General features: G+C 42.0%; 3 protein-coding genes across 12 annotated transcripts; 1 reads left to right on the top strand and 2 right to left on the bottom strand.

Annotated features, from left to right (window-relative positions):
• Positions 1–10921: 10921 nt before the first annotated feature.
• Positions 10922–53349, bottom strand: ST8SIA5 (ST8 alpha-N-acetyl-neuraminide alpha-2,8-sialyltransferase 5). Of its 3 annotated transcripts, XM_081150195.1 has the most exons (8): positions 52736–53164; positions 43525–43632; positions 30748–30840; positions 21492–21578; positions 18109–18253; positions 14328–14440; positions 13497–13589; positions 11173–12371 (listed from the first exon to the last, which is right to left on the bottom strand). In XM_081150195.1, exons 1-8 carry the CDS (start codon positions 52864–52866, stop codon positions 11903–11905), a joined length of 1239 nt encoding a protein of 412 aa, XP_081006321.1. In that variant the 5' UTR covers positions 52867–53164; the 3' UTR covers positions 11173–11902. The 3 variants fall into 3 exon arrangements, with proteins under 3 accessions (XP_081006322.1, XP_081006321.1, XP_081006323.1); XM_081150196.1 differs by lacking the exon at positions 43525–43632 and having other exon boundaries at positions 10922–12371; positions 52736–53349; XM_081150197.1 differs by lacking the exons at positions 30748–30840; positions 43525–43632 and having other exon boundaries at positions 52736–53155.
• Positions 53350–84646: 31297 nt separating this feature from the next.
• PIAS2 (protein inhibitor of activated STAT 2) lies at positions 84647–158567 on the bottom strand. Of its 6 annotated transcripts, none has more exons than XM_081148430.1 (15): positions 158364–158550; positions 148515–148603; positions 137013–137487; positions 129101–129185; positions 118763–118813; positions 118547–118637; positions 114878–115012; positions 112590–112695; positions 110743–110816; positions 108583–108743; positions 104825–104958; positions 103167–103338; positions 96207–96346; positions 91256–91293; positions 84647–88583 (listed from the first exon to the last, which is right to left on the bottom strand). In XM_081148430.1, exons 3-15 carry the CDS (start codon positions 137482–137484, stop codon positions 88404–88406), a joined length of 1839 nt encoding a protein of 612 aa, XP_081004556.1. In that variant the 5' UTR covers positions 137485–137487; positions 148515–148603; positions 158364–158550; the 3' UTR covers positions 84647–88403. The 6 variants fall into 6 exon arrangements, with proteins under 6 accessions (XP_081004556.1, XP_081004555.1, XP_081004558.1 ...); XM_081148429.1 differs by having other exon boundaries at positions 84647–88586; positions 158364–158548; XM_081148432.1 differs by having other exon boundaries at positions 84647–88557; positions 158364–158548.
• Positions 158568–174211: 15644 nt separating this feature from the next.
• On the top strand, positions 174212–234058 carry KATNAL2 (katanin catalytic subunit A1 like 2). 3 transcript variants are annotated; one of them, XM_081149566.1, is made up of 16 exons: positions 174212–174372; positions 195466–195536; positions 198378–198544; positions 199946–199985; positions 203813–203930; positions 205051–205140; positions 207805–207903; positions 208112–208189; positions 210982–211080; positions 213138–213201; positions 213397–213515; positions 217922–218013; positions 220449–220559; positions 232013–232175; positions 233020–233122; positions 233629–234058. In XM_081149566.1, exons 1-16 carry the CDS (start codon positions 174322–174324, stop codon positions 233766–233768), a joined length of 1605 nt encoding a protein of 534 aa, XP_081005692.1. In that variant the 5' UTR covers positions 174212–174321; the 3' UTR covers positions 233769–234058. The 3 variants fall into 3 exon arrangements, with proteins under 3 accessions (XP_081005692.1, XP_081005691.1, XP_081005693.1); XM_081149565.1 differs by having other exon boundaries at positions 174249–174372; positions 199943–199985; XM_081149567.1 differs by lacking the exon at positions 205051–205140 and having other exon boundaries at positions 174265–174372; positions 199943–199985.
• Positions 234059–235608: the final 1550 nt, after the last annotated feature.

Here is a 235608-nt window from a genome sequence, read left to right as displayed (position 1 = left end):
TATTTGTAGAGAGGAGGATATATATATATATATATATATGTATGTGTGTGTGTCTATATATATATATATATATATATATATGGACACACACAATGGAATATTACACAGTAATAAAAAAGAATGGAATCTTGCCATTTTGTGACAACATGGATGGACCTAGAGGGTATTGTGCTAAGTGAAATAACTTAGGCAGAGAAAGACAAATACCATATGGTTTCACTTAAGTGTGGAATCTGAAAACAAAGCAAAACAAAAACAGATTCATAGAAACAGAGACCAAAGAGATGGTCACCAGAAGAGAGGGGGTGGGGGAGGGGAATATTGTCAATAATATTGTGATAAGTTTACACAGTGACAAATGATTGATTACTGGAATTAGTGAGGTAATCACATTGTAGGGTCTAAAAGTGTCAAATTACTATATTGTACACCTAAAACTGATACCGTATAACTAATATAGTGTTGTACACCAACTATACTTAAATTAAAAAGTAAATTAAATAAAAAAGAAATACTTGTTGAATGAAGTTACAAGTGGTGTGCATCTGATGTGTTTATTAAATAAATAAATGGACTACATTCAATTTCTTCTGTCCCCCTGCTCATGGATTGATTCATTCAAAAATATGTATTGAAGTCCCACTTCCCTGACCGTCAACTCTTTTTCTTGCTATGACAGGCTGGAATACAGAGCCCAGATCTCAGGGCTTACCCTTGAACAGTATCCTCAGGTTCCACAGCTGCTTGCTCAGGTGTTTGGCGTTTCATAATTGTAGTAAGGAAATACTTAAAGGCCTTGCAGCTGGCACTGAAACTCCTGAAGGCAGAAGGTGATCTGAGATCCTGGCTCAGCAGGACACCAAGTGCCCAGAGAATGCCTAAACTGCTCCCAAGAGAAAAGTCAGAAACATGTTCTCCACTGAGAGAGAGTTGGGGAGATGAGAACTGGGAGGCAAAGAAGAGAGAGGAAGAGGAGGAGGCAGAGAGACTGGCTAAGGCTGGGGCCATATGGAGTGCCCACGTTGGGAGGTTGGCCAGTGGATGGGCAGTCCAAGGACATGTGAATTGGGGACTCCTAATGTTCCACTTGGGGTTGCCTGTTTGGAAATCGTTTCCATCTCTTTCCCATCTCCCCTAACACACTCTGACCTGCATTCTATGATCATTCATATCAAGAAAGGGCTGTGCTGAGGTAAGGGCATCATGAACACTTCCCTGCAGAAACCACAGAGAAGGCTTTGAGCTTCCTGAAGATACAGATGTAAGGAAGCTAAGCCATCTTATCTACATCTCATAGGCCAGGCAGGCCCCAGCCAGGGATACTTTGAGCATGAATTCAAAAACAAATTTTTAAAAATATAATACTATTTTAAATAGGCAATTGGCATTGAAGCAACTTTTTAAAAAAAAAAAAAAAAAAGGATAATTAATGCTCAGGTGCCTTTGATGCGACTCTGGACCTAAGAGAGGCAGGACTGCAGAGCTGGGGTGAGGTGAGGGTGGGGGTTGTTTCCAAGTGACAGCACATCTCAAGCCCCATCTGCTCTGCAGCCCTGCAACCCTCAGGGACCAGGGACCCTTCCTCCTCCATTGCAGCCTGTGGTCCTATTTCATGCCCTCCTGCTCCCCATGGACTGACACTCCAGCGCTCCACCAGCTTGGTCTGGATCTGGTTCCTGGGTCCTCCTGTGAGCCCACCTGCATCCCCACTTAGACTGCCACCCTGCCCAGAGTAGCTGTGCTTTCTTCCCAAGACCAGGCCGCCCCCCACAATGAACTGTGCTTGTCTGCGTCAAACCTGTCCAGCCCAGTCCCCAAACACATACACACACATGGCCACAGCGAAAGAGTCTTTGCTAGATGAATCATTTGACTGGTTTTATTGGGTGGAAACTGAGGGCTTTTCAAACACAGTGACAGATACAAAGTACCCTGATTATGTTCTGAGGCCTAAGTCACAGTCATCACTTCAGAATCACTGAAGTACAGCTACACACAAGCTGGAGTTATGCTGCAGGAGACTGTAGGAGCCCCTGTTCCCAGGACAATATTTGCATGAAAACAAGATAATGGTTGCAGCCCGCCTCCCAGACTCCTTGAGAGGGCACAGAGGACTTCTCTCCAGGTCTCCAGGGCGGGGGAAGGAGCCAATCAACAGAGCAAGAGAGGGATTTTTTAAGCAATGCTGCAGCTCCACACAGATCAAGTGTCTCCAATCCCAGCGAACATCTGTCTTTCTGTCCTCCGGTGGGAAAGGCTCCATGCAGCACAGCGCAGTGTGATTCTGGGAGGGATCAGGCTGAAGAGCATATGAAGACATGAAGGTCATGGCCACTTTGTCTTCACACACAGGAGTCCACTCTGGGATGAGTTGGTGCCACCAATCCCTCAAGGACAAACTCCGCTGCTGCCTTCACATGAGCCCCTAGGCAGGGAACAGAGGTCAAGCCTGGCTGAAGCCACCTGCAGGCAGGCAGTGGGCACGTGGCTGCCGGGCAAAGGTCCCCACTGTTCCTCTACTGACCCCCACAGTCTGTCCTGGCTTCATTTTGGGAGTGAGGAGGCAGAAGATTGACTCCAATGTACCACTAAACAACCCATTGAATGCTCATTGAGTTACAGTGTCAGTTTTTAAAAAATACATATACACACATTTCACAATTCAAACAATACGGCTTTGAAGAATTATGGCTCTCTGAAGAGGGTGCAGTCAGGTCCAGAAAGGAAATGTGTAAGCCACCAAGCCCCAGCCACACCCTTAAAATGTGTGTGCGGAGTATGGGAGTCCCAGGAAGGAACAGCTGGCCCCCCAAAACAACCTTGAGTAGAGGAGCTTGCTCAGAAACCAGTCACAGCGGGGGCCAAGGGTCCTGCCTGAGAGGGTTCAGGACTGCTAGCTCCCAGGTGCACTGGCAGGAGCTGCCATTTGGGACCCCACCAGCCTCCTGCCACATGGCCGCAGCACCAGGCTGCTGACATCACAAGCCTGATGCCAACTCCCTCCACACTCCCGCACTGCTCAGGCCTGTGGCCTTCGGTGACTGTCCAAGTTCATCTGCCTCCCTTTTCCCCCACCCAGAAGGGCCACCCCACGCTGCTGGCTCTGGATGTCCAGGGCTTGGGGTGTAGAGAGAAATGATACCAAACAAGCCCTTCCACAAAGATGTTGGGCAGGGCCTGAGGCCTGGGCCAGACTCCAGATCAGCCTGACAACCCTACAGGGAAGAAAGTAGAAGGGCCCCAGGAGCTCCAGCAGAACGCAGCCCCTCCCCTACCCCTTGGAAGCTTGGGCACAACACCAGAGCTCCATCACCAGCCCCGTGTGACCTGGGGCACGCCTCTGTCCTGCTTCTGGGCCTCAGTCAAGTAGGGATGCCACTATCTGCCGCACCCTCCTCTCAGGAAAACAGGGAGGCCCAGTGAGAAAAGGGATGGTGAAGGTGTTTAGGAAGCAGAAAGGTTCACCTATGGGAAAAAAATTCATATTCTTCAATTCACAAATAAACACAGGCCTGAGTCACTGCAGAGTCAGTCCCCGCCCCAGCTGAGACCCTGATCCCCCCTCCCACGTGCAACAAGGATACACAGGTGGAAGCAGAGGTGCAGAAAGAGGGTGCCCTGGCCACAGCCATGGACCATGGACCATGGACCATGGACCACACTACGAGTTCCCCTTCAGGTGGGAAGGTGGGAAGGTGGAAGAGACGGGTTTCCTGTCCTCTCCTTTTGCCCTGGGGGAGGGGTAGCAAGAGAGCATCGCCAATGTCAGAGGGAAAATGTAAGTCCCACAGGTTTGCCCACTTCATTTACTCTGCACCACCAGATAATGAAACTGTTTCAGCCACTGGAACTACAAGATAATGGAGGGCTAGGCTTTTAAGCACCAAGATTGCTCTGAATGTGTTTTAAGTGTTTGGGGATGGATATAATTATAAAGTGGAGAGGATACTTCTCTCCCTTCTCACCCGCAGTGAGCTGAAACGGTGTTTAAGGGTTTTTGTACCTCAGCTTGGCATGGACATCTCAGGGTGAACTGACCTGAAATGCTTAGCTGCTCTCGGGGTTATCATGACATATTTGCCTTCCACTAAACAGCCTCAGAGCACTTGGTATTTTCCAAGATACATAGTTTTGGTCTTTTCAATGCCATCACTACCAGGCTATTAGCTGTCCCTTCTGCTGTATTGAGCACCTGTTACCATTCTCTTAGTTTACCTGATTATGCGAAGCCAGTACCAAGTTCACTAGAATTGAAGTGAAAATTAAAGCGGATGCCAAGAGGGCTTTGCTGTTAGCAAAATGTCTGGTCTTTGATACAGAGCTTTATAGCATTGGTTTCAGGGGCTCCAAGTTAATTTTCCTTCCCTGAGGCCCCGGCTCCCTGGGGGCTGAGTGAACCTGCTGGAGACGCAGTCCTGGGAGGTGAGGTTTGCTTGGACTTTGTTTCAATAAAATAGCGATCATTTCCTCTTCTAACAGGTCAAGATATTCAGGGTCTTGTAAAATATGTGGCTGAACGAGGAATTCTGAGCTGCCACAGGGATAAGTCCCACACTGCTGGGGGGCACCATGGGGGGGGGGGGCTGCCTCCAGTTGGAGGGAGAAGAGATTGAGGCAGGAACCAGGTACTAACTAGCTGGTTTCAACTCGGAGCCTTTTCCTAGGGAAGGTGGGAAGGAGGGATGAGCATGATGCCAATGGGTGTGAACCCCAACCCATTTCTGCGAGATCCACGTTTCCTCATCACCACCTTCCATGTTTGTTTTCCATGATGGGGGTGGCAGAGCACAGGGCCGGCTTTGCCCCCAGTGGGCCAGGACACCCTCCCCTTGATTCTAATGTGCACACAGAGTTGAGAACCACAATTCTAGAGGAAATAAAACTTTTACCTCAAAGCTGAGCAAGTTATTTAGTTGAAGGAAATGAGTTACTTGGTTGCCAAGGGCACCATCCCCAATTGGAAAGAGCGATAGTCACTTGTTTCTGGCTTTTGTGCCAAGAGCTAAGTTGCTGTAGTATATATTTCTCTCTCTTTTTCTTTCTTTCTTTCTCCCTTTCTTTCTTAATGAAGAGACTATGCAGGGGAAATATATAAAGGCAGAAAAGATGGGCAGGGCTGTTGCCTCTCAGGACACTGGCTGGCCCGACAGCTGAGCCCAGCTGGCAAAGCAAGACCAGGTCTGCTCTGACCCTCAGCAAAAGTGCCAAAGTGCCAGAAGCCAGGAACCAACCAAGGACAATTGCCCCAGGCAAAAACAAAATCAGAATTCTGTTATAGGGACACTGGAAGCAGTTCACATCATTTGAGACATACCCAAGTGATTCTATATGAAACAAGCCAGTTGCAAAAAGACAGATACTGTATGATCCCGCTTATATGAAATACCTAGAGGGGTCAGATCCACAGTGACAGAAAGCAGAATGGTGGTTCCCAGGGGCTTGGGGCGGGGGAAATGGGGATGTGTCTTTTAATAAGTGCAGAGTTTTAGTTTTAAGATGAAAAGCGCTCTGGAAACTGGATGCACAACAATATGAATCTACTGAACTGCACACTTAAAAATGGTTAATTTTTAAGATGGTTAATTTATGTTATGTGTGTTTTAGCACACTTAAAAATGAAAAAAATAAAAAGTTTTGATAGTGTCAAGGCCAAAACAGATTTTGTAAATGTTACAGATTCCTGAGCAGTTAATTTTTGTTGCTAGTTTAACAGCAGGCTATAGATTATGTTTTTGTTTCTAGAAAACACAGAAGTTGGGCTGTGTGCCAGATTCTTGTATGCACTCTTTTCTCACTCAGACTCCAGTCTGAATCTCAAACCACACATCAGCCCTCACCTGGCAGCAGCCACTGAACCACAGGCGATATGGAGCATGGTTTTCTAGCCGTTGTGGCACCAGGACCACCTAGGATGTCACACAAGCTGATTCCCTGGCATCGCCCCACCTCCCTAGGCTCTGAGTACAGGGGTGGGGGTCAGCAGCACCCAGGGGATTCCATACAGGTGATCTACAGGCCACCCTTTGAAGTACACACTGCTTTATCAGCATGCCTTATAAGATGTGATCCACCTCCATACGCTGGCCAGGTTTGGCCAGGCCTCCAAACAACAGAAGGCACACCCCAGCCATCAGCACACCCCTAGATTGGCCTTGCCTGACCCTGAACCCCTAGCAGCCTCCTTGAGGAGGGGTGGCCTGGTTTCAGGGAGAAGCCAGGATGTGTGCTGAACTCAGAGCAGCACCATCCCCTGCCCGCCAAGGAAAGAGCCCCAAGCTCCTGGCTGCCACTGGGCCTCTGGAGCAGATATTTTGCAAAGCTCAGCTCATCTGTTTCTCAGCCAATAAATAACACATTTTCCACTCATTTTGGTGTCACTATTGATAAATCCCTTATTACCAGCCTGCACCTCAGCACAGCGATACAAGATCCTGACAAATCTATATGGTTTTGAGGAGGGAAGAAAAAGGAAAAAGGGAGAAAAAAATGTCTTTCCCTCTTTAGAACTAGAGAAAGAGGGTTGGTTAGCAGGCAAGAGGCAGATAAGCAAGATTATAATGGAAACAAAGAGGGTAGCAGAGACTGGGTGGTGGAGCCCACAAGCCACCACAACACAGACCGTCCGCTTCTGGGCCCCAAGCTCCTGAGGACAGTTGGGGGCGTCTACACAGCTCAGTGCTTCCCACATAGATGGTACTAGGCAAAAAAAAAAATCAGGGACTCTCTTAAGCTGACAATTTCACAGGGTGTTACTCAGTTTTCAACAGGGTCTCCTGGACCCTGGAGCCCACTAGGTAACCAGAGACCCGTTGCTGTAGTAAACACCTGGCTCTGTGCCGGGCTGGGGGCACCCAGGCGAGCCAGGTTAGGCAGCTTCCACTGGGGAAAGGACACAGCTTCAGCCAAGGACACAAGATGCCCATGCCATGCGCTACAGGATGTCCTAACAGAAGTCAGTGATGGTTGGGGCAGAAGCACAGAGGGAAGGATGCAAGGACCGCAACCTCACATCATCTGCAAAAGTGACAGAGTAAAGGGGAGGAGAGAGGGAGGGAGGGTGTGGGGCCAATCCAAGCATTTTCAACAGCTGTACCAAGGCCCAGCACCTGGAGGAGTATGGGACTGGGGTGGGGAGATGACAGGAGGGTCTCTGGGAAGTGAGTGAACCAGCCTGGAACACACCTTGCAGTCTGGGTGAGGAATCTGGGCTATATGGTACAGGCAGGCAATGGACTCCATCAGAAGGTAATTCTTTGGAAGCAGAAGATCAGTCAGAAGGGCCTGAGCTTAGGGTAGAAGGAAGGCAAGTAGGGAATAAATTCAAGGAATATTTATGAGTCAGAATTGGCTTGATTTGCAGAACAAAGAGACACAGAAGGTGAAGAAGGAAGAGCAAAGGGTGACCCAGGTTTGGGACTGAGTGGCCAGGGCTGCGGTAGAGCCATTCACCAAGGGACAACTGGGGAAGGGAGGAGGCTGAGGGAACCTGTGCTCACTGGGTGTCTAGTCTGTGCCAGGCACTGTGCTAGGCATCATGCAACACTATTTCACTTAACGCTTGCCATGGCTGGTGAAGCTGATGACCTGGCCTTGTTCATCTGAGCTTCCAGGGGCTTCTGCAGCTCCTCGGACCTCACCCAGCTAGTAAGTGGCAGGCGGTGAGGTGGGATCCAGATTGTCCTTTTAACTGTACCAGTTGGGGAGATGTTGAGGTTTGAGATGCCATGCAGGTACACACATTCAGGAGGCCATGGTGAGCATGTTTCTGATGCTCAGACAGAGGAGCAGCCTGCAGGGAAGGGGTTTAAGACACAAGGACAGAAGAGACGCGAGGCTGTAAATAGATGAGATTTCTGAAGGAACGTTCCCACAAAGAGAAGAGAACCCTGAGGTAGCTTCACAGGAGATGAATCCACAGAGGGGCCTGAGTAGGAGCATTTAGGGAGACAGGAGGCAAGTTGGGAGCAGGGGAGTGGTTTGTGAGGAAACAGAGGAGAAAACTCAAAGACCAGAGGCTACTCCTGTCTCATGTCACATGGATGTCAAGGATGAGACCTGAGAAGTATCCACTGCTTTGGCAATTACCATCTTTCTCCTGCCGACCTTCGGAATTCAGGATTTACTCAGGCATGTCGTTGTCCTCCTCTCTTGATAACTGTCCCCAAGCCCGGATATGGTAGCACTCACTCAGCACAGCTCTCATGGGTGCCTGCAGAATTCCTGGTTCAGTGTTTGGACCCAGCCACTGGACTCTGACCTCCAGGAGGGCAGGGGCTGTTCTGTTCATCACTATTATAGTTCCCCAGCACCTGGCACAATGCCCAGCACGAAATGAGTGCTCAATAAATACTGGTTGAGCGCCTGGCTGAAGCCAGTTCTGTGCTCGCCCTCAACTGTCAGAAAGCACTGCCCTTGCCTCCTCCCCATGCTCAGCAAAGTCAAGGTCGATGGGCTCCCTGCAGCCCCAGGTGACAAGCGGGCAGAGTTGCCGTGGCAGCACTGCTGACTGGTCTCAGAGGCCGCATCTGACCTGGAGCCACCTTCCTTTTTGCTTTGCTACGCACCAAGTCATTTACTTGTTTTTGCTGCCTTTCAACCCTGGGGCAGTGGATTTAGCACAAAGGAAGATGTGATTTTGTTTTGTTTGTGGAGCATCAATTTCCTCTAAATAAGAATTAAACTGGTAGTCTAGACCGCAGGGTGGGATAGTGACAGGGATGCAAGGAATACGGTGGGGGCTTCTGAGTCAATGCCCAGGTCGCTCTGAGCCTTTGAAAATGTTTTTCCTACAAACACTGGCTGTAGGAGAAAGAGTGCAGGCTGGAAGTCAGGAGATGGGGTGAATCCCAGTTGAGGCACTAGCTGGCCATGTGGCCTTGAGCAAGTCACTCACCATGTTACCATTTAATGTGTACTCTTCCTGGGCATCTCTGATCACCTGCAAAATGTGGAGATGGTCTCAGCTCCCTTCCAGTGCCAGAGGGAGGGTTGGGGGAGGGGAGCACCTACAAGCAGAAACTGTCTTCCAGACCCATGACAGCCTCCCAGAGCATCTGTCCCTAGAGCAGGAACCAGTACATGCAGTGACACCTCAATTAGGATCCTTCTTGTTCCAGCCCTGGTGACACTGGCTGGGAAGCAGCTAAGACAGAGGTTTGGGGCACGGACTTGGGGGTTCTACAGACCTGAGTGCAGTTTTCTCCGTTGGGTCCCTGACCATGGACAAGTCAAAGAATCGCTCTGAGCCTCAGTCTCCTCACCTTTCCAATGGGAATCTTCTTACCTAAGGGAGTCCTGTAATGACTACAGGAGATAATGCAAAGAAAGTAACCAGTCTTGGGCCTGAGACAGAATGAGAGCACAGTAAATCTTAGCTATTACAATCATAAATATTTATGGCTTAGACCTATACATCATGAATGCCTCAAAAAAATTAGAGATTATAGAGACACTAGAGATCTAAGCCTCTAGTTTTAGATGAGGAAACTGAGAACCTAAGGGAGAGAAAGACACTTGCTGTAAGACCTACAGGCAGAAATAGGACATGAGCCATGAAGCCCAGCTCCTACATGGAGTGAATCTTCATGCTTCACACCCAGCTCCTACAGGGGCCCTGGCTGGACAGACACCAGCCCACTACACCCTTGGTGCAAGAACCCTGGTGTGTGACTCTCCCAGGATCTAGCTCCCAAACTGCCCCAACTAGAGCATGCTTCTGGTTGAGGGTCTGTCCACAGCAGGCACTCGGTAGAGCCCCAGGCATGACTTGACCTTGTTCACCTCCCCACTCTGGGCCTGTTTCCTTAAGTGGGATATTATGATCTTTAAGAACCTTCCAGTTCTGACATTTCACAGTTTCAAGAACTGGGCTCAATTAACCGCAAACAAGTGGCTGGAAACCTCAGTTAAACAGAATCTTCCCCAGAAGCTCCTTCCTTGGGAGACATAGGTAGAACCTAAGAAAGCATGGCCAAGCACTGCCCTTGTGCAGTTTTCCCGTTTACCAAGGACTTGGGCCTACCTTGCCTCCTTGGCTACTTCCCTGCCGTGCAGAAAAGCAGGCTGGGGCTCAGAGCAGCCTGAAGCTTTTTCCCAGTCAGGACCAGAGCTCAGAACAAAGGTGGAACAGCATTGTGCACGGAGCACCTGCTCTATAACAACCCACCAACATGAAGCACAAGCCAAGATGAAGAAAGCTCTGGAGGCCCGGGACAGCACCTGCACTCTCCTCTGTCTCTCGCTGTCTGGGCCTGTTGCTGTGCCTGTAAAATGAAGCATCAGATGAAAGGTCCTGCTCCTTGCTGTGCTCTCACAGTTCCTCCTCCTCCTCAGAGCACCCAGCATGTGGGGCTGAAATTTGCTCACGGTCTACCCTCCAGCCCTAGAAGCCAGAGATACCACAGGATTGGAGATACTGCAGGTTTGGTTCCAGACCACCACAATAAAAGTAAGTCCTAATGTTTTTGCTGGTGGAGAGTCTTGCCTGCAACTTGCAAAAAATGCAACATCTGTGAAGTGCAATAAAACTAGATGTGTCCATATCTGTCATCACGCCCAAGCCCAACCCCAGATTAAAGCAGAACAGACTGTGGACATGTTTACAGGAGGGAGGGAAGAAAGGAAGGAGGGAAAGAGGGAAGGAGGAAAGAAGGGAGGACGGGAGGAAGGGGGCTGAAGTCCCCCCAGTACTAACAGTCTATGATCCCACAAAGCTAAGTTCTAAGGCAATTTACCAATGGTGTCTATCAGGCACGGCAGCATTATGGTGGAAACATCAAGGGGGAAGCAAAGGGAATGAATTTTAGATATGAAATGGCATGTTGACCCCTTTCAGCCTAGACACAGCTGACTTCCCAAAGCCCAGGCCCTGTGGGCCCATGTGTGTGAAGGCTGCCAGGCTGTGCTGTGTGGGAAGACTCGCCTGTGCAGTAGACCCTTCAGTGATGCTGGTGTCAGAGGTCATGACGTGCTTCTGGCCACTAAGCTCACCAGTTACTTGGCTCACCCAGAGCTTTACAGTTCCTGTTCAGGGGCTCAATATAGCAGGGATCTGCAGGATTCAGGAACATGAAGAGGAAAGGATCTTATAAATAACTTCTGGTTAAAACAGAGCTGAAAATAAGGAGCCAGGAGAGGAAGCAAATCACTGAGCACTTATGAGTCAATAACATTGGTTTGAAAACCTTAGTGCAAATGGCTGGTCTGGTTTATTTCCTTCTCATCAAAAGATCAAATGCAGGATTGAACCTGGAGGCACCAAGACTGTGTGTGCATCTGAAGATGTGTTTGAAACAGTGCGGCTCTCCTCAGCTGAGGGTGTCTCTGCAAAGATCCTAACACGCAGGCCTTGCATAAGCATCACTTAAGGGACTCAGTCAGTTGGTGTAGCCCTAGCTGATGAGTCTCTGGACCTCTCTGTCTTCACAGGAAGGTCTGGTGGCTGGGTTGGCCTCTAAGCTCTGAGATTCTAGACAGCAAATCAGGGCTGAGACTTGGAATAAAACTCAGGAACCCAAAAGTCTGAATTAAATCTTGCCCGTGCTCACACGTCCCGTCTCCAGTCTCCCTCTTTTCCATTCTCCACAGGGCCTTCCTTTAGCTGTGACAAGGCCGCTACACTTTGTGCTCTTCTTTCTTGGATGCTAAAATTGAATGGAAATGTGCTTTATTCGCTTGCAGAGGCACAGGGCCCGGACTGAGGCCCAGGACGCCTGGCACAGAGCTGAGTCGGCCCCAAACCCCATTCCTGCCGGGGGGCCCACAAGTCCCAAGCATGAAGCTGAACTACTGAAGGAGGGACAGCCTTTCAGCCAGACCTTTCCACTGACTGCCCTGCCTGGCGCGGGAGGGAAAGGAAGAGCAAGGTCCTGGGGTCCGGGCGCGCCAGGCAGCCGGCGTGCCTTCAGCAGCAGCTGCAGGTGCCCGTGTGCACGCGGAGGACACCGCGGCTGTGCAGGTGCAGGAAGTTGAAAATCTCGGAGGGCATGGCGTGAAAGCCCGGGCGGGGCTTGACGTTGTCATAATAGTGGTGAGTGATGTAGAGGCCCGAGGGGTTCATGGGGAAGGCCCAGAAGCCGAACAGGTGCACCTCCTCGCAGAGCTCCAGCGCCGCCGTGGCCAGGATGAGGCCGGTGCTGACCCGCTTGGCGCGCACGCCCAGGCTGAGCCAGTAGCGCGACACGTTGAGCAGGTACTGCGGGTGGAAGTAGTAGACGGCCTGCGGCGACTGGAAGTCGTCCAGCACGTACTTGACGCGGATCGACACGTCGGTGTTGCGCGTGTTGTAGAAGGCGGGCAGCAGCAGCGACGCGTTCTCGTACACCTGCAGCACGCGGTAGAAGGGCCGCCGCCACTTCTCCAGCCTGTGGAACCTGGGCGGGGTGCAGGGGAGCGGGTCGGCCTCCCGCGCCCAGAGCCCGGGCCCTTGCTGCCTGAGCCCCGCACCCTGGTTCACGGGCCATCCCTGCCTCCTTTCATCTCAGTCACCTCAGCAGATGGACGTCTAGCCGTCCCTGGGGACGGTTATAGTTTTGTGAGTGGGTGCAGGAGAGGACAGTCTGGACCCAAAGGGAGGAATAGCCAGTGTGCGGCTGCAAGGGGAGGGCAATGCTTACCTCAGATGGCTGAGGTTGGCCCGGTGGGCTCAGTGGGAAATGGTGAGGGAGTGCAGGCTTTCCCTAGAGCTCCCCGGGCCTTCCCCTGTACTGTCTTCCCTGAGATCCCCAGTGACTAGCAAACCAGCTGCCTGTCCTCTCTTCCCCCAGCCCCCACCCCCACCCCCGCAGCCGCTCACTCATCTTCCCTTTACATTTAACAGCCCTCGGGTTGGCTCATCTCATTCGTGTCTAATGCTCCTTCACTTTGCTAACTGGCTGTGGTCCTGGGCCTCTGACCTGCTTTAACAACTCTCCCTCCTCTGACCCTTCATCTGAGCTGGATGGCGTGACTATGCCGGGGTTGGAGTTTTAATACCTTAACTCCCTCCCCCGAGGCCTCCCAGACAGACAGATCCCAGGAGGAAACCAGGTGGGGGTTGAGACCTTTGCAGGAGGCTTCTCCCCAGTGGTGCCTGGACACACTGCCTAGGGAGCCGCCCTCTCCCATCACACACTGGAAGCCCTCTGACCCATCACTAGGTGAAGACAGTCTAGGCCAGTGCTGTCCAAAAGAGATAGAATGCAGGCCACATATATAATTTTAAATGTTCTAGTAAGCACATTTAAGTAAGTAGAAAAATGGGTGCAATTAATTTTTATAATATATTTTATTTAAGCTGATGTACTCAAAATGCTATCATTTCAACATAGAATCAATACAAAAATTTCATGAGATAGGGACCATCCTCTTTTTTATATTACATCTTGTTAATCGGGTGTGTATTTTATACTTACAAATGGCACATCTCAATCTAGTCTGGCCCCATTTCAGTGCTGAGTTGCCACAAGACTAATGGCTACCATATTGGACAGCACAGGTCTAGAAAGAAGGCCACTGACCTCTCTGTGATGATGCTGGGGTTCACAGTGACCACATCTGTCTTCACTCCCACATCCACGGTGTACTTCTCTGAGATGGGGGGTAGGTTGCACCTGTAGGAGAGACGAGGCAGCCCAACGGCATGTGGCCAGTCTTTCCCGATGACGTGGGCCAGGGCAGGGGGAAGGAAGGGGTGAGGATCACATGAGAGAACGATGCGGAGGCAGCCAGCTGGGTGGAATCTTTGTGGCCTGGGCATGGAGGGGCCACTTCAACCACTTCCCCCACCAATAGCCCAATTACTGTGACTCTACAACCTGTGAGGGCCCACGCAGCCTCAACCCAAGTCTCTTTGCTTTAAGCTCTTATTTTCAACCCATCTTCTTTATCCAGGCTAAAGACATAAGTGAGGATCCCCAGAGATAAGAAGGGGTTCTACCTAAGGAAGAAGAAATACAAGGACCAGTCTCTAGCTCAGGAAAAGCCAGGGTGAGGTTCACACTGGTGCCAGCTACAAGGCTACCCCGGTTCTAAGCACTGCCATGGAAGACTAGAACCCAACCAGATCTGCACAGGACTCCAATGAGTCCTCAGTAGCTTCACATCTGTTGTCATTTGCTTCCATTATGCAGATGTGGAGACTGAGGACCTGAGACGTTCCATAATGTGCCCAAAGGGTCAGCACTAGAGAGGAGAAGGGACGACCCAGAGCATGAGGGTCTGCAGGGTAGAGAGTAGGGCATTAATCATGTGAAGGGCAGCTTTGAGGAGTGGGGCACCACAAGGGAAGGACACAAGGGGGGGGCTGTGGGGGCAGAAGTGGCAGGTGCAGACCAGGGTGATTCTTTTACCTGAAGACAAAGTCGGCGCTATTGATCTCCCTCCCGCAGCGGCTGTTCTTTAGGATGCCTCCGTTGCCCACCACTGCACACTTCTTAAACTGGGACCGGTAGTAGGGCATGTCCTGGGGAGACAGGGTCACAGCTTTCACCAGGTGCTCTCACCTCCATACCCACGTCCACCTCTGCTCCTCATGGCCCTGTGAGTCAGCCTTGTAGGGAACATTGGAGAAAAGTGGTTATTCCACTTTGAAGATGAGAAAAGAGGTCAAAAGGTTTGTTCTCAGTTCCACAGGCAATTACAAATGAGCTGGGCCTAGAAGCCAGGTTTCCACAGCCTTTTCCAGTAAGCCCCGGGTTGCTCTAGGTTTCCAGAGCGAAGAGAGGACAGCTTATGGCTAGCCCTGCTTGCCTTTGGTTTTCGCCATGTTTGGAAGCTCGGCGTTTTATGACTGTTAGTATACATATTTTAATGATGAATGAAGATGTTCTGGGGATGATGGCAGCAGAAATGAGTGCAGGGCCACCCTGGGGCCAAGCCCTAAACCTCACCCCTTTTAGCTCAGGGCAAGGTGCAGAACCTCTCTCTGCTCCATGAGGAGGACACAGGCCTGGGACAGAAAGGTCATATAGACTGGGATAGATGCCAGGACTTGGCAGCAACAGGGACAAGACACTGGGGGTGAGCAAGCAAGGCCACGTCAGGGGACCAGTAAGAGGCTGGGACACCCAGAATCTCTACAAAGAAAGAGCTCTGAGCACAGGGGAGCCTAGGACTTACCCTGAGTAATGGTGACATTCACCAGAGCACTGGGAGTGAGCCTCTCAGAGAGCTTTGAACTTGGCACACCTCTATGGGGAGGGGTTACCTTTGTCTGGGTACTGGCTGCCCACAAAGTCTCCCTGGGCGTGCTTTTCAAGGGACCACAGGCCAATTGGGAGGAAAAAGCAAATACTGGCCTGAGACTTGGGACACCTGCTTTTGCACGTTCCCATTTGAGGTCACAATTCCCTCGTGGGCTACCTGAGGCAGATGTCACTAGGCAGGCATAGGGCAGGAGCACAGACCTGTAGTTAAGGGTAGGGTGACCAAACATCCCAGCTGCCCAGGACTGGTGCACTTTGCCTGGGATGTAGGACTTACATTTGGTCAAACTGGGGAAGTCTGGGCAAACCAGAATTGGGCCCCCTAGTCATAAGCCCCAAGTTCAATCTTGGTTTTGCCCCATAACGAGGTGAGGGAACCATGGACAAGATTTCTGAGTTCTCAGTGATTTGGTTTTGCAAATTTTATAAAATTTGTTATAAATTAAAGTGTTGCAATTTGTGAAATTAGGATGATAATGTGTGTTTCAGGCAACTGTTTCTCACCTTGGACCTGACATGCCTTATTATTGGGCTGACCGGTGCACTGCAGCATCTCCGGTCTCACCCCACTAGATGCCAAAAGTACTCCACAGTTATGACAACCAAAAATGTCTCCAGGCATGGCCAAATATCCCTAGACCATCCCTCAGTGGAGAACCACTGGTGTCAGTGAAAGGCCTGCCCAGTGCAGCGCTCAGCACAGAGGGGTCTCAGCAAGGGAACCAGGTTGTTATTATTGGATGGCCCCGAAGGTCCCTTCCATGTCTGACACCAGGAGGCTGCTGGGCAGCTGTCCTCCCAGCACATACCAGCTGGCCCGCCCTGCAGGAGAGTGGCCCCGTCAGCATCTTGGGCTTCCGTTGGGACTAACTTCCAGGCGGGCATCATGGAAAATCACACTACAACAGGATCATCGGAAATGGGCTAAGCCTAAAGGAGATGCGGCAGCATCTATGGGAGACTCTCCTTCCTCGTGGCCCATTTTCCCTGGAGAGACAGGGCCAGGGGGCGAAGATGGGAAAACAAAGGTGTCTCATGACCAGTGGGGGAAACTGCACTGTTTGAGTTTTATCAGAGAAACAGAAACACCAAGTCATCTTTGGAGAGACCATCAAAGGCTTTTTATGTCAGTGTTTCCCAAACTTCTGTAAATCAAAAACTACCTGGGTGTGGGGACTTTCTGAAAATATGAGTTCCTGGGCTCCTTCCCAGAACCAGGTAACAAGAATCTTCAGGGTAGGAGTAGGAGACTGAGAAACTCTATTTTTTACAAACTCAAAGAGATACACACTTTTGGGGAAGTTCGGGAAAGATTTCTGTGTCTCACACTCTAGTTCAGGGGGTCTCAAATGACGGCCCCACAGAATACATTTGACCTACCACCTACCTCTGCATAGCCTGAGAGCTAAAAATGGATTTCTTATTTTGTAATAGTTGGAGAAAAATCTAAAGAAAAATATTTTGTGACATGTAAAAATTATATAAACAAATTTCAGCATTTAAGAGGAACTGAAGTATATTGGAGCACAGCCACACTCATTTGTTTACTCATGTCTCAGGATGCTTTGTGCAAGAACGACAAAGGTGAGTAGTTGTGACAGAGACCATATGGCCTGCAGAGCCTAAAATATTTACTTTGTGGCCCTTTCCAAAGAATAGTTGGCAAGCCCTTCTCTAATTCCCTGGGCCTCAGCAGTCCATGCCCATGGCCTTCCTTGGACCCATATGTCATAACCGAGCTGTGTGTCACCCACTGGCATTACCTATGTGCGATGCAAGTTCACCTGCTGTCAACCTCATGTGTCCAGGCCTTGCAAGACCCACCTGGTCAGGATGGCTCTCACCCCCTCGTTGTCCAGCACTGTGATGTAAGAGAGTACATGTGACACCTCCAACTTCCCCCCAGTGCCCCTACAATGCCCAGTCTTACCAGACACTCCACTGAGAGTAACAGAATGCCCAGAAACCCTGGGCCTTGTTTCATTAGCACTTTCCTGAGAAACCAGGCAGCCCAGGCCCTCAGATGTCATCCAGAAAGATCTGAACACACCCCCAATCAGCATTTCTACAAACTGGACTCACAAAGTCATGCTCTGAGCTCAGAACTCTCCAGGGGGTGGTAGTAAACATGTCCCATGGAACCTTCCTCTTCTTTTGGCGGTAACCATGAGAATCAGCTGAAAATACAAGCTCAGGGGCCCCTTCTCTGAGAGTCTGATGCAGCAATCAGGCCAGAAGTGAGTTCATCGCCCTAAGCTTCAGTGATCTGAGCAGTTCACTCTCAGGGATCACTCACTCTGTGGTCCCCATGACCAGGGAGCCACTGTGCTAGCCTTGGATGAACGGCTACCTCCAGATCTCTTGTGTATGAATTGAAAAAATAAATGCCTATCTTCTTTACATCTCTGATATTTTAGAGTTTCTGTTATAAGCAGCCAAACCTATTCCTAGTCCAAACCCCAGTGTTACAGATGGGCAGACTGAGGCTTTGAAAAACAAAACAACCACCTAAGGTCATCCAACACCGGACCACTCTTTCAGTGCCTTGCTTTGTATTGGTTGGTGATTTCTCGTGCACACACAACATCTGCGTGGATGTTTTTGCTCTTGTGCCTTCCTTGGGTGGGGGACAAATGCTACCATTCTCCCAGATATCTTCCAGGTGTCCTCTATAAGCAGTACAACAACCAAAATTTTACAACCACTTTCTTGCCAAAAGTCACCCAAAAGTTCACTGTGCCAGACAGAACCCCCAGGAGCCCCAGAAGGCATTCTACTGAGCCTAAGAGAATGACTAACCAGGGCCGGGACAACTGGGCGCACAGGGCACAGGGCACAGCAGAGCAGTGCCAAACCACACAGGCATGGCCACAGAGGCTGGGTCAGCTCCATTGCGCCACCCAGACCGCCCTGCCCAAAGCAGCACCTTGGGAAACATGCGAAAGATCTCCTGGTTGATGTGGTAGATGCCGCTGGTGTCCACCTCATACTTGAGCTTTGTCCCCAGGGGAGTGTTCTTCTGGGTGGTGAAGAGGAAGGAGGGGGCGTTGCAGCACCTGGACAGGGTGGACCTGTGGGCAGGAGACACACAGGAGAGACTGATGACACGGGACAGAGCAGAGCCTCCCGAGGAACAGAGGCCCCTCGGGGAGACTAGGGAGCTCGATTTTCTCCCACGCACCCCTTCCCACCCACACCTCTGCCCATGCTGTCCCCTCCCCTTTCCATACTCCTCCCAGCGCCTGGGCCTTTCAGGTGTGAGCCAGGTTTCTCTCTGTTGCCTTGTCCCCACTGCCTGCCCTGGCCTCCAGAGTCCCACCCACTTCATAGTCTGCCAACCCCCTCCCCATTTGAATAAAAGCCCCTTGATGGCAGGGACCCTGCCTCTCCGGATCCTGCATATCAGTCACACAGGTGTTTTGACAACCAGATGCCTGCCAATTGCAGGACAAATCATTCCTCATGTGGGCTTTCATCAGGATCCGCTAAGCACTCTGCTACTTCCCGGACACAGGCTAATGGAAATGGAAAAGGAGCCCCAGTGGAAACCCAGAGAGCTCTTCCTTAGGCTCCTGGCCCCAATATCAGGCTCCAGACAAGGCGTGTTCCCTGTATGATGGGGTCAAAAAGCCAAGATACACACTGTCGACAGAAATGTGCTATTTCACTCATTTAGAAACTGGTTTAGGAATAGGGGAAGGTCAGAAATTTGGGATGGTGGGTCATTCAGGATGACTTCCTGCAGAAAACAGAATCTGGTTGCCAAAACCAGTTTTCAAGAGTTCATGATTTAATTTAAAAAAAAGAAAAAAAAAGAACCATGTGGTTTTCACTCACAAAAACGCTCAAATATGAGCTCCCAGAAGGGTGAACACTGAGATGAGGCAAGCAGGCTTAAAACAAACACCCTCTAAGGGGGCATGTGGCTGATGAGACCAGCTTGGGAGTCAGCCAGCCAGAGAAGCCTGGTTTTTCTCTGTTCTGCGGCTGGCATCCCACCGGCAGTGCATTCTCCCAGGCCTGCTGGCAAGGCCTGGTGATGAGGTCAGATCCTGGGCACATCCTGCTCCCCCTGCCCTGGCTGCAGAGGGGCTGGGCTTGACAAAGGATACAAATTGCTGTCCACTCATACTGGGGACTTTGGGCCCACGAGGACACACTGTCTCCTAAAACAGCAGCAGCGGGTTGAGGTCACCCTGGCCTTCCTCTCCTGACTCTGGCTCCAGGCACAGTCACATCCGGTGTCCAGGTGGCCACGGGAGGAATGGAATACTTTCCCCACGGAGCCTGGATGGTGACCATTAAAACAGGAGGAGTTTTCTGAAAAGTTCACACCCAAGGCCCTGGATGGAAACTTGGCTTGCCAACCTGGTGTCTAAAAGCCTGGGTTCTAGTTTCTGCTCTGCCCCCACCAGCTGTGGGGTTTGGGCAGGTCTCTTCCCCTCACTGGGCCTCAGTTTCCTTATCTGTGGAATACAGAGCTGGCTCTTCTGACCCTCTGAAATTCTGTGACTCCAAGTTGCCAAAGCCAGGAAAGTTATACAAGTAGTTTTTTATGACTTTATCTCTTGCAAGGATTTCACAAGGGAGTTCAGCTGGCTACTGGTTATGGAGAACATTCTTTCCAATGGAAGGTGGGATTTCAGAATGTGACTGAGGCATCCCCAAGGAAAGGCCAGAAGCCTGGCCAGGCAGGGGCCACGGGTCAGCTTGACAAACCAGCATCTGACCTGTTTATCTTTGTTGGTCTGTAAACTTGATCTTGTCAGCCCACTGGAGAGTACCCCGCTGTAGGAGACTGACATACTAACCAAACTCCCAAGTGCCTGATATATAAACCAGTACGCCAATGTGTCTGCTTTGTAGGCGATGGGGTGAGGGAAGGCCTTGGTAAAGGATTCCTTTCCTGTAGCTGGAATGCTCATGCCCGTCTTCTAGCACAGCCTCTCCACCCCGCCCCACTTCACTGCACAGGTTCCTGTAAACCTGAATTGAGAATCTCTTTATTGGTCCATGAGCTTGTAATAAGAGCAAAAGGTAGTGATGACTGGCCTTGAAGGTTTTTCCTTTTAGAGCATGGTCAGACCTGATGTCACCTCTCTTTGCCACACCTGAAACTAGTCCCTCACCCCCACCCCAGAAGGGTCTGAGTTTTCTGAGAGTCTCTCCCCTGGAAACTGCTGGCTAATCCCTGACAAAGGGCCCTTCTCTCTGTTTTTCTCCTGCCACAGTGTCTTCCTGCTGCTTATTATTATTAATTTCTTTCCTTATACTGTGAATCCCACTGATGAGGCTTCTGTCCACTCTCAGCCTGGACAGCATCCTTCTGCATCTCCCTGACCTCGTCCTGCGACTCCCTCAGTGCTCTCAGGCCTCACCCACCCAAGGTGGGGGGCAGCATCTGCCTGTGCAGTCCCCACAGTAACTCTTCTTTCTAAGGGGTGGATTTGGGACAGCACTTGCAGCCCAGACCTTGGACCTGCTCCCCTTCTTCCTATATTTGGCTCAAGTTCACGTTCTACTTCTACGATAGGCAGGTCTTTGCAAACTACTGTCAGGCCTTAGCTGGGTTCCACAGTCTCACAGAGGCCTCTGGCTCCATGAGCTCGTAATCCAATTTATACACACATTGCCACGATCCTATCAATTCTATTTAATAAGTTCTACCTGCACTAAAGTAATACCATAAACTCACAGATTTTCAAGGTGGAAAGGATCACTATAGTTAACCATTAATCAAAAAGAGTGGACTTCACTAGTTGCTTAGCTCTCAAAGACTGGAGTACTTGAAGATACAACTCTTATCTCTCTGGGAGCTTACAATCTGTCAATTTTGGTTAGAGAGCAGTGAGGAAATAATCTACAGCAGCACTCAAACATCTAGTATAGGCTGTCAGAGCCCAAGAGCTCAGAGGAGGGGCTGCTGGGTTGGAGCACCTGCCCCAGGAGTGAGGAGGGAGATAGGGTGAGGCCATGGAAGGTCCTTAATGTGCCTTAACACATAGGCCTGCTGGAGTCCTCCTGCAAATCCCTGTGCCTTTATGAGTCTCAGTGAGCCTCAGCTTTATTGGAGACAACACCACTGACCTTGCAGGGATGCTGCAGGGGTGACAATGTGGAGGACAACACCCACCAGGTGCCCATCTCAGCCTGGGTGCTGAGTCAGAACCTCCCCATTGCCCAGACTCCCAAGCCCGGTCAGCGCCAGCTCCAGGGAGATGCCCTGGGACTGGGCTTTGCAGGACAAAGAGGATCTGCAGAGATGGTAAGAAGAAAACCCCCAGGAAAGGACAGACGAGTCATAGGTACTTGAACTGGTTGGCTTCGGAGATGTTCATTGCCCATTTGCACATCTGCAGGCTCCTCCACCTGTCGAACAGCTCCGACTGCTTCACCCTTGGGGTGTGGAAGACAAAAGAGTCCATGAGGGGAGAGGGCCTGGGGAGGGAGATGGGACGGGGTGGAGTGGGTCATTGGGGAGAAAAAGGGACATCTGTAATATTTTAAACAAAAATAAAATTAAAAAAAAAAAAAAGAGTCCATGAAAGGGCCAGCCTAGACCAAGTGTTGTCATTCCCAAGCATGCTCCCTTCCTGCTCCCCCATCTGCCAAATCCTGGGCTGGTCCTTTGTATTAACTGTATTTTCTTATTTTCTGTATTCTTGATGCTCTGGCATGGGGGGGGGGGGGGGTTGCTGATTCCTGGAGATGGCAAATAATTCTCCTGCAAGCACGCCTTTCATATGCACACCAACCAATCCAGAGCCCAAACCCACAACCACCTCCTTCATCAACCCAACCACTAGCTCACTGCCCTAATCATTCCAGGGCCAAGTATCAGACCACTAAGGGCCCACTGCAGAGCCCACCCAAATTATTCAAACTAGCCAATCCTAAACCTGTCCACCCCACCTTGCCCATTCCTTCCCGTGAGAACCACATGAAGGCTCTAACTCAGGTTTCCCCTCACCCCTCTGCCTCCTACCAAGCCTGGTGCTTCCCCATGTAGCCCTGGATGGCCTGCTATGCCTCCTGTTTCTAGGGGTCTGGGAGTATAAGGACTTCTTCTTTCACGATATCATTTCCCTGACTGTGTGTCTTACTATATCTGATTGAAACAAATTCAGGGGACATTTTAAAATATTCTTCCTCAAGTGCTCACCCCCAAGAACCTGCCCAGACGTCCCAAGAACATGTCTATAAAGGGTGAGAGACTGCTTCCCCAAGGGAATGTCTGTACATCACTCACACCATGCTTAGCACACAGTAGGGCTCATGACAGGGCATGCCCTTTTCTTTCTCCTTCCCAAGGGCAGATCACAATTTCCAGATGACACAAAGGAAGGGATGAGAAGCCTGAGACGTGTTGCTTTTGTCTGAACAACCATCTGCAAGGCTTACACTCCTTAGTTTTTAAACATCTCAGCCAGTAATACCCTAAGGTGCTCTCAGGAAAAGGAATGTCTAAATCATGTGGGATTCTCCCTTTGACTGAAACCAGCAAAAAACATTAGATCATGGCACCCTTTTTCCACTGCATCAGACGGGAGTTTCTTAGGAACACTGAGAAATGCTGCATAGATCCTTAGTTCTTTAAAGCAGAGCCATGACTTACCTCTCCTCACCACCCACACTCTCCCTCTCAGGGCCTGCATCCTGCAGCTGTTCAGGGTCACTTGGCTGTGGACCAGTTCGGAAGCTGGCTGGTCTTGGGCGTGGTACAGAGAGCAGCTCTATAAAGGTCATTCTGGTTTGCGCAAGAATGGGAAAGTGACCTGCCCCCAGGAGCTGGGCCTTATCAAAAAAACTACTGTAACCATGGTTCTTACTCTGGAGTCCACAGAAGGGCTTAAGGGAACCCATGAGCCCTCTGAATCATAGGCACAATCTCATGTCTAGCCACCGCTGTGCACATCTCGAGGAGAAATTGAAGCTTTCATCAGCTTCCTAAAGCCGTCCATGATTCAAAAAAAAGGGCAAATACTCGCTTAACCGTAAGATTAAAAAAACAGACAACCCAGCCGGGCGTGGCTCAGCAGTTGAGCGGCAACCTAGGATCCAGGAGATCAGGATTCGATTCCCGGTCAGGGCACATGCCCTGTTGCGAGCTTGATCAATGACTCCCTCATCATTGATGTTTCTATCTCTCTCTCTCCCTCTCCTTTCCTCTCTCTGAAATCAATAAAGATATATTTTTTTAAAACAACAACAACAAAACCTAACAGGTTCATTCCACAGAGCTGTTTCCCTGTGTTTAATTGCAGGGAGATATATGTTGTTCCCAAACAGGGCAAGCCTCAGCTACAGAGGGGACACATGTCAGGTGGGGGAGGGGTGATTGCAGGAAAAGTCATGTAGGTTGGCAACAAAGTACATGAATTTGGGAAGCCGAGGCAGACTTGGGCTTCAGACCCAGTTCAAACACCTCCTAACTATGGGACCTGCTTGGCAGCTTTAAAGAGATGGAAGCAGCCCCTCCTCTCATCTTGACCCTTCCTTCTGGCTTTCCCAAGCCTCCCACAGCAGCTCTCATCTCTCAAGCTCAAGTGACATCAGAAGAGAAGTGTCATTACACAGTGGTATCCTCGCTCATACACTGCTTCCCTCCCCTACTTCCAGCAACCCACAGGCCCTAGAGCAGCCCCTATACTGCCAGTGCCTCACAGAAACACAGCTGTGGCGACACTGCAGGCTGGGGTCCCAAGTTCAACTGTTACCATTGTCTGAGTCCCATTCTCTGTGCCTCCAAAGCTCTCGTCTCACTCTGGACCAAGGTTGGGGCCTGAACACCCTGAATCCTGGCTCCATCCCCAACTTGCAATGTGACCTCGGATGAATCATTTAATCCCTCTGAGACTTAGATGCTTTATCTGTAAGATGGATACAATAACCTCTGCCCTGCCCAACTCCAAGGCTGTCAGGAAGATTAAATGAGAAAATAGTTGTAAAAATATTTTCTAAGTTGCTTTACAGATGCACAGATCATCTTTAAAGATGAAGGGTTGATCCCAGATATCACTAACATTCCAGAAGAATAAAAAACATATAAGCCTACCAGATAAATAGAATAATGGGATGGGTCTCAGTGAAGGAGGGATCTCAACAAGTGTGTGGAAGAAGGGGTGACCTAAGGAGGAATGGCACAGCCCAGAGATAGAGCCGATTTGCACAGAAAATTTTAAAGGTGGGTGGAGGGCTGGGAAGGGACATGGTGTTAAAATGAGGATCAGTTGTGAGTCCATATCCAGAACTATCAAGCCCACCCCCACAGCAGCCAAACATTTAATGTCAAGCAAAGGGGGGAAGAGGGAATGAATCAGATCATCAGTTCCTGCTTTTTAAAAAAATTATCATTCCCAGTGAAAAGATCTGGATGTTCTCACAGCAAAAGGGCCAGCAACAATCTTAACACCTACCCTCAATGAAAGCCTGTTCTCAGTCTCAGGGTAATATCAGCTTTGTATCATTTAAATATGAACAGATAACCAAGGGTCACCTGGGCATCCTGAAGGAAACAGACCAAGATAAACCATCAGATAAAATGATCACGGAGAATTTATTAAGAAATTCAAAACATTAATTTGAAAAAATATATGCAGCCCTCTGTTCATTGCAGCATTATTTACAACAGCCAAGATATGGAAGCAGCCTACGTGTCCATCCACAGATAAATGCATAAAGATGCGGTACATATACACAATGGGCACTACTCAGCCATAAGAAAGAATGACGTCTTACCATTTGTGACATGAATGGATATTATGCTAAGTGAAACAAGTCAGACAGACAAAGAAAAATACCATATGATTTCACTTATATGTGGAATTTAAAAACCAAAATCAATGAACAAACAAACAGAAACAAACTTTTAGATACAGAGAACAAACTGGTGGTCCACAGATGGGGGGGGGTTGGGAGGATGGGTGAAAAGGTGAAAGGGATTAAGAAGTACAAATTGTCAGTTTTTAAAATAGTCATGGGGATATAAAGTACAGCTTGGGGAATATACTCAGTTACATTGTAATAACTATGTAAGAAATCATATGGGTGTCATAATTATGTCAGATAGGTACTAGACTTATTGGGGTGATCACTTCATAAGGTATGTATATGCCTAATCACTATGTTGTACACCTGAAACTAATATAATGCTATATGTCAACTGCAATTGAAAAATAAATTTTAAAAAATAAAATATTTGATTTTTTTGGTATGTTATAATTATGGGTATTATTTTTTCTATTTATGTTTTCATTATTTTTTTATACTCTTTTTTGCCATAAATTTCTTCAAAATAAAAGCATGTATATCTAATTAAACTATTTCATATTAATTACTGTATGTGCCTACACACAAAAGTAAATAAAACAAAATAAGAATATTAGTTAAAAACACACAGAAAGAACTATTGGAGGAATGAAATAGAACTTAAAAATATTCCAACTAGTGTCCCCAGAGATACTCAAGAAGCCATGATGTCCTTAAAATAAGAACAGACTGCTCTGAGAATGAAAAAAGAGCTCTTGGGGGGAAAATGTTCATTAGATGAGCTAGAAGATAAAGTCAAGAAATTTTCTCAGAAAGCAGAAGCAAAGGGCAAAGAGATAGCAAGAGATGAGATTAAAATACATGAGTGCTGGAGGAACGACTAAGAACATCCAGCACACAGCTCTTAGATGTACTAAAAAGAGGAAACAGGAAAGTAAGGAGGAGGAACTGTGAAGAAATCTAAGAGAACATTCAAGTGTTTGCACATGAGCCCCAGCTTAAGAGGTGCCAACGGGTGTGCATCCCAGGCACACCATCGGGACATTTCAGAACTGTCATGATCTGAAAAGACAGGTCACCTCCCAAGGAACAACTAGGATCACGCTCCTATGGCCCTGGAGGCTGGCAGACGACAGAGAAGGGCTTCGGCAGAGCTCTGGGTGGGGAACGACTTCCACCGAAAATACCAACCCCACCAAACCAACTCTCAGGCATAAGGAAGAATGAAGTCATTTAGACACAGGGGGACTCCAAAGTTTACCTCCCACCCATCGTTTTGGGGGGTTTGCTTAAAGAAGGGTGGAAGCACAATGAAGGGTTAAACCAAGAGAGAAGCAGCTATTTGCTCTAAGCCCCCGTGACACCGACCTAAGGAGGCAGAGAAGGGCGTCTGGGAGAGATGGCCTGTGACCTGTTGGGAGGGCAGCCTCTTGGGTTGAAGCCGGAGGGGGAAGGGACACCCAAGGGGGTGCCTGGCTGATGGAGAGGGAGGGGTGGGGAACAGGGCTGAACGGAGAGGAGAGTTCAAGGGGGAAATGATTAGAAGCTTCCGGAAAAGGGGGGGAGGGGATGTACAGAAAGGAGATGGAATCACTACTGTCTGATCTTCAACTTTTAGAGTCAACCTATAAAGAAAACCCCCCACCCCAAAAAGGTTTGCTGCGGTTACAAATAGAATGTACATGTTACCAGGCCAGACACTTTTAAGGTAAACTCATGGATAACTGAAGGCAGAGGCTGCAACTAAAAAGTCAGGGTAACTTTAATAGCCTCATCTCACAAAGCACAGGATCCAGGGACACTGTCAATATTTAGTAGAATAAGAAACAGGTTACTTAGGCAATCTATAGAAGAACTAAAAATAGCAATAGCCCTCAACCAGGAAAAGTGGGGAGGGGTTGGGTGTGGGGTAAGGGAGCTGAAGCACCCACCGAAGCAGGACGTCAGGGGACAGCAAACGGTAAGTCAGGGGACGGCAGCATGCACGTGGTGCTGAGAGGTATGGAGGAATTACCAGCAGAAACTGCCCAGCGTTGGAAGGAGCAGGGCTGGGGGGGAGGGTGTGGGGCAGGGACTGTCACTTTTTATTATTATTTTATAAGCTTTTGTATTCTACTTGATTTTTCTAGCCATGTGCTAGAGATGGTAACACTATGGAGATGATCATGGTCGCTCTCCTGTCTCAGTGAGGGTCCCCGCCCCAGAAAGCCCGGGAAGGTGTGGCAAGACAGGCTGGCAGGGGAACACAGGCAGCAGCTGATTTAAAAATAAATCGGCTCTAGAATGACTAAATTCAAACATCAATATTTTTTACATGTACAGGGACAATGCATTTTCATAACAAATCATCACAGCGCAATTCCTCACGCATCTGACATTGTCAGGGAACGAGGCCTTGTCCGTGTGGGAATTTCCCGGCTGACTGCCTTTCACCACTGACAGGAGCAACGCTGGATGGGACTCGCTCCCAGACGAGTCGCACACACCCCGTCTCCTCAGACAGAACGCCAGCTGACATTCGTGTGCCCGCCGGAAGGGCCTCAAGCGCATCCATCCAGACCCTTCCATTCATAGATGATGATTTAACCTTTTCTGATGACTCAGTCTCCACCATAAGCCATGCTCACGGCTCTGGGCTGGAGCATAGCAAAACCCGCAGGTGCCCAGGCGGTGTCAGAGCCACTCAGATCAGAGGCTGGGCTCTGGGCTCTCCGGCTTCAGCCCTGAAGGCCCCACTGATCCTCAGCTTGAGGACTCAGGAAAGGAGGCACTGAGCTTACTGCTCCCCAGTGTCCCATCAGGCTCACATGCTGATGCCCCATGAACAGCCCCTAGCCCCTCCTCTCCTCTCAGACCCTCAGTACCACCAGTGCCCACACTCACAGAGAGGACAACTTTCATGGAGACACAGGGTGGTGGGAGGCCCAGACTGCACCAGCTAGGACAGCTGCTCATCAGGGGACCAGAGCAGGTGTCCCAAAGGCAGATATGAAAACTAGAGCCAAACACGAAGAGAACCAAATGCCACCAACGTGAGTCATGACAAGGGACAAAGGTGGGCACAGATCATGGGAAAACGTTAGGAACCTCAGCACACCCCACATTTGTGATTTGGGCTTGAAACAAAGGGCGCAGGTGATTTCTCATTTGTTCCCTAAATGGAAGGTGTGATAGGGACTATTGTGAGCTGAGTAGTGTCTCCCCCAAAATTTATATGCTGAAGCCCTAACCTCCAACATCTCAGAATGTGACTGTATTTGGAGACAGAGTCTTTAAAGAGGCAGTTAAATTAAAATGACATCACTAGGGTGGGCCCTAATCCACTGTGACTAATGTCCTCATTAGAGGAAATTAGGACACAGTCACACAGAGGACGACAATGTGAAGGCAGAGGGAAGGCAGCTCTCCAAAAGCCAAAGAAAGAGACACTAGCCCTGCTGACACCTTGATCTCAGATATCCAGCCTCCAGAACTGTGAGAAAATACAGTTAAGCCACCAGCCTGTGGTTCCTTGTGATGGGAGCCCCAGCAAACCAGTACAGGGACAAACACCACCATATAAAAATACATGGGGAGAGAAATGGGAAGCAACATAGGAGGCCCAATCTACGGGGTCTCTCGGGTCTTCCGGGGCTGACCTTGAAGTAACCATGAAGAAACTGTATTTCATAATATTTAAAATGAACGATTTACCCTTTCAAAACTCTACAGTGTCCTCTCAATGACAGTGCTCTGGCTTTCCACAGTGCGGCACTGGAGGGTCTGCAATCTCTGAATTTTGGGAAAAGATAAAGGCTCTCTGCTTATGAGCTTATGGATTTGGCTCCTGAGATCTGGGCACCCATCTTTGCCACTAAATCCCAACTCCTCGGTGGAGTGTATCAAACACCCGTCACATCATACCCCCCCCCCCCCACACACACACCTGCTTAAACCCTTCCCAGTGCCCTCAGATAAAGACAAAATCTAAACCCACAAGGCCCGGCCTCTGCCTGCCCCTCTAACAGCATTGCTTCCGTTTCCCTCTCTCATTGTGGCATTCAAGCCCCCTGACCCTGCACATCCTGGGACACAGCGGGCTCCTTCATGGCACAGGGCCTTTGCACAAACTGTTCCCTCAGTTGGGAATCCTCCTGGCCTAGTTAACTCCTATCACCCTTCACACCAGAGCACCAACATTGCTTCTTCAGAGAAGCCTTGCCTGAAAACCCCTCCCAGTCAAGTTCCCTGTCACCCCCTTGTCTCCCTCCCCCGCTGGGCTGTGAGCTCCTGGGGGCAGGCACCACAGTGTGTGCTCAGCCCAAGGCTGAGTGGGACTGACGGGAGGGTGAGCTGCCTCACATGTTTCTCTCTAGAGAGGGTATACAGCTCCTTGGTTAGTCCAGAGACCACAAACAACGCAGCTGATGCCAGTGGATGTTGCATCTTATCTTGGAAATTTCCTGCAGTTAGTTCTGTAAGCTTACAGAGTCTGAATGACAGCCCAGAAAAGCTGTTGCTGCTGCTGATGGTGGTTCCAGAAAGGACAGAAAGAGGAGGGAAGGAAAGGGAAGAGGCACATGAACACTTAGTGAGCACCTACTATGTGTGCTACTCTATATGTGGACTGCTGGGCTACTCCTTTCATATGCTATTTCAGCTAGTCTTTATGGGAACCCTTAAAAGCAAGGTGTGAGTATCTCTATTTTTGTAGGTAAAAGAAGGCTCAGAGAGGTTAAGTCATTTGTATAAAGATGCAGAGCTGGTAAGGCCTACCATTGGCTTTGGATCCCAGGCCTGCCTGACCCCAGGGCCTGTGTTCTTTCCATGACCCACACTACCTGAAAACCATGTCAAATGGCTAAAGGAGAAATGGCTCCTGCCTGTGGGCCATGAACGGTGGTCCAAGGATCATGTCAGGGGCCCATGAGTTCACATGAGCACCCAGCATTGCCTGCCTCAATAAACTACATTTCTTCCATATCCAGATATAACTGTTTTCAAGTAAATATATGTCCTGTCATGATGAACACAACACCAGTTCCTCTAAATGAGCCTACTGAATTTATGGCCATCCCAGGAGGGAGGGAAAGCTGGGGTAGGCACACACACACCAAAAAGTGCAGCATGTAATGCGCTTTTTCTCACATAGGTTGTGAGAAAGAGCCAGGGGTGATATATTGTTGAGTGGGGAGGAGAGAGCGCAGTTCTTTTGCCATATATGTTAAAAGGGGGGGGGGGAGAAAGAGTGAAAAACGTCTATAAGTAGGTGCGGGTTTTGCATAGATTTTCTGGAAGGATGCAGGGGATAAAGGGCTGCCTCTGAGGAGAGCTGGGGGGCTGTGGGCAGGGGACTTTTCACTGTATACCTCTTTGTACCTTTTGAATGTTGCATCATTTAACTTAAAAACATAAAAATTTTTAATTAATATAAAATGTTTAAAAAACCATAGTAAGGCGATGTTTAACGCTCGGCACAAAGGACTAAATTTCAGTAAGACGCTCCTGCGCTCTGTTCGATTTCTGAACTCGAGGAGCCGGTGATGATAATCTCAGAGACTGGTAACTGAGCTGGGGACTGAAAGGCCAAGCCACCAGAGGTGACCTTACTTGGATTTTTTTCATAAAACACAATCATCTCTGCATGCAGGCCTCCAGAGCTCTTCAATGCCAGGGCCCTGGGAAGCAGACCTAATTCTTGTTTCGTCGGGATCCACTGTTGTTCCTGTCTCCTTCTGCCCAAATCCCCACCCTGCCTCCTGGCCTGCCCCAAGCCCACATGCACCACGCACCCACCACCCACCCCGGCCGCACTCACATGGACAGCACCTTCACCTCCAAGATCTCGTTCCTCAGCTCCAGACATCTGGTGGAGTTATATTCCAAAGGGCCCTCGTAAAATTCAAAATACCTGGGAACCGACAGGGACAGAGGTCACTATGCAGAGAAGTTGGCCTGACTTTCAGGTGCTTTACTTTCAGGGACCCTTGTTGTGGGGAGGTCTGCCCTGGTCAAATAAATAGAGCTAAAGAGCCCCACCCAGCAGGTGACTGGGTGGAAAGGTCCAGGACCACTGGGGCCTCAGGCTTGATCACTGGGTAGGTGATTACTCACAGCACCCCCACTACCCAGCATTTATGGGAGCATGACCCCACTTCAGCAAATCACGACGTTCAGAAGCAGGTTTGGTCCCAAGTTGGTGGCTGCGAGGGGAAGGAGGAGGATGCCCTGGGCATGTTCTTGCTCTGGCTCTTCTGTGGTCAGTCACTGAAGGAGGCAGCACTGGGATCGGGCAGTGAGGCTGCTGCCTCAGCCAGTCCTGCCCTTTCCTGCGCCTTCAGCCTCCTCTTGGGAAAGTGCCACACCATGACAGCCACAAGCACAGCGGAGACCTACTGCTTTTCCTACTGTACAAGCATTTCCATTTCTGTTAGCTCCCTTGATTCTCATACTCAGGCTGTGACTAGGTGAAACTGACATTTCTTTCTTCCCATTTGGCAGCTGGGAAAACTGAGGCTAAACAGATGGAGCTCCAGGTCCCACTGTCAGTGTAGGGCATAGCCAGGCTTGGTCTAGATCCCAAGGAGCCCAAGCCCCTTCCAACACCAGCGGGCTCCAGGAATGTCAGAGCCACCTCAGGGTCCCATCAGCAGCTTCATTCAGAGTAACAAATCCAATTCAGCCAATGATTGCTGAGGCCTTACCACAGGCCAAGTGCTGGGCCAGCACTTGACATGGAGGCATCCACTTTTGATCTTTATAACTAGCCTACAAGGCAAATGATGGTCATAAGCATCAGGACAGGCTCTGGAAGTTCACTCACTTGCCCAGAGTCGTGTAGATAGCAGGTGGCAGAGCTGCAACAAGAACCTGCGTGTTGACTCAAGGATGTTCTTGTCCACTCACCACAGTCACTGAGAGAGGAGACCTTTAAGGTCTCCCCTTCTCACACCCAGGAAGGAAGAGCATTACCTGACTAGGGGTGGAGGGTGGGGAGATGAGTTAGGGGGAAGGTTCCCTCAAAGATAAAACACAGTAGTTCACTGTTGGGCTCAACCAAGGAGACAGGGTGGGGCCTCCCAGGGCAAAAGCCAGGTGCACCCTTTCCTCATGGCCCCTGTCTAGAGGTTGTTCAGAAGAGGCTGGGCAGATTAAGCTTGAAGACCAGACCCATGACAGCCTCAACACCATAGGATAAGAAACCTACAGGGTCAAGCCACTGTAAATGTGGGATCAGTGACCTTGAAGCAGGTAGCCCTGGAAAATCAGAAGTGGGAGAGGCACTCCAGTGCTGCTCCTGGGCCCTGCAATCCATGAGTAAGGATTTAAAATAAAAGCATTCCTCGGGTATTTCCCAGAAATCTTCCCAACATGTGTCAGCTGTTATTGCACATGTTCTCACATGTCTAACTTACCTGTGCAAACTTATGTACAGGCTGCTTTAGAAATACTAAATCATTCTACCCAATAAACCAGTTTCTTTTTAAAAATATTTGTATGCTAAACAACTTTTAATTTCATATTTAATACTTTTTAAAATATTCTGTTTATATTTATTTTTAATTTTAACAAAATTTAATAGTTAATTTTAAATAACTATATATTTAAGTAATTTAAAATACTAGAACAAAATATTTGTGTTTTAAATATAATTTCATAGTTAATACTTTTAAAATATTATATTCATAAACATGCATTGTTAATTTTAATATAACATAATAGTTCATTTTAAAGTGCTATAATTATATATTTAAGTAATTTAAAATAATACTTTAAAATATTAGAACTTTTTATATAACAAATTGGCTCTTATGTACAAAATAAGTAACCTCCTTGTTCTCGTGTCATAAAAGAATTGAAGCAGAATTAATAAGAATTAGGCATTGGGATCCACAACATATCACACTCACTCTTTTCTGTTTCCCTCATTTTTTTAACTTCTTCCTCTGTTATTCCCACCTGGCAAACTCATATTGATCCTTCAGTACCCAGTTCAAATGCCCTCATTTCTAGGAAGGCTTCCTGACCTACACCTCCAGGGTTCCTCTGTATACTGTCTTTTCATTAGAGCAAATAACATTGTATTAAAAGAGTCTGTTTATATATCCGTTTCCCCTTCCAAACTGTGAACATGGGGACTCTGTCTTTGTTATCTCTGTAGCTTCTGTACTATGGAGACAGGAAAGCAAAGACGTGCATTTCCCAAACTCTCTTGCAGCTAGGGTTCTAGATGAAGTTTAGGTTCAACCAGTCAGAAGCACCTGCATGAGACTGTTACTGAAGAAGAAGAACAAGGCTCAAAGCATTGTTTTTTTCTGGTGCAGAATGTGGAAGAGGTGGCATGGCTCTTGGAAACTGTAGTGGTGGCAGCACTTTCATGATTATATCGGAGGCAGCAGCTTTCAGGGTGGCCTCATTTCACAATGTAATTTGGGGAGGCATTTCTGGAAGCTCTACCTGGTATCTGTCTTTAGCCTCTCCAACAATTCTGAGCTAGTTGTACCCTTGATAAATCCTTTTCTGCTTGAATTAGTTAAAAAGGATTCTGTTATCTGCAACTAAGAACAAAGGGTCAGTCTGGGGCCACACAAAAAGTCCATGACCTTGGCTCTAACTCATGTCGTTTTCCAGTCACACAACAGCAAGTGAGACCTGGTGTCTTATCACAAAGATCATCATCTGCAACCAGAGCCAGTGGCACCAAGCCCTTTGGAACCAGTGGGTCATTTGAAGCCATGATCTCAGTCTGCTACCAGAAAAGCTCCAGATTCAAATGATGCAGAAGATCATTAGGAGGAGACCTATCTTAGGGTGCTCAGGGAGTTGGGAGACTTGTGGACACATCTTGGATATGCCTCTAAACCAGCTGTGTGACTTTGGGTAAATCACTTCCCCTCTCTAGGCCTCTGCTTTCTCCTCCTTAAAACAATCTGTTTTAGCTAGGTGGTATCTAAAGGCCCACCTGGCACTAAAATTCTATACCAAGGTTCCCTCAGTATTTCCCACTTTCTAACCAAGGCAGATCGAAACTGTGAGTTAATGGTCCACAAACAGGAGGAAGTTAAAACTGATCAGCACTTCCCTTCGATCAGCTAGCCCCTCCCATTGCCTCCACAAGGCCATCTCTGCCTTACCTCCACCAGCCTCCACTCGCCTTCCTTTTCTCCTTAATCCCCAACATCATTCCTATAAGGAACTAGGCAGTGCAATGATCCCCAATAGTCCTGTGCCATGTGCTTAGTGGCTGCCAGTTAGAGATGTTTTCAGAACTGGGCTCACATCCCTTTTCTGCCCCTCACAGGCCTCCCTAGGCCTATCACTTTTCTAAACCTTAGTTTCCTCATCTGTAAAATCAGCATTAAAAAAAATGCAACACCTGTGCAACAGGGTTGAGATAAGATATTGATGACAATATCAGGGGAAACAGCACAGTGCCAGGCACACAGGAAGTGCCCAAGACATGTTCACTCTCCCCCATCTTTTTCCTTCTATTAAAGGGCAAGAGCTGAGAGTGGAAGCCCAGGGAGTCAGACCCTCTCAGCCGGTTGATGGCAGAGCTGAGTCAGGGATGATTAACTCAGGAAGTTTCTCCACCACCTGGATCCTCCTTCTGCTGCTATTAGTAAACCTCTCTTCTGCCACCCCGTGAATAAAGCCCACGCTGAGTTCTGCATGGACATGGGGATGTCCTTGATCACCCATATCTACCACAGATTCCATGGATTAACTATTTCTGATGCTTTGACATCTGGGAACTTGCTGACTCTGGAGAGACTGCCCCTCCCAGGACTGGCCTCTAACTCACTCAAGGCCCTGTGAAGGCACTTTTTGTGTGCAAACCCACCAATACAGAGCTCATATCCTACCCTCATCAACTTCTCTCACACTCAGAGCTACTCTCCCAGGAGCCCTGAAAACACTCCAGGAGGTACCTAAGTCAAAGTCATCAAAATTGCTCCATGCCTGGTTATAAAGTCTCAATTTTCCCATCTGGAAAATGGAACTAATAGCCCTTGCTTTCTTCTCCATCCTATCTGGGTTTTACTTTGGGAGCGGGGCTATATTGCTCCATCAATCTCTAAAGAGGACTGACTTGAGGAAATAAAGTTGCCAGAAGCACTACCCCACTAGATCACCTCCAGTCTGCTTCTGACAGGATGCCCAAGGACTGTTTTCTGAAGGAAGCCATGGGAATCCCTGTTTGGTCTGGATATAGACCATTATGCACACATAAAAAAATGAGGCTTACATTTTTTTGTGTAATGACATATGAAGAGGCTCACATGATACTATTGCGTGGAAAATGCAAGCTACAAAACTGTGATCACCAGAAAGAATTATATGTACATATGTGAATGCATGGGGAAAGGGAGGGACAACGAAATATTAATAGTGGGTTTCTCCAAGTGATTTTAAAAATTATAAGTGATTTTAAAAATACTTTTCTGTAATGGGGTTATGACTCTTATTATTGAGAATCACTAGTAAACGCCTTTTTATTTTAAGTCCTAAATGTCCCTCGAAGTAGCTGTAGCTTCCCCTTAACTTGCTAGAAGATTGTGAGAAGCAGTTTCTCCCACCTTCTTAACTCCATTAGCCTTTCAAGGTGAGTTAGTCACTATCTCTTCTTTCAATTCTGGAAAGATGATCTCTATGCAGCTCCAAGGGGAGGGGACCCTGGCATCACATTCAGCACCTCACTGGTATAAATAGTCCCAGCCGGTCAGATCAGGAGGCCAGCTCATCTCAGATGCCACTTGGCTTCCGGCAGCCAAGTCCGATGCTGGTGCCAGGCTGCATCTGTCCTGTTCCCTGTCTCTGTGCCCTCAAGACTGGTGGGCAACACTAGACAGCCTGGCTGCCTGATCAGCAGGTGATGTCCTCCTCTAAGTGAACAGACAAATGCAGAGACCAAAGACAGAGGTAGCCTTGGTGGTCCTGAACCTGATTTCCCTCCTCCTGCCCAGACTTGGGCTCCAGGTTTACAGGCCAGGGTCTAATGTACAGACAGCCTGGCTCTCATTCTGCCAGCCTTTCCTCATGGGCCTGCCCCACAGGGGGCTTCCCTGTCAGCCTGATCCCCCCTCCAGAGCTTCGTCAGGACCATGGGGTCTTCCTTGGGGGGCCACAGTACTTTGAGCCCAGCAATTACTGCCTGATACTGGATGAGGCCTCTGCATTCAACTTTCCATCTAACACTCCCCTTCCTCCCCAGACCCTGACAGCGTTCAAGGGGACAAAAGCCCAAGAGCTCACCTATTAGGCCTCCACCAGCCCTGGAAGCAGGGCAGCTGTCCCAGTTCAGCAGTGGAAACTTTGGGGTCCTGTCAAGCCTGGTGCAGAGTCTCCAGGAACCATAGAGTAGTTTATTTGTCCCACACTGGGTAGAAACCCATGTGGGCATGGCACCTCTGCACAAATTAGGAAAAAGCACCTTTTTCTCCAGATGAATTAAGCCACCTACCAGGTACATGGCTTGTCAAGTGAGAGTGAGCCGGATTTCAGCCCCACATGGCCCCTTGGCTGGGTGCTTTTGTAGTGCCCACCCTGCATGTGGCAGCCTGATACGCGACTCTAATTTTGTCTCATTTAATCCTCTTGACTGCCCTACGAGGCAGGCATTGTTCCCCATTCTATACCCAAGACTCAGACTGCAAGAGGTAAAATAACTTGCCCACAGTCATTTAGCTAGTAAATGGTGGCACTAGAAAGGGAATCTTGGGCTTCCAAGAGCCCAGAACTCAAGTTCTGACTCTGATAAGCCACAGCCAGGTCACTGGGGTTTTCTCAGTGAGCAGCCCCCCCTCCCCCCAAGGCCCAGAGCCCCCTTCAGTGAGCTGTGCTATTTCTAGAGCCAGAACAGCTGCAGTCTCGAGACAGCACACTACCCGTCAGAGCAAACACACAGGAATCAGAGTCTGAAAATTGCAGCCTGACAACTCAAAGGACTGGAGTGTCTTCCCAAATAGGTGCAGAGAGAGGCAAGAGGGCTCGGCTGTTAACAAATGCAGATCACAGCTCCCGGTGGTGGAGAGACCTGGCTCAGACCCCTGCCTGAACCACGGCCCTGTCTGAGCCAGTTTCCTCATCTGTCCACAGGGATCCCCTGAGCTATTTGGAGACAGCAGAACTGAGGCTAAAGAGTCTGATATTCTGAGTACAACCTGTGATAGTCTTGTGACTAATCTGCTCCCAGTGTGAACTTCAGTGGAATATCATCCCTGCCATGGGGTGGGAGCTGGGGTCAGGGACAAAGCCTAATGCGACACTCCTCCTTCACCCAACCAGCAGTTCTGGGGGCCCCAGGTCACCTGTCTAGCCCATTCCTACAAGAGCACATAATCGGTGACCTTATTTTGGGGGCAGGCCAGGGAGCCCTGAAAAGATCCCCTAGTAAAATTTAGCTCACCAGCCAGGAGCCTCCAGGTGTCTAAACACTCTGGTCAAGTAGCACGTTGTCCTACTGCTCCTGGGGGTTTCACCACCATCTGCCCAGGCACCCAAGCCAAGAGCTGCATCCTAGTGACCTCTTCACTCTCACCAGTCTCCTCACTTCGACTTGCTCAGCAGGCCTCCCTCCATCCAGTGCCAGGGACGCGATCTGGTCTTCTTTCTGGCCTGGATTAGTCTCTCTGCCTACAATACTCTTCCTCGCTGTGTCTTCCCAGTTCCTACAGACCAGAGGTCGGCTTCCTTTGGCAGCCTTCTCTGCCCTCCATCATGGCCATTGATGAAGGGGGTATGGGCTGTGTGTGGCTAACGGAGCGGAAAACTGGGACAGCCTCGGGTGCCTTACCTCCTGAGCACCCCCTAAACTGGTTATTGGGTGCATGCTTGGTCCTCCCAGCCAGACCCAGACTCTTTTTCTTTCCATTCTCGATTCATTTCCATTCTCACTCCATTCTGTGGCCTCCTGACTTTGCTAAGTGACTGAAAGAAAATTCTTAAAGAGGGTCTAGGAGGCTGGAAGCATGGGAGCCATGAAGGAGAAGGAGAAGGGGGAGAATGGGTGATGGCTGCTGAAGGGAGTAACGGAAGGCTTGGGGAGCTGTGGGGTGAGGAAGGGACGAGGCCCTGATCACCTGTGATCATCTGAGCTTCCCCCAAGAGGAAGCATCTCCCATCCAGCCATGAGTCGGGGCGAAGCTTGGGCCAGACTCTACCTGGGAGGACCACTAAGGGAATCCACCAGTGACTGAGCGAAGTGGGGGTTTTATAGATGAGGAAACTAAGGCACAGAAAGGTTCATGTAAGGGGTTGTTTGCTCAGGACACTCAATTCAGACTCATCTAAGGGCCACAATGCTCAGGGGGCCCAGGGAGCTGATGGAATGACACCACAGGAGGAGCATGAGGGTGCCAACAGCCCTGCCCACACAGACAGCCCCTCCGTGTGTCAGCCCCCGAGGCCCACGCCAGGTGCCTGGGAAGAAAGGCGGATGCAGTGCCATCTTTGTTCGTTTTTTTCCAGCACCCAGCCCAGAACGTTCTGCCAAACCTGATCCTCCAAATTCTTCCCAGCTGGATGGAGCCCAAGAACTCTGTCCCTCTATTTATGTATTTATTTTTGTCTTTTTCCACAGAAGTGAAACTGACCAGAAAGGCTTACGCTAAGCCAGCCTGCAACCACAGCGCAGGCGCGCAGGCCCACTGCTGCCCCCGACAGCTGTCACCACATTTGGAGGTCCACTATGGACAATTCTTTCCCTTGGGGTAACCTCGCCACCAAAGGCTCCTCTTTGAAAGGCACAACTCCCAGGAATAGGTGGAAGGAAGCACTTGGGGGCTGTATAATAAACAGGAAATACTAAAGTACAGGGACTGGGATCTAAGGTGACACACAAGATAAAAAGTAGGGAACAGGAGAAGGAAGATGAGAGACCCTACAGATCACCTTGCCTGTAAGTGTTGAGGATAATAGTCATTATAGGAAGGGAATATGTGCATAATTACCTACTTAAATCAATATTGACATTGTATTACAGCCAACAGCCAGGGGCGGAGGGCAGGACTAGACAGTATGAGGGGACTTGGGAAGGAAAGCTAAGGAGAGCCAACCCAACCCTGGACCACCCATCCACAGCCCAGAAGGAAGAACCCCTCTGTCCAGCATGGCCCGTTAGTACTAGGACCCCAGAGTCACACTGGACGGGGTGTGTTCCAGCCCCCCTACCACCACCTGGAAGTAGTGATTCAGTTTCCTCACTTGTAAGAGGGGCAATGACAGTAGCCACCCCAAAGGTTTGAGTGTGAGGATTAAATGCAGTAAGGTGCCTGGCACATAGCCCCCAGGAGTGCTTGGCCACAGGCATCGCCCATAGAGATCCAAGCTAAGTCTCATCCCTCCACGGAAGTGCCAGTGACTTCTACACTGAGCTCTTGGAGAACTCACCATCTGGCCCACATAATTTATTGCCTAATTATATACTGTCTTGAAACAATTAGGGAACAATTCAATACAGCATAATAAAGTGCTGCATTGAATTCCATCAAGTTCCTTCCTGCCCTGAAATATGACTATTCCAACCCCCATATTGTGCAATGTAAGCTAGACACACACACACAGATCTCACCTGAGAGAAGGGCTCTGGCCCAGGTGTTGGACACTCAGCTTGGGGCTTGCTCTTTTCTCTTCTGGCTGTGCTACCCTCCCACTAGGAAGCCCCTGTATCCCAACGTGAAGCCCAGTTGCACAGGGAGAATGCTGCCCCAGAAAGAGGCAGTTTAGGTGGGTGGCGGCTTGGCCAGCTCTGCTCCAGAACTCAGAAAATATCCCTTAAGTTGTCTTTGCACACCACCTCCTGCCATCCAATCCCTGACCCGGAGGGCCAGGGCTGTGCAAAGTCTGGCAGAAGGGGCGGATGAGGCAGCCAGCGAGGTCACCTGTGGGCTGGTCTGAAGTCAGAGGGTCCGCAAGACTCTGCATGCACAAGGGTCCAGCCCAGATCTCCAGGGCAGGAGGCTCCTTGGGGTGAGAGGAATGCCTGAGCAAACACGGAAGAGTTTATGTGCTCTGGCCAGAGAGTTCTCTGTGTGCATAATGATAGAAATAGCCCTCTGTGCAGGCACATCTTACAGAAAGTTAAAGGGGCCATCGGGAAGGCTTCAGGGAGGAGGTGGGGTGGGAGGCGGATACTGGCGGGAGGACAAGGACTTGGATGTGGAACAGGGTGCAGGTGGCGGAAGCTGAGTGAAACCCTTCTTGCTGTGGCTATGGGCCAGGCTGAGAGTCGGTGCCTGGGGGACTCCTGCCTCAGCTGCCCTCAGCCCCTGTGACCAGGGGCTCTTTTCTTCTGGGATGTCCTGAGGCAGGGGGTGCAACGCTGCCTACTCTGCAGGAACCAAGACCACCAAAGGCACTGCTGCCTTCTGCTACCCTCTGAGTGGTCACTGGGCAGGCAGGCAACCAGCCAGCCCAGAGGGGTCAAAGCACTCAGCTGGCCAGGACGACAATACTCTCCCTCCCTTCTCCTGCCCCTCCCCATCTACCTGTCCCAGAAATGTGAAGCTCCAATGGGGGGGTGGATGGGAGGGTTTCTCAGTCAGGTATTGCAGAAGTACATAATCTGCCTTCATGCCTTCTCTCTCCTAGACCCTCCTCCCCCACCTCAGTCTCCCTTTTCCCACCCTGCCCAGCAGAAGTCTCAGACCACCCTACTACCTGCTCTCCTCAAGAGAAAATTCTCTGATCATTCCAAACTGTGAATGGGTCTATGATTCCAAAGTGTATTCCCTTTCTGGGGATTAATTTTCAAAGATGGTGCCAGGAGAGGACAAGGTTTAATCCAAAGGAATAAATCTCTAAGGGAGAATTCAAGGACAGTGACATTGAAGTTTGCTTTCTTACCAGTAGTCTTTACTATGGTCCCTGCTTAATTCCTTCTTTTATTCAAGTAGTATTTATTGAGCACCTACTGCATGGCCGATGCCATACTGGGTGGGGAAAACTCGAAGATGGAGAGGCACAATTGCTATCTAGTGGGGAGATGGAAACATTAGCACATAATGTGAACACGATGAGGACTGTGAAGAGCTTCCTGCTTCTTCAAAGCACCAACTTAAATAGAAGCATGTGCTGATTAAAAATTATTCCCATCTGCTCTTCCCCTAAGACGCTATTGGACAACACTTTTAGGCTTAGACTTGAAATTAATAAGGCTATATGTCCACGTATGTCTTATAACTCGCTCACTCTCCAGTTCGGGCTGGACTTTCCCCAGCTCATGTCCAACGAGAACACCTGGCCAGAGCCTTCACTTGCACTAACTCGCCTGCATTTCCTTTGTGATCCTGTTTCTTTGTGATCCATTTTCCAGATGGATGACCGGGACCTGCTCTTTCTCCTCGTGGCTCCTGATTTATGAGTCATTTGCTTTTTTGCCCCTCTTTACCCTCTGGTTATATTTACGGTACTGTATCCTGACTTCCCTTCCAACTCCGTTAATGATGAACGATACGGGTTGTACCACACTTCAACACACCACACAACTACACATAGCAAAGCATGGCAGGCGCGGAGTTGCTCTGTAGGTGAAGGATGCCGCCACCTCATCAGACACGGCAGGCACAGAGGGCGTGCCCTGGGGTGACTCCACTCCACACAGCCCTTTCCGTGGCGCCCCAGTTCCAAGCCCTGCCGACCTGCTGCCAAGCTGCTCCTACCCTGGCATAAAAATTCCTGGATATACTGGTCAGTTCTAATTGCCTTCACCATAACTTCCCACGTATTGTGGTTTCTCCAGGTGTGGGTACTGTGGAGGTCAACCACAAGTTGGGATCTGAAGTTGGAACTGTCCCAGAAAAACTTGGGACGCGTGGTCATCACATTTCTAAGGGAGTCTTGGTGCAAAGGCGGCTTTCGGGAAGGAAATCGACTCAGCTGGTGACAACGTAGAATAAAGGGCACCTTAGTTCCAAAACCAAACTGACACCGTCAGGATTTCTGGCCTGTGGGAGCCCAGCCCACAGGGAGGGCGGGCTGGCCCAGGCACTGAGACAGGATGAGACAAGAAAGGGGAGGGACAGGAGACAGGTTGTAGAAAGAAGGGAAGTGGCGGAGAGAAGCAGGAAATAGGGACGTAGGGACGGGGTAAGAAAAGTGGACCAAGAAAGGGTGGCAGAAAGAAAGGGCGAGAACAGATGGGGCGAGAGAGGCAGAGAAATTAGAGACAACATTGCAGAAAGAGGGAGGAAAGAGGAAAGCTGCCCATAGTCGGAGGAGTTAGAAATAGTACTTAAGCTGCTCAACATGGCCCCCCAGGAGCCTGTCTCATCTTACTCAGCTGACTAGCATTTTCTAGCCAAAACCTCTCGATGAGCTCTTCATTGAGCCCTTCCTTCCCGGGGAGGCAGAGCTTGCTGACTTGTCTAGACGCCCCTCCCCCATCTGCTTGGGCAGGTCACACAATAGAAGGGCCAACGATGGAGCCTCAACATTTGGAAGGGACAACTCTGGACTTCTCACTCTCCTTTGGTGGCATCCCAGGGACCCAAGAGGCTGGCCAGAGCATCCAGCACACACTTTGGAAAGAACTGAGCTCCTAAAGGGCCAGAATGAGACCCTGATACCAGTCCATGGCCTACAGCCACCTCCACACCCTGAGGCTGTCTGTGGACACCTCCTCCAACTGTTTTTTTATAGTGGAGCCATATCTTTTCCTTTACAAAACATTGAACATAATCATACGTATTGGGGGGCCCTGAAAAACATACTACTTCTCTGCAGGGTCGGTTTAATGTTTTGGTGTCAATATTAACAGCAAGAGACACTCAGGCCTCTTTCCCAGAGAAACAGATTGAGAATTAACCTGTACTTAGAGATGGAAAAATGGAGAAACAAAACAATTTAATCAGCCCCTGGAAACCCATAGCTGGGAGGTTCTGGCCACACCCAGCTCCAAGTAGCGAGCACATCCTGCCTTGTCTGGAAAAAATCCCCCACAATACCCTCCCTGAGATGAGTGCCTCCTGCCTAAGAATATTCCATTTTCATTCATTCAACAAATAATTACTGAACTCCCACTGCTGAGCATGCAGAGTGCCCTTAATCACTGATTTTAGCTCCAAAAACTACAACAGATTGAGAAGAAATAACCATGTGATGATAAGATGTCAAATCTCAGTGCTGTTTTGATGAAAGTGGTCCTTCCCCAGCCAGCCAAGGTCATCCTCACCGGTGGGCAGAGTAGGAACTGCCTTCACAGTGGAATTTCAGAGGAGCAGGGAGCCCATGGCTGACACCCACCCCTGATGCCACCCCACACACACACCTATACACACTTCCAGGCTGATATTCAAAATCCTTGCAGCAGGCACAGAATGGATGCCCCCACCCCAAATGGAGGCCTGAGACCCAGGATACCCCCCCTCAGCCCATCTCTAACAGAGGGGGGCCGGTGAGTCCCTACTTTGTTTTGGGTGGGTCCTAGCCCTCACTCCTCATGTCAAAGGAGACAAGTCAGGATCCCAAAATGCAATGAGCTTCATTTTCTGGCTTATTCCCTGAGGGCAGCTCTGGGGGTGGGCCACGGGACGGGGGCTGCACAGTCACCCCAGGACAGGCTTCCCCCTCCCTGGTTATTCGCCGGGGTCTGTACCTGGAGCTGGAGTCACTGCCGCTGGGTGACTCTGGGTCGTCCGTGACATTAAAGAGCCCCGTCCAATTGGCCAGATGGTCGCCATTCTGCCAACCAACCTGGAGGCCTCTGGCAAGAGAACGAGGCAGTCGGTACTCACGCTCATGTGCTGGGTTAAGCCTGTCTATTAGAGAGCCACATACTGCTGTGTGTGCCAAGTGACACATTGCCTTGATCACACACGTAGTGGAGATGAGGGTGATGTCCAACCATGAGATGATAATAAACCTTTACAGAGTTCTCTACTCTTCTACACCCATCCTTTCATTGCACCTTTACTGGCAGAGCTGAGGTTACACATTGCACACTCAGGGAAGCTGAGGCGTAGCCAGATCAGGGTCACAGTGCCCTTCTATCCCCCATGTGGTGTGTCCCTCAGTTCCTGCCTCTAGAGACTTATACCAGAAAAGCTCCCGATCACCAGCACTGTCCTCAGAGACGACGCTGCAAAGCTTTTAATGAAATCTAGGTTTCCAATGCAAAAGGACACTGCTCCTGGTTTAAGACAATGGATTCGAAACAAGGTTATCTGTGCTCCCTCCCCAAACCTGGTTGAAATGATAGCACAGGAATAAATAAGGACATGGTCTTGGAGACCGGGATAGACAGGGGCTAGCGACAACATTTGGAGAGATGAAAAGCAGATGGGTAATTGCCTTCGACCGAGAGAGTGGAATCCTGACTGTCCATGAGAAGCAAATCTGTTCGCCTTGCACCACTCAGGAAGTTAGGGACAGTCCCATAATACGCTCACTTTCCCTTAACAACTCATCACCTTTGCTCTCCTTGGACCATTTAGACTATAACACACCCTGGCTATCACATCCAATAAAAATCCAACCAGGCATTAATACTTTATGTTCCCACAAAGTATTTCACTTCCACCAGGGAGCAAAGTCAGGCCTCCGGGGATCATAAAGGGAATGAGGGAAGTGGAAGAAGTGAGGGTGTGTGCTCTGCCTGCCAGGGTAGGTGCCTGAGCTGCAGTTCCCCTGCTGCCATATGGGAGGACAGGCCCCCACCACAAAATGCCACTGTGGTCAGTTTCCCAAAAGATGCTGAAAATCCACAGACTTTTACTATCCCAAATTTCCAACCCTGATCATTCATTCAAACTTGAAACACTGCAAGCTAAATACTCCTTGCAGCCTGGGATCCACACTGGCGACCCCCTGCTTACATCACCTTGCTGGAGCCTGACCTTAGTCCGAAGGGGAAATAAAGTGGGCCTCATCCATCACAGCTGAGGAAACTGAGGCATTCAGTGGGAAGTGACCTCTAAGCCAGCCGGAGGCCTGGAAACCAGGAGTCCTGACTCCCAGTCCAGTTCTCTGGCTACCAAAGTTCTGGCTCCTGTCCCAGGAGTCAGTTGCACACAGCACACCTTGGAGTCTTCCCTCCTAGGGGCTGGGTCAGTGACCTCAGCCTCCAGCCTCATGCACAATAGACATGCTCACCCTTGCCAAAGGCGCCCACAGAGGAAGCCCAGAGGGCCTTTGTGCAGCCCCTTTCCCTCCCACTCCACACAGCATACAATAGGCATGCAAATGACCGAGCTGCTATGATTACAAGGATAACCTTGAGGTAGCTCTATTTGGAAAAAATAATAATAAAAGAAGAAAATCATTCACAAAACATCAGTACTTAACTTTCCTGGGAGGATAATCTAGTGCACTATTCATTGTATTTTCCCTCCCCCGTTGCAAGAAGGCAGCTTGGCTTTCTTTTGTGCTCTGGGGCCATGTGAGGTGCGGGGTCTGAAAGAAGTTGTGCTAGGACATTCTAGGGCCTTGGGGCTTAGGGTGGGCTGAGTGGAAATGATGAGACCACAGCTGAGCAGAAAATTCCTCTAGCCCAGGAAGCTCCCTCCGCTACCATGGCTTAGGGTTTCTCCCTTAGGTCTCCCTTTAAATGGACAGCAGAACCCCAAAAGACTGATGCTTAGGGGCTTCAGGAAGCTGGACCCAGGGCCTAGAAGCCTCCAGGGAACAGTGAGCAGACTGGCTGAGGTTGGGGTAGCCTGGGGAGTCCCCTCATCTTTGTTCTTCGGGAGTCTCCATGACCTTCACATGACCCTGAGGGGTGGTGGAGGGAAGGTTCCTCAGTAATGATAGACTAAATTTCCCACCAGCTGGTGGGGAAGGCTTAGTCTTTCTCTTAATCAAAAGAAAATGAGGCAACGAGCCATTTCTTTCAAAGCGAGCTGGTGAAATAAAATGCATAAACACTCTTCTATTATTAATCAGCAAATCGCTTGCATTGTACCTCACAGCTGACTGAGAATATCTTTCCTTTATTCATTCGTGCTATTTTTATTTTATTATATATGTATACATATCAAATATTTATGTTGTTGTATTATTCCATATTTATCGCATGGCCATGCCAGGCTGGGGGCTGGGGTTCAACAGGGAACAAACTAACAAGAGCCCTGCCCTCGTGACACTTAATTTCTATCAGAGGGACACAGATGCATCAACAATAAACCAGCAGGCAACGCAATATGTCATGGGTCAGATGGTGGGAAATGCTGTGGAAAGAAGAAATGGGAGGCAAGGGGCTCAGGGGTTTGGGGTGGGCAAGGGGTGCTATTCCACATAGGGTGGTCCTCTTCCTGAGGAGGTGACATCCGAGCAGGACATGAAGTGGGTGGTGAGGGAGCAGGTGGGTGCTGGGGAAGGACGCCCCCAGGAGAAGACTAGTCCCAGCAATGGCCCTGGGGACAGTGCATGGCTTATTCTGGGACTGGCAAGGTGGTCCGTGCAGTTGGAGCTTCGTGAGTCAGAGGCAGGTGGCAGGTGATGTGGCATCAGTTCAGAGAAGCAGCACCAGCTTTCTGTGGTCCCTCAGAGGCACCTAGGAGGGAGGTGGGCCCCATCTTCTGAGGAGCAGAGAACTCGGCTGGGGCACCCGGGAGTCTGAGTGCTGGGCCCTTCCTGGGGCGCCCAGACTGCTCTCCTCCACCTCCCACGGTCCTCTGCCCTCCCCAGGTCCATGTAAGGAGCTGGGTGTGTGGTCAGGAGACACCTCTCAGAGAAGGTGCTGCGACCTTCCCACCCAGCTCAAAGCGGAAACGCCTGCCAGCTGGGAAGTCTTTTCAGAGGGATGAATGGGCACAATTACCAGTTCCACATCCCCCTCGCCTGTCCTCACTCTGACTCACTAGGCACTCACATTATTTCCCAGTGAAGCTCCAGATGCTAACATTCCCCCCAGAAAAGGGGGAAAGGAAAGTGGGTTTACCTCCCAGCTTCACCTGTGCCCTTTATTTGAGTCAACAGAAAAGATGCTGCAGGTGAGAGCATCCTGAGGGAGGAGAGAAATGGGGGGCATGCGTCAGGCTGGTGCCCTCGCTCTCCACCCACAGAGGGGAAAGGAGGAGAGGGGCCGAGCAAGTGGCAGGCACTGGAGTGGGTGGAGGATCTACAGGCGACAGAGAGTCCCCAGGCCAGGGACCCAGGGTGCTGGTGAGCAGACGAAGCCTCCCAGGTTCTAAGGCTGACCATGGTTCTGCAGAGGCCCCTGGGTAAGAAGTGGCTGGGGAAGGGTCTGGGGGAGTCCAAGTGCTGGCAGTGTCAAGGCTGGGGCAGGAGAGGGGGCACACGAGGGCACCCAGCCATGCAAGGGGTCCAGAGAGAGAAACCAGACAAGCTCCAGGCATGGCTCTGGGTCCACCTTGCTACCCCAGCCCCTGCATAATGCATTTTTCATGTGTGTCTCTTTCAGTGTTCTGGAAGTTCCTTAAAGACATGAATCACACCTAATAATTCTTCAGTAGCATCCTCTCTTCCCTGACACAAAGCTAAATGGGTATGTAAGGGATGTTCCTTAGTGGTTAGAAAAAAGCTTTGGGGCTTCCTTTGTATGCATCCATTCATCCAACAACTAATGTCAGGCACTTTGCTAGGTCCTGGGAATTCAGAAACGAGTAAAGCATCTCTTACAAGGGTCTTACAAGCTGTGTGATCTCATACAAGTTACCATCTCTGAGTATTAAATGAGGATCATTGTATCTGTTGAACAGGATAATTGTGAAGATTAAATGTAATAAACCTCATTCAGAATTATCTCCTTAGGTCAGAGTGTTAATAATTAATATTACTATGGGATAAATCCATCACCTGTATGTGAGTATGTGTGTGAGAGGATCCCTACACATAAGGTTAAAAGCTAAATTACAGAATTATTGGGTGAGAGATTATTAGATGAGAAGTGAGTGGACCTGGGTAAGTCAAAGAGGAGAAGCTAGATCCTTTAAGAGGTAAAAATGTCCAGGAAGTGCAAATGTCAAAAAGACTAGAGAGAGAAATGGGCAAGGGAGCAGAGAGATAGGGCAGCACTGTGTCTCTGGGGGACATTCAGGGAAGGGACAGAAAGGTAATATCTACCATGTTGTGCAGGCTGGGGACACAGCAGGCCAGGGCCAGGACAAGAATGAGGCAAGCACGGCGCCCAGGGCCCAAAATTGAGGGCAGCCCCACTCTCAGTCTTGTGCAAGTACAGGATCGACACCCAAGAGGGAGCCACCTTAAATTTTGTCCCCTTGGTGCCTTGCTTCCTCAGCCGAGTCCCAGCCCCGCATCAGTCCTCTGTCCTATGGTCCCCATCTCCTGGGGCTGTGCCTGTTTCTCAGGGCAGTGGAACCAAAGTCTCTGTCCCGGGGTGGGGGGACAGTTGGCTCAGCGGTGACAGCACTTTGAATATACACTTTGGATACAGCACAAAGTCAGGCTGTACTTTTCCTTGACCCAGTTTCTTATCCTCAAGTCTCAGGCCTGCACCAGCCACATGCAGGCAGCCCAGATCGACACCCCCGAGGTGCAGGAGAGAAAAAGGCTGGAGGTAAGACAGCATATAGGGGAGTCCTCTCTGCACAAGGCTGGACAAAACAGGCCCAGCTCAGCCACTGTCCCCTGCGCAGTCACACAGAAAGCAAGAGAGCAGCGCTGGGCGGAATGTGCTGAGTCCAGACAGCACAGGAACTATGAATTCAGAGCCGGGGAAGGACACAGTGGGCTGGGAACCAAAGGAGAAGCAGGATCTGGCCTGGCAGAGAGACGGCTGGGAAGGCACGGCAGTGGGCACAGCAGGTGGGTAGAGGCACAGCGTCAGGACAGCGGTGATTCGGGTCAGAGACCCCTGGCTGACAGGAGTGATGCTCTCCTTTAAGAATGGGAGTTCAGGTACAGACTGATCACAGGGGGTGAGACTTTTGTTTGGGGAGGAGGGAGGGAATGGAGACATTCAAGGGCTTCCATTTTTGGCAAAATGGCAGATGGAAAAACCCTCTGTGGCAGGTGCCCCTTCAGGAATGAAGGTCTTTTTTCCTCACCTGCTGGGGGTGTGGGGAGATGGCAGCCCCCAGCTCTTGGCCCCTCTGGGAATCATCTCATGTGAGGAAAGTCAACTTGCCAAGGTCACGCCCTCCTCCAGAGGCACCCCACATCCAATGACTGAAAACTCAACACATAAAGGCCCGGCCTCCTCACCCCTGAGGCAACTCTCCAGGGTCCCTATGGGGGTGACCAGGGCCTTCTCTGGGACTGCACAGCAGCTCAGTTTCTCCCTCTGCTCAGCCTCTCTTCTTCACATGTGGATCCAAGAACACATCATACTAAACATGCTGCGCTCTAATCTCTGGTTTAGAGTCTGCTTTCTGGGGGACGCCCTCTGCAACATCTCCCACACACAAAAACCCACTAAAATAACAAAATGTGTATAAAATGCCTTCTTAAATGGCTGAATGATCTGGCAAGGAAAGAAGTAGTAGATGAGTTCTAAAGCCAGTAAGTAGCTGCCTTAGGGGCATCTGCCAATCCCCATAATTCATGCTTCTCTTTTAATGGGCATTATATTATTATAACAAGCAAGCACTAGCCAAATGGAAGCTGTCTTGCTATATTATATCAGACAAAACGTCTCAAAGCATTACTAGAAATAAAGTCACTACATCATAATAGAAGATTCAGTTCATTAGGAAGATGATATATCTAAACTAGTACGCATCTGCTAATATTGTTCCAATATGTATAAGGTAAAAGTTGATAGGAGAAACTGGTAAACCCACTATCACAGAGGAAAATTTCATCACACATCTTTTAGAAATTGATAGAGCAAGCAGAACAACAAAAAACCGCCAATAAGGATACAGAAGACTGAAAAACACAAAACTACTTGATTGAACAGACATATAAGAATACTGCACTTAATAATGAGAGAATCACACTTTTTTAAGTACACACATAATACCTACAAAAATCAACCACAAAGCAAATCTCAACAAACGTCAAAGAATCAGCATCATAAATACCATGTTGTCCTACCACAATGTATTTGAGATCAAAATTCAAAAAGATAAGTAAAAAATGAAAGTATTTGGAAATTTTAGAACATTTCTAAATTTATGAGTGAAAAAAAATGATAATAGAAATTAGAGCCTGGCCGGGTGTGGCTCAGTGGTTGAGCATCGACCTAGGATCCAGGAGACCATGGTTCAATTCCCGGTCGGGGCACATGCCCAGGCTGCGGGCTCCGACCCCAGTTGGGGGCGTGTGGGAGTGGCCGATCAATGACTCTCTCATCATTGATGTTTCTGTCTCTCTCTCTCCCTCTCCCTTCCTCTCTCTGAAATCAATAAAGATATATTTAAAAAAAAGAAAAAGAAATTAGAAAATACTTGGAATTCAAAATCATGAAAGTGCTTCTGGTAGTTACTATGTGTATGATCTTGGACAATTACTTAACCTCACTGTGCCTTAGTTTCCTCGTGTATAAAATGAGAACAGTAATAGTATCTATTACCTATTAGGATTCAGTATGATAATATACAAAGCACTTGTACCAGGGCCTGGCACACAGTAATGCAATACAATTCTGAGTTGTTATCATCATCATCATCATCATCCCAAAACATAAGGACTATAACTAGAAAAGTATTTAGAGGAAATTGTATAACTTAAAAGTTTACATTAGAAAATAATAAAGACTGGAAATTAAAGAGATAGGCATCCAACTTAAGAAGTTAGCAAAAGAACCTGATTCAGGGTCAGGGTGGCTCCCTGAAGAGCTAATCAATGGTTAGGCCAAGTGCTGCAGTGTGGGTAGGGTCAGACATGGGAAAGGTGAGAAGAGGTGGTGCCACATCTCTGCACCTTTGCTGCTGCCTTCTTTAGTTCTGGATGTGCTTCTCCCTTCTACCTACCCAAATCTCCTTCCTTCAATGGCCCACTCAGTTTCCACCTCCTCCAGGAAGCCTTCCCTAACTACTTCAGTCCAATGGTGCCTCCCTCCTCAGACATTTTAATACTTACTTCATAACTATTTCATTTGTGGTCATTTTGTTCCCCCAAACAGAATTCAGTCCCCCTGAACACCAGGACCACATCATTCTGGCACCCTTCCAGAATCAGGCCTATACAAGTTTTGCTTGCTTGAATGGATAACCAGGTCCCTGGAGTAAGGCTGGGGTGAGGTGGCATCTGAGACTTAAGAGTCCAGGGTCTCTGTATGAGGGAGGATGGGAAGCAACTGGTATGCCTGCTGAACTCGGGGCAGCTAGCCCGCCCACCCAGGACCAGGGAGGGCTTGCCAAAGCAAGCAATAGTAGTTGAGCTGGCATTTGCCATCGTCACTGATATTCTCCCACTTTGACAAGGCAGCACGGTCCCTGCAGCCTCTGCAGTTCTAGGTAGGTGCCAGCAGGGGGCAGGAACCCAGAGCCACCCTGCTGAGGAACAAGTGCAGCAGGGGAGGGCTGCAGCAGGGCATTTGGGGCCCAGCTGTCCTTGCATAGGGACATGGCGGGGGGACAGTAACCAAGCCAGGAAGCAGGCCCAATGGGCTCCAGCAAGCCAGGAGATTCTCTGAGAATGTCCTTTAAAGCCACCAGAACCATGCTCATCAACTGCCTTCCAGCACGAAACACTCCCTGGGACAGTCAGGAACAGTGGCATTCTGGAAGCCAATGTCGTGGACAAGGGGCCTCACATTCCCCACCCTTGACACATGGAAGGGGGAGATGGCCTGCGGGCTTTCCTGCTATGAGCACCAGACCCAGCGGCAATCCTCACTCTCCGCTCCCAGTGCAGCCCAGATTGGGGGGCACAAATGACTGATGTGAAACCCAAAGGATGAAAGAGAACAACCATTTTATTATTTGGAAGTTTAGAGAAGAGATGAGATGTTTACATAGCTAGAGAGGCATTTGTTTTCTATCAGCCCAGGGGAGGGACAGTGAGAGCAAGGAGACACTGACAGCAAAGAAAAAACCTCCAGCAGAAAAGAGAGGTGGGCTTTTTGCAAAAGAGGTTCTGATCTGAGCAGATCTATCCCTAGGGCCGAGCTCTTCCCAGGCCCTGAAATCAGGCAGAGTAACCTGAAGCCCTTCTCCTCAGCCAGCAGAGCGGGCAGAGGGGCTGAGGCCGGGCCCCAGTTTTTGAATCACAACTCCTTCTGCTCTTTCTCTTAATGGAGTTTGCTGGTGTGTAGGGTGGGGTGGGGTGGGGTGGGGTGGGAGCAGAGCCCAAAGAAGGGAGAGTTAACTTCGTCTGCAGCTCTGACCTTCTGCATAAGGATCAGAAAGGACCATCTGTTTCAGAAGGGATCCGGTTGTGAATTTCACATACCCCCGAGGTTTATAAGTTCACTATCCCTGTCGCCTTGGCTCAGCCCACTATCACTCCCCACCTAACCCGACGTTCCTGGGGGAGGGAGGGATATGCTGTTTCTCCCAAGGGCCCACACAAGCTCAGTTCTCGCAAGGTAATCCACTCTGGTTTTGAGTCTCCCACTCCGGGGAGCCTCCCCTCCAACTAAATGTCCATGGCGCTGTAGATTTGGGGGACACCAATCTGGCCTCTGCGGTCGTTCGGGCATTCAGATGGATTTACTGGCAGCGTGGCCACTCAGAATTCTAACGTGTCCCCCATTTTTCACGAGAACAAAGTTGTTGGGCCCCTGTGGGCCCGCGCTGGGCAGGCGCTCTCTTCTGGCTGGGAGGAGAGACGCGCTACGCAGCACCACCGCCGTGACCCAAACTTAACGCGGCGGTGGTCCGGGGCCCTCAGCGCAGACCCCACGCTCACTCACCCCAGGGACGCCCGGCGGGCGCTGCAGGCGCCTGGGGCTCGCCCGCGAGCTCCGAGCCCTCCCACCCGCGCTCAGACTTTCTCACCTCTTGATGTAGTTCCTGCCATACAAGATCTGTTGCAGCAAAGTCACCAAGGCGAAGGCGCAGATGAAGATGAAGAGCAAAGTTCGGTTCCCCAACAAATCCCTGCTCGCCGAGGGGTCCGCGTAGCGCATCCTGGCGGCTGCTCGCGCGCGGCGGGGCGTGGACTCCCGGGGGTCCTCGCAATTACTCGCGGGGCTCCGGGGCCCCGGGGAACACACTACCGACTAGGCGGTCAGGCGGGTGGAGACTTGGGGCAAAGTTTCCGGCCGGTGCAGCCAGCGTAGCAGGCATCCGAGCATCGTCGGCTCCGGGGTGACGGGTAGGGCAGGGCTGGCTGCAGGGAGCTCGGCTGCGGCCCCGGGCCTTCCCTCCTATGCTTTCACCTCCAAGCGCCAGTGCCGGGCATCCGCCGATTTCCCCGCAAGGGGCAACGCCAGGTGCCCCAAGCGCCCGACGGCCCCTCCCGGGGAGGTGGCGGCCAATGAGGAACGCGGCCGGGCGCCGTCCGCCAGTGCGCCCCGGAGCTCGGCGCGCCGCCCCCTCTGGTCGGGCCCGGGATCGCGGGCGCCGGGAGCGGTGCCCTGCGCCCGCGGGCCACCCCCGATCCCCGCGCCACCGCGAGAGAGCGCGAAGATTGGCCTTCAGTTCTGCGGCTGAGAGGTGGGGACAAGGCACCCGGACGGTCTGGCTGGCGGGCGGTGGGGAGGGGGAGGGGCGGGACGGAAAGCGCAGGGTTTGAATCGTGGAATTAAGAAACGGGGCAGAAAAGGGAAGCCGCGGCTGCAGAGCTGGGCTTGCTGGAGGGGAACATTTGCATGCTGCGCGCTGGGCACTGAGTCACCGCCGCGGCCGCGTCCTCGCGCTCTCGGGGAGATTTCTCCGGAGTACGCGGAGCAAGGTCAGCCGGGCAGCCCTTCAAGGACGGCGCGCGGCTCCTGCATGCTGATGGCCCCGGGCGCCTAACTCCTACCGGGAGGAAATTCAGGGGCTCTCGGCCTCCTCTCCCTTCCCAGCGGCAGCTCTTGGCTGTTCGTCAAAGACCTTGTTGTCACCGAGACACTGGGACCTTGTCTCATCCCTGGAACCACTCGTAAATCTTAGGGCGGGCAGCTGGCCGCCTTCGAGTACCACAGTCTCCCGAAGCTTTAGTAAGTCACGAAGTAGAAAGGTTTGTGCTTCAAGAGGGAACACCAGGGAAAATAAACACAGACATGCAGCGCCAAGTCGTGCCTCTTCAGAAATCCTAACCCCTAAATGCGCTCCCTTTTCCTCCCCCCCCCCCCACCCCGCCCCGTGCCAGGCGACAGCCCTGTCATACTGACACCGCAGTCTCCCGGCGCCGGGGAGTCACGTGCCCGCGGCGTCGCCTCTGAGCCCTCGCTGGATGATTCCAGGGCGCCCCCTCCCAGGGCCTCCCAGGACCCTCCGCCGCTGAGGGAGGTTCCAGAGTCAAGTCGGGGATTCAACTCTGAACTGGACGGAAACTCCAGCAGCGGCAAGAAAAAGAACTTCGGTGGAGAAGTGCCCAGACTCCAATGCGCCGGCCTTGACATTCAAGTTTCCTCTTTGAATTGGGAAGACCGAGAAAAGGCACGGTTAAATCTCACGGTTAGAGACCCACCCATAACTTGCCATTCGTGTGAATTCACAAGGTAGAAATGAACCTTGTGCTATCTATAAAGAGTTTACGTATCAAATAAAATGCCCTGGGAGCTCGTGGATAGGGTTTTTAACCAATCGAAGAAATAACACACAAACATTTAGATGGTCCACTATTATAATAAACCTGATATTTTTTTGGCGTCCTACACATCAAAAAGTGCTTGTTCTTGCCCTGGTCCATGTGGCTCAGTTGGCTGGAGAATCCTCCCATACACCAAAAAGTGGCACATACACAGGTTGTGGTTTCAAACCCCAGTAGGGGCATGTAAGGGAGGTGCTTGCTCTCTCTCTCGCTCGCTCTCAAATCAATAAAGCTTAAATCCTAATTTTTTTTTTTTTAAAGTACTTGCTCTTGCACATATCAATTAATTAGCACCTCCTAGCCTCTGGCTGACCCATTTACAGTGGAAAGGATCAAAGCTCTATTTGCTCAAAGTAGCAAGAAATCTTTGGAATCAGAGATGTGGCTCTTCCTCCCATACATACAGGCAGGGCTGGCTTCATGGTAGTAGGACCAGTGCCTACTCTTACCCCCCATGCTTGGCTTAATGTTCCACTCTTCCAGTTCATAAGTTTTGAACAAGGAGGCCCTGCACTTCACTTTGCACTGGGCCACACAGATTATGTGGCAGGTTCCACACACAGGTCCAAGTTGACAGAGTTCCGATTTTTTACCTAGCCAGCCCTCCCCTGCAGAGTTCATGAGGCACCATCATCATCACTCCAGGCAATGTATCCTTGGTTCTTTTTTTCCCAACTTATTCTCCACCCCATCAGCTACCCACTCTGATAGTTGTCTTCAGATGCATACTTCCTTGAAAAAAATCTATGTTAAAGTAATCAATCCAGATTATTCTAAAAATGTACAACTATCTGTGTTTTCATAAGCTGCACACTCCCATATAACCAGGGCAAAGACCAAGAAACAAAAATATCAGTTCCCCCCCCCCCAACCTCCCTCCTTTCCTTTTCCAGTTACCATGGACTCAAGAGTAGCCACTATTTGACTTCTAACTCCAAGGATCAGCGCTTCCTGCTTGTTCTTGCATTTTATACAACTGGAATCATACATTATATATACTTTCGTGCCTGACTTATTTTGTTCACCATTGATCATGAGATTCATCCACATGTTGTGCGTGGTAGGCAAGAGTTCTAAGATGGGCCCCAAAATTTCATCAGCCGCTCTTGTACACATATTTTCTCAAAGTTAGTCAATGGAACATTAATCTAGGTGCTGCTGTAAAGTAAAGGCATTTTGCAGATGTAATTAAGGCCCGGTTTTTAAGGAGATTCTCATGTGGGCCTGATCACATGAGCCCTGGGCTTTTCCTGGCAAAAGAGCTTTGAAGTATGAGAGGGATGGACATGAGGGAAGCTCTTCATTGTTGGCTTCAAAGACAGAGGGGTCCACATGGGAAGAGATGTGCCAACCCCCAGGAGCCTAGATCAGCCCCTGGCTCACAGCCAGCAAGGAAATGAGAGCCAGTCCTCCAATCACAAAAAAGACCCTGAATTCCACTAACAACCTGAATGAACTTGGAAAAGGATCGTGGATGAAAAAGGGGGCCACATACTGAACCTGACAAGCTCAGGGGAGGCCTGCGGGGCAACATTACAGAGACCAAGACCAAAAGGAACCACATAGGATGGTCTGGACATAAAAATTCCTAACTAAAAGTGAGCAGTCACGGCCTAGGCCTATTGCTTCCTTGACAAAGGTCAATCTTTATTTTAACTGAGCCTGTCTATTGAGTTTTTGCACCTAAGACAGCAGACCTTTGGAACGTCAGAGTAATTTCCTTTTCCAGACCCTTCAGGGCATGCCCACCATCCAGAGAGGCCACAGAACCCCTCTTAGTCATCTTGTTCCCCCAAATCCCATCTCCGTGTGCTGTAAACATTAATTGTTAACCATCCTATACCCACCAATGTAAGAGAAGTATTTATCTCTCCGTTTTACTCTTTACCCAGTCTCAGAGATTTCCCCCTTTGTTTTCTCCTGCCTCCCTAATCTACAACCAACGGATTTCATGTAACCCCCTTACATCTTCTTCTTTGATTCTAATATATAACATAAGCTGTAAAACTGCCATTCTCTGGAGCATTTTGCTTCCCAGAAATTATTGTCAGTTTGACTCAAATAAACTCATAAAAATTCTCTACCGGTTTGGACGTTTCATATTTTGAGAGGATCCTGAGCTCCAGCTGCCTACACCTTAACTTCAGCCTGCGAGGCCCTCAGCAGAGAACCCAGCTACATCGTGCCCAGATTTAGGACTTACACACCTGTGAGCTGGTATGTTTTGTTTTCACCCCTAAGTTTATAGTTTGTGGTACTTTGTTTCATAGACACAGAATACTAGCTTGTGTGTTATAGTTTAGATACTTCATAGATATGGTTAAATTTTGTTCGATCTTATTGCTGTTGGGGTGGGGAACCTTTTTTCTGCCAAGGGCCATTTGGATATCTATAACATCATTCACGGGCCATAAAAAATATCAACTTAAAAATTAGCCTGCTATATTTGGTCAAACACTTAATTAACTCACCCCTAATGTGAAAGTTGGAACTGCTTTTCTTTGGTGAGGCCTTGGCGTGGCCAGACCAAATGATTTCCCAGGCGTATACAGCCCCGGGGCCAGACATTCCCCACCCCTGCATAGCATGCCACTATTGGACCACACATAACCTATTTATCCCTTCTACTGTTGATGGACACCAGGAGTTGTTGCCGTGAACTTCTAGTGCATGTCTTTTGATGAATATATGAATGCATCTCTGCTGGGTGTTGGTGTTTAGAAGTGAAATGTCTGGGTCATTGTATGTGCAAATGCTCAGTTTTAATGACTATTGTCAAACAGTTTTCCAAAATATAAGTTATTTTTTCAGACTTGTCATGACCTAATAAGGAACTGGTCACACCCATTAACTGGCTAATAGCAAAAAGCCCACCGAGCCAAGAGCCAAAATAGTCCAGGGAAAGTAACAGCTTTAAACCCTGGCACTGACTCTCCTCAATGGCCAAGTCATGCCCATGGGGTAGCGGTGAAGAAGACTGGTGCTGACATTTGCACAGTGAGAACCGTGGGCAGTCTTCTGTGTGGGATGGACTTGGATCACTTGCTACTCTGCAAATGATCGGCATTGTCCAGTGCACCTCTGCTGACACTGCTCTTCTAGTCCCAATGGTGTTAATTCTGACTATCTTCACAGCAAGTCAAAGAAGCATCTTTGGCATGCACACAAACACAAGCATCTGTGGGGCTCAGGCACCGAAGATCTTAAAACATGGAGGTCTGCAGTCCCCGTTGTTGCTATTAATATGGATCTGGGTTCCATTTTAAGCCAAAAGCATATTCACATTGTAAAACTGCAGCAAACACTCAGAAAGCCTTGCAAACAAAGGAGTAAACACATGCATAAGCAATCACCATGCCAGAGTCAGCGAACACCATTTTTACATCCTAATTGTCAGGAATGGGGACAGCTGCGTCATTGTTTAAAACACAGACTTGCACACAATTAAGGCAAGAACAAATGTCAACACTGGCACAATCTGCTAAATTACGGATAACTGATGGGCATCGCTCATGCTGTGAGCCTCGTCTCCAATATAAAATGGAAAGATTCCTTTTTAACAAAGACCTTGGAGGTTTCTACTGGTTTAAGAAAGCCAGGTTTTGTGTCAGATGGCCAGATTATGTAAGTGACATTCCACCCACGTGTTCAAGGAGTTTGTGATAAGTACATCATGCTGTTCTTGTGTCTCATTATATTTGTGTTAACGAGGCAAGCTTCAAGAGGCTGATTCCTGGTTTGGGGACACTTTGTCTGCAAAGAGGGGGTCTTGCGGCCACTAAGCAGAAATGCCCATTGAAAAACCCCATAATCCAGAGAGCCAGGGTTTGCAGTGACATGGTCAACTGCGAACACTGGATTTTACTTCATCAGCCTTGTTTTCAGTAAGTTATTATGACCAAATAGAACTATAATTTAACCCCTTTGTTCGGTTCCCTTATGAAGTGCGAGTTGTGTTCTAAATAACATTAAATAATCTTGAACACGGGTATGAAGTCACCTTTTGACCTTCACATCCCCAATCTGAAAAACATCCTCCTCTGTGTTTTGTTTCCCCTTTAAAATAATTTCTGTATACTTATTTTAAAATTTTAAAATTTTCTTTTTTAAATTTTATTTTTCAATTATAGTTGACATTCAATATTATCTTTTCTTAATTTCACAACCTCCTCTGTCTTAGCACCACCTCCCAGGTATTCCTCTCCGACATTTGCCCCAATTTATCCAGTTTGTTAAAGAGTAGAGACATATAATAATAATTATTATTATTACTAATCTATAATGGTTTATGCATCCAATGCATTGCAGTGCAGAAAGATTCATGTCCGCCATGGGTATGTCAGACTCCCACAGGTAGCCAGGAACAGAGGCACTGTTTATAATAAGGTCATTCACGCCTGGCTGGTGTGGTTCAGTGGTTGAGCATCGGCCCATGAACCAAGAGGCCCCTAGCTTGATTCTCGGTCAGGGCTCATGCCCAGGTTGCGGGCTCGATCCCCAGTGAGGCGCATGCAGGAGGCAGCCTGCTGGTGTCTTTCTCTCATTGATGTTTCTACCTCTCTCTGTCCTCTCTCTAAAATCAATAAAAACATATTTTAAAAAAATAAGGTCACCCAGAAGACATTTAGATGACAGGGTGGCCAAAATGGACCTGGAATCTCCTTTGCTCACTGTAAAGGCTGAGGCCTGAGTTAGAAACCCTGGGATCAGGTCCTGCCCTTTGAGGAAGAATACTGAGGAATCCAGCCGAGGGAGTGTTTGTCACTTCCAATCCAGTGCAGGCCCCTGGGCATGTTCTGTTGGTGGTCTATACAGTCTAGCATTTCAAAAGAATGCCCTATAAATAGCTGCTTAGAAATGTGTAATGCCCCTTGGGTACCTGAGGAGAGAAGGGGGATGAGTGCTCCACTGTGATCATCCACGTCTAAAGCACGACAGGAGATTCCCAGCACTAGTACCACGGCCACAGCAAAGTATGTGTCACTTCACTAAAAGATCCTGCCGCGTTCTAGGTTCTAAATAAAAGCTCCAGGCATTCAGTAGACATGGTGGGAGTGTCAACTGTGTGCTAGGTATTGAGTGATATGTCAAGGAAATGAGGTTCAGCAATTCATAGTCTGTGCCCTTAAAGGAGTTTGCAGTGCAGTGAAGAAGGCAGATAATACCCCATAGTGGGATACGTATTCTTCTAACCCAGATTGGGGGTGGCAGGGGTGGAGAGGTGGGCAGAGAGCAGGATGGTAAGGAAGGTGGCCTGAACTGTGATGGGTAAGGACAGTCAGCCAGGTGGAGTGGGATGAGGTGAGCTGGGCAGAGGAAGCACTGTGGGCAAATGCTGGCAGTGGGAGACGTAGGGCAGTCTGCTCAGTGTGGCTGGAGAGATGGGGCTGGCTGGGTGCGCAGGAGCCAGAACAGAGGGAGTTGGGATTTTACCCCTGGAACCATTGCAAGATTTTAAGTCGGGAAATGATGTGATCACATCTGCATTTTAGATAAATCAATCTGTAGGTTCGTAGGGTAGAGTTTGAAGGAGAAATGGCTAAAAAGGCATGGAAGTAACAGCTTATCCTTCCTTTCCCTGAAAGCATCAAACCCCTCCCTGCTGCCGCGGCCCTCACCTCACTGATGTCTCCTCATTCTACCAGCTTGAACATGAACTCTCTGCCTCCTTCCAGGGGAGAGGCAAGGGGGAGAGGCAGAGGATCACTGCCTCTTGATCCAATTGATTTGATATGCATGGAAATCCATAAGGGTGGTCACCTAGGGCTGCTCCACTGAGCACTGGCAGCCTCCAAGTTTGTCTCTGGCACACTTTTTTTTTGCCACTTTCTGAGGTTCCCTCTGCTCCACAGGTTCCTGGTGCAAAAACACTCTTTTCTCCCTTCCTTTGAAAACCCTGCTGTTGGAAAAGGCTCTGAAAGCTTTCATGTATATTCTAGTGTTCCCTATGGAGAGAAAGTTAACTGAAGTATCATCTGTGCCCGCAAGAAAGGTCATGTTCATGAGAACTGCACTCAGAGCACTGCACAGAAACCTACAGGTGACCATCCTCTAACCACATCCTCACACATTTTCAATGCAATCTAACGGGGAGTGGTTTTCTAGAGGAACATACACCTGGTGTTATAATAGGAATTAGTGGAAATAGGATTGTTTTATTTATTTTTAAAAAATACATCTTTATTGATTTCAGAGGGAGGAAGAGAGAGGGAGAGAGAGATAGAAACATCAATGATGAGAGAGTCATTGATCGGCTGCCTCCTGCACGTCCCCCCCACTGGGGATTGAGCCCGAAACATGGGAATGTGCCCTGACCGGGAATCGAACTGTGATCTTCAGGATCATAGGTCGATGCTCAACTGCTGAGCCATGCCAGCCGGGCAGAAATAGGATTGTTTTTAAAAAAAATTCTTGTCATCCAACAAGTCAATACTTATACACAAAAAATAAGAGATTTGGTGTATTCTGCCTGAACATCCTATAAACAGATCATTGGCCACAAATGTAGTGACCAATAGGCCAGCCTCTCTTGCTATGTTGTGGGCTTGCCCAAATTGTCATTACCTACAGGCCAGGTAGACAATGCTTTAACCCATGGGTCAGCAAACTTTTCTGAAAGGGCCAGATGGTAAATTCTATAGGCTCTGGGGCCATGATTTCTGTTGCAACCCACTCTGCTGTTGCAGTCTGAAAGTACAAATCATACAGAAATGAGTGGGCATGAGCAGAGCTGGCTCACAGGCTGCAGTTTGCTATCCCTGGTCCACACCATGTGATATGCAGAGCCCCGGGCAAAAGTCCTGCCCACTGACCTGAACAGTCCCAGTAAAAGTCATTCCCATGTGCAGGCATTATGTCTACAAAGGCCGGATAAATCATAATCCATTATCCACCATCAACATGTTAGCGTGGATTCACTTACCTTTGAGGTGCAGCCTGGAGATCACAGGATGACATTTCCATAGGTAAAGTGCCCCCTGTGTTTGACCAGCTGTCTCATAATACATGCCCCGGCCACCAGGAACGACCGAGCATAAATATGGCTTGTGTTCCTTGTGTCCAGAATTCATGTCCTGAAGATCAGTGTGTCAATTAAAATTGACTAAAGTAACAGGAACTGTAGAGAAATTTATTTTCCCACATCTCAGAAAAACTAGAGGTGGGGTGGGCCCCACAATTGGCTAATCAGTATTTCTAGAGCCCAGGTTCTTTCCATCCTCTGCTCTGCCATCTAAAGTATAGGCTTCTGCCCTGGCCAGGTGGCTCACGGGTTGGAGCGTGTCCGTACACCAAAAGGCTGCAGGTTCAGCTCCCGGTCAGGGCATGATCCGGTTGCCTAGGTTTCAGGTTCAATCCCCACTTGGGGCATGTACGGGAGGCAACCGATTGATGTTTCCCTCTCACATCAATGTTTCTACCCGCCCCCCCCCCAATCAATAAACATACCTTGGACAAGGCTTAAAAATGAAAATAAATAAAGTGTAGGCTTCTAATGGCCCTCTTGGCACAATGCGCAGAGCGTCAGTCTCATAATCTGAAGGTCCTAAGTTAAAATGTGGGCTTCTACCTAAGAGTGGCTGTCCTCATGGTCATATGATGATTGCCAGCAGTAACTGGCGGGGGGGGGGGGGGGGGGGAGAGAGAGAGAGACTCTCCCCAACCTGGGAGAGACAATCACCAGAGGGATGCCAAGCGCTGATTGGCTTACACTTGGGTCCTTGCACCAATCACTGACAAGAGAATGGGATTATCACTGTTGGCTTAATCTGCTAAGACCCCGCTGTCCCAGGAGCGGGGGTCATTTCCAGAAATCATATTGCTGCTACACCGATGGAGATGCAAGGGATGCTGGAGAGTTAACCCCCATGTCCGCCATCATCAAGGACAGCACTTTTTTCCACTCGTTTCCCCTTTCCTCCTTTTAATGGAGCACAGATGCTGTGGTGCAGTAATGCTGATGACAGAGAAACGAGAGAGTGGGGAGATGTGTCCTCCAGCATCCCAGAAACATTTCAGAACCATGTACAGGGTCACCATGGCCCTGTCTCCTGCCCATCCCCCCAAACACACACACACCAAGCTCATTAAGAAGCCAGGCAACTTACAAGTGTGGAAACAGATTGTTTGTTGTCTGAAAGCCTCAGAGTTTGGCTGCAAAGGCTGTCACAAGCTAGAGAGAGTGGCTGACACCTCCTGGAGAGTGGGAAAGATCTCAGGACCAGAGTCAAGAGGAGACATGCATTAGGACACAGCGTTGTGAGCTTGTGAAAGACCTTCTCTAACTCACTGATGTCCTCACATGCATACTGGAAAATATAACACTTTCTCTCAAAGGAGTTTGTGAAGTTTAAATGTAAGAGCATTTTGTAAACTATAAAGTTATACATTTCTAAGGTAAACAGCATTATTTACTATGTCCTGAGATAGAGGCAGTGATTTCATAAGTGGTGAGTTTCAACTAATTTATGACGATGGCCAGCTGTCCTCTGTGGCTTCCCTCTGTCCCCATCAGCACTTGACTACTGCATGTGCCCAGGGCTGCGTGCTGTCCATGATGCACCACATCCCCACAGAAGCCCAGGCCAGGATCTGCTCCCTTCACTGTCCCCCCACCAAAACTTCCATGTCTTGAGTCTCACTCTCTCATCTCAATACACATCTCTCATCTTCCTAATACACTTAGGAAGCCTGAAGGTTAGCTGTCTGAGGGTTACCTGTTACTCTGAAGCTAACTGAAGGAAGTATGGAATAGTGGCAAGGACACAGTTGTAAGAAGCAGAAACCTAAACTCCAGATCTGGATCTGCTACTAAGAGGCCATCTGAATTCAGGTTTGATTAACCTATTGGCAACCTTGGGCCTTTAGCCTATAAAATAGAGATGTGGTTTCTAAAACTTTTCCCAGCATAGAAAACTTGGCTTCAAAGCAAAAGGGAGCCCTGTGCCCTGTGTCTTCCCCTCACGCCCCTTATTGGCCTAAATGGCAGCCCTTTGGCACCATCTCAGAATGTGAGGGCTTGTAAACCACTGAGCTAAGTGATCCCCCAAGATCCCATTCATCTTTAAAATTCTAACTCAGTCTCTACTTCTAAGATAATGACTTCATGCTAAAATGATGTACTCCTCCCTAGACTCATTAATATTTGAGGAGGAATTCTCATAGCTATATAATCTTATAAAGATGGAATTTCAGGCACCATGTATGTGGAAGGGGTAGTTGGGAGACTCCCTGGATCCCATAAAATCATTCCACTTGAGTTATCCATTCAACTTTCATGTGGGGCCTTAATGGCAGGAAGTGGTTAGTGGCATTTTTCAGAGTGGTGAGTGACCTCTTGGCTTTTTGACTTGGAGCCTGTCAAAGAGTGGGTTCCCATGAGATCCTTGGTTAAGCATGAGGCCCAAGGAAGAAAAGGAAAGGCCACCGTGTCTTTTGTGGGGGAAGTATGAATTAGAATCAGGTTCAGCTCTGAGGGGACAAAAATCCTCCAAATGACAAGATTTAATAGATAATTTCTTTTCTTTTTTTTTGGTCTGTCATATAACAGATATTGTAAGGGAAGCAATCCAAGGCTAGGAGAGTGGCTCCATTTGAAAAAGCCTTTGAAGACCTGGGTTCCTTCTAGCTTATTACTCTAATATTCTAAGGATGTAGTTGTCCTCATGTTCCAAGGTAGAAACCAGAGCTCCAGCCATCACATCTAAAGTCCAGTTAACAAGATGGAGGAAGAGATAAAGAAAGGTGGGTCTTTCTCCCTTTGAGAACATTCCCCAAAGTCTCGGCTAACACTTCTGCTCACATCTCATTGGCTAATCTAGGTCATGTAGTTAATCTAGATTCAAGGGAAGCTAAAGGAAACAGTCTCCTAGCTGGGCAGGAAATGGAGGGCCTGTGACCAATGGCTGTTTCCATGTCAGGAGCTAGTCGCCCACAGGAAGGGTCAGCAATTTCCAGAATTTCAGTTCTGGGATCTGTACGTTCACCCAGACTCTTGGGAATTTTACCTGGATATGTCCATATTCTTACAGGTGACTTTTAATGTCATTTGAATAGATTAAGATGAGAGCTGCATATGTAATAGTATGAGTATGAATTTTAAAAATACGTTTGGACTCCAGAACTGTATGCTACAAAGTTTCTATTTTCTTTTTAACCTTTTAAGAAACTATAACATATGTACAGAAAAGTGCACAAATCATGGTGTGCAGCTCCATGAATTATCACAAAGTAAAGACACCTATGTAACTACCACTAAGAAAGAAAGAAACTGCCAGCCCCCAGAACCTGCCTGGTGCTTCTCCCAAGCTAATGTGTCATCTGAAATCCTTTCCTATTGTCCCCTTTCCTTCCCAACTCTGCCCTAACCCCATCATCTCTTCTGCTCACCTCACTTTCCAGGCTTCCCACATACTCTGGGGGAGGGAGGTTGGGAGGCGGTAATTTTTTGAGTCTGTTTTACCTTCTGGCACAGAGAAAATACCATGACCTTTGGAATTAAACTCACCAAGATCTGGATCTCAGCTCCTCTGCTCACTAGCTTTGTGAGTCTGGGCAAGAGACGCAGCCTCTCTAATTCTGATCCCAAGGGCTGTCCTGAAGGTTAAACCTGCTGGTTCTTGTCCTTCCCACAAGAACCTGTGGCGTGCTAGGCACTGTGAGGCAGGCAACACTCATTCTTTTTCTTTTTAATATGTTTTTATTGATTTTAGAGAGAGAGAAAGGGAGATGGAGAGAGAGAAACATAGATCATATGTCTCCTGCACACCCCCTACTGGGGATCGAACCAGCAACCCGGACTTGTGTCCGGACTGAGAATCGAACCAGCAGCCTCTTGGTGCATGAAACAATGCTCAACCAACTGAGCAACACCGGCCCAGCAACATTCATTCTTTACATCTCACAGATGGACACCATGATACCCACCCAGACAAGATGACTTGCCCAGCATCACCCAGCACGTCAGCAGCAGAGTGCAGAATGAGACCCTGAGCTCCAAGGCCGGGCCAATGAGTGACCTGGAGCTGCACCCTCCTGGCCCAGAGCTGCCGACACCCAGGAGGGAATCCGGACCTGCCCACAGTCCTGTGGCCATCCAGATGTTTGTTTGGCCCAGGGGTGCCTGGTTCTTTAAGAGATTCACTGTGATCCTCACTAAAACTTATCTCAGCCTCACCAGAAGTTTTCCTAAACAGACACACAGATGCCAACCTTATGACACTTGCTAATAAAAACGACTCCCTTAGTAGGATTGGGTTCCAATGGTGTCTAATAATAACTGCAGGCCCAAAGGAGTAAATAGCTGGCCCTGCAAAGAGTGGGTGAGACCCTCCAGGGGCAGACAGAATGTGAGCAGTCAGAGCCAAGGCAGTGTCTGCAGCCAGGACAGAGACCAGGCCCGGAGCTGGCAATCAGGGCTCCTGGCAGGATGAGGAGTGAACCAGTTGGGCCCCACCCTGGCCATGTTGTCAAAGCTGGGGTAGTTCGTGCCATCATCCAACAGATACTATTAGACAATGACTCCGGTACAGGTGCTGGGTGATACATGGGCTCAGAGGAAAACTCCTCCCCTCCCCAAGATGTTCAGACATTTAATTAGAAGGGGTTGAGTCTTTAAAAAAAATATATATATATATGTGTGTGTATGTGTGTGTGTGTGTGTGTGTGTATGTGTGTTTTTATTCATTTCAGAGAGAGGAAGGAAGAGGGAGAGAGGGATAGAAACATCAATGATGAAAGAGTCATTGATCGGCTGCCTCCTGCACATCCCCTACTGGGGATGGAACCCAAAACCTGAAACCCGAGCATGTGACCTCCTGGTTCATGGGTCGATGCTCAACCACTGAGCAACACTTGCCAGGCTCTTTTCTCATATTAGAAACATAAGACTGACAAGTTAGTAACCTGAGAGACCTAGGGATGTGTCCAGACGGATGTCCGGAGAACAAGGGTGAGAGCCTTCCCTGGGAGGCAGTTTAGCAAAGCTCCATGGTTTCTCCTTGTCATCTGGAAGCCCCTCCTCACCTTGCTCCGCTGTCACAGGTCCTTACCTTGTCCATGAAGCTCTGAAATGGCAACATCAACAGTACCGAGTGCTCACCATGGGCTAGGCACTGTGCAGTGTTCATTCATTTCATCTTCACAGTCTTACAAGGTAGAAACTATTACTGTGCCCATATGCACAAGGAAACTGAGGCACAGAAGGTTGGGTTACTTGTTTGAGATGACTCAGCGTAAGAGTGGAAATGGGATCTGAATCCAGGGCATCTGGCTCTAGAGCCCACCCTCCTTCTGCATCAGCTGCAATCTAACTCACACTGTGGGGTGTTGTTTTCCAAGCCTCTAAACTCCAGGGCCCAGGGACAGGGTTGGTGAGCTCCTGGATGGCCAGATCTCAGCTCCTTTGCACCTTTTCGAGGTTCCTGTCACCACCCTCTCCTCGCCCTGGTCTGAAAACTCAATGTCTGGTACTGCGGCTCACTCCCTTCCCCTCAACCTCACCTCGGGCCACCATACTGAGCAGTTAGAAGATGCGGCCACCAGCCACCGCACAGGCCTTCACCTCTCTGTGCTGGTTCGATTGTGGTCCCCAGTGCGGTACAAGGCAGAAGAGTGGGTGTTGCTAAGAGCTTGGGCCCTGGAGTCACAGGCTTGGGTTCTAATGCCAGCTCAGCCAGTTACCAGATTTGACATCGCAGTTGTTTCTGGACCTCTCTGAGTCTCAGTTTCTTTATTTGTGAATAAAGAGAAACTACCTTCCAGAGTTATGGTGAGGAGTGAAGTTAGGCACGCTAATTAATTAAAAGGGAGCAGGCTGCATAGGAAGCATGTAGGAAATGTTAGCACTTACTGTGACCACATCTTGTCAAGCAAACTCTGAAACTGTAAAATCAGAAATTTCACTTTCTAACCTCAACGTCCTGTTCTCCATTCGTAAAGACCTACTGTGCTCTGTTTGCCCCAAGGGCTGGTGCCCCATTCTCCAGGGTATCGGCCACCTCCGGGCTTCTTTCCCTATTGTGTTAACACCCTGTGTTAACACCCCCTGGTCAATCACTTTACTGATATCCTTATAATTACCCACAATTTCCCTGTACTTAGTCTGTTTCTGTTAGGATTAGGTTCAGTGGCATATACTAGAAAACCCAAAACGATAAGTCGTTAAAATCATAGGGTTTCTTTCTCTAGCACATAAAAAAATAAATCCATAGTTAGCTAGTCCAGAGGTGGGAGAGTGACCCATGCTCCTCTTCTCTTGCTGTTCGCTCATTTGTAGCTCATTGTCTCATATCCCACGATGGCTGCCTGAGCTCCAGCCATGGTGTCAACATTCCAGACAGCACAATGGAGGAAGAGGGAAGAACAAAAGGGAGAGCCCCGGCAGTCTGTCTTCCCATTCTAGAGCCTTCCCATCCAGCACCTTTTCTTATCAGCCAGAATCTAGTCGTAGGGCCACACCCGGTCCCTGCATCCTTCCTGTCCCAAATAAAAGGGAGAAGTGGGGAGGATGGTCCTACCACCGCACCTGCCTGGCCAATCCACAGCCACTGATGACTTCACCATCGCTTCCACATCCAGGCTGTCCCCACTGCCGGAGAAAATACCATTGCCACGCTGGCAGGTGACCCTGCAGACACGCGGCTTCCAGCCCCCTGGGCCCCACACGCCCCTCTCCTCTCTCCTGCGTGCCTCAGGGCACTTCCAAGTGTTCAGTCGCCTTCCTGAAGCACGCTTCCGCCCTTGTTCCTGGCAGAGGTCTTGCCTCTGTCTGCCCTCTCACCTGTCCTTGGACTCCTCTCAGTCCCCTGAAGTGGCTCCAGCCCCAACCAGGGGTGACTCGCACCCTGGCCCGAGCAGGCGGCTCCTCCCGATCCCACAAGAAAGCTTAGTGCCCAGCAGCAGAAATGCACCTACGAGCGCCAAGGCGCTGAGAGCAAGCAGCTCAGTCTATATACACTCTCCCGGATGCTTTGTTTCCAACCAGAGCCTTCGACGTTTCACTCCAAGGAGGCACCTGCAGGGAAGTGGGAGGCCGGAGCAGGCCGACTGGGGCTGTTTCAGGGAGAGTGCACCCCTCCAGCCCTTCCTCGCAGCGGCTGATGGGCCTCGGAAAGGAGACCAGCTCCCCCGACAAAGGCTCAGAATCATTTGGCTCCATCCATCAGCTCCACCCTCCCCGCCACTTACACCAGTCCCCACTGGCACAGGGCCACTGGGCACACCATCTGCCTCGCAAAAAAGGAAAAATGACTGCAGAGAGAAGGCCGGTATTTCTCCATGTTAAGGGGACGGTGTCCACAGTCGTGAAAATGCCCGCTTGGCCTTCCTGGGTGCTCCAGTGAGGGCTTGGGCCAGGAAAGCACTCAGGAGCGAAGGGGCTCCTACTTCTTGTGAAAAGTCTGACTTAGAGGATGCTATAAAAAGGAGCAAAAATAACAGATGCGCCTCGTCGTCTTCGTATTCCATTTCCTCTGTCACATACATCTTGCAAGAGCTACTTATTTTCACATTTTCCTCTGTCACTTCCTCCCTCCAACATGAATTACTTAAAATAACAGCTGCCACTCCGGTCAGCCTCGCAGCCACGCAGAGCAGCCAGCTGCTCCAGAATGAGGACTGCGCCCCAGAAGCCTCAGGTGACCCCTTCCCCCATCACCATCCCCACAGACTCTGCAACCTGTCAGCGCAAAGGCCTTTCCTTCTGCAGCCAAAGGTGGCGCAGAGTGCAGAGGCCTGGGGGATTGCCTCCCACTATAGGGGCTGGGATGACACTGGAAACCTTCCTGAGGACAAGGTTGGTCAGCAGAGCGAGAGCGAACACAGGCCATCTGGCCCTGGAACAGCACCAGACCAAAGGTAGGACCTGGGTTCTGGTCCAATATATGCTGTGAGTGCTGTGTGGCCAAGGGCAAGTTGCTTCCCTCCTCTGGGTCTGAGTCCTCATCTGTAAAATAAGGGTGTGTGAGGGCCCTTCCCGTGTGGGGTCCATGCCTGGAGCCTCTTCAACGTTCAGTCCTGCCTCCTAAACCTCTCTCCTCTCCATCCCTTGATGATTAGGCTTGCCGGTGGCTAGTTAGCCGCCTGTTTATGTCATGCTGGTCAAATGCAGAACTGAACTGTTCTTCCAGCCTCCAGTCAGCCCCTACAGTCCATTCTGCACATTGCCACCTGCCTTTTAAATGCTGACCTCACGTACTGTTTAAAATCCATCAGTCAAGCTCCACTGCATGCAACTCCTCAGCAAGGATTACCACCGTCTTACTCTACCTCTTTCCATGGCTCCCAACTTCATTCACAAATGTTTATTAAGCACCTGCTATGTGTCAAGCAGAATACAGGAATAAGCCTTCAAGACACAGTTCGATCATCACCTCCCCTGAAAAGCCTTCCCTCGTTCCATTCCCTCGCGCCCACTGCAGGGTGAACTCATTGCCGCCTCCTATGTGTGCACGCTGCTGTACCTGACCAGATTGTGGGGTAACAGAACAGCGACCCTTCTCTCCTTCACGGCTGAATCAGCGACGTTATGTTCAGTCGATGTTTGCTGCGTGGGATGGTTAATTTTGTGTCAGTTTGGCTAAGCCACAGTACCCAGAGACTTGGTCAAATGCTATTCTAGATGTTTCAGTGAAGGGATTTTTAGAGATGAGATTAACATTTAAATCAGTAGACTCTCAATAATGCAGATTACTCTTCATAATGTGGGTGGGCCTCATCCAACCACTTGAAGGACCTAAGAGAAAAAAGGCTGACCTCCCAAAGAAAAGGAAATTGCCTTCAGAATGCCTTCAAATCCGAGCTGCAACATTAACTCTTCCCTGGGCCTCCAGCCTGCCAGCCTACCCGCAGGTTTTGAACTTGTCAACCCCCACAATTGCCAGAGCCAATTCCTTAAATTCTCTCCTTCTTTCTCTACACACACCTTAGCCCAGTCAAACTGACACATAAAATTAACCACCACATTTACATACAGTAAGATTTACCCTTTTATACACGTCTATGAGATTTAACAAAAGAGTGTGTAAACACCATGAAAATGAAAATAAAGTTCTACAAATTCCAAATGCCCCTCTGTAGTCCATCCTTCCTGCCACCCCCATCCCCTGGCAATTACTGATCTGCTTTGTTCCCTGTAGTTTCACCCTTTCCAGAATGTCACATAAATGGCATTATAGATTATGTAACCTTTTGAGCCTAGTTTCCTTCACTTAACAATGCATTTCAGATTCACCCATATTATTTTGTAGATCACCGGTATTTCCTTATTGCTAAATATTCCATTGTACAGATGTATCAGTTTATCCATTTCCCAGTGGAAAGTTATTTCTATTGTTTCGAGTTTAGGGCAATTATGGATAAAAATGCTGTAACTATTCATACATAGGTTTTAATGGGAATACAAATGTTCATTTCTCTTATGTATATACCTAGGACTGGGGTCGCTGGGTCACACTGTAAGTGTATATTTAATGTTATAAGAAACTCCCAAACTGTTTTCCAAAGTGGCTGTACCATTTTTGCATCCCCTCTAGCTATGTGTGAGTGTTGGACCTGCCAGCATGGTATTGTCATTTTTTTCTAACACATGTATAATGATGTCTCCCTGTAGCTTTAACTTGCATTTTTAATGACTAATGATGTTGAGGAACTTTTCATGTGATCATTTGCCATCTATATCTACTCTTTGGTGAAATTTCCATTCGGATTACTTAGTCCACTTAAAAACTGACTGGCTTGTTTTCTTACTCTTGGTTATATATACACACATATATTGAAGTTATTTCCTGGGTATGTATATGCCTTTTGCAAACATTTTCTCTCAGTCTGTAACTCATCTTTTCATTGTTTTTCGACACTGTTTTAAAAACAACTTTATTTTGATGAAGCTCAATGTATCTTTTTTCTTACTGAATGTTCATTGTGTTGATCTAAGAAATCTTTGCCTAACACATATAAAGATATTTTCCCTGTTTTCTTCTGTAAGTTTCACAGTTTTAGGTATTATATTTAGGTCTATGATTCATTTTTTCATACCCAATATTCCTTTCTTTAGAGGCAACTGTTGAGAGTTGACATATTTCCATGCAATTTTTTAAGCTGATGTTTAAACTATTTGCTTGTGTACACTGCCTTTTAAAAAATACTTTATTTTTCAAGGCAGTTTTAGGGTCACAGCAAAATTGAGCAGAAAGTACAGAAACTTCCCATATACCCCTGCCCAACCCCTCCCCAGTCACACAACCTCCTCCAATGTCAACATTCCCCACCAGTGACACATGTGTTATAATCAATGAACCTATGTTGACACATCATCGCCCAAAATCCACAGCATGTATTAGGGTTCACCCTTGGTGGTGTACCTTCTATAAGTTTTGACAAATGTATAATGACATATATCCACCATTAAAATATCACACGTAGTAGTGTCGCTGCCCTAAAAATCACCTGTGCCCTGCCTCCCTCCCCCTGACCCTTGGCAACCACTGATCTTTTTACTGTCTTCATAGTTTTGCTTTTCCCAGAATGTCATATAGTTGGAATCACACAGTATGCAGCCTTTTCAGAGTGGTTTCACTTAGTAATATGCATCTAAGGTTCCTCCCTGTCTTTTTGTGGCTGGACAGCTCATTTCTTTTTAGTGCTGAATACTATTCCACTGTCTGAAATACTAGTTTCTTTATCCATTCACTTACTGAAGGACATCTTGGTTGCTTCCAAGTTTTGGCAAATCACCACTAAAGTTGCTATAAACACCCATGTGCAGGTTTTTGTGTGGACATAAATTTTCAACTCCTTTGAGTAAATACCAAGGAACATGACTGCTGGGTTGTATGGTAAGAGTATGTTTAATTTTCTAAGAAAACCAAAACTGTCTTCCAGAGTGGCCATACCAGCAGTGAATGAGAGCTCCTGTAGCTCCACATCCTTGGCAGCATTTGGTGGTGTTAGTGTCTTGGATTTTGGCCATTTCAAGAGGTTACTTTAATTTGCAATTCCATAATGACATATGATGTTGAAAAGCTTTGCATATGCTTATGTAACATCTGTGTCTTCTTTACTGAGGTGTCTGTTCAGGCCTTTTGCCCATTTTTAAAAATTAGTTGTTTGTTTTCTTATTGTTGAGTTTTTAAGAGTTCTTTGTATATTTAGAATAACAATCCTTTATCAGATATGTCTTTTGCAAATATTTTCTCCCAGTCATTGTCTTGAATCATTTTCTCAACAGTGTCATTCACAGAGCAGAGGTTTTTAAGTTTAATGAAATCCAGTTTATCAATTATTTCTTTCACAGGTTGTACCTTTGATGTTGTGTGTTACAAGTCATCATCATGCCCAAGGTCATTCCGGTTTTCACCTTATCTTCTAGTGAACTTATCCATTTTGTTCTTTGTAAGGTTGTGCCTATTCTCCAAGAAATCTTAAAAACCTTAAAGGAAACATCCCTTTGTAAAAATCTCTATACTCCCCACAGCACCTTGCATACAGTAGACGGCTGGATTAAATAATGGCTGAACAGGCCAGTTTACTCTTAGGTAAAAACGAAGCCTCATAATCAAAGAATACACCACACCTTTCTGGCCCCAGCATCGGCCGATGCTCGCTCTGCACACACTCAGGTAGAAAGATAACAAGAGGCCGCTACAAGGCTGTGAAATCCCCGGCCTGCTGCATACCTACCCTCCTTTTTCTGTGATCATGGCCCCCTCAGTGGCCTCTACAGTTTCCTTCGCTTTTTGCTTTGTAGCTGTCTAAAGAAGAAAGCATTCGCATATGCTTGGAGTAAAGCTCATTCGCACGAATGCTTGCCAGTATCGTTTATGTCATGAAAGGATATTTTTTTTTCCCTCTTGAAACAAAGAAATGAGAAGCATTAATAAGTAAGAAAGGTCTTTAAGAGGCTCTTGCTCTGAAATCATGCCATGCCTAACACTAGTCCTCAGGGAGTATGGGGCAAGGTCTGGGTCTGTGCCCTGAGAAAAGAGAGGGGGGGGGAGGGAGGGGGGGAGGGAGGGAGACAGACGACACAAGAGAGACATCAGGTAACAAAATACTATTAAGTCACTAATTAGAGTGTTTACAGAGAAGAGACAAAATGTTAACTATTGATATAAAGATAATATCGATTGTAGTTATTTAGAAGAACCGCTCTCCATTTCTAGCAGATTATGATGCAGCATGAGAATAGGTACACAAGTCATGATTTTCAGGCCCTTCTTCAAAACCATAGGTTTCTACAGGCTTCAGTGCCCACCATATTTCACCTGCGCCACTCCTCTTCATTTACTTATAAGGTTTAATTGGAAAGAAAAAGTTTCAGCAAAGAGGAAGAAAAGAGAATTGGGCCAGGGGCAAGGGGGTAACAAATCTGCAAACCATGGACATGAAAAATTAAGTCCAGGTTACATAAATGTGTGACTCTGATTAAACCTTTTTCTCCAACTCTGAAAAAGAAGCACAAGAGGGAAATAGCCTAACCAGATTAAAACACATTATAAAGCCTCAATCATTAAAACAGTATGGTAGAGCCCAACAGGCATGGCTCAGCCGTTGAGCATTGACCTAGGATCCAGGAGATCACAGTTCAATTCCCAGTCAGGACACATGCCTGGGTTGCGGGCTTGATCCCGTTGGGGGCATGCAGGAGGCAGCCAATCAATGACTCTCTCATCATTGATGTCTCTCTCTCTCCCTCTCCCTTCCTCTCTCTCTGAAATCAATAACAATATTTTTTTTAAAAAAAAACAGTACGATAGAGACACTTGAATGGATAGATTACTAATGGAACAGAACAGAGAGCACAAAAATAGACCAAAACATGTACAGAAATTTGGCAAATAGTGAAGGTGGATAGAAGATAAAAGAAAAACAGCCCCATGAATGGGATCAGGGCCCCTACAAAGGGAAGAGATCAGAGCTCCCTCTCACCACGAGGACAGACTGAGAAGCCAGCAGTCTGCAACCCGAAAGCAGGTCCTTCCCAGAACCTGACCATGCTGCACTCTGACCTCAGACTTCCAGCCTCCAGAACTGTGGGAAATACCTTTCTGTTGCTTATCCACCCAGTCTGGGGTACTTTGTTATATCATCCCAAATTGACCGAGACACCTTCAAAGTTCTCTTAGAGCCTAGATGTCAATTTTGAGATTGTGTCTGTGTTCCTTATTTGTGAGGTATTATATTTTATTCCCCCTAACAGGACCATGTGCCCTGATAAGCAGGGCTCAGTGCAGTTCCTTCTCAGGTATTCCCCTGAAAACTCAGCATCATCCTGGGTCCAGGGTAGGGTACCAGTGAAAAGCTCTAACTCAAGAGGAGGCTTTACCATGAAGTTGGAGGAGCTTAAGCTCCAGGCCTCCTTTAAGAGCCCGAAGAGGGGGGCCCTGGTACTCTGTTCACCTGGCCATATGTATTTATAAAATTTGCAGATAATGCAACATATGCGATTATAAATGCACTATATTATTTTTTAAAATTGGGATTATGAAAAATAGAATAAGTCAGAATTCCTGTGCTTTTCAAGTGTACACCTGTAGTGGTTCTACAGACAGTGGGTGCATCTGTTGTTAGAGCTGCATCCTTTATGCATCCCAGCTCTCAGCAGTAGACACATTATGATCAACTTCTCTAGAAAACTCAATTAGCTTTCTGTTATCTCTCTACAGAAAACATTACACAGGAGCAAAGAGCATGTGATGAATATGTGAAATGGAAGGGATACTTTTGTAGGATGGTGTTCCATTTGATTTTCTGGCAGATGAAGGTCAATTTCCTAAAGGCAGAGTTATGGCTGTAACATCTGAATATAACATCTGCAGTTAGTTAAGCTAAATGCATAGAAATATGACCCCACTATTGCTAAACATGCCAATACTCTGACCGTTAAAATTATGATGATTTTATTTTTCAGAAAGATTATTATTAAGATAGCATTTTTCAAGTAAAAAACAAGCCTTAAAAAGTTATCACCCGACCTATTCTATTTCCTAACATTGTTAGGAATGTGAACATTTTTATGACAATGATCCGAATGAAATAAAATTAGAATGACAATATTGCTACATCTTCCCCCATTAAAATAATATGCCTATGACGAACTGATCATACTGCTGGGGCTTTATTTTTTTTTAACTTATGACATAGGTGGGATGCTCCTGAGTTTAGCTATCATTTGATGACATAAAAGGATTGACTCTGAGGTAAGGGCAGATGGGAGAAAAGGCTTGTGGGCTCTCATATCCTGGCCAAAAGGAAGTACAACCAATGCAGAAAAGAGTTTAGACCAGGGAAGCTGGGTTATCCAAAGATCAATGTTGCCAAATTTGACCCATACACGGATCCACTGGGGAGTGAAAGTGGTGTTTTATTTATTTCTCCTCTTATTTACTTAAAGTATTCAGCATGTCCAGGAACTAAAGCTATAAGTAGTGTTTGGGAGGAAAATTGGTATTAACTATTACATTGAAAATAAAACCTGCTGCTTCTGCTTCAGGTGGAATAACAGGAGTGAGATTTACTCCTCTATCTAAAACAATGAACAACCAAAGTACATAAAATAATAGTTTTCTCAAGATACTGGACATTTGGCAGTGAAGGAAAGTGATCCCAGAGAAATGGGAAAACAAAGCAGATGAGCCATATGATTGACCCATCTTTCCTCCTCAAGAGATTTTCAGGCCACAGGACAAGGACTGGGAATGTGGGAGGAGGCCAACAGTCTCCTTCAAAAGTTGGAGAGAGTCCAGTCCACCATGGAAGGAACTTGGAAGCTGTCATTCCCACTCTAATGAGAAAAAAACTAAACAAACTTAACAGCTCTTCCTAGATCCAGCAGATAACTAGTAACACATTGCAAAACACTGCCCCAAATATTGCGAGAGATGAACAGGCAGATAACAACTAACCAGAAAAGAAGCTCAAGAGCAGAAACCTTTGAAGGAACCAGTGCTGGGTTCCTTTAACCTACTGCATCATGTCTGGCTTTCAACCAAAAATTACAAGGCATACCAAAACACCAAAAAAAACCAGTTTGAGGAGATAGAGTAAGCATCAGAACCGGACTCACATACAGCAGACATGTTGAAATTATCAGACCGAAATTTACAACAACTATTATTAATTAGGTAAGGGCGCTAATGAAAAAAATGGACAATATGAAAGAACAGATGGGCAATATAAGCAGAAAGATAAAAACTTTAATAAAGAACTGGGGGAAAATGCTAAAAATCAAAAACACTGTCACAAAAGTGAACAATGCCTTTTATGGGCTCATTAACAGACTAGACATGGTTGAAGAAAGACTCAGTGAACTTGAAGAAATGTCAATAAAAACTTCCATAACTAAAATGCAGAGAAAAATAATGGAAAAATAAAATAAAACACAGAATATCCAAGAACTGTGGGACAGTTACAAAATATATAACATGCACATAATGGGAATGCCAGAGAGTGAAGAAAAAGAGAAAGGAACTAAAGAAATATTTGAAACAATAATTACAAAGAATTTCCCAAAATTAATGACAGATACCAAACCACAGATTTGGGAAGCTCTGAGAACACCAAGCAAGATAAATACTAAAAATATCCACATGTAGGCATAACATATTCAAATTTTAAAAATCAAAGACAAAGAGAAAATCTTGAAAGAAGCCAAAGATAAAAAACATCTTATCTATAAAGCCAAGATAAGAATTACATTGGACTTCTCTTCAGAAACTATGTAAGCAAAAAGAAAGTGAGTGAAATATCTAGTGTTGTAAAAACAAACCACCAACCTACAATTCTGTACCTAGCAAAGTTATCCTTCAAATGTAAGAAATAAAAACTTTCTCAAACATAGAAAGATAAAGGTAATTACTTGAAAACTGAAAACAGACCTGCCCAGCAAGAAATGTTTAAAAAAAAAATCAGAAAAAAGGAAAAGGAATATGCTACATAGGTCAAGAACTTGGGTCTGCATTTAAAAAAAAAAAAAAAAGGCATTAGAGAATGAATACATGAAAGTAGAATAAATATTTTGTCTTTCCTATTCTTATTTGAACAGTCTGTTCAAAATAATAGCAGCAACAAAATATTCAGTGATTATAACTAACTTAAATACAATGGTACCTCAGTTTTCTAATGTAATCATTCCGGAAGACCATTCGAGTTCTGAAATGTTCAAAAACCAAGGGATCAACAGCTGACAGCTAGGCCTCAGGATCTTGCACTCAGCTGAAGCCGTGCGGCATGTTTGCCTTCTGAGGAGGGTTCGAAAACTGAAGCATTTACTTCCAGGTTTAAGATGTTTGTCAACCAAAATGTTCGTCAATGGAGACGTTCGAAAACCGAGGTGCCACTGTAACAGCAATATCATAAGAGAAGGAAGGAGGAGTCGGGTGTATAATTATTTGAAAGAGGACACATTAATCAAAATAGACCACATTCTGGGCCACAACACAGCTTAACAAGCTTTGAAAAACAGAAAACCTACAAAGTATGCTTTCAGATCACAATAAAATTAAAAAGTCAATAAATTAGAAAGATAGCAAGCCCCCTTCAAATACTTGGAGATTAAACAACACACTTCTAAATAACATGAGTCAAAGAAGTTTCAAAAGAAAATGTTTAATATTTTTAACAAAATGAAAATACAATTTATCAAAATTTATGGGATGTAGCAAAAAGCAACACTTAGAGCAGTGGTTTTCATCTGGTGTGCTGCAAGAATATTTAAAACATGCAGTACCTGATTATGTAGTCAGGGGCACTGACCTCTTTTCCCTTAGACTGTCAAATAAAAATATGACAACAGCCAACACAAGAGCCGTCCTGTGTGAATGAATCAAAATTATACCTTTTTTTTGTCAGATCGGCAAAAAAAAATTTTTTCGGGTGTGCTGTAGAATTTTAGTAATTAGTTTATATGTGCCATGAGATGAAAAAGATTGAAAATTGCTGGCTTAGAGTAAATTTTACCATTGAACGCACATATCAGAAAAGAAGAATATCTGAAATCAATAATCTAGGCTTTTACTTTAGGAAACTAGAAAAAGAGAAATTAAATCCAAAGTACATAGAAGAAAATAAAAATTATATTTGTGCACAAGTGCTCACAGTAGCATTATTCATAATAGTCAAAAGATGGAAACTGACCAGATGTCTAACAACTGGTAGATAAACAAAGTGTAGTGTATGCATACAAAGGAATATTACTTGGTCATAAAAAGGAATGAAGTACTGATATTTGCTAACACATGAATGAACCTGAAAAACATTAGGCTAAGTGAAAGAAGCCAGACACAAAAGGCCACATATACTGTGTCCAAAAGGGGCAAATATATAGACAGAAAGTAGACTAGTGGTTGCCTGGTGCTGGGGGTGTGAGGAATGAGGAAATTGGGGGTGGGCGATTGCTAATGGAAATGGGGTTTCTTTTGGGGGTGAGAATGTCCTAAAAGTGATTGTATGATGGTTGCACACTATATTAGCAGCAAATGAATTGTACAGATTGTATGAGTGAATTGTATGGTATATGATATGGGTTGAACTGGGCGCCCCCCCCACCCCCACACACACAAAGGTATGTTGAAGTCCTAACCTCCAGTACCTCAAAATGTGGCCTTATCTGGAGATAGGGTCTTTAAAAAGGTAACTGAGTTAAAATGAGGTCATTAAGGTGGGCCTTAATCTAGTATGACTAATGTCCTGACAAAACGGGGAAGTTTGAACACAGACACACATACAGAGAAGACAAGACACAGGGTGAGGATGACCACATATAAGCCAAAAAGAGACAGCCTGGAACAGATCCTTCCCTCAGAGCTCTTAGAAGGAACCGGCTCTGCTCACACCTTCACTTCAGACTTGCAGCCTCCAAATCGTGAGAAAACACATTTCTTTGTTAAGCCACCCAATTTGTGGAAATTTTTTTTTACAGCAGCCTAGCAAACTAAAACAATATATAAATTATAATTCAATGAAGCTACCAAAAATACAAACTATATGCTGTCTACAAGAAACTCACTTCAAGTGTAAGAGCATAGTTAGTTGAAAGCAAAACCTACTCTAGACATTTGCAATAGTATGGTTAACAAAAAGAAGAAACAAAAAACATCCTAGACTTCCTGGATGTTTTAGAGGAATGGCTGTGTGGACCATTCCACGTGGGTCAAGTGGCTGGGGAAAGGCAGCTAACCAAGCAATGTTACACCCACATTTACATTTCCAGGGAGAAATGAGAGAAAAGAAGTTCCTGACGAAGTCAGGAAAAGAACTGTTCTCACAAACACCAAGAAATGGAAGGGAGTGTGTCAAATGCAGATTTTCAAGTTAGTAAAAGTCAAGTCCACGGAACTTGACAATCACGTGCGCATTTTTATTTCAGCAAGAATAATTTCAGGCGTGTGATTTCATCGTGTCAACTACTTGCCAGCATCCCCAAGATGTTATTCCTGTCATTCATCTGTTGCATCCACTTGACAAAATCCCCACCCTGAATAAAAAGGCTTTAACAGTGAGCATTGCTGAAGAAAGATCCTGCAGATAAAGGGATCCACTCTAAATCTGTGGTGTCCAACTCACTGCTGTGCTTTGCAAGTCCACTCTCCCTCGTTCTCAAGGACCAGTATTTCAAAGGACCAGGCCCTCCCCACTTCTAGAACTGGCCACATCACTTGCTTCTCAGACATGAACGCAAAACCATTGGATGACAACTTTCAACTCTTGCCACCCAAATGACACACATGCCTGTGTCCATACCCATCCCTTCATCTGCCTCTGACATGGATCCCAGCTTCCCCTCCTGCTCAGGAACCTAAGTGTACAGATGATCTCGGCCAACCCCTCCCATACTCCCTGCATCTTCACCTCCCCCGCGGAGTCCATGCCACTATCCAATTAGCATTTAAACGCAAGGCCCAAGGTGCTCCTGTCCTTAAAACTTCAACCACACGGTCCCACTGCCACAGCCTCGCCCTCCATCACGGCCAGCGCCTCAGCTGCCACTCCATTCCTTTGCAGTCCTCATTCCACTGCAACCTGGAAGCAACCTTCATCGTTCCCCTGACACTGTTCTTGAGGGAATTATTAGATTTGGCCTGGTTGGGAAAGCCAAAGGAAGACCGAGATTATCATAATTCTTGAGTTCTAAAATGCAGATTCACTTCTCTCCTACATCTTAATGGGCTACATCTTTACAATCAATGGGTCATAGTTTAATTTCTTTCTTTACATAAAGATGTCATAATCACTCAGGTAGATTCAAATTATGGTGTTTCTGCAATATAATGTAAAAGTTTTTAATATATAACAATGTAATATATAATATGCTAAAAGTTTTAAAAACTTTTACATTATATCAAAAAAACTTTTAACCTCACTGACTATTCTCTTCCTGAAATACTCTTATTTTGGCCTCTGTGATGGCACCGCAGACCTGAGTGATACACCCCCTCTGCGGCAACTGCTCCTTCTCAACCTCCTCATGTTGGTTTTCCAGCTCTCCTCCTCTTATGCTCCGACTTCTCTGGATGAGCTGTTGCACTTTCGTGGTTTCAGCAGCACCCATGGTAGGACAAGCCTGTAGCTCATCTAATGACATGTGGGCATGACTTCCAGAGACATCAGGCTAACTGATTCTTGTTCCAGTGCCAAAGTATTGAACCCAATAATGACTTGGGTCAAGTTGTTAGCCTTGAGATGGATGGTAGAATGTTTACACCTACAGCTGTCTTGTGTAACTCAGTGTAGCACACCTGACCTAGATGAGTGGTAGTTGGTATATAGAGATTACATGCAGAATTCCCTCACCCTTATACATAGAGTAGGCTGGGTTTAAAAGGAGTCACTGAGGCTTTCAAATCTAATGCAGCACATACTAACACATTATCCCCACTGTGTGCACTGCCCTACCACCAATCCCCCACCCCCAGGCCTTGCTCCTGTAAGATCTTAGAGTCTAGGTCAGTGCCCTGACTTCATCCCAACTCCTCAGCACCTTTCACCTCTACCATGTACTTCCTGTTTTCCCTTCTTGGTGAACACCTGCTACTCAGGTATTAAAGGATTTCCCCAGACAGCGTAAGTCAAATACAGTTAGCCACCATTTTCTCATTCCCATATATTTACTGAGCACCTACTATGCACCACACCATGTTAGGCTCTGTGATGCAAGTGAAATAAGGTATCACCCCTACCCTCATGGAGCTTACAATCTAGTAGGGAAGCAGACACTACACAATGAAACAATATATAAACAAACACAGGTTGTAGTAAGTGCCATATAAGACATAAACACAGTGAAGTCATAAGGTTAGGAAACACCTGCTTTTTAGATAGAATGATCAGGAAAGGTCTCTCTTGTGGTTAAAAGCTGGGTTTGATGCCTGGTTCCCCACTTACAAGCTGCTTGCCCTCAGGCAAATAACTTACCCTCAGATTGTTTCTGCGTTTATAAAATGGGGATACCACAGTAAATGCTCATTACTGTTAATGACAGAACTCCTCGACGACTTCTCACTGCTTTACAAGGCCCTCCTTTTCTTATCTACTTAATATTCCTGAACAAATATCCAGCCATTGTATTTCCAGTCCTCTCTACTTGACAAACTTCCACTCTCCCGCTCCTTCTTGCATGTTCCTCCCATGAAATCAGTTAGTTGCCTCGTGCTTAGCCTTTTACTGCTGCGTTTTAATCTCCCTATTTCACTCATCTACATATTCTACTGGAGTACACACTTTGGTGACAGTAGGTACCTATCTATTTTGTGTCCCAAGTGCCTGATACAATGCCTGGTTCATAATAATCTCAAAAACTTGATGACTGAGACTTTTTTAACCAAAAACTGTAGAGGTGAAAGACACGGAAGAGGAAAAGTCTGATCGAGGAAGGTCCTGAAGATGACAGGCCTACATCATCCTCTGAAATTCAAATAGAGGAGTAAAGATGAAGGTAGGCACAGGTGGAAAGAAACCACGCTGAAGTACTGGGTCGTCTGATGGGAGTGCTATGTGCAATTGGTGAGAATGGGCAAAAGAACATGCAGTCCCAAGTCAAAGGACTGACAGGTGACTCTGAAGGAGGGGTCCGAAGAAATGTTCAAAGAGAAAGCAAGGGGTGAAATGGCCGTGGGGAGTTTCAGTAGAACAAAATGTTGGAGGTCACAGGCTAAACTGTTGGGTGGAACATCCGTAAGGACAAAGATACTGAAAACAGTACCTCCATGAGTCAGGAAGTGAAGTCCTCAGCAAGTCAAAGGGAGTGGTCTGGTTACTTGGTAAGAGTAGCTGAAAATATAACCTCTTGGCATGGGCTGCAAAGGGGCCGATATTTGTCAGAGGCCTTGGGAAAAATTTAGAAATGATAGAAAGGACAGCAATTGCCACCTCTTGATACGCGTGGAATGTGAACACAGACCACACTGGAGAGGGCTGCAGGCTATGGTAGCACTTCAGGTGACAACCAAGTTTGTTATGGCAAGGCAGGGGCGAGAAAAGTGAAAAGGCTGAGATGCAGCTGAGCACGGTTTAGGGAGGAGAGGGGGCGGGTGGGTGGTCAACTGGGTGTGACTAGAATATACACAGAAGTGAGAGTGAAACGGAGGACAGCAAAAATTCGCACTTCTTGAAAGACTGCAGCAAAACTGAGTCTCATGGGTTCTTCCTTTCTGGAATTTCATGGTTTTATCAAACTTACCACTGTCTCCCCTGAAAGACTAATGTCCATTCTAACTGCCTCCTGTCTCTGTAAACAGCACCACTGGCCTGGCTGGCCAGGCTTGAGAAATGGACTCAGCCCTTACTCCTATAGCTTTGCACTGATCTTGAGTATTCCTTTGAAATGGCTCCAGTATGCCTCCTTTCCTTACTCCTGTGCCATGTCTGAGATCAGTTCCCATAACTGATGTCCAGATTCTCTTATCGGTCTCCTAAAGACCACATCTAATTAATGCCACTTCGGTTCTGTCAGAGGGCTTTTGGGTTTGGTCTATTTCAGACTCCCAAGTCCACTGCAAAACTTACCTAAATGTTTCTTCATTTGTAAAATGGGGACAATACCACTTTCCTTTGAAGTGCTACTGTAAGGAATGAGACATTTTTGTAAAGTTCTGAGCACACTGTTAGGGAAGAATTCTTGATTTCTGATAACTTGATTGTAAGTCCTTTGAAGTCTGGGACCAGATCGTTTCTACCACTGCATTCCACACACAAACATACTGAATGCTTGTTGAATAGTTTGATGAAGGCCAAAATAAGAGGATATTCCAATTTCTAACACAACGCTCTTCTTCATTTAAGAGTTAAGCTTTGAGAATTCAAAATAAGTTTTAAAAGCCACTAGAAAATAAAAAGCAGCTGGGAAATAACTGATGTGGTATGCCAATCGAGAAAACACCCCTTAAACACCTGAAGATAGCAATCTGTTTTCCTTCCCCCACAGCTGCCCTTAGAACACCAAGATCTGATTGGAAACATGAAAGAGTACAAAGTGAAATCCGCCAAGTTTGGCCCAGCTGTTTTAGCCTTACCGCGTTTCCAGTTTGGGTTGGACTGCCTTTGGATCAGGAGGTCCTGCTGGCTTTGGAAAGCTCAGAAAGGCCAAAATGGAGCCTACAGGAAGAGCTTGAAAAGAGAGCTGGCTACTACTAAGGCCTAGCCCTAGGCGCAAATGATTTTCAAGTGTCAATATTTTGTAAGACTGGGATAGGTAGCCTAGCAATGGGCTACTTCATAGAGCAAATAAAACTATGTGAAAAATCACTGGGATATCTACATATAGGTGTTTCTGGAACATGTCAGATATGTTTGATACCGACAGCCCAAGAAAATCTCTACTAATTACTTCCAAATCAGTTAGCCCAGCTCACCAGCGTCAGAAGGGCAGGGGGTCTTACTTCAGATACCTGTATAGAGATGAATCGTGCATGTTCTTGGAAAATACAGTCAGACAGCTCTTCTCCTACCACATGGTTCAGGTATAAATTAGTATATCCACTTGGAAAGGTGACACGAAGCATGAACTACAAAAATGTTCATATCCTGGACCCAGGAATTCACCTCTAGGAATTTTTCCTAAGGAAAAATTTATGCACAGACACTCAACTGTAACATTATGAGATGCAATCTAAAATGTCCAATGGGGAAAAGTGATATGAATCATGGCACGTCCATACAAAGAAATATCATGCACTTAATAAGGGTTGACATAGTTTTTAATGACATGGAATAATGTCTTCAGATTGACAAGACCAAGATACAAATAAAACTAGATACAAGAATGAATAAAACTATGTAAAAATAAGTACAAAGTAGCACAGAGACTGGTAAGAAATACACAATACTAAAGTGCTTTTTCCCTCTTGGGTAATAGAATTGTAGGCAATTATTATTTTTCTTTTTACTCTTCTCTGTCGTCTAACTTTTCTATAATGAGAATGTATTACTGACATAACAGAAACAAAATCATTACTGAATCAGGCAAGCTTTAAAGAATGGGCATATACAGCTTTATTTGTTTCTGCTAGGTGTGTTCCTAGCAACAACAACGAAACAGCTTACAAACCAGTCATTTATTTGACAGTAGCAACAGACTCTTAAAAAAGCAGAGAAATGTGTAGTCTTTCCCACTAGTTTCACCATATTCATGGATCCAGGGCCACTAAATACATCAAACCCAAGTTTAAATGGTGCACTGCTCTACATTTTTTAAGATGAAAAATATTTAGGAAAATAAGAGTGTTTACTAAAAAAAAGAAAAAACACAAAACAGTTAAGTGCTTTTTTACCAACTGGGGGCTAGAGAGAAATGAACAGCATACCTGAAAATTAAACTAATGCTTTATAAAAATCAACTTTATTTAAAAAGACAAAATGTAACTAATAAAGACTTTATTGGCAGAAGAAAAACAGACAGTTGGTCACTAAATCACGAGTCTTGAAGATTGATCTGAAGGCAGAATGTCTGAAAGGTCTGAATCTCAGTCAGAACAGTCTCTGTGGAACATTTCACCTAAAATGCAACACCTTACCTTTCTTCAAACGCCTTAAGATCCTACCCTAGGGAAACTTGTTTTATGCCAAGAGTTATGGATCTACTTATTTATACTGAGATCTCTAATCATGGTATTGTCATTCTAGCTTTCCTGAAACACATCAGATAAATGGCACAACCTAAACTTACCTCTACTGTTCTCCACAAGGCCTTTATAATTGACCTAGGACAGATGCCAGGTATTTATACCTTCTGAGTAGAAATGAAAGTAAAATTCTAAAGTGGCTCATCTAAGGGTCAGAAAGTTAGTGAATGTAAGCAGACCATAGGTGTAAAGCTATATTCAGCACCAATTACACTACCAGGAGTTACCAAAGCAAGAAAAGCCCTTAAAACAGCTTGTTAATCAGCTATTTCAAGCCAGAACTCGTCCAGGAAGCCAGCTACTTTTCCACTTTTAAAACTCTATGTTGCTTTCAGACCTTAAAATTACTTAATGTAAGTGCAGACAAACGAGTATACTCGTGACTGGTCAGCAAGATGTTTTAACATTTCTATGGGAATAAAGATAAAAATACAGGTTGGCAGGTGTTTGTAAGAGACTAGTAACTGCAGCTCCTTTCCTTAAACAAGGTACTCCACATAATCACCAGTTGGCTGACATCTAAGCAACAGGTAATATGACCTCCTCTGAAACTGCATTATACTTGGTTCAACAAAAAATCTGGGCCAGCAAAATCAGCTGCTATAAAGTCAGGGTCTTGGTAAAAATACTTAGTGATCACAATGAAAACAGGGTAACAGCTTAATATCCATGCAGTTGTCCTAAGGCCAAAGGCATAAAGAAAAGTGCTCATCTTCAAAGATATATACACAAAAGCCCCAATTTTAAGATTATAAACTTAAAAGTGATTCTTAAAAATGTTGTTGCCTGCATGAATTAAAAAGTTGTATGTAATTTCAGTGGAAAGCACCAAAAAGGTACACTAAAACTGTTCACATAAAATATTGGAAATGAAATAAATCACAACTATAAAAGCACAGAGGTATCCATTACAAAAACCAAGTAAACTAACTTATATTTTCATTTACTTTATAAAACTCTGTTGGTTAAATTGGGGGAGTCTCTGAGAATCTAAAGGGTAACAAAATGATAACAAATATACATCATTTCTTTATTAACAAATTATACCACACAAATCAGGTTACTTTTTCTGTCTGATTACAGAGTTAACAGAAATTGTATTTAAAGCAGCAACATAAAACTTTACTATGAAGAAATTCTGTATCTGGACTAAAGGACTGTAACATGGGTTGGAGATCTAATGACAAGATAGAACAGGCAACTATGTCGCAACTACTGCAAGAAGTTTATTTTCCACATTTGAATAATAAGCAGCTCTCCAAAAAGGGTAATACATTAAGGGGATGATGTAGCCAAAGGAGGGATGGTACAGAAAATCACGTGATCTTAAATCAGTGCAAAAGGTGCACAGAGGCCATGAAAACTTAAGGAGGTGTAAAAACTGAGCACTGACAAGTCAGCTCCCCGGAGCTGTCCCAACCCTGAAGTAATGCTTCCCTGTTCTCAATGAAATCTGTGCTCTTCATTTGGGCACTTCAGCTTAAGAATCGGATTACTCATTTTACAAAAAGGGCTTTATCTTTAAAGTAGAGATAGCTTAGACAGAGAAAGTTAAACATTGGGGAAGTAGTAACTCCTTGAGAACTTGAAAATTATTTAGGAAGCCAACCAAAGCAAAAGAAAATCGTTTTAAAGTGGGGTTCAGACCTATCCTTCTAATCTCTTCCTTGCTTAAATTCAAACATTTCTGTTTTGTCTTTTGTGGTTTGAAGAAAGTTTTCTTTTAAAAAAGGAGAAGGAAAAGGAAATCTGATGTCCCTATCTCTTGCTACTTGCTTTTTCTTTAAATATAATCAGATATCTAAAACCTATTTTCTTGGTCAGTGTTACTAAAATCTGGAAAGTTTCAACGAAGATTTGACTATTCTATAAAGTAAATGAGCAAAAGAAGTTCTTAGGAACAAATTAAACTTCTTTATTCCCAGCGCCCCTAAATTGGTTCTTCCACTGCCTCCAAGCTCTCAATATTTCTGGACAGTATGAACAACATCCCAGTTACCCTGCTCCAAAAACATTTCCTTCAACAGCTGCACAGAATTTTTTTGAGATGGCAAGCCACAAATTTATAGAAATCTCTAGAATGAGAATGTTCAATTACCAAAAATAACACACAAGATGTCAGGATAGAATCTGCGTAGTGTTCAACATACTTGCTGATGAAGAGCAGCCAGATCCTAGAACTTCTCTCTGCATTCAGTAGCAAATGATATCAAAGTGTAAATGACAACCAGGGAAAAATGCGTAACACAAAGGCCACTTTTCTCTGATGGAATCGGGAAGAAGAGTGGAACCCAAGCTTTGGCCACTTATCAAGACGTCATCAGTTCAACGAAATAGAAATCTCCGTGGAAATGACTCATTTGGCAAACATAACTTCTTTCCATATATTTTTCCTTCACACCAGGTTAAACAAAAGTTGCTGTCATTTTAGAATCATTGATTACACCTTTTTTTTAATTAGAAAAAGTTTACTTGAACATTTACATAATTTTATTGCTGTTTATTACAACAAAAAAAATGTTTAACTGATTTGTAGAATCCATCCAGTAGCATGAAACTGAAATCCGTCTCCCAAGAAGATACGGTTATGGCTGAACACACCTGATGCTCAGAGTACAGCATGAATGAGAAAAGCCTGCGTGTCATTTGGTTCTTGCTGCAGTCATCTGTGTTCATGTCTCAGAAAGCAGAAGAATCCATTTGACATTTCAATAAATATCAAAGTAACTGTTATCAAAAAAATAGCTTCCACGGACCAGAGATCCAAGAAAGAGCAGTTTTGATGAATGATTCCTAGAATCGAGTGAGTCCTCCTTTAATCCAATGAGATGATGTCAGGAATGTTACTTCCACTGCTGGTTATGACCCCTGTCTCACTCCTGCTGCTGGATGAACTAACATGAGTACTGCTCTCATGGGGGCTGGTGGTGGTGACAGACGTACTGCTTGCTGTTAAGGGTGAGGTGAGACTATCCAAAAACATAGGAGGACAGTACTGCTTGAAACAAACAATGATGCCGATGAGGAAGAGGCTACATTGGTTTTAAGTAAAGAGACTAGAAATTGTTAGATATGCACAAGTGAGAGCCACATGTTTAAATCCCAATGGGATTTAAAAATTTCTCAAAACTTCATGTCTTTGGATGGAAGGTGGATTGAATTTAGCCACTGCATATTACTTAGTGAATGTGGAATATTCTTGATTCTCTCAAAATTTGTAGAATTTGCTTGGTGACCAAATATAAGGTACAATTACAAAAATGTCAACAATATTTAATAATAAATATGGGCCTCACAATCATGACTCCTAATTAACCTCAAAAAGATTTTGCTCGATAAATGTATTTACACCAGGTTTAAATCACACTGCAAAAGGCTCGTACTTATTTTTAACGGTATTGAGCAAAAATGCTAATGCAAAGTTCAAGAATTCTTTCAAAATTTAGTATCAATCAGACTGTTGAGGAATAATGTTAAGATTGATCAGTTGAAGAGTGGCATTTGACTCCTTTGTACATACATGTAACAATACCTGTGTAATTTGCAAGGATAGTATTCGTTTGAACATAGAGACAACACCATAGCTAACAACCACTACCATGGGATGCCCACGACAGAGAATTACTTCAAGTAATCACAAAATTTCAGAATAAATCTTAAAGGAGATCCAATCTAATCTTCCTTGTGATATGCTTCCTTGATACCCTCTCAAGAGTTCATACTTTGTTTCCTTACCAGCTTGGTTGCTGATTCCTAAACAATTCAAACCTGAGTTTAATACTCTAGTACTGACCAAAAGGGAGAGAGAGAGAGAGACAAGAGCTAAAAGCTTTATTTTATATCACCGTAGAATATTTTATGTGAGAAACAACTGCATTTGACTTTAGTAAAATAAGAGAGATCTAGTATATACAAAAGATGTCCTAAGTTTATCTTCAGACTGTATGAAAGATCAGTAAGAATACCCAATCAATCTTATCAATTCTATAGTCAGCTATCATTAGAGATACTAAGTTACAGAACAGGAATTTGAAACTGAGGTTGTTTAGATTACATGATCTTCAAAAAGATACGGGAATGACAGCACCAGGTTTGAGCTGCTGGTTAGTGGAAGAACTAAAATTCAGCTGCCTTTCAAAAAATGTCATGTTTAGGATGGATAAGTGTCTTGGATCACCAATAAAATGAATTCCATGCACCCCAAGAGATTCAAGGGATATTGGTTAAGGGGGAAAAAGAATAGTTCTTAAAGAGTTCTAGAGAAAGCTAAATTCTTAGGTTTTAAACTTCTTTAAAAGCAAATCAATTTCCTACTTCACAGTAAAATTGGGGAAAGAATCTGGAAAAAAGGCCAGAAACTTAACATTTTACATCGTTTGCCTCTCAGGCATTTTTTGACTGCATAGTAGTAAAAAGGTATTCTTCATTTATAAAATGAATGTGAGATACTACACTCCTGCTATCAATAGGCTTTATGCCTTGAGTTTTTATTATCCTCGGTTGCAGCCATTTACCTCTATCTTTTATGTGTAGTCAGCACATATCTGCACAAGAATAACGGGGCAGTATGGAGGTTAAGTGGAACAAATCTAAGGATTCTAAGGAAAACTGAAGGCACAACCTCACTCTTCTATTACCTTATCAATTAAAGTAGCCTGACACTAAGCGTGCTAAATAGCACTATGAAATCAGAATCCTCAAGGTTCCAAGATAATTTTTTTAAAGAATAGTTCACATTTTAAAAAATCAGTAATATTTTACACCTAAAGAATTCACTTCCTAGAAAAATACATACTTTTGCTATAGATAGAATCTACTGATGTCACAAAGTCAATTCAGGGTGAGAAGAAGAAATTCTTCATTCTGTCACTTTACCTTGGGCCCAAATTTGTGGTGTTGTTTGTGCGATCAGATACAGAGTATTCAAACAGGAGGCCAATACAAGACCTGTAGTTTGCTGATTCTGATTCTGAGCAGCCAATGAAGCAGAGGTCCATGTTCCTCCTCTACTCCCTTCCTACTCTCAACACCTCTCTCAAAGCCTCTTTCTCTGTTTCACTCTCTTCTCTGGCTTTCCCCATGCCTACTGCTCCTCTGCTCTGCCTCTGCTCTAATCTTGTCAGTGGAGTCCATGCTCACTGCAAGGTCCTCGTGCTGGGACTCTGGCATACTAGAAGTTCTTATCTCCGACAGAGAAAACAGGAATAATTTGCTTTAGAGCAACTTTAGGTTGGGGCACCCCCCAAAGTCTGAATCTGATTGCCTTTAAAAACAAGGAGGACTCGAGATAATGATTGAAATCAGTTTAATCAGCGTTAGCTATTTTCTCTGTATAGAACAAACGTTTTACAAATTTTGTAGTTTTAACTTCTAGTCATCTAGCACTGCTTCCCCTTGTTTTAATCACTCAAATGCTTGTAATAAATGCCAATTGATTAAATTAAATATAATTTAAAATTCAGGTATTAAGGCCAAAACATCATAAACTGAAAAACAGCAACTTTATTTCTCCAAATAAAACTGTGAAATATTTAGATAGTACTTTCTTTGCATCAATTTAAGTAACTGAGAGTTGACTGTCCTGATTTTATGCAACTGGTCATTTTTAGTTAGTATGACATAAGAACAATCAAATACAAATTAGTTGCTTAAATTCAGGATACATACCTGGGGATCAACTGGAATAAGGGAAAGAAAATCCAAACCTAAAACAAAAATGCTTTGTTAATAACTGTCTCATACTTTGGAGACAAAAATTATTTCCCAAAATCATTTTATATTTATCAGAAGCCATAAAACATTTGGGGCAAGTGCTTACCATTCTGCGATAGAAAAGCTCTATACCAGAAGCAGTGCTATTTAATGTGTATAAAACTCCAAAATGAACATATTCCCTGACAAAACATCTGGAAAAATCACTTCCCAGAGACTTAAAGGGAGGAGTCCAAAAATTTCCAGAGAAATAGGACTAGTCAAAGCAAACATTTCTTCGCTTCATCATTTCACAGAATGAGAAGCAATAAAAATGATGAGATAATGATCTGGATACAAACCATTAAAAAAGAAATACTTAGGCTCTTAAGATACTTCACATTTATTTTTTAGAAGTACACCACATTGAGCTTCATCTAAAATTCCACTTCTTAAACATGTCTACTTCATGCAGCGCTCACTGTCCCCGTGTTCCAACATCCAGAGCAGCACAGAGTTCCACGCTCTGCACAAAGCAAGCACTCGGTAATTTCTGCTCACTAACAAACTAAATCTTATCAAGGCTTACTGGGTTATAAACCAATGCAATTTTCTAAACCAAAGATGTGAGATTTTCCAATTAAACTTTAGAAATAGGAATGTGGAAAAGGTTGCCCAGTACACCATTTTGAAACATTAGAATTATAATAAATAATTTTAAATTTCAGGCCTGAAAAGTCTAGCAATAAACTTCCAAGTCAGTTCCCCTAGACATCCCTGTTAGACTAAATTTCAAAACATTTAAAAAACAAACAAACAAAAACCATACTAAGTATAGATCACTAAGACAGGTCAATTTCTATTCCATTTTATAAATTTTTATTTGCTGGCATTCAATGTCACCTTAAATAACACACACATAGAGTAAAAGTCTGATACCAGGCTGTTACTCAAAATAGAAAATATTAGTGGGAATATTTAAAATATTTAATAACCAGAATTAATAATTTATAACTCAAAAATCTAAAGTATATTTAGTCCCTTATAATCTCTAAATAAGCTATGCTTAAAATGCTTATCAAGTGATAGAAGCTGTAGCACCAATCATTTGAAAGAAATCATTCCATTTCTAAAGCATGTAAAAAAATTATGATTTTTCATTCTCTATGTCTGTCACTAGCTATATGATACAACAGGGCTTGAGCCAACAATGGACAAAGGGAATCACAACAAACTTTTCCAGCTTCCCCATTAAATTGGTAATCAGCAGGCAATGTATTAATAATCCTGTTCAGTAAATCTTTACTCTGCTTCTGTTGAACACTAATTCAAAATATGTCTAACCTTATTATACATTCCAAGAGTTTTATATATTCAACATCTCCATTATTAACTAAGTCACAAAAATACCTTATTGGCTTATCATTTAATTAACTGGCTTAATTTTATTAATTTTATTTTGCTTCAAATGGTGTAACATTTTTCTTTTTATAATAGCTTCTGCTTTTATAGTTTATTTAATTTTATATGTTCAATTACTTTTAATGTGTTTTTTATCACTCAGCCCACTTGAAGAACATTTTTATAAAGCTAAGAAAGTACAGCTATCTCTGTTGTAATATTTGTATTCAAGCCAAAGCACTCAAAAATGCTCATTTTCTAAATGTTTAACTATTCCCATTTCACAACTTCAATTTAAATAAACACAGAGGCTTGATGTAACTTTCAAACTATTTTTTATAGCTCCAGAACTAAAGGCTGCCCACTGAGGTGCAAAGACTCTTCCTATTTTCATTATTTCAATTCCCAGCTCTTTAGATGTACTGTAATTATTATTTCATGTGTGACAGTATATATATATATACATCCTATTAATTTAAGAGGTTTACTTGATGTATATCTTCCGACATCTCATCCAGAGATCAATGAACATGGTAACTTACACATTGCATAGTAAAATACCTAGACATTTTTCTGAACTCTTCGTTGAAATTTTAGGCCGTCTCCTCAGCATTACACAGATCCATCTACACAAACTCCAATAATGTTCTAATGTAAATAATTCTCACTAAAACCATTTTTTTCTCACTTACTAAAATGATAAAGTATTTCAGATGTTATCCCTTCCAATAAACTTCATTATCAAAGTCTTGCATTTTACATTTTAAGTAGACTATTAAAACTCATAAGAAATAGTTGAAGTTTCATAAATAGTGATTAATGTTACTTCCTTGTTTTATAAGGTTAGCAAAATGTTGTTTTCTTATTTCACCATAAGTTTCCATTGAAACAATAGGTTATAATGACATATATTTATGCCCTCAAGTATTTCATGGTTGAAAATGTGCTCAATTATTTTTAACTAAAAAGCACGTAGTGTTAAAAATTCTGATGGTACATTCTCAATGTTTGTTCTATTAACACTGTTAAAATTGTTGCTTTTAGATTTTAAATGTGTCTTCATGTGAAACTGACTCTAGATGTCTTACTAATACATTTTCCTTACTTGAGCCATGAACTTTAACAAAACATGATTGCTACATGATTAAATATGTAAATGTTTAGCACTTTCAAATTTTAATGACACAGCTTTTGAGCACCATTCACACCTGACAATATGTCACTAGTAATAATAAGGCAGTCATATTTTTTTCTTGAAATAATCAAGCTGTTTTCCATTCCATAAATATAAATTATGTTTTATTTTGAATTCACTGTTGCACAGTATCAGAAGATGTTCCAAGCTGCAGTTCATTATTAATATCATTTCTTCTTTGTTCCCCTGCAGATTCAGAAGATTCATGTTTATGATGTTTAAAAAGAATGTTAAGAAATGAATTAAAACTTTGTCATCTCTCCGTTCTTGGTGTTCTATTTAATATTTTATTATAAATTATTAAATTTGTAAATATCAACTCTGTACAGTATGACTAATTACATAAAAATTATGCACAAAACTAAAACCAAAGTAATTACTAATTACAAAAGAGCCCATTAACAATAAAACCAAAGTAAAAACTAAGCTATTTAGATATAGTAACTGCTACATGATTCACAGATGACGACAAACTGGTAATTCTTGTCAAATACAATAGATCCTACTCTATTCAGTTTATCAACTGGTAGAAAGCATTTCAACATTTTAATAACCAGTATTACCATATTGGTTAATATTGGCTAAATACCAACCCTGAACATTAGTCTTAGTTCCGTAATACCAGGCTTGAAGTGTACTTTCCAAAATATACAATTAAAGTACTTTACTGCTTTTTTCTCAAATCTGCACATTTTATAAAGTAAATAATCTTAATTTATGCCCAAATTTTGAAAAACTGAATTCTCCAAAGTTAAAAATTCATCCTGAATCACATAATTTGAAAACTAACAGAGCAAGTGATTTGTAAATTGTGCCTATTCTACTAAATGGCCAGAATCACTTTAGTAAATGGAAAGTTTATCTTTTTTCAGGATCAATTTTAATTCAAAGTCTTTAGGAAACAAATCCTTCTGGAATGTTTGTTTATAATGTATACTAAGATCACATGTGGGCACTCTTCAACTTCACTTGGAACTAGCCAAGGTTAGAGCAAAACATGGCAGTTAGGAATTAAGAATCTCCAAGTTTCTGTCTTTCGTATGAACCATAAAACCTCACCTTAGCCTTGAGCTTTGTATACAACAAATACTTTATAACTGGTGATAGCTGGGTTTATAAACAATTTTTTAAAATAATAATTCCTAAAGTACATATGGACTAAACATATTTAAGAGAAAAAGGTATTTAAAATTTTTTTGATGGATACTATTTTTAGCCTATTCTTTTCCATTAAATTTTATTTGAATTGGGCCCAATAACAAAATTATCAACTGTTTCAAACAACACAAATTTTTTTCCAATTGAATATATATTGTTCTTAAAGACATCCCTGAAAGGGTCAAAATTAACTTCAGAAATCTAGAGAAAAAATTAACAATTGGAGGGAATTGTATTCCACTAAAAGTGCCCTTTAGAGAGAAGGGAAGTCATGAATATTAAGAGGTTCTAATCTGCTCACATTTGAGAGAACATTGGCTATAGCCTGGCCAGTGTGGCCCAGTGGTTAAACGTTGACCCGTGAACCTGGAGGTCACAGTTCAATTCCCAGTCAGGGCACATGCCCAGGTTGTGGGCTCAGTCCCTGGTAGGGGGCATGCAGGAGGCAGCCTATCAATGATTCTCTCTCATCATTGATGTTTCTCTCTCTCTCCACCCCTCTTCCTCTCTCTGAAATCAATAAAAACATGTACTTTTTTAAAAACCAAAAAAAAACTACATTGGCTATACAGAGAGGGAAGAAGGAGGGGAGGTTAAATTTATAATACGGCCTTGGTTGCACAAGTCTACTTGGTACTAAGGTAATTCAAGCAGCCTTGAATTTTTTAAATGTTGAGTTAATATACATATAAAAGATGTCCCCAAATATTAATCAGTGCTCTAGGGAAAGAGCTGGTAGATCTTATTTTTATAGGGGGGAAAATCCACAAGATAAAGCTGTAGGCAACATTCACCCCACAGTAGACCAGCATATTCTAAGTTGTGATGGGCTACCAAGAAGAGTATGAGAAAATACTCTCTCCCTAACCTGTGAAGTTTGCATAATAAATAAACCAAGAAAAAGCCTCTGAGTACAAATTCTCTATGAAGAAAAACAAATTCTAAAAAATTTCCTACTATCCTACTATATTTTCTATTATCGAGAATCTCTATCTGCTCTGTAGTTGAAATGATAGGCATTGAATATATTAAAACAAACACTACCTTTATATAAAGCTTTCAAATTTCCTTAACACTTCTATTTAAAATTTTAAAATTCTATTTGCTCCACAGATTAAGATTAAAAATAAATGATAAAACTTGATAGGAACAACAAAACAACTCTTCACATACCTGGCAAATCTGATGACATGCTTGATATTGGCGTGTGGTGGAATGGTACTGAGTAGTCTGTTAATGAAGGCGGAATAGCAGCAGGATCAACCGAAGTCACACTGGGCACCCTTACAGAAGATGGCTGATACATGAGAACCCTGTTTTAAACAGCACGGGAAATTACAAACAATCTAGCTGTTAGTTCACAGGAGAGAAGGGCTGTACTACTGGACATTCTCAGTGGTAAGTTCACTAAGTTTTGGCACAACTATATGGCAGCTACTCACTACTCAGCACTCCACTCTACTCTCCTCTTTCATTAACAGTCTTCATTTTAACATGAACATATGTGGGCTCTCAGCAACTGTGGTATAAGAGCAAGTCAGCATTAAAACATAATGTACAGTGCTGGAGTAATACATAAGATGTTCATCCACAAATAGAAATATACTTGCATATATGCTTTTATTAACATGCGTAACATATGCGGATATTAGTTTTATCTATAAAAAAAGAATATATCCCTAGAAACCCAAAACACTAATTCGAAAAATACAGTATATGCATCCCTATGTTCACTGCAGCATTATTCATAATAGCTAATGTCTAGAAACAGCCCAAACGCCCATCAGTAGATGAGTGGATGAAAAAGCTGTGGTGCATTTATGTACACAATGGACTACCACTCAGCCATAAGAAGAAAAAAAGGAAATCATATGTTTTGTGACAGCATGGATGGACCTAGAGATTATTATGTTACATAAAATAAGCCAGTCAAAGAAAGACAAATACCATATGATCTCCTTTATATATAGAATCTAATGAACAAAATAAACTGATGAACAAAATAGAAACAAAGGCATAGATACATGGAACAGACTCACAGCTGTCAGAGGGGAGGGGGGGTTGGAAGAAAAAAGGTTAAGGGATTAACCAAAAACCATAGATGTATAACATATAGACACTGATGACAGTGTGGTGATAGGCAGAGTGAAAGGGAGTGGGGGGTAGATGGAGGTGGGCAAAGAAGGGGAAAATAGGAACAAAAAGAAACTTTGCCTGGGGCAATGGACACACGATATAGGGTGTAGATAATGTTTTATTGAACTGTACACTTGAAACCTGTACGGTTTTGCAAACCACTGTCACCCCAATAAATTCAATTTTAAAAATTTAGAAATAAAATAGAGGACTCTTAAGTTTTGATTTAAATCAGGGCAACTTATGAGTGAAGCTACTTGCTATAGTTCAACTGGAATTTCTTCCATTCTAACTTGAATTGTGTTAATTATTACCACTCTTATCTGGGAATCACCTAAGCAAAACAAGCCAATCCTAAAGCCTGCCAACCTGCTGACAATAAGTAGCAATCGGAAATTTAAAAAGATGACTACTAGGATTTACGATACAATAGCCAGAAATAAAAATGTTGGCTGCCATAACATCTACCTTTCTAAGAGGATTTATGACTTTGAAATTAAACACACTTAAGAAACACTTTATAAATGGTATTTTATATATATGTGTGTGTATGTATATATAATTAAAACTAATTTTAAGAAGAATATAAGTAAACATTTTTTTTTAAGTTCAGGAATAAAGAAGAGATAATTCTGCCTTCTTCCAATTTAACCCTCATTTTGTCTTTTCTCAGGGTAAACAACTAGAACTTCATAAGAAAAACACCTTTAATGTACAGAAGAAACTAAGCAATATTATGGACCCTATAGCTGATAGTGGCCAGCTTTTTGTCCAACATCTTAGTGAGGCTGCAGTAGTAGCAACTGTTCTCTGAGCTTCAGGATGCTGCCCAAGGATGACAAGAAGACAAGTGCCATTAGCCAAGAAAGATGAGGACCCAGTGCACAATCTTGGGGCAAAGCCAAGAAGAACTGGTCCAAAGGCAAAGTTTGGAACAAGCACAATAACCTAATCTTGTCTGACAAAACCATATGACAAACTCTGCAAGGAAGTTCTCAACTATAAGCTTAAAACTCCAGCTGTTGTCTATGAGAGACTGAAGATTGGCAATTCCCTGGCCAGCACAGCCCTTCAGGAGCTCCTCAGTGAAGGGCTTATTAAACTGGTTTCAAAGCACTGGTTTTATGAACAGGTTCTACCAACTGTACATTTTGAAAAATAAAACTTTATTAAATGAAAGGGAGGTCGTTGGGGACATGGGACATTATTACATTAGTATACCACAATGCTGCCAGAAAACGATAAGCTTATTGAGAGGCTCAGAATTTTGTAGCTGGGAAGGACTACAACAAAGACGAAGAAAGTAAAATCGACAGAAACTTAAAGTAGGACCTCTAGATGCCCTTTCTCTTGGTTGAAACACTTCCTGTTATTGCTCAGATTATTAAATACTAGTTAACAATAAACAACATAGTTGCATGGCACTCTTAATACTCTATAAACTAACAAAACTATTTAATAACCTCAATTTAAATCTCAAACTACTTAAATAATCACAACCTATTTAGACATTTGAATCCCCTAAAGAAAAATCCAAAACTAATTTGCATTATGACATGAGGATCTTTACTATATCAATAATATGAATGTCACTGGAAAATGTGCAAAATGAAGTCATCCTAGGAAAATATATATGACTGTGTTGGCAACTTAGTCTAAAAAACAAAATGAATAAATAACATAGGTCAGAGTTCAGAAATCTTAAAAATAGATCCACAGCCCAGCCGGGCATGGCTCAGTGGTTGAACATTGACCTAGGATCCAGGAGATCAGGGTTCGATTCCGTCAGGACACATGTCCAGGTTGCGGGCTAGGCAGCCAATCGATGACTCTCTCATCATTGATGTTTCTATCTCTCTACCCCCCTCCTTTCCTCTCTCTGAAATCAATAAAGATATATTAAATAAATAAATAAATAAATAAATAAATAAATAAATAAATAAATAAATAAATAAAATAGATCCATTTAGGAGACACAGGAAATATGCTTAAGACAATAATATAAGCCTGGTGTTTCAAAAACATTTTCCAGAAGTAGGTGAAGATGAAAGGAAGTCATCTTCCAAAGAGCAGTTTGCTTAGCTTAGAATCAGATTTCTTGGCCTCCAATGATTTCTGGAGAACTAACACTATAGACAGGTGGTGAACAATGTTGGAAAAGGCAAGCTCTAGAGGGGGGAGGAGAGAACTTGGGATGAGAGCAAATACATTGTATTAAAGCACATATTTTTTCTGTAAGTTTGAAAAAGTCATCCTCTACAGGAATGAAAGTAGAACAAGAAGAAATTGCAGAAAGTGTTTTCAAGTTACACATGATCCTACTTCCCACACAGGAATGGGTACCAGAAATTGAGGGAGGGAGCATAGGAAGTGAGAAAAAGAGAGATCGGTATGTTAGTGCTGAAAAGGGAAGTTTAAAAAGTGTCTTGTATTATTCTGGATGCCTCACAGTATTAATCTTATTTGTATTTTTAAAAATATTTAAGAGGCAAGTTTTTGAAGACATATATATAAAAGGGTGGGGCAAAAGGAGGTTTACAATTGTTCATATGGGAAATACAATAATTAATAAATAATACAAGGATAAATTGTGTTTCAAGTACTCACAACTGTAAACCTCCTTTTGCCCCACCCTGTATATACACATACATGCAATACACATACACACATATATATGATTTCATTTATTTTTAAAAGTTCCTACTTAAAAATACATTTTAATCTATGATTTTTTACTGTTTCTCTGACATGGAAAGAAACCTAAAGAAAATGTTCAGGTTTATTAAAATAAATTAATAAATACCGTGCCCACCTTCCTCCTGGCTCCCCCTTGTCTTCTTTTGACATCTCACACTGGAGATTTTCTTTTCTTTTGATCCCAAATTTAAATGCTCAATTTGAATCAGATGTACAGGAAACAACAAAACGCACTTTCCTCCCCCACCTTTTACTTTTATCCGTAGAAGAGTCAGATCAACATCCCAACACTGTCACCATAGTCACATCTAATTATTGGGTGTTCTGTTCTCATAATATGAAACTTTACTTTAAATGATTAACTAACTTTCCTTGTTTCTCCAATACAAAATGTCAGTCACAACCATGTGAAAATGTTAAAATCCAGTGAGCGTAGAAATTGTTAAATCAACATCTAAAACCTCAGCAGGGGGGAAGGGGGAGGGAGGTGGAGGCAGGTAAAGGGGAGTAAATGGTGACGGAAAGAGACTTGACTTTGGGTAGTGAACACCCAGTACAATATACAGATGATGTCTTAAGAATTGCACATCTCAAACTTGTATAATGTTATTAACCAATGTCACCCAAAAAATTCAATAAACATTAAAAAAATAAAAATAAAAAAATAAAAATAAAAATAAATAAAACCTCAGCAAACATCTGAAAACCTGAACTAGAGTATAGGTTAATTCCTATTACCTGAACTTTGCAACCATTAACACCAATTCACCTTGGTAGAGAATGGGTGAAATTAGTCACTTGTTACGATTATCAAATTATGTACTGAGAGTACATTTCTGCTTTAACCATAATCCTCATAAGGCTCACATTCAGAAAGGTGAATGAGTCAAATGCCTGTGCAAAAAAGAGCAGATATAACTATAGATACGGAATAACAGGGATTTGGAAAAATGCAAATGGCTATGCCTGCTGAAACTGAGAGTATAGAAGTGTGATGCTATAAAGTTATAAAAATTCTTTAAAAGCTTTTACCATTTGTTATTGCCTCCTCAGAGAACTGGCAATACACAGGCATATGTATGTATACATTTCAATGTACACATATATATTTTTAAGTTTTATAGCTTTATTCATATCACAGCACAAAGGTAAATTGCTAGAATGCTGCTAGATAGTGAATATTAGTACTCTAGACTGTGTACTCGATCATTAAATTTATCATACTTGGTCCAGACTTAAATATCTAAAAATGGGTTAACAATTCAATAACTTGAACTGTTATCCCAAAACCTGAAATTCACCGTGTGCTCCCTTCTCACTTTACGATCATAAAAATATTAAAAGTTTCAATTTTGCAACCAATTCCTAATGATCCTTAATCCAGAGAAATGCATTATTTATCTGTATTTTTTGTATCCTCCATATTAATGACAAAGCAACATTCAATTTCCACCATATATTTACAATATTAGCTTTTGTTTTCTTTTTAACCTAGATGAGGAGCCTTACACTTGTTTCTATGGTAGCTGATCATAGGGGTGAACTATCCCTATTTCTTTGCATGTATAAGCCATTTCAAATTGTCACCCAATGTATATGCCATTCCTCCAGTTTCGTGTCCTCATCAAATACTGGTAAAAATGTGCTAAAGGAGAGACAGACAGAAGACCCTCATATGGCATTCACCAGAGACAACCTCCAAGATCACATAAATTCATGAGTCAGCATCACTATGCACAACCCTTCAACCTGGTATAAACCGATCTAACTATAATACTGTGAAATCTGTGTTTTCCAGGCATATTCTAAAGGATATTATTAGAAAGTAAAATATGGAAATACCACATCTAAGTTCATTCCCATGATTCTCTGCTCCAACAAATGTTTCAAAATTACATTTTCATTTTTGTTTAACATTTAAATTACGAAAGGAGAAATAAATCATCAGCATTCCAGAAAAAACTCACTTGAAATACTTTTCTCATTTTCTGTTCCACTAAAAAAAAATATCACATTTGGTTAAATGGGTAAAAATTATATATATCCTTACTGTGATGTGTAAATCACTTCTGGAAATAGAAGTATTTTAGGCCCTAGCCAGTTTGGCTGAGTAGTAGAGCGTCAGTCCCAGGTTCGATTCAGCCAAGGCCACGTACCTTGGTTGCAGGCTCCATTCCCAGCCCTGGTCAGAGCGTGAGCAGGAGGCAACCAATCGATGTTTCTCTCTCTCTGAAAAGCAATGGAAAAAAATATCCTCGGGTGAGGATAAAAAAAAAAAAAAAGTAAGTCCATTTGTCCATTTATATAAAATGTCTAGAACAGGCAAATTTATAGAGATAAAAAGATCAATGGCTGTCTAGATTTGGGATGTAAATAGCGATTAACTGCAAATACACATAAGTTTACTGGGTGTTGGAAATATTCTATAATTGAATTGCGATGACTGTACAACTCTATGAAGTTACTAAAATCAGTGAATTGTGCAACTGAATATTTAAGATGGAAGAATTTTATGTTATGTAAATTATACCCCAATAAAGCCATTAGAAAAAATAAGTGCACTGAAAGGCCAAAAAGACACCACCAGTACACCCAAGTTTGAAAGAATGTGTTCATGGGATGTCAAGAGAACCCTTTGCCACTTTCTTGGAGGTTCCAAAATCTCTAAGAAATACCTATTGCTAAATACTCAAACTTGTCGCTTATTATAGGTCAGCAATGGCTTCTGCCTGATGAATCATAAAGAATACAAGCTAGAAGGCATTTAACTTGCCCATATTTTGCCCTGGAGCGGGTGAGAAGGGAAGGCAATCAATCTTCATTGAAAAACTACCATGTGCCTGACACTGAGGCTAAGTTCTTTCATTATCTTATTTAAACCTGAAAATAATCTCATGAAGTAGGCATTCCTTAACCCCATTTTACAGAACAGAGAAAGGAAGCTCAAGCAAGTTAAGCATTTCATCCAACATCAGAGAATGAGTAAGCAATGGTATCAAAATTGGAATCCACACTGTTGGGTTCCTAATTCCACACTCCATACACCAGGCTTCCTTCTGTTGGTCTGTGATGACAAATTTGCTACTTATATGAAATACTTACACATGAGAAGATTTCAACTTTCATTTCCCAAAGATGGGAATATTTTCTTCATTAAAATATTGAAAATATTTCAACTGAACAAAGGCAAGTTATAATAGCCTTCTATGATTATGCAACTATCAAAGAGACTTACAAAGCTATCCCAGTAACAATTAGTTCGAAGTGTAATAAACAGTAGTGAACTATAAATTAACAAACCCTTTGGTTGGGCTGCTTTGTGTTTCTGACATAAAGATGCACTTCCTTTTGGCAGGAGGGTCTTCCTCTTCATCAGAAGAGCTTTCTATTGTTAGGTCAATAACATCCACTTTCTTCTTGCTTGCCTCATTGGCTATAGTCACTGAACAAGGCTTACTGAGGACACTTGAACCTGCATGTTAAGGAACACCAAAAAAAAATTCAAAGGTGTGACACAAACTCTAGCCATAGGAATCTTAATTGTGCAGCATGCCTGGGAGAACACACAGCCAGTAAAGTCACATCTCTGTCCTATGTAAAGAGACCAACTCCCTAATTCCAGACATCTCTCTATAAAATAACTACTAACCTGGGGAAACAGGGTGACCTCTAGGCCTTGACAGAGAGCCAAAAACTGCCTTCAAACATGCTCTTAGTTATCTCCCTGGTACCACCAATGGATATGCACATATCCTGCTGCTCACGCTGTCTCCGCAAGCAAGCAGTCATTGTATAAACAGACATCTGGAATTAGGGGGCTGATCTCTGGCCATGAACAAGAATATGTGGTTTCACTGTGTATTCACAGACATGTGGAAATGTTCAGTCATAATCAGATACTTCCATTCTAGCAAAGCAAGGGTACTCATGTGAAAGAATGCATAGGCTCTTCACCATAAACCAGAACTTGATAAAAATTTTCACCTTGAAAAAACCCCAAACTTCTCACTTGTTATTCAGACATAATTAAAACTTTTCTTATCAATTATCTACTAATCACCTAGGTTCTCCTTTCTGCCGTTATGATAGTCCATACACTTTATGCTAACTCACCATTTCATAGAAGTATATTATGCCCTGCAATCTATTTTGTAGCAAATGAATGCTAGTTCATAATGGAAAAGCAACAGCAAGTAATCAACTAAATCACTATTTTTCTTAAAAATGAGGGGAAACCTTGATCATCCCACCCACAGATTCAGTAATAATCACAGGAGACTGATTAACATTGACATTAATCCTTTACTTTTCCTCTCTTCTTACTCTGAACATCTATTATCCATTACATTGTTACATCATTAATTAAAGTCAACACAAAACTCAAATGTAGTGAGTAGACTACGTCAGATAAAAAGAAGCTTTAAGTTCACCTATGGGTTTCAATTACTCAAACTGCCCTTAGTTTCCCCACTGGGTGTGGACAGGTGCAGGGAGTTAAATAACCAAGGCAATGGTAAAATTCCTTCCCACTTTTTTTTAAGCAACTAACCTTTGACCACCTCCCCCTACCCTCCATTAATGGATGAAGTAGCCTCTTTAGCCACACCTCCACTTAGGGTTTCCTCAACAGGTACTCTGAAAACAATTCTGAAAAACTGTACATAGAAATGTTATTTATAACTTTTCACTTTGCAACAAACACCATATATTAAAATAATTTTAGGTGATTGTTTCATTTACTTTACACATGAAAAATAACTATAAAAAGGCTGATTATAAGGTGGTACATAAACTTCAGGAAATTTCTTAAGGAAAAAATAAAAATCGGTTGGGGAAATTGCATATATAATAGATGATAGAGTTAGCAAACTGAGCTCCAAATGTAGTTCAGCATTAACGATACAGATAATACTACAGAAGTCTTACTGCTGTGCTCCTTACTGCCATTCTATACATACTTTCTATTTTTGTACACGGCTGGCTGGATACTTTCATAGCTTCTTTCTTCGGTCTCATTGGACACCAAGAGCCATCTTCTTGGAATTTGATCTCATCCACATCAGAACAGTCACTGAGAATTTCCATAAAAAGCCTATAAACCAATTAAGAAGATAAATGTAATCAATGGCCTTATTCAAAGGTGAAATTATAACAAATACATACTTATTACCTTGGAGACAAAAGTAATGCTAACTTCAGTTTGTTTGTTTTGGTATTTCAATACTTCAGACATTAGGACAACTATTATAACGCTTCCTCCTAGGTTTTAGATCTTTAATGGGCAATAAAAGAATTAAGTGACTTACTGAGTCATCTAAAAAATTAGTGGCTAAACAGAAACAGACACCTCATAACTAAGATTGCAGTAAAGAACAACCTTCAATACTACACATAAAATATACATAAGCAAACATAAAGGTTATTATACAAAAAATAACTTATAAGCTTATTGTCAAGGAAAAAGAATCATAGGGGTGGGGGACGGAAGAATAGAGATATAACTCTCAGTAAATTTAAGTAACTAAGCATACAAATTATGTTCTAAGACCAAAATAAAATAAAATTTGAAATCATCAGAAAAATACCTGGAAAATCCTTAAATATTTGAAAAAGTAAATGAAACAACCCATGAGACAAAGAAACATAAAAACAAATTAGCAAGTATTTTGACCATTTTTAGCAAGTATTTTTTTAGTATGAAAGTAAAAATATAATAAAATTTGTGAAATGTACCTAAAACAATACTTAGAGGAAAATTTATAGCACTAATCTTTAGGAGATTAGGAGAATGCAAATAAATAAGCTCAGCTTCTACCTAAACGAAACTAGAAAACAAAGAACAAATTAAAGTGAAAGTAAACAAGAAATGAGAAACAACAAACAAACAAAAACAAATGAAATAGAGAAAAACCTATGAAACCAAAAAGCTGGTACTTTAAGGTCAATAAAATTGACAAACTTACACTCAAGCTCACTTAAAAAGAAATACACACCCTGAGGAGCTCTATGTCTGTTAAAGAAATTGAATTTGTAGTTAAAAACTTTACCACAAAAAAAAAATTTCTGGCCCAAGCATCTTCACTAGGCAATTTACCAAATATCTGAGGACACATAACACCACCACTTCCCAACTTACTGTATAAGGCCAGCATTACTCTGATACTAAAACCAGACAAAGACATTAAAAGAAAACAGGACCAATATTCCTCATGAATTTAGCCAAACAAACCCAACAATAAATAAAAAGGATTAACAAATCATGGCCAACTGGGGTTTAACCTCAGAATGCACGGTTAGTTTAATATTTGAAAGCCAATCAACGTAAATCATAATGTTAACAGACTAGTCACAGTCAGTTCAAGATAGCAAGACAAAGACACAAAAGGCATCCAGATTAAAAAGAAGTAAAACTGTCTCTCTTCATAAATGTTACTGTAAAATAAAGTTACTAGAACTACAAAGTGAGTTTAGTAATGTTTCAAGATACGAGAGCAATATACTAAAATCAACTACATTTCTATGTAGTAGCAACAACCAGGTATTTAATAAGTACTTTGTTGAAGAAATTTATGAAGGAAAGCATGATGGAATGAAGAACTGCACAATTGAAAAGAAATAAAACAACAAAATCTTAAAAGTACCTGACTAAAAACAAGTAAATGTACATATAAAATCTCTGGGACTGTCTAAACACATGAAAGACAGAAATTCAAAATGAAAAGAAAGACCTGATGAAATAAAAATTCAAAGTTTCTGAATGGCACATATATCACAATAAATACAATTAGGCAAACTGGGAAAATATATTTGTACATGTGGACACAAAAATTTATAACCTCAAAATATAATGACCACTTATAGATCAGTAAGTAAAAGACGAACAAACACATTAAAAAATGGGGAGGAAAAGAAACATTAAGAAGCAATTCATAAAAGGTATTATAACAGCCAATGTATTGATGAAGAAATGTCTGATAATTCTTACAAGAAACAGAAATCAAAATAATAAGGTATCTTTTCACTAGAAAATTGGCAACAGCATTTAAAAAATAAAATTTAATATGGTATGACTGACTGGTTAAGAAGACTGAGGTAGCAAGTTTCTAATACACTACTGGCAGGAGAGTAAAATGACTTACTAGACGAGTAAAATACTTTACTACTTCCTACGAGGCATCTTAATAATCAATAGTAAATGCCTTAAAATTATATTTTCTCTTTGAGCATTTCAATTTCTAAGAACTTAAGGAAAATCCATAGACATACACAAAAAAGCTTCAAAAACGTTCATATCACAAGGCAACTTAAAACAGAAAAAGTAGAAGCAAACAATATGATCAATAATGGACAAAAATGTTTAAATGATTAGTAGTATACCCATATAATGGAATATGAAGTATTTAGGAAACATGTCCTAAAATATTAATGGGCAGAGGCATGACATATGCAACTTATTCTCAAATGGTTCAAAAGAATTCTGAAAACAGTAATAATCATCTTTCTTTCTTTCTACACACACACATGCATAGACCAAAACTGTGTATATAACTATGTATTAAGAGGGAACGTGATAAATATAATAGAATGTTAACAACTGATGTACCTCGGTCAAAGTTACATGGCAGGCTCTTTGTGCTATGGGTGCAACTTCTTTGTAAGTCAAAATTATTTCAAAATAAGTTAAAAAGATTTAAAAAGTTTATAATGAGAAAAGTGAAAGTCCCACTTGTTCTTCACTGTCTCATGCCTCTCTACTATATTTTCTTTTAAAACTTAAAAAAAAATTGTTGTACGCCTGGCGCGTGTAGCTCAATGGTTGAGAGTCAACCCATAACCTGGAGGTAACAGTTTGATTCCAGGTCAGGGCACATGTCCAGGTTGTGGGCTCAATCCCCAGTAGGGGGCGTGCAAGAGGCAGCCAATTGATCATTCTCATCACTGATGTTTCTCTTTCTCCCTCTCCCTCCCTATCCCTGAAATCAATAAAAAAAGCACTATTTTTTTAAAAAAATTGTTGTACAAGTATCTTTAAAGATCTAAGATACATTTCACTCTATATTGAGTGAAAATCAAATATACATGCAAGTCGTATGTAAAGCATGATTTCAATCTTACATTGATAACAAAAATCACCACCACAGGATGCAGTGCTAATGATTTTAATCTTTTCATTAACTGTATTTTCTAAATCTTATACTGGTGCACGGATGATATATGCAATTTTTAAAAAGTGTTATTCAAAAAACGGGTACCTCACTTATTGATAATTAGTTATCATTTTCCTTAATTCTGACCTATGGAATATAAGAGATAATGCTTAGGGTTTGGACTCCAGAGTCAGAAAAACCTGGGTGTGAATCCCAGTTTTGAACTTACCAGCTGCATATCACAATTCTATCTACCCTTTTGCGTGCTCCGCATTTCTGCATAAATCCTAGTTGCTCTTCAAGAAGTTCTAGGCAAGCAAAATGACATCACTAAGTGGACTTTCCCCTCTTTAGGACAGGCTATGAAATATGATCTTGGGCAGCAAGAAGAAAAGGAAACTATTCTCCCTCTTGCCCCTAACAGAAATCATAAAGATTAAAGGGCCACTAATCACAGTTTAAAAATAAGATTGAGTATTATAAAGCAGAAAACACATAAACATCTTGACTTTATGCTAGAGGAGAATTTATATGAGGCTGTAATGAATGGAGACAAAGCTAATATTTACCCATCTAAAATTAGACTTTCATAGGCAGCTTTTTTATCACACACGGGACAAATCCAGGTGGGCTTCTTCTCATTCATTTGCAGATAAAGGGCAGCATCAAAACACTGTAGATGTGTACAAGTCACTGCTCGGCATGGGATTGTCAGCCTCATCTTCCCTAACTACAGGCAAGAAAGAAAACACAGGAAAACATTTCAGAGAGGAAAACAAAGCCTCAAAGGAAATAGTCATAAAAGTCTGAAGAGGTCAAACAAGATCAAAATGAAAAGGAAATTCAAAACAGAATTTATTCCATCAAGACTGCTATATATTTTATCAGTATTCACTGACTGTCCTATAATTTTTAAAAAATCATTTCACTTTTTTAAAAAAGGGAACAAATTCACAGGTAGGAAAAGATCCATATACAACGAAAACATGTCTCCTTCTCTCCTGTTCCCCTATTTAGAGAACCACTGTTATCCATCTCTTATATGTCCTTTCATAGATATTCCATGCATAATCAAGTGTTTTAAAAAAATTTTCACAGGAATGGCAGTGTGCAATACATATAATTTTGAACCTTGTAACATAATATAACTTGGTGACTTTTTCACATATATCAGTACAAAAAAAACTACAATATGAAGATATCATAATTGATATAAAGTATATGATATGAAGGATCAAAATGTATGCCTGGCTTGCACAAAGCTTATGAATAGAGGAGGTCCTGGGTCCAAGCACATGCCTTCTAGGGCCTCTGCCACCACCTCGGGGCATTAACATCCTTCCCTGCTGGGACTACAGACTTCCCTCTGGGTTTGACAAGGAAAAGGTTCTCAATTTCTAAGCAATCCCAATGTCATGTAATTCTATTCCTTTTCAATAAAGGTAAGTTAAAGTTACTGATAATTTTAAAAAATAAAGCTACAGAAGAAAAATATCTGCAAATACCACTTTCCAGGATGGTAGAGAGATGGACTTATAATCAGGGTATTTCTATTTTAGCCCAATGTAGAATATGGTATATTATTAAGAGAACTGAAACGATGCCAGAAGACCAAAATTGCTATCCTTATTCTACTAGTTACTACTATGTGAGCTGGGTTAGCCAATCTTTCAGTCTCAGTTTCCTCATCTGCAAAATGAGAACAACTCCCATACAGGTTTGCTAAGGCAGCTAAATAAGGAGCACATAATAGGAACTTGACAAATTATTCCCTTCTCTTTCTCTCTGTCTGAAGCAAAAGTCGGTTTAGAGTTGTTCATAAGGAAAAAATACAATAATTAATTAATAATAATATAAGAATAAACTCTGTGTTTCACATACAACTGTAAACCTACTTTTTCCCCACCCTGTACATTTCTCACAATGGTGGCTAGTCACCAAATGCCCTCTAACTACATTACAAATTCCTGATTCCATATAAAGTCCCTCTCATATGGAAAGGTTCCCTGCAACAGTACTGATTTTAAAGAAGCCTTCGCCCACTACTCCTGACCTTTCCCATCTCTTCTCTGGCACTCCAATAGCATAATGATATGTGGTAAGTACAGTCTTCTGCTTTTTCATTTGAGTTGGTTCTCTCTCTCAAACTAGACTATTAACTTTCTGAAAACGTTTTATCGTCTTCAGTATTTTCTCCCACAATTAGCTCAGTACCAAGCACATAGGAGTATCTGAGTTGCTGACTGATTCTCCCCCATGGTCTCTATGTTAGGAGATATGAAGTAAAAATTATTGTGCAATTTAGAAGTACATTACAAATGAATTAAGACATCTCACACATTCTAACTCATTAAAGAAGAACCATTAATTAGCATTTACTAGGCCCTAGCAATTTTATTACAGTTTAGATTCTAATAAAAGGAGCAACTCTCTCTATAGGTTATTAGCTGTGTATTATCTACAGCATTAACTGTAACATTATTCTGAACCTAAAAGCTCTCTTCCCCTAGGATAAAATATCCTTTTAGGTCTCTTCTTGCTTAGTCACTGACTGAAGGTTTGCATTCTTTGGAATTACAATGCTTAATCATGAAGATTCCTGAGTGGGAAAACGACAAAAGTTCAGAATTTTATTATAATATATCATTCATTCCCACATTTACTTTTATAGGAAAATTAGTAATTTATAAAAAGTAAAACACCCCAGAATGTTTTGTTGCTTTACTTACAGGGCACATCAAGGATACTCGAAGGCTAGTTGTAGCAATTTCACTATCAGGATCTGCAGTAAGTTTTTCTTTAACTTTAAAAAGAAGGAAAAATAACAATAAAAAATTTTTAAATTAATTGTGACATATGAACATAATTATAGAAATATGTATCATCTTATTTAAAGTTTCTCAAACACTCTGAATAGGTCAAGAAACTACAAAAACAAAACAAACAAAATGTTAAGTAGTAACGTATTGAAAACACAATCATACTTTCATTAGGTTAAAGAATTGCAAACTTGCAAACTCTATATCACATGTCTAACTGAATTTTTTAAAGTAAAATTGCAGGTAAGAAGAGTTTCAAAAAAGAAAGCTGTTTAAGATTTAAGAACAAAACAATTAGGAAAGGTTGGAAAGCAGCAGTACTCTCAGCTTCAATGCTTTTCTAACACACATTCATGACTATTTTTATTAAGGAGTCTTGGTTGTTTCCAATAATTACTAACTTTGTAAACAGAAGGGTAAAATATTCTTATACTTTCTTTGACAACTGAAAATTAGTATGGGTATAGTAATGTGCCTGTGATTTCATTCACCAGGTAATGTATACAAATTATTGCATATAGAAGCTAATAAATATCTGCATCACATTCAGATGCCTAATTCTCAGCACCATAATAGGGAGGGAGAATGAGACTGGAACTAGAGACAGTGGAACTGGAGTGGGGCAAGAAAAATTAGGGAAGGGCTTCCCTGGCTTCCAGGTGTAGGTTAAGAAGATCAATAGTGTGCTGTTTAAGATGACAAATGGTTTAAGTTATAAGAAACAAAATACCATTTCAAAAGCCCAATTTGGTTCCCTTTTCAATCTATAGGTCCCTTTCTACTTTCAGGTTCATTCAGTGGTATGGGAAGTAATTGAGTGTAAAATATTCTCTTTCCCAGAAAAATGTCGTGTTCAATTAAATTTAGTTACTGACTACTTACAGTTTGGGTTAGACTTTTTTCTCTACCTATTATTATACATTAGCAAAGCAAAGTACACAGAGGTTGTTGGTTTGATTCCCAGTCAGGGAAGATGACTGGGTTGCAGGCTTGATCCCCACTAGGGGTTTAGGGGTTGTGTAGTAGGCAGCCGATCCATGTTTCTAACTCTCCCTCTCCCTTCCTCTCTCTCTAAAAAATCAATAAAAACATTTATTAAAAAGCAAAGTACAGCCCGGCCGGGCGTGGCTCAGCGGTTGAGCGTCGACCTAGGATCCAGGCGATCAGGGTTCGATTCCTGGTCAGGGCACATGCCCAGGTTGTGGACTCGATCAATGACTCATCATTGATGTTTCTCTCTCTCTCTCTCCCCCTCTCCTTTCCTCTCTCTGAAATCAGTAAAGATATATTTTAAAATAAAAATAATAATTTTAAAAAAGGCAAAGTACAAAATAAAACATCACAGAAGGCAAATATTGTTGGTGGATATCAGCCTTTCTTTAGCAAGAGCTTTTGATTATTTAAAATTTTTAAAAATGTACATTCTATTAAATACTGGAGGTTTTGAAAACTTGCATTCCTATTCTCAAGTCAATGTATCCATCAAAACTACCATGAACTTGATGTTTATTTAAATAAGTTTTCATGAGAAGGCCCAAAATCAGATTAGTTGGAATTTAAAATTGATCCTCTTGGGAGCAGATTCTAAGAGAAGAGTTTTTTCAATTTATAGGGCTGTGTTCTTGGAGTATTTTTAATTCAATATTCATTTTAGATTTCTAATAATTGTTCCTAAATTATTCCTACATTGATGTATATGTGAGGCTTTTTTTTCCATTAAAGCATCTCATATGCTCAATCTTACAAATATTACTTACTTAGTGCTCTGGAATGATCAGGGTTTCTAATACCTTTCATTTTTAATCTCTGTAATAACATGGCTGATGTGAGCTGTCGTACAAGATATACAGACATGGAGTAATTCTACAAAGAAAGATAATCTGTATTAAAGACAAGAGATAATAGTCTCTTTATTTACATAAAATACTTGTCTAAGAACCTCTGGTTTCTAAAAATGACATTCAAAATAACTTCCACAGGAAGGTCAATGGATGCTAAGGAAACAAAATCAGCTCCTTTAGGGAAGATAAAAGCTCAATCATATTAAAGGTATTTCTCAATCACTTACCATTTTAAAACATCCATGTGAACGATAACATAGCTTAGATCAGTGACTTTCGAACTGTGTGTCTAATCTAGCAAAACTGATACCTCAGGGAATAAAAATGTACCCTCCCATGCCGACTTCTAACTAGAATTTTTCTGTTTTTATGTATGGTCTCTCATAATATTTTCAATGAAAAATGAGCTCCACTGCAGAATGTTCAAACTCCAGCAGTCTGAAAACTTCAAATCCAGAATTCCAAAGTTTTGATTCTGGCAGAAAAGACCTCTTGCTTCATGGCCTTGAGCAATCATTTAAATGAACCCAAAATCAGCTTTCTACTGAACGAAAATGACAAATTAACTCCTGTTCTGAAATGGGCATTTTACTAGGAAAAGGGGAGCTACTGGAGTATGTAAGACACATGAAGAAATGATAAAATTTAAAAAGATAAGACCAGAATATAATAGCGTTATTCCCATAACTCTTAGATAACAGAAGAACCTTCATTCGCTATTTATAGAGCTCTAAAGGGATGAAATATAATTTTACCAAAATGTTAAAAATCTATTTTATCATTTCACTACATATATAAATTCAATCAATTCTACACTAAGAAAATACTTTCAGTAGTTGCAAAAGCAATTATTTTAATATTATTTTTAATGTCCCAAAACGGCCCTTTTAACTATGTGAATGAATACCCAATATAGTGTACAAATTTTAAGTCAATTAATCATTTAATTACAAAGAAAGAATATTATTCCCATTATGTGGTAAAAAGAAAAAAACTACCCGGTCTTCAATGTCTACAATCATTTATTCAAAAACCTGAAAGTTAGTAATCATTTCAAAAAGATATAGTGTTCTATTAAAATTCCTCTCACTAACCTTTCAGGCATTAATACTTGCTCATTTAACAATGCCCCTTATATTTGTGCACAACACTCACTCTCAAGATTTTACTTATCCTTTATAATACACAGGCCTCAGGGAATTAGGCAACTTTGCCAAAATCAAACAGTGGCCAACTTGAGGCCAAGCCAAGTTTTTCTGACTCCTCATCCACTGCTTTACCACTGACATTCAGTTCATGCAAATGAAAAATACTAGAAATCAGTATCCTATAATACTGATGTTATAGTAAAAATTCTGAAATGAGAGTTCAAGAGAACAATCATTAAAGAGAGAGTATTATCTTTATAGTCCAAAAATTAATACAAAAATATTCTGCTTTATGTCCAGCTCTGCAATTACGTTGGTAATAAAACCAAATAATCCTTGCTACAAACATATAACTCAATTCTCTATTCATAAAACAGAAAATAGTACCCCTTTTTTCTATGAAATAGCAACATTAAAGTTTATGTGCAGAAATTAACTGAAGTTTTTTGCCATTCTATTATTTCAGTTATATGAACAAAGAGTTCTAAAATGAAAATCCCTTGTACTAATCAGTATCTCATAACTGACATAATGCATTTTAAAACTAAGAATCAGCAGAAAGCCAGTTCATCAACCTAAAGTTATAGAGAAAATAATATAATTCTAAGTAAATGTTTTCAAGAGATGTCCACATTTTATCTGAAGTATCAGGTGCTTACGTAAGGGCTATTTCTCATTACAACATTGAGTACATTTAACTATTTTCCCCAAAACCAGATAAAGCTTCTTTGTTCCTCTTCAGAAATACAAAACATCACCCAAAGTTTCCAGTTTCTTAACATACTATTTCAACACAATTATGATTAAACCATTATCTCAAGAAATGTTGTAATTATACTTATTTCCATTACAGGAAAATAAACAGATGATACTCAGGAAACCTTAAAAGTTTTTAACCGTAAAAATCTCCACACCTCCACCCTAAACTGAAAATCACTGCTTTTTAGAGATTATAATCAGAAAACGGAACAAGCTGGAGCTAGTAGTCTAAGAAAAAACAAAATAAATCAACTCCTAGTGGGATTACTTTTATGGTGTCCAGGAGAGAATCTTTACCTTTCCAATTTCTGATGCCCAAGAAATGGAAATCTGGTTTGGCACAGCTGAAGACAACCTAACTAAAGATGTAATATTCAAAGGGCGTCCAGGACGCTTCTGTTCAATCCCATTTTTAGGTGGTGGTGCGTAGCCCTATGACCATAAGAAAGAAATTAAATTAACTTCTCTGTAGGCATTAAACATTTTCTCCAAGATAGATAGATATAGGATCTTGCCTAATTTCAGTTACACTTATTTTTATTTTATACTGGAAATCACATAGCCCTCACCCTAAGGTCTCCAACGTGAAAGAGGAAAATGACCTTTTTTAAAAGTATAAAATATTTCACAAGTACAGAAAACTATCCTGCACCCCCAAAAAAATCCACATTCTACCATTAAAATTAAAAATGCTGACATCTTGCTAACAATTAAAAATTCTAAGCTGCCACATTATGAATCTTTTTTCTCTTTACAAACAATAAAGTTGCACCTCTTTGTATTGCTTCATCTTAGGAGCTCCCATTCAAAATGCACTGGGAGCCCTAGCCAGTTGCTCAGTGGTTAGAGTGTTAGCCTGAGGACTAAAGGGCCCCGGGTTCGATTTCAGCTAAGGGCATGTATCTCGGTTGCCAGTCCCAGTGGTCAGGGTGTGTGCAGGAGGCAACCAATCAATGTCTCTCTCTCTCTCTTCCTTCTAACTCTGTCTGAAAAGCAATGGAAAAAAAATATCCTCGGGTAAGGATTTAAAAAAAAAAAAAGAACAAAATGCATTGGGAAACAGGGAAAATAAGCTTTGGGAATTTAAAAAAAGAACAAATTAATGAATTTCAAAGGAATTATTAATATCTTGTTGAGTGATAATTGGTAGTAAATTAACGATATATTAAATTAACTTGATAGCTATAATAATACTGCTATTTATGCTTTATTCCACTTTCCTAGTCATTAAGTATTTGTTTTAAATAGCAAATGTACTCATTTTTTATTTAGAGTATATCCAATTTTCAATTACCACAGAATTTTTTTTTTTAGTATGTTTTTACTGACTTTAGACAGAGAGGAAGGGAGAGGGAGAGGGAGGGGGAGGGGGAGGGGGAGGGGGGAGAGAGAGGGGGGGGAGAGAGAGAGAGAGAGAGAGAGAGAGAAATATCGATGTGAGAGCAAAACATCAATGGGTTGCCTCCTGCGTGGCCCCTACTGGGGACCGAGCCCACAACCTAGGCATGTGCCCTGACTGGGAATCGAACCAGTGACCTTTCGGTGCATAGGATGATACTCAATCAACTAAGCCACATCAGCCAGGGATCGTAGAACTTTTCAAAACCAAAATAATATATTTTTTAGAAAATTAAAAATTCTAAGCTGCGAAAATATCTATGTATTGAAAAGTAGGTATCATCTTTTACTAAATAAGATGTCATTCATGTAATTTAACTATGCACCAGTGAGAATGAAAAAACACTAAGTTAATGATATAAAACGAGTGTATCATTATTTATTTCTGCATGTATAGCAAGGAGATATAAGCAAAATGAATTGGCTAACATATTCCTTTTAGATAAGAATCTCCTGAATTACTTTTCACTCAGTCATCAGTAGATATGTTTTCCACATAATACTTTCCAATATGCCACCATGAGCTCTAGAGATAAAAGTATTCTATATATTTATTTTATTTCAATATAAAACTATACTCTTCCTCCACTAACATCTCTTAGATTTCCTTGCAAGTTATTGACACCCTTACATTAACTGCATGTGTTAATGCTGATACTCTGGATCTTATGAGAACATATCAATCAATGGTTTTCAGACAACACCCTGGATTCACGGACCTTCTTCAAAATGTACTTAAATCACTTGTTGACTGAGAAACCGAGGAAGTACAGCTAAACAGTCACACCGTGGAAGTAACATCAAGGTTTTACAAGTACAGGTAATGACAATACATTATAGCTGCCACCTGGTCATCAGCAACTATAAGACAACTCCAGATCTTAGAAATGTTAAAAATATGCATCTTAGGAAAAAGTTAATACCCTCTTGGTAGTATTACACAGCAGAGCTAAGGAACACATTCTATCACAAGTAGGGAACATCTTTCAATGCTTCATAGGAGGTAGGACAGTAATTAGTAAGCGGGAATTCACACGATTACTTGTAATCTACAACTTGCAACAAGACCTTGGAAATCATTAAAAGGAGTTTGTGCCGGGGAGTATTAGACAAAGAAAAGAACTTCCATTATAATATGGAGAAGGGAAATGTGTGTGTATGTGTGTGGAGGAGGGTTATGCTCATCTAAGGTTGTTCAAGTAAAATAAAGCAAACACACCCATAGAGAAAAGACTCTGGGAAATGGTTCAATGAGCAACAAACATGTGGAATATCAACGCCAATGTCTGGGTAAATTTGAATGAAACCTTTGTTTTGCCTGTATTTGGCCTGGAAGATAATTCTGTCTTCTGGTACATCCACTAGTAGGTTAACCAAATAAAAACAATGGCACAGGGTCTACCAAGATGAACTAGCTAAACAGTGAACTCTGTAAATTAGACTTTGAGACACCAAACAACAATGTTTTAAGTTAGTCTGACAGAGAAAGAGAGCAATAATAGGAGGTAGGAGAATAATAATAATAACTATAAGAATGAAGTGTTAGCAAATTCAAAATCAAGTATGGCACTACTATTCTTAATCACCTCAAGTATTTTAAACCGATTCTCTACCCCACTTGACTCGTTTGATTTCATAGGTAATTCTGAGTTATCTGTTAACATGTATTCTGCCTCTGGTCATCAGCATTACCTCCATTCAACATCCATTACCTAGTTATTAAGAACAGAATATAGTTGAAATTTATAAAATACAAATATTTAACCTTCATATATTTCTAACAGTTTTCCATATCTTAAGCAAAAGTAAAACGACGTTCATTTGACAGGGGACCTCTGGAGAAAATCTAAAAGCTTCCTAACTAAAGGATGCTGATGAGCCAGTGTAAAATTTTGTTTTAGTCCCAATCTAACATTTCAATAAAAGATATACTCAAACAACCTTTTCTGTTACATGCTAGGATGACATTCTACCTTACTTGTAATTCTGACAAAAGTTGAGTGCCGTTCCTTTAGCATTTCCTAATTATTACTACTTTAATACTACCAACACAGATTTACTTTTTTACTTTGTATTATAAATTTTTTCATATACAAAAGTAGAGAAAACAATAAGTGCCCACCAACCAGCTTCAATAATTATCAACATATTGCTAATTGTGCTTTGTTTGCTTCTGGCACCATCAGCCCACGCCAAAATACACAACTCACACATACCTACATTTGCTTTCGCCCCTGAGTATTAAAATGCAAATTCTAGATATGCCATTTGACCCACAGATACTTTTATATGCATCTTTATCAAGACCTTAAAAAACAGTATCACAACCTTACAAAATTAACCATAATTTTAAAAACTTGTCTAATATAAAGCTTATATTCAAATTTCCCAACTGCCTCAAAGATGTATTTTATCTTTTTATTATTGAAAATTTCAAACATATACAGAAAGAAAGAGAGAAAAAAGGATAATGAACTCCCATATACCCATCATCCAATCAATAATTTATTTACTCATAACTAGTCTTTACCTACTCTACCCCACCTCCTGGTAAATAAAACAACTTACAGGCAAAGGAAAAAGCTTCCCATTTACTTTTATACATAGACTATTGGGATAGTTATCTTCTTGAGGGCAACTTGTCTCTGCCAAGCAAAGTCTGCATTAAAGAAGAAAAAGAAATCATTCTTAATAATAATTAAGAACATACGTATTTTCAAATTCATGACTATATGGCACATAGTTAGCAAGTGTTATTGAAGTAAAAGTAAATTTAAAACTCGCCTCAGCTGAACTTGGACTGTATAATCTCTCCTACCACCTGGTAAAAAATCCCTGTTGAAAAGAGAAAGAAATTGGGTTAAGAAAGAATGAGAATTCACATTCTCATCAGAAAAAAATATCATTAGTATTTTTATTCTTATTCCTTAAAAGATGAACACTAGCCTACCAATAGCATAAGCCTCAATCAAAACACTGTAGTGATGATAACTCATTTACTTGACATTTAATCATGTCTTTATGGTAATTTTAGGGTATTTTCACTTCACAGGATCTTCTGCAATGCAATATGTATTTCAATAAGCAACAGAATTGGTTAACATAAAAAGGAGCACCGTAGGTTCTGAAAGAGGTTAATAAATTAATTTTGCTTCTAGTGGTTCTTAATCTTGGCTGAGAATTCTAATCACTTCCTAAATTTTTTTAATATAAAGGCCCATTCACCAGATATTCTTGTTAGTCTGGAGTACAGTCTGAGAATTACTAATTTTTACAGCTACTCAGGTGACTCTGGTATAGAACCAGGATAAAGAACTGGTGTCTAGAGTCTCAATATCTCTATAGCAAAGATTTTCAACCTGTGTGCTGCAAGAATTTTTAAAACATACAATACCTGACTGCTTAGTCAGGGGCACTGACTTTTTTTCCCTTAAACTGTCAAATAAAAAAAATGACAACAGCCAACACAACAACAGCCATACAGTGTAAATGTCCTGTCTTGAACCATAAATATATAGGTCATATAATAGAGTTGCATTTTATTGGTCACATCACATAATAAGGTTGCATCTAATTGGTTAATTATTGGGTACCAGAAATCCTTATATACAAGTATGGGCACCTGATTTTTTAAAAAGTCACTTTGGAGCAAAAAGGGTCGGTAATTACTATATATTATTTTTTTTTGGTAAATCAAAATTACACCTGTTTTTGGTCAGATTGGCAAAAAGTACATTTTTTGGTGTGCTGCAGAATTTTGGTAATTAGTTAATGTGTGCCATGAGATGATAAAGGTTGAAAATCACTGCTTTATACCATGGCAACTTCATAATTATGTATCCATTAAGGACATAGAACCTCTTAGAATTTCTAGATGAGAACCTAATAGGAGCCCATATAAAATATCTTTGGCACTGAAACCTTCCAAATCCTTGCCACTGAAAATGTAATCCACAATGAAGCAGCATTATCATTTGGGAGCTTGTTAGAAATACAGAATCCTAGGCCCCAGCCCAGACCTACAAAATTAGAATCTGCATTTTAACAAGATCCCCAAGTGGCATGTATGAACAATTTAAGAAGTATTGTCCTTAGCCATTATCATAAATCTTGGACTTTGTCAGAGAGGATACCATTAGAGATTAGTCGTTTCTTCAGAGTACATTGAGCCCTCATTTTGCTCTAACTGGGCCATTCTTCTCACTGTTTCCAATTCTCTATATTCACTGGAAAGCAGGAAAGCACAACAGGGACCAGCTTGAGTTCTACAGTCCCACACTTGGGCAAATTACATAAACCTCTCTGTGCCTCAGTTTTTACATCTGTTAAAGATGGAAAATACTGCACCTATCTCATGAAGTTGTGATGATTAAATGTGTTAATAATACATGTAAAAGACTTGAATATAAGAAGTGCTCAACATGTGTGAGCAGCTGGCTACTATTATTGTGAACTCTGCTTTCACCATTTCCCTTGCAGTGGTAGCCTCCACCCTTCTCAAATGTCTCCTTAAAACATCCCAACATCCTAGACAACACAGACTTCTTCAATACTCTAGACAACACAGACCTCTTATGAGTAACCCATTATCATTCCACTCATTCAAATCAAGAAACATTTCAGTCTAGGTGCTGGAGCTTCAAAGGTAAATAAGACATTTTTGTTTCTGTTCTCAAAAGTCTTATATGATAGTAACAGATATACACAACTTAAATAAAATGTGCTAAGTTTTATAGTACATTATGAAAAATAAGTGCTATAGAAAACAGAGAAATTTAATTGTCCCAAAGTTCAAAGCAGTTATCAAAATTAGTCCAATCAAATCAGAAAACAAGGTTTGGACAGCAGTGGTTCTGCCATTTCTACTTAGACACACACTTTCATCAGTAACAAATGGCTTCAGTAGTTCAGTGAGCCTAATCAAAAGTAAAGGGTAAAGGATCAACCAGAACTACACAGCAGAATCCTATTAAGTTGGGGAACATAATTTGAAAAAAGAGAAATAACAAAAGATGAACCTAGGAGAGAGAAATGGAAGGATGTTATAAAAGGTTTTTAATAGCTCACTAAGAATTTATACTTTGTTCCATTTAAGAGAAATTAACATAAACTGGGAAATGCAATGTGCTAATTATCTTAACAAACACTATGAGTAATGACTAAACATCTTCTGATATTCATTTTCTGCCAGTTTCACAGTTGTGGGAACTTTCACATGCTGATCTCATTTACCAGACATAAAATAGGCATTTACTATATGCCAGGCACTGTGACAGGCTTTGGGAATAGAAAAATGAGTAAGAGATGTTGCTTTCATTAAGAAGCTTGTAAATGCATGGAGTCAAATAAATACAATGATGTTTTCATAGAATACAGTGCACAGTACAGTGAGAAACAAAGGCTGTGTTTGGGGAAACCTGGAAAGGTCTCACAGAAGAGGTAAGACTGGAACTGGCCCTTAAAGAGTACGGAGGAAAAGGACACACACACAGCTGTGAAACCCTAGCTGGAGTACAGGCTGCTAGGGAAGGGGGACGGGACATGAGATGGTCAAGATGAACAGAGCAAGACGTTGAAGAGACTGCCAGGTAATGGAGTGTGGACTTCATAAGGTATCACTACGGGGTTTTTAAGCACAAAAGAAAGAACCAAATGGGCTTTAGAAAAATCACATGGTCAGCTGGAAGAGTTATGAGACCATTACAACTGTACAGGCAAAAGATGAGGGCTTGAAAGCTCATAAACATCACTGAATGATATTAGGTATAGAAAAAACATGACTCAGTAACTGACCAGACATAAGAAGGTAGGATAAGAAAGGGAGCATCTAGGAGCTTTAGGCTTTGGAACAGTGCAACTGGATAGACGGTGATGCTCTAAAAGGTAGAGCAAGTTATGGCATTCAATAACTTGTGTGAGGTGGTGATTATTTCTCCAGTTTTACATACTGGGTAAATAAATTCCATAGGCTTTATAGCTTACCCAGGGGCATACAGACCTAAGTGGTTGACCAAGAATTCATATTCCAGTTAGTATTACTCTAAAGACCACGCCAGCTACCTCAAAGGTAGAGTTGCGTAAAGTTTTAAATTTTGTTGTGTTTCAAATAAAAATCAGTGTAGTGTAGCAAACTGACGTATGTGGAAGATGAAGTGTGAGATACAAAGAGGCCTCTGTCCAGGCAGATCCCATGCCGTTAATGAAATAGGCAATAGGAAGAAATATACCAAGCAAACATCTCCTTGAGGCCAGTTTATTTTTCAACTTTGCATCCCTAATGCCTGGAACATTGTCTGAACCATAGCAGTCTGTAAATCAATATATGTTGTGAGACTACATAAGTAAATGAAAGAACAAAAGAAAAACAAGCAGGTTTGGGAAGAAAGCAAGCTGAATTCTGGATGTGCTGTGTTTGATGTGCCCATGGGTAATCAAAGTAGAGAGAGAGAAAGGTCTCCAGAGGGAAATGTTGGTGATTTTGTAGCCACCAATATAAAAATAACAATGCACATTCATGGATAAAATCAGAGTAATGAAAAAAGAATCACAAACCGATTCCTGGAAACATCAAAGAGAAGTCAGTGTGAGAGACAGACACCATGATTAGAGGCAACAGTACCCAATGGAAGGGGGAGTGCTGAAACCATGAACAAAGCTGAACTCAATAATAAATCTTCACGATGTAATAAAGAGAACATACCAAACTTGAATGTATTCAAGCTTCTTATTTAGACCTTACTATCATTAGAGGCAAAGAGGAGAAGCTGGATACACAGCAATAGTTCTCAAATTTGCTGCACACTGCAAACACCTGGGGAGCTTTAAAAACTACTACTGGCCCTGGCTGGCATGGCTCAGTTGGCTGGAGCATTGTCCCATACACCTAAAGGTTACGGGTTCGAATCCCAGTCAGGGCACATACCTAGGTTGCAGGTTTCATCCCCAGTTGGGGCGCATACGGAAGACAACCATTTGATGTCACACTGATGTTTCTCTTTCTCACTCTCCCTCCCTCTCTCTCTAAAAAAATCAATGAGAACATACCTCAGGTGAGGATTAAAACAAAAAAATAAAAAACTACTACTATTTGGGTTCTATTCTCAGAGATTCTAATTTAATTGGTATGAATAAAGCCTGGGTATCTTGAGTCTTAAAAGCTCCCCAGTTGAGCCCAGCCGGGCGTGGCTCAGCAGTTGAGCGTCGACCTAAGATCCAGGCAATCAGGGTTTGATTCCCGGTCAGGGCACATGCCCGGGTTGCAGGCTTGATCCCCAGTCCAGGGTGTGCAGTAGGCAGCCTATCAATGACTCTCTCATCATTGATGTTTCTATCTCTCTCCTTTCCTCTCTCTGAAATCAATAAAGATATATTTAAAACAAATTTTTTTAAAAAAAGCTCCCCAGTTGATTCTAACACACAGCAACAGCCCTAGAACCACAGCCCTAGCCGTTTTGCTCAGTGGTGATAGAGTCAGCCCGTGGACTGAGGGGCCCCAAGTGCTATTCCAGTCAAGGGCACATATCTCAGTTGCAGGCTCGATCCCCAGCCCCGGTCAGGGCACATACGGGAGGCAACCAATCAATGTGTGTGTCTCTCACACTGATGTTTCTCTCTCTCTCTCTCTTCCCCCTACACTCTCTCTGAACAGCAATGGAAAAAGTATCCTCCGGTGAGGATTAAAAAAAAAAAAGTTGAGAACCACAGGAATAGAAGTTAAATGACCACAAGAAGCACAGTCATCCAAATCCAGAATCTGTAATATGCTACAGAGTCAAATGAACCAGTTTTGTTTTGTTTTAATTGTAAGAACGTGGTAGGAAATATTATAAGAGAGGAACCAGAGCTCCTTGGAGAAGTGATCAATTTCAGAACTGGGGCAGAGAAATTACAAGATGAGCCTGGGACATCTTTGTTATGCCAAAAAGTAAAGTAGTGGTCCGAAATGGATGGAGACATAGCAAAAAAACAGAGGTACCAACCTGAAAGAATGTCTAATGGCCAAAGGCAGAAGAGTTTGAACAACAACATAAATTACTATAGCACTGAATTATAACCCCTAAAGTACCCAAGAGCTCACAAAAATACAAGTAAATAATAGGGGGAAAGGGGCTGCTCTTCCATAAAAAAGAATAACTCCAATGTGAAAAAGAATAAGGACAATAGGAAATCACACCATTGAAACACAAAGAGTGTTTATGAAGAAGTAACTGCTAAAGGCAATATCCACACGTGAATGCTTAAACTGGTGAGCAAAAATCTGAGGAGAAACAATATGTTCCTAATCTCAAAATATCTCCCCCAAGACATTTTTAATAACAAAGGGGAAAACAGCAACATTACAGTGCAAAAATCTGGTAAACAATACCTTATCCAAGTGACCAAGGTTAACATTACCAAAAATAAGATGTATTAATATTATGTAGCCCCAGATATGACACACTGAGAAGGGACTATAACTTGGGGTATTCTTGCCAAAAATTCCGAATCTCAATCTAATCACGACAAAACATCAGACAAACATAAATTGAGGGACATCCTACAAATCCTGACTGGCACTCTTCAAAAGTATCAACAGTTACAGAAAACAAGGAAAAACTAAGAAGCTGCCACAGACTGAGAGAGACTAAAATGACACAATTAAATGTGATTTGGAATCTTGGGTTGAATCCAGGAACAGAAATTCAATAGCAGAAAAACTGGTAAAATCTGAATAAAGTCTGTAATTTAGTTAACAGTACGGTACCCAGGTTAATTTCTTGGTTTTGATCATTACAGTATGATTATGCAAGATGTTAAACCTTGCTGGCCAGCTATTTCAAGACAGAACTCGTCGGTGCTGCCAGCTACTTTTCCACACTTGAATAGTTGTGACCGGTCAGCAAGGTATTAACATTAAGGGAAGCTGGGTGAAGAGAATATCTGTAATTTTTACAACTTTTCTGTAAATCCATAATTACTTCAAAGTAAAAATAATCTTAGGGCCCAGCCAGCGTGGCTCAGTAGTTGAGCCTCGACCTATGAACCGCAGGTCACAATTCAATTCCGAGTCAGGGCACATCCCTCAGTTATGGGCTCCATCCCCAACAGGGGGTACACAAGAGGCAGCCAATCAATGACTTTCTCATCATTGATGTTTCTCTCTCGCTCCCTCTCCCTTCTCTCTGAAATCAATAAAAACATATTTTAAAAAAAACAGAAAATAATCTTAGGAGTAACACATGGGCTAGACATCAGGGTTTTTTTTATTTGTTTTTTAATCCTCACCACAGGATATTTTTTCCACTAACTTCTAGAATTGGGGGGAGGGGGGTCATAGTGACAGAGACACATCAACTGGCTACCTCCTACATGCCCCCCACCAGGAACAGGGAGCCTGCAGCTGAAGTACGTGCCCTTGACTGGGAATTAAACCCGTGAATCTTTGGTCCGTGCGTGGACTGACACACTAACCACTAAGTCAAACTGGCCAGGGCTAGACATTATTTTATATTAAGGAATTATTAATGTTTAGTGTGACTGTGATAAAAATTAATCAGAGATGCATTCTGAGGTATTTCTGGGTGAAATTATATGATGCCTGTTACTTGTTTTAAAATATTTCAGGGGAAAATGTGGAGGAGAGGTCACATACAGACTACCAAAATGTTGGTAATTATTGAAGCATGGTAATGGGTACCAAACTTTTACTTACACTTAGGAAGAAGGAGATGTTTTACCATTTGATTAGACTCTGAAAAGACTGGGGTTTATCTGTACATGTGTGTGTGTGTGTTTTATTTTGTTTTCTTTGGAGGGAGAATTATAAATAGCCTTACTTTTATTGTTAATTAGAAAAAATTGGGGGTGGTTAAAATATACATTAAAATATTTATCATGTTAACCACTTTAAAGCGTACAGTTCTGTGGCATTAAGTACATTCACATTATTGTGCAACCATCACTATCACACACCTCTAGAGCATGATTAAACCTGTAAGTTGAAATTAATTAAATTTTAGTCATTCATTTCTTGTTTAATACATTCATAGTTCAAACTTCAAAATTTTATTTAGAGGAAATAGAGGAAGATATAAACAAATGGAAAAATATACCATGTTCATGGATTGGAAGAATTAACATCATTAAAATGTCCATATTACCCAAAACAATCTAAAAATTCAATGTAATCCCTATTAAGATACCAATAGCATATTTCACAGATCTAGAAAAAAACACTTCAAAAATTTATCTGGAACCAAAAAACACCCCGAATAGCCACGGCAATCTTGAGAAAGAAGAACAAAGTTGGAGGGATCACAATACCAGATATCAAGTTATACTACAAAGCCACTGTAATCAGAATAGCCTGGTACCAGCACAAGAACAGACATATAGATCAGTGGAACAGAACAGAGAACCCAGAAATTGACCCATGCCATTATTAATTAATATTTGACAAAGGAGGCAAGAACATACAATGGAGTAAAGACAGTCTTTTCAATAAATGGTGTTGGAAAAATTGGAGAGATACATGCAAAAAAATGAAACTGGACCACCAACTTACACCATACACAAAAGTAAATTCAAAATAGATAAAAGACTTAAAAGTAAGGCATGAAACCATAAAAATCCTAGAGGAAAACATAGGCAGTAAAATCTCAGATATCTGTCATAGCAATATGTTTGCTGATACATCTCCTAGGGCAAGAGAAACTAAGGAGAAAATAAACAATTGGGACTGCATCAAAATAAAAAGCTTCTGCACAGCAAAGGAAACCATCAACAAAATGAAAAGGGAGCCCACTGTATGGGAGAATATATTTGCCAATGACTCATCAGATAAAGGGTTAATATCCAAAATATATAAGGCACTTATACAGCTTAACAAAAGGAAGACAAACAATCCTATTAAAAAATGGGCAATGAACCTAAATAGACACTTCTCCAAAGAGGACATACAAATGGCTAAGAGACATATGAAAAAATGCTCAACGTCACTAATCATCAGAGAGATGCAAATTAAAACCACAATGAGGTATCACTTCACACCTGTCAGAATGGCTACCATCAACAAGTCAACGAACTACAAGTGCTGGGGAGGGTGTGGAGAAAAGGGCACCCTAGTACCCTGCTGGCTGGTGCAGCCACTGCAGAAAGCAGTATGGAGTTTCCTCGAAAGATTAAAACTTGACCTGCCTTTTGACCTAGTGATCCCACTTCTGGGAATATATCCTAAAGAACCCCAAACACAATCACAAAGAGCTTATGCACCCCTATATTCATAGCAGCGCAATTCACACTAGCTAAGATTTGGAAACAGCCCAAGTGCCCATCAGTAGATGAGTGGATAAAAAAGCTGTGGCACATTTATACCATGGAGTACTATGCGGCTGTGAAGAGGAAGGACCTTTTGGCCTTTGGCATAGTATGGAGGGAACTAGAGAGTATTATGCTAAGTGAAATAAGCTAGTCAGAGAAGGACAAGTACCAAATGATCTCACTTATATGTGGAATATAATAAACAAAATAAACTGGTGAACAAAGTGGATCCAGTAACATAGAAGCTTGGAACAAACTAAGGGATCTCAGAGGGACAGCAGGAAGGGGGGTGTGGGTGGGGAGAGATTAATTGGGGAACTTGTATGTTTATAGGCATGGCTCACAGATGGGGACATTGGTGTGGGGAGGGCCTGGGGGTGGGATGGTTGTGGGGTGGAAGGGATCAGCGGGGTTAAAAGGGGACATCTGTAATGGTCTCAACAATAAAGAAACATTAAAAATAAATAAATAAATAATCTTGAAGTCTATAACTTTATATCTACTTTTTCTAAATAATCTCCTTCCATCAAAGGCCCCCCAACACACTAGTGAAGCTTTCCCAGACCATCAAGGTTAAAAGTAAACTCCTCCTCCTAGAAATCAGCTCTCACTTGTCCTTACTGAATTGGTTCTTTTCATATGACACCTCACAATGCCAAGGATCATTCTTTGTATATAAGCTGGTTCACCAACAAGACTATAAGCAATTTGTAGAAAGGGGTCATATACCATATAATACAGTGTTTTGTACCTAATAAAACATTTAGTAAATGCTAATCTCAAGCAAGGGATTATCCCTAAATAACAAACAAAACTTAAGGTTAATGATATGGTTTTTAATATAAATTATAATGTTTAATTTATTCTATTTATTTCTTTGTTAGCTGGTTACTATCCCCAAGATTGAAAGTACTTCCAATTCACACAAACTCACTCAATACCTTGCCCCTGATGAACGTGGACTACATTAAGCTACATTAATTTGACTTCTTTGGTAATTACCTCCTTTAAATCGTCTCTCTTTTTCTGAACCCCATATTATCTGGATATTGGATTTTTTGGAATAGTCCCTCTACTATGCTCAGAATGGTCCCAGTTGATGTTCTTATCCCAGAAAAATTATTAATAATGTCTATTTTCACTCTAAAATGCCTGTTTGGATGAAAAAGTAGATGATCATCCTGTCTTTGGGCTATCACATATTCTTTTTTATGTTGCTATATTTGGAATAAATTTTTCATTAAAAAAAATATTGCCAAATGTGACAAAAAGTAATTCAAAAGATACTCTGGGGTTTTACTCAAAGTTTAAACTTTTTTTCTAGTACAGAGTATTTATTAAGTATTTGGGCAACTTAGTCAAAGTATATACCACATTTACTTAAAAAGAAATAGTCCAACTGTCATGGACTGAATTGTATCATCCCAAAATTCATATTGAAGCCCTAACCCTTAATGTGACATATGTGGAGATGGAGACTTTAAAAAGGTAATTAAGGTTCAATGAAGTCACAAGTTGGGGGTCTTAACCCAATATGTGTGTGGTGTCCACATAAAAAGAGACACCAGGGATGCACAGGTGCACAGAGGAAAGGCCATGTGAGTACACACAGCAAGAAGGCGGCTGTCCCATAAACCAAGAAGAGAGGGCTCAGGAGAAGGCAAATCTGTGAACACCTTAATCTTAGACCTCTAGCCTCCTAGAATGTGAGAAAATAAATTTCTGCTGTTCAAGCCACCCAGTATATGGTACTTTGTTACGGCAGCCTTAGCAGACTAATACACCAATATTCATGGAGAAATATATTCCAAACATTCCTCTTACCTGGATATGCATATCTCTCTAACTTGTTGAGGGGTCAGAGCAAAAATAAAAAACTTCTCTTGAAATCGTTGAATACTGCTTTGAACTGGGGAGGGAAAAAAAGATAATATTAAAATAACAAATCCAAGGATATTATAATCTGCAACAACCAGGTAATTCTGATAAAGAGTCTGCCAAATGCTGAATTTTTTATGGTTAATACACTTCAAAATAAACAAGTACTAAACTGCATTCATCTTGGAATCATGAAAGTAAAGTCACCCTAAAGCAGGTTCAATTTTAAGCATTTTTTAAATTCTAACACACTAATTATAATATAGTTAAAATATAACACAACCCCTCAATATATATTTCATCCCTGACTATATAGTATCATCTAATGAAAATATGATCAAGTCAAAAACTCCCCCCAGGAGAACTCTACCCAAGATTCAGGTGTCTTTCAGAGGTTTTGTTTTGTTTTGTTTCTTTCTTTGCTTTGTTTTGTTTTGATACTTTTTATTCAATTACACAGATTGTTTATATAAAAGAAAATTTAAAACCTTAAAACTTCTAAGTTGATAGTTATTAAGATACATAACAATTATTTGCATATAAAAGATTATCTAGTTTAAAAGGGTACATAATAAAGTCATCCTTAATCACATTATTAAAAATTATAATGTATTGACTTCACAAAGAACTTAAATAGATTTATACGAATGTATTATTCAATGATGTTCTAGTGCTCATTAAAACAAAACAAAAATTCATAATAGAGACCTCAAGTCTTCTGCTTCCCAACAAATACTGCAACAACGTATAAAATAAGGCAAAATGGCTCTTCTGTGTTACTGGCCACTTTCCCTTGTGCATGAAGATAAATAAACAAGATTCCAGCTGAATATCCAACGTCAGAAGTCTTCAATCCCCAAGTCACACCAAATCAAGAAAAATATTAACTCCTTTGGTAAAAATCTTTTCTTTAAGCATAGGTAGTTTATTGTAGGAATTATGCTCCTAGAAATCATGTCATAAAGTGCCTCATATCTTCCCAGAGCATTCAAAACCAGAGGAGAGGGAAGCTGTTTATGATGAAGGCCTCAAAAGAAAACAAAATTGTAAGTCATAAACATAACTATGGTGCATAAAACAAACACAGAACTACAGTAGTAAGCCTCTACACTTCTTCAATCTCTGTTCACTCCTTAACTCCTTCTTGCACAGAATCGACTTTCCACTCTATCCAAGGCTAAGGTTACCAATGACCTCTTAACTGTCAAATTTAATAACCTATATTTGGAGACTAGAGATAAATTCACTGCATTCTCTTAGTTAATGGTATAAGCATCCAGTCTCTCCAGCCAGAAACCTCAGTCTAACACAGGTACAAATGGAGTCCCAGAAGAGAAAATGGGGCACAAAAAAAAATAAATAAATAAGAAAAAATTTTAAAATCTTGCAGAAATAATAGAAGAATATCCTCTAACTTTGATGGAAGGGGGAAAAGCCCTTACAGATGAAACCCCAAGCAAAATAAATATGAAGAAAACTACCTAGTCACATCAAACTAACAACCAATGACGACTATAATATCTTAAAAGCTGTCAGAAAAAAACAACAAACCACACATACAAGGGAACAATATGAATTAAGGCTGACTTTTCATCAGAAACAAAGTAGGCCATACATCATCTTCAAAGTGATTAAAGGAAAAAACTGTCAACTGAAAATTCAATACCCTTCAAAAACAGGGTGCAATAATGACTTTTAGATAAACAAAAGCCAAGAGAATTGTCAAAAGCAGATATACACCTGGGTGCAAGACCTTCAGTGAATTCACCAATGTATATGCCAGTATTTGAGGTCCTGTCTGTATAACTGGAGTCAACCTAGCCAGAAAAATACCCGTAAACCATGACCCTTACCTTGAAACTAGAATGCTTCCATAGTCACTATATACCAACATTTATGTACAAGTTACAGAACTTGCAACTTAGTGTTACTAGTTTATATCTTAATAGACAAATCTTTGCTGTGCCTTTTATTTTTCTGAAACAGGGTGGGGTTTTTTGTTTTATATATATATTTTTAAATATATCTTTATTGATTTCAGAGAGAGGAAAGGAAAGGGGGAGAGAGACAGAAACATCAATGATGAGAGCGTTGTCACTGATCGGGCTACCTCCTGCACGCCCTTGACTGGGGATCAAGGCCACAATCAGGGTATGTGCCCTGACTGGGAATCAAACTGCGATCTCCTGGATCCTAGGCAGATGCTCAACCACTGAGCCACACCCAGCCGGGCCTGAAATAGTTTTTGATTTATCAATTATTTGTTGCCAAATTTTCAGTCCAAAATATAATCCCAAATAACCACCCTGTTCCTATGGAAAAATGGATTTCTCATCACTATGTATCATAATTGGATTCAAGGAACTTAAAAATTAGTGCATATGCTAATAAAATCTAATTTGTATTAATACTTACTGGGCAGTTTTTAAATAGGACAATTTTATGAGGGGACAACAGTCAAAAACACACTAAATTTGCCATAAGGTAAGTCTATTAGCGAGACGGTCATTTTAATACAGATAACAAAAAAGAATGGCAGGATATAAAGTAGAAGCATGTAGGTTTTGTAGTTTTTCTCAGTTTCGCCAACATGGGATCAGAAAACAAATTCTACATAGATCCCATGAATGCTTTTATGTTGACAGCAACAAATAAAAAGGAAAAAGACTGTAACTCAAGAACATGAATTAGATATGACTTTGTTCAAACCTTTTCCTTTTTCAACAATCCTTCATAATGTAGATGCTATTTTTCAAAGATAGCTACAACAGTATCTCCCATTACGCCCTTCCAACAGTGTAACCTTGATACTGTTCCAATTAAATATTAAAGTCTGCATCACCTAAATAGTAGTTTGTGACTGCTTCAACCAATAATGTATAGTTTAAGTGATGCTATACAATCTGTAAGGCTAGATCATAAAAGTGCCATGCACTTCTCTCTTGCTCTCTAGGGACACTTACTCTTGAAACCCAGCTCTCATGCTATAAAGAAGTCCAAACCAGACCACATGAAAAAGCCACATGTAGGTATTCCAGACAATAGCAATACTGAGTGCAAGCCAATAGGTAGTACAGCTGCCAGACATGTTGAGTGAAGATGCCTCTAGATCAGCGGTGGGGAAAAGCCAGCCCTGCCAAGGCAACCGCAGGAGGCACTCAAAATTCAATAAATCTAGGAGCCTTTTTTATAGCTAATTTTTAGGTTGATAATTTTGTATGGCTGGAGAATGATGCTATAAATATCCAAATGGCCCTTGGCAGAAAAAAGGTTCCCCACCCCTGCTCTAGATGATCCCACCTTCTAGTCGCTCCCAGCCTTTAAGTCTTCTCAGCTAAGATCCCAGACATCTTAAGGTAGACACAAGCCAAAAAAGATGACAGAACATAAGCAGAGAAACATTTAACTACTGGTATGACTCTAGCTGATAATACATGAGATTATGAGGGACTTTTCCATTCTGTTATATTTCTATGATTGAATTTTCAACAGCATAAATTACTTTTGTAATCTGAAAAGAACAATGAAGAAATTTTAAGGAATCAAAGACTCAAAATACTTTGAAGGTATTTTACAAAATACCAAACAGCTATAGGCAGCAATATACAGACACTTACAAAAAGAGTGAACAAAAAAAGCTAGTCACAGGAGAATATATAGTATACCACTATATAAATTTCAAAAACAAGGCTATTAAACGTTACATACATACATACACACACACACACACACACACACACACATAGCAGTATAAAAAGCAAAGGAAAGGAACACAAAATTCAGGATAGTGATTTAACTCAGAAAAGGCAAGGACATGGTTTCAAAAATAGTGACAGTATTCCCTTTTTAAAAAATGGGTAGTGGGGCCCTGGCCAGTGTGGCTCAGTAGTTAAGAGAATCTGCCTGTGCACAGGAGGGTCGGGGGTTCAATTCCTGGTCAAGGGCATGTATCTCGGTTGCAGGTTTGATCCCTGGCCCCAGTCAGGGCACACACAGGAGGCAACCAATTGATGTATCTCTCTCACTTTGATGTTCTTTTTCTCTCTCTCCCTTGCACTCTCTCTAAAAAAAACCCAAAAAACAAAACACAGCAATGGAAAAAATATCCTTGGGTGAGGATTAACCAAGAAGAAAAAAAGGGTAGTGGGCCCTGGCCAGGTGGCTCAGTTGGTTGGAGCATAATTCCATACACCAAAATGGTTTCAGGTTTGATCTCCAGGGGAAGTGTGTACAGGAGGCAACCAATGGATATTTTTCTCACATCAATGTTTCTCTGCTTCTCCTTCTCTACCCCCCCCCCTGCTCTCTCTAAAATAAAAAAACATACCCTGGGGTGAGGATTAAAAAAATGGGTAGTGGTTTTACAGGTGTTCATTTCATTGACATTTCTTACAACTTAATATTTTATATATATTATTTTGTATAGATTGAATATAGACAATTTTTAAAAACGGAAATAAAATTCCCAAAGGATTTCACCTTCAAAAGAAATTATCTTAAAGAAGAAAAAAGAAAACTCAAGAGAAAGACTGCCTGTGAGAGCAAATGAGAATAGCTATTTAAGAGAGGAAAACAGAGATTTTGGTTAGTTTGTTTTTAGATTAGGGGATTGTCCATTTGTTACAGTATAACCGCAGGTACAGAGAACCTCATTTAGCATAGTGTATACTCAGGTTTTCCAAATGCCAGTCTGTCATTTTATTTTATTATTATTTTTAAATATGTCTTTATTGATTTCAGAGAGAGGAAAGGAGAGGGAGAGAGAGATAGAAACATCAATGATGAGAGAGTCACTGATCGGCTGCCTCCTGCATGCCCCTGACTGGGGATCGAGCCTGCAACCCAGGCATGTGCCCTGACTAGGAATCAAACCCTGATCGCCTAGATCCTAGGTCGATGCTCAACCACTGAGCCACGCCCGGCCGGGCCAATCTGTCATTTTAAACGCTAAAATATTTTTATTTTAATCATTTTGAGTAAAAATAATTCCAAACTGCAAACTATATAATGCACCTTTTTAAATAGAATATATTCATCAGGGTTGGGTTGGGTTTTTTTAACAGCAATTATTTCAGTACTAAAGAGCTTTTGCTTTCAATATCCCAAGAGATTCTGAAATGATATTTTTAACCTCTTGTATCTGTTTTTTCTACCATGGCTCTTCCAGTCTCTCCCATGCTGTCCATTCCTACTCAACAATATGTTGATGGTTTAGAAATCATGGAGTCAATTGTATATAAAATCAAAACATACTAACTGGCTTGTGGTGGTCAAAAATACATGCTTTGAAATTTGTATTTGATATCTCTTTTGACTCCTGAAGATTTTTAATTCTCAGTTCCCAAATGTAAACAGGTTTCTCCATAGCAGTGTCCAAATAAAATTTCCCAGAATTTTTATTTTTATAAGTATTTCCAAAATCATAAAGCCACGTCATATTTCATTGCCTTGGGCATGTGAAACAAAAATTTTCAACTAAAGGTCAACTTACTGGAAAGCATTAAATTTTTTCCACTTTCATTTGGCAGACTACATGGTACTATGCTGATTTTTTAAACTTTCTACCTCAAAGTTTAAAGACCATTTCTTAGACCACTGTTTCATCAATCAGACATAAGACTAAATACATTAATAAAATTCTCTTTAGGGAAGAAGGCAGAATAATGAAATATTTAAGCCTTTCTTTTAAAACAAGAATCAGTTTATAATGCTTATAAAAACAATGATAGGCAGGACTACTGGAAAACATATAGATAAGTTTTAGCTCAGGGGTAAGAAATTATTTTATAAGCTCTGAGTTTACACATATTTCTTATGTCCTAACTATGAGAAAAATGCAAGTTTTTTCTAAGCCACTCTTCAACACAAAATACTTCGGCCATTATTTTATCTAAGCCAAATGAAATACAAAAGTTTTAATTTAGTAAACTTATAAAAGTCTACTACTTTTCTTTAACCTTACTGAAATTAATGAAAGAGAAACTCTATGAAGAATACAGAAAGGCAAGAATATTTCTATTTATGAACAAAGCAGGAAAGGAAGGAAGGAAAGAAAAGCAGGAAACCTCTCCAGAGCTCACCCCTTGGTGTACCACAGATGCTAATAAGCAGAGAAGACACACTGCTGCATCTTCTCTGTCTCCAGTCTTTCTTTCTGAGCATTCAACCCTGTCTCTGAAACACATTCCACTGTAACCATGACCCGACAGGCACTCTTACCTTCTCAGTCCTCATCTTAACCATATTCCTGAGGAATGCCATGAGGTAGGGTCACCTAAGCATGTATCACTAGTCTGAATCTTTCTCAAAACACATACAAAGAAATAGATTTACAGTAATTGCTGAGAAAGAAACATATGTATGAGCCATGATATTGTGCATTGTTAGTACGGTATAAACCGAAAAACCGTGACAAAGGGAGAAATAAAATTAATTATGGAAACATTTTAACTAGATAAATGAAGCTGCAGAAAAAAAGGTTAAAGATGAAAATAACATCTTTTAAAAAGGCAACTGAGTAATAAATATTTGAAATATTTGCTATTATTAATTTTAGAAATAAAAAATCTAAAGACACAAGTTTTTATCCATCGAAATTGCAGCCCGGCCAGGCGTGGCTCAGCGGTTGAGCATCGACCTAGGATCCAGGCGATCAGGGTTCGATTCCCGGTCAGGGCACATGCCCGGACTGTGGGCTCAACCCCCAGTCGGGGGCGTGCAGGAGGCAGCCAATCAATGACTCTCTCATCATTGATGTTTCTATCTCTCTCTCTCCCTCTCCTTTCCTCTCTCTGAAATCAATAAAGATATATTAAAAAAAAAAAGAAAGAAAAAAAGAAATTGCAAAGATTTGTTTTTAATAACACCTAATAGAGGCAGGAAGTAAAGTGCAATGAAAGACATTCCTCACTTTGTGTAATTTAAACTAGAACAGCTCTTCTGGAAACTAATTTAGCAATATGCTATCAAGAGTCTAAAATGTTCTTACTCTTTGATGCAATAATTCTACTCATAGGACTTTGTACAAATAAAAATGAGAACAAACACAGAATCATTATTTCAGAATGAATATAATTAAGGGATAAAAATGCATTACTCTGCCTGCCTGGCTCAGTATTGTTAAATAAAAATCAAAGCAAGGAGAAAGGGCCTGGGAAAACCATAGCCACCTCAGCCTGCCAACCAAATAGGCCATACTGGCTCCATTAACCAGCTCTGCCCCTCAAAATTTCCTTCCCACACAACCAAGATATACTGCAGTACAATCCTACCCAAAGGGAAAGAGCACACTGATATATTTAAGAGAGTTTTCAAATGACTGGAAACAAAAATGGTCTTCCCAGGATGGAAAAGAAAATAATCTCTCAGGTTAACTATGAAATACCATTTCCCAAACAATTTATTTCATCAATAAATCCAAATACCTCTGTATATAATTTCACTAAGCAGTAAATTATGCTGTTACAGCACAGAAGTCATCAACCTAGATAAAAATTCGTTAAAGACACATGTATCAACTTTAAGTAGTATGATAAAACTTATTACATTTTCTGAGCAGTTGATATTAAACAAAAAGCTAAACAACTATGTCAAACTACCTGTGCCACTTTAGAAAGAAATTAAGTACGAAAGGTTTCTTCTTAGAAAAGCAGTGTTCCCATACATATACATACAAAAGCAATTTGAATGAGAATGTGAATCAACAGTTTCATATTAGGTTTTAGTCATGGTTGCCAATATTTTTTTACCCCTACATTTAAACATTTAGCATTAATGCCTCAATTTTAAAACAGCAGCAGCAAATCAGGCCTCTTGCTTTATTTCTTGTCCAGAAGAAATAGATTTGTCTAACACTTACCTAAACTTGTGGGCTTGATGAGAACATCAAGAACATCATAAAAGGGCAAGTTTTTTAACTGCACATCAGGATGGACAGGAGGAATTGGGGGAGATGGCTGCTGCATCTCAAACGTGGGCTTAGTGTCTTGAAGCAACACAGAACCAACAGGGGAGGACGGTGAGTGAGGTGTAACTGAAGTGGAAGGCAACGTGTGGATTCCAGCCACAGCCAGGTCAGGTTCTACAGGTGAAGAGCTACCATCCAAACTGAAAACCGATGATTTGATTGTGGATAAATCAGAAAGTCCTTCAAGAGTCCGTGGGTATCGGCGTCTATACAATTCTCGAATTTTAATCTGAACCGCAGGGCTGCAGCCGCTCTTCAATAAATGCAACGCCCTCATCAGGAGGTCATGCTTGCGTCCACTTTTATTCCGTCCAGCAAAGCCTAGTAACACTTGTAGCTCAGAAACCCTAAAACTAGAAACCATATTCTAAAAGGAAAGGAAAAAAAGACATAAGACAATAGTCACCCACAAGCATACAAAAGCCCTATTTTAAATATACTATAAAATCTTATTTTCCAGCATTCTATCAATTGGCATGTGCTCGTAACCAGTATTTCCACACAGCAGTTAGAATCATTCCTCTTGATGCTGCCCGCCCCACCTCAACCAAATTACATTCAAGTTATGGTGTTAATTATGTTTTGCTGTACTCTTAATTTTGGTAGTATATTAATTTCTATTAGCCACCTCGTTATCTGCTTATGCTCAAGTGAAAACTTGCATTTGTTTATGACTATGAAATTTATAACCAATGAAAATGTTCCCTTTTAACACTAAGCCCTACCAATACATAATATTTGTTATAGCATTATCAATTGACCAATTAGATTTTTACAACACTATATGCACTTATGATGCTAAATAGTAAATCTACAAAATCAAGACAGATTTGTGATCCAAAACCCAATGAATTTTTTACTCCAACTCAAATATTAGAGAATAGATAATACAGGAAAATAGTAATATTTTTTAATATTAAAGCTAAAAATCTATACATCTTATATAACAGTCAAACTTCTAAAACAACTGAATTTCCCAACTGAGTATCCAACGAAGAAAAGACCTTTGAAGAGCAAGGAAATGAGTGGTCACAAATCAAAAAGGACAAGATACACTCCAAGTCACTCTCTACTAACTTGTTTTTGGGTGTAAAACGAAGATAACAGGCAGTTCCTGCTTCAGATCTTACCATCTACTTACTCAACAAAACCTAGTATGTACTTTTAGGCACTTGCTGCCTCATAAATCCACCTACCTGGTGATTTTCTATCAATTCTGAACTCAGAAGTAACCAAGTGTGGGTCATATTTACTTGTACACATGTGCGCTATCCAGCCAGAAAGAAGAGTAAGACCTAGAGCTGACCAAATACCCTTTCAGAAACCTACCTTTTCAGAAATTGACTCTAAGGAAACTTTCCCCCACCTCTCCTCCTCACTGCTGCACACTCCATAGCTACCTGGGACTCCTCCTCAACCTGGTAGGTATGCAGGGGCAATACCTACTACTGGCACTGATTCATAATACATAATTCCTCTGTTCTGTACTTTTAAGTCTCATTGATAGCCCAGAAGCAACTGTTTAAAACTCTTTTTTGGCTTTTTAGTAGTTGTTGGGAATAAGAACTCTGCTAGTTTTCTGACCTGCAAACACATTTAAATATGTTAAATACAGCTGCATATAAAAGCTGTAGCATAATTCTACTTCATATACTGTATGTCTCCATATCTCATATTGTACAGGTAAGAGAATTATTAAGTTGTAATCCTAGCAACCATTTTTTACACTCTTGATCAGTACTATCTGATTGAGGTAGGAACCACATACATAATTCTAAATCTTCTAGTATCCACATTAAAATAAAACAAATTGATTTTTATAATATGCTTTATTTAACCCAATATATCCAAAGTATTACTTCAATATGTAACCAATTTTTGTGATTTAAAAGTAATCAATTTTTTTTTAAGTGTCAATGTGATTTTTTTCCATACTGACTCTTCAATATCCAGTGTGTATTTTACACTTAGAGCACATTTTTTTTTTAAATATATCTTTATTGATTTCAGAGAGAGGAAAGGAGAGGTTAAGAGAGAGATAGAAATATCATCAATGATGAGAGTCACTGATCGGCTGCTTCCTGCACGCCCCGGACTGGGGAGCAAGCCCACAACCCGGGCATGTGCCCTGACCAGGAATCGAACCCTGATCACCTGGATCCTAGGTCGATGCTCAACCGCTGAGCCACGCCCAGCGGGGCATAGAGCACATCTCAATTTGGACTAACCACATTTCAAGTGCTTAAGAGCCACATGTGGCTAGTAGCTACCACTCTGGACAGTACAGCTCTAAATGACTATCGCATAGTAACATAATCCTATGGTCCTTATACTTTAACTCACTCCACTTCCTCCATGTGTTAAGATGATTTTATTTATTTTACCCCTATGTTATGGACAAAAAAGATAAAAATCAAAAATGGAAAACAAGAAAATTCTTGGCGTATCTCATGAAACACCTGTTACAGTATACTCAAGGTTTTATACATAAAAAGGACTATGACAGCTTTTTGCAGTGTCTTCCCAAGCCAGAAATGCAATGCATCTTCCCCAAAATCCTCAATCCTAGTAAATTCTCCAATTGAAGTTTGCTCACATTACAGTATAAGCAAAATTAAATCAAGAGGCAGTCATGCAGAAACAAGATATCTGTGATTCTTTCTAAAGAAATCAAACTTGCATTCACTACATTGCTTCCCTCCTTCCAGTTTTTTTCAAATATTCTTCATTTTAAGAAAATCTGTTTTACAGAAATGACAGAAGAGAGCACAAAGTCACTCTAAGCTTGGCTATCAAAAAGGAATTTCTGGGAGGTCTCCTTTCTCTATTTCCAATGATAACTTTATCTGGCAAAAAATGCTAATGCGAATGGCTCTATTAGATATTGTAAATATACAAACAAAAGGGAAGAAAGAGATAAGGGCTTAGAACTATAAATGTGGAATCCTAAAATTCTAAAAAGAAACCCCCTGGTTTGGGGAAGGGCAAAGGAAACAGCAACAGACAGGACAATCTGCATTGCAAAATGCTACAAAGATAAAGTCCTGCCAGGCACTCCCAAAGATGATAGCTTTGAGAGTCAATGGTATCCTGTGGAAAACTTTACAGGAGCAATCAGTAGTTGTATCTAGATCAAGTCCCAGCAACAAGACTCAGGACCTTGGGAAAGTCACTTTATTCCTCTGGCCCTCAATTTCTATTTAAAAACAAACAACAACAACAATAAAAATTGTCCTTTATTTAGTGTTTACTATTCAGATATTCCCTAAGGAACTTACTAAGTCAAATTCTATGAATGTTTTCTTAGCAAGCCCATTTCTTCCTAAAGTGATGCTTATTTTAATTTTTTTACTCAGTCTTCAACCAAGTTTTAGCTGTCACCAAGTAAAGTAAGCCTGCTAGGAATACTAGCAAGAATGACTTTCAGCTCTTGTTCTTCATTAACCTCTGATGTCTACATCTTTAGTATAAAATTTTTAAGTGGACTTTATCCAGTCCATCCTGCTGCTTCCTAAAATCTGACCTCTAATACTTCACTAACAATTACTACATGCTCTACACAAAGGACTATCTCAATAATGCATGTCAATTGACTTTAAGGAAATTCTATGAACTACAAATATGTTGGTATCTAATTTTTTAAAAAGATACACAATCTGGATTTCTAAAACAAAGCTAATATACATTAAGACCAAGACTTTAAATCAGCCTTATTTCTTTATCAAATTTAAATAACACAAAATTATAAAAAATTTAAAGCTGGGATATTATATAATTGGAACATTATATATAAAGGAGTGAAGGAAAGCTGAAGGTGCTACATTTAGAAAACTCATCAAATAAGTATGATAGTTACATGTGATGACCAATGGGTAAAAATATTTCTCTGAGGCTGCCCTTCATCTCTTAAACATGAGATAGAAATGATCAATAAATAGCCCAGAATTTGGGGAAGCTCTAGTAGGTAGGAAATAATGACAAAGATCAACACAAACTCTGTAGATTCTCCATCTACTGTCATGCATAATATGGAGTGGGGAGAGAAGCTACTGAAGGGAATTGATAAGTCACATTATTAATATTGCCTACCAAACTGCAACATTAAAACTATCTACATCTTCATTTATAAGTAGGAATGGATAAAGAAAAACCACCAGATATATAATAAAATTAAAAAATAACCAACCTGATACCATATGAGAAACTATGCAAAATTTAGAAAGATACTCCAATACCTAATCACTACCCATTTCAGAGGTCATGGCAGGCCCAAGTTCCTGGCCCTGCAGTACTGTAAAATCACTTATTCCCTATACTTAAATCCTTTTACTTGAGACCTTACGTGGATCTCTTTCATGTAGGACATTGATTAAAATAACTCCTCAGAGAAAGAAATCAAAGTTGAAAGTCAACTATTAAAAGAAACAATAAAGCATATTACATTTCAAAATCTATAAAATAAGCCAAAGCTTGGGAGAACATCTCCCTAAATGTTTCTATTATTATACAAGATTTAAAACAAATTTAGTATGTTCAAAAAGCAAAAAGGTAAGGTGGTCCCTCAGCATCTGCAGGGGACTGATTCCAGGGCCCCCCCCCATCCCTACCCCTACACCTCCCCAGAATATACCAAAAGCCACAGATGCTCAAGTCCCACAGTCAACCCTCCTTATCTGCAGATGTGGAACCTGTGGATACAGAAGGCTGACTGTAACAACAAAATAACACACACCCTCAAAAAGAGTGAAGAATTGCCTGGCCAGGCATGGCTCAGCAGCTGAGCATCGACCTAGGATCCAGGAGATCGCAGTTCGATTCTTGGTCAGGGCATGTGCCTGGGTTGTGGGCTGGATCCCCAGTCAGAGGAGGCAGCCAATCAATGACGACTCTCTCATCATTGATGTTTCTATCCCTCTTTCTCCCTTCCTCTCTGAAATCAATTTTTAAAAAAAATTTTTTAAAAGAATTAGTATAAAAAGAGGAATTAAAAATAATAGCAAGAACAAGTTTCAGAGAGAGAAACTAAAAAAGCAATACCATTTACCACTGCAACTAAAAAAATAAGATACCTAGGAATTAACTTAACCAAGGATGTAAAAGACCTGTACTCGGAAAACTACATGACATTGAAAAAAGAAACAGGAAGATTTAAACAAGTGGAAGAATATACCATGCTCATGGATTGGAAGAATTAATTATCATTAAAATGTCCATACTACCCGAAGCAATTTATAAATTCGATGCAATTCCTATTAAAATACCAACAGCATATTTCACAGACCTAGAACAAACATTTCGAAAATTTATATGGAACCAAAAAAGACCCCGAATAGCTGCAGCCATCTTGACAAAAAAGAACAGAGTGGGAGGGATCACATTACCGGACTTTAAACTGTATTACAAAGCCACTGTAATCAAAACAGCCTGGTATTGGTACAACAACAGGCATATAGATCAATGGAACAGAACAGAGACCCCAGAAATAGACCCACGCCATTATGGTCAGTTAATATTTGACAAAGGAGGCAAGAGTATCCAATGGAGTAAAGACAGTCTCTTCAATAAGTGGTGCTGGGAAAACTGGACAGCTACATGCAAAAAAATGAAACTAGACCACCAACTTTCACCATACACAAAAATAAGCTCAAAATGGATAAAAGACTTAAATGTAAGTCATGAAACCATAAAAATCCTGGAAGAAAACATAGGCAGTAAAGTCACAGACATCCCACGTATGGACTTTTCACTGATACATCTCCTAGGGCAAGAGAAACAAAAGAAAAAAGAAACGTGGGACTACGTCAAACTAAAAAGCTTCTGTACAGCAAAAGAAAACAACCTCAAAATACAAAGGAACCCCACAGTCTGGGAAAACATATTTGCCAAGGATGTATCTGATAAAGGGGTAATTTCCAAAGTGTACAAAGAACTCATATTACTCAGCAAGAGGAAGGCAAACAACCCAATTAAGAAATGGGCAAAGGACTTAAATAGACACTTCTCCAAAGAGGACATACAGATGGCCAAGAGACACATGAGAAAATGCTCAAAGTCGCTAATCATCAGAGAGATGCGAATTAAAACCACAATGAGGTTTCACTTCACACCTGTCAGAATGGCTGCCATCAACAAATCAACAAACGACATGTGCTGGCGAGGGTGTGGAGAAGGGGGAACCCTAGTACACTGCTGGTGGGAATGCAGACTGGTGCCACCACTATGGAAAACAGTATGGAGGTTCCTCAAAAAATTAGAAATGGAGCTGCCTTTTGACCCAGTGATTCCACTCCTAGCAATGTATCCTAAGAATCCTGAAACATTCATCAGAAAGGATATATGCACCCCGAAGTTCATAGCAGCACAGTTTACAATAGCTAAGATCTGGACACAGCCCAAGTGCCCATCAGTAGATGAGTGGATTAAAAAGCTGTGGGACATTTACACCATGGAATACTACGTAGCTGTAAAGAAGAAGAATCTCGTACCCTTTGGGACAGTATGGATGGCCCTGGAGAATATTATGCTAAGTGAAATAAGCCAGGCAACGAAAGAAAAATATCACATGATCTCGCTTATACGTGGAATCTAAAGAACTTAATAAACTGACGAGCAGAACAGATTCAATGACATGGAAGCATAGTTGAGACTGACGAAATGTCAGAGGGAAGGGGGGAGGGGGTGGAGGGGGAGAGAGTAACCAAAGAATTTATATGCATATATGCACAACCCAAGGACACGGACAATGGTGGGGAGAGTGACTGGGGAGGGGGAAGGAACGGGGGGGGGGGGAGGTCACTGGGGAGAAAAAGGGACATCTGTAATACTTTAAACAAAAATAAAAATTAAAAAAAAAAAGATAACATGGAAAAATCTGTTCAACACAAAATACAAAAATTTTTAAATATGCAAATTACTGTCTCTCAGACTTCAACAGAGTCTACTCATCCAACCAAAACTTTAAGTAAAAGCCTGATGAAATGGGGTCCAGTCTTTCTCACTTCCCAGTAGGAACCATAAGGAGTCTTTTTTGTAACTTATTGTTTCCTGTGAGTACAGACACAAAAGCCCTCAATGTACACCAGTATAGTTTCATCTAGGAAAGTAAAAATAGTTTAACATAAATTTAGTAAATAGCTTGGTTAAGATGATCTTTATCCTAACAGTCACATACTAAAATATGTATAGATAAAATTATGCAATATATGTTAGACACACATGAACAGAGGCCAGGTACAGAAAACTCAGGTACAGAGACTCACCAGGGCAGAAACCCCCAAATGCCTACAGCAAGGGGCAAACTGGGATAACAAGAACCTTGTCCCCAGGGTAACCTATCCTCCCCCAGCATATGGCTAGTCATCCGGTTTAGGCACCTTGAGCGTTTCCTCCCTAAAGATAACATCTAGGCCTCAGTTGTATTTCAGCTCCAGGCCCAGAAAAGCAGCAAAACCGGACAAGTGGTACAGTCGCTGACTCAGGACCAGCTACATTGACTAATGACCCCCTGCCCTGGCACTGATCAATCAGTGGAGCCCATGACCCTGAAAGAGCACACTTGGGAAAGCTGATGAGACTCTCCCCTGTAACCTCCCCTAAGATTTCCACCTGCAAGAGAGACAAATACTCTCAGGAAAAAGGACCCAGTGTTCACTTCCCTCCAGGGGAGCACGCCAGGGATAGGGAAAGAGAACTTCCTGACTTGATAGAAAGCACCTACAAAAAAAAACTAGAGCTAACCTACTTAATGGTGAAAGACTGCTTCCCTCTAAGACTGGGAATGAAGAGAGAATGTCTACTCTCACCACTCTCAATCAGCATAGTGCTGGAAGTTCTCGCTGGTGGAAAAAGACAAGAAAAGGAAATAGAAGGCATACAGTTGGAAAGAAAAAAATAAAACTACCTGTATTTGCAGATTCTAAGGAATCTACAAAACATCTCCTAAAACTAGTAACTGAACTCAGCAAGGTCTCGGGATACAAGAACCCACACACAAATACCAACACATCTCTATATACTAACAAAGAACATGCAGAAACAAGTTAAAAACGTAATACCATTTATAATAACTCCCCCAAAAGTGAAAATACATATGTTTTTAAAACATAAAAAAACATGTACAGGACTTGTCTGAAAACTACAAAACACTAATGAAAGAAGTCTAAGATCTAAATAATGGATTCTTCATGGATTGGAAGACTCAACAAAATAACATCAATTTTCCCTAAACACATATACAGATTTAACACAATTCCTACCCAAATCCTACCAAGACTTTTTATAGATATAGATGAGATTATTCTAAAATTTATCTGGGAAGGCAAACAAACTATAAGAGGTAAAATAATTTTGAAAAATAGAGAGGATCAGTCTATCTCATTTCATATCTTAGTTCAATAATCAAGACTTCATGGTCTTAGCAGAGACAAAGACACATAAGTCAATGAAGGTCACTGGAACGGAATAAAGAACCCAGGAACAGACATGCACCAATATGTCCAAACAGTTTTTGACAAAGATACAAAAGTAACTCAATAGAGGAAATACAGCCTTTCAACAAATGGTGTTGGAGCAATTGCACAGCCACAGACCAAAAAAAATGGCCTTGCACCTCAGTCTTACATTTTATACAAAAATTAACTCCAAATGGATCACAGACTTAAATGTTAGAACAAAGCTATGAAAAACTTTCAGGAGAAAACAACACATAGAATAAAATCTTCAGGCAAAGAGTTCTCAGACTTGATGCTCCAAAGCAAGATCCACAAAAGAAAAAATGATACACTGGACTTCACCAAAATTAAAAACTTGTGCTCTGCAATACCCTGTTAAAAGGATGAAAGAACAATCAACAGACTTGGAAAAATATTTGTAAACCACATATCCAATGAAGGGCTAGTATCTAAAATATAATTAGAACTCTCAAAACTCAACAGAAAAACAACAATCCAATTAAAAAAAGGACAAAGACATGAAGAGACATTTCATCAGTGGGGATATACAGACGAAAAATAAGCACATAAATTATCTTCAGTATCATTAGCCATTACAGAAATGCAAAGTAAAACCTCACTAGATACATTACAGAATGGTTAAAATGAAAAAGTAATAATACAAATGTTGGCGAGGATGCAGAAAAACTGGATCACTCCATAAACTGCTAGTAGGAATTTAAAATGGTACAGCCACTTTGGAAAAGTTTGGCAAGTTCTTTAAAAACTAACCATACAATCCAGTAACTGCACTCCTGGGCATTTATCCCAAAGAAATGAAAACTTACATGCACAAAAAACCTATGCACAATTCTTATAGCACTTGTATTTGTAATAACCAAAAACTGTAAACAACCAGATACCTTTAACAGGTAAATGGTTAAACAAATCCATACTATAAAATTCTACTCAGCAATAAAAAGGGATGAACTACTGATACATATAGCAACACGAATGAATTTCCAGAGAAGTATAATGAGTGAAGAAGAAAAAAGAACTAACCACCTACTGTATGATTCTATTTACATAATTCTTGAAAAGACAAAAATCACAGAAATAAAGAACAGGTAGTGGGTCCCAGAGAATGAGGGGAGAAAAGGAAGTGGGTGTGGCTATAAAAATGACAATATGAGGGGTCCTTGTGATGATGAAAATGGTCAATGTCAACATCCTGTTTGTGATACTGTACTACATTTTTGCAAGATGTTACCACTGGGGAAAGAGTACATAGGATGTCTCTGTATTATTTCTTACAACTGTGAATGAATATACAATTTAATAAAAAGTTTAATTTAACATTAAAAATACCAAGACTATGAGGCAGATTAATTTTCTTAAATTCAATAACATGATATTCACAAGAGACAAATAAAAGAACACAAAAATGTAGGGGGAGGGATAATTTTAAAAATCAGCCAAAATTAACTGACAAAAAATAACAAAAAACAGCATAAGTACAGTAATATCAAACAGTAGTATGCAATGCAAAAAGCATTCCTAGACATAGTCACTACACAGAGTAAAAGTTTCAATTCAATGAGAAAATATAATAAAGTTAAACTTTCATGTACTACTAACAATTTTAAAATATACTTTAAAAATTGACAGACTATGGGGGGGACACCATTTTAGTAAAAGATTAACATACTCTGCTTTCTAAAAACATAAAAATATGAGATCTGATGAAAAGAATTAACAGGCCTAACTATTGAACATATATAAATCTTTACGCCAATAATTAGAAAGTACATATTCTCTTCAAATACAAACAAAAATTATAAAAACTTACAACACAGGCTCAATACATTCCAAAAAATTGGTAGATACAGATCATGTTGCCTAACCACAACACAATTACACATCAATAACTAAAAGAATTCCTCTATGTTTGAAAATAAAACTTATAAATAAATAAATTAAAGAACTCCCAGAAGAAAATAGAAAAATATTCACAAATGAAAATACTACACATCAAAACTTGCATTACACAAGGAAAGCAATACATAGAAATTCCTCGTCTTAAATGACTATGTTAAAATTCTAAAAATAAGCAAGGTATCAAACTTAAGAAATAAGAAAAAGAACAGAAATAAACCCAAAGAAAGTATAAGAAATGAGCATAAATTAATGAAATGGGGGAAAGGATACATTTAAGAGCATGTAAGACAAAACTTTTATTCTTTGAAATCTTTAAAAATTGGCACTTTTAGCTCTTAACACTGATTAAGGAAAAGGCTTTTAAAAAAGATAAAAGGGCCATTAAATACAGGTACTACAAAATTAGAGATTAACAAATTAATGCCATAAATTGAGGAACATGGATGAAATGGACAATTTTCTGTAAAAGTATAACCTACCAAAACCGGTTTGAAAATTGAAAATACGAACAATCCTACACTCAAAGCAATTAAAACAGTAGTTAAGAAAGTGTCCCACGAAGAAAACACAAGGAACAATTTTACAAGGGAGCTCTACCAAACATGTAAGAAACAGATCATTCTAATCTTACATCAACTCTTCCAGAAGAGGAAAAGTACATATATTTTAAATTATAAGTCAATATTACACATTATTAAAGACAAAAAAACCTGAATTAACTACCTTCAAATTGAGTTCAATACAAAGAGACACAGATAGATCAGGGATGACTTTATAACTTGAAACACAAGGTTGATTTAAGTATTGGAAAATCAATCAATGTAGTTCACCATATTAATATATTACAGAAGAAAAACATTAACAGGTTACAGAATAAAAACATATGATCCTCTCAAAAGATGCAGAAAAGACTTCTGATAAAATTCAACATCCCTTTTTTTTAAATTAGCAAACCAGTAACAGAAAGGAAAATCCTTAACCTGAAAAGATTATCTACGATAAACCTACAGCAAGCATCATACTTAACTGTGAAACTTTGAAAGTATTTCCTTTAAAATCAGGAACAAGATCAGGATGCCCCCATCACCGCTTCTATTCAACATTGTACTGGAGATCCTAGCCAGCACATTAAGACAAGAAAAAGAAAGAAAGAAAAAAAAAGCGTAAGAATTGGAAAGGAGGAAACAAAGAGGTCATTATTCACAGATAGGTCTGTCTACACAGAAAATCCAAAAGATTTCTATAATTTATCACGATTAGGAGGAGTATAGCAAGATTATTATACAAAGTCAAATTTTACTTCTATACACCAAGATTGAAAATATAATTATAAAAAGGTACCATTTATGATTTGATACAAACATAAGGTACCTAGAAATAAATCTAACAAAATATTTGCAACAGTTTAGTTGAAGAAAATTGTAAAACTTTATTGAGAGACACTGGAAAAGACCTAAATAAATGGAGATTACAATGTTCATGGTTAAGAAAACTTAGTAACAAAACATTAATTCTCTCCAATGCATTTCCCATCAAAATCCCAACAGGCTGTGTATGTACGTATCTACATAATTTAAATAGATAACTCTAAAATTATGTGGAGAACCTAACAGCCTTAAGAAGTTCCTTGAAGAAGCAATGCAGGAGGACTTGTTCTACTTCCATGTCCCCCACTGCCTAGACGGTTTCAAACCAACCCTCCCTGTGAAAACCTAAAAATTGAACATAATATAAAACACGTATGTTTGAAGGCATAAAGCACTACATAGGCAGCAAGGGCCTGAGAGGCGAAGACTATGGAAGGAAGGGAAGCTCAGAACATTGGATGCCTCTTTTCCCCTGGAGATATTCGCCAATGGGAAAAGGCAATGGATAAGTTGAGTAGAACTCTGAAGAAACTTAAGGGGCTGCTTATTTGTAAAATATAACCTGTAAGAGCTGGTATCTGGGATTTTACAATGAACTCCTATAAATAAGTATGAAAAACAGAGATGGGCCAATATAAAAATGGGCAAAAAACTTGGCAAGCCACATCACAAAAGATATCCAAATGGCCAGTAAGTATACTAAAAGGAGTTTAATATAATTACTTATTAGAACAGGTGAATGCAAATTAAAACTACTAAACATCCACCAAAATATCTAAAATTTAAAAAGCGAACAATATGCATAACCCATAGACAGACAATAGGGAAGTAACCTGGGGGGAAGGGGGATCGAGGAGGTCAAGGGGGGGAGGGGGAGAAGGGGAAATCTGTAATATTTTCAACAATAAAACTTTATTTTTTTAAAAAGAGTAAACAGAAAAGGAGGTGGAACAACTGGAACTCTATTATTTTGCTAGTAGAAGGGACTGAACGAACGAACTACAATAATATGCATGATACTCAAAAAGAAGAAAGGGAGGAAGGAAAAGCTCTTATAAATTAAAAATATAATTGCTGAAATAAGTTCTATAGAAAAGTTCAAAGACAAAGTCAAGGAGGAACCCTTCCAGAGTGTAATAAACAAATGAAATTTCAATCTAGAAAGTCCAACACTTATCCATCAAGAGTCTCAGGGAAAACAGAAAAGGAGGGAAAGAAGTTATCAAAGAAGATAATTCCCCAGACCTGAAGAATATTAAAGCTGAAAAGGTACCCACCAGAAAGAAAGAAAAAAGCCTATAGTTAAACACATTTAACAAACTAAAAATAAAGATATCACCATAAAGACTGTAAAGGATGTTACTACAAAAGGGTAACCACCAGATTTTCATTGGACCTCTATTAGCAAATAGAGGGTGCTTTAAATTCCTAGAGCAAAGTTTTCAAAGTTCAGAGGCAACTTAAAATTCTATATCTGAGCTTTCAATCAAAAACAAAGGCAAGCCATTTTCAAACATTTAAAAACTTACAGTTTATCACCAGCATATTCTTCCTAGAACAACTACTCATGATTATACAAGGCGGGGCAAAAGTAGGTTTACAGTTGTTCTATGGAAAATAACACAATATTAATAAATACAAAAATAAACTGTGTTTCACGTACTCACAACTGTAAACCTGCTTTTTCCCCATGCCATATTCCAGTAAAATAAAAATGGAATTTTAAAAAAGAAAGAATGAGATCCAAATAATAGCCATAACCCGGGAGTGTGATGTAAAGTAATCCCAGGATGACAGTTGTATTAGCGCACCTAGAAAGCAAGCTGCCCAAATTAGAAAAGGAAGGTTGAGAGCTCCAGAAAACCTATCTTCAAGAAAAACTGAATGGCTACAAGATGAGAACACAGTTTAATACCAAATTTTAAAAATAATATCCATGATGCCTGGCTGCATGGCTCAGCAGCTGAGCATTAACCTATGATCCAGGAGATCTCGGTTTGATTCCCAGTGAGGGCACATGCCTGGGTTTCGGGCTCGTCTCCAGTAGGGGGGCATGCAGGAGGCAGCTGATCAATGACTCTCTCATCATTGATGTTTCTCTCTCTCCCCCTCTCCCTTCCTCTCTGAAGTCAATAGACATATTTTAAAATAATAATATCCATGAGCTCTCCTCACTCAAGCAGGACTTTGCTATATTTCTCCTTTAAGGAGCACAGGTTTATTTTATTTTATTTTTAAAGAACAATATATTGATTTTGAGAGAGAGGGGAAGGGAGAAGAGAAAAACATCAATGTAAGAGCACAACATGGATTGGCTGCCTCTCATACACCCCCTACTGGGGATCCAAGGAGGGTACCATGCCCAACAAACTGAGCCACCCAGGCCAGGGCAACACCAGTTTAGTAAAAGAAATTCCTCTACAGCTCCACACTACTTGGTTTTAACAATGACTAATATTTACATTACAAAGGCTGGTTATTAGTACTCAATTTCTAGAACCTCCTTTAGAAGAACAGAAAAGTGTAGAAGAGTTATAAATCATAATATAAATGACATAAATCTTGACAATGAAATAGAAAATTAAGGCTGGAAGGAAAGGAAGTGTGGAGGTAGGAGAAACAGAAATAGATGAGTGTTAAATGCTCGGAACGAAAGAGATATTATCTGAAACTGAGAGGACAAGAAACAGAAACTTAACTACTGCATAAAGTTAAGAATAATCAACAACAGAATAGAAACAAAAAATGTAACAGCAGAATTAGAAAAAAGTGGGAAACATAATGACCTAAATTTCATATTTACTAGAAAGTAAAGTAACAGATACAGTTGAAAGTTGAAAGAAAAATCAAGATATAAAAAGATACGTGGTATTTCTGAGTCTGGGACTTAACCGAAAAATTAAAAAAAGAAAAGAAAGAAAACAGTTTAAGGCAATTATATTAGGAATAGGACTTAGTGGGAAAGAAAGAACTTTTTACTTTCCTTTGGAAATTTTCTGCACTGTCTGCACAAAGACTGTTTTCATTTAAAAAAAAAAAAAAGGAATGGAAATAAGAGAATACAAAATGTTATTAAAACCATTTTCCAGGTCAGGGAAAAAGTAAAATAATTTGTTTAATGTCATAAAGTCAATATCCATGCAAATACCAAAAAATATATACAGTTTGTGACATAATCAAGATTTGCTTTTACTGACCTACATGAATAAGCAAATGGAGAGCTCTGAATGTCTTTGTTAGGTTTATACTGTTTTCTGCAAAGTCAAAAAACAAATAAACAAACTTAGTCTCAAACCATTTTTCCAAAAAGTCTAGAAAAAAAGTCACAACACTTTTACTTCAATTCAACTTTCCAGTTCCTTATGTTGAGGTACCTGAATAAAAACAGACTATTAAGACAACTCAAAGGGGGGAAAAACTTTCTTTAAAAAAAATAGTGCTGGGAAAACTGGATATCCACATGCAAAACAAGCTGAATCCCTACCTCACACCATAAACAAAAATTAACTCAAAACGGATCAATCACCTAAATGTAAAAACTAAAACTATAAATATAACCTCTTAGATGAAAACAGGCATAAATCTTTATGATAATGGATTGGGCAATGGTGTCTTAGACCTGACATCAAAAGCAACAAAAGAAAAAGTAGACAAACTTCGACAAAATTAAAAACTTTTGTGCTTCAAAGTACACTATCAAGAAAGTGAAAAGACAGTCCACAAAAAAGGAAGAAAACATGTGCAAATCATATATCTGATAAAGAACTTGTACCTAGAATAAAGAACTTAAACTTAATTAAAAAAAAAAACACAATCCAATTTAAAAATGGGCAAAAGGTTTGAACAGACATTTCTCTAAAAACGCTATACAATGGCAAATAAGCACATGAAAAGATGATCAAGCCCTGGTCAGGTAGCTCAGTTAGAGTATCATCCTAATACACCAAGGTTGTAGGTGCAAGCTCCCATTAGGGCACATACAAGAATCAACCAATGAATGCATAAATGAGTGGAACAGCAAATCAATGTTTCTCTCTCTCCTCCTCCCTCTCTCTCTCTACAACCCTGTTGATGGGAATGTAAAATGGTGCAGCAGTTTTGGAAAACAGTATGGGAGTTCCTCAAAAACTTAAACATAGAGTTAACACATGACCCAGGAATCCCACTCCTAGATAACTACTCAAGAGAATTAAAAACATATGTCCACACAAAATTTATACACTTGTAGATCAATGTTCATAGTAGTCAAAAAGTAGAAAAAACCCAAATGTACATAAATTCATGAAAAGATAAACAAAATGTTGTAGAATATTATTCGACCATAAAAAGGAATAAAGCATTGATTCATGAATGAATCTTGAAAAGGCTATGTTAAATGAAAGAAGCTAGACACAAAAGGCCATACATATGATTCTATTTCTATGAAATGTCCAGAATAGGCAAATCCAAAAAGACAGAAAGTAGATTAATGAATACTGAGGGATGAGGGAATGAGGGTATAGGGAGTCACTGTCAACGGGTATAGGGTTTCTTTGCGGATGATGAAAATGCTCTGGAATCAGATGGTAGTTATGGTTGAATAACTTTGTGAACGGACCAAAATCATTGACCTCAATACTTTTATTTTTTATTTTTTTTAAATACATCTTTATTGATTTCAGAGAGAGGAAAGGAGAGGGAGAGAGAGAGACAGAAACATCAATGATGAGAGAGTCACTGGGGATGGAGCCCACAACCCGGGCATGTGCCCTGACTGGGAATCGAACCCCGATCGCCTGGATCCTAGGTCGACACCCAACCGCTGAGCCACGCCCAGCCAGGGGACTTGAATACTTTAAAAGGCTGAATTTTATGGTATATGAATTATATTTCAAAAAAAAACTTTAACACTAAGATCCAGTACAGAAAAACAAAGGCAAAAATGCTGAGAAGAGAGAAACATCTGAAGAATGTTATACTTAGAAAAATATCTGTTTTATCAGGAAAGATATTCGTGTTTACCAGAGATAGGTTCAGAGGTTAAATGAAAGATGCTAGACATAAAAGGCCATGTGTATGATTCCCATTTATATGAAATGTCCAGAATAGGCACCTTAGGTACTAAGGAAGGAAACTAACACAAAAGTGTCTACTATAGGTAAGAATATCTGGTTAACTATTAGGAATTATCTACTTCATTTTAATTTAAATTCAGGTGGTCCTTGAATAATGCAGGTTTGAACTGTGCAGGTCCACTTAGACATGGATTTTTTTTTTTTCAATAAATACAGGTGACCTTTCTCATCCATGGGTTTAATGTCTATGGATTCAACCAACCACAGAACAAAAAGATTATTTTCGCATTCTCAACTGCAGTTTCCCAACCAAAGATTGAAAATACTGTTCTCACATTATGGAGTTTCCTCAAAAAATTAAAAATGAAACTGCTTTATGACCCAGTGATTTCACTTCTGAGGATTTATCTGAAAAACACCCAAAACGCTAATGCAAAAGAATATATGCACCCTGATTTTCACTGCAGCATTATTTACAATAGTCAAGATATGGAAGCAGCCCAAGTGCCCATTAATAGAGTGAATAAAAAAGCTGTGGTACATATATACAATGGAATATTACTTGGCTATAAAAAGAATAAAATCTTACCATTTGTGACAGCATGCATGGACCTAAAGGGTACTATGCTCAGTGAAATACGTCAGGTATAGAAAGACAAATACCGTATGACTTCACTTATGTGTGGAATCTAAAGAACAAAATAAATGAACAAACAAAACTGAAAAAGATGCACAGAGAGCGAGCAAACTGGTGATTGCCAAAGGGGAGGGGGACTGTGAGACTGAGTGAAAGAAGTGAAGGGATTAAGAAGCACAAATTGGATTCCAAGATGGCTGCAGATTGAGCAGAAGCTACACTGGCACTCTCCCAAGACCAAACTGGAATTATAAGTAAAATATAGGAAAACCATTCTGAATAATCAACTGCAACTGAACACTAGCTGGAGAGCACCTTCATAACCAAGGACACAAAGTGAAGACTATATAGAAACTGGTAGGAAGTGCAGAGGCTTGAGAGGGCTAGCCAGGCTCCCACAGGCAGCAGCAGGCTCCCACAGGCAGCAGGCAGTGGTTGGTTGAAGGTCCGGAGGGAGATCTCAGCTGGCGCTGTTTCCCACTGAGAACTCTGGGGTCTAAACCCCAAGCTGGGCCTCCCAGCCCAGAGCGCCAGAACAGAGAAAGGTGCCCACATAACATCTGCTGTGAAAAACAGCCAGGTTTCTGTCTGCCAAGGAGAGATGGCTGGAAATGCAGGCAACCTCTTAAAGGGCCAACACACAAAGTTTTGTGTGCAGCCACTCACTTTGGGCTCCAGCAGTGAAAGGATCGAGTAGACTAGAGCTGTGTGAGGAGAATCCAGGATTGCAGGCTCTGGAGATAGAGCTCAGAGGGCTTTCATAAACATGCTCTCAAATGAAGTCCTCCTCGATATTTTAATTGTGTCCATTAATAGCTTTGAATCACATGGTAGATTCTGTTACATCTATCATATATCTATAAGGCTAATTCTTTGCTCAATAGCTGGGGGGTAGAAGGGCTGAGGACCTCTAATCTCAAATCCCCCCTTAACTTCCCAACAGCACCTGAAGTTACCAGGATGCCCAGTCCTGCTAGGTGTAAGGAACCAAATACTCAAGCCTTCTAGATAGAAAATGTCATAAAATTACTTATATCTCTTAGTATAAAAGACTTTCTGCGTCTGGTTTACCAGTATCTATTAAGAAAGTTATAATAACTGGATGTTTCACTGGCCCAAATACATACCCAGACACACACACATTTAACTCTCATTTTGACACACAGAGATAATAAACTCTCAATCTCAAAAGGGAGGGCATGAGAAATACAGAAGACAGATTCTTTTGAAAAAAAAAGAAAAAAGAAAGAAATCTTACTAGAATAAATTCCCTTCCATCCCTACACTTGAGTGAAGAGATGTAGGGAGAGTAGATTAACCAGGTTAAATTGCAGTAGGGGCCTTTTTAAGGATGGCTGAAGGGCGACACCAGCATGAAATTATGCAACTGCAGGAGAAAGTCAAGGGTAAAAAAGCTGTTCTGACTGAAGAAGAGATGAGGGTCTTCAGAATCCCAACTATTCTGTCTCTCCTCCACCTCTGTGCTTGGCTCTGCTAGAGACTAGAAAGCCAGAGTGGCAGTGACAGAGGTCCAGGCCATCAGCTCTTATGAGCTTATCCCACGTTAATTCTGAACTAGTTAATTTGCAAACTAATTAATCCACAAACTCCTACCAATGTAAGTGCTGTAAAATAAGCAACTGATGAATTGAATGATTTCTTCTACAGCACCTTGGAAGCTTCTAATACGTGACACATTATTATAATCATCTTGGGCAGTTCAGCCCACAATTTCCCTTCACAGAGAACTTGCTCATTCCTTTCCCTCAACCCACCAGAATGATCAAGCACAGGAAGAAGTAGACAACTGATTTACAAAAAGCGATGAAGAAGCTGACCCACAAAACAAATGGGAGGGGGAAAGGGAGACAAGAAGAAAAGCTTCTTTGGGTTCCAACCACTTTGCAGTTTTTGGTTCTACTCCAACCTAAGCACTGGTAACCTGTTCCACCCAATACCAGTAAATAAATTTTCTGCTTTTTATTAAGCTTTGACTGACAATATAAAAGTGTAATACAAAACTTGGAAAAGTGTCCATCAAAAAAATCTTAGAAGAGGAAAAGTTATATGCATCCGTTATACATAAAAATTAAGAAAATACTGAAGGTAAAAATAAATTTAACTTCAAACTTTAGTCTTCTCAATCCATCCTAAACTTTATAAATTTACCAGGTAAGGCTCAGGCCTGGTTGCTTCAAAAGATCCACAGGTGTTAAAAGCTCTACCGCTGGGGCTCTAAGGGACTAAAACCCTTATACTTGATCATTATGAACACCTTTTACCTACTATAATGAGTCTCTGTATAAAGTAGTAGAGGGCATAAATTCATTAATTCATTAATATACTTATCTCTTTCCTGGGAATTAAAATTATTTTTGAAACAGCAGGAGGGAAATGGCAGGCATTACCCAAAGCATAACAATCTTCCTTTAGATCAGAATCACCAAAACGTTATTTTTTTAAAAAAATAAAATTATTTACTGATTTTAGAGAGAGGGTAAGGGGAGAGGGGAAGGAAGGGAGAGACATCGATTTGTTGTTCCCTTTATGTACGCATTCATTGGTTGATTCTTGTATGCGCCCGGACTCAGATCCAACCCGCAACGTTGCTGATGGGGACTATGCTGGAACCGACTGAGCTAGGCGGCCAGGGCTACCAGTCCTTTTGCTGATGTCCACCCTATTAGCCAGGTAACCAACCTACATCTTTCCCAACCCTATCCGTCGCCAAAAAAAAACCCAACAATAAACATACAAGACTGAATCTTTACCGGATTCCTTTTCCTTCTTATTTCAAGTAACCCAAACATCATACGTCTATGTTAAACAAAAGGTCTGCAGTTAACTTAATCTCAAGTTCACTTTCATCTATACTTTGACTTTGTTTTTAAAACCGGGGTTTCCGTCCTTTAAGCATTCCAGTTATGTCGCCAGCAATTCAGCGACTCATAAAAAACAAATCCTGCTCGTTTATCAGTTTTGTTACGTTGAGGACTCTGAAGGTTATCAGCCTAGGGAAAAATATCCTTTCCATTGTACCCCCAGCTCACCCCGTTTCAAACCTATTAAACAAAGGTATCAACAATAAAGTTGTGACCTTGTTCTAAGGCTAGGAGGAAAAATGTTTTTCCTCAAGAGCTCTTAAGAAGAGTTCACAAAAAAACCTCCTGACAACACGGACTTCATGGATTTCTTACCATGACACTAAGAAAATATCCAGGTTGAAGGCTGATTACTGAAGGTAGAATTCCCCAAAGACCACGCTTCTCTCCCAGGTACTGAGGAAGCACTGGTCGAAGGGGCCCTTCTCGTGACACATCTGACTAAACGGTAGCATCAGCCATTGAGGAGAAAGAAGAATTCCTAAACGCAACTTCACGTTTCGGGAAACAAGTCTCCCACCAAGTGAGTAGCATGTGGACTTCGGAATCGCCAATAAACACTGACATCCCTCGCGAAGATGCAAAAGCAAATCCTGCTTTCCACATCAGCCCTTAAAATAACGGGGAAGTCGTGTCCTCCCGCTCCCGAGGACGGACGGCCCCGACCCCCAGCGTCAGGTGTGGGGAGCCCCGGCCGGACCGACTGGCCGCTGGCCCTGGGCCCCAGGCCCTCCGCCCGCGCGGCCCGGGCGTCCGCCGCCGCTTTGCTCCCCTCCCACGACCGCCCCGACGCCGACTCGGACGCGGGCTGGGACTCGGGGCTCCGCAAACCCGTCCCCGCGTAGCAAGAAGGTGGCGGCCGGCGACGTTGCTTCTTCCCCGCTTCCCCTCCCCTCCCCCGCGGCCTCCGCTCTCCATTCCCGCGCCCCCGCTTACCCTCAACTCCTCGAAATCCGCCATTTTATACCACCCGCGGGTGCCGCTGTCGCCACAGCACCCCCTCCCGCTGCCGCCAACGACGCCGCCGCCACCAGGGCCGCCACCGCCGCCTCCAGCAACATCCTGCACTGGGCGCCGCTGAAGACGCCGCGGCCGCTACCGCCGCCACCGCCAGGCCCGTCACGTGACGGGCACGGAAGCTCCGCCCCCGGCGCGCGCGGCCCCGCCCACCTGGCGACCCCGCGAACCCAGCCCGCCACTTCTCTCCGCGTCTTCCGGCCGCGCTTCCCGGGACTGTGTTAGCCTCGCATCAGGTCCCGCCCTCTCCCTCCGCCTGCTCGCCACCCGCACGCCTTCCGGCCCCCGGCCCGGTGGCCTCGCGCTTCTCAGCTGCGCCCGGTGCCTTCCCCCCTCCCTCCCTCCCTCGCCGAGGCCGGGGCCTGACCCCCTGAGGCACTGTCTGACTGCAGCGTTACCTGCGGGGCTGGAGGAGGGCCTGGGCCCCGAGAGCGGCGGACGGGAAGAGCTGGCCCGGACTCCCGGCAGGAACATTTCGGGGATATTCTTAGGGTGCCCTTCCGCGGAGGAAGCAGCTGCGAATAAAACCATCCCCCAGAGTAGTTGTGTCGGAACGATCTAAATATGGGTGTTGGGTTAGCTATTGTTCCGATCTGATGATGCAGGATTGGTGGGACCTCTGGAATCCTTGTGGATTTAAGAACCGTCCCAGCCTGTAAGAATTTTCATGAGTTTATTTGAGCCAAACTGACAATTGCTGGGAAGCAGAATCTCAATGGATTGCCAGAGGATGGCAGTTTTGCTCCTTATTTTATACATTAGAATCAAAGGAGGAGACGTAAGGGGGTTCCATGAAACCCATTGGTGATCGATTAGGGAGGCGGGAGGAAGCAAAGAGGGGAAATCTCCGGGATTGGATAAAAAGTAAAAGGAGCCCTGGGCGGTGTGGGTCAGTGGTTAGAGTGTCAGCCCGCACACCCAAAGGTTGAGGGCTAGATTTCCTGTCAAGGGCATGTACTTGGGTTGCAGGTTCAATGCCCACACCTGTCTGGGTGGGTTCAGGAGTCAACCAATCTGTGTGTCTCTCTCACCTTGATGTCCCTCTCTCTCCCCCCAGGGCTCCCTCTCTCCTTTCCACTCTTTCTGAAAAGCAATGGAAAAAATATCCTCAGGTGAGGATTAACAATAACAAAAAGTAAAAGGAATACACTCCTACTTCCTTTACATTGGTGAGTATGGGATAATTAAGTTCATTAACATGATAACAATAACAATGAGGGGTTCGGTGGTCTCTGGTGGGAGATTGTGCCCTGAGGGGGGTCTGGAAAAAGGAAATTACTCTGAGAGTCCAAACGTCTGTTATCAGTAGATGCAAAAAGACAAGACAGGCTCTGCTAAGGTAAAGATTTACCTTTGTCAAGGAAGACACCAGCCTAGGACAAGAATACCTGTCATGACTCGCTTTTAGTTAGGAAGTTTTCATTTCAGGCCATCCTATGTGGTTACTTTAGATCTCTGAGTTTGTAAGCCACCCACCCCCTCCCCCAAGACAGGCCTCCCCTGAGCTTGTCAGGTTTAGTATGTGGCCCATTTTTCCTCCACACTTCCCCCTTTTGGTCATAAGTCAATACAAAGGATGCACTGGTGACCAACCTTTTGGTTGGATAATGTGGTCCCCTGGTGCTAGGAAGGCTCATTTCTAGGAAGACTTAGTGTCAGCATTTGTCTGGCTGAACAATGGACCATTGGGGATGAGGTAAGACCCAACCTTGGATAGAAGTTGAGGCCAAATTTTTCTTGAAAGTGAAAAGCAGGTAAATGGGATGCAGTCAAGTCTTACCAGCCTTCATTAAGAAAAGCACTCCAGATCGTTTCTAACCTATAAGCTGTTATGATCCACGTGTCACTGTCTGTTTCACTTCTCTGCATTTTGAATCTAGTATAACATTCATTTATAGTTTCACAGCACACCATACATCTCTTCAGTTTTCACAATGTGACCGTGAAATGCGTTCCCATTTACTGTGGCCCATCTACTTCCCATTGGAAACACTCAAGTGCTGTTCATTATTAATTTGATTCTTGGTGATTGTGCAATTGGGAACTGAAGCCTTAAGGTTTATTCTGGGACAAGGCTGTAAGAACACAACGCAGCAATTACAATTACCATTTAAAAATTCCAGAGGCCAGGCCCTGGCCAGTGTGGCTCAATGGATAAAGTGTCAGCCCCCACACCCAAGGGTCTCGGGTTCAATTCCCCACCAAGGGCACATACCTGGGTTGCAGGTTCAATCCCTGGGCCCTGTTGGGGCTGTGCCGGAGGAACCAATCGATGTGTCTCTCTCACATTGATGTTTCTCTCTCTCCCCCCCCCTTCCTCCCTCCCTCCCTTCCACTCTCTCTAAAAATCAATGGAAAAAATATCCTCGGTTGAGGATTAACAACAACAAAATTCCCGAGGCCAGGAGTATGGTAAGAGTTTCATAAGTAAATTTCCTTTGCCTCAGTAGCAGTTCTAGAGGGATGTGTTTTTATAGCTTCTTCAGCACCCATCTGAATTAATATAGTTAGTCTTTGTTGAGTTTAGGCAGGATAGTAAGAAGCTAGGAATATTCATTCCTTGGCAAGTAGAGTGGGAAAACTGAGACAGATAGCTGAGCAATTTACAGCCAGATACAGAAGGCCACCAGGACAGAAAGCCCCGGGTGCCTAGCAACAGGTAAAACTGCCACCAGACCTACCCTCCACGTGGCCTTTCCTCCCCTGGCATATCTCTGGTCATATGGTTTAGACCCTCCTGACCTTTCCTTCCTAGAGATAATATCTAGACTTCAGTTGTATTTCAGCTCTAGGCCCAGAAAAGCAGCAAAGCCAGGCAGGTGATGCCAGGACCAGCTGTAATGACTAGTGACCCTCTGCCCTGGAACTGACCAATCAGTGGAAACCTGAAAGGACACACCTGGAAAGGCTGATGAATATTCTATTGAGATACTGTCCTAAGATCTACCCTATACTCATAGCCTTTATAACCCTTGAGACAAAGGACCCAGATGGAGCTTTCCCTCCCCAGAGCAGCACACCCCTTCTTTTCCCCCCATAGGCATGCATCTCCTAAACTCTAACAGACCCCACTAGATGTGCAACCAGGAGAGCAACAGTCAGTGACAACTCATCCCAGGCTAACCCCCAGAACATGTCTCCAAGGGCCCCTTTTCTCTGACTTTCCAGTAAGCTGACAGCAGCTCCACCTTAGCTCACTTTTTCCCCATAACCTCTCTAGAGAGCCAAAGCAGCCCCACCCAGTCTCCTGCTGCTTCTCCTATCCTAAGCCCTTCCTTGTTTCACTGTCCCCAGCTTTAATAAATGTACTCTCAAAATCACCTGGACTTGAAATGTGAAATCTTTCCTGCACAAAGTCAAGAACCCACTACTGGCCAGCCCTAGGCAGACCCACTCCAGGCCTGGCCCCCTTTCTGGTAACAAAGTTAGAGAGAAAGCATATTCCTATAATTAGATTCTAGCATTTATACATAAAATTCCTTTCTCAATATTCCTTTTCTACTAACCTTCTACAACTTCCCTTGTTCTTCCTAGTTTGTCTCTTTTTACTCATTCAGAAAAAGCCAACTTATTAGGACAAACTACTTCCTTTTAACTTCTCTTAAACACACATACACAACCCTTTCCTTCCTTTTGTAATAACATTCCTTCTAAAATTCAAAAGAGAAACCATAACAAGTATTATTGATAATACAAAAGTTATCTTTTATACCTTCAGCAATTAGTAACAGTTTGACTACATATATACAAGGTTTGAGAAAAGCCCAAAGGACAAGTATAATTATTATTATGACTAATATTATTAACAGACAGGTAAAGACAATCAAAGTTCAACATCAGTCTGTAGGTATACAGGCCTTGTCAATGTCTTAGGAAAGTGGTCTTTCTCTGATGTCAGTGGCTTTTCATCCTATAGAATCCTTTAATTCCCATTGTAGGTAGAGGGAAGTGTCAGAGACAAGGGCAAATGTCCATTTGAGGTTGAGCACCTGATAAGGTCCCTTCCAATGACTTTCGATTGAGTCTTTGATTAATGTATTTTCCAAAGGACAAAATTTCCTGGTTGTAAGTCATGGTCTTTGAAGCCTTTGTCTCCTAGAGGCACCCTATGAAATGAATGTCACTAACTTACCAGACCCTATAAGCTGATTTATTAACTTATTAGTTCTTAATAATAATGCATAATATCTCCTTTTAGTAAGGTTGATTCATATGTCCCTTCATCTAGAAGTATAAGGTGACCAGTGACTGTTTAATGAGGAGTAAAGTTATGTGTTTACCAAAAATAGGTTTCAGGTTGAGAGGTGCTATAAGGAGAGATTTTAGCCAAGAGAAATTAAAAGCTTCTGAAAATCTACCTAGTTGAGTTTTAGTTGTACCACTTGTATGATCTACCAACCCAGAGAAGTGGGGTGATAGGCACAATTAAAATACTGCATGATATATTGCAAATGGATTGTCTTATTTGCCCAGTAAAATGAGTCCCTTAGTCACTGTAACTCAGAGGGAATTCCCCAATTGGGAATTAATTTTTCCCAATAATAACTTACCTGTCCTTAAGGCTGTAGCCCTCCAGTAAGGAAATGCCTCAACCCAGAGCAGGGGACACACACACACACACACACGTACAAATCATAACACATTGTATTCTTGAGATGGTGGTATTTGGATAAAATCCAATTACCATACTTCAAATGAATCTTCCTCTTTCTCTCTAAAATCAATTTTTTAAAAAACAATGTAATTTACAAGGCCCTGTTTAATATGGCTCCTACCTACTGCCTCTTCCCACTCCTCCTCACTCCACCTACAATGTACAGCTTTCAGTTTCTCTGTCAGACCCACCATCATCTTTATGTTGATCCATGGGCCAAGAATAACTTCTCACTCTTTGCCTCTTCCCCTCCTAAACACCTGTTCATCTTTCAGATCTCAGTTTAAGTATCACTTCTTCAGAAAGACCTTCCCCAAACCCACACGCCCTATTTTTATTCAAATCCTTCTCTGTGACTGCTCACAGAACCTGAACTTTTCCTTCATAATATTTCTCCATGATAATTATAAAAGTATCTATGTGATTATTAGATAAATAATAATTATTGTTTACGTTTTTATCTTTAAAAAAATGTGTTACCCACTAGATTGTAATGACCGATAAATGCCTGACAAATGGTTGGCCTCATATTTGTTTAATGAATAAAATACTGAATGAGCAGTATCTAGAGTAGGCTCTAATTCTGGCTCTATACCATTAACTCTGTGGCCTCACTTGGCTTTTTCTTGATCTTAGCTTGTTCTTCTTAGGCCTTGGTTTACACCTCAGTAGAGCTTAACATTGTTCAACAGACGTTAAGTGAAAGCTACTGTGGGCTAGGAACTTTGGGGAAATAGATGAATAGAATACAATAAGCCTTTCTGCCAAGGATCTTACCACCCATAAGAGGAACCAACATGAACACAAACTAAGAGAAGCAAGGCCTCAAGTGTTTGTAGTGTTCATTGTAGATTTGGGTAGGTTTGACTTCAAAGAGTTCTAGGTCTGCCCCAGACTGGCCTGTGCTAATAAGTAATGTCCTCCTTGCCACGGTGATTAGATCAGAACTGGACTTGTAAATCCAACTACTATAGGACATTTCTAGGCTTTGCCAATTAGATCAAGTGTGGGCCCATGCCCCAAGTAGGCCCATAAATGTCTTGGACATTTATTCAGTGATTAGAGTTGAGGAGACTTTCTAGCATGTGGAATGTTGTAGCTGTTTTGCTACAGGGGGCAGCCTGAGGACCAACCCTTCTCATGGGCAATAATAAAAAAAAAAAAAAAAATCAGAATTAACTTTTGGAACCCATCTTATCTCTGTTTTCTTCAGCTGATTCTTTTACTGTTTTAGATAGCTTGAAATGGGTTTTCTATTAGTTGCTACCAAAAGAATTCTGAAATAGGGTGCTACTTTGTCTCCCCAAGCCAGATCACTAATTTGGCATCTTTTCTAAAATATACTTCTTAATATTGATTCAATCTTTGTTTAAGGGAATGGCTGAGTGGTGCAGGCTAGGAAGAATGCCTCTCTCTTGACTGTCCTGAGCAATTCAACTGTGGTCCAAATTTGTAATATATCCTGCTCATCAAAAAGAAATCTACACTTACTTGGATCTAAGTTCCTGATAATGGTGGCATAACGGTAGTCTCAGCACCACTATAGGCCACATACCAAAGTACAACTATAGCCACATACAAAACTGTTTCCCCAGTGGAATTCCATTAAGTACTATTTTCTCCTCTCGTTTTCAGTGATAAAATGTGTGTTATAGATTGAAGTTCTAGGCAATTATCTGGTTGGGCCACCACCTTAATCTGGCTCCAATTAAAAAAAATAAGTATAATGATTAAAGTGTCCTAAGATTACACTAAATAGAGTCAAAAGTCTCGGGAATGGCTTTTCCACTTATTAGCTGTGTAACTTTAGCAAAGTCTCAACTTAGTTTTTCTAATCTATAAAACAAGAATGATTATTGCTTATCTCAGGATATTGGAGGGTTAAATGAAATAAGGTCTATGAGTGTACTTTATAAACTTACAAAGTGATAGATAATAATTTCTTTTTTTGTTAATCCTTACCTGAGGATATTGGTTGCCTCCCGTGCCCACCCTGAACTGGGGCCAGGGACCAAACCTTCAACCCAGGTACATGCCCTTGACCGAGAATCCCTCCCAGACCCTTTGGTGTGCAGACTGACACTAACCACTGGGCAACACTGACTTGGGCGATAATAAATTTTTTGTATCTAAATAGCTGATGAACACAACAACAACAAAGTATTAAGAAGCACTCATATACCTGTATAATATGTCCTAGTATCTTTATTTCTTTTAATTTTTTATTTATTGATTTTAGAGAGAGACAGGAGAGAGAGAGAAAGGAACATCAATTTGTTGTTCCACTTATTTATGCATTCATTGGTTGATTCTGGTATGTGCCCTGACCAGGGATCAGACCCACAACCTTAGCATATCAGGACAATGCTCTAAACATCCCATATTTAACATAAGAACCCATAGAGTAAAGATAAATCAGAAGTAAATCAGGCTCTGGCTGGTGTAGCTCAGTGGTTAGAGTGTTGGCCTGTGCACGGAAGGGTTGTGGGTTTGATTTCTGGTCAAGGGCACGTACCTGGGTTGCAGGTTCGATCCCCAGCCCCAGTGGAAGCTCATGGGGGAGGCAACCAATTGATGTGCGTCTCTCACATCAGTGTTTCTCTCTTTCTCCCCCCCTCCCTTCCACTCTCTATAAAAAAAAAATCAATGGGAATAATATCCTTGGGTAAGGATTAACAAACAAACAAACAAAAAAGAAGTAAATCAGCACTTGTACAAATTGCAATCAGGCTTTACAGTACTCAGGAAAGTTCAAGCCCTAAATATTAAATAAACAGGTCCTAGAGTGGCACTCCACAGCTACTGGGTAGAGACAATCAGAAATCAGACAAAGACTGCAATACAAACATGCTTATACTAAAATAATTTAAATAAAATGTTTGAAAAAATCCCATAGAAACTGTAGAATTGAGAGGTTTAAGAACTGGATTGATAGGTTTAATAGTATATTACACACTGCTTAAGCAAAAATTAATAACCAGAACATAGGTTAGAAGGCTATTTAAAATGACACACAGAAAAACAAAAAGATGGAAAATATTAGAGGCATAGATTTGAGAAATAGAAGATAATGTTGAAAAGGTCTAACAAATGTTTAATTGGAGACTTAAAAGGACAGAAAAAAAAACAGAATAAAGTGAAAGTAATATGTGAAGAGAGAAAGTTTGAGATTTCCCAGACTAGTAAAAAGTACCCTAGGTAAAGGGTTAACAAAAGCCTTGCACATTCTGCATGAGAACTTGGCCTTCAGCTAACTTTCTAGCTCTTTTCACCTGGAAACATGATAGATAAAAATGACCTCTGATTAGTAAATTGCCTATGGAACAGAAATAAAAATGAACTATAAATACTTGGGACTTTGCTGAGTAAGTTAAATTTATCAGTAAAATAAAGCAATTTTAAATATGTATGCATCAAATAGCATGGCCTAAATGTGGTTCTGCATCATCAGAACCACAATGAGAAATAAACAAAATCCGCAAATGTAGGGGAGCATTTTACCACGCTTATCACAGTAATTGATATAAAAGAAGAAAAAAAATTATTAAAGGTACAGATTTTTGGAATGGCATAATTAACAAAGTTGACCCAGTGAATATAAATAATGTGCAGAAAATGTGTTATTTCAAGTGTATATTAAACATTTACAAAAAGTGAACATACACTGACAGAACAAGTTTCGACAAATTTTAAAATTGTAATAAAATACACACAACAAAATTTGACATCTTAATAATTTTTAAGCGTGTAGTTCAACAACATTAAGTATAATCACATTGTTGCACATCCATCACCACTATTCATCTCCAGAACTCTTCATCTTATAAAACTGATTCATCATTAATCAATAATTCCCTGTTTTTCCTTTCCCTAGCTCCTGGCAACCATGAATTTGACTAGGTACCTCATATAGGTGGAATTATATAGTAAGTGTCTTTTTGTGACTGGTTTATTTCCATTGGCATAACCAAAGTTCATTTATGGTTTAGTACGTGACAGAACTCTCTTCCTTTTTAAGGCTGAATATTATGCATATAACATATTTTGTTATTCATTTATCTGTCAGTGGACATGGAGATTATGTCTTAATCTGTTTGGACTGCTAAAATAACAGACTGGGTGGCTTAAACAACAAATATTTTTTCTCACAGTTCCGCAGTCTGGGAAGTCCAAGTCCAAGTTGCCAGCAGATGTGGGGTTTGATGTGGGCCTTCTTCCTGGTTTGCAGATGCCACCGTCTCGTATCTTTACATAGCGGGAAATGGGAGCTCTGGGCTCTTCATCTTCTTATAAGGACATTAATGCCATAATAGGGCCTGCACCATCATGACCTTAGCTAAATCCAGTTACTTCTCAAAGGCCCTCCCTCCAAACACCATCGCTGGAAATTAGGGCTTCGACATAACGGGTTTTGAGGAGACACAGACATTCAGTCCATAGCAGGTTGCTTCCACTTTTTAGCTACTGTGAATAGTGCTGCTATGAACATGGGTGTACAAATATATCTTCAAGACCCTGCTTTCCTTTCTTTGGGGTACAGACCCAGAAATGGAATTGTTGGATCATAGGGTGATTCTATTTTTAATTTTTTTGAGGAACTGCCATAGTGTTTTCCATAGTGGCTGCACTATTTTAGTCTCACCAGCAGTGCACAAGGATTTCAATTTCTCCACATCCTCATCGGCACTCGTTATTTTCTGGTTTTTATAGTAGCCATCCTAATAGGTGTTAGGTGATATCTCATGGTTTTGATTTGCATTTCCTTAATGACTAGTGATGCTGGACATCTTTTCATGTGCTTATGTGCCATTTGTATATCTTCTTTAGAGAAAAGTCTATTCAATGCCTTTACCCATTTTTTAATCAGTAGTTTGTTGCTTTGTTGTTGAGTATTAACAAATTTTAAAGGGATGAAATCATACGGATTATGTTCTGTGCACAATTAAGCTAGAAATCAATAATAAATAAGGAGAAAATCACTATATTTTTGAAAATTAAGGAATACTCTTGTAAATCTGTGGCTCAAGGAAGAAATCACAATGAAAAATTTAAAACTATTTACCTGAACAATAACAAAAATACTACATATTAAAATTTGTGAGTTGTACCTAAAGTCATGGTTACTGAGAAATTGAAAATCTTAAATGTGTATGTTATAAAAGAAAAAAGGCTGGCACTCAGTTGACCTAAACAACTTTGAGAAACAGAACAGAAAAATAGAGCTCAGGAAAGTAAGAGGAAGGACATATTAAACATAAGAGAAGAAATTAATAAAAGGGAAAACTAACATATAATTCATACACAATGCTCATCATTTACTCACAAATGATCAGACATGACAGAAAACAAGGTCAGATGACTAAAAATCAACATGGGAGGTTTGTTGGGGCTGCTGTAAGTCTGTTTTTCATTCATTTTTCTATCACAGAGATTGTCGTGAGACTGTTGTTGTTTTTAATCACCTCCCAGGTTTTGATGAGATATAAGCCATATAATAGTATATACCCTTGATATGATGTGATAAGAATGGCACTTTACCTCTGTGATCTGTCTCTCAAAAAGCCCATAACCTCAGTTTAATCATGAGAAAAAAATCAGACAAATCCCAGTTAAAGGGAATTCTACAAACCACCTGACCAGCGTTTCTTAAGAGTATCAAGGTCATCAAAAACAGGAAAAATCAGAAAAACAGTCACAACCAAGAGGAACTTAGGAGACATACAACTAAATGTGATGTGGTATGCTGGCTAGGATCCTGGAATAGAAAAAGGGCATTAATCAAGAACTAAGAAAACCTGAATAAAGTATAAGCTTTAGTTAATAATAATATATCAATATTTGATCATTACTTGTGACATATATACCATATCAATACAAATTGTTAATAACAAAGGAAATAGATATATGGAACTCCCTGTACTATGTGCACAACTGGAATCTAAAGCCTATTTTATTTATCATAAAAAATTTCAAAATTATATTTGTTAATGTGAGAAAAAGAATGGCTGTTTGATTTTTAAAATATAATTTCAACTTTTGAATGATGTAAAAATGTAAAATTTCTTATCAATTTTATCTATAAGAATTTGAAGACACTGTCATTAAAATGTCTTAATCAAGAAATATAGATATTTTCAACATATCTGCTCATGAATGTGCTCTCAAGCTTTTTGTTATAACTGTTGAAATATTGTTTAATCTCTACCCACCCACTCCCCACCCCCGCCTTCCCTCTGAGATCCCTCAGTTTGTTCTATGCTTTTACGTCTCTGGATCTATTTTGTTCATCAGTTTATTTTGTTCATTATATTCCACATATGAGCGAGATCATGTGATACTTGTCTTTCTCTGCCTGGCTTATTTCACTCAGCATAATACTCTCCAAGTCCCTCCATGCTGTCCCAAAGGATAAGAGATCCTTCTTTTTTACAGCTGCATAGTATCCCATGGTGTAATTGTCCCACAGCTTTTTTATCCACTCATCTACTGATGGGCACTTGGGCTGTTTCCAGATCTTAGCTATTGTAAATTGTGCTGCTAAGAACATAGGGGTGCATATATTCTTTCTGATGATCACAGAGTTTTCAAATTGTCTCTTGTGTATCAATTGTTGTTTTTAATCCTCACCTTACGATATTTTTTCGATTGCTTTTCAGGGAGAGAAAAAAACACATCGATGCAAGAGAGACACACCAATTGGCTGCCTTCCAACAGGCACCCTGACCAAGGCCGAGGATCGGGCCTGCAACCCAGGTACATGCCCTTGGCCAGAATCGAACCTGGGACCCTTCAGTCTGAGGGCTGATGCTCTGACCACTGAGCCAAACCAGCTAGGGCTACTTCCTTGCTTTCTATCTTGTTCCACTATAAACAGTCTCCATATAACAGTTGTTATGATATTTTATAAATATAAATCTGATCTCACCAACCCCCCTACTCAAAATATTTCAATTGGTTTACATTAGTCTAAAAATCAAAATCAAACTCCTTATCACAGTCCACAAGTCCTGTTTTATTGCCCACATTTAGCTCTTATTCTTCCCCCACAATCATTATCTATCTCCTCAAACTGATTTGTCTTCGTTTTGGAATTTCTCACTACCCCAATTATATGAATTCATGGTGTATGGGTAATTATCCCTGCAGTCCCCAGCCCTCACTAGAATATAAGTTCCATGAAGGCAGAAACTTTGTTCTCTACTGTATCCCTACTGCCAAGAACATTGACTCCTATTAAGTATGGAATAAATATTTTCTGGATCAATGAAAAGCAAAGATTTCATTTTCATTCAAAAAGGGGAAGAATGACACTGCAGAGGTTAAAAAAAAAAAAAAAGTGTAATAGAAGGCATGGAGGTTGAAAATGACACAGTTCCCTAGCAGCAACAACGATAGCTAGGACACGCTAAGTGCTCATTATGTCCAGGCATTTGTGAGCACTGGAACCACATGCTTCTGGGCGTGCGTGTCAGCCTTGCTCTCCTCCTGGCCCCGCAAGCCTATTTGTGTCACGGGCGCCTCCTCCCTAGCCATAACTGATTGGACGTGGCGCATCACCAGCTGAGAAAAGCCCATCTGTTAGCCAGGGGGAAGCAATCAGATTCTTTTTCGTGAAAATGTGTGCTGAGAGATGTGCAGGCTGAGGGAGTTTGAAGATGAGTCATGCTAATGGCAGGACGTTTGTGAGTGAAGGGAACAGCTGCAGAGGTCCTTGAAGCTGCTATCTGCCCTTTCGGAGCCTTGTTGTTCAACGTTCCCTTGGCTTGATGATGTAAGTTACCAGCTATCCGTCCAGTAAAATCCACTCCCTTCGGTTTTCAAACTAATATGGGTAGGATTCTTTGTTTTGTTGATGATTCATTCTCCCAAAAACGCAAAAAGCAAACAATCTCTTAATCAAGGAAACTTTGCTAACGTAGTCTTTCCCACGCAACACTAAGAGAGTGTTACTATTTCTGTCTTACAGATGAGGAGACAAGGCCTGAACAGGTCCAATCCCTCTCCTAAAGTTGTAAGCGGTAAAGATTCCAATCCCGGCCCTGGTGGCTCTCGAGAGGGACTCTGAGCTGCTACACGGCGCTGTAGCAAGAGCAGCAAGAGAAGGGTTGTGGAGGGGAAATTAGGGAGACTGCAAACATTTTGGTACCATTTTGGGTAAATTGGAAAATGACACTGATAACAGCGATGGGGCAAAAACCAGATTTCGCTTAATTTTTTGGATAAGCTCCCATAAAAGCTCTTCCATACCAACAATTGTTGGCAGAGAGAGATTTATACCAACACGGAGTGTCTGTATGATTAAAACTTTTCCCTTTCCATTGACAGAGTTGACAGTTTTTAAAGAATGACAAGATACATTTTTTAATAATATAAAAAAGGGAGTTTTAACAATATATATTTAAAGATGACTTATAGTTCACTGTCACAGGGTTTGCAGTTAGGCAGGTACATTTCTTGCCATTCTTGAAACTGCCCCTCATTCTTGCATGCCTAGCACAGCTCTGCTGAAGATGGTCTGACATAAGAGAGGTGGTGAAAACAGAATTCCAGAGGGTCTACTAGGGCAGGGGCTGATAGAAAGGGATAGGACTGAGGGATTAATGTATGATTTGAAGAGAGTAATGAATAAAATAAAAGTCTTATGACTAAAAAACACTCAGAATTCACCCTCTGAAACATCCTTGCTGTAAGAGAAAGAACGAGGGCAGTAACTCATTTTCTCCAACTGAAGTTGGACTCTGTTTTTCAATCCTTGGGAAATAATATGCCTTGAGAAACAGTGGTAAGCTTGTGCTCCGTGTCATATACATCAAATAATATGCCTTGGAAGCATCCTTAGTGTGCACACCAGACACAATTTTGTTACTTCCCTAATTATTTAAACAATGTTTCAAAACTCAAGCATGAGAAATTTTAATGTGTTTTATAAAAAGATGAAAAAATAAAATTTTCTTAGGAAGAGGGGAGATTTTGCCCTGGCCAGTGTGGCTCAGTTGGTTGGAGTGTCGTCCTGTGAACCAAAAGGTGGCTGATTTGATTCCTGATGGAGGCACATAAGGGAGGCAATCCATCGATGTTTCTCTCTCACATCGATGTTTCTCTTTCTCTCTCTCTCTAAAAAAAAAAAAAAATCAATAAACACATTTTTTCAAAAAAGAGAGAAGATTTTCTTTTGTCTGCAATCATTAATAGTTTAGCAAGCAATAAATTGATACAGTTTAAAAATCCATTCTGGGAGCGGGAAGCCTGCCTTTTGCACCAGAAAGCAGGCCACTCGGTGGATGTGAGACAAACACCAGGAAGGTATAAGGTGGGAAGCTCACAAAACAGACAACAGGAACTGCTAGATGTCCAACATCACCGTGCCCTACAGAGATGCTGAATGGCACAGCTAGAGCAGGTATACATCTGTGGCAGCAAGATCCACTTTCTGATCTTGCCTGACATGCTGAAAAACTCGCCCATGTTAAAGAGCATGAAAAAGAAAAACCAAGGCTCAGGGGCTGGCTGGGAAAGAGCTGCTAATCTGAGAACCCAACCAGCCTTGAGAGGAAAAAGACATGGAATGGGACATGGAAATATCTTCCAGAAGTAAAGATAACTTTATCTATTTAGAACTTTGCCTCCATTATTATTATTATTATTATTATTATTATTATTATTAAATTATCTGGGTTGGGGGTGGGGGTGCATGCTTATGTATATGTCTTAGGTTTTCTTTTGACATCTTTCTCTTTAGATCAAGGGATATGTTAAACTAAATAAATATGATGGGGTTTTGTTGTTTTTTTTGGAGGAAAAAAATGGTTTTAATCTGGGGGCAATTTTACCCCTGGGAGGGGGGGAGGATAAGGCATTTGGCAATGTCTGGAACCATTTTTGGTTGTCATAATTTGGGATGTGCACTGGCATCTAGTGGATGGATCATGATGACACACATGAACCAACCCGATCAATTTTAATATCAGTAAAAGTGGGGCAACCAAGTATTATTTGCCTCCTGAAGATGGTACAATAGGAAGTAACATGAAATGCTCTTGCTCAAAAGTCTAATCAAGACTATGTCTCACAGAAAATAAGGGAAAGAGAGATGCAAAATAGAGAACTTGTTAAACCACACCACAAGGCTGCAAACAGCTGTAGATAGGAAATTCCACAGGACAAATGATGCAGATTCTTCAATAAATGGCTACCTAAGGGGGAAAAAAAGAGAGAAGACACAAATTACTAATACCAGAAACAAAAGGGGACATCACTACAAATCCCATGGACATTAAAATGGTAGCCCAACTGGTGTGGCTCAGAGGTTGGGCATCCACCTAGGATCTAGGAGACTGCAGTTTGATTCCCAGTCAGGGCACATGCCCAGGTTGCCTGCTGGATCCCCAGTGGGGTGCAGGCAGGAGGCAGCCGATCAATGACTCTCTCATCATTGATGTTTCTATCTCTCTCTCTCTCCCTCTCCCTCTCTCTGAAATCAGTAAAGATATATATTTTTAAAAATACATGAAGAAAATGGAGCAGAGGTAAATGTAAAGTCCATATTTGTCCCTTTCTAATGAGAATAAATCTGATGTGGAGGGAACTGAAGGAGAAGGAAAAGTTTGATACACAGTCTGCATCCTAGAATGCCCCTGAAAACAAAACAAGACAAAACAAAACAAAAAAGTCCACAGCAGATTTTTTTTTTTTTTTCAGCCTAAATGGACTACACATAGGCAATTTCAAAGTAAAGCAGGAACTACCAAATCTTAAGTTTAATGGGGAGGGAGAGGGGGGCCTAGAGAAGAAGGGATGTCATAAGTAGGGTCTTAGGAACATAAGGATTGAATCACAAAGGCCTGAACAGCTGCCGAAATCAAGGACAAATTCGATGATACATAAATTTCGGTTAGCTTGCATATTATGGAGACAGAATTAAAAGACCCAAAACAATTGCAACCCCCGCCCCAAGCCCTGCCAATCATCCTCTCTCGGTCTCTTGATTGGTCAGCGCCTGGCAAACGCTCTGGATTAAACATGCTAATTTTATCATTGATTGGCATGATAAAGAATCCATCTCTGCCCAGTGACTGGCTGATCTGTCTAGGCTCTGGCCAATCCTGTAAGGGGCGGGCTGGTTAAGCTTCAGGTTTCTCCGAGCTGCCTTTCTTGGATGTACTTACCGGTAGATCAGCAAGTGGCTTCTTTTCTCTCTTCTCTCCGGCCCTAACACAGTTTCTGATGGAGCTTTCTTACCAGACCCTAAAAGTCACGCATCAGGCACGGGAAGCGGTAAGGAAAGCAAATGCAAAACAGAACTGTACCCCAAACTCCTCTCCCCTTGTTGCCGCCGGCCGATTTATGTGTCACCGGTTGCTATGGCGCAGAGTCGGCGGCCGAGCGGCGCCAGCGCCCGGAGGGCCTCTAGGTCCCATCGGTAAAGTCCCGGCGCCGGGCTAGAGGCGGTCGCTTGATGCTGAGAGGATGGGTCTGGGACGGAGGGGGGTTTGTGAGTGACTATGGGTTTGATGAAAGGGAAGGCACAGGCGGTTAGTGACTGAGGAAATGGGGTGTCGAGGGGGAGGTATTGTTAGACAATCTGAGTCTTCATTGGTGAGGAGGTTTGCGGAGCGATCAAAATGAAGATTGTTGAAATCCTGTGACCTGAAAGTTGGGGTACCGGATTCTGGTCCTGATTCGCCACTACAAGCCCGAGGGACTTTAGGAATTCCCCTTTCGGGCTTCATTTCCCCCATTTGAAAGTAAGGAAACTGGATTACATAAACTTCACAATTCGTGCAGTGGTTTCCTGTGCTCTACATCATCTGCTAACTAGCCAGCAATACTTTTTACAACAACAAACATGAATTGAAGACATACTCTATGCCAGGCACTGGGGAAGTAAAAACAATGCTTGGGGGAGGAGGGAAGATAAAATTAAAATTAAAAAAACTGCTATCTGGGCCCCACCTGCAGAGATTCTGATTTACTGGTTTGGGATGGAGCCTGTGCATTGATACTTTTTTTGAAAGTTCAGAAGGTGAACTACTGCTCTAGTGTCTCCCACCTTAAAAAAAAAACGACACACCAAACTAACAATACAAAAGAAATGTAACTTTCTGTTTGACCCCACATTGCTCCCCCATGCCACCCCCAACAATAAGAACCTCTCTCTCTCCAACTTTGGGAGAAAAATGGCTACTTATGTTGCTACTTCCTCATATTTGGATTGTGCTTAAACCATTCCAGTCTGAGCTTGAACTCCCAGCCATCAGAACCTTTTAGTTGGCTTTTAATAAAGCAGATTGCTGGGCCTCACTGAGACTTTCTGAATCAGAAACGCTCTGTGATGGAATCTTGAAAATTGCACTGTGAACGCAACCCAGGTTTGAAAACCACTTCCCTAAATGGTCTCACACATTTTCATGACTTCCAGTGCCATTTATATGCTAACAATCCCCCAAACTGGCTCTAGACTAGACTTCATTGCTGAGCCCCAAACCCATGTGGTGTCCTAAAAGATGGAATACAGAGAGGACAATGAATCAACTGATTACTTGACAATTTAGTAGGGTATCTCAAGTATCTGCATCTTAATTTGTTCAATACCTAACTTTTAACCTTCCTGTCTAAAACGTGTACCTTTCACCTGGCCCACGTGGCTCAGCGGTTTAGCATCAACCTATGATTCAGGATATCTCAGTTCCATTCCTGGTCAGGGCACGTGCTGGGGTTGCAGGCTTGATCCCCAGCAGGGGGCGTGCAGGAGGCAGCTGATCAATGGCTCTCTCATCATTGATGTTTCTATCTCTCTCTCGCCCTCTCCTCTCTCTGAAATCAATAAAGACATATTTCAAAAATAAAAAAATAAAACTTGTACCTTTCTTTTCCAGTCTTCCTCCATCTGGGAATGTGAAACCACCACCAACCCAATTGTTCCAACCAGAATCCTGGGAGTCATCCTTAGCTGTTTCTTCCTCTTAGTCCCTCCCCTCTATCCTCTACACAAGGAAGACATCAGCAAATTTTATTGATTCTATTTCTGTAATGAGTTTTTAACCATCTGTATCTCCACAGCCATGACCCTGATCCAAAGCAACCATACTATTTTACCTGAACCACTTTAATAGCCTCTTTACTATTCCCCCTGTTGGTTTTTGCCTCCCTCCAGCCCATTCTTCACCCAGTGATCAGAGTGATCTTAAAAATTTTCACTCCTTGGCTGGGATTCTATTTTGTCACTCCTTGGCTAGGATCCTTTTATTGGTTTTCCATTACACTTGGGATAAAACCCCCAAACCTTGACATGACTCACAGAGCACTGCAATGATGTGGCCTAAGTTCCACATCCAGCCTCTTCCTCACCACTTTCCACTTTGCCTTTCACTGCTCTAAGCACATTCTCTCTGATCTGACATGTCTCTGAACTCTATATACTCTGTACCATACAAATTAGTACTTAATTGTAATTCATTTATATTATCTGTTTCCTGCTCATAACAGCTTCTCAAATAGAATTTGTGTAAAACCTGGCAGAGACCCAGTTTTATTTCTTGTTGTTTTTTTAAAAATATATTTTTATTGATTTCAGAGAGAGAGGGAGAGAGAGACAGAAACATCCATGATGAGAGAGTCATTGATCGGCTGACTCTTGCACACCCCCTGCTGGGGATCAAGTCTGCAACCCGGGCATGTGCCCTGACCGGGAATCGAACCATGATCTCCTGGATCAGAGGTGGATACTGAGCCACGCCAGCAAGGCTATTTCTTGTTTTAGTCCCTAGATGGTGCAGAGAGCAATATTTAGTTATGCTCATTGGTGGCTTCATCTCTGGAGATCTAAGTGCAAGGAATTGTGCTGATTAGGGGCCTGAGAAGGAAATAAGGTGGAGGTGGGTGTGGCGATGTGGTGAACCAGTGTAAAGAGGACCGGGTGTCCACAGGAATCTTGCTCATCTACATCCTGTATTAGGATTCCCAGAATACTTCCTTTTTACTTGGTTGATTTTTATAGTTGTTTCAAATTATTTACTTACATATATATGTATTGTTTTAGTTTTAGTTTTTTAATGTCACACATAGTTAAAACTTATAATAGTTCTGCAAAATTCAAAAGTCTCTTGCTTCACCACACCCTACCCTCAAGTATTGCTCCCTAGAAACAACCAATTTCCCCTCTTTTAGCAGCTTCTTCAAAGTAACAAGTTTATACTTATGAATTTTGATTTTTCATTGTCCAATGTAATCTTCTCACTTTTATGGAAAATGAGCATTTGGTTTTCCTCTACCTACCTCACCCTTTCCCCTTACTCTACCATCCACCCATACTTCCCGTCCCATATTCTCCCACGATTGTTCTGTCACAATTTGGGGTTAATTAAATATTCCATATTTATATTAATCTGAACATGTAAATATTATTCAGAGCTGAGCCATGTGGTACACTACAGCTATATTTTATTTTTCATTTAACTTTTGGGTCAGGACTCAATCATCTCTTAACTAACACCTCATTCTTTGGCTTAGTTTTCTATATATACCATGCCATTTCTTCCTAAACTTTCTGAAAGAACTGTGAAACTCCTCTCCATGTGGTGAAGCTCACCAGAAGCTTCTCAGTCCCTTTATTTTTTCCTTGTAGACATCATTTCTGGCCCTGCCCTACGTATCTCTTCTATCTGGCTGTTCCTGAGTCATATTCTTTTACAACAAGCCTGTGATCTAGTAGTAAACAAAACGACAGAACAAAACCAAACCAGAAACAAAACCTGATACTGGTGTTTTGAGATATCCTCAGGAAATGCCTCTTTTCTTGGTTTTCCTACTCCAGCCTCCTAGTGTTCTACTTTACTTCTTGGCCCCCTTATGAGCTTCTCTTTTTTCTGCCCCTTAAATTCTTGTTCTTTAGGATCTGAACTTGCCTTTCTTGGTTAGCCTGCTTCTCAAACTTGATAAAGTGCCCCTCTTTTATGCCATGAGTAGAGGTCACCACACCACCTTCATCCTAGGAAATTAAAGTGGAATTTTTCTTTGTCGGTTTCTTCCCTCCACCCAAGTAAAGTCTGGCATGTTTCTTTTCTGACTAGTAAACTGATCATGCTTTTGAAGCTTTTGCAGTCTTCAATGTGCACACTAAATACAGGGATGTTTTTAAAATTCAGATTCTGATCCAGTAGTTCTGGGGTGGGGCATGTATCATAAGCTCCTATGTAATACTGATTCTACTGCTGATCTTAGGGTAGCAAAGATCTGGGAATGGAGAATTTTCTCCTATTCCACTTTAAATTTAGTGTTTAATTAAAATAAGACTACATTCAACCTGAAAAACATCTGCCACTTTCTTTTTTCCAACTTGCATGTAAGATCCTCTAGAATGTGCTAAGGGCAAGGAAGCTCTGAAGAACAATAGCTTCAGTGTTTTTAATTTGACCACATGATTAAAACAAACAAACAAACAAACAAACAAATAGTAATTGGTATCGATGCATAAGAATGGTTTGGGGAAAGCCGTAATTGATCCACACAGAATAATCCTGAAACAAAGCTACTTTCATTTATTCTTATGTGTCATTATATGTACTTTTCAAAAGTTGTGATTGCCTATGTGAGACTTTTATATTAAAAAATATCTATTATAAGCATTAGCTAATTAGTTAAGCGGTTGACTAGGTTTTTATATGAGTACTGTTAAATGCCTTAACTTTTATTAATTGCATAGACCCTAAAAACAACAACAGAATAATTGAAAATTTAATTACATCAATGTTTTTCTTCAAAGAACTAAGGCTTATTAAACTTTAAATGTTCGAACATTTAAGCATCTATTGAAATACCAATAGCTATAAACAGTGTGCAGTTCTAAATACTAATTAAACAAACTCTAAATCACCATAAAGCTAAGCTGAATGTTAAGTAACTCTTATGATTTAAGTGCTCTGCTCTTACATGAGGAAGTTTAACCACTTCAGTACTGAGCACAGCTGCAGCCTTGTGGGCATCTTTTCAAATGCTGTGGATGCTGTTGGTCCACATTCTTCCTGCACCTGAATCAGGAAAGGTAGACTGAGGCATTACAGGATGGCTGCAGATTGAGTGGAAGCTACACTGACGCTCTCCCAGGACCACAATGGAATTACAACTGAAATATAGAAAAACCACCCTGAATAATCAACTGCAACTGCAGATGAGCAGGAGAGCACCCTCATAACCAAGGAGGAAAAGTGGAGACCACACAGAGACTGGTAGGAAGTGTGGAGGCAGAGAGGACTGCTGGGCTCCCACAGGCAGCAGCTGAAGGTCCGGAGGGCTATCTCAGCTGGGGCTGTTTCCCACTGAGAACTCTGGGGTCTAAACCCCAAGCTGGGCCTCCCAGCCAGAGCGCCAGAACCGAGAAAGGTGCCCACATAACATCTGCTGTGAAAAGCAGCCGGGTTTCTGTCTGCCAGGGAGAGACGGTTGGAAATGCAGGCAACCTCTTAAAGGGCCAACGCACAAAGTTTTGTGTACAGCCGCTCACTTTGGGCTTCGGCAGAAGGAGGGCAGAGTGGACTGGAGCTGTGTGAGGAGAATCTAGGGGTGCTGGCTTGGAGACTAGAGCTCAGAGAGCTGCTGAGTCATTCCCCCATACTGCAGAGGACATCTTTCTCAGGCAGACATTTACCATCCAAGCTGCTTTTGCTGGAGGACTTTAAGGGAAAGATGGAAAGCAACACAGTCATAGTAGGGGACTTTAATACCTCACTGACTTTACTGGATAGATCTTCCAGACAAAAAATCAATAAGGAAACAGTGATTCTAAATGACACACTAGATCAGATGGATTTAATTGACATTTACAGAATATTTCACCCCAAAGCTGCAGAATATATATTCTCCTCAAGTGCACATGGGACATTCTTAAAGATAAACCACATGTTAGGACACAAAACAAGTCTCTACAAGTTCAAGAAGACTGAAATCATATCAAGCATCTTCTTGGATATTTACACCATGGAATACTATGCACCTGTAAAACAAAAGATTCCTTACCCTATGAGACAGCATGGTGGGACCTGGAGAGTATTATGCCAAGAGAAATAAGCCAGTCAGAGAAAGACAAGTGTCTCACATGATCTTACTCATACGTAGAATCTAATGAACAAAAAAATCCCAATGAACAAAATAGATCCAGAGACATAGAAACATGGAACAGACTGATGAATTTCAGAGGGAAGATGGCGGTGAGTGGGTGGGTGGGGAGAGATTAACTTAAGAATTTATATGCATATATGCATAACCCATGGACACAGATAATAGTGTGGTGAAGGTCTGGGGGGATAGGTGCAGGGTGGAGGGGATCAATGGGGGAAAAGGAGGACATTTGTAATACTTTCAACAAGAAAGGAAAGGAAAGGAAAGGAAAGGAAAGGAAAGGAAAGGAAAGGAAAGGAAAGGAAAGGAAAGGAAAGGAAAGGAAAGGAAAGGAAAGGAAAGAGAAAAGCAGACTGATCAGACAATAATGTCATATTGCTACTCTTGCAGACTTGGTTTTTTTTTAAACCACTAACTAAGACTATGAGAATATATATATATATATATATATATATATATATATATATTTGTATATTTGATGTTTTGGGTTAAAGACATTCTTTCTTTTGTAAAAAGAACATTAGGTTTTATTTTTAAATACAAAAAAAGTATATATTGCACCACCCAGATAAATTTTGAAAACATTACAAAAAATTTGATATAGCCTTCTGCTTTCAAATATGATAAAGTAATTGGTACCAGACTATCATTCCTGCTGTATGCAGCTAGAAAACTGGACTAAATATATGAATAATCTGTTTTCAGACATTGGACAATGTGATCATGAGAGAAGGCCTTCTGCCTGGAAGCAGTTATTGGGTTCCGGCACAGGAGGTAATATCCAAGCAGAGCGCAGCAGATGACACAGAAAGTAGAGTTCAGGAAAACTCTGGTGGTTAGAATTGGGAGGGAAGACTAGAGAGAAGGGAGCTATGCAAACATATTGCTTCATAATTCTGAGTTTTTGACTGAATACTAAGCTGTGCATATATACAGTGAAGATGAATGAAGCTTAGGGAAAGACCTATAGTAAGCTAAACTAGCCCTAGGATAAAGGCTACTTTTAGATATATCTTTCTGGCAAAGCTTAAAAATAAGCCTTGATAGGATCAGACTTACCTGCAAATAACTAAACTATCTGCCAGAATAAAACTCAACACATTTAAAAAGAAGACAGTAAAATCCAGACTTTTGCAGCGACTAGCATTCAATAAAAAATCACTAGTGGTCACAAGAAACAGGAAAATGTCACAAAACCATCACAAAAATCAGTCAACACATTCAAGTTCATATCAATAGGATTATCAATACTTTAAAATTTCTTTTTGGTATCAGTTTGTTATATTTTGTTTTCTTGAAATTTGTCCATCTCATCTAAAATTTCAAATATTTTGGCATAATTGTTCATAATATTTTGTTATTTTTATACATACTTTTTTTTTTTCTTCATCAGTCTTGCCAATAGTTTATCAATTTTGTAGTCTTTTCAAAGAACCAACTTTTGTTTTGTTGATCTTGTCTATTGGAAGTTTGATTTCTATTTCACTTTTACATTCTTAAAATTATTATTTCCTTCCTTCTACTTTCCTTGGGTTTATTTTATTATTCTTTTTCTGATTTCTTAAGATGGTTGATTAACTCATTAATGTTTTTACCTTTTTTCTCTTCTAACAAATGCAATTAAGGACTTAAATTTCCCTCCAATCACTACTTTGCCTGTTTCCCACGTTTTAATATGCAGCATTTTCATTTTTTAAATTTTCATTTAATTCCAAATATTTTCTAATCTCTATTGGGATTTTTCTCTGACCCATAAGTATTTAGAAGTGTATTACTTGCATATAAGAAATCTATTGATATCTTTTTGACACTGTTTTCTAGTTTAATTGCATTGTGTGAACACAATAATATTCTAAGTGATTTCAGTTCTTTGATACTTGTTGAAAATTGTTTTATAGCTCATATTCTAAGGTTAGGTCTATTAATTGTGTTGCTCAAATCTTTTATATGGCACAGATTTTTTTCTTGTTCTATCAATTACTGAGGAATCCATATAAAATTCTCCCACTGTGATTGTTTTGTTTGTTTGTTTTTGCCTATTTCTCCTTTTGCTTCTGTCAATTTTTGCTGTATTTATTTTGATGCCATGTTGCTACGTACATAGACATTTATGGTTGCTATCTTCAGTTAATGTGTGTGTTTGATGTGAGATGGGGGTTAAGCTTCATTTTGGGGGGATTAATCTAGTTGCTTTAGCACCTTTTTAAAAAATAGGCAACTCTGTAAAAAAATCAAATTACCATATATTTGTAGGCCTATTTCTGAATTCTTTGTTCCGTTCCACTGATATATTTGTCTGTCTACATGCCAACATCAAACAATCTTAATTATTGTGGCTTTATGTTAAGCCTTGAAAATTGATAGCATAAATCCTCTGACTTAGCTCTGTTTCAGTGCTATCTTGGTTATTATAAATTTTCACATAAATTTTCGAATCAGATTTTCAGTTTATTGAAAAAGGCCTGCTGAGCTTTTGATTAGACTGCATTGAATCTGTAGATCAATTTGCAGAAGAATGAACATCTTCATAATATTGATTTTCCCAATTATAAACACTGTATCTTCTTTAATTTCTCTTAGCTATATTTTTGTCATAGCTTGCTAGGGCTACCATCACAAAATACCAGACTGGGTGGCTTAAACAACATAAATTTATTTTCTCACAGTTCTGGAAGCTAGAAGTTCAAGCTCAAGGTATTAGCAGGTTTGGTTTCTCCTGCGGTTCCCCTATTGCCTTGCAAATGGCCACCTTCTTGCTGTGTTCTCTGTCACTCGGTCTTTCCTGTATTGGAGAGAATCCTGGTGTCTCTTTGTGTGTCCAAATTTCCTCTTCTTATAAGGACACCAGTTATATTGGATTAGGGCCCACCCTAACAGCCTCATTTTAACTTAATCACCTCCTAAAAGTTTTATCTCCAAATACAGTCACCTTCTAAGTATTCAGGGTTATATGAATTGGGGAAAGGAACACAATTCAGACCACAAAAAAGTTATCTTTTGTTAAATTTTCCCTATTTGATTTTTACATGCAATTGTAAATGGTATTGGTTAAAGTAGTTTTTCTAAAGTCTGTGTCTGATAGTTCCAATATCTTGAGTCCCATGTGGATGTTTCAATTGTCATTATTACTGATGTTCCTCATTATGCTGTTCTTATCTTAGACGGTGTAGGGCAGTGCAGCTGATAATTTGTTTTTAGAAATAATTTGAGATGAAGGGTGATGTTATCTTCCTGTAGAGGTGATTTAGTAAGTTTGTTTCTGCCTTGTGCCTACCGGGGGTTATAAGTAATCCAAGAACATCTCAATCCAATTTCAGAAATTGAGATTTTTTTCTGGGCCACATAGAAAATGGGCAACTGAGCTGGGGCAACTTAACTTCTCTTTCGCCCTTATTCCCAGGACTGAGCCCTTCATAGGTTTTACTTATGGTCCTGCAGGGTCCCCTATCTTGCTGGGCCCTGGACTCTTAACTTTTGTACCTGTAGTGCCTTTAAGTTTTACTTATTTTATTTATTTATATTTTTTGTTAATCCTCACCCGAGGATATTTTTTCTATTTATTTTTTGAGAGAGCGGAAAGGAGGAAGCCTGGGGGTGGGGGGAGAGAGAGAAACATCGATGTGAGAGAGACGTATAGATTGGTCGCCTCCCAGATCCACCCTGACCGGGGGCGGGAATCAAACCTGCAGCCCAGGTACCTGCCCTTGACCCGGAATCAAATCTGCGATCCTCGGGTGCGTGGACTGTCGCTCCAACCCCTGAGTCACACTGACCAGGGTGAGGTTTTCAAATGCACTCCTCAGAACCTCAGCCTCTGAGCAGGCGAATGTCCTTGGGGGAAAGTGGCTTCAAATGCCACGATCACGCGTGCGCGTTAATGAACGCGCATGCACTCGGGTATATCTGGAGGATAAAAACCCTATCATTGAAATTGCTGTGTCGAAGAATTTGTACAGGTGTGTATTTGACATGTGCACACGCAACTGAACCACAGCACATATCCCTATTTCCTTCCGGACCCTTTTCCGTGCGTGACACACACGCGCGCGCGCTCTCCAGGCAGGTAGGCAGCGGCTGCCGCGCAAGGTTCACAGAGAGGGCGCTTAGAAACAAGGAGTCGGCCGTCTTAGCATTACTGATGGAGCTGAGCAGCCTGTATTTCCCCTCTTGTCCTGGGTTTTAAAGTTATCCCAAGTCTTGGAATTTGTCAGATCTGAGAATTCCCGACGGTAACGCTTGCGATTATCGTTCTCAGTGGTATACATTGACAGCTCATATATGCGCGGTTAGTTACAGATTCACAAATCAAGGTTAAGGAAATGGTAGGTAACAAACACAGTACACGAAATGAACACACCACATTCCCACCACCCAGATATGCTAAGGGGGAACCTTGGCGTCTCTCCGTGTGTGTGTCTGTCCAGATCTTTTTCTGCGGGTGGTATATACACACATGGGCCCGCACACACTCCCGACTGCTGTGGCATGAAGGCTCACAGGGCAGCACTTGAAAACGACAGGCATCATAGTCCAAAAGTTTCCGCAAAGCCAAAGATTGCGGTCTCCCGTGGAAGTACCATCTTCTCAGCCTCACTGTCCAAATTCCACCTTCCAAATTAAATCTGCAAGGGCAGCCCGTGGCTCATCGTCGGGAGAATCTGTTCCTGAAATCTCTAGTGGTCTTGGCCATCATCGGGGCGATCAGCTTCGCAGGCTTCTTGCTGCTGCTGGCCGCCTGCGCCAAGCGGCCCTGGTGGTGCTGGTGCTGTCGCCAGCCGGCTTCCCAGGGACGTGGAGAAAGCTGTGGCCACCGGCGCCCTGAGAGGGAGCATGGCCGCTTGTTGTGGGGGTTGGGGCTGCCATGATCTTGACTTTTTCCTGGCCAGCTGCTCCTCCTCTTTCAAACGAGTGGAAAAAGATCATCTTCGCTTGCCGGCCCTTGGGCCCACTGGCCTGTGCGGATCTGATCTTCAGGGTCAGCGCGCGGAGCCGCTGCTCTCGGGCATCCTGAAGCCTCAGGTACATCTCCCGCCACGACTCACGTTCTTCCCGCTTTTCTTTCTTAAAGTTGCGGTGACAATGCATCTTCCACAACTGATGCGTTTCTTCAGCTAGTGCACGATTGTACGTCTCTAGGCGATGGAGCTGATCAGGTGTACAGCTCTCCAAGACGGGTTCGAGAACAGAACTCGGGACCCTTCCCGCTCGGAACAGGACGTCGACGTTGTTTCTAAGGACCTGGATACACCGCTGGCGCAACGTCGTCATTCTGCAGGGACAGGCCCACCTGGAGCCCGAGAACACGCGCACCTTGGAGTTCACCCTGAGGCCTGCAAACCCAGGCTCCTCCTCGTCCTGCGGGGAAGGCAGCGCCCTCTGCTTCAGTCGGCAGGACATCGGTTCAAAGGCAGGGAGGGGACTGGAGCTGGGCCGGGCCCTGAAGGACGCGAGGCCCGGCAGCGTGGGCAGCCCGTGGTCCAGGACGCTCGGCCCCGGGGGGCTGCGGCTCCAGCGACCTGGGCCCGCGGGCGCGCGCCTGAGGTGATCCGGGAACCAGGCTCTCCCAGCGCTTTTCGAATCCCTTTCCTCAGCAGTTTTTCCCTCAGACGCCCCGGCTGGAGCGTGCGCACTCCGCTTTCTCTTCCCCGGGGCTGGTCGTAGATGAGGAGAGCCTCGACAGGCACGGCGGGCTGCGCGACTTCCTCCGCGGCCGCCTCGCCCACGTCGGGGCGCGGGCCCGCGGGCCGCCTCAGCGAGGGCCAAGTTCCGACTGTCGCTTCGGGAGCCCTGGGGCTGTGGGCCACCTTCCCTTTCGCCGCGGGCGGCAGGCCCCGCGCCCCCTTTCCCGCGCCTGAGCCGCCCAGACGCCGCCTGTCCTCGTCCGGCTGGGTTTCCCCCGCGTCTTCTTCGTGCTTTCACTTTTTCACTTGGTCCTCTGAAGCCGCCTGCGATGGAGCCGAAAACTTCTGGAAGCTGCGGCGCTCTCTTTCCTCTCCCTTCTTGGCACCCTCTCGGGAGGGGGGCCTTGGGCTTTCCTCTCTGCACAAGGCCTGGCGGGATCTCTGGCTGGTCAGAGCCCGGGACTTCTGTCCCTTGACAACCACAGGGTGGTGGTCCCTGTGGGACTGTGGGTGCCCCTCACTTCGACTCGCAGCCCGTCTCCCCCGGGGTGGCCCCAGGTGTCGCTCCAGGCCGAGCTGCCGCCTGGCCCGAGAGGCTGTAAGGCGGCCTTCAGGCCTCTGGCGCGCCTCGTGGGCCCCAGACGTCCGATGAGGAGCTGCAGCCGATGGAGGGGACCGGCCTCCGCCGGAAGATCCCTGCTCCCGAGTCAGCTGGTGAAACTCGACGGCCGGTCCTTCTCTCCTCTGTCGCCTCACGAAAGCGGGGCCCTTGGGGCCTCGGGGGCCGGGAGGGCGCTCGGAGCTGTGCGCGTGGCCGCGGGCCGCCCGGCGGTCTCCCTCCCTCTGCCGCAGACCCCCCCGGGGCGCGCTCGGGATCTTCTCCCCGAGGCCCTTTCGTCAGGCCCAGTGTTTCCTTCCACGGGAACCAAGGTCTTGAGTCCCCGGCAAGGCTTCTGATGTGCTCGCGTTTGGGCAGGCGAGCGTCTGCCTGGCCGGTCTCCACCGGAATGGTTACTGAGAGCGGGCGGGTCTCCTTATATACTCTCCGCGCCAAGCGCCGGGGGCGGGGCCAGGCCTGCGGACGCGCCCACTAGGTGCCCCGCCCCTGCCCCATCCCTGGGGACACCCAGGCGCCCCTGGCCCCTTGAGGGCAGGGCCCAGCTTCCGTCTCGAGAGCCTGGCCTGGAGGTCCGTTATCTAATCCCCATTTTCGGGATGAGGAAACTGAGGCGTAGGGAGATGAAGTTAATTTGCATATGCGGTCACGTACCGGGAAGAGCGGAGGCTGGAATTTAGAAGTTTAGCTCCAGTGTGAGCGGACCCCTTCTGAAGGGGGTAAAGAGTGCGAGCCCAGAGAGAGAAATGGGTCTGTCTGGAGTCAACAGCTTTGCCCTGTGAGCACAATAACAGTGCCTGCCCTAGGTAGGCATCGACAAATTCTCCCGGAACGAGTGGCTGAATGGCCGTTTGCTCTGATCACCCGAACATTAGCAGCAGGGCCTGACTCAGGTCTAGGCACTCCAGGTGTCCTTGAGGGCGCTTATCCTCACCCTACAAGGCCTCGATTTCATTAATACTGCAGCCACTACCCCAAAGAACAACTTCATAGTCTTAACTGAGTGTCACGCTGCGTCCATCTCGTTGATTAGATCAGAACTGTAACTAGATTACAACCAGATCTCCAGGAATGCACTTGGCCTGACCCCTTGACCAAGTTAGGAAGCTCAGTGGTTGCTGATCCTTGATTTCTTTTTTTATATGTAAATTTTTCTGATCTCTTGAACAATTCTATAGGTATACCTTGTGAGCTTTTGTTGAACCTTTCCCTCAGATTTTCCAGTTGTCTTAATATTATTTACTGAGCAGTCTATATTTCCCCTATAATTCTGGGTTTTAAAGATATCTCAAGTCTTAGAACTTATGAGATCTGAGAATTCCTGACAGTTATTGTTTTCAGTATTTTCAGTATTCTCAGTAGTATCAGTTGGCGGCTTTAATACTGCAATATTACTCAGTCAAGAATCAACTTTAAGGAAAGGATATGTAACAAACACATTAAGTAAAATAAAAACACCACATTCCCACAACCCAGATACACTGAGGTGTTAACCAGGGGTGAACCTTAATGTATATCCATGTATGCCTCCAGATCCTTTTCCGTGCATGTATACACACACATGCACACACACTGTATTTTTTATTCGAATGAAATCATATCATAAATACCATTCTTTAACTAATTAGTTCTCTAACCAGCATCCAATTCAGGATCGTGCATTGTATCTTGTTTTTGTATCCCTTAAGTTTCTTTGAATTAGCACAGCTTTTTTCACCCCCTACAAGCTCCGTTTTAATTTTAATTTTAATTTTTAATCACACCAGCTTTTTCAAGAAATCCTGAAAATTGTTCTGCAGAACCTCTCCCTTTCTCAATTTTTCTCATTACTTCCTGAAGGTCTCATTTGCTGCCCATCCCGGGTAAACTGAAAGTTGTTTCTAAAGGCTTGATGGATTTAAGTTATTCCCTTTAACTTATCTCGCAGGTGATACTGAGGTCACCAGGAGACTGCGGTACTGCCTTCCTGTGATGACAGTCTCCTCTCTGTAATGTGCAGCTCTGTTGCAAGTAGGAAGTAGCATGTGTGAGCATGAGCTTTATGAAAAGAACATACATATCATAATTCCACAATCTAGTTCAGTGTTTAATAACAATGGCATAGAATGGAAAGTTCCCTGGGTTTCAGTGGATTTTATATTTTTCTGAAATTTCAAATTCTATAACCAGTTCATACTCAGGATCAACAACAAATGTCCCTCTTCATGAAACGCTGTTGCTGAGCATAGTTGACCAGCCCTGACTTTGTGTTAAATACAATAAATGCCTTCCTGGATCTGTAGACATTCCTGTTGATAGTTCTCATGCTTTTTCAAGTTATGCAGCACTTGAAACTTAGGAAGTTTCCTGGTAGAAGCAGGAGGTAATCAGGAAACAAACAAATTAGAACCTACGGGTATATATATTCAAGCACTTAAGTGAATATTAGATGCAGGGACTGTAAAATAGAACTATAATAAAAACATTTGAAAGGAGAAATGTGTTCTTTTTAACTGTTTGTTTTTGAGATGGAAAGCTTAATGCAAAATTGGGATCTTATTACAGAAATTGAAACGAGCTCATGCAAATTAATCTCCATTACACCATTAAAAAAAGAAATTAAAGGCACTAATGTTGCTTGTGGTGTATATACAGTAACATTTCCTAAATATCTTCTGGGTCTAAAACTAGGAATGATATTCAATGCTTCCTTTTCCTCAGGCTACAGTATCATAGGATTCAATTTTGAATCTGATAATGGAGGCATTTTTGTTGTACAATAGCCCACAAAGGAAATGAAGGAAGAAGAAAACAGATTATTCACGCAGAGACAAGTGAGATACCTCGGTAAATGTTTACTTCTGGGCCTCCTTTCTGTGGTAGACAGAAATTAATTGAGCATCTAATTGTGTCCATTTTAGGGGCACACCGTCTTTACAGTTTAAATTGACCATTTGTTGGTGGCCAACTTCTTAGATTTTTAATTCAGCAGATAATTTTCTAGGCTAATTTGAATGGCATGAGTAGAAAGATGGTATAGACCTGGCAGACTACACTTTTAGTTAACGAATTTTTAAGACCACATTCTATGTTTCAAGTAACAGCACATCTTAAATATTTAACAGGTGGTGAATGTGGAATGAAGGAGGAGATGCCTTTGGGTGACTTCCTATGGCTCTTTCCCTCCTAGTGAATGAGCACACCTGAGGCCAGCATCAGTGTCAGGACATTTCCCTGACCCCAACTCTGTACCTACTGAGGCTGGGGCAGGGAACCCTGAAGTCAGAGGGGCTTATCAGCCAAAGTGATGATATAATTTCTTGACCTAGACATTTTCTGAACTGTGACCAGTTGAACCCAAGCCAAAGTGTTATCTTTTTACTTGCCAAAGTATTAAATTTAAATACTTAGAAGTGTATGGATTGAAACTTAAGTTGCTGTGCCCCCATCAGATTCCTCTACACAGAGGTAACTAACTATATATCTAGGTTTTTATTCCTTCGTTTTTCTATGAGTGAGAGTGTAAGTGTATTTCTGTGGTTTTTCACTTTATGTTTTACCATTAGGTGGATCTGCATATGCTCATATAGAAAGATATTTATCAATGTGGGGGGATCAAGATGCCTACTAGTATATACAAAATGATTCCATTTTTTGTAAATTTTAAAAAGCTTGTATATATATATATATATATATATAGATACAATCATAAGCCCCTTTCAGAATTATTACATGAGATAGTAACTATGGTGGGTAGAGTGAAGAAAGAAACTTTTCTTTTGAAAACTTTCATACTAATTGAAATTTCTCTAACCCTTGCTTACTTTCTACATCTTCTGGCACTTCTGTGGTGCAAATATTGTTATGTTTCATGTTGTCCCACAGGTCCCTTAAACTGTCCTCCTGTTTTTTAATTGTTTTTTTCTTTTTGGTTCTCTGATTCAGTGATTTTTCCTACCCTGTTTTCTAATTCACTGATCTGATCTCAGTTTCCCCATATCTGCTGTTCATTCCTTCCTTTTTTTTTTTTAATTTTTTTTATTTCTACTGTGTCATTCTTTTTTTTTTTTTTTTTTAAATATTACAGATGTCCCTTTTTCTCCCCAATGACCCATTCCACCCCATCTACTGTGTCATTCTTAATTTCCATTTCTTTTCTCATGCTGTCGAGCATCCTTACGATCAGTATTCTGAACTCTATATCTGATAGATTGTTTATCACCATTTCATTTCATTCTTCTTCTGGAGAATTCTTTTGTTCTTTCATTTGGGGCTTGATTTTTTTATCTCCGAATTTTGGCTGCCTGTTTGGATTTGTTTCTATGTTTTAGGTAGATCGGCTAGGACTCCCAGTCTTTTGGATGGTCTCTGGTGCAGGCCAATGTCAGAGGCTGTTTGTGACTGGCCTTGAGGACCCTGTCTGAAGTTTTTCACACTCCACTGCTTCTGGTTTCCTCTGCTGGTGCTGGCTGTTTGAACAGGACCAAGATGTGCACCAAGGTCTGCTTTTCCAATCCCTGGGTCCAGAAGCAAATAAGGCAAAGACTCAAAGCACCCAGAGGCTGATTGTTATCGTGTCTTAAGGAGCCTCAGGCTGTAGAGACTCCACAGGGTGGGGCAAGAGATTTGCCAACAGGGTGGAGAATTGCTTTCCCCCAGGCAAAAGCTGCTTGGAAGGTAAATGTCTGCCTGAGAAAGATGTCCTCTGCAGTGTGGGGGAATGACTCAGCACAGGAATCCAGATGGCTGCCCTCTGAGCGCTAGTCCACAAGCCAGCACCCCTGGATTCTCCTCACACAGCTCCTGTCCACTCTGCCCTCCCTGTGCCGGAGCCCAAGGTGAGCGGCTGCACACGAAACTTTGTGTGTTGGCCCTTTAAGAGGGTGCCTGCATTTCCAACCGTCTCTCCCTGGCAGACAGAAACCCTGCTGCTTTTCACAGCAGATGTTATGTGGGCACCTTTCTCGGTTCTGGTGCTCTGGGCTGGGAGGCCCAGCTTGGGGTTTAGGCCCCAGAGTCCTCTTTGGGAACCCCCCACATCTGAGATCTCCCTCTGGACCTTCAGCTGCTGCCTGTGGGAGCCCAGCAGCCCTCTTGGGCCTCCACACTTCCTACCAGTCTCTGTGTGGTCTCCACCTTTCCTCCTTGGTTATGAGGGTGCTCTCCAGCTCGTCTTCAGCTGCAGTTGATTATTCAGGGTGGAATTTCTATATTTCAATTGTAATTCCATTGTGGTCCTGGGAGAGCGTCAGTGTAGCTTCCACTCAACCTGCTACGGTCTTGGGATCTCCCTGCATAGACACCTTTGACTTCTTTAGCAAGTGACCCAGCTTTGAAAGAGAACAATTTGCCCATTGCGGACAGGATTAGGAATAAGGGAAAACATTGCAAATAGTTTTGTCAATTCTTGTCTTGCAACTTTAGAGTAGGGTTATTTAGAGTAGAATTATTTAACAAATATACTTTTTTGCAGTTAATTTTGTTTGTGTTGTACATGTTATCACTGATTTTTTATTTTTTTTTTAAGAGAACCTTTATTTCTCTTCACTTTGCTATCATAAGATTTTTTAAAAAGACTGGCAACGACAGTTGTTTGATTTTGGCAAATTTAGTACACTTTTCTTTTGGCAAATTAAAACAGATGCTTCTCTCTGGTCTGGAGTGAATGTTCAGGGGTGGGAGTGGAGACTGATGAGGAAGGGTTAGTGCCGGGGAGGAAATGGAGGGAAGAGCATTGGCCCAGGAACTGGAAGACTCTGGTTCTGCTCCCAACTATTTGCAGGCTTTTGAGCAAATCTCTTAACTTTTCTATATCTCGGGTTCCTGAGGCTCAATGATCTCCAGGTACCTTCTAGACTCCTAAAATTCTGAATCAAAACCCCAAGCATGAGTTTGAGAATTTGTACATTTAAAAACATATTCCCATCAATCTTATTACTGCTTGTTAATGTGAGGTTATATTTTTATTTTGCAGACTTGTTTTGGACTGAATTTTGTGATGTTTGTCATCTTTATTATGGAACTAATAATGTGGAACTACCTCAATTTCATGAAGTGCTTCCTCTCCTAATACACTAGATGGCACTATAGGCGAGGCAAATAAAATTGGGGGGGGGGGGGAGATGAAACTGACTACCAATGCCAATTTTGGTAAACTAGAAAGGCCTTCACCAAGCCTTGCTGCATCAACACCAATATCTTCAGAAAGACTAATGAAAACTTCCAGTGTTGGACATCTTAATATCAGGATAATGTCGTTTTTACAGTGACTTTCAAAGTTTTTTATTGTGATCAACAAAGGAAGATATTTGAGGTTGAGACCCAGAACACAGACATACATACAGGCAAACAAAACAAACGTTTCTTGAAGCAATAGTAAGCCTTCTTACTTGCTACTCATTCTGTGATAAGCTAGTGCATTGTGAACTATGCTGCTTGTAACCCATTAACTTGATTTCATCATCTGTAGTTTGAAAACAAAGAAACAATTATCTAGTAAACCTATCAAGAAATATCAGACCGGTCCAGCCAGGCGTGGCTCAGTAGTTGAGCATCCACCTAGGATCCAGGAGATTGTGATTCGATTCCCAGTCAGGGCACATGCCCGGGTTTCCAGCTCGATCCCCAGCAGGGGGTGTGTAGGAGGCAGCCGATCAATGACTCTCTCTCATCATTGATGTTTCTATCTCTCTTTCCCTCTCCCCTCCTCTCTCTGAAATCAATAAAAATATATATTTTTAAAAGATACATACATAGTTGGTAAAACCGTAAAGAAAAAGGGAATAATTAACATAAAAATCAGGATGCTAGTTACCTCTGAGGGGAGGGAGGGGGAAACATCTGTAAGGAATATAAGAGGGAGTTTCTAAGATACTAAAGGTGCTCTGGGGCTTAACCAGGGTGGTATTTATTATTATTATTATTAAAAATAAATGGTATTTCCTACACTCTTCTGTATGAATTATATATATTATAATACATAAAAATAGCAGAGAAGATTACTGTAATTGCTTTATGATTCTTTATATTTTCTTGGTAATTTCCTTTATGGTTTGTTAACCCTCCTTGACTAATGGGGTCTCTTCAAGGACAGAGATAGAAATGTATCCAGTGTCATTCTTTTAGAATAGACTGTTATACACTTTTTAAAAAAATTGACTTGAGAGAGGGGGAGAGAGAGAGAGAGAGACACCAACTTGTTGTTCCTCTTAGTTATGCTTTCATTGGTTAACTCTTATCTGTGCCTTGGCCAGGGATCAAATCTACAACCTTGGTGTATTGGGACGGTGCTTTAACCAACTGAGCTACCTGGTCAGGGATACTGTTATACACATTTAAAGCTCTTCTAATGTTATCTGATATGTCCTTGAGGATAAATTTGGATTTTAGAAATCGTCAACTCTCCTAATAAAGTGTGTTCTTTAAATGGGGTAACTACAAATAACAGCAAATGATAGGACTATCCAATAGCAGAGAGTTGATTAAATTCTGGTTCATTCTCTGTAGTTATTCAAAAGAAGTCATGTTTTAAAATACCTTTTAAATTTATTTTATATATTTATTTACTTATTTTTGACAGAGGAAGGGGGGAGAGAGAGAGAGAGGTAGAGAGAGAGAGAGAGAAGTACCCATCAGTTGCCTCCTGAACACTCCCCAATGAGGGATGGAACCTGCAACCTGGGTATGTGCCCTGACGGGGAATCAAACCCACCACCTTTTGGTAAGAGGGACGACTCTCCAATCAGCTGAGCCACCTGGCCAGGGTGACTATCATTTCTCTTTAAAAATGTACAGTATGATATTATTCAGCTTTAAAAAGGAAGAGAATTGGGACACATACTACAACATAGATGAACTTTGATGATATTATACTGATTGAAATAAGTTGAACACACAATGGCAAATACTATATGAGTCCGCTTACATGAGGTACCTAGAACAGGTTAATTCATAAAGACAGAGTAGAATGGCTGTCGCCAGGGGCTAAGGGAATGGGGTTGAGAGTTACTGCTTAAAGAACACAGTTTCAGTTGGGGGAGATAAAAAAGTTCTGAAGATGGGTGATAGGGATGGTTGCACAATTTGAATGTACTTAATGCCTTATCTAAACTGTACACTCAAAAATGCTTAAAATGGTAAATTTTGTTACAAATCTTTTACTATTATTCAAATGAAAAGCAACATAAAAAGAAAAAAAATGATAGTATTATTTGATTTTTAGAAAGCTTCGGATAAATGCCTGAAAAGTTTTTATATGTGTCATGAGTATGTGTTTGTACCTAGATTTTATGACATAATTTGGGCTACTCGGGGACCTTTTTTGCTTTTATCCAGTTGTTACCTGTGTTCTCCTTAGAAAAAGATGTTAGGTAAGTTATTGTCAAGTAAGGGAAATGTTATTGGGAGCATTTTATGAATACATTTCAGGGAAATTTGAGATACCAGGTAACTAAATGCAGCACACTAACACTGTGAGTAAACGTGAAATTCACCCAGTTTGAATAAGGATATTATTAGGCAGGAACTTCCCTTTCCTGGCCTCTGCTACTCCATTCTAAGTGCTTGGCTGGGCAGTCACCAGAGTGGTTATTGGAGCTCACCTCCACGCTTGTGCAGGGGCTGGGTGGGGCCTGGAGTGAATTTAAGATGTAACAGCAGTAAGCGCCTGTGATGTCAGAGCTGATTCCTGGCTCCTGAGTTCATCTTTATTATCACTTCTCTTAACCGGGTCCAAATAGGACTGTGTATATTTGTTTCTCTGCAGTTATAAGCAATAAAACAACAATTATCCTGGCAGTAAGAAGTTAACTAGTAAAGAGCAATCCTAATTTAAATCATGGCCCCTTCAGTTTACAATTAAGAAGTCAGCTCTAGGAAGAAAGAAACAATGGAAAAGGCTTTGTATATCCCTAGAAAAGTCAAACCGCCCTCCAGCATTTAAGCTTCCCGGTTTCGAGAGGGTAGCTCCAGGGAGCCTTGCTATAACAGAGGTGTTGTATCTCATTGTCATCCTGTCTGAATTGTCCGTTTTCTTCACAGTGCAAGGTGAGGACAGAAGCACGGCGGAAAAATCTTCTTATTTTGATTTTGCATTACTTAACACAAGAAGGGTATGTTACATTACAAATTTTACAGGCATGATTCCTCTCTTTTTCTGACCTTTGCTTTTCCAGATATACCCTTTTAAAAGCAAGTAATAGACTTTATTTTTTAAGAGTGGTTTAATATTTACAGAAAAATTGAGCAGAAAGTACAGAGAGTTCCCATATGCTGGCAACCCCCTGCCCTGCCCAGTCTCTCCTATTATTAATATCTTGCATTTGTGTGGTGTGTTTGTTACAGGTGATGAACCAATACTGTACTTGGTATATTATTATTAGCTTAAGTCCACAGTTTACATCAGGGTTCACTCTGGTGTACGGTTTTGTGAGTTTGGACAAGTGCATACTGTCAAGTGTCTACCACTGTAGGATCATAGAGAACAGCTTCCCTGCCCTAAAACCCCTGTGTTCTACCGGTCCCTGCCCCACCCCCAGCAACCTAGATGTTTTTGCCTCATTTACCTAGATATTTTCCAAAGTATGCCCATGAAAACTTCATTAACAAAGCTACCCAGTTCATGTGATACACACCTTCTCCCTTTCAGGTTTGAAGAGAGTGCAGGCCTTTACAGTGAGCTTCCCGGGGTCCCACTGCTGGCTATGTACACAGAGATAATGCTCTTCACCCTCAGTTTTTCTTCCTTCAGAATAAAAATATTGCACTTGCCTGAATGACCTATGCTCAGCTCTTTTCTGTGTAATGCTCATCCTGTCACTGGCAAGGGGAGGAAATTTGGCCGCTTATCTGTTATGGCCTGAAGGGTTCACTGTGTATTAACAGCATGCATTTCCTCTTTCTGCCATGAGATGGCCCCTTGCATCTCAAATCAATGAGAATTCTACTCGGAAAGGGAATGAGTGACTATCAAGATGAAAACTGAACTACAGTACAGCTATTTTAAAGGACATATCAGTGTCAGAAAAGCAAATCTGCCTTTAACAAAATACTAAGAACTCAGTAAAAAGGGTAGATTACTGTGGAGTAAAGTAAACAGAGAGAGCTTTGTAAAGAAGTTGATGTGAAATGGTCTTTTTTAAAAATAATTTTTATTTTTCAGTTACAGTTGACATACAATGGAAGATGTGTAGAATAGCAATAGACAGATGTGATGGACTAGGACATTCTAGGCAGGGCACAGAGGAAGAAGGGGCATGGCATAACTGGAACGATTAGGGAAACAGACCGGAGTTCAAATGCGTGAGGGAGAATCAGTGAGATCAGTCAGTGAAGGGTCATGGATACAGATCCTTGTAGCACTACACATGCATCTCTTCAGGACTGAGTGCCTGTTAACAGCCTCCTGTCTCTCCTGTTATGACTTGCTCATTACTGCTCACGGCTCTTCCTGAAGTCCTGTCCTGTCATGTCACTCTGTCGGTTAAAAATTTCTAGTGGCACCTGCCAACCCTATCAAGTTCAGACCTCATTCAAGATCAAATAGTGTAACAGGAACACGCAGAAGCAGTTTTGTTCCTCTGATCAATTTGTTTAGGAAACACAGGACCTGCCATCATCTATTATAATTTTTTTTAAGTCATAACTCTATGATCCTGGGAAGAGTTTAGGATATAATGTGATGTCAGTAAAGACAACAAGCTATGTATAGTATGTTTCCACCTTCCTTTTTTTTCTTGCTTTACAAGTACATATATGTCAGTATATGTGTGTTAAGTCATTAAAAATGTTTGGAAAGAGAGAAATGTTAACAGTCATAATTTCTGAGTGGTGAAATTTTCTATTGACTTATCTGTATTTTTCAGTTTTTCTCTTAAATTAGCATATATTACTTCATACCAAACCAAAGTTATTAATGAAAAATGGATTTAGCTCTTCTCTCTGTAAAATGGGGATTAAGACATAGTGTAGAAGCCTGGTGAGCAATCAGTAAGTATGGAAGCTGACTGATTACAGCCAGTTGACCTTTGCAAGTTCTTTAAAAGTAGCAAGGCCATTGGAAGTACTCATGGCAACCTCGTTTAAGAAAGTTCAGCCTTCAAGCTGGCCTGAATCTGGGGCAGGGAAGATACCATAACAACAACAACAACAACAACAATAATAATAATAATAAAGTTTTCTCTTTCTACCTTCCAGATTCAAGTCAAACAGAAAAAACTCTAACCTGTAGCAGGAATTATTAATGAAGCCCTTGATAAACCCCTAAAATTGTATGCTAATCTGTGCATATTTACATCTGTGCACACTTTCCAGGAAAGAGTCCTTGCTTTTAAAAAGAAGTTAAGAACTAAGATGAAGGCTTGGAGAGTCTTTCCACTTTCAGAGGATTGTGAGACAAGGCATTTGTTTTTATTGCTAATACCGCTTAAGTCAGACAGCTTTACAACTGGACAGGTTAAAAATGCCAGTGAAGAACCCCTGGTAAAGATGCTACTTACACCCAGAAGTAGTAATGTGTGGCTGATGAAAAAATTACCAGAAATAATGCATCCAACTGGATGACATCTTCTTATACTAAATTTCCTCAATGATGTTGCTCAATGTGTCCTTGGAATTCCCTTCAGAGCTCATGACATATTCCTTTGAATTGTCTCAATGATGGCAAATCTTGCCTGTTGGGGCTGAATTTGGGTTTTATCGTTGGCCAAATATTACCTAAAATGAATAAAGAGGTAGATACCCACTTTTGGCTACAAATGAGTAAAGGTAAATGACAAGATATTTTCTCAGTTGACTGACTTATTTGACTAAGCACTTCCAAAAACATTTTAAACAGTGATGACTCTGGACTTTTAATGCCTGTTTGCTTTTATTCTTTCTATCCAGAGTTAATTTTTTGTATGTTTTTTGTTTTGTTTTGTTTTGTTTTGTTTTTGCTTCTGTAAAATGGCCAGATACATCGATACAGCTAATGCTTTGGAGCAAGAAACTAAACTGGGGTTACGACGCTTTGAAGTTTGCGACAACGTTGATCTTGAAACTATTTTGATGGACTATGAGAGCTATTATTTTGTAAAATTTCAGAAATACCCCAAAATTGTCAAGAAGGCATCAGACAGAGGTACGTGGCTATTTTCTAGAAATAAAACTTCATCTCATCTTTAAGATTAGCATTTCTTCCACCTTTTATTCCCAGATAGATGGTGCCCCTCAGGCTATTCTCAAAGACTAGATCAGACAGATCCTGTAGCTTCCCTTAGATCCAGTGCAGGCAATGGACATTCCTTTAGTTATGTTGGCATTTGTTTGAAGAATATGTGTCATAGGAACATGAAAACAAAACCTCAATGTATCCCAGATAATTTTTTTCAATTCCAGTTTGCATTCAGTATTGTTTTGTATTGGTTTCAGGTGTACAGCATAGTGGTTAGACAATCATATACTTTACAGGTTCTCTTTAGAAGACCAACATTACTTTCTTTAGTGATGGAAAGAGCTGTTAGAAGAGGGTAAATGACAGAAGACTCTTTTCTTGTTAGGAAGACCTATTATCTATCTTGAAAATATCATGAAAATGAGTACTGGTGAAGCTAATAGCTCATGTATAGATAATGAAATGCTTTTGAAAGCCATCAATCCAGATAGTGATCAATATTTTGCAAAGACCCAGTATAGGTTAGCAGTCAAGGAGGCTGGCTGGAGGAAAGATCTAAAGTGAGGGCCCTATGTTTTGTAGTAACATTGACTTAGAAGTCTGTAAGTGGGGGAAGTAATTAGAAACCAAGGGAGATCATTGTCCTGTTTATAAGGCACTTGTTAAGCCACAGACTTTAACATTTCATGTGGGGACCAGGAAATAAAGAGGAGTGTCAATTAAAAATAGCAAGGGCTGGAAGGGGTCTGAGAGAGAGGTGTTTTATCTGAGCTCCCTTCCAGTGCAGGGGTGAGAGCTCAGGGTCCTTGGCTGGTGGATCTGGGTCTTCGCAGAGAAAGCACTAACTCTTAACCGGTCACCAGAATGGTTGTTGACATGATCTGATTTCTAAATTGCTAATTCTGATCTAGCTTGGAAACACATTCTGCTGGGATATGGACACTATGTCTTTCTGTGTAAACTGGCAGAGTACGACTGACAAGTGTTCCCTGCCAGACTCATGGAATCGTCCTAGTGTCCCACAGACCATAGCAAAATGTTGTCAAGCTCATGAAAACCTAATGAAATGTTAACTGTAAAGCTAGTCCATGTTGGAGTTGTCACTAGGTCCATGGTCTCCAACAGGTTTAATATCTGAGGACTTTGGGGTCTTTCTCTACGTGGAAACATTTGGGAAACCTGGGCTTCTTTCTCTTGGCTGGTAATTTCACTTCTATCTAGATAAGAGTAGCTTAGGGTCTTTAAATTCCAAAAGGCTGTAGCACAAATTTAAAAACAATGTAAAAGGACAAACATACCTGAAAAATCACTTTCCCTTAAAAATTGAATTCTTTCCTTTCCCTCCCAATATCTTTTTTGTCACAGCAGAAAATAATTTAACACCAGGAAGTGGAAGGAATACCAGAAGGTAAAGTGAATGGGAATTCATCTTGATCAACTCAACTCTAGGAGTTTGTGGGACCCTTTCCAGAAGATTCTCCAGTGTGGCTCCATGACTGTCTACCAGCAGTACCAGGCTGTGGTCATGTGACTTAGGTGGGCCCGGCCATGCGTTCCCCTCATGTTACAGATGTCCAGGATGTGCGCCAATGTCTGTCAGTTCTCCTGGTTTTATTGCAAATAGTTGCATCCACTGATGCTGTCATTCTAGGCTCTGTGGTATGAAAAGGATGGACCTCAGAGATTAAAAGACCTGTGTTCAATTTCTGGCTCTGCTTCTGATAAGCCAGGAGCATATTCCTGAAGCATAGTAAGTTCCCAGCACATACTGAGCACCCAGGAAATATTATTTTCCCTTTTAAAATCATACCTGAGTTTCTTTGTGCACTCCCATGTTCTGACCTGCCTGAAGATAATCAGGCCTTTCTTGTCTCCTCTTCTGACTCTTATCTTATATTTCTTTCTATAGCTTCTCAAATCCAAATCTCACTTGGAACTTGCAGCATCTGATGGAGCCCCTCTGTCTCTTGACCATTCTGGGTAGACACAAGGTCCCACCACTCTTGCCTCAGTGTCCTCCGCATTCCCTTCTTTCCACTCCCAACCCACACCCATTGTCAGAGTCTGTTCAGGAATGGCCAGGAGTGCAAGGGCACGGCTGCCAAGAATGGCATAGCTTTGGGGCATGAAGGCCTGTAGGGTTTTGCTATAATATTATGGCTCCAAACCTCAGGGGAAAGTTGAAGTGGAGTTGTAGGGGCCTCACAACCATTCAGTCAGTGAGCAAAATTTCTTTAAATCTTAGAATGCAATTGAAGAAAGCTTAGATTATAATCACAAGCCACTCATTAGGCCTTCAGGAGGTATCCGTTCCATGTGCCCCGCTAAGTTCCCTGCTCTTGTGCCTCCAGTCCCTGGTCTGCAGCCTGAGAGGGAGGGTCAGACACCTCACAGGGCTGTTCGGCATTGTTTATAAAACGGCAGCGGAGCCCCTGTATGCTTCGTGGTAATATTCACAGCCATACTCTGCCTGAAGATCCCTTTGCTTTGCACTATTCTTTAGCAGCAGTTTTATTGTTTTGACCAAAGTGTTTTTCTTTTATTTATAGCTTCCATAAAGCTAGTCAGACTCTGGTAATAAATAACTACTTGTGAATAGACACAGCAAAGAGCATTTAAGAGGTCAGCTTTGGGGAACACATTTGGATTCTGATTATTTCTTAGCCACACATTCATGCTTGGAATCTGCTCAGTACTCCTTATGTGGCAGAACATTCTGTGAGCGAACATCGTTGGAGTGCTTTGCTTCTCTTCTGGGATAGAGCTTGATGGCTTGGGGTTCCTTCAGCTCTTCTCTGAGATGTTTGTACCTGCACGAAGGTTGGGTAGCAAATGGCTGGAGTCAGAAAGGATAACAAGGAATATAATGAATGGTGTTTGCTTACAATTTTATACTCAAAGATGGTTATTGAAATGAGAGGCTGTGTCATGAGACTGACTAGTAACAAATGAAAGTGCCTTTTCCTAATTCCTGCATCTCACACCAGAGAGCAAGCTCCCAGTTTAGAGATTTGCAGCTGACCCCAAGGAGGAAAGGCCCTTTAATGTGATGGATGACAGAATTAGGATGCCAAAAGATCTTGACAGCTTGGAAGATAGGCCCAAAATAACAAGATGAAATTGAATGAAATATGGTTTAAGCTCTAATCAAAGATGCACAACAAATAGCTCCCCCATTACAAAACCAGAGGCCTAGGAATCTAAGTGAACTGCAGATTCAGTGTGAGTCAACAGAGTGGTGTGAGTTCTAATGTGGTCTCGGGTGTCATCAATAGAAATACTCCAGAAAGTAGGAAGTGGCTCTATACTGGTCAGAAGACAGTGGATTAAGGGAAGGTTACCAGGATGAGTAAGAATCTGGGAGCCAGATGACCTTAGGAATGAGTGAAGAAAATGGGGATGTTTAGCTTGAAGAACAGAAGACTTGGTGTGGGGGTGGTCCCTAGAACAATGCAGTAGCTGTTTTCACTTCTAGAGATGGATTAGACCTTCTTTGCAAAATTCCACAGGACACACCTAGGACTGGTGAATAAAGGTTAAGCGGGGTGAATTTGGTTCCATATTAGAAAGAATTTTACAATTGCTAGAGCTGATTGGAAGTAAATTGCATTGCTTTGCACATTAGTGCACTTGTCTTTGGTCCTGTTAAAGTGAATCTGTGTATCAGTTGCCTCCAGTGGGAAAGTAGACTCCCAGTTCCCTGATAGCCCCACAGGGTATTGAGGCAAATTTAACTCTATATGTATGTATGTATGTATGTATGTATGTATGTATGTATCTATCATCAATCATCTATTTATCTATCATCTATCTATCATCTATCTTCTATCATCTATCATCTATCTATATCTATCTATCTATCTATCTATCTATCTATCTATCTATCTATCTATCATCTATCTATCTATCATCATCTATCTCTCACCTTACTTCGTTTAAATCAATGCTGTTCACAAGGGCTGTTCACTTATAAAACGCCTGGTATTTATTTCATAGCTATTTTATTGTTGTGCCAGTGAAAGACCCGAGGGACAGACATTCCTATTCCTGATTTACAGATGAAAACAAATGTCCTGAGAAACCGGCAGCTGTTCACCTCCCATAACATTTACCCCAGTGGGCCCAACACTGGGCTCACCATGTGTGGACACTGGCGGTATTGGTGCAGGCGGTCTTGGTGCCAAAAAGCTCTGTGTTTATATTGGATGTGAATACCTTTTCCTTTCTCATAAAGAAATGGAGTTCAAGTGGCAGCTCTCTGAGACCACTTAGCACAGGGGGAGAAAAAGTCTAGAAATACCCCCTGCAAATGCATCTCCCATGGGAGGGCTAAACACTGGGTGATGTGGCATTTTCATTCTGCCCCCAAGCAAGTCCCTCCTCTCCGGATTCCATCTCAAACTATTCCAATGCTGAATTTTACATCTAATTATGAGGATTTAGGCAACAAATGTATTTTACCTCTGTATTGATGTGTAATGTAGATACAGTCAAATGCACATATACTCGTAAACTTCCACCGCTGGCAGCCCATCAGCAGGCTCCCTTCCCAGTCAGTACGCCCCATCTCTGCCTCAGTTACCCACTGTTCTGACTTCCAGTCCCATTAATTCATTTGGCCTGAAGTATACAATTCTGGTGGAAATTTGTTTTTTGAATAGGAATGACCTGTACAACAGAGGTGAGGTAAGGTTGCTTTCCTCCCACGAGCCCCTTATTGGACACAGCGTGATGGGAGGTATTTTAAGTGGGCAGCGTATGCCCAGCACACTGCACTGAAACCATGGGCAAACCTCGAGGATTCCCGATGCTCGGTAACCTGAGTGGAGGATTCCTTCCTCCCCTGTACTTTTCCCCTGGTCTGAGTACTGCTCTTTTAAAAAGGTGGAAAGAAACAATGGAAGGATGTTTGTAGAGCAATGTGTTCTTGGAAAAATAAAGTTATTTACAGAAGGGCTGAAGTCAGGGGCATGAAAGGGAAATGAACAGAGTGAGTCGGGGGCGTCCAGGAGGAGGCGGTCCCTCAACCCCAGTCTTAGAGGAACCCAGTGGGTAGACTGAGCGGGTCAGGCTTGGATGGACAGGATAGGGGGATGGTGCAGATGGAAGGGCCCTATTGTGGTGCACCTGCCTCTCTTTCAAGAACTCTCTTTAAGTGTGCTCCACAAGTTGTTTAGTTACCTCAGACTAACTGGTTAAAATAATTTCCTTCAAGGTCTTTGTTTCCTCTCCTAGGGTGATGAGTGACAGCTGTCAAAATCTTCCCAAGGTCAGTCAGCTGAGGCCACGGTCCAAAACCATGGCGGGGAAGCCAGGGGAAGCCAAACACCTCCATAAGGAACACCCTAAACAGGTGGGGATGGCTTTGCTTGGTGTTGGTAAAATCGCAGGTGACTGAGAAATAGCCCCAAGAAAACAGTCACATTTATTTATTTTTTGAGGATCTATGTTTATTAAATTGCTGTATAATTTCATTAAATTATAGATTTTCTTCCAATTCACTGGATTAAAACACTGGCAAATCCCTAGTCTTCCTAGTGTTTCTTAATTTGAGTGGGAGGGCTCCTTCCTCCCCCAGCCTTTCCTGTGGTCTGAGTGCTGGGTGATGGGCCTTGAGGGGGGGGCCCTGAGCCCAGTCTGAGCCTGGTTGCTGCAGAGTTCTTTTCTCCCATTTGAGGTAACTGTAGTTGGCAGATCTTCCTGGCCTGTAGCACATCTCTGGGTTCCTAAATAGAGGCCAGGGGTAGTTTTGGGTGTGGCTGGGTCTCAGAGGCTCCTGTTGGGTTTTTCCAAAGTGCACACGGTTGGTCCCCACCTCAGACGTCCACACTGGACTTTCTGGGAGAAGAGATTGGCAATAAGAGGAGAGAGTCCAGCAGGCAAGTGAGACTAACAGCTCCTGACTCAGGAGATCTATGCCTAGAACCTCCTGGTTTAGGTCAAAACACACCAGGTTTCAAAGGAAAGAGAACCAATGGAAATTGTGAAACAATTACTGTCAAAGATGTCTGGTGGGATAGAAAGAAATAATCACAAAAATCAGTTAGTCAAAAGGAATCTCTCCCCCTCAAAGGGGCTGGACTGTCTGGCCATTGCAGTCTAACCCAAGGGGAAGGGCCGCTGATAAATCCCACAGGAGCTGGCTGCCTCGGCTGCCTCTCCAAGCTCAGCCATCCCTGGCCACAAACATCGCAAGTCACCAGAGAAAAGACAAGCCAGCAAGTGGGGATGGATTGAGGCAAAACTGTCTCTTCTGTTGGAAAAGCTGCTCAGAGCCTGTGGCTTCCAAGGCCAGCTCCTTCCATGTGGCACAGGCAGAGAGTTGATTCCTCTTGGGGCTGCAGAGAAGTGGCCGAATTACACAGGGGGTCCTCCATACACAGAACTGATCTCCGGCACTCGATCTGGGATGATGGACTAGGCAGTCACAACGCCAGCAGGGAGCTGACTTCTACCTGTCTTCCCACCTTCAGGAGGCTGTCAACACTCGGGTGGAGAGCGCTGACTTTGGCTTAAATATATCAGGAATCAGAGGCAATGGAGGAGATGCCCGTCCACACAAAGTACGTGGAACTCCTGAACCTGACGCTGAAAGGGGACATTCCTTTATCTTTTTAAAAATGAAAATAAAAATGTTACTTTTGTCAAACAGAAAAGTTAATATGTAATGATCAAAGGTTGGCTGTGAGGTGAACTGGGAAGAGCACTGGTAAGAATTAGAAAGAACCTTGGGGTTCCGGTCGGAATCTCCCTTCTGGAAGAATGAACTTGAATGAACTGCCCCATCTCTAAGGAGCTCAGTTTCCTCATTTGTAAGTTGAGGGGTTTGGAAGAGGCGGCTTCTAATGTTCCTATCAGTAAAATCCCATGATTAAAATGATAAACATTGGCAAGATTGTGCTGCATTATTTAAGAAGTAGCCTCATATGCATTCTTTTCTGCTCTGTCAGTGGTTGTTGATTAGTGGTGTCACCTTTCTCCTTGGAGGTATGGCTTCAGCTAGAAAGTAATTTCCTGTGAACCATGAAGCTTCTGCTGACAGAGAGTTGATTGTGTCCTTGATAGATATTCTACCTCTTTCATGATGAACCTCATGTCCTGATTTGTAAATAATAGTTTCTCAAACAGAAAAGACCCAGGTTGGGTGGATATAGGCAAAAGGTAGGGAAAACATGTCACTTGGAAATGAAAAGCAGCATAACCACCAGCATACCTCTTGATTATAATTTCCAGGGTTGTATTTCTTTAAGAGTCATCTTTCTTTGATCGAGTTCTTCCAGCCAGCTCTTCTCAGCCAAACTCAACTCTGGTTTGTGTGTTTGGAGGGGAAGCTGGGGGCATATCCTTGGCAATCAAGGGTGCTGTCTCATTGGTCTGAACTGGCTCCTTTTAAGTGCCTCAAATGTATGAGTGATTGAGGGACATGACACCATTCGAGCCAGTGCCTCCCATGGAGAAATATTTCCTTGCTCACCTTCACTACTTTCATTGTGTTTTCAATCACTTTTGTGCCTAGCAGTTTTGTGGCATTAGTTTCTCTCCTGATCCTCTCAAGTTCATATGAATGGATGCTTCTGATCAGGTTATAAAGAAGGGACTATTTAACCCAGCACTTAACCTTTGAAAGAGTCTGGCTATAAATCCTCTTTCAGCAGAAATGTCCTCAGGGTAAAATATACATGATTTTCTCCCTAGCATTTCAAATGGTCACAAGCTGAATGAGGTTGTATGGCCAGGGAGCTGATCTCTACAATGTGTCTCTCATTGCCATGTTAAGGCCCTTAGTTTCAGGATTCCCAAGTCCCCCTTGCAAATTTAATAGGCATGTTGCTCTTAAAGGTAATGGCTTTGCCCTAGCCGGTTTTTCTCAGTGGTTAGAGCATCGGCCCCGCAGACTGAAGAGTCTCGGGTTCCATTTCGATCAAGGGCATGTACCTCTCAGTTGCAGGCTCAGTCCCCAGCCCCAGTTGAGGCATGTGTGGGAGGCAACCAATCGATGTGTCTCTCTCACATCAATGTTTCTCTTTCTCTCTCTCTCTCCCTACCACTTGCTCCAAAAAGCAATGGAAAAAATATCCTCCGGTGAAGATTAAAAAAAAAAAAAGCTATGACTTTAGAGTCAGCTTGCCTAGGTTCAAACCCCCACTCAGACCTTCCCAACTGTGTGAACTTGGGCAAGTTGTTTAATCTCTCCAAGCCTCATTTCTCTCATACAGTAATCATAGGGCCACTTTAAATGTCATGATGAATGGAGGGCCTTACTGCAATGCCCAACACACAATAAACACTCAATAAATGCCAGCTACAGTTATTGTTACTTGTTTTTACACACATCTTTACTTTTTTCTTCTTCCTAGAGAGTAGACAAAGTGTCATTGGAAGGAGTATGAGAGACAGGTATCTGGGTTTGAATCTTGGCCTGAAGTCACTTGTTAGCTGTGTGGCCTTGGGCAGATCACATAATTTCCCTGGCCTTATTTCCACATCTATGAACCTAGGACACCATGACTGACTAGCAGAAGTGTTATAATTGGAAATAATCAAAAGTACAGATTAGTAGTTACAAAACAGTCATGGAGATGTAAAGTACAAAATAGGAAATCTAGCCAATAATGTAATAACTATGTTTGATGCCAGGTGGGTACTGGAATATTGGGGGGAACACTTTGTAAAGTATATGATCGTCTAACCACTATGATGTACACCTGAAATTAATACAAGATAATATTGAATGTAAACTGAAAAAAAATTTTTTAATTGAGAAAAGTTGGAAATAATCCTCACAAGGTACCTTGCACACCTGTTTCATGCCAGGTATCTACTGAGTGGTGAAAGCCCATAGTAAACAGGAACTATCATTACTCCTGTGCCAATGAGTCCTTCCTGTGTGTGGAATGTTTCAAAAGGAGGGGACAGTGTGGGGAGATAGACATGTAAGGAAGCAGATGGTGTGTGTCAGGAACTGAAAAATGCTTGTGAATTTCAATTCAAACCAACTTCAGTCTGAAGAATTTATTTACAACTTGTGTTTTTTTTTTTCTAGAGTGCCCCAACTCCAGGAAATTACCTCTTTCATTATTAGTACAGGTTCTTTTTAAAGCTTCACTTTAGTTTGCCCTACACACCAAGGAACATAAATGTGTCTTGGTTTAATGAAGCCGAGCTATTAAGGATAGTCTTCCCTCAAGTTTTAATGGTGTAAATAACCATTACATACTCCCTTTCAGGGCCAAATCATTGACTTCCGAGGGCTGCTCACAGACGCTATCAAAGGAGCAACCAACGAGCTTGGCTCGAACAGCTTCGATTGCAACCCAGACCCCTCAGTAAGTGGCTAAAATGTGACATTCATCTTGTAAACTGCCAAAATCCAGAAGAACTTTAGAAGTATAATTTTGAGTCCAAAGAAACCTTGAGATTGGGTAGAAGGTCATAGCAACCTGCCACCATTGGTGTCACTGTGATCCATGCCCTATTTTTCTTCCTAAATCCTGAAGCAATATTATAATGTGAGCTTTCTGTTCTCATGGTCAGGAACGGCTGCTGAAACCTCTGAGTGCATTTATTGGCATGAACAGTGAGATGCGAGAACTGGCAGCCGTGGTGAGCCGGGTAAGATCTGATATTCAATTCACAAATTTACGGAGGCGGACTGGGCTCCTGGAGCATTGCGGGCTGCTTCTTTTATTAATAACAATAAATATGATCATTTATTTATAAAGTGCCCCCACTTGCAAAGGCACTCATATTGTTTAGAGGCACAATAATGCATGATAAATAAATTATAGAATCATAAAATTACAATATAAAAAGCCCACCATCTTACTATAGAGGCCAAGAAAACCAAAAGAGAAAAAAGACTTAGAAAGTAAGGGACAGGTGAAAGGTTTTAGGCTGAGCCAAGAGTTAAAGAAAGAAAACCTCTTAGACGAGGAAAAAGCATGTCTGTGTGTCTGTGTCTTGTTTAAACAGTCAAAGCCTAGAAATAGAGAGACCAGGAGTCTGATGATTTCATAAGTGGAAGGTTCCATGAAGAACAAGTTGAGTAGCAAAGAGCTTACACCCAGACTACTGATGCTTCAAGGCTGCCTGCTCCCCAGAATCTAAGGGCCAGGAAGTCTCCTGGTTAACGACACAGGCTCTGGAATTGGTTGACCTGGATTTCATGCCTAGACCCTCTTCTTTTTAGCTGTGTGACTTTGGGCAAATTCCTTGGGAATGGAAGAGATTTCTGAGATACAGGAGACTTTCTCATTTCCAGTGATCTCAGATTTCATGAAAGATTGAAATCTAGGCGAGCTCAGACAGATGTTTAAAAGGATGCAAAAAACTACACAGTGACTCTGAGTAATTTGGGATTCCCAGGTCGCTCTTTCAGTCCAGCAGTTGTTCACTGCGTGTCTACTATGTGTTAGGTGTGTGATGGGGCTGGAAACGCAAAGGTGAGCCAGTTGGCACAGTCCTTGAGTGCAGAGTTTCTCGCCCCGCGGGCAAGGTGGACTTCGGGAGTGGAAAGGGGGAGTGTTTTGTGCCAAAGGGAGGGGAGGTGTTAGGGAAGAAGATATCCAGGAAAGAGCCACATGAGAAAGGGTATAAAACAGATGGGGAGGGGCGTCCTGGGCAAAGGTACATACCTGTGAAATTGTGTGATTGTGTCATTTCTAGTGAGCCAACTAAGACCTAAGGAGCGCTGGGAAACGGGGTTGGAGAGAGAGGCCAGGGTTCCTGAGTCAGGGCTCAGTGAACAGGGCCCAGGGTGGGGGACCTGCCTGTAGGAGGTGGGGAATCTTTCAAAGGTGTCCATTGAGAATGGGGTGTTCAAATGTGCTTTTAGATAGCTTGCTCTAATGACAGTGTGGTGGATGGATATCAAAGACATGGAGATAAGGAGACCAGCTCTGAAGTTATTACCAGTGAGAGAGGATGAGGGATTGAACCAGGCTGTGGTAACTGGGATGCATAAGAGAGCAGAGAAAAATATTTTTTATGGCCACAGAAATCAATAGTCTCGTTACTGTTTTTGCAAAAGGATAACATGACTAGTGATAGAGTTGTACAGTGGAAGTGGCCTGAAATGATTCCATCTGGAATCCTTTCTACAGTACCCTGGGAGGCAGTCATCTAGCTTCTGCTTGAATGCTTACAGTGAAGGGGAGGTCACCACTTCATGAGGCAGCCGTGCTGAGTTCTGACGGATAACATTTGATTGCTATAAGGAAAAACTTCCTCTTGGGAAATCAAACACAACCATGTGGGACTCAATGTCAACTTTAGAAGAGGGCAAGAAGTAATGCTATTATCTCTGAGTGGCTGGTGGGCATGCAAGTCCAGGCTTTTAAGACACAGGGTAGGTTCTCCCAAGATCTTGGAAGATTGAGTTCCCATCCAGGAATGGATCATGCATATTCTGCATGACTAAAGTCACTTGTATGAGTAGTATCTCCAATCAAAATCGTCACCTGTGGGTGAAGGGAACTAGGAAGATGGAGGACAGGAGTGGGAGCATAACATCTCACCAGCATTTAAAAAATATACTTTTATATTTTTGAACTCATGTATGTATTACTTATTTAAAAATTAAATAACTATAAAAATAGTTTCCAGATTGTTGTGCAGTCATCAGAATGACTTTGGAAAAGAGGCTTTATTTTTTTTAATCTAACACTCTAGCTATTTAGTTTGCCTGAAACAGCTCCTACTAAGAAAGGCCCCTGAGTGACAGTTCTGAGGAGTCTTGTGAAATTGAAGTTTGGAAACTGTAAATGAGTTATCAGTAAAAGCTACCTTAATTGATTATCCTAGGTGGCTGCTACAGGGCTCTCCTCTGCAAGGGGAAAACTCACTTTTGCTTGGTTGTTGTCGCCCTTGAATTTTGTAGAAGCAATTGCTCTTGATGGAAGTAGGGAGTGATCACTAGGGGAAAAGAGAAATTGGTTTCAGAGGAGCATTATCTCTTTCAATCAACAAATTAAGAAAGTGTTTGTGAGATCAAGGAGCAAGAGGGAGGCCAGGCACTGGCTAGGAACTATGTTTTGCAGTAAAGCCTCATGTAATTTGGAGGCATATTCTGTAGCTTCTTTGATTAGGGTCATAAATCAGCATGGTTTGCTATTGACTGAAGATGGGTATAGTCCATCATTAGGAGTCCCCCCCCCCCCCCCGAAAAGTACCATATTATATAATCAATGTCTTCTTCAGGGAAAATCACTGAATATTCTTATGGCATCCCTTGGTGAACCAACCCAAAATTACAATGTGCATATATATATATATTCCTAACATGAAAATTTCTTATCACCAGCTCTTTATGTCCTATTATAAGTCAAATATCCTGTGGCTCCCGTGTTTATTACAGCTGTGGAGGAAAACATTAGTTTTAACAAAATATCAAATGTGCATTGCAGGACATTTATCTCCATAATCCAAACATAAAGTGGAATGACATTATTGGACTCGATGCAGCCAAGCAGTTAGTCAAAGAAGCTGTTGTGTATCCTATAAAGGTAAGGATGGGAAGCCTCTTGGGGGGTATTTCTGTTCATTATCCATTGGACAAGCTGTATGTCATACACCCATCAGGGAGAGAAGCACAGGATGATTTTCTGTCCACAAGTTAGCTTTTTGCCTGTGTCATAACACTTTGCCAATACTGGGTTACCAAGGCCCAGTCCATTCTAGGCCATTTGAAATGTTACATCAGGGTTCAAGGCAGGTGTCTGCTCTAAGTGGTAATATTAGATCTGAGACTGTAATATATATGATTTGTCAGTTCCTGTAGATTGGTTCAAATTAGCCTCCCTCCTTATAAATATACTATAGTAGAAATACTTCCCATAGGAGAGGGCCAGTCACTTTGTTTTGATAGATCTACCTCCCCAACACACACACAAACCCCCATCATCTGGGGCTTTGCTTCTGGCTGGCTATGAAGACCAGACAGCCCCTTCCAGGGCACTGGCCAGTAAAGCTGGCACGTGCTCATTGCTTGCTCCTGACAAGTCTTTGGGCAGAGCGGCTTACTGAACAGGAAGAAAAATAGAAAACAAAACTCTCCATGTTTGGGTAACAAACGTGATGAGACGGTCACTGCATTACATAACTTTTGCTGTATAACAGACCTCCCCCAAAGGTAGTGCCTTTGAAACAACGATCATTTATTTGTTGGCAGTTCTGAGGGTAGGCAGTTCGGGCAGGGCTTAGTGGGGCTGGCTCATCTCTTTTTCAGGTGATAATGGTTAGCCCCAGTCACATGTCTGGGGCATCAGCCAGGGTGGTTGGGGAAGGTGGAGAGGCTGGGGAAGCTGGGACGGACAGAACAGTTGAGGCCTCTCTCACGTGCCTCTCATCCTCCAGCAGGCAAGCCTGGTCTCGTTCACACGGTGGCAGAGAATACCCAGACAGAAGCAAGAAAGGGCAGGTCCCAATCCATGAGCATTTCCCATGTCTCTTATATTTCTCATATTAGCTAGTCTTATATTTTCAAGTTTCTTCTTATATCTGCTAACGTCCCATTGACCGAAATCACCAGGCCAAGTCCAGATTCAAGTGGTGGGGAAATATACTCTGCCTCTTGGTGGAAGGAGCTGCAAATAATTTGTGGCTATTTTCTGTAATCTCCTGCAGTCAGGATTACAAATTTATTGAATAACCTATTTACTTTTACCACTGAGTTGATACAGCCCGTGACTTTCAGATGCTTCTATTCTAATGAGACAAAATCAATAAATTTGGATTGTGTTTCCCCTCTTTTTTCCTGTGTTAAGACAGGTGGGTAAGAAATATCCTGGTGTTCAGAATTAGTGGAAGTTTACTCACCATGTCCTCTGAGTGGCTCTATAGTACAAGGCTTCTGGAAAGGACAGAACAGCTCATTGAAGCTCTTTGGGTATTATCTCCATGGTTTTATAAGCTCTGCACGTGATGGCATAGAGATTTTGACATTAGCATCAGCAAGAAACTCATAGGTAGTTATAATTTTACTATTATCTTTCCTTCTGGTGGTTCTCTGCTAACCCTGCCCACCCTCTAGATTGCTGGCATTTGAACTAACAGGAGTTCCGTGAAGTCCATGCATGTCTTGTTTGGAGCCAGTGTCTCAATGCAGTCAGCACCGAATGTCCCAACTTCTACATCAGGCTTCACCAGGGGTGTGCTCTATTCACACACACCTTTATTTGTTGGTTCTAGTGTTTCTCTTGAAGTTCATATCTGCTAGGTCTACAAAGATGGCAAAATGCTCTGTATATAGAACTCGGGAGGGGGATGATGCTATGCACGTAAGAAATAGCTATCGTAATGGAGGAGAGAATTACCTACATATGCCTTTTTCTTCCTTAAAAAAGTTGCTCTCTTAAAAAGCCACATAAATCAAGCCATGTGTTCCTATGTGAAAGCAAAGTTGGGATATGTAAGATATATACGGAAGCAGCCAGCCTTAGTAAAAGGAAGGCCTGACTCTCAGAGTTGGGCTGTGCTCACTCCAGTTGCACTAGGTCTCCTGTGCAAAGGGTCTGACTGACATGCTGATACCAAATCTCATCACTCTTCCTTGTTTCCACAGTACCCACAACTGTTTACAGGAATTCTCTCCCCCTGGAAAGGACTACTGCTCTATGGCCCTCCAGGTAAGCAAAGCTTTCTGGTTTGGTCTTGGTATTAAGTGTGCGTGCAGAGGGTGAGCTGACCCATCCTCACACCGGGACGGGGCAAATGAGAGCTGAGGAACCTCCTTCTTTGTTTGCTTGTGATGCTGACTCCTGTCTGTAAACAGAGAGAGGAAGCTCAAATGCCACTCACACTTTCTCCATGTGTGTCCCTAGGTACAGGAAAGACTTTACTGGCCAAAGCTGTGGCCACAGAATGCAAAACAACCTTCTTTAACATTTCTGCATCTACTATTGTCAGCAAATGGAGAGGGGATTCAGAAAAACTTGTTCGGGTAGGATTTTTTTTTTTAATGTACAATTGACATACAATATCGTATTAGTTTCAGGTGTACAGTATGGTGATTTGATATTTATACACATTACGAAATGATCCCTGCAATAAGTCTAGTTACCATTTATCACCATACATAGTTATTACAATATTATTGACTCTATTCCCTGTGCTATCTAGTATATCGCCATGACTTTTATTTTACAACTGGAAGTTTGTACCTCTTAATCCACTTCATCTATTTCGTCTGCCCCACAACCCCTCCCCTCTCTAGTAATCACCAGTTTGTTTCACAGATACAGGAATTCTTGATTTTGTTTTTTAGAATAAGCTCCAGCAGAATACAGTGGTACGAATGATGTTATACCTGCCTTGTTTTTAAGTGACGTGTATGTTAGAATTTATCCTGGACCTTGATTGCCCAAAGCCCAGGAGACAGACTGACTATTATTTGTGGATATTAATTACGCTCCCATCAGCAAAACATGATCTCCCTTCCTTTGGGAATTTAACCAACGGCCCTTTTGCGAATTACGCAACTTAGGAATGGGAGTTGGGGGGGAAAATTATCTCAGAAGTGGCCTATTTTTTCCTTCATTCAAGAAGCATTTATTATTAAGCATGTGCCATATATTCAGTTAACATTTATTGAGATGCTACTCCTCTGAGCTAGTCCATATACTAGGTACTCAAAGGGGGAATCAAGAAACTTAATTATTTGTTCAGATGCTCTCCAGGTACATACAGAGTGCTCATAGCCTATAGGGTGTTTTTCCTTTCCTTAAGAGATTGTTTCTATTTTTACAATATCACATTCATAGTTTATGGTATATTTTATATTATAAAATTTTACCTTTTGAGAATACCTGTTTATGATTTATGCCTCAATGTAAGGTGGGTCCCTCTCAGAAATCCTGCTAAACTACTGCACTTTGTAGAATGACTGATAAGTAATCAATATTAAAGGAAGGTAAATATTATATATTTTCTGAAAAGAAATTACTCTAAAATATTATTCTTAAATTACGTTTCTTTGGATGGCTCATTTTCAGAATATTATGGTTTAATTGAAAAGCATAATAGAATATTTTTAAAGGATTGATTTACCTAAAGTAACCTATTATTTACTACTTTAATATTGTTTTCAAGTTGTTTCAAATGTGTACATTTTTATAAATTATTATCAGCCCTCAAGGCTGTAATTCATGGAAACCTATGTTGACATCTTCTATTTCTTTGTTCTTCATCTCGAGTCTAACCATATCCAAAGATGGGGCTTGAATTTAGCTTGTGCCAGAACTTGGGTTGTGTGTGATTCTAGTTAGTGGGATTTTAGTAAGCTGAAATCTGACTAACTAGAATCCTCATCAGCCTGTTTTTAAAGTTTTATTTTAAAAATTCCATTTCTCTGTGCTGAGGGACAACAAAGCTCTTAGAAAATTCCCCCAGAATCAGTTTAGATTCATCTCCTGTCCTGAAAAGTGCTGTTTAGAACCATGAGCATGAGACGCAACAAAGTGCTCAAAGAGAGATGACATCATATTCCCAGGACAGGACAGAAGAATAGATTCAGATATTTTATGAATATTCTCAACAAAGATTTAAATGGCTTTTCTTGTTCAGTGTTGACTAGCCAGAAAAGTCCCTTAGCCAGAACGCTTCCTTCTGTGTGAGCATTTTATTTAACTAAAGTTTTCCTCTGCTTCAGTATTATTTTGTTAGAATTCTAAGAGTGAGGAACTGACTTCTCCCCTTACTTTACAATACATTTAAAAAGTAACTAATTTTTTTGAAAAAGAAGTACAAAAGGTTATACAGACCCCTAAGCCTTCTCCTTGGAGGCAACTACTACTATAACATATATGTTTTTATGTAATACAGATATAAATAAGTGTCTTATACAAATAATTGTTCTTATAAAACACTTATATCTAGTTTGACATCAACAACTGTATCTATATCTCCCTTTCTCTTTAAACACAGTTAGGAGCATACTTCCCATACCCTTCTATACCTCGCTGGGGTTTTTCTCACTGGGTATTTTTTCTCATTGGATATTGTTACACACTATTATAGACAGAGTGTGTTCTTTTACATGTCTGAATGGTATTTCAGTGCATGGGTGTGTCCCAAAACGTATTAAACCAGTCTTTTCTGATGGACATTTAGGTTGTTTCCAGTCTCTTGCTATTATGAACAAAGCTACAGTGAACAGTCTTGTCACGCACACGACTTTGCATGTGTAGTCATGTAGAGCAATTTCTTTGAAGCAGAACTGCTGGGCCGGGGGAGTGAACATCGCCGACTGCCTAGTTGCCTGCCAGCAGGGTTGCGGCAGCTTACACTCCCACCAACCGTGAGTGTGTTTGCTTGCCCACACCCTGGCCAACACTGTGGAGTACCCACATTTTGAAATCTTTGCCAGTCTGATAGTGAAAGTAATATTTCAGTGCTCAAATACGCATTTCTATCATTCTGAATAAATTTGAGCATCTTTTTATAGGTTTAGAAGAATTTTTTTGTGTGAAATGCAGTTTTATTTTGGATATTAAAAAAATTAATTCAAGAGGAAGACAGGTAGCCTCTGTTAACCTCGAAGGATCTCACCTTCTGTCCTTTCAGAAGCTACTTTATTTTCTAAGCTCTTGAAAAGATCTTCACCTGCAAAACCTTGGTCATGCTGTCAAGCTCCTTACTATGGAGCTTTCAGATAAAGATAGCCCTTTAGGGCCTTTCCCCTAAATCAAAGAAGCTTTCCTACCATTTGCTTCTTTTCTATTCCAATTAAGAGTTATTTATAGGGAACCCTTGGGTTATGTTGCTCCCTCCCCTCCTAATGTTCATGCCTCTTAGGAGTTGATGTTATTGAATAGTTGAGTGGTCTCTTTAGCAAATGCACACACCTGTTGGTGCTTACATCTTTCAACACCTCCCCCCGCCCCAACCGTATGATTTAACTTCCTCCAAGTACTTTTGAAAATTTTAGCCTAATGCTTTCCGAGCACTTACCCAGGATTCTATATATTCTCTGGCAGTGGAAAGGACAGTGGTATGTGGTCTATATGGAGACGGAGGCTCCAGATGTGGTCCTCCTTCCACTTGGATATTTGGTCTTGTGTTGCCCCTTGCACCTTAGGGAGCTCCTTAGAAACATGTATGGTTCTAATAAAGAGTTCTAATATTCCATTTTTCATTGGGAAGATTGCCACCATTATAATTACCCTTAATATCAGGTATATCTGGGCACTTTTTTGTGACAAGAAAAAGTTCCTTGCTTCTAATGAGGTGGTCTCTATTACGTCTAAAGGCATGTGTGATGAGCATTGACATTTCTCTCAATTCATTAGGCTGAGCCAATTGCCTTGGCCAAATGAAATAGGTTTCTGAAAAAGGAAAATACTTGAGCATGAGCATGGATGCACCACGCACGTGCGCAGTTTTCCACTCGGTGCTAGGGGGCCTGCAATGATGACCTGCTATTACTCGTGAAAACCACAACCTGGCTTTCTCTGAGCCCTTCCCTTCTTATTTGTTCTGTGATGCTTTGCTCGTGCTAAGTGACATGGAGAATAAATCCCCTCTACCAATTAAAGAACCTCTATTTTTTTCTAAATCTCTATTGCTTTCTCCAATCAACCAGTGAAGAATTGTATATGGTGCTCAAGAGATGGGTTTCAGGGTTAAAAAGGTTCAGTTTTTTATGCTTTTCATCACCACCACATCTCCCTTTAGGGCTCTTTATTTTGCTTTTATATGGCTGTTCTTTTGCTACTTGCTTTCCTGTCTTGTTCAGTCTATAACATTTTATCTGGAATGGAACCTTTTATTCCACCAAGAATTGCCTTCAAGTACCTGAGCCCGGCAAACTGCAGTGTTGGGTAGAACGAGGACCTCATGGAGTAATTTGGGGAGCAGAAAGAGGCAAAATTCTTTGATCTTTTTAACCTATGACTGGAACTCTGTCCTTTCCCAGCAATTCTTCCTTCTGAGAATAACCCTTTCATTGTCCCTAAAGGTGTAGGAAAAATCATCAAATGATTTTACATATTCCAAGTGTCCCTGTGAGACATGCCATTGACAGGCAGTCTCAGGGATTAGCTAACGGACTGAAAGCTCAGGAACTGAGTTTTATCTTAAGCTCCCCTACTTATGATTAGTAACCTTGAGATAACCACTTAGTCTCTCTGGCTCTAATTTTATCAAGTGGTAAATGGAAATAATTGGACCATCCAACCCCATGGGGTATTCTAGGGAGAAATAATTGTAACGATTATAAAGTTGTTAGTGAAATAACAGAGTGCAGTATAAATGGTTAATATTGTAGTCATTCTAAGCTTTTACTCTCTGGGAGCATCTGAGAACTTTAAATATGCGAACTTGAACGTGTGGTTGCTTTCCTCCCACCAGGTGTTGTTTGAACTTGCTCGCTATCACGCCCCCTCCACCATCTTCCTGGACGAGCTGGAGTCGGTGATGAGTCAGAGAGGCACTGCTCCTGGGTAACAGACAGGGGTGTTGTTTTTTTTTTTTTTTTGGTCATCACTTCTCCCCTCTTGTAAGTGTGTTTGATGGTCGGAAGCCCATCGACATTTACCAGCAGAATGAGCCTATTAATAAGCCCACAAATTTTCTGCAGACACACGGGAAGGTCTTTAAATTAGATCCTGTTAACTGAATAGCTGATTTAAGTAGTTTTTATAACCGGAGGAAATGTCATCCTCCCTTCCCCCCTTTCCCCTTCCCCCTTCCCCACAGAGTGGTTTTCAGGCCTGAAGATCACCCAGCCCCACAGTCCCTGGCTGCCATAACCCCAAAGCCCTGCTGGCTTAAAATAGCCGCCTGTGACCACGTCCTCTGGAGCCAGAGGGTCTGCCTGTGGGGAGTGGGGCTGCAAAGAGCCAAGTCCCCAGAGGGGCAGTCCTTGACAAGGTGTACAGGCCAGGGAAGCCACTGCGTCCCTGTGACATCAGGTTGTGGCTCAGCATGTCCGAATTTAAATATGTCACGTATGTTACTCTCCAAAGATTAAGTGTCTAATGTCCCCAGCAGGAAAGGCTGTTCATTTCTAGTTCACTTCTCAGGCTATAATGAGCTTTCTCTGTGTGTGTGTGTGTGTGTGTGTGTGTGTGTGTGTGTGTGTGTGTGTGTGTGTGTGTTAAGAATGCCTTTCTCTCTTGATCAGAGGTATTTTTCTCCGAAACTTTTCACTGAACTTGGCTCCTCTGGCTTGAAAAGAAACAAGTCTCTAGGAAATCTCAACATGACTATATTTATTAATGACCTCTAATGGTCTGTCATGAAGGCAGAACTAATAGTAATAAATAGCAAATAATTAGCTTGTTGGAAATATAACTAGAATATAATTTATGAAATTTTACTTATTGAAAACCATTTTTCCAGCAGGGAAAAATAACCATTAAGGTCCATGGGACTCTTACCATTGATTGAAACGGGATGATTCCATGGCTTAATGGGTGCTGTTAGCCCCAGGCTGGGACCCTCAGCCTCTCTATACAGGGCCTGGCAGGAGCCGGCAGCTACGGAGGTGCCAGGCTGGGAGCCCACCAGACCCCCTAGTGGTCATTCCCTCTGCAGAGCCCCTGGCCGCCTGGTCTCCCTTACCCTAGGGACCTGTGCACTCACTCTTACATTCGCTTTGTCAGTCTCCATCCCCGGGTCCCCCGCAGCTTTGATTGAGCTAATTTGGAAACTTCATCTACTATCCTTGATGGAGGAGTGTGCTCTGGGTTTATACTGAATATCTCTTTCCTTGTCTGGAACTTAAATTCTAAAACTAGAATCTTCAAGTAGTCAGGGAATCAATGTAGGTGCTTGGAAGACTTTTTGGGTCCTATTAAGTTAAAAGAATAATAATTAGGGGCAAATGCTGAATAAATATGTAACTATACTGTGAGACTGTCTTCTCTCTTAGGAAACGGGAGTTAGATAGTAAGGGGCACAGCTCCTTAACAATCACATACCTGGTTTGGGTTGCCACCATACATATGCAGAGATGAGAAGCTGAGTGTCGTGTTGTCCAAGACAGGCCTTTTTTGCCCTTTTATGCCCATCTAAAGAAGTGATGGTCAGCACTTAGAGCCAGCTTGGATGTTCAGACCCTGTGGTGGCCGCTTGCTGGTGGGGAGCTGGAGGCGAACTCGCACAGACGGCTGCCTCCCGTTCATTACCTTGCCTCTTATTAAAAGACAGTGAAACAGGTTCAGACTAGTGGTTGATCTCTCTTTTTGGACAGTTTATATCCACAAATTATACTAAAAGAAATACTTCTTGTGAAAGTTCTTTTATGCCTGCTATATAAATGAAAAGGATTATTCTCAATTATGCCATTTACAAAGGGTAAATAGCCCTGGCCAGTTTGGTCAGTGGTTAGAGCGTCAGCCTGCAGACCAGAGGGTCCCTGGTTTGACCCCATCAAGGGCAGTGCCTGGGTCGCAGGTTCCTGCCCTGGTCCCGGCGTGTTTAGGAGGCAATCAATCGATGTGTGTGTGTGTGTGTGTCTCCACTCCTCCTCTCTCCCTCCCACTCTCTCTGGAAATCAATGGGGAAAATGTCCTCGGGTGAGGGTTAAAAAAATAATACTAAATAGCACTGCAGGTGGACAGGGCCGGGCTGCATTTCATCTCCCAGTGGCACTGTCTGCCCTTCAGTCATTTTCTAGTTTGCTGTCAACCTTTCGTTTTCTTTTCAGTATAATCATTATATTAGTTTATGTCCTCTCAATTACTGCCTTTGGGAAAAGAATACCAAATGGCTTCTTTCCTCCAACTCTAATACAAGTGGCTTCTGAGAATGAGGCCGGGAAGGGTGAGCTGTCATAAGAGAACCCCTCCCCGGGCACCGAGTCGTCGCTGAGCGCTGCCCTTGGGGAGGGAGGGCTCTGCCCGGAGAACCTCACCTCCTCGTCTCTCTCTAGGGGAGAGCACGAAGGAAGCCTTCGGATGAAGACAGAGCTGCTGGTGCAGATGGATGGGCTGGCTCGCTCAGAAGATCTTGTGTTTGTCTTAGCAGCTTCTAACCTGCCCTGGTAAGAGATTTAGAGTACATTCTGAATATATTTTCATGAGCCACTGAGTACAGATGAAGATACTATATTGACCACTTTGGGCAAAGCCTCGTTGTTTGGTTCCAGCCCTGGAAGATTAATCTGAAGGCTCTCCTGTTCAAGTCCTCAATTCTTGCTATGTGTACTGTGAACGAATCTGCCTTAATAGAAGGAACATAGGCCGGGAACATACCACTGACAATATTTAAAATGGATATTTTGAGTTTAAAGACAATGTATTTACTATGTTTAAACAGGAGTTTGGCAAGAACTATAAAATGCTAAAATTTCCACGACTTAAAAATATTCCAGAAATAATGTTTTGATTTTAACAGTAGTAAAATTAAAATTTTTTTAAGTTAGGAAGAAAATCTTTTCTTTAATGTTGCACAGTAAATAGGAAGCTAAACAATCTCTAATTAAAAATGTAATCTACTCCCAGAGTCTTTTATTCAAACTGATCCCAGAGTGGTTTAAGAACAATTCTAGAAGTGGAACTGGGAAATAAAAGATGTTGATGAGGGAAAACAATATCTATGTGGAGAATATATTTAAAAAATAATTATAATCTCTTTATAGTTCCAAGAATGTCTCCACATACATTATTTCCTTTGAGAGGCAGGTGAAACATAAGACATAAAGAAATGCTTCCTTCCCATTGGCAGAGGAAGACCAAGGTCACAGGAGGTCAATCCACCCAAAGTCAACAGCAAATCTGCAACAGAGCTCAAACTTGTGGCACTCGTATGTCACCCCTGTCCTTCCAGTTTTGTTTCCACATTCAAAGATGAAACTCTTCTGTAGTGCATGCCAATCATCTGGACATCCAAAACAGAGGTCACCGAAAAGAGATCATGACTGTTCATGTGTAATCTGTTATTTTAAATATATTCATAATTTAAACCTGGTTCCACCTCCCTTCAAATTTATAAAATGTTCTCTAATGTGTGAAGGTGATCAGCATTTTACATTTTGAAGATACAGGTTATTTATAGACAATATTAAAGTGGGGCCCAAACAGAGATGTGTCATTTAAATGTGACTACAGGAATCCTTCAGAGACGTCATCTCTGTTCCTTCGTCCATTTGAAACATGGTTGATCATAACACTTTACTTATGTTGTGTGAAAACGGTAACTTCCTGCCCGGCTCTTGGAAGGTCTGTGCCCCCAGGGAGACCTACACATTTTCTAGAGGAAGAGGGAACCCTCCACTCCCAGTGACACCTAGGACTTTGTTGAGGAAGTTACCATGCTGCCAGTCTCCCTAAGGTGATCGGTTTTTGGTAAGCCCCAAATGAAATGGTTCAGAGAGGAAGGAGGGGGAGGAGGGCGATTGGAATGAGAAGCAGTAGCTAACAAAGAATTAAAAATCAAATCAAGGATGTTTGGGAGGGCTTTTCTGAAAGAAGTGCCCCTCAACATGTCAAATGGCAAATACACACATGCTTTTAAGCTCGGATTCTATTATACCACAGATTGCTTCATTACAATGTACCTTGGAACCCACATGTTTTAACCCATATATCCTTGAGCATTGCTGGGGTTTTAAAAAAACATTTTATTATGAAAAATTCCAAACACTAAAGAAGACAAAAAATGCACAGTGAACCCACCATTTCCCAGTTTTAGTAACTAACAATCTTGCCCAATTGATTTCATCTGTTCCTGCCCCACTTTTTTTGCTGAGTATCTTAAATGATCTTATTGTTATTTCTCGCATATATACTTCAGGATACATCTTTTAAAAATAAGGGCATTTTCTTACATTATCGCCCTCAACAGAATTGATATTAATTCTTAGTATTACCTAATACTCAGTTTATATTCAGATTTCCCATATTGTTCTAAAAATGACTTTTTATAATTGATTTACTATACTGGTATCCAAACAAGGCTTGCATTTTGTAACTGGTTGTTCTCTTAAGTTTCTTTTAATCTAGAACAGACAGACTTCCTCCTTCCCTCCTCCTCCCATTTGCCATCGACTTGGCTGCCAGGGAGATTGTCTTGTAGAATGTCTAAACTTTCTGAATTTGGCTCATTGTATCCTCATGGTAGTATTTAGCTTCATTTCCTTGCCCCTATAATTACTCTAGACTAAAAGTTAGATTGATTAGATTCAGGATCAATGTAATTTTTTGGCAAACATACTTCATAGATGATGTTGCGTACATCGCATTGCACTGCATCCAGAGATAGGACAACATCCTGTTGTCCAGCTGTGGGTGACACCAAGATGGATCATTGGGTTCAGGTGTACAGTTCCCATCAATGGTTTTAGCATCCATTGATCTTTGCCTGAATCACTTATTTCACTAGGGGTATGAGTCTATCATTCCTTTTCATTGATAGCTGGGATTATTCTCTGTCACAGAACTTTCTCTCACCTAATAGGGTTATTTGATTACCCTGAAATATAGTTCATACTAGAAGAACAGGATCCTTTCTCTTTGATTTTTAGAGTCATGAGTTGGTGCCCTAGCAACCTGCAGTGGTAATCACTGTCTCTCTCTCTGTCCCCCCCCCCCCGTCTCTCTCTAATCTCATGACTTGTCAGGTATAGCCTCATCAATTTTTAAAAAGTCTTTGTTGAGATATAACTCACGTGACATACAGTCACCCATTTGAAGTGTACAATTCAGTGGTTATAACTATATTTATTTGGTTTACAACCATCACCATAATCAATTTTAGAACATTTTTCTTTACCCTCCAAAGAAACCTTATACCCATTAGCAATCACCCCCCACCCCCAGTACCAAGCAACCAGTAATCTATTTTCTGTTTTTATAGATTTGCCTATTCTCATAACTACAAGTGAAATTATTGTGGTAATTCTGTTTTCTTTGGTTTTATTTTAAAATATGTCTTTATTGATTTCAGAGAGAGGAAGGGAGAGGGAGAGAGATAGAAACATCAATGATGAGAGTCATTGATCAGCTGCTTCCTGCACGCTCCCTACTGGGGATCAAGCCCGAAACCCTGGCATGTGCCTTGACCGGGAATCAAACCTCGATCTCCTGGATCCTAGGTCAATGCTCAGCTGCTGAGCCACCCCGGCCGGGCTCTATGTTTAATTATATTAAGGAACTGCCAAACTGTCTTCCAAAGAGCTGCACCATTTTATATTCCTACTAGTAATGGATGAAGGTTCAATTTCTCAACATCCTCATCAACCCTTGTATTACTTTTTTGATTATAGCCGTCCTAGTGATGCGAAGTGGTATCTCAGTAGTTCTGATGTGCATTTCTCTGACGACTAATGATATTGAGCATCTTTTCACGTACTTACTGGTCAATTGCATGTCTTCTTTGGAGAAATGTCTTTTCAAATCCTTTGCCCATTTTCAAATTTGTCTTTTCATTACTGAGTTATAAGATTTGTTTTATATACTCTCTTTTATATATACACAAGCCCTCTATCAGACATATAATTTGCGGATATTTTCTCCTGTTCTGTGGCCATTAGTCAGGCCGGCCTCCCTCCCTCCCACCTTTTTCTCCCCTTCCATCCTCTCTCCCTTCTCTCCTTTCTGAGCATTTTTACTCCTCTTTCTCTCTTTCTGCCCTTCCTGAACTTTCCATGTCTGTTCTTCGCAGGTTTGGGGCATTCAGAAGACCCTATAACTAGTTACTCTACAGCAGCACTGTCTAATAGGAATACAACATGAGGCACACATACACTTTACATTTTCTAGTAGCCACATTAAAAATATAAAAAGAAACATAAAACTCATTTTAATAACATTATATTTAACCCATTATGCCTAAAATATTGTCATTTCAATACGTAATCAATATAAAAATATTGTGATATTTTACTTTATTTTTTCATAGTAAACCTTTGAAATCCAGTGTATATTTTACACTTATGGCACACTTCAGTTTGGATTAGCCAAATTTCAAGTGTCCAGTAGCTACATGTGGTTGATAGCTACAGTATTGGGCAGTGCGATCCAGAGACTAATTTGTCTGCCCCCACAATACTGTGGCAGAAATTGGTAATTGCCTCCCAATATTCAGTTTACCCAAAATAGAACTTGGGGGTTTCTTTCTTAGTCTTCCTGCTGTTAGGTGTGACCAAGGCAAAGCTTCTTTGTTATTTGTACAAGATGACCCAAGTTTCATTTGTACATTCTGCTCGAGACCTGGAATCAGCCATTGATTCACAGAGTCCTGCCCTTTTATGGGAAATGATATTTAGAGAGTCACAGTCTCACAATTAGGGGTGCTCCTTGCTACTGGATTATCATTACTTCCTGACCTTTTGATTGGGCAGAGCTAGGGAATACATAGGTTTTTTTTTTGTTTTTAGGTATGTTTTTATTGATTTCAGAGGGAGGAAGGGAGAGTGGTTGCCTCCCACATGTGCCCAGACCGGGCTAGGGATCAAGTCTGCAACTGAGGTACATGCCCTTGGCTGAAATCAAACCCAAGACCCTTCAGTCCACGGGCTGACGCTCTAACCACAGAGCAAAACTGGATAGGGCTAAATTCTTTGACTTTATATTGTATGTTTTCTCTGTGAAAATCTTAGTTTTTAACAACATTAATATGATTGATATTCATTTTATCCTACCATGTAAATCTATTTTATATTTGTGTGTATACTATGACTGTAACATTTTGATGAGGAAAATAGTATAGGTCTGGCCTAACTCAGATAGAAGAGCTAATTCAGGATTTCTCAATCTGAGCACTTTTGACATTTTGGGCCAGATAACTGTTTGGGGGCCGTCCTATTCATTGTATGAAGCTGAGTAGCACCCCTGGCCTCACCCCACTAGATGCCAGTAGCAACCCCCACCCTAGTGTGATAACCAAAATATGTCTCCGGACACTGTCAGATGTTCCTGGGGGCGGGGGCAAAATCACCCCCAGTTGAGACTCACTGGGCTAACAGTAGGAATTGACAGACATTGTATAGATATAAGTTGTCACATGCTGCACAGCTAAACTCTCAAGGACTGATTGATTGATTGATTGATTGATTGATTTAACCCTCACCTGAGGCTATTTTTCCACTGCTTTTCAGAGAGAGTGGACGGGAGAGAGAGGGAGAGAAACATGGACGTGAGAGAGACACATCCACTGGCTGCCTCCCGCACTTGCCCTGACTGGGCTGCGGACGGAGCCTGCAACCCAGGGACAGGAATGGAACCCAAGACCCTTCAGGCTGAGGGCCGACGCTCTAACCACTGACCCACACTGGCCAGGGCTCTCAAGGATTTTTTAAAGAATTCCATAGAATAACTGAACTTGGTTTACTTAGACAAAAGGAAACATAAATTTTTCTGTATCTTGACTTTTTGTTTAGTAAAATATTCTGGAGATCTTTCCAAATAAATACAGAAAATTCTTCCTTACTTTCTTTGGAGCTGTGTATGTGCCATTTAGTGCAGATGGTAATCTCTCCCAGTCACACGTGGGTTATTGATACTCTTTTCTATTACGAATAGTACTGTAATGAGTAATGGTGCGCATATATCACTTTGTGTATTTGCCAGTGTATCCTTGGGGTAGGTTCCTGGAAGTAGAATTGTTGGGTTAAGGGGTTAATGTGCATGGAATTATAGTAGAGATTGCCAAATTTCCCTCTATAGAGGTACATTTTGTATTCCCACTAGTGTCCTGCTTTCATTACTTAACATAGTAAGAACATTTCCAATGTCATTAAATAATCCTCAAAAATTGGATTTTGTAATGGCTGCCCAAAATTCCCACTTGTGAACATACCACAATTTAGTTAATCAGTCCTTCCCTGTTGAACATATGTGATGCTCCCAACTTCTCTCTCCTATATATAACACTGAAACAAATTCCTTATAAAAATCTTTGACAAAAATCTGGTTATTACTTTAGAACAGATTTCTAGAAGTAGAATTACTATATCAAAAGGTATAGATTTTTTAAGTCCCTTGCTACATATTGCCCAAGTCCTTCTCTCAGCAAGTACTGTGTTTTTATTAAGATTAGAACAGACCTTTGCATTGGCTTCAGAGTCTTAGGTGAGGGAAGAAACTTACCTGATTCAAGCAGTCTGTCCCTCTGGGGGAAATAATTAAGTCACATCAAACTATGTAAAAACCCAGTCCTAAAATCCCCAAAGAAATTCTTTACAGTTGGGTAGAGGTAGTTCTCATCGGTAGAATCTTTCAGGGCACTAGGCTATCCTTTACTGCTTGTTGACTTGCCAGCTTCCCTAGACGCACCCATTCTGTCTGCGAGGGGCAGTCATCCTACCCTTCTGGGCAGTGAGGTGGCGCGCGGGTCCTTTGTTTATTCAGTGCCTCTCCTCCAAGGAGCACCTTCCCTGCTCTGTAGCATCACAGAGAGGATAAGAAGGAAGCAAGAGTAACAGCTCATTGGTGTCATTTGATGTGTAAAATAAGTGATGAGGAGGATGACAAGTGTTGCATCATTAATATTACCACTTAAAGTAACAGCCATGTAAGGAATGTTTAGTGAGCACAATTAGGGCTAATTTGACCCTCCTTGATTGCTGAGTACTCAGAAACTCAGGCCTAGGAGTCCGGAGGGAAACTACTGAAAAGGGCCAGTAAGGCAAATGCCATCTTTAGCTATCTATTTAGCTTGATGGTAGTTTATACAAATAAGGTGTGAAAATTGTATGTGCGAAGCATGTTGAAACTCATCTTTTCCTTGCTATATTTCATTGTCCCTCTTAAAAGTCAGGCACCTGGTGTGACCAAACTCTGGATTAAAAAACACACCCCCCAAACCCTAATATTTAGAAGAAAGCATAAAATCGAAGAGATTACTGCTTTGGGAATGGGTAGAAATATACCTGTGTAAACCATTTCTTCCCATATGAAGTCACTCCTCTCTGGTTTGATATTTCTATAGAAGTGTATACATGTGATTGCAGAGCTCAGCAGACATAACCCAGTTCTTTCCACAATAACTCCATGGATCCCCTGGGCCCCAGGGAGAAGCTGGCCCCAGTGGGAAATTCAGGTAGGAGTTAGCTCATGCAGGGCTTACTGTGGGAGACAAGGTAACCTTCTATGCTTTAGTCACCAGCTCTCCACCATCTACCAACGAATATGACAATTCCTTAACTTGCTCTTCAAGGATTGCCAGGACCACTCACTTCATGGTGGTTATGGATATACTGCAAAGACTTTGCTTACAAAACTCTGTTTTTCTTTGAACACGCTGAGATAGTTTAAATTGAATATGTTTGAACTCTTGGATAAATGAACTAGAATTATGTTAGGTTTCCAAATTCTGTAAAATTTGGAATGATCCCTGTCCCAGGAACCACATGGTTTAATGGGGAGACAAACCACGGGGCTGAGGAAGGCTCTGGAAGGTTTGGTTCAGGAGCTCAGGGGTTCAGGTGCAAGGCCCTATAGCCCATGTAAACTGTGCAGGTGGCCACTGGGCTTTGCCACCTTGTGCACAGCAGCAGGCAGAGGTTCAGTGGCCAGGCTCTGATGCCTGTGAACCTTCTCTGTATCTCACATGTCACTCTCACTGGTGGCTTCTGACCTTTGAGGCAATGGAAGCACTAGATAACCAAAAGAAAGAAGACCTGAGAACAGAATAACTAGTCCAAATCAAAGTGTAAGAGCTAAAGGGAGTGTTTTCTGGTTGCCACAAGTTAAATTTTTTCTTATAAATCTATTGGCATAAAGAATAATTCCTGGGTACATTCCATTTGTCCTTTGTTTCCTCCCTTGTATGATTATATTATTATTGATGTCATTAAAAGTACATTCATCAGGCCCAGCTGTCAGAGTTGCACTTATTTTGTGCCCACAGGCAGTTTTGAGGTAAATCTCTTGCTTTAGGGCATTAGCTGATCAATACAGACATCTATAGAGAGGGATTGTTTTCCCACCTCCCTCTGCATGAAGTCACTCTGGATGGAATGGGGAGTTTAAGAAGGTGCCCCTACAGAACGTTCCCTCTGTAGTCCCCTCCCTTTTCAGGAGGGGACAGCAGGTCCAATGAAAGGCCTTGGAAGAAATATGGTGGCTTCTGGTCAACTCCAGCTCTGCTCTTTTTCAGCTTATTCACGCTTCTTTCCTGGTTTTTAGTCTGATCTCAAGTCTTATTTTATCTTTGAAGTTTACTGGACCAACATTCCTGCACTTCATGCCCGAACCTCCTTGTTATTGCCTTTATTTACTTTTAAGTGGGAGTTTGTCTTACTCATTTCTGTATGTTGGAGACTTAGCAGTGACAGCGCACTTGACAGATGGTTAATATTGCTGAACTGAACTAGTTCCTAACATGAGTTTGTTTCTTTTCTCTACTAAAAGAGCTCCCTTTGCCTTCTCTCCTCTCCTTCCCCCCACTCCTCTCACCTTCCCCTCCCACTAATTCGGCCACATCTCCCTGCGGTCTAAATCATCTCTGGATTCATTCAGACACACTCAGGTATTCTACCAATTTCATATTTTTGGAGATGTCTTCTAGAACCTTCTTACAAACTTCACACTGAACTGATTGTCCTCTTCACCCAGGATCTAGAGGAGACCCTGAGACTTCACCTCATCACCCTGGAAAGTCCTTCTCTTTCTGTGTCAGACTGTTTCTTGGATCCCATGTGGCCCTTTGGTTTGGTTACTCTCTCCCTTTGGTCCTCCAGGACTTTCCTGATAAGGGGTATGTGGGAGGTAAATTTAAAGCTTTGCATATTGAAAATACCTTTATTCTGTCTACCAACTAATTAATGGTTTGACCAGGACTTTTCCTCAGAATTTTGAAGGCATTGCTTTATTTTCTTTTAGTATCTCATGCTGTTCATGAGAAGTGTTATTCTTAATCCTCTGTATGTAACCTGTATTTTTCTCCTGGAATCTTTTATGATCCTCTTTGTCCTCAGGGTTCTGAGATTTCACCACCATGTGACTTAGAAGTCTACTAGCAGTGACTGTGTTGGCAGCGGACAGTGACTGAGGCGCAGGCTCCAGTGCCACCTCACTAGCTTTCTGACCTCATGCAAGCTACTCAACCTCTGTGCCTCAGTTTCCTCATCTTAAAATAGAGATAATAATAGTACCTACCTCATAGAGTTCTCATGGTAATTAAATGAATTAACATCTGTAAAATGCTTAAAACAGTACCTGCCACTTAGTGTTAAGCATTATCTTCTATTAATATGAAAAAAATCTCTTAGAGTTCTGCAAAGTTTCTGTGACCCTGTGCCCGAGTATAAATGTTGGTCTTGAGAGGGGGAATGGTTGTACAGGCGAAGAGGTGGCTGATTTTCTGATGTGAGATGAATTTCAACAGGGTGAGGCTGATAAATAGGTAACTGTTATTGCTGGTAAGACACCCCTGGACTATGGATTCCCAGCTCAGGATGAGAAGAATAACAGGGAAAGAAAAGACACAATCTGAAGTAATCTGGTCACTCCAATTTAGAATTCAGATATGCTGCCTGGAAGAGTATTTTCATTTTTCAACTTAAAAGGAAATATCATGACATAGATTCGGAATGACAGTAAGAAAAATGAGAGGATGTTTTGGAGATTCTCAGTGTCTTTATGAATGAGAAATATCTGGTGATGATGCCTTCATTGTTAGTCTTTATTAGTGATTAAGCTGGACCAACACACAGGCATTTCCTAATTTCTATACTAGGAAGTCAAACAATTGTTATCTTCCCTTCCAGGAACTTGAAATTTTAACTTATAAAGAGTTCACGGACTTACACTCAAAATGATCTATTGATAACAGGAATTATAATTCAGGGTAACTAAAGAGCCCCTGTTGATGAGGGAAAGCTCTACTTTAAATAATAATTCCAAATAATACATTTAGAATAAATGTTTTTAAAAAATATATCTTTATTGATTTCAGAGAGGAAAGGAGAGAGATAGAAACATCAATGATGAGAGAGTCATTGATCGAGCCTACTAACCCGGGCATGTGCCCTGACCAGGAATCGAACCCCGATCGCCTGGATCCTAGGTCGACATTCAACCACTGTGCCATGCCCGGCCGGACTAGAATAAAAAAATTTTAAATCACCATTTTGTACTGCTCTCGTGAAATAATTGATTCAAAGACGATTAATAGATGCAAAACCCACTGGTTGAAAGGGGATGGGGAAAGAAATATTCACATTGTGCTGAAGTACTGTACGTAGAATACTTACTATTTGCAAAGAAGTTTCATTTACAATAGACAGATATGCTGTCACCAGATGGTCCCAGTAATTAAACACAACATCACTAATAATGAGACAAACCAACAGGTGGATCCCAATATGATAAATATGAAAACATCATCATCTATACAATATACTTGCTAAAATGTTTATCTTGATTCTAATAATTAAGCTTTTAGATCTGAGTTTCATCTTAGAGAACAAGGGATAGAGGAAGCAGGTACACGACACCATGAGGAAAACATCAAGAGAATCCAGAATGTGGGACCTTCTAAAACTAGCCTTATCTTTTCAAAAAGGGGCCAGGGCAAGGAGACAGGTCTACATTATGAGACCTAAGAGATATAACCATATGTAATGCATGACCGTTGATTGGATTTTGGTTAGAAAAACTGTGAAAGTTTTTTTGGCATGATTGGAGAGATTTTAATATGGAATGAACATTAGACATATTATGCCATCAGTGTTAATTCTGTCAGGTGTCATAATAGCCTTGTAACTATGTAAGAAAATGACCTTTTTTGGAGCGGAGGGGATGCCAGCAGAAGTATTAGGGGTGGGATTTCAAGATGTAAATTACTTTGAAATAATTTAGCTAGACAAATAGATATGAAGCAGATATGGTAAAATGTTAACTGTTGTTGAATCAAGATGGTAGGTATATGGATATTCGCTGTTTTATTCTACACTGCTATTTGTTTGAAATTTTTATATTAAGATATTTAGGGAAATGGCTTGCAGATACAAAATTTTATAAACCTAACCTGACAGTGTTTTGGAAAGAGCACAAGTGTGTGCGCCAAAGGGCCACATTGGCATTGGGCACCCTGGAAGGAGCGTTTGCTCTCTGTGTTTACCCGAGCAATGGAGTGAGATGGTCATTCGCTCCAGAATGTATGAGAGTTTTGGAAGAATTAATGTACTTCCCAGAGTGCCCAAGTCACTGTCAGGCATAATTTACTCACGGGCAGGATCAGGTTGAATAATTCATGTTACAAATGCAATGGAAATGCTCCTTGTGGATTATTTTCCCCCAAATTAAGTCACTAAAAATTACCTCCTTTACATATGGTATTTTTAAGATTTTTTTTTCTCCCTTTTTTTAACCAATTCTTTCTCCCAAACAACATGAAGTAACTGTCCTACCCATTCAGGCACAGATGTAGAGTAACCGTTAAAGTGCAGAATGGCTTCCTGCAGTGCAAAATTGTTCTTAAACTGTGCTTGTTGCTTATGAAGTGAGTTTATGGCCCCAGCTGGTTCCTCTGTTTCTGATGTGACTTCAGGGAGCTGGACTGTGCCATGTTACGCCGCCTGGAGAAGAGGATTCTGGTTGATCTCCCCAGCAGGGAGGCCAGGCAGGCCATGATCCACCACTGGCTGCCCCCGGTGAGCAAGAGCAGAGCCCTGGAGCTGCGCACAGAGCTGGAGTACAGCATGCTGAGCGAGGTAAGCTGCCCTGGAGAGGTATCTGTGGGCCAAGCAGTCACCACATGACAGTCATCTAGGCAGGGTCTTCTTATGAGCTAAACCTCTTCCTTGAGTCACTAAGATCCAAGCTCCCCAACAATGCAAGAGTTCTTCATGAAAGAATGAGCTCTTTGTCACTTGGAAGTATTCAAGCAGAGAGAAACAATATGATACAGTTAAAACAGCATAGGGTTTAGACTTGGAGGACCTGTGGTCAAATCCTGGCCCTGCCAGCAGCTTACTAGCTATGTGACCTCAGGGGAATCACTTACTCTCCGAGACTCAGCTTCATTTGTAAAATGGGTAACATGCCACAAAGGATTACTGTGATGATGAAATGGAAGTCGTTCACAAATATGAAGGCTCTAGGTACATGTCTATTGCCCTCATCGTCACTGCCATCACTGACTCCTCTGAGTGGACACTTGAACTTGATGTTCGTTGAGGTTCCTCAAAGGCAGTCATGGTCTTATTTACAAGAACAAAAGTATCTACTTAAATTCGATCATCCTTGAATTTAGCACAAGGGCCCCATTAGGTTAATGTGGGTGGTCCAGTCCTTTACCAACATCTTATAACATATATTTGGATGGAGTCAGGAAGTTGTTCATTGCCCAGCTTCTTAGGTTATCCAGACATGCTAAAGGCCTCTTTTCCCAAGTATTATCTACCTGGGAATCTTTGTATAGTGTCCAGGGGCATGGAGTATGGGGGGCAGGTACAGAATCTAAACAGGGGCTCTGATCCTGGGTCCTGCCCAGAAGGATGTGATCACCACCAGCATTCTGCCTGCTGACCAATGGCTGGTTTGTGGCTGTTTCAGGAGACTGAGGGCTACTCAGGCTCAGACATTAAGTTGGTCTGCAGGGAGGCAGCTATGCGGCCTGTGAGGAAGATCTTCAATGCACTTGAAAATCACCAGTCAGGTAACGCTGGCATCACAGCAAAGGTGCTCTGGAAGGAAAATCTGTTTAAAAGTCCAACTTTCACCAGCAGATGGAGCCCTGTGCCTGTTCTTGGTGGCTCTTGACATTTGCACACATTCTTGGTCTTATCGTCCTTCCTACATTCAGCTCCTCCATCCTCTGGTGTTCTGTTTTGGATCCATTTTGCCCACAGATAATAAACTCCTTAGGGCTCGGGCTTTTATATCTCTGGCACACTATGATGTTGGACTGGACCCACTGCGGCACTATATAAATATTAAATAAAACTTTGATGATACATTTAAATCACATATTTTTGTCTGGACTGCAGGGGCCGAGTTGTACATTAAAGAATTTTTTCTGAGCCCTGTTTAGTCTTGACTTTTCTGCATTAACCATTAAGAATGTTGCATTATGCATTGTCTTGAAAGACGGTCTATTAGCATTGCAAGAGCATTGATCACCATAAGGTCGATTGTTGTGCTGTTACTGTTGTTTTTATCTAGAGAGCAGCGATTTACCTGGGATCCAGCTGGACACAGTGACCACTGCCGACTTTTTGGATGCATTAGCTCACACCAAGCCTTCAGCAAAGAACCTGACTCAGAGATACTCGGCCTGGCAAAGTGAGTTCGAGTCTGTATGAAATCACATTGACCCTGACCTGGCCACAAAGACAACCACGTAGGCCTTCTGGTTTATCAGTGTAAGTGGAAGGACATGATTGGAATAAGAAAAAATTGTTCTTGAAGACTGAATTAATTTGGACAACTATTGCTTTGGAACTTTGAGATATTTTCATTAATTTTTCATATTTGATGTCAGCAAAATATTAAAGATTTCAATTACAGGCAGATGGGCTACTAGGTCATACAATGGAGACTTTTCTTACAATTAGACTCAACGAAATTTTGATTAACAATTTCTTGCAGTGTTCCTCATTTGTGACTGGTGTTTTGATTTTGAAGGAAAAGATATAGTTAGGGAAACTGCGTTGGAATGCACGGTGCGGTTCTGAGTTGGGGAGCCAATTAGAAGCTAAGCTGACAGTGCAAGGGTGGATAAGGATGGGACCAGGAAAGAAATGTAGTCTTTCCCCTTCCTTCCTTCCTTCCTTCCTTCCTTCCTTCCTTCCTTCCTTCCTTCCTTCCTTCCTTCCTTCCTTCCTCCCTCCCTCCCTCCCTCCCTCCCTCCCTCCCTTCCTTTCTTCCTTCCCCCTTCCCTTCCCTTCCCTTCCCTTCCCTTCCCTTCCCTTCCCTTCCCTTCCCTTCCCTTCCCTTCCCTTCCCTTCCCTTCCCTTCCCTTCCCTTCCCTTCCCTTCCCTTCCTTCTTTTTTTAAAAATATATCTTTATTGACTTCAGAGAGAGGGAGAGATAGAAACATCAGTGATGAGAGAGTCATTGATTGGCTGCCTCCTGTATGCCCCCCACTGGGGATCGAGGCCACAACCTGGGCATGTGCCGTGACCAGGAATTGAGCCTTGATCTCCTGGATCATAGGTCGATGTTCAACCGCTCAGCCTCACTGGCCGGGCTAGTCTATTTCTTTTGACAATATTCGGAATCTCATCAGCTCTCCCTAATGCTGACCTCAACTAGTTTTATCAGGAGCAAACCCCTACCAGAGTGGATCTCACTCGGAAATGTCGCTCCATCTCTAGAGATGACTGTTTTGAGTCTAGAGCTAACAGCAGTGGCGACTAGCACATCACTACCACTAGCTACCAGTCTGAGCATTTTGAGTTCTGACCCCTAATAATATCTTTTAACTCTTCACATCCCATGTGCGCTGCCCTTCTCTTTCCATTACCACAGCACCTGTAGGATCCAAAGCTTAGGATGGAGTACCTGAGCTTCCAGAACAGCTATCCTGAGTCTCCCTGCTCTTAGGCTCCTTCACATCTCCGTATGGGTTATAAACAGGTAAAAGCATCTCTCTCAGAAACCCACGATCTCAGAAGCATCAATTTTCAACTCCTGATAAATTTTGAAGGCTTCTACTAAGTGACGCCACCCCATCCCCAACTAAAACTTATCTACAGTAAGTCACCTTCTTCTCTCTCACTTGCCTTGTTTTCTTCATCCCTGTAAGACAGGCTCCTCCTCCAAAGAACAATTCCCAGGAACCGGGACATTGTGGGTAGGTAAATATCCCAAAGGACTTCACTTACCCCTTTAAACAAAAACAAAGCATTTGGGGGGGAAGGGGTATTATTTTGAGTGGAATATTTTCAAAAGCCTCCTAAAATGTAGTCATGGAAATATGTAGTCAAATTTAAAATATACCTTACATAATGAATTCAAAATAAACAAAAAGATATTTTATCTTTGGATATGCTAAAAACAAAAAAGCCTGATGAATAGGTCTCTGAACTAAATGGCCTCAGACTGCTGTACTGTTCAATTTCCAACATCCTCTTTCTGTGCTATGGGGTTATTTCTTGGTCAGGCTGCCAGCTGACATTTTTTGTAGCTGTTAGTCCATT

Source organism: Miniopterus schreibersii (assembly GCF_964146895.1).
Source record: "Miniopterus schreibersii genome assembly, chromosome: 10".
NCBI lineage: Eukaryota > Metazoa > Chordata > Mammalia > Chiroptera > Miniopteridae > Miniopterus > Miniopterus schreibersii.
This window is presented reverse-complemented; position numbering and strand designations above follow the sequence as displayed.

What these genes read in the sequence shown, in the direction of transcription:
- ST8SIA5 (XM_081150195.1), bottom strand. Translation starts at nt 52,866, where the DNA reads ATGCGCTACGCGGACCCCTCGGCGAGCAGGGATTTGTTGGGGAACCGA. An exon ending in TCCGAAGCCAACCAGTTCAA is followed by an intron (nt 18,254 to 21,491) that starts GTACCTATGACT and finishes TCCTGCCCACAG; the next exon opens with GTCCACCCTGTCCAGGTGCT. An exon ending in TCTTTCGCATGTTTCCCAAG is followed by an intron (nt 14,441 to 18,108) that starts GTGCTGCTTTGG and finishes CTGTCTCCCCAG; the next exon opens with GACATGCCCTACTACCGGTC.
- PIAS2 (XM_081148427.1), bottom strand. Translation starts at nt 158,387, where the DNA reads ATGGCGGATTTCGAGGAGTTGAGG. An exon ending in AGAGAGATATGCATATCCAG is followed by an intron (nt 118,814 to 129,100) that starts GTAAGAGGAATG and finishes TCTTTTCAACAG; the next exon opens with GGATTTTTTACCAGGTGGTA. An exon ending in ACAGTCCAAGTTCAGCTGAG is followed by an intron (nt 118,638 to 118,762) that starts GCGAGTTTTAAA and finishes TCTTTAATGCAG; the next exon opens with ACTTTGCTTGGCAGAGACAA.
- KATNAL2 (XM_081149565.1), top strand. Translation starts at nt 174,322, where the DNA reads ATGGAGCTTTCTTACCAGACCCTAAAAGTCACGCATCAGGCACGGGAA. An exon ending in ATTCAGAAAAACTTGTTCGG is followed by an intron (nt 213,516 to 217,921) that starts GTAGGATTTTTT and finishes TCCTCCCACCAG; the next exon opens with GTGTTGTTTGAACTTGCTCG. An exon ending in CAGAGAGGCACTGCTCCTGG is followed by an intron (nt 218,014 to 220,448) that starts GTAACAGACAGG and finishes GTCTCTCTCTAG; the next exon opens with GGGAGAGCACGAAGGAAGCC.